At 37.6% G+C, this 288,358-nt stretch overlaps 2 pseudogenes; both read left to right on the forward strand.

Moving 5' to 3' along the window:
* Nucleotides 1–166,692: 166,692 nt before the first annotated feature.
* On the forward strand, nt 166,693–166,971 carry LOC149245162 (protein RADIALIS-like 3 pseudogene; annotated as a pseudogene).
* Nucleotides 166,972–270,038: 103,067 nt separating this feature from the next.
* On the forward strand, nt 270,039–270,396 carry LOC149245163 (transcription factor RADIALIS pseudogene; annotated as a pseudogene).
* Nucleotides 270,397–288,358: the final 17,962 nt, after the last annotated feature.

The raw sequence follows: 288,358 nt of genomic DNA on the forward strand, positions 1-288,358 counted from the left end.
ATTTTAGAAATCAATTTTCTCCTAGGTATTGTAGCTATTTTCTCATTTGCTTTTATATTTCAAGAATAATAAAAAAATATGAAAGAAGAAAAATAAGGTTTTTGACAGAGGAACCTATTTTGAACAGTTTTGTAAAGGTTGCTATTTAAAAAAAAAAATGGAAATATTTTTTTGTATAAATATATGCATGAGCCTATTATTTTAGGATAAAGTACAAGATCTAATAAAGGTGTATCAAAGGCTTTATTTTTCTTGAGTACCACAATTTTAGAAAAGTGGGTCCACGAATAATAAGAATTAAAGGGTTCACAACTGTGTATCTTTAGAGCAGATCCACATATGTTCTAACTATGCTGAGATCATGATGGAACTCTCATGGTATAACTTGATTAGATGATAAACAAGAGATTACCCCTAGAAGGAAAATTGGTAAATCAACCGATCATGAAATTTATGGCTGGGCTTCATTATGGGGTCCCCAACATTTTCCACAAACCATTAAGAGGACCCCCCCAGAAGCGGTAAACGAATTTTGGAAACTGCTTTCGCCAAATTTATATGTCATTACTTATTTGTCAAGCGAGAGTGACAAGCGAGACTGAAAATAAAACCAGTGCACACTCATTCTTTTATTCATCATTCCATGTGCATCACCATTCATGTCATTCCACAGGCCATGTCAACTTTCCATACAAGTACATCTCGTAAATGCCATTTTTCCACTTGGTACACAAAATGATCAAAATAGTACTATTACTCCTCATTTCACTCTGAAGTCCATGAACTTTTATTAACCAACATCTGGAGCGTTAACCAACTATTCCACATTGGTATTCGTGCCTTAATAATTTCAACCGGGTAACCCATAAGAATATGCCCTATTTTATCTTTTCTAAAATGATTAAAATGAAGAAAAATTTTAAATCGACCAAAAATTAGCCCCTAACTAGTAATCCCCCTGTTAGCCTCCTGCTGCAGCAGGTTAATCATCTTTCATGATCGACATTTTTACATGCCAAATATGTCGTTCTATGCATGCTGCAATGCTCCATAATTTCTACAGATGGCCAAAGAATTGTCCATGAAAGTGTGCTAGTCTCACTGCCACTGCTGTGTTCCAATTTTGATAAGCAATCCATTTTTTGGTTTGAGGCAGTTTTTCAATTGGAGGACTTCAAGCGAGGCATGTCTAACTCCCCTTCTTCCTCTTTCCCCAAATTACTCACTAACTTCCCCCAAAGAGGTCAAGATCTGCTTGATACCTCTTAGTTTCATCGTTCTCCATATCATTTGCATTGTTGAAGATCTGCTTCACTCAAGGAATGTTCACACTTCTTCTATCAGTCATTTTCCCACATTGGTAGACTAAGACATCATTCTTAGCGCTTTTTCTCATAATTGTCATATTAACTATTAACTTTACTATGTAGCTCCATATTTATTTCCCCTTCCCCTACTAAAACTATGTATATTACTCCCCTATATACTTATCCCCTCCCCTTGGTTGAAAGATAACCATATACATCCTTGGGAATTGCTAAGTTTATCTTAAACTTAGCAAGAGCCCTCAATACCCCCTCTAACCATCTCCCAAATGCATAAGGACTCATTCCTTTGCATAGTTTCCCTTCATATGTATAAAAATCATCCTTTTGGCCTTGTTTTACCTTTTTAAGGTATAAACCCTTTGTTTTGGCCATTAAACCCCTCCCAAAACACATAGAAATCCTCCCAAGTGCCTTTGGAATCCTTCCAAGGCATGAATCCTCCCTTTTTGGCCATCGGACCCCTTCCGATGCCCTAGAAGTCCATTCCAAGCGCTTACCTCACCCCTATGAATTCATTTGTCTTGCATTTTTTTATAAATAATGGCTCCAGCAGGGAAAGTGCCGACCAAATCTGGGCCGTCCATCTTTCCGCCCAAATCAAACGACCCTCGGCGTTTCGGCAATCGCAATATGTAAAGGTTGTGCCCTCCACCCCACCGATTGCCGAAGTCCCGAATTAATCACAACCATCCATTCTTGGGCCCCAGATCAATGGCCCATATTTAATCGCATCGCTCCCATATGGCTCCGACCAGCGGAGCCGAAAATTAATAAAGCGCGGCATAAATATATTTCGAGTCCAATTGGTTTCGGCGTTTCTATATGGCAGCCCCTTGACCCCGCCGATAGCGAAATGCCGACGTAATCTCTGTCGTCCATCGCCTTCACCAAATCAACGGCCCATGTTTGATCGGCGAACACCCCTTATGTTTGGCTCCGATATTCCGAAGCCAAAATATTATAAAGGCGGGTTTTGTAAAAGCTATCGGGTCCGTAAGGTCCCCGGGCACAGCGAAAAGGGAGGTCTCTGATATTCTGGAGCCGATAATTTATAAAGGGTAGTTTTGAAAGGGATTTCGGGTCCGTTGGACCCGTTTCAAATGTAAATTTGCCGATATGATGGGTTCCGATGGTTCGGACCCGATCTCCATTAAAAATGGGCACAAAGGCATTTCGGGTCCGCAAACCAAATTTTTGTAAGTCCGCCGATATGACATCGCCGATGCGCCAGACGCGATTTCAAATAAAAGGAAGGGCCTATAGCATATCAGGTCCGCGCGGTTTCGGCGATTGTTTATGTGCCACACCCCGGTCTGCCTGACGCCGATATTGCGATTTAGCGCCAGCCGTTGGATCAGCCCACGCCGGATCCAATAACCATGATTTAATTCAATGAACAGTGTCGCTATTTGGCCGTTTTTTAATGAAAATTCATGTTTTTATGGCATTTCGCCTGTTTATAATAAAAGGGCCATTTTTAATGTTTTGTGTGTGGCGCCCGTGCCCGCCCAGGTATAAAGGAAATGATGGTTTCCTTAGCCATTTTGAGATCGCTCTGGGCCCAAATACTTCCAAATGCAGGGATTTCTCCTCGGCATGCCGCCAGAGCTCCTTTATTCGACCCAGTGTTGCAAATTTATCAGTTTAAGGACCATTTTTAATCGGCCATGCGCCGATAGCATTCTACAGGCCACGGAAGCATTTGCAGCAGTTATTCTTGCATTAAATTGGCAGATAAAGGGGCGATTAGATAGTTAAAGAGTATCAGAGAGAGAAAGTGGCCTGATTCAGTGTCAAAGTGTATCAGAGGAAGCGACAAAGAGTATCATATTAAAATATCAGCAGCCCGAAGCAACAGAACATTAAATAGCCCCCCATCAAAGTCAATAAAGCAGCTCAGAGCCATCAAAGCCCACTAGATCACAGTTATGAGCATTAAAGCCACTCTACAGCAGCAGAACCACCTAGAGGGGCAATTCAAGTGTCTAAAGCCCAGATTTTGCAGAGACAGTGTACTAAGACACATATGAGCAGCGCAGCAAGTCCCAAGGCACAGTTATTGCAGAAGTGCCAGTGCATTGCTCAAAAGAACAATAATTTATTCATTCTTATGGCTGCAGTCCCTGCGCAGCTGGTAGATAGGCATTCTTTCATTTATTTGCAAAAAATGTTAGGTTAGAAGCATTCATTTCTCCAGATCTGCTATCAGATCTACTGTTGTAGATATTTTCTCTATTTATACCACCCTCTGGATAGTGTAGAGGGTTGGTTGGTTGCATTTCTCATTCCAGACTTGTGCTATAAGCTTAAGAACTTCTGTAATCAAAGATTGCTGGAATATTTGCATCTGAACTGGCTGGTTGTGCTTTCAATGGCTAAAGAGCTTGATATGGAATTCTCGTGCTTTCTCATGGTCCAATAAGTCTTTCCTTCCTTTGTTTATCAGTTTATACGTATCAGTTTCATCTATATATCATAATCTAAGTTCCAGGAAAAAGGAATAGATCAGAACTGGCTTTCATGCCCTCTGTGCTCAATTCTTGTAACTTTTCTATGGTTTCCTCTGAATTAGTGATAAATATGCATACTTAATTGATCATGTTTAAGCTATTTCTCATTTCTAAATGTTGCTTAGGAATCCTTCATTGCTCCTATATAGTCTTCATCCACTTTCCCTCTTTGGCTGGATGAGAGATCCTTAATTGCCTCTCATCCCCTAACCTCCATTTCATCCTTGTTCCAACATTTAATCATTGTGCCATGCCTAGCTATCCTGCTCCATATTCCCCTCTTCTGCCAAGGAAAACGCACCCTTCAATTCACATTCATTGACTCCATGCCCAATGGTTTGAACTTCTTACACTTTGTATGCCAACTCTACTTGAATAGATCAACCATGCCACCAAACTCAAACAAAACCCATGTGCATCACATATAGCCTAAAATCATCCCTTAAACAAAGCTAAATCCTAAAGAGAGAGCCCTCTCTGACTGCAGGTAGGCTAGGACCTACAGTCCAAAGATTGGTTTGTGGTTACCTCGGCCGTATCCCTTTGGGAGTCAAAAGGGACAACAATGGTGACTCCGCTGGGGACCTGAAATCATTTGTTTATTACTGTATACCCCCAATTTTGATCAGTTTGCCTTGTTTTCTGGAGAAAGTGTCCCTTTTCTTCAGAGCTTCTCATGTTTAGCTCTGATCTGTGACGGTGGATAGAGATCAGGCACTTCAAGGTTAATTCATCCACCTGGCGACTCCACATCATCCTCATAATAAAGACTCCACTGGAGAAATGAACCCAAAAGAGATATATGAGCAGATCAGGCTTTTGACCTGGATTACTATCCAAGAGGTCATGTTTTTTCTCCATAAAGTTTTGCTGTGTATATTGTATTTTAAAGACGATTCTATATCACATTTTTATGATTTTCCTTTGGAAAATGTTGTTGAAAAGCCTCCTTGCACATTAGAGCAGCAGTCTTCAAATTCTATTGAAGATCATCATACAGCCAAGGAGGAACCAAAAATAGAGCCCAGTCTTATAGTTCCTGTATATACTCCTGTGTCTCGTAAAGTTCCTGATAGATATAAGCCTCTCATTTTTCCTCCTGTGCTGAATCCTTTGCCTGCAAATCATCCCGAGTATCTCCCTAGATTTGATGGAGAAAATGGTATTACTTCCCAGAAACATATCCAGGATTTTGGAGATTATCTTAATATATTTGAAGTAGAAGATGAAGATGTCAGTCTTAGACTATTTGCCCTTTCTTTGCAAGGCGAAGTTAGGACTTGTTTTAAAGCATTTCCTGAGGCTAGCATCTGTAATCTTCAGCAGTGTGCTAAGCTCTTCCTTAATAGATGGATGATCAGAGTTAGTTTCCTCTTGCTCATTCAAGATTATGATGAGTTAAAAAGGCTTCCAAATGAGTCGGTTCAGCAATTTTCTGATCGATTCAATCAGGTCTATCTCTCTATGCCATTGAATATTAGGCCTCCCCCTGATCTGGCTCTATTGCAATATCCAAGAGCTTTTGATCTAGAAATGGAATTTCGTTTGAGAGAAAGATGCTCGTCCACTTTGAAACAGATGCAGGATGTAGCCGTGGACGTGGAGGCAAATCTAAAGAGGAGGGAGGAACAGCGCAAAGCAGAGCAAGAAGAGAGACTTCATAGTGTGTTACAAAGGACAGAGGAAATGTTGCAGCTGATCACAATGAAAGTGGAATGTTTGGAGCACCACAACACATCTGTTGTGCAAGAGGAAAGTAGTGACATTCACGAACAAACCTACCACAAATCAGATGACATATTCATAGAGCCATATGTGAAGGAGGATTCTCTTGATATATTGTGTGAATATAATAGCTTCTCTTCTTTCAACTGTCTGCCCAAATATGATCTGTATGATGATGATTATGAGCCTAACGACCAAATCAGCCTTGCAGAGGAATCAGATCCTATTTTGGCAGGAAGCGAAGTTCAGGCTCAGCAGCTTGAATGTAATGACTAGCTTGCCCAGTTCAGCTATGATGTAAAGGAGGAAAGCGCAGAAAATTTTGATATCAGTGAAGGAACTTTACCTTTCTGTTTTGAATCTTTTCAATTTTTTAAGGAGAACTATCATGCAATTAATAAGAATTTGTCAGCAAGTCTTATTATTGACTGCCTAGAGGATGATCTAAATATTGTTCCAGATGCATCACCTCTAGTTGTGCAGCCCCGAAGTGCCATTGAAAGTCAGATTAAAAAGGAGTACTCGGAAGCAGCAGCATATGATCAAATGATCCAAGTGGATCCCCTGCCTCTTTATTTTCAGCCATCTGAGTTATTCGAAGAAGAAGAAGAGGAGCAGCCTGCGCAGATCAGTCAAGTCCTATTCGAGCCAGATTGTAATAAATTGCAAGCACATCTGAAAGTTTTGAATGACCTATCTGCTGGCAGGCAAAATGATGAAAGAGATCAGCGGTTTTCTCCATTAGCAGGCTGCAAGGCTCAATATCGAGTTGTTGATGATCTCCCAACTCCAAGGCATGGTAGCGATCCCGAACCTTTGTACAGTTCTTTATTTCAGCCTAGAAATTGTATATATATGTTGCAGGACAATTTTGTACAGTGTTTAAACATAGTAAAGGAGGTCAGTAGCTTCCTGATCTTCTCAAAGATTAACAAAGCCACATCAGATTGCAAGATCTTAGTTTTTCTCACCGGCAAGCACAAGCAGCAAAGCTCACTAATGTCTATTTTGCTTAAATGGCTGCATTGGTAAGTGCTGGTTAGGGTAGGTAGGTAGGTAGGATCAATAAGGCAGCCAACAAAGGGAATTTTGCAGAGCACAACAACAATTGAATACAAGTCAGTTTGACCTGATGTTCTTGGCTTGTCACAAGGAAAAGCCATCCTCAAGTGGAGCCACTGTTAGCCTCCTACTGCAGCAGGTTAATCATCTTTCATGATCGACATTTTTACATGCCAAATATGTCATACTATGCATGCTGCAATGCTCCATATTTGCTACAGATGGCAAAAGAACTGTCCATGAAAGTGTGCTAGTCTCACTGCCACTGCTGTGTTCCAATTTTGATAAGCAATCCATTTTTTGGTTTGAGGTAGTTTTTCAGTTGGAGGACTTCAAGCGAGGCATGTCTAACTCCCCTTCTTCCTCTTTCCCCAAATTACTCACTAACTTCCCCCAAAGAGGTCAAGATCTGCTTGATACCTCTTAGTTTCATCATTCTCCATATCATTTGCCTTGGTGAAGATCTGCTTCACTCAAGTAATGTTCACACTTCTTCTATCAGTCATTTTCCCCCATTGATAGCCTAAGACATCATTCTTAGCGCTTTTTCTCATCATTGTCATATTAACTATTAACTTTACTATGTAGCTCCATATTTATTTCCCCTTCCCCTACTAAAACTATGTATATTACTCCCCTATATACTTATCCCCTCCCCCTGGTTGAAAGATAACCATATACATCCTTGGGAATTTCTAAGTTTATCTGAAACTTAGCAAGAGCCCTCAATACCCCCTCTAACCATCTCCCAAATGCATAAGGACTCATTCCTTTGCATAGTTTCCCTTCATATGTATAAAAATCATCCTTTTGGCCTTGTTTTACCTTTTTAATGCATAAACCCTTTGTTCTGGCCATTAAAACCCTCTCAAAACACATAGAAATCCTCCCAAGTGCCTTTGGAATCCTTCCAAGGCATGAATCCTCCTTTTTTGGCCATCGGACCCCTTCCGATGCCCTAGAAGTCCATTCCAAGCACTTACCTCACCCCTCTGAATTCATTTGCCTTGCATTTTTTAATAAACAATGGCTCCAGCAGTGAAAGTGCCGACCAAATCTGGGCCGTCCATCTTTCCGCCCAAATCAAACGGCCCTTGGCGTTTCGACGATCGCAATATGTAAAGGCTGTGCCCTCCACCCCGCCGATTGCCGAAGTCCCGAATTAATCACAGACATCCATTCTTGGGCCCCAGATCAATGGCCCATATTTAATCACATCGCTCCCATATGGCTCCGACCAGCGGAGCAGAAAAGTAATAAAGCGCGGCATAAATATATTTCGGGTCCGATGGGTTTCAGCGTTTCTATATGGCCACCCCTTGACCCCGCCGATAGCGAAATGCCGACGTAATCTCTGTCGTCCATCGCCTTCACCAAATCAATGGCCCATGTTTGATCGGTGAACACCCCTTATGTTTGGCTCCGATATTTCGGAGCCGAAATATTGTAAAGGCAGGTTTTGTAAAAGCTATCGAGTCCACAAGGTCCCCGGGCACAGCGAAAAGGGAGGTCTCCGATATTCCGGAGCCGATAATTTATAAAGGGTAGTTTTGAAAGGGATTTCGGGTCCGTTGGACCCATTTCAAATGTAAATCTGCCGATATGATGGGTTCCGATGGTTCGGACCCGATCTCCATTAAAAATGGGCACAAAGGCATTTCGGGCCCGCAAACCAAATTTTTGTAAGTCTGCCGATATGACATCGCCAATGGGCCGGATGCGATTCCAAATAAAAGGAAGGGCCTATAGCATATCGGGTCCGCGCGGTTTTGGCGATTGTTTATGTGCCACCCCCCGGTCCACCCGACACCGATATTGCGATTTAGCGCCAGCCGTTGGATCGGCCCGCGCCGGATCCAACGGCCACGATTTAATTCAATGAACAGTGTCGCTATTTGGCCGTTTTTCAATGAAAATTCATGTTTTTATGGCATTCTGCCTGTTTATAATAAAAGGGCCATTTTTAATGTTTTGTGTGCGGCGCCTGTGCCCGCCCAGGTATAAAGGAAATGATGGTTTCCTTAGCCATTTTGAGATCTCTCCGGGCCCAAATACTTCCAAATGCAGGTATTTCTCCTCGGCATGCCGCCAGAGCTCCTTTATTCGACCCAGTGTTGCAAATTTATCAGTTTAAGGACCATTTTTAATCGGCCATGCGCCGATAGCATTCTAGGGGCCACGGAAGCATTTGCAGCAGTTATTCTTTAATTAAATTGGCAGATAAAGGGGCGATTAGATAGTTAAAGAGTATCAGAGAGAGAAAGTGGCCTGATTCAGTGTCAAAGTGTATCAGAGGAAGCAGCAAAGAGTATCAGATCAAAATATCAGCAGCCCGAAGCAGCAGAACATTAAAGAGCCCCCTATCAAAGTCAATAAAGCAGCTCAGAGCCATCAAAGCCCACCAGATCACAGTTATGAGCATTAAAGCCACTCTACAGCAGCAGAACTGCCTAGAGGGGAAATTCAAGTGTCTAAAGCCTAGATTTTGCAGAGACAGTGTACAAAGACACATATGAGTAGCGCAGCAAGTCCCAAGGCACAGTTGTTGCAGAAGTGCCAGCGCATTGCTCAAAAGAACAATAATTTATTCATTCTTATGGCTGTAGTCCCTGCGCAGCTGGTAGATAGGCATTCTTTCTTTTATTTGCAATGAATGTTAGGTTAGAAGCATTCATTTCTCCAGATCTGCTATCAGATCTACTGTTGTAGATATTATGTAGATATTTTCTCTATTTATACCACCCTCTGGATAGTGTAAAGGGTTGGTTGGTTGTATTTCTCATTCCAGACTTGCGCTATAAGCTTAAGAACTTCTGTAATCAAAGATTGCTGGAATATTTGCATCTGAACTGGCTGGTTGTGCTTTCAATGGCTGAAGAGCTTGATATGGAATTCTCGTGCTTGCTCATGGTCCAATAAGTCTTTCCTCCCTCTGTTTATCAGTTTATATGTATCAGTGTCATCTATATATCATAATCTAAGTTGCGGGAAAAAGGAATAGATCAGAACTGGCTTTCATGCCCTCTGTGCTCAATTACTGTAACTTTTCTATGTTTTCCTCTGAATTAATGATAAATATGCATACTCAATTGATTATGTTTAAGCTATTTCTCATTTCTGAATGCTGTTTAGGAATCCTTCATTGCTCCTATATAGTCTTCATCCACTTTCCCTCTTTGGCTGGATGAGAGATCCTTAATTTCCTCTCATCCCCTAACCTCCATTTCATCCTTGTTCCAGCATTTAATCATTGTGCCATGCGTAGCTATCCTGCTCCATATTCCCCTCTTCTGCCAAGGAAAATGCACCCTTCAATTCACATTCATTGACTCCATGCCCAATGGTTTGAACTTCTTACACTTTGTATGCCAACTCTGCTTGAATAGATCAACCATCCCACCAAACTCAAACAAAACCCATGTGCATCACATCTAGCCTAAAATCATCCCTTAAACAAAACTAAATCGTAAAGAGAGAGCCCTCTCTGACTGCAGGCAGGCTAGGACCTGCAGTCCAAAGATTGGTTTGTGGTTACCTCGGCCGTATCCCTTTGGGAGTCAAAAGGGACAACCTGAGTGATAACACCCCCTACTCATCTTCCTCTTATGGATACACAATCCGAACTTCATTAATACTTTTTCCCTCTTGACTTTATGGAAATCCATTATGATAAATGTGGCCACTTTCAAAATGCAGAAGACTCGGTTGTATAGTCAGGGTTGTATTATATGATAACTCCCCGGGTCAATCATTTTCCTGAATTTGTGTCATGGTTAGCATCCACTTTTGTTCCACAAAGGAATTTCATCCTCTCTTTTGCAAGGGAAATTTTTCTCGAAATAACATTTGAGTTAATTAGTGAAACTTTTAACTTCCTTACAATTGAAAAATTTGCGAGATTCACTGATACCTCATTATGTTCCACCTACCTTCAACTTTCAAAGGAAAATAGTGAGAATCTATTTAAATCAATTTTGCCCACAAATTCCCAAATTCCTCTACTAGATGCAAATTACCCTACCTCTATACTTTTTGAAAATGCATAGCATTTCCTAGCAATTATCCTATCCATGCTAGGTGAAGATGATACAAGATTTTGAATGAAGAGGCCCTTGGATTTTTAAACCTGATGTTGCAATCAAACAATATTCTAGATATTCCATCCTACCTAGCTAAGTTGATCAACTTCAGATTTAAAAACTTCCATCTTTATGGATATTTGACATGTGCTGCTAGTTTGATTCGCTTGTTTTCATATGTATATAATGACAAATTTAACCGTATTGGATTATGTACACCAATTTCCAAAGATAAAAGATGGCCTATAGTAAAATGAACAAATATTGTTAGAAGGACACAAGATAATGAAGGTTTTTTTAGTATTTATGTGCATTCATGGCTACAATATACATCATTATGAATAATGAAAAACAACCAATAATTTTTCCTCAAGAGAAAGAATTACTATAGCTCAACCAACAGACAAAGCTGGGAGACTCGTATGTTTTCGAAGAATACACAGAGATTAGAATATATGGAGTTGAAGTACCCCCATATCATTTACCTTCTTTTTTTCCTTTGAGAATATTTGCGTTAAATTTAGAATACATAGCCTTCATGTATATCAGATTAATTTCTTTCTAACACATAACGGGTACATGCTTAAACTGGAAAGGGTTCTTGACCCATTCATTGTCAATACTAGGTAGGCCCTCTCATAGATTGAGGAAACGAGGAAATGATTTAATTTTGATGTTCGTAAAATGTGGCAATATGATCCATATCATGTAATCTTTGACATAAAAATTTAAATTAACTATGCACCCTATATTCATGATAGTGATAGTAATCCTAAACTTGAATGAATGGAAAATAATACTAATTGGCTAGTCAGTCTTATCCAAGGGGAAATAAATATTAAGACCCTCTTTGTGAAGGAAAGAAATTTAAAAAGAAGTGAACATATTTAGAAATGGAGAATTTGTGGCCCCAAAAGAAAAGAAAATTCTAAACAAAATATGAAGAGGAAGTATAAACAAAAATAATAAAATAATCTTCTAGTTCCATAGACTTAGTTGTTCCTATAGCTGAAGGAACTTCTTCCATGATGGAGATGGCACTAAAATATTACTAGATAATTAAAGAAAAATATCAAAATGTAAGGAATTATATGGCAACATAGTTAGCAATGAATGAAATTCCTTCCTATCAAACATAGTTTTCAAATGCATCTCGGGAATCATGAAGACATTACTACTTCTAGTCCCATAGACTTAGCGGTTCCTACCACTGAAGGAACATCTTTTGTGATGGAGATGGCACTAAAATATTACCAAATAATTGAAGAAAAAAATAAAAAAGGTAAGTAATTATATGGAAACATAGTTAGAAATGAAAGAAATTCCTTCTTATCAAACAATATTTCTCTTAGTGGTGGACTTAGAATGAAACCAATTGAATCTTTCTCTATTGTACGCTACTATTCAATTATCCCTTCGGGACATGAGTTCAAACCAATAAATTTTCCCTTAAATGTGGTTGATATTACATTACATGATAAGATAAATCTATGTAAGCATATAGGAGAAATGTTATATAGTGATTTGATGAAGAGCTCATTAACAATTGGTTAAGTAGAAAATCTCCTCGAAAAGGATTCAAAAAAATCAAACAAGAATAAGCCAATTCTAAAGCTTTTCATCTACCAAATGAAGAATTCCAAAAATTAATAATCAAGCTAGGGGTCAATCCAAAAGACAAGGAGGAAATAAAAACCCTAATAGTGAACATAGAGTTTGAAATGCAGTCTCTAAGGAAAATGATGAAGATGCATGGAAGAGAGCATGATTAAATAGATGAGCTAGCTCATGTGGAGAATGAAAAAGAACAGTTAATGACACAATTGATGGATAAAAACAAAGAAAGTTTTACTATTCAAGAAAATGTAAAGGACTTGGAACAATTCATTAATAATCATATGTGCATTATAGTAGTTAAGAGTGAATCAGAGGAACCTGTAAACAAATTAACTCGATTAATGACAAAGCTCAAAAATTCAGAACAAGAATTGGAAAAGACTAATGATGACTTGTATTTAACAGAAGAAAAATAAAAAAAGGAAAGGTAATTGAATGTGGCTAATAAAAATAATACTTTGTGAGAAAATGAATACAAAGAGGTAGAAGATGAAATAAAAGAATTGAAAGCAAGGTTGAAGGGGAACATACCCCCAATAGAAGCTAGACATGTTATCTATGACACCATCATTACGGAAATTCCTGCTATATGCGAATGCACCCACATCATTGAACAACAAAAGATTGGGATTAGACGGCCTTAAATGGTCGTTAATACTTGTAAAGAGTAGATCGAGAAATAGGTGCCAAAATCAAAAAATGTGATCAAGTACCTAAACGAAAAATCTACAATAGAGTTGAGGGAATTATAAATTTCAGGAAAAAATTGTAATAATCATGGAGATTAATAACATAATTTTTTTCAGAGAGGAGATTAATAACATAATTGAGAAGAATATATTTTTTATAGTTGTTGAAAAAAGAATAAAATAAATTCAAAGATCAATCACCTTATTTGATTCCAAACTTGACCATAAAACCATAATGGGCTTACCTAATTATTCGTATGAGAAAAGAAGTTTGCTTTATTGGGATTTATATGAAAAGGAATTAGTAGCAGCCAAAAGCAAGGTAGACAGTTCTCATGAGAAGACTGCAGTGTTGAACGGAAAGACTATAGTGAATCACTTAAAAAGAGATTTTCAAATTTTATGGAAGGTGAAAACATTATTTATTACCAATCCCAACTTCACCAAGTTGAGAAACTTAAAGGTTGAATACTAGAAGAAGATTTTTTTCACTCTCTCAAACCGAGTGACCTGAAAAAAATGTGAGATGTTGATTACTCCTACCCAATTTAAATTTGTTGAATTATGAGCTCCATCTCAAACTCTAGGTTCCACTACTCATGCTACCTCTTGATGTCGAGAGGGTTTATTTGTAATTTTGAAACTCTTTTTATTTTCAAATAAATTAAAATAGTTAGGTAAGTTTTAAAAATTATTTTGTAATTGGTTGATGTAATATTTAAAAAATACTCGAGTACCATATAAATGGTTTTGAATTTTGGAGGCTCGGAGACTTTTTAAGATTTACCTCTGTAATGTGCAAGAAATTTTTGAAGCTAAAGACTTTATCAAGTTGATTCTAGAAACTTGGATGTTACAATATGTGTATCTCTTTTGTGATATTTTCAGTTATATTCTCCCTTTTTGAAGTATGTGTATGAATATAGTTGGACAAATAGACAAATCCAACTAGCTTCTTAGTTTAAGCACAAATTTATCTCTGTCTCTAAAAGTTACAAAAGGTACCTGTATAATCATTTAAAGAAACCTTAATAAAGCACTGTACTACTTCACCACTATGTCCTTCTTTCATTTCATACAAATATTTTCTTGTAGGGTTTAATATAATGGATTATGTAATAGCCCAATATATAAAACCCTTCATCTTTAATGTCCTATTGCTTTTCTACAACTTAAGACTAAATTATGGATGTTGATTTAAGGCCAACTTGAGAAGTTTTTCAAACTTCCAATACTATGTCCCCATTACACCTAAAGAGACTATCTCTAGAAAAAAATAAAAATAAAAATCAATATATCATATTTAAATAGATTTCCTAGGCACTCATTTTGTTTCAACCATGAACTATTTCTAGGAATACAACGCCAAGTATGAAGGAATTTTTCTTGGATATTGTTTTACATGCACAAATTGTGGGCATAAAGAAGCAAATTGCATGGTGATTCTTTCATTTAGACAGAGCAGGCCATGAAGAAGAAATTATCAACCAAATAAGCAGTCAATTAGATAGAGAATTAACAAACCCAAGTACAAAAATCAATTCGCTCATATTAATAGTTTGATTGAATGTTATATCTGTCAAAATTTTGGGCATAGAGAAACTAATTGAAGACATAAAAATAAGGGGCATGATCTAGTTATCAAGGCAACAGGCCAACAACCCAATGTCTAGAAGGAAAAAAAAATACAAAGAAATGTGATATTTTCCTATATGCTCACAATGAATACATTCACTTTTATGTTGATTATGGTTGTGCCAGACACATGTCAAGAGACAAAAGTAAGTTTTTGTAATGGAAACCAATTGAGAAACATATTGTTCCCTTTGGAAACAATGCACCTCGTAAGATTGTTGCTAAAGGAGTTGTTAGTCTATCTAATGGAAAAGGTAAAGTCAATAATTTGTTGTTTGTTGATGTGATGAAACATAATTTACTCAATGTGTCACAGATGCTTTACCAAGGTTACGATATGTTGTTCAAAGCTAAAAATTGTCAAATCAAGTATGCAGGAACTTGAGAAATAATATTTGAAGCTATAAGAATAGAAAATAATGTTTATGTACTAAAAGAAAATACAAAGATGTGTTGTTTTTCAAAGATTGATGAGAGTTAGTTGTGGAATAGAAGACTTGGACATCTAAATTTTGGTCATATTGTTAAGTTGGGTAAGACTAATGTTGTCAGAGAACTTTCAAAGCCATATAATAGTATTTGCAATTATTGTCAGATTTGTAAGAAAGTTTGAGTAACATTCAATTCCAATGAAAACTCATCAAACATGCCTTTACAATTAGTACACATGGACTTATGTGGACTTTCAAGAAACTCACACACTCACGGGTAAATTACATTTCATACTTATTATTGATGGTTTTAGTAGAATGATATGGGTTGCATTCCATGAGAAAAATAAGAGGTCTTTGAGAGGTTTAAATATTTTAAGGCCATGGCTAAAAATGAGACAAATTTTAAACTCAAGTGTATAGGGTCTGATAATGGAGGTGAGTTTACTGCAAAATACTTCGATGAATTTTGTAAGAAAATGGCATCAAAAGGTATTTTCCCGTAGGAGAAACCCACAATAGAATGGTGTACAAGAGAGAGCCAATAAATCAATTTAGAAGTTTTCCAAAGCCATGATTGGAGAAAGACATCCTTTGTAGATATTTTGGGTTGAAGCCACTCACCCAATAACAGTGATTCTAAGAAAAACACACTTCAGACCAAACAACGATAAAAAGCCATAAGAGATTTGATATGATAGACCAACAACACTGAAGCATTTCAAAGTGTTTGAAAGAAAGTGTTCTATCAAAAGGAATAATGAAAATCTTTCTAAGTTTGATGGAACAACCAATGAAAGTATTTTTCTTAGATACTCTCAAAATAGAAGGGGTTGTAGATTCTCCAATAAGAATACAAAGAAAATAGATGATTGCATTGACATCAAAGTTGATGATCACATTAAATTTGAAGGCTATCACCCAATAAACAACATCTTCAATGATCCAATCAATAATGATGAAAAGGATGATGAGATACTTCCACATGAAGACAATGAAAAATATCTCAGTCCTCAAACTAAGGATCCTACAAGTTATGTGCAAAAACACTTCCGATTTGACCAAATTGTTGGTGATTTAAATTTTATTAATTATTTTTTCATTAGATTGCAAAATTTTCAAACCTTTTTGTATCTTTATATTGACCTTTAAAGCAACACTATCAACCTGAAGATTTTTCCACATGTGCCCCTGTCAAATGATGTAATATGGTTGAAGTGGTGTGTCAACAATTATTGTCCAAGCATGTCAAGGTCCAGGACACAGTCACCAAAACACAACAGTATTCCTCTAATCCTTCCACCATCTATGACAATCAGCTTAATGAGAAATTGCAGACTACCACTTCTCTTTGAGCTACCCTACTCGAGGTCATGCAAGAACCCTAACATGTACTTTTCCATATTTCTAATTCCATTCATGTCATCATAAAGAAGCATGCATCCATTGATCATTTGTACGAAAATGTTCAATATTTATACTAGCAAGTCTTAGTGACTACAAATCGAGAAGGAAAGTAGAAGCTCCTCGACCAAGCCAACGTTCTATATGCCCAAATTAGCTAGCTGGAGGATGCAAACAAAGTTACCAAGAGGGTCCTTCATGACCTTCGATGGGAAGCTCAAAACCATTTCATGACCTTGAGCACACTATCTATTGTTTTCGATCAACAGATTAAGGAATTGGTTGAGTCTTAGCTGAGTGACCTCAGTTAGCAGATCATTACTGAGTTCTCAGCCAAAGTTTCCATGCTTATGGACTTGTTATCACTCATATTTTCCCTTAGAAGTTATCAAAAGAAGGGACCCTTCGAGGTAACCACAAACCAATCTTTTATGTATAGAATCTAGCTAATTTGTACTCAGAGAGGGCTCTCTCTTTATGATTTAGACTTGTTTTGTGAGATATTAGGCTAGCTATGAAAGCTTGTAGGGGATTTTTGGTTGGGTGGTGGAATTCTGGGAATAGATGGATAGAGTAAGGCCTTCAAACCATTGGGCTATGGAGTCAATCGAATACTGGCTTAACTAGATCAAATCATTTACTAAAGGGAAAACTTACAGGGCAAGGTTGTAAAACAAAAGGAAAATGCCAAGTTCAGATAGATGGAAGAAAATGGTATGAAACAGGGAGAAAGGGATATGAAGAATCCTTTAACCGGGTTTAATATGCAGAATAGAAGGTACTCATTACCAAGGAACAATCAAGTATTCTTTGTTAAATGGGACACTGTGATGAACTATGAAAGCAAGGGAGCATTTAAGAATTCCCTAACTATGATAGTGTACAAGAAAATATTAAGAAAGATAAACCTTTTGAAACAGATTACAGCAAAGCAACTTCTGCAATATCATTATTTCATTTATCTTTCAGATTTCAAGAAAACACATATGATTATTAATAAATAGAAGGGAAATAGTAAAACACAAGAGATATAATATACTTATTTGATTTCTGTTTGACACAATTATGTTGTAAACTGCCTTAGCTTTATTCCTTGATCCAGCAAGCCATACAAATGTCGATACAATAGCACTTCAATTCCAGAAGAAAATGTCTATAGAAATGTTGTAGAATCCACCCTTAATACTTCGAATAAAGAAGTATTTGTACAAAATTTACATCAAAATATCTCATAAGTAAATGAGATTTATTCTAGGAATATGAAATATCTTTTTACACAAATATAGAGATAGATGGTCTCAAATATAAAAACAGAAAGTGAATTGATTGTTGTTGTCCTTGTTTTTGTTGAACGAGCTGGAGTCATTCTCTATGAATTTTAATCATGTTGTTGCCCTAGTAACTCTGTGCTAGACGTCTCGTTTGATCTTTTTAACTAATACTCTTTACCTGTTTACTAGCATTCATATTTTTTACCAAGATTTACTATGGTAATTATTTCTATTTACCTCATTGTTTACCATGGTAATTTATAGGATGTCAGTCATGTTGGTCAACCAATAATCCTTTGGTATTCTTGTTTTTGTCAGCTTCCTGTAAATTTCATCTGCTTCTGTATACTTCACAAAATTTGGTTGTATTAGGAATAAGTGTTGTACTTCATGTTCAATGAAAAAGAGGTTCTCTAAACCATCGTGAAGCACTTTTCCTGTTGGTAATTCCTTGGTTGAAGACAAACTAGCCTGACTGTCAGCCTGTTGATGTAGTTTGTCGATGTAATCTATTTGAACCATTAGCCTATCATTGATTACTAAAGGGCTTGGGAGTCCTTTACTCCTCAAGATGTCAAACTTTCTAAAGAACTCATTTATGTCTTCCTGCATATTTTGACATCTTCACTCCAAGCCTTGCATTAAGTTCCTTTTTGTCAGAACTTTCTTCAGTTCAAGGATGGTAGCAGTCCTAACCTCAATGTTTAATTGTTCTAATTGTTGCCTACTTTTACTGTTTAGAAAATTGATTAATCTGATAGCTTCCTCAGTTTTCCTACCCAACTCTTCTTTGGTCTTCTCAATTTCTTCAAGAGAAACCTTTACTGAATCAATCTATTCAAAAATAATTTAAATTGATGACCAAATATCATTGATGGAATCAATGATATTGGTCCATAATATTTTCCTAATGTCTGTCAAAGGATTTTAAAATGATAGATCCTTCTCCAATGCTTTAATATGCTATTTCATGCCTTTGTTTTTCCTTATTTCTTTTGCATAATTAATCTTTGGTATATCATATTTCTGCTCCAAAGTAATGAATTTCTCTTTTACTTTATGTAGCTCTGTTACTCGGAGTTTCATTTCTTCCACTGACTTAATCAAGTCCTCTATGCTCTATGTAGGTGTACCTGCCTGTGATGTACCTGTCTGTAATGTACCTGTTACCTCTATGGGCGCAACTATTGCCAAAGGAATGTTTGGTGCTAAAACAGTTGCCAGTGTAGAAGGGACTTCTGTTGAAACTACTGGCACTACAGTTTGAGGTTGTGTGGTCGACTCACTCTACCTTGACTACACTACTTTCTCTAATTCCTGCTATATTTCCTTCAGTTGCTCGTTTAACTTAAGGACCAAGTCCATAAGTTCTTCTTCATTTTTCTTCTCTATCACTTCAGCAGTCTGGGGGTGAATGAGTGGTGGCAACTTCAATTGTTTTCTATGTGAAACTATGTCTTCATTCTTTTTCTTAATTAAGATTTATATTGCCTTAACATCTTTTTGGTCATGACCCAACTCAATTACTAACTCTTCCAGTGATTTTATCCTGTTACCTTTAATCTGTCTGGAGAATTTCTCCAGCTGCAATTGGGATGTAGTGTTGCTTAATGAATTTTGCAATCTATGAGCCATCATTGCTTTGCTAGTCAGTGTTTAGTAGACCATCTCACCTGTTTTTTTGTGTAGTTCAATCTGATCAATAGGGTGGATGTCTTTAGCCATGACTTCAAAGTCATTTTTGACATAATTTTCCAAGGATTTTGGCTGTAGCACTGTGGGCTTTAGGAAACTCATTTTCATTTTTCCTTCTTTGATGTTAAAGGCTAACATCAATCTGGTTCGGTTTGTAGGGGCCATCTTAAAGTACTTAGCATAGGCTTGGGCCTTCAGTTGCTCATTCTTTTTCTTGATTTATTTAAACTTCCCCTTTATATCTATAATTTTCTCAGAAGAAGACCTAAGAGGTGAAACATCTATGCTCTATTGTCTTTCTAGCTCTTGCCTATGTCAGCTTGAGGGTGTCCCACCTATTGGGAACATTTGTAAACTATTTGTCCCTTCTTTTCTCACGCTGTCTGTAGTTTCTCCAATGAATTCCTCCTCTGAATATGGATTCATCCTTTGCCTCTTAGCAAAGGGTTGATCTATGGGTATGCTTGGAGGGGTAGCTACTTCTCTGTCTCTTTTCAAGTTCCTTTCCTCATTTAGAGGAGTCTATAGTACTGGAGGATTTCCCATATTAGTTTGAGTTGGGTGTGGCTGTGGTGGATCTAACTCTATAGATATTTCAGGCTGCTCTGATTTCTCTAGTTGTTCTATTGTTTCTGGTTGTTCTGATGTAGATGGACTCGGTTCCTGAGTTTGCCTCTGTGAAGGCTCTGCTGTGGTAGTGCTAGATTCCTAGGCTGGCCTTTGGGAAGACTCTACAGACACCTGTAAAAAGGAGTCCAGGTTAAGTCTCTTCTCCAAATATTTCATCACATTGTCAACTTCAAGTTTATCACTATCTTTTTCTACAAATGCCCCTTCCCTCCATTCATTTAAATTGGCATATTGTTCTATTTTAGGGCTCCTGTAATGGATTTTAGGTGACAAGTTGTGTTTTAACCTTCTATCACAGATGAAACTGTGAGGATCATATGCCCAAACAAAACCTTTCTTTAAATTCATATTTGTTTCTATGATTTCTTCTGCTTCTTTCCCTACTTTTCTGTTGTTACACACAAATGGGCCTAAGTGGTCTTTGATCCTCAGCTGGGCTTTCTTCTTTGCTTTCATGAAGTGGATTTGATTAGAGATGATTATTTTCCTATAGTACTCTAGGGCAAATAATCTAATGGGGACATATTTGGGCAATTTGAATGGAGGTAGTTCACACCCATAGACTCTAATATCAGTATGATTCTGATATAAGTACCAGTCACCTATCCTATACTGCTTTGACAACTGAAGGATTTTTTTGATATCATCACTGATTCTAGGAGAAGAACTTCCTATTAGCATGGTAGTTACAGAATGGACAAACTGATCAATGAAATCTATATATGAATAGGGAGAAGAGGGTGAGTGCTGAAAAATAGAGCTCCAAAAAACGACTGACCTAGGGGTACCTTTGGTATCAAGCCTATGCACAGAGAATGGGAATTTGTTAGTTTGGTAGTAAAGGAAGAGGTGATATAAGACTGTAGAATACTTGAACACTCTCTCATTTTCTAACCTCATGAATTGGTCATGGATTTTTTCAGCAATGGATGCAGCATAGTCATACTTGATAGCGGGAGGCTGACCAGGGGTGAAGATACTCATGAAAACTAGGGTCAGTTCATCAACAAACTCACTAGTATTGAAACCCATAATGGCAGCAATCATATTAACAATATCTTTGCCTATCTCACTAAAGAAATATCTTAGGTAGGGAGGGGGATCTTTGAGTATATGATTGTTATCCATGAAAGTATGGAAAATGCGGCTAAGTTCAGAACTAGACATTTTGGCGGATTTTTCTAGTAATTCTCCAATGGAAATGGGGGTGAGGTTCTGGCCGGGCTGAAGCTGTAACATTTCGCTAATTGAATCAATAGTAATGGTAAACAGAACAGACTGGCCGGGGGACATTATGGCTCTGAGGTTAGGATTATAGTTGGCATGACATTGGTGGATAATGTCTGGGAAAATGTGCACAGAAGGGAATAGGTACTTTGGGGGATTTGATTCACAAACTCCTATGGTATTTGAATTTTTCATGTAATCGTCTCGGCATCGACACTATACTTTCAAGGGGATTTTATCAAGTTCAAGGTCTTTTATTTGGAAGTATTTATCTGCTAAGGGAAGGTAATCCAAATCCCTATGAGGAGTAGTGATTGGAGGCACATTGAGGGCCACGGGGGTTTCCATCCCGGTTCTTGTGTTTTCAGGGATGAAACTAGGATTTTCAATGAAATTGTCTAAACAAAGGTGCCTAGGAAGTTTTAAACTAAGCTTAGCAACTCAATTATACTGAAAAATTTGGGTTTTAAAGCAATTTCATAGGAATTTCAACATATAACAGGGTTTCCAGGAGAAAGCTTGGTAGATACCTATTTTTGGGCATCTGGCAAGGATGTTCACATTCACAGGATGCACACAGTGGGATGGAGTGGCGTTGAAGGGAAGTGTTCAAGGTTGTTGATAGTTTGGGGATGAACTAATTGATTTGGACATACTGTGTGCATGCGTGGAACTGTTCTGGTAAAGGACGAAGAATGAATTATAATTGTTTTTTTATGCAAAGTCAATATTTTGGTGGGTTTAGTGACAAAGACATGTGGCATCATCTTGATGATGTGACATTTTGTCGTTTGTGGGAGGCGTTAAGCGGGTTTCATCGCACCGCTTATTGGAGGCTAGCGGTATTGAGGGGCGGCCGCATGATTCCACTTTTCAACTGACACGTAGCATCGACACTTTTGGGAAAACCACTCATATCGCGCATATAACGGCCAACCAAAAGGCCCGCATGATATGAGTGATGTCCATCCGATCTAGGAGATCCGATCTGACGATGGTTAGGGATTGGGAAGTGACTGGTGTTTAATGGAGGGGGCCCAACGTTAATTAAAAACTTTTAATTACATCGAGGGTAATGCGATTGGTCAAAAAGTTATTAATTAATCGTGAGGATTAATTAATCCTTTATTTAGCATGGCGGGGGTCAGGGTTCTTAATTAGTCACGGGTTGACTAATAATCCCATTACCAAACTTTATTAAGGTTATATTGCAACCATGGAGTGGGATATATAATTTATTGGGTTTGTAATAATAATACAGGTAAGGGGTAGTTCATTTCGGGAGTAAAATAATAATATTAATTAGTGGTTAATATGGTTTTGTAAGATATGAATGTGCACTAAGTTAAAATGTTTCTAAAAGCATTTCATCATACAACATTACATAGGCTAATATGAGGGTTTAGAGATAAAATGTTTCAATTTCCCTAAGTAAAATAGGATTTTACTTAGGAAAAGTTTTATAAAGAGAATGAGTGACTTTATGAAGGGGTAATTGTTGATGAAGGGAACTTAAATACCAATTATTGGGCCGAGGGTCCGGTCCCTCCAAAAGCTAGAGAAATATTATGAGCCCCTCTAACTTGTTTATAGGTACCTTTAGTACTTACGGGAAATTAGTGAATTTATAGGGAAAAATGGAGTAAGGAAGTTAATTAATTTGACTTTGTTTCCTTGATGTGCTATCTCCAATGTGAGTTGTGCTTTGTCCAAGTGATGAAAGCAAAATATTTAAGCATTAAAGTTAACCATTCACCACACATTTATTCTAAAACCATCATCTACTTACCCTACCTACTTTATCCTAGCATTTTCACTTCTTTATTAGGGTTCACTTAGACTAGCAAACCCTTTTCACACTTTCTTTTCTTTTACATAGCGATAGTTATCTAAATCTACACTTATTACATCCAAAGGCTCAGATTAAACTGTTGAGCTCCTTTTATTCCCTCTACCTATCTAATTATCTGCCAAGATTAAACAGTTTGGTCAGATTTTATTCTCTATCTCTAAGCATGAAATTCAGTACATGGAATAACCAAGATTAAACTATTTGGTTACCATGGATTGTGGCATAAGTAACAAGTTGCACACAACCTTTATTATGCATAAAGTAAATAGTAGTGGCATTTAGACTTGCACACTCTCATGGTCTTTTCTTTTAGTTGGGGTTCATTTTCTTTCATTTTTTGACCTTTTCTCTATTCTTTTTACCCTTTTATTCTTTTTCTAGGGTATAACCTCCTTGCATTTTCTAATTTTTTGTTCTTGACAAATATGAAAACCATTTGCAACAAGCAAAGGTATGAACATATTTCAGATTTAAACCAAGTCAATCATGATATATGACACATATTGGTATAGGGGTATAATAGTGGCTCCACTTGGGGATGGCTTTCTCTGGTGGAAAGCCAAGAACAATAGATCAATGGCTTTCTGAACAACTTTGATTGTGCTATGCAATATCCCTCTTGCATGATGCATTATTTATATGTATGACAGTAATAATTCTGAAGCTTAGGGCCTTCTCTTCAGGCTTCAACTTCACAATTTTACCATCCAATCAACACTGAACATTATAAAGGATATATTATGTACAATTAGAAATCTAATCAGAGTTAAAAACTGGGATCAAAGTAATGTTTCAACATCCGACCATTGACTCGTCCTCCTTCAAGTTCTGCACCATCTAACTCTTTAAGAAAATATGCATTTTTCCTCTGAAAGCATATATTTTATATGGTCCTTTCCACGAAAAGTCAAACTTCCCATGTTTTCCTTTGTCCTCCGTTCTGGAATCCCATCTTAATAATTTGTCTCCTAGATAAAAATCTTCTGCTTTGGTCCTTCTATCAAATATTTTTTTGAGTTTTTCTTGTAGCACTTGTGATCCTTGGTACACCTCCTCCCTAGTTTGCTGCAAATGGATGATCTGGTTTATCCTTCTCTGTATATCAATTAGTTCCACTTGAACTTTTTGGAGTATTTTCACGACAGAAACCCATAAATATGAGGGAAAAATAGGCTCCATGCCATGTACTAGCTCGTAGGGACTCGTTCCAATGGATTTTTTGGTTGTAAGCCTATCTACTCACAAAGCATTGATCAATTTTTTGTTCCAAGTTTTCTTATTCTCTTCCAATAGTTTTTTGATAATATTAATTAGAATTTTGTTGGAAGACTCTGTAAGTCCATTCCCTTGAGGATATTAGGCTGTGGAATGACCCGGTGCGATATGATACTTGTTACAGAATTTTAATCATTTTCCTTCACTTAAAGGCTGCAGCATTATTTGTGATAATTTTATGGGGGCAACCAAATCTAGACAGAATATTGGCCTCTAGAAATCCCATGATGATAGCGTATGTGGCTTGTCTGGAGGGAATAACTTCTATCCACTTATTAAAATAGTTAGTTGCAGTAATTATCCATTTATGTTGTCCAGAAGAGGCCGGATGAATTTCCCCAATGAAGTCAAGACCCCATTGTTGAAAGGGTTTCTCGGTGGAAATGGGTTTCAATGGTAAAGGTAACAATTTTCCTTTTCCTTCAAATATTTGGCATTTGTGGTAGGAAGTTACAAATTTCATTACATCTGCAAACAAGGTTTGCCAATAAAATCTAGCTCTTAGAATTTTGTCAGTAGTTTACTTCCAATAAAGGTGTCCACCACAGTCCCTTGCATGAAATGATTGGAGAGCCTTGTCAGCTTCTTGTTTCAATAAACAACTTAAAAAAATGCCTTCATGATTTTTCCAAAATAAAGAATTGTCTAAGATGCAAAATTTTGAAGACTTCATTTTCAAAAATCTATTCTTGGTTCTGGACAATCATGGAGGAGCCTGCAGGTTTTGTAACACATAAATAATATTAGCATACCAAGGTGAATGTGGAAAGGCCTGGCTAATCTTTGGAGTCACCGTCTCCTGCTTGTTATCCAGCTCTGTAATGAGATTTATGTCTAGGGCTTGGAAATTAGTTTCTGCCATGAGTTTAGCCAATCCCTGACCTTTAATTAGCTCGGTGGGTTTTATCTCTATATCATATTTTAAGACAGTAGCTATCCACTTTCCTCTTTTTCCATCAACTCCATCCTGAGTTAGGATGTCTTTGACTACTGCATTAGGAACATAACCTATTACATGAGAATACAAAATATAGACCCTGAAATCTTTAAGAGCTTTTACCAATGCAAAAGCTTGTTTCTCCATTATGTTGTATTTTAATGATGCATCTCTAAGAGCTTTACTAAAAAATGTTATGGGTTTTTCACATCCTTGATCATCTTTTTGTCGTAAAACTGCAGCTATGGTGTGTTCTGATGCAAAAGAAAAAATGATGAAGTCTCTATCAAACTGTGTGCTCGTGAGGACCGGTGTTCTTGTTAAGGCTTATTTTATTTCTTCAAATGATTGTTTAGCTTCAATTATCCAATTAATGGTTGAATCCTTCTTTAACATGTTATTTAATGATCTAATGAGTTCAACTAAGTTAGAGATAAGCCTCCTTAAAAAATTAATCTTTCCTAAAAATGCCTCTAACTCTTTAATGTTTATGGGATAGGGAATTTGTAAAATAGCTTTGATCCTGGAGAGGTCAATTCAGATGCCATCCTTAGAAATGATGTGACCTAATAGTTTTCCTTCCTCCAATCCGAACAAAGACTTATTTGGATTCAAAGAAATACCATATTTTCTGCATTTTAAAAAAACTTGCTTGAGATGCTCCAAGTGTTGCTGATCTGATTTAGAAAAAACAGTGAGATCATGAAGATATATAACAAGAAATTCTTGAATTTCTTTTTCAAAGGCAATGTCCATTACTATTTTGAAAAGTTGCTCCTTAATTTTTAAGTCTAAAGGGAATTTTAATGTACATGAAGGTACCAAATGTTGTTGTAAATTTTGTTTTCTCTTGGTCGTCAGGATGAACTAAGATTTGGTTATAACCTAATAACCCATCTAAAAGTGATATTCTAGAAGAACCAACTACCCTTTGCAGTATATGGTCCATTTTGGGTAAAGGATAGTTATCTTTAAGAGAGTCCTTGTTCACATTTCTCAGGTCAACACATAATCTTATCTCACCTGATTTCTTTCTAGTAGGTACCAGATTAGATACCCATTCTGAGAATCTAATAGGGGAAATAATCCCTGCTTCATACATGCGTTTGATTTCTTTCTGAACTGATGGTAATAGCACAGGGTTAATTCTTATGATTTTTTGTTTAGAGGGTTTTTGATTTTCTTTCAGAGGTATAGTGTGCCGAATGGTAGAGGTGTCATAGGATTTCAAATATTCATAACTCCAAGCAAAGACATCTTGGAATTCCTTCATAAGTTCAACATACTTTAGCTTCTGATCACAAGGTAGATTTTGACAATTTTATCAATTTGGTATTATCCTATGTTCCTAAGTTATATTATTCGATGTCTGCTTTTAAAGGCTCCATTTTAGGTTTCTTTCAAATGTCATTAGAGTCAAACAAATCCTCCAAAGGAGTTAATCCTTTGGGTAAATGATTATCATTTAGATTAATAACCTCTGTTTCTTCTTCAATTATCTCATCTAGGTCCATTTGTTTTAGGTCTTGAATTTATTTTTATGTGAATTTGGTAGGGTGAAGCATATTTATTGAATTCTCTTCTGAAATGTTAATTTCTACCTCATTTATTTGCTTAGAACTAGTAACTATATAAATTCCTCATTTAAGGTTAAAAAATTATTAATCTGCTTATTACTATCAAAAACCTGCCAGTTCTTAAGATTATCAGGGATGGCTAGTCTGTGCCTAATCTTAGCAGTATACTGATGATTAGGTTAAAAAGGTAATTTTCAGGTGCTGGCAAACATGGCCAGACTATGGGCTTGCATGTTGTGTTTTCTAGGAATACTTGTCAGCTGGGTTTCCAAAAAAGTGTTGAGGATTTCTATGTTTGTTCCTCTATAATATCCTAGTCTAGGATCCTTGGTTGAGTAAGTTCCTTTAATATGTTTAACTATTAATTCTGAATCTCCCATGATGGACACCCTTATAGCTCCTAATATTTTAACAACTTTAAGACCTAACAAGAGAGCCTCATATTCTTCCATATTATTGGTGCATCTAAAATTTAATCTGTAGGCGTGGCCTTCAGCATGATCATTTTCTAAATTGTACACCCAAACTCCCGCTCCTAGTTTATTTATCGAGCCATTAAACTCTAAATTCCAAAGGATTTCATGTTCATAATTTGTATCTGGGGTAGTGGGAACTTGTTTAACCATGGCATTTGGGTTTTCATTGTCATCTGATTTTTCTTTGTTATTTGATATTTCCTGAATATGAACAGTTGATTTTTCTTTTTCAATTTCTTTTAGTTCTGTTGCTACAACATCTAAAGTATTTGAAGGATTAGCTTTTGCGTTGTAAAGAATGGAAGAATCCATATCAGAGTGTACTGAGTAGATGTGGAAATTTTGGGGTTTTTCCTCACTACTTACTACATATTTCATCAATGTTTCTTTTTATAGTTTCTTGGGTTGTCCAAAAACCGATATAGTGGCATATGACATATCCAGTTGAAGAGATCCCTGAAGCTTAGCACCCCAGGATCTTGAAAACAGCATGCCATATTTGGGTCGTATATCAGGTACTACTATGTCCATTAATATTGTTTTTGTAGAATATTGAACCAATGAAAGACACAAGTCTTTTATCAATCCTAAACATCTCACTTGGCTAGAATCAAAAGAAAACAAATCTTTGTATGGTCTAGTGATGTCTAGGTCTATTTTTTCCATGACAAATTTGGGCATAAGACTGTGAGATGCACCAGAGTCAAACATGGCATTGTGAAGAATCTTATCATGTGTTTTTAGGCTAACATAGAAGGGAGGAATTCCTCCCTCCAATGATTTCCCATTCACTTCTGAGACGAATATTAACTCGGGTTCATCATCATAAAGATTAACTGAGTCTTCAATTCCAATAATTTTCAGTGATCTATTGATTTGAGTCCAGTAAACATTGTGTTTAGCTAATTCAGATAATGGAACAGAAATTTTCAGCTTCCCAACTTCTACCTATAGATTAAAGGACTTTTCTATTTGGGCTCTTGGATTTTGAGCAACTATGTTTTCTATGTCTTTCTCCTTTTCAGGATTAGAGCCATGATTTGTTGATTCTCCTAGATCAATATTTTGACATTCTTCTACTGTTTCCTTGGAGGGAATTGAAGTGGAAGGTTGTTTGTTGCTGGGATGGTTATTAGAAACATCTTCTATGGTGGGGTTGGAAGGGTTTTGATTGGTTCTTAAAAGGATCTTAAGCGTTTTTGTCACTGAGCCTGTTTTGCATTTTTTGGGTTGATTAGGAGTTGTTTTTTGGTTTTTTTCAAGGTTATCAGTACTTTTTCTACTCCTCAGGTTGTAATGATTATGTACCTTGAAAATTGCTGAGTCATATCCCAGTCTAAAGTCGAAGGATTCTCTTGATTGGGTTTGGAACTATTTAAGTATATGGGCCTCTTGATCATCTTGGGATAAGAAAAATTCTTCTTCATCATCAAGCCCCATCAAATTGATTTTAGTATCTTCTTCTGGGCCTTCAGAGTGACAAGTTTCGACATAGTTCTCCTAGAAAGGGGGTCTAATGTTTTGGTCAGGACCATTATTTCCAGTGTTCTGGTTTTGATTTTTCCTAAAATTATGATTTCTCCCTGAATTAGTTTGTTGGCTATCCCAAGGAGATTTCCTCTCAATCATCTCCACTCTGTCTCCTAGTCTATCCATTTCTTTAATTATGGCATCTAACTTTTGTTCGAAGGGTGAGCTTTCTTGTTTTAAGGGTATCCTCCTTTCACTCCTAGCCTTGGATATTTTGGATAGCAGGTTGGCTTCAACACTAACTGCTATGCTTTGCATATCTTCCAATGTAGGGGGGTTTCATTCTCTCAGTTGGAAAGCCATATTAGAATCAAATCCATCCAGGAATTTGATTAAGGATAAACCAGGTGGGGGCCTAAGATCTAATGGAATGACACTATACACATTGTTAAATATAGTGCAATAATCCTAGACAGTTTCATGGGGTCTTGTTCATAGGTTCTCGTATTTAGATAAAATCTAAAGGAGTTATTTCCTCTTTTCCCATCTGTTCAAGAATTGTTGGTAGAGAGTTCTTAGGATATCTATATTATTGGGTGTTAAGGCTCTGAACGAGGTTCTAACTTCCCTAGACAAACTTTGAACAAATATTCTCATTTGCACATTAGCAATATCTATTTTATAAATTTCAAAATAATCATTCATCTTCTTGGTGTGTTGCTAGGCTGTATAGGTTCCAGTGCCATCAAAAGTAGTAATCTTACTTTGGTAGTTCTGGGGCATGGCACCTAAATTGGCTGGTAGTACCAGGGGAGCATATCTGTTGGCCATTGCTGTTGGTAGTGGTGAAACAAAGGCTGGAGTTGGGGTAACAGTGGATGTTTGAGTTGTGGATGGAGAACTAGGGGTTATAGTCAAATGTGGAGTGGTTTGAGGTTGAGAGAGATGAGGGAATGATGATGAGCTAGCGGAAAAATAAGTAACTATAGAAGGATTAGAGGTTTCTTTAGTGGTAAGATCAGATTGAGGTGAGTTCTAAAAAATCAGTCAATTGACAAATTAGCTCTTTGGATTTTTAGTTCTCTGATAAACTCTAGGTCTTTAACTAGGTCTATTAATTCAAAGTCGGATGAAGTCCGAAACAAAGAGGTTTCAAAGTACTCATCAAAGGATAGGTCTTCTAGGTAAAGCCACTTGACAAGACAGGATTGGGATTTGAATATGGGTTGAGGGCTAATAGAGCTTTCTTGTCTTCTAATGATTCTGGGGATCAGATTGGGGTTCTCAAACAATGGGGGTGGATTAGGGTTAGGATTAGCCCTAGTGTAACGAGTTCTTTCTAAAGCCAAATTTCACGTTTTACTTTTTATTTTCTTAAAGGATATCAAAATAACTTCTATGAACTCTTTAAGATGCTTAGAATCAACCTTTGCAGTTTCTTAAAGGTTTATTTCAACTAAGAAATTGTTCATTCCCCAGTATGGTCGCCACTATGTTATCACTCAGATTTTCCCTTAGAAGTTATCAAAAGAAGGGACCCCCCGCGGTAACCAAAAACCAATCTTTTAAGTACAGAATCTAGCCAATTTGTACTCAGAGAGGGCTCTCTCTTTATGATTTAGCTTTGTTTTGTGAGATATTAGGCTAGCTATGAAAGCTTGTAGGGGATTTTTGGTTGGGTGGTGAAATTCTGGTAACAGATGGATAGAGTAAGGCCTTCAAGCCATTGGGCTATGGAGTCAATCGAATACTGGCTTAACTGGATCAGATCATTTGCTAAAGGGAAAACTCACAGGGAAAGGTAGTAAAACAAAAGGCAAATGCCAAGTTCAGATAGATGGATGAAACTATATTAAACAAGGAGAAAGAGCAATGAAGAATCCTTTAATCGGGTTTAATATGCAGAATAGAAGGTACTCATTAATAAGGAGAAATTAAGTATTCTTTGTTAAATGGGTCACTGTGATGAACTATGAAAGCAAGGGAGCATTTAAGAATTCCCTAACTATGATAGTCTATAAGAAAACATCAAGAAAGATAAACCTTTTAAAAAAGATTGCAGCAAAGCAACTTCTGCAATATCATTATTTCATTTATCTTTCAGATTTCATGAAAACACATATGATTATTAATAAATAGAAGGGAAACAGTAAAACACAAGAGATATAGAATACTTATTTGATTTCTGTTTGACACAAGTATCCTATAAACTACCTTAGCTTTATTCCTTGATCTAGCAAGCCATACAAATGTTGGTACAATAGCACTTCAATTCTAGAAGAAAATGTCTATAGAAATGTTGTAGAATCCACCTCTAATACTTCAAATAAAGAAGTATTTATACAAAATTTACATCAAAATATCTCATAACTAAATGAGATTTATTCTAGCGATATGAAATATCTTTTTACACAAATATAGAGATAGATGGTCTCGAATATAGAAAGATAAAGTGAATTGATTGTTGTTGTTCTTGTTTTTGTTAAAGGAGTTGGAGGCATGCTCTACGAATTTTCATCTTGTTGTTTCCCTAGTAACTCTTTGTTGGACATCTGATTTGATCTTTTCAACTGATACTCTTTCACCTGTAGCTGATATTGTTTACTTGTTTACTAGCATTCATCTTTTTTACCAAGATTTACTATGGTAATTATTTCTACTTACCTTACTGTTAACAATGGTAATTTATAGGATGTCAGTCATGTTGGTCTACAAATTATCCTTTGGTATTCTTTTTTTTTGTTAGCTTCCTATAAATTTCATCTTCTTTTATATACTTCACAAAATTGGGTTGTACTGGGAATAAGTGCTTTACTTCATGTTCAATGAAAAAGAGGTTCTCTAAACCATCGTGAAGCACTTTTCCTGTTGGTAATGCCTTGTTTGAAGATGAACTAGCCTGACTATCAGCCTGTGATGTAGTTTGTTGATGTAGTCTATCTGAACCATTAGCCTATCATTGATGACTAAAGGGCTTGGGAGTCCTTTACCCCTTAAGATGTCAAACTTTCTAATGAACTCATTTATGTCTTCCTGCATATTTTGACGTCTTCACTCTGGGCCTTGCATCAAGTTCCTTTTTTTCAGAACTTTCTTTAGTTCGAGGATGGTATTAGTCCTATCCTCAATGTTTAATTGTTCTAACTATTGCGTGCTTTTACTATTCAGAAAATTGATTAATCTGATAGCTTCCTCAGGTTTCCTGCCCAGCTCTTCTCTGGTCTTCTCAATTTCTTCAAGAGCAAGCTTTACTAAATCAATCTGTTCAAAAATAATTTGAATTGATGACCAAATATCATTGATGGAATCAATGATATTGGTCCACAATATTTTCCTGATGTCTATCAAAGGCTTTTCAAATGATAGATCCTTCTCTAATGATTTAATCTGTTGTGTCATGCCTTTGTTTTTCCTTATTTCTTCTGCATAATTCATCTTTGATATATCATATTTCTGCTCCAAAGTAGTGAATTTCTCTTTTACTTTCTGTAGCTCTGTTACTTGGAGTTTCATTTCTTCCATTGACTTAATCAAGTCCTCTATGCTCTGTGTAGGTGTACCTACCTATGATGTACCTATATGTGATGTACCTGTTGCCTCTATTGGTGTATTTGTTGCCAAAGGAATGTTTGGTGCTAAATTAGTTGCTAGTGTAGAAGGGATTGTTGTTGAAACTACTGGCACTACAGTTTGAGGTTGTGTGGTCAACACACTCTGCCTTGACTGCACTGATTTCTCCAATTCCTTCTTTGTTTCCTTTAGTTTCCTATTTAAACTAAAGACCAAATCCATAAGTTCTTATTCATTTTTCTTCTCTATCACTTCAGCACTCTGAGGGTGAATGAGTGGTTGCAACTTCAATTGTTTTCTAAGTGCAGCTATGCCTTCATCCTTTTTCTTAGTTAACCTTTTTGCTGTCTTAACATCTTTTGGGTCATGACCCAACTCAATTACTACCACTTCTAGTGATTTTATCATTTTATCCTGTTATCTTTTGCATGTGAGGAGGCTTTCTCCAGTTGCAATTGGGTTGTAGTGTTGCTGAATGAATTTTGCAATCTATGAGCTATCATTGCTTTGCTGGTCAGTGTTGAGTAGACCATCTCACCTATTTTCTTGTGTAGTTCAATCTGATCAATAGGGTGGATGTCTTTAGCCATGACTTTAAAGTCGGTTTGAGATAATCTGCCAAGGATTTTGGTTGCAGCGTTATGGGCTTTAGGAAACTCATTTTCATTTTGTCTTCTTTGATGTCAAAGGTTGACATCAGTCTGGTTTGGTTTGTAGGGGCCATCTTTAAGTACTGAGGATAGGCTTGGGCCTTCAGTTGCTCATTCTTTGTCTTGATTTCTTTAAACTTCCCCTTTGTATCTATAATTTTCTTAGAAGAAGACCTGAGAGATGAAATTTCTATGCTCTATTGTCTTTCTAGCTCTTGCTTATGTGAACTTGAGGGTGTCCCACCTGTTGGGAACATTTGCAAGCTATCTGTCCCTTTTTTTCTCATGCTCTCTATAGTTTCTCCAATCAATTCCTCCTCTGAATATGGATTCATCCTTTGCCTCTTAGCAAAGGGTTGATTTGTGGGTATGCTTGGAGGGGTAGCTACTTCTCTGTCTCTTTTCAAGTTCCTTTCCTCATTTAGAGGAGTCTGTAGTACTAGAGGATTTCCCATATATGTTTGAGCTAGATGTGGCTGTGGTGGATCTAACTCTATAGATATTTCAGGCTGCTCTGATTTCTCTGGTTGTTCTATTGTTTCTAGTTGTTCTAATGTAGATGGACTTGGTTCCTGAGTTTTCCTCTGTGAAGGCTCTGTTGTGGGAGCACTGGATTCCTGGGCTGGCCTTTGGGAAGACTCTATAGGCACCTGTACAAAGGAGTCCATGTTGAGTCTCTTCTCCAAATCTTTCATCTCATTCTCAACTTCAACTTTATCACTATCTTGTTCTACCAATGTCCCTTCCCTCCATTCATTTAAATTGGCATATTGTTCTATTTCAAGGATCTTGTGATGGATGTTAGGTGACAACTTGTGTTTTAACCTTCTATCACAGATGAAACTGTGAGGATCATATGCCCAAACAAAAATTTTCTTTAAATGCATCTTTGTTTCTATGATTTCTTCTGTTGCTTGCCCCGCTTTTCTGTTGTTGCACACAAATGGGCCTAAGTGGTCTTTGATCCTCAACGGGGCTTTCTTCTTTTCTTACATGAAGTGGATTTGATCAGAGTTGATTATTTTCCTGTAGTACTCCAGGGAAAATAATCTCATGGGGACATATTTCAGCAATTTGAATGGAGACAGTTCACACCCATAGACTTTAGTCTCAGTATGATTCTGGTATAAGTACCACTCATCTATCTTATATTGCTTTGACAACTGAAGGATTGTTTTGATATCATCACTGATTCTAGGAGGAGAACTTCCTGTCAGCATGGTAGTTACAGGATGGAAAAATTGATCAATGAAATCTATATATGAATAGGGAGAAGAGGGTGAGTGGTGAAAAATAGTGGTCTAGAAAACGACTAACCTAGGGTTACCTTTGGTATCAAGCTTATGCACAGCGAATGGGAATTTGTCAGTTTGGTAGTAAAGGAAGAGGTAATATAGGACTTTAGAATACTTGAACACTCTCTCATTTTCTAGCCTCATGAATTGGTCATGGATTTTTTCAACAATGAATGCAGCATAGTCATATTTGATAGCAGGAGGTTGACCAGGGGTGAAGATACTCATGAAAACTAGGGTCATTTCATCAAAAAATTCACTAGTATTGAAACCCATAATGGAAACAATCATATTAACAATATCTTTGCCTATCTCAGTGAAGAAACATGTTATGTAGGGAGGGGGATCTTTGGGTATATGATTCTTATCCATGAAAGTATGGAAAATACGGCTGAGTTTAGAACTAGACATTTTGATGGATTTTTCTAGTAATTCTCCAATGGAAATTGGGGTGAGGTTCTGGCCAGGCTGAAGCTGTAACATTTTGCTAATTGAATCAAAAGTAATGGTAAATAGAACTGACTGGTCAGGGGACATTATGGCTCTGAGGTTAGGATAATAATTGGCATGACATTAATCAATAATGTCTGGGAAAATGTGCACAGAAGGGAATAGGTACTTTGTGAGATTTGATTCCCAAAGTCCTATGGTATCCGAATTGTTCATGTAATCGTCTCAACATTGACAAAATACTTTCAAGGGGCTTTTATCAAGTTCAAGGTATTTTATTTGGAAGTCTTTATCTGCTAAGGGAAGGTAATCCAAATCCCTATGATGAGTAGTGATTGGAGGTACATTAAGGGCCACGAGGGTTTCCATCCTCATTCTTGTGTTTTCAGGGAAGAAACTGGGATGTTCAATGAAATTGTCTAAACAGAGATGCCTATGAAGTTTTAAACTAAGCTTAGAAAATCAATTATACTAAAAACTTTGGGTTTTAAAGCAATTTCACAGGAATTTCAGCATATAACAGGGTTTCCGGGAGAAAGTCTGGTAAATACCTATTTCTGGGCAACTGGAAAGGATGTTCACATTCGGAGAATGCACACAGTGGACTGGAGCAGTGTTGAAGGGTAGCGTTTATGGTGTTTGATAGTTTGGGGATGAACTGGTTGATTTGGACCTACTGCATGATGCATGGAACTGTTCTGGATAAAGGACGAAGAATGAATTATAATCGTTTTTTATGCAAAGTCAATATTTTGGCGGGTTTAGTGACAAAGATAGGTTGCGTCATCTTGATGATGTGAAGTTTTGTCATTCGTGGGAGGTAGTAAGCGAGTTTCATCGCATCGCCTATGGGAGGATAGTGGTATTGAGGGGCGGTTGCACGATTCCACTTATCAACTGACACGTAGCATTGACGCTTTTGGGAAAACTTCTCATATTACGCATATAACATCCGACCAAAAGGCCCGCGCGATATGAGCAATGGTCGTCGGATCTGGGGGATCCAATCTGATGATGGTTGGGGATTGGGAAGTGACTCGTGTTTAATGGAGGGGGCCTGACGTTAATTAAAAACTTTTAATTACATCAAGGTAATGCGATTGGTCAAAAAGTTATTAATTAATCGTGAGGATTAATTAATTCTTTATTTAGCATGGTGAGGGTCGAGGTTCTTAATTAGTCACATGTTGACTAATTAGTCCCATTACCAAACGTTATTAAGGTTATATTGCAACTATGAAGCGAGATATATAATTTATTGGGTTTGTAATAATAATATGGGTAAGGGGTAGTTCATTTCGGGAGCTAAATAATAATATTAATTAGTGGTTAATATGGTTTTTAAGATATGAATTCACGCTAAGTTAAAATGTTTCCAAAAGCATTTCATCATACAACATTACTTCGACTAATATGAGGGTTTAGAGATAAAATGTTTCAATTTTCTTAAGTAAAATAGGATTTTACTTAGGAAAAGTTTTATAAAGGGAATGAGTGACTTTATGAAGGGGTAATTGTTGATGAATGGGATCTAAGTACAAATTATCGGGCTGAGGGTCCGGTCCCTCCAAAATCCAGAGAAATGCTCTAAGGTCCTCTAACTTGTTTATAGGTACCTTTAGCACTTAGGGGAAATTAGTGAATTTTTACGGAAAAATGAAGGAAGTTAATTAATTTGACTTTGTTTCCGTGATGTGATGTCTCCAATGTGAGTTGTGCTTTGTCCAAGTGATGAAAGAAAAAGATTTAATCATTAAACTTAACCATTCACCACACATTTATTCTACAACCATCATCTACTTACCCTACCTACTTTATCCTAGCATTTTCACTTCATTATTAGGGTGCACTTAGACTGGAAAACCCTTTTCACACTTTCTTTTCTTTTACATAGTGATAGCTATATAAATCTACACTTATTACATCCAAGGGCTTAGATTAAACTGTTGAGCTCCTTTTATTCACTCTACCTATCTACTTTTCTGCCAAGATTAAATAGTTTGCTCAGATTTATTCTCTATCTCTAAGCATGAAATTTAGTACATGGAATAACAGAGATTAAACTATTTGGATACCATGGATTGTGGCATAAGTAACAAGTTGCACACAATCTTTATTATGCATAAAGTAAATAGTAGTGGAATTTAGACTTCCACACTCTCATGGTCTTTTCTTTTTGTTGGGGTTCATTTTCTTTCATTTTTTGACCTTTTATTTATTCTTTTTACACTTTTAATCTTTTTCTAGCGTATACCCTCTTTACATTTTTTAATTTTTTGTTTTTCACAAATATGAAAAACATTTACAAGAAGTAAAGGTATGAACATATTTCAGAGTTAAACCAAGTCAATCATGATATATGAAACCTATTGGTATAGCGACATAACAGGACTCATGGCACTCATATATTTTTTCCTTCACCAATTTCAATGAGTTCACTCTTCATACTGTTTCAGATTTGGGTCCTTCATTTGAAGGTACCACAACTGAAACTAGTGTAATCCATCCCACAATAGACTATGAAGAAACAGCCACAACACATTGACTCGAGGGTGAGTCAATAGGGTGTGGTCAGGGCATGTTGGGTCGTTCATTTTTGGAAGGATAATAGTTTCGAAGGACATTTTGGATGAAACTGTAGAAAATAAAGCATTGGAAAAATAAAACGACACTGATATAACTTAGGAATCTTGTAGTGGAAAAGAAGGGAACATGTTAAAGAACTAGGAGCTCATTTTGATATTTTGATATAATCAAAGAGAAAACCAAAATGATGGCCCCAGGTATTGAAAACCATGGATCAAGTGACTTAGGTATCAGAGCAAGTGAGTGTGGTTATAAAATAAAATAGAGGGTAGAGGGTAGCAAGAGAAAAGTTTAGACAATGCCACAAATTTTAGATTTAGCTTGAGAGTCAAAGTTGAGCGTCCAAACTTGTTTCGCTCCTAATTTGGATTTGTAATGTTTTGGTTATGTATTTCCTATATATTTTGATAGTGCACATAGGTTTGTAACTTCCACGTCGATGTTTAGTATGAAATTGTTCTCTGATGGTGATTAATATAAGAAAGACAGGATTTCTGGCACCTTTCTATGTAATTTATGGGCCCCTTCAAAATATTATTCTTATTTTAATTTTTCTTATTGAATGATTATTGTGAATGGTTAAGAATCAATGATATGATACTTGTGTAATTCATATAATAGGCAAATCTAAATCACCTTTATCTTTCCATGGCTCTGGCTTGCCTAGGGTGAGACTCTTCTTCCCTTTGGAAGTAGTGAATATGCCGACAAAGTGCTAGACTGTGCGGGCTTTTTGTTGGCACCCTCGGTCAAACCTTGGGTCAATTTTAATGTAACTTTTCTTGCCAAAAACTATGGTCACAACAAAATATTTGTACGTGACTACCCTTTTCCATTGATTTCAAAGGGGTAGAGAGAGACATCACCCACAAGTCTCGTCTTACAAATGAAGAGGTAGTTGGTTGTTACCATCAATACCAAAAGGGAAGACTTTTGGCATATTTTTAGCATTGATGTAAATAGTTGTATGGTTTTGTGATGTCAACAATAGCATGATTTTATATGGAACCTGATCTGGTGTTATGATGCAGTGTGTATTTGACAATTTTTCTACTAGCAACATCTACGTTGGATTCCGGTGTCAAACCTCATAGATTATGCAGCTTGCCCAACTCTAGACCGTGTATATGTTCCCAGCCCTTGAAAATAAATATGCTTTGGCCGTCTGGTGTTATGATGCAGTGTGTATTTGAAAATTTTTCTACTAGTAACATCTACGTTGGCTTCTAGTGTCAAACCTACATACATTATGCAGCCTGCCCAACTTTAGACCATGTATATGTTCCCATGCCTTGAAGACAAATATGCTTTGGCCGACAGTTCAATAAACATGGTTTATCTAATAGTATTCCTCACCGGATCCTCAGTTACATTACCACTGAACTTATCCATGGTAAGTGATCAAGGTATTAACGGTTGGCCTGATCTGGTCCAAGTTCGAATGTGTATAAATACTAGCTTGAATTCGGGATGGACGCATCATTTAGAGACACAACTCGTGATCTATGGATTCTGGGGAAAACGGATTTTTTTTTGTTAGGTGATCAAAGCTTCATTTTTGAGATAAGGAAGTTAGTGGCCACATATGATGTTCAAGTCAAGTGAGGTTTAATTGTTTTCTATGATTACTATTTATTTCTTTTGATCTAATGGTAAATCTGACAAGGGAGAGTGATCTAAAGTTTGGTGGTCTAGGAGACAGTTTCATTTCATTTTGTTATTGTACTGGTGGGGAGGGAGTGAATTAATCTTACAGTGGCCAATTTAGAAAAATCTAGTGTGTAATGTGTATGATTGATATGATGGTATTATCATTCAATGTGTGTGACTTGGTGAGTTACTATTATCTTTGACCTGGTGTGATGAAACATCTATTATAGTGTGAGGCCATAGATTAGTATGATGAATGAGAAATATGGTGTGAACGGATAATCATTTTTTCTATTTATTCTAGCACAATTGGAATGCGCATGACCATGATTCAATGTGTGGAAGCAAGTGATTTGAGAAATCATGTTCTATCTAGTCTAAAACAACATGCAAATCTTGGTATTTGATAAAATCAATGCGATTTGGAGTTGGTGGAATGGTAAGTTCTTTATACTAATCAAAAGTTACCCAAATTCAATCCTATCAACTTGGAAATTTCATTGACAAGAAAATCTCGTAGTTGTTAATTCATGGACTGAGGCGATAAAATTTGTCTAGAGCTAACTCCATAATTGAAGGGCCACACTTTCAAAGGAGTGGGCTATATTTTTCCTTGACCACGTTGAACATATCAATTTTAGGCTCGTGATTGGATTTTTATTTAGGGAATCATTGGAAAAACTTTAGATAACTCTCTCCATTTATATTCTGATTGAGATTTTCTTAGGTACAAATTAAACCAATAATTCTTGGCTTTAAATGTGATCCATCTCTAAAGTAGTTCTTCTAGTTTTTCACTTTTTTTCCAGGTGAATTATTTCAGATCTATCTATCCTGATCTTGTTGAATGCTAATCAATGATCAAAGGTATGAGTGATTATTTCATAAGGTATGAGGAAGTAAGTCATATTACATTGGTTAATCTCAACTAAGTCCAAATAGTATTAATTCTATTAATTAAAGTAGTATGCTAATTTGATCAACTGAGACTAAGGAAGTCTGAGCTACTAGTGTTTGTATCTTGGTTAGTATTGCAAGGATGTGTTGAGTAAAAGTTTGATGATAAGGATTTGATTTCTATATGATTATTGTGTTGGAAATTATTGACTACTATGTTGGTAAAAGGTGTAAGATATAGTAAAATTAAAATTATCATTATTGAGTATGTTTTTGTAAGTTAGTAATGGATTACTGGAGTTGTCGGTTGCCATGCAACAATGATTTTTTGAAAGCTATTGTATATCTCAGAGCTTGGGTTGTGTGAATGTCAAGGTATTGAGCTAGGGAACTTGTAATTTTTCCCGAAGGATGATGTCTTACAAGGATCAAGATTTCCTAATGATAAAGGGATTGTATCTAGAGTTTAAAATATTAGTTTTTATTACTAATCAAAATTTGAGTATTATTGATGTAAATATTCTATGTTCTACATGAGTGAGTTTGTTGTGACAAAAATGTTATAAAAGGGGTTTCTTAGTACAGTTGTTACTAATGTTTGATATCTATTGAGCTAATTATATTAATGATTAAGTATTGGTCATAGCGATTCATTTTTATTCTTTTTTGTTGAAGACAAGAGCTACTAAAGTCACTCAAGGATTGATGTTTTTTTAGTATGTTGTGTTAGGCTTTAGAAAATGTTGATGTAATGAAGCTTGGAATTTTCTTACAAACTACAAATTTTCTATGAAAATGAGTATTAGTGTTGAGTAATTTAAGAGTAACAGGTTGAAAATCAGGGTTTGATTTGTGGACCCCTTTATGGTCCAAATATATTGTTGAACATTTTTTGTTAAGTATATTTCTAATGATAAAGTGAATTATTCTTTTGTTGATGACAAGGCTAATTGTTTTCTAGAGAGCTTGATGTTTTTGCTACTATGATAGAACTTCTCATGATTGATATTTCAAGAGCATGTATATTGTTATGAAAGGGATGACTGAGAGTTGGAATTATATGTTGAGGGCTTCAGGGCTTATGTTGCAGGGATGTGTGCGAGTAAATGACTGGAGTATTCTTATAGTAATGAGTGTGTTGATATTATGTTAATTGGTATCTTGCATGAACATGATAATGTGTCATAGTGTTAAATTTTGGTTTGTGTTGCAATGAATGTTATTATGCTGATGAAGCTTTTGTTATTGATGTATGATGACTATGAATTATTGAAGTGCTAAGTTGTTGATGAAAGAGATTAATATTGGTATAAACATTGTTGATGATGTTTTTTCTATTGAAAAAGAAAGCGTATGAACTTTCCACTTTATAACTGCTACATATGACTATTATTGGGTTACTAATAAAAGAACATCAGTGTGTTGTTGAACAATGAATAAATTTGCGGAAGGGAATTTGCGTTAATATGAAGTTTGTGCTAAACGAAGTGGATCTAGGCTAAAATTGGATGAAACGTAGGTCCACATTGATTATGGGGTTCCTTCCTCTACTTAGTGGGTGTTAGCAAACTAGTATGAGGGAGTAGGTGCTTCCTGTTGGTGGGTGCTAGAAAAACAGTGCAAGGGAGTGGGTACTTTGTGTAGGTGGGTTCCACTGAAACTGAGCAAGGGACTAGGTACTTCCTACTGGTGGGTTCCAATGAAACATTACAAGTTAGTAGGCGCTTCATGATGGTGGGTGACACCAAAACAATGCAAGGGAGTGGGTGCTTCCTACTTGTGGGTGTCAGAGAAACATTGTAAGGAAGTGGGTGATTCTTAATGGTCAGTTCTAGTGAATATATGTAAAGAAATATTTAATAAGAGAAGAAGAAGAAGGAATGGAGGTTTTCTCCCTTCATGGGTTTCATCCTAAAATATGTGTGTTCTTGTTTATGATGTTTATACTTGTTTATGTGTTTCTGGATGAGTGAATGGTAATTGAAAATGAAAATATAAATTTCTAACAATTCCTTAAATACCAATTCACCCCACCTCCCAATATTTCCAACACATCTATTATTTTCATATACTAATTAGTCATTGATCCAATCAAACCAAATTCTACATTCTTACAATTAACAACAACATTTTTTATTATGTCAAATATAAAACTTCAAATATCATAACTTACTATTTAGTGAAATATCTAATCAAATAAGTCTACATTGAAATAAAATGGACATTAAATCTTTCCATAAAACATTTTTGTTTAAACTTGACGAATTTACCACACATGTATGTTGATTATAATTTTATAACTTGCATACTACACATAGCTTGTTCTCTGTTTTATGAACCCTGTTGTCTAGATAGCTCTATACTTATATTTTACATGAGAAGCCTTAAGCATATTTTTTTTTTATAGATTACAATAACATCCCTACTAAGAGATTTATGTTGCAAATTTTCTTTTTATAAAAGATCAACCAAGATTACCATTCATTAATGGGTAACATTATGTCCTGTCATAGATCCAAAAGTGTTTTTGAAGAGGAAATCAACCACAAAAAATCTATGAGGCTAATTGGGAATGTACTATGCTCTCACTATGAACTTAATAACCCAAATATAAGTTCATTAATGGGAAGCCACATGTAGTTTTAATGGGTAAATCTATGAAAGTTCATGTATATTAATATCAAGAGTATACGGGTCACGTGAAATCTATCATGATGATTAGAAACCTAATGTTTTCTCCCTATAAACTAAATATCTTGTACCAGACTTTGAATTGGAGTATTAATCCATGAACCAAATTTAATTGTCTTTTTTTGAATTTTTTCTGCCAATATAACTGAATTTAGAAACTATAGTGTCCACACACTCAACTCATTGTTTTTACCATGTTCTCGCATTGCATCTGGTACATGATCACCTTTTTATTTTACAATTTCCTCAACTATATTGTTTATGGCAATTGGAGTCTCCATGTGTTGTATACCTTTTACTTAGGTAGACTCTCCTATAGTTTCTCTTGTTACATTTGCAATATAAAAAACCCCTACATCTCCTATTACACTAGGCATTTTATTAACAACTATTATTCTCTACAACTCAACTTGATGTTGATGGATGTTTCTCCCATTTTCATTGTATGTCATTTCTATAAGATTCCAATCTTCTTTGGATGTGTTTGTTGCTGCCATCTTGGGAAGAATATTGTCATCCAAACCTTGTTTAATGACAAAACATGTTGCAGTGTCATCCTTCCTATTTGCAAAGATATTATCCTTTTGACCTTGTCCCATAGCTTTATAGGCTACTTGAATTGAGGGTTATTCAAAACCATTCGAAATATTGTTCAATAAATCATCTATTTGTAATTTGGTTTCTCCAAATACTCTAAATAAACTATAAATATAAAATAATAAAATATGAATAAAGGAATTTTAACATTCAAGAAAATCATTTTCAATGGTCATATTAATTGGTGGAATGGATAATGGAATCTATGGCACCTTAGCATGACAGAGATATAGACTACTCGAGGAAATGAAACCTATGGCTTGGGTTCTATTCTACGATTGGAAGAGATTCATGCATAATTTAATTGCAAATAGGTTGATGATGGTAGCAACTCTACTCTTACAAACAAAAAAAAAAACTTTACAGTTCAACTCATAAGTAGCTCATAGAAAACAAAATTCTTTTTTTTAATGAAAATGGTAATAGTGTTCAATTCACAGGTCACTCACAATGTCACCTTGGAATTCATAGATCTTAGATATAACGTAATCACAATATTCTCTCCAATATGTGAATATGTTTAAGCCTACTTTGATACCATGAAAATATCTACAGACAATTAGGGAGAAAATGTGCAAACAATACTTAAACCATTATAAGGCATTTCCATAAGTCAGGAGTAATATAGACTTCTCACTTTTTCCCTAGAACAAAAAGTGTAAAATTTTATTATCAAAAATAAAATCACATTCTCGAGATACATGTCCAACATGTATTCATATATGTAGATCTCATAGACCTATCCAAAAATTGTCCAAAAGCCATCAGAAAAATGGTTACATAGATAGATAGCTAGGGCTACTATGTAGTCTATCCATAAAGTATAAACATATATGATGTGATGATGCAAATATATATATATATATATATATATATATATATATATATATATATATATATATATATATATATATATATATATATATATATATATATATATATATATATATATATATATATATATATATCTATATATATATATATAGCTAGATATAGATACAGATATATATATACATTTTTTTTTTAGATTGACATATCACAAACACTTTAAACGTTTGTAGAAAAAGATATAAACATATGGTGCATATGGTGCTATTGGACCCCCTCAATGAAAATTCTATTGTAATACTAATAGAAACTATCATTTTGTGACTCTGAAATGATCCAGATTCCATGACCCAACTTAAGACCCTCTTTATAGAGGCATTCTTCCTAGGTGTTGACTTCCATGTAGACATGAGAAATAGAGAACATGTTAAATAATTATTTTAAATGAAATATCTCATTGATGAGTGGAAAAATCCCCAATTTGTGAAACATAATTTCTCCAATGACTCAATTGGTATCCAACAATTAATCTCCAAAAAAAAAGCAAAGAGTACATATTTTACGAGGGAAAAGAGTAGGAGAAGCTTCAAATCCATTAATTCTATGAAATTTATTGAACCTTCACCCAGTCCCATTTTGATATGGAAAAAATGTGATTTTCATAAGAAAAAATCGAACCTCCCCTACAATATCTCGACTCACCTTGGGTTGACCCATCAAAAATCACCCACAACCTGGACTTCTCAATGCATGATTGAGTAATAATCATGTTCCTGTCATCTTTTTGTGCCTTGGGTAGAAATTATAAAATAGTAAGTGATTGGAATTTGATGATCTCTAGAGGTAGTAAGTGATAATTAGAAATTTCATTATCCCTAGGAAGTCATATACCACAATAGATTAATAGAGGCATCACCTTGAATGATCTAACCCTATGAAAAGAACACCATTCAAACCATTCCTCAAAGACATCATATCCTTGCCATTTAAAATCTTTTCCAAGTTTATTTGAAACTATATTCCAAAAATAATTTGTGAAAGGGAAAGTAACCAACATATGGTTGACATTTTCCTCCACATCTTTACACAAAACACACCAACTCGGTCCTTCAAATTTCCTCCTACATAAATTATCCTAGGTTGGGACTTTGTTCTCAAAAGGAACACCACATGAATAACCTAAAATTTTCTAGGAATTTTAGTTTCTAAAGAAGCTTCCACCATTCCACTTGTACTTGACACAATTTATTTGCAATAAGATGGGAGCATTTCATTTCTAGAGAATATGAAGCATTTGGATCATTTGACCAAACAAATTCATCTTTTTCTTCATTCAACCTAATATGAGTTTCCCTTAGCAACTCTATGTATCTATTCCATAATATCTGGAGATATTAAGGAAGGATGAGTTGTTTTCATGTTAACCATCCTTGAGCCCTTAATTATTTTGAACTTGATTTACTACATGATTCAAGTGATTGTACCTCTTTCTTGAAGAAAGTTTGTTAGCTCTAGAAGAAATTTGTAATCATTATTGATTCCAAAAAAAGGGTCTAAACCTATAGTTATGTGGGATCCATCCTTAATTTTCCATGCCAAACCTATTTCTCTCAATGGAAAGGAAAAATTGACAGCTTTCCAAATGATAGAAACATTGAGTCTCTTCTTACTTTGAATTTAAATTCAATTCACTATGGACAATGGGTAAATATATTTCCGATGTACCACCTTCGTTCATAAAATATGAGTGGTGATCAATCTCCAACTTAGTTCTAGAACCAGTGCTTTTGAAAAGAGTGGTAAACGTTTTAGTCCTTATCCTCCTCGGGCCTTCATAAGTGCTATCCATTTCACCCAAGAAATAAAAAATTGATCACATGAAATTAACCAAAGAAATTTGAGATAAAATTTCACATCCTTTCCATAATTCCATTTGGAATCCAAGAGAGGAACATCAAGTAAACTAAAATGGCTTCGAGAACAAACTTAATCAAAACTAATCTTCCTGCTCTAGATAACCATCACAAGCTCCATACCTTTAATCTCTTTTCCAATTTGCCAAAATGCTAGTTCTAGTCTATTTTTGTATAAGAGTTGGACTTTAAATGAAATACCAGGTATTTTAAAGCTCTTCCACAATTGTCAATGATCTGGGAGGATCCAGAAATAGAAGTGGCCTTGAAAATAGCTGAAAAATCAAAGGCATCATATGGAAGTGAAATGAGTACCAGATCATAGTGCTTGTCATCTTGATTCTAACGATGTTAATGACACTCAAGCTTGAGTTAGTATGATCAAGTTATAGTTGGTCAATTTCTGGTCAAACTTGGCCAAGTGGTAGTCTTAAGGAAGCAAAAAATTGGTAGAATATCAGTGCACAGAATTCGGTGGTTAGAATAGGTGAATTTGTCGCCTCTTCAATTTTTCTAATATCCCTTATTTTTCAATGGAAAACTTTTAACCACCTATTCTAAGAAAATAAAAAATATATATAAGTTGGGGTGGCAGGATGCCACCCCCACCCCTCCCATATAGTTCAACCATATGTTGTATTATCTATATAGAAATGTGGTACTGGGTGAGCGAGCCACCCCCGATGAACCTTCCCAACCCCAATGGATCTAACACATCATATAACCACCTACGGATATATCAACACATACCACATATATGTAACCTCTAGATCACATTAACCGTCAATGTTAAACCAACAATGTGCCATATATGTAAAACATCACACCAAAAAAGGTTCCATGGGTTTCTACCCGATAACTACCTCAACTCCAAGTCTTAACACGGGGTTGCGAACCAATGGACCAATGACCCACCATTGGTAGGTCCTCTGACATGCTTGTACTTAAACCTTTAACCAAACACGTCTGAGAATAGAGCGGCAGAGATCCCGGCTTGAAACCCTGAGCAGTCGAAAGGTGTGGAACCTTCAGTGAGTGTATCTTGGAGATGTTGAAATATTCCCTTAGAGGGCCAGAGGTGCCAGTGTGAGAATTTGACAAGTTTATAGTTTATTTTGCAAGTTTTTCACACGAGGAATCCATCCATGCAACCCATTTCTCTAGCCAAGCTCTCCATTTTTAGGCCATCATCTGAATTGGAGGTATAAGGGTCATTTTTATAAATTTTCTCCCAACTTAATAAAGGAAGGACTCCCAACTTTCAGCGGGGCCTGGAGATGTAGCCCACATTAGGTGAACTCCATAATCAAATCATTTGTGTGCCTCTGATGTGATGGTTTCTTTATGATTTCCGCTTCTTTTTCATGTGTTGAGTCACTTGGTTAATATGCTCCTTTATAGGAAATTTTGAATGCACCCTTGAAGTTAAAATATTTGGATCAAGTTTCGTATCTGAGTAGGTCTTCTTGATGTGAGTTGCGTAACTGAATTGTAACTAGGAAAAAGATCCAAAGAGGTGAAGGAAAACTTAAATCCTTTGATCGCAAAGTGAGGCATGCATAATGAAGGCATAACATGGCATATGAGGAAGCTCAAATCGAGGAAGAGTGAAATTATCGCAAGATATTCTTCACTATGGAAGAGAAAGTTGATAAGCTATTTGTAGAGTATGAGAACACAATCAAACCTGAGAATAAATAGCAATATGACCATGCATCGGTAAATCATGAAGGTGGAGGAGAAGATCCTCCTCCCTCTCCATCCTCTAGTGACAACTCTTCTTGTTCTTCTTCACATCACTCTAACATGAACCATAGGCATACATATAAGAATTCATTTTTCAAGCTATATGTAAAGTTTTATTTTCTCACATATAATGGAGAATGTAATGAAGAGAAACTAAAAAATTGGGTTAGGCAGAACGAGGTTTATTGTTGGATTCAACATATTGAGGAATATGAGGAAAAGATCCAATTAGCATCTCTTTGGATGAGTGGCACTGCTCTCATCTCGTGGGAGAGAAAATTGTAGAAAGGCAACAAAAACTTGTGTAATCTGATTTCATCTTGGTCCAATTTTGTTTCTGCATTAAAGGATTAGTTTTATTTTTTGGGTTTTGACAAAATGATTTAATGGAATGGAAATATTTAAGTCAAGGAAAGGGTAAAAATGTACAAATCCCCACATAATAGTTTAGAAAACAAGCATTGAACTTGGGCATTTCGCTTGATTCACCTGAATTTGTAACAAAGTATATCGGTGCTTTAAATAGTTACATAAGACATTCTTTGTTATTATGTGAGCCTACTACTATTGATGTGGTTCGTGTTAAGGCCATTCACCATGAATTCAGGGGAAAAAATGATGAAGAAGAGTAGCCAAATAATCATCTTTCAAACCTCATAACGACAAATTCAAAGGAAAAGGAAAGGGAAAGGACAAGAAGGAAGCTACAACCAAGAAGGAGGAAGGAGCAAAGCCATCTTGCACACATTGCAAGAAGGAAGGCCATGATCTTGAACATTATTTGAAATTGCATCTAGTGTTGAAGCCAAAGAGATTTGGTGGAAAGGGCAACCAAAATATGGGGGCAATCGTGCAACAGGACCTTGGATCTGATTCCAGTGATGAGACATTGATCACAATAGTGCGAACACTAGGTATGCAAGTACATGTTCTTTTAATGAACCCCTTATTAATGAATGAAAGAGAATTGGATTGTTCCATATTAGATTCATAATGAAACATACTAAAGTGGAAACCTTGTTTGATCAGGGCTCACAAGCATATTTGATTTCTGTATCCTTGGTCAAAAAGTAAACATTAGAGACCAGGCCTCATCTGAAACCATACCTGCTTGGTTGAGTGTGTGATAAAGTAAAATTACATTTGACCAAGCAATGTATAGCTAGATTTTTTATTGCATCCAAACTAGTTGATGAGGTTGGTATTGATAATGTAGCCATGTATATCTATGGTATTGTATTGGGGAGTTCATATTTGTATGAAAGGAGATAAGTCCTTTTTCGCCATGAAAACAAGTAACATCTCTTGAAATATCAGGTGGAATATATTGTCAGATCTCATTGCCCCAAAATCAGTGCCATTCTTGTAAGTGCGGGTCACATGAAGAGATTGATTAATTCTAGCAGAGGGTGCATGCTCATGGTTGTGAGAGAAAAATATTTCAAGAAATATGAAGCTTTCCAAGGTTGTGATCCCACTCATAAAAAGGAATTGTATGAAATTGTTTCTAACTATGATATTGTCTTGCAACAAGATCAAAGATGAGGTTCACTTGCAGCAGGATGTTCCTTTACCCAACATTGGTATGTGCAGGTTGCCATCCATCAAGATGGAGATAAAGAAGCAAGTACAATAATTGTTGAACCAAGGGGTCATAAGGCCGAGTTCTTCTCCACGCGACTCACCGATTGTGTTGGTGTTGAAAAATGATGGGACATGGAGGATGTGCATAGACTATAGCGAAATCAACAAAATAATGCCAAAGAATTGGTACCCTCTCCTTCGCATTGATGATTTATTAGATTAATTTAAAAATGATATCTACTTCACAAAAATGGAATTGCGCAGTGGTTATCATTAGGCCAACACTACAAAATAGGATATATGGAAAATTGAATTCAAGACAAAACAGGGATTATTTGAATGGATTTTGATGCCATTCAGATTGTGCAATGCTACGATGACATTCATGAAGGTGATGAATAATATTTTCAAGGCTTTTCTTTATGATTTTGTACTTGTGTATCTTGATGACATTCTTGTTTATAGTAGAACATTGGATGATGATGTGTGTCATGTTAAAAAAGTTCTTGATGTTTTGCAAAAAGAAAAACTATATGTCAAAATGTCTAAATGTGAGTTTTGGAAGACCTCTTTTGTTTACATAGCACACATTGTTGGAGGTGGACAATTGAAAATACATCCTTCCAAAATTGATGTGATTGTAAAGTGGCCTAAACCCACAAATGTTCCGTAGGTTCATAGCCTTTTGGGTGTAGTACAATGATGGAGAAGGTTCATTTCCAACTTATCTGTCATTGCATCCCCCTTACATCCATTCACGAGTGTGAAACAAGCCTTTCAATGGGGACGAATGCAGTAGCAAGACTTTGATGAAGTGAAATAGAATATCAATGTCGCACCATTTTTGGCCTTACCTAACCTCCAACAGTGTTTCGAGATTAAGATCAGTGCCAGTAGATACGCCATGGGAATACTTTTGATGCAGCAGAGGAAACTTGTATATTACCATTCAAAGACATTCTCCCAATATGTTTTGAACTATCACACATACGACAAGGAGTTGTATGCCTTGGTTCAAAGTGTGAATAAGTGGAAACATTATTTGTTAGGTAAGGGGACCATTAGTCACACAGATCAATAGCCCTTGTAGTACCTTTAGTCATAGATAAAGATTCGAGAAGCACATCATTTCATATGGATGGGATTTTTTCAACAGCTTCACTTAGTAATAAAATACAAGAAGGGAATTAAAAATAAAGTGGCATATATGCTTTCTTGCCCTCTTATTTCTGCATCTATAGTTTTTAAAAATCCATTTTTATCTTTTGAAATTTATGTTGAAAATATGTTGATGTTGATGATTTTAAAGAGATTTGTGCAAAGTTGAGTCATGGATCATAGGTGGATAGTTACCATTTGTAGGGAAAGTTGTTGTATACGCTTGGAAAACTTTGTATCCCCACCAATGAACGAATACATGTAATTAGAGAGGCATGTACCTCTCTTGTGTTAGACAATTTTGTTGTAGGGAAAACTTTGTGTCATTTGCAGAGATTGTGTTATTTGCCTGACATGAAAAATGATGTGACTCGATATGTAAAGGGATGTCTGTTGTGCTCAGTTAAAAAGTCCACCAATAGAAAACTGGAGCTCTACACACCACTCCATGTTCTTAATAATCCATGGGAAAGCGTGTCGATGGAATTTTTAGGCGGTTCTCCTTTAGCTAGGAGAGTTCATGACTATTTGTATGTTGTTGCAGATTGATTTAGCAAAATGTGTGTTTTAATTCCTTGTAAAAACCAAGTCACTATAGAGCAGAATACTCATTCTTCCAATTTGTATGGGTCCACTTTGGGTTTCCCACATCAATTTTGTTTGATCACGACTCTCGCTTTCTTGGAGAGTTTTGGAGGATTTTGTGGAGAGTGATGTGTTATCACTCAGAATTTTCTCAAGGTTAAAGAAACAAATTTCCGAGGGAACCACAAACCAATCTTTTAAGTACAGAATCTAGCCAATCTGTACTGAGAGAGGGCTCTCTCTTTGTAATTTAGCTTCATTTGATGGGATATTAGGCTAGTTATGAAAGTTCAGGGGGGTTCTGATTTTGGTTGGGTGGTGGAATTCTGGGAACAAATGGATAGAGCAAAGACTTCAATCCATTAGGCTATGAAGTCAATTAAAGAAATGGCTTAAATGTATCAGATCAATTACTAAAGGGAAAAATCACAAGGTAAGATAACAAAACAAAAGGAAAATACTTGGTTCAGATGGATGGATGAAATGGTATTAAACATGGAGAAAGGGCAATGAAGAATCCTTTAGCCAGGTTTAACATGCAGAATAAAGGGTGCTCATTAACAAGGAGTAATTAAGAATTCCCTAACTATGATAGTCTAGAAGAAAAGATTAAGAAGATAAACCATTTAAAACATATTGCAACAAATAAAATTCTGAAATATCATTATTTTTTTATCATTCAGATTTCATGAAAACACATATGATCATTAATAAATAGAAGGGAAAACAATAAAACACAAGAGATATAGAATACTAATTTTATTCTTGTTTGACACAAGTATCCTGTAAACTGTCTTAGCTTTATTCCTTGATCCAGCAAGCCATACAAATGTTGGTACAATAGCACTTCAATTCTAGAAGAAAATGTCTATAGAAATGTTGTAGAATCCACCCAAAATACTTCAAATGAGGAAGTATTTATACTAATTGTAAAGTGAAATATCTTGAAAAAATATCAAGATTAGTTTCATGAATATCTCCAACTATTTACATTAATAGAACTTAAATAAAGGACATTCAAAACTAATGAATCTATTTGGCACTATTTCTATGGATTTATGGTGACAAAGAAGAGAAATTCAAATTTGATAGCAAGTCTTAGTTGATGATGAGGCATCCCAGTCACTAACTACATCCTTCCTTTGTGCATTCTGCCCTAGAAATTCCGCAAACTTAGGGTCCAATGATACGCTTGTATATCTCAATCCATGATATATATGTAAAAATTGGAAGAGTTTTTTGTATATAAGAATGTGTTTGAGATAAACCGATCTCAGTTTCCCAAAATTCAGCTCTTGCTGTTCACAATATTCTCTGCACAAAGGTGTCAAAAACAGGACTTTGCACAAACTAAAACATAGGTTGTTTAGACATGCACTTATCTCCCTTTTGGTAATACCTATGTAAAAAGTGAGATAGGTTTTTGTAGATTGGCTTGTTAGGAATAAAATCTTCCTCCTGTTTCTCGAAATACTTCTTGGATTGGCTACCGTAGTTTCTTCCAAAATATGACTTAAAGAGGAAATTTCTGAAGAATGTACCATTTCTACTCTGATTTCATCTTTTAACCTTAAATTCCTTTTAACTATTTTTCACTTTTAATTTAGATAAACTTCATTGTTGCTGGTGAAAGTGTTTTCATATTTGTTTAACCCTTAATGCCTTCATGTTTACTTTTTACTTTTATCACTATGTTTTTTCATTTGTCTTCAGTTTGACATAAATTTGTATACCCTATTTTGTAAGTGTCTTCCCTATTGTTTGTTTTCATGCTAGCTGATTTAATTGACTTGGTATTCAATCTGATACTCTTTAATCCTACTACACTTTGATTATTCTTTACTGTGTCCTTTTAACTTCAATGTGTAGTTTAGGTTCTTACTGTATGTTTCAACAGTAAATCATTTAATTTTATGTTTCCTTTTCTTGTTTTTTTACTGTATGTTTTATCTTCCATCTCTATCTGAATAGATTTGATAACAATCTTGGAGTAAACAAGTCTTATGACTAGTATTAAGGTTGTTTATCCAAGGTTTTAGTCTTCTGATCACCTATAAAACAAAACAAACTGTTAAGAAAGCATTGGTTTGCAGGGGAGGTCGAAAAGGTTTCATTTGAGCTTGAGAGGTCTATGGAGTGAGTCCAGAATGATTTTCGGGAGGTAAACCAAGCATGAATTAGTTAACAGAGGCTTTAGGTGGTGTAGATGGGTTACATAGGGTTTTACTGCACAATCAGGTGAAAACGAGCAAACCTGGGGTTTTCATGTTTAAATGCGTAAATGGTTGATATTGGTGGGTTAACGACAGTGACAGGTCACGTCAATGCGGGTGATTTGATGTTTTTTATCATTTGCAGGAAGCGATAAGCAGGTTTCATCGCATCACTTATGGGAGGTGGGCGGTATTGAAGGAGGGTCGTGCAATTCCACACATCTTTCGACACGTAGTATCGACACTATTTGGGAAACCACTCACATCACACACTAAAGGCTGACCAAAAGACCTGCGCGATATGGGTGATAGCCGTCGGATCTGAGGGATCTGATCGGGCGGTGGTTGGGGTGATGAAGTGACTGATGGATAATGGAGGGCGGGCCCGATATTAATTAAAGGAGTTACTCATATTGGGGGTGATCTGATTGGTCACTGAGTTATTAATTAATCCGGTGACTAATTAATCCTCATTTAACATGGCGGGGTCAGGGTTCTTAATTAGTTATAGTTTAACTAATTAATCCCAATTATTGGTGTTATTATGGTTATTTTGCAATCATGGGCGGGATATATAATTTATTGGGTATTTAATAATAGTACGGGTAATGGGTGTTTTATTTTCGGGAGTTAAATAATACAAGTTAAAAGTTAATATGACTTTGTGGAAATTCAACATGCCGTAAGATAAAATGCTTCCGAAAGTATATTTCATCATATAACACTTATGACTTAGGCTAAATGAATATGAGGGTTTATATGGAGAATGTTTTAATTTCCCTAAGTAAAATAGTATTTTACTTAGGAAAAACTTTATAAATGGAGTGAGTGACTTTATGAAGGGGTAATTGTTGAGGAATTGTATTTAAGTACATTAGGTATTCCAAATTATTGGGTCAAGGGTCCGGTCCCTCCAAAAGTTAGAGAAATGCTCTGAGCCCCTCTAACTTTGTAAGTCCCTTTAGTACTTAGGGGAAATTAGTGAAACTTAAGGGGAAAATGGATAGGGAAATTAATTAATTTGACTTTGTTTCTTTGATGTGTTGTCTCCAATGTGAGTTTTTCTTTGTCCAAGTGATGAAAGAAAAAATATTTAAACTTTTCACTTAACCATTCACCACACATTTATTTTGCAACCATCATTTACTTACCCTACCTACTTATCCTAGCATTTTTACTTCTTTATTAGGGTGCACTTGAACTGGCAAACCCTTTTCAAACTTTATTTTCTTTTACATAATGATACCTACATAAATATGACCTTATTACATCCAAGGGCTTAGGTTACACTGTTGTTGTGGGGAAAAGTATCCGATGCGGATGACCCTATCCCTACTCTAAAGGTGACAGTCTTTAGCAACAACTGAAAGTAAAGCTTTGATGTTTTCCTTTATGAAAGTACAGAGAGGGGGAAGAAATGATCAACCAACCTGGTATCCTTCGCTTAGTCGATCTTGATCCTCTCTCTTTGTCTCTTGTTCCCAGCTCCTTGCTCTCTTTGCCGGTCCAGTTACACACAAGCCCTGCACAAAACGAGAGAGGAAACTACAAGATACAAGTACTCATAACTGATGCATGGATTAGAGTGAATCAAATATACATGTAAATACAATACATCAATGCAATACAAGTATATAGGAGAACATGCAAAACTTTATTGATAGAAGTAACAGGGTTCTGAGAAGGTTACAACCAATGATGGCTCCAATCCAGCAGCACCTCCCCAGCAGCAAGAACTCTCCTCTTCACCTCTAGTAAAACAATCACCCAATAGCTCTAACTGTAATCCAACAGCACCTCCTTGCTTTACACAAAATTCCAGCCTCCCTAGACCTCATAGAAGAGCTCTATATATAGGAGAGAAGAAGAAAGGATGAGTCAGCTTGAGACTGACATAAAGCTGCCTTGTGTCCTCTCCCTCTTCAGTTAAACTTCAGTTCTTGAGTCCACTTGGAGATCCTTGCTTACACATGGAGATCAAGTACCTCTTACTCATCACAGGGCGAATCTCTTGAACCAAGTGTCAGTTTGGAAGCTTCCTGGGCAGTTGACACCTTGTAGAATGACTGTGCCACTTGGCCAATCTCGCCCAGCGCAGGTACAAGGAGGAGCAGTTGACATTCAGCGCAATTGCTCAGTGGAGCAGCTGACATGATCCAAAAATAGCCTGTTTTGAGTGTTTTTCAGGTGGAGAACTGATGGGAAGTGCTGTGGTTTGCTGACCTTGTTCTTCTAGGGGTAAGAACAACATGCTTAGGGACTGAGGATCCCTGTAATTATTGACATTTCATGCTCCATGCTGCGAGGCACAAAAATGTCTATAACAGTTGCCCCCTAAAGTATGAGGCCGTTTATCGGGTGAAATGCTTTATCTAGAGGGTCCGAAGTTCATTCCAGTGCTGAGGAGGTGCCCTGTAATACAATACAATACAATACATTATTTTTCATTCTATTTTCATGATCTAGCTGAGGCGGGCATTCCCATGCTCAGCTTTATAAATACATTTTGGTACATATAACAGACGATCGTCTGATGGTAGACTGATAATTCTCTGCTGAAATTATCATCCTTTGAGTAGGATGATCATCTGTTGCAATGATGTACATGACAAATGCTTTTATATTTCCTGAATATGTATCGCAGCCTGGATGGATGAAACTAGATCCGGGGTCTTCAAACTCGCTCGATCTTCACTCTAAGTACAAGTCGATCCATGTGAGAATTTCGCTGAAGTCGAACATGGAAAGACATCGCTTGATTACCAGTCAATGATGAAAACCGTTAACAAGCGCGAGAGGAATCACCGATAATGATAATGACCCTCAAGGTACTGCAGTACAATTCACGTGGCGTGAATAAAGGACTTGGCGTCGAACGCCACGCAAAATCTTCTGGTCGAAGGTCATTGATGCATACCTGTCGCCGGAAGTGAGAAACTTGCCATTGAGGCATGCAAGCTTCAAAGTACTGATGGGGTTGTTCCTAGATCAACTTCTTGGATAATGAGCTGAAGTCGACAAGAAGCGATCCGTCAAAGGAGGGCCTTAATGAATCCCACATCAATGACACGGAACGGAGCTAATGATTTTAGTGGAGGTGAAAACAAACTGTGATATATGATTCAGGGTGGCGATCATGAATGGATGAAGGATAATGTATGGCAGTGGATGGGACACGGTTGACACTTTCAGAATGACCCCTCTTGAACATATAACGACACTGATGCGATGGATCGGTAGCATTACCCCAAATGTGGATGGTTTGGCGAAGACCATGGTGATGAGACCGGTGAATGAAACAACCCAACCCGATGTGGAACGGAGGAAAAGTGTCATGTTCAAGAGTGACTTGCTACCATTAAGCTTTTGATGTTCTCCCAATTTTTCCCCAGTCATTTCTGACCAGTACCTCTTTATTTTTGTCAAGCTTGAGGAGGATAACATATGCTTGTTCTATAACCTGCCCTTCGGGCAAGCCCATCGCTATGATTTAACGAGCTTAGCGATGGGGAAACTCGTTCTCGTCTAAAGACAAGTTTGTCGCTATTTAATGAATTTAACGAGTCTAACGACAAGGATAACTCGGTCCTTTTCATTTTTAGAGAGTCTGAAAAGGTACATAAAGTCAACTCCAAAATTCCTTTTTCGCCATCTAATCCCTTAAGTCCGAAAAAGTATAAAACAATACAGAAGGGATGAATTTTTGATTGCTTTAACGAGCCGAACAAAACAAGCGCTCGATCTTTTTGTGCAATAATCCCTCAGGTCCAAAAAGATTAAAATCTAGAGGAGGGATAGCTCTTCCGGTCGCTTTAACAAGCTGGAAGGCCAAAACTCGGCAAACTTTTCATATTTTACGAGTCAGTGAAAAGAGCTCAAAGAAGACTCGTCTTCTGAGGAACGAGTGATAAACAGGGATAGCAACTGATTCCAGGTACAAGTTGGAATATTCCAATCACGGCAGTGTCACAAGGATGGCTAAGTGAAATCACTCTTCGCAGATGTTCCTCAAAATGGGTAAACACACAAATGGAAGTGAATGATCGGCCAAATGACGGTGGAGGTGACGGTGCACAAACACGACCAAGGCTTTTATGGCTGATGAATTTACGATCTGAGAAGGGTATTTACCGGTTCATTTTTTCTGAATGAGCTTGAACTCTAAAGGAAAGCCTGCTCATAAACTTATGTTTATTTTTTAACGAGCATGAACTATGCGCTAAAACTGCTCGGATCTTGCGTTTATTTTTTAACGAGCATGAACTATGTGCTAAAACTGCTCGAATTTGCATGCCCCCAGCATCATAATAACGCATGTCAAAGGAGGGTGCCCCCCAAGCTTCATTGCATTCAACTTGGTGGTTGGAATGAAGGTTTACCTTTGAATTGTGAAAGGGGATTTGTTTCATTTTTTAATGAGGTTGACATAGTAAAAGAACTATCCTCATGACTCCTTGTTTCATTTTTTAACGAGGTTGACACGAGATAAGAACCGTCCTCGGAGCCCACTGTATTTACAGTATTTCCATTAGGGCGATGATCCATGCTGACAAAATGTTTAGGAATCTTCCAAATCCATTAGATATAGAAGATTTCATATTGTAGGTTTCCACTGTGGCCACTTCTGCCAGATTTCTTGTAGGCGGTAGGGCAAAAGTACCCATTAAGGCAGGGTCTTTTAGGAGACCTACTCCAATATTTTGAAGCGAATGATCGCTTCCATGGATCATTGGAATGCTTCCCGTAACTTGTGAACTGTCGGGGAGGAAAGTTTGTTGGTCGACGATTGTAATCCCTCCTTGAAAGGGAAATGCAATCTTCCTGAAGTAGGTCGACACGACTGCGGCCATGGCATATATCCAGGGCCTTCCTAGTAGGATGTTGTAATCGAGGTTTCCATCGATTACTTCAACATCGACTTCTACTGTTTTGCCCCCCAGTTCAACTTGCAAGTTACTTAAAATCCCGTATGGAGTGTATGATCGTCCATCAAACGCTTTTAAGGTCGTTGACGATTTCGACAAGGGTGGTGAGCCTAAATTTTTCCAGCAACTCATCGACATAAGACATGTAGATGCCCCCTCATCAATAATTGTTCGATGAACAGTTTTGTTGAGGGCTTTCACTTGAATAAGGAAAGCTAGTTGAGCTGGTAACTTAGGGTCATATCCTTTATGATCAAAGGCCACAAGATTGGAATCCATTGGGCCAATCCCACCTATTGCTGATAATGAAGTTTGCTCTTGGGAGAGGCAATTTTGCGGTACCTCAAGTGTCGACATAGCGGACGGCGATTGGGCCAGGTCCTCTATTATATTATAATTCTGTGCTATTTTGGCACAAGGATTAAATGTCGATTTGTGTACTACTCCCTTTGGAAACTTTACCATTGGTTCAGGAATGATGGGTGGCACAACTTTGGTCAAAGCTGTCGTCGAACTACTAGGTTGTTCATTAGCCTTGTTATTTGACAGCCATGGATTCCCGTAATCTTTATTCCTTGTCAAAGCATTATTCTGCTGCTTTGAGGTAGACAACATAAGCACTTGGGATCGGGAAGCATTTTGATTAGCAACCAGATTTTGACCAGGATTAGGAAACGGATCAGTCAACACAGCTGAGGTTTTCGGACTCTTAAAGAATCTTTTAAGCTCAGCTTTGCATGGACAATCTGCTGTCCAATGATCCTCATTGCATATATGACACCCCGAAGGGGGTTTCCCTTTTCTCCCTTTCTTTTTCTTCTTGTCTCCTGGTTGCTTCAGTTGTTTGCCCTTGTCGTCCGACACGGCACTTACTTCCGAGGCAAGAAGTTCTTCATTTGCATTTTGATTCGAAGTCTTACGGGTTTTCTTAGACGAATCCTGTGTTGACTTTGCATTTGCAGTGCCAATCACACCATCACCGGCATGAGAGTCACTATTTGATCCAGGAGGGGGAGGAATTGAAAATTCCGGTCTAGGGGCGTCAGGTATCTTGTCATAGAGCGTGCCAGACTGAGTATATACTAAGTCTAAATACTGGGCACGAGCAATAACTTGCTCCTCTGTTACGACGCCTCCCTTGGCCACATCTTCTGTTATAGCAAGAAGAAGCGACTTTATAAACCACTCAGCTAAAAGCTGATCTGGAACATAAGTCTTTACCATTCTGCGACGACGACGCCACTCATGTATATGATCTGATATATGTGTGGCCGTTGTCTGCTTGAAATTGGTTAAGATCTCGGTTCCAGTTTCGTACCTTATAGGTAACTGAAAGTGTGTTAAGAAAGTCGTGGCTAGGGAACTAAAATTGTCGAAAGAGGCTCTAGGTAATTCAATATACCATTTAGCCACCGGACCAGTCAATGTCCTCTGGAAAAGGCGAAGCCTTATCGAATCATCATTCAAGGTATTCGATGAGCACCACAGATGGAAAGTCATCACATGATTCGACGGGTCTTCGCCAGGATTTCCATTGAATTTAGGAATGTCCGAAGGAAGTTTGTGAGGAATCGCTGGCCACCAATGGGCATAGGCGATTGGATCATTCGTCAATTGATGTAAATCTGGTAATTCTAGAGTTGCCACGAATGGCAACTGCTGATTCAGGTTTGGCGAGGCGTACCCAGGATACGATGGAATCGCCTGAGCAGTAGGCCTTTGCATACCAGCATAATGCAACTGATGTTGATAGGACTGATATGGCTGGTGGGCTTGGCCACTGTAAAGTGGTTGATTTAACCTGCTCTGAATATAGGGTTGCCCACTATTTGCAAAGATCTGTTGCTCAGATCCCTGGTACACCTGTTGAAACTGAGGTTGTTGGTATTGCACCATCCATGGCTGCGAAGCCATGTTTTGTTGTGCGATACTAACCGACGGACCAAGATGCGGGGTTACGGTTCCCGTTTGTATCTGTGTCGTCCAGGCAGTTGGCGATTGTGGTTGTGTTGCAAGGTCAAGGGGCTGTTGCATTACAACTTGGGGTTGACATACAACAGGCATCGATTGAACTTGTGACACGGTTACAATTGCTGGCGTCGTCGGGATGCTAGACATAGGTACACATTGTTGCATGGAATATACAACTCTCGGTTGTTGGGGTAACATAGGTACCCAACCACTCATCGTTACTTCAGTCAAACCTGAATGTTGTTGAAAACTGCCGTATGGGTATCCTCCTGGAGGGGGAAGTGAAAGGGCATATTGCCCCCCATACGGTAACAATCCGGAGCTCAAGGGTATAGATTGCCTTTGAGGACTGGATGGTCCAAACTGATTTCCAAAGGGATCAATTTGTCTAGTTTCAACATAAGAATTACCGGTTATTATACCGGAAGAACAAACTGGAACAGACCAAGTTGTCATAATAGTCCCTGGGTGGACTCCTTCTAGCTGTTGAGAGCTAGTCGGGACAGTTGGTATGCCGGAAAACATCGTCGGAGTGATAGCAGGAGCTTCTGCTGTCGCTGTGTCATTTGGCATAGTCCTAGATGTCAACGGTTGCTCAGACATTTTAAGTCTATCCAATAAACTGCCTAACGATTCTACAGGAACTTCCACTGGCGATGGACAAACTTCTGATGCAGAAGGAAAAAGAGTGGTGCCTACTCCAAAATGAGTTGGAGTATTTGCTTGCTGGTCCTCTACGATTTCCTCTATTGCAATCAGACCAGGAGGAAGAGGAAGACCGTCAGGTCCGTAAAAGATTTCTGGTGCCGAAGAAGGGGTTGCTTCGACAGCGACAGTTGTTTGAGCAACAAGACTCTGTGGACCAGTTTCAGATGGAACTGGTTCAGTTATGCAAGTACTTGTCCTCAGACTAGGATCAGTACAACTGTCCCTCTGTTGCTGTTGAACTTCTTCAATAGAGGTAGGGATTCCAGAAATATTAGGAGTGACCAGAATCTCAGATGTAGTTGGAACTGTTGTTCTAACTTTAATGGGAGATTTTGACCCGGTCAAGCGAGTTTGCTTCGTCCGTACTACTCTCGATTCCGGAGACAAAGACGGTTGACTCGCGAGTCTCCTCGAACGACGGAGTTCTAATTGACTTTCCTCCACGGTTGCGGATTACTCGATCAACTAAAATACAAAAAAGGGGAATTATGTTTCCGTATTGAACGAATTTTATTAGACGCTTTTAGACACAACTTTGCTTTTTCATGTTTTAAGAGTCGAGAAAAAGCTAAAGATGACTCTAGTCGCCTTCGATGTATTAACGAGCCCGAAGTGACAAATGCTCGGTTGGACTTTTTCAGTTATAGAGTTTGAAAAAGGCCAAAAGAAACTGCTCTGGAGATCTAGGCAGAGGGTGTGCCAAACCTTTCGCGAAACCACAGAATACGTTTTACGGTACGGGTGGTCGATCTTCGTGAATGCTGTGTTCACTGCATCGCGATCAGTAGGGCGGCCGACACGGCTTCCTAAGGATAAAGGATAAATGCCTATAGGGGTCTCCCAATATACGCGACGGTACGCGGGAGCACAAGTCCGTATTAGTGCTATCGTCCCTCAGGAGGAATCACCCACCTTCGTAGAGAACGACAGTCACTACGTTTAACGACGCCGGAACACGTCTCTACCTAGACCTCTATTGTGAGCGTTATGTTACAAAGCGTTTTTAGATTCATTCAATATATTTTAAGTTGATCTTGTTTAGCAGTTTGTCTTTCAGGATCACCACGAGATGTATTGGTACAAATTCCTAAATGCAGCTAAAATGATAAGCAAGCTTTACAATCTTTTTAGCTTTGAAAATCCTAACTACTGAGGGGAGAGAAAAACATTATCTTTCCACACAGAGCACAAAGCACAAACTAATGCACTTTCTCCTAGATCAATCACGCAAACTTATCAAAAATGCAAATGCAAGATGCATGTATTTCTTTTCTTTTCCCTTAATGTTGATGTAAGACAAAAAGGAAACTGTCGTATAATTTTCGAATTCAATTTGAAGCGTAAACAAACAAGTTTTGTCTAAAATCAAAAGACACCTTATAGGTACTTGTTTCGACACTAAAAATGTATGAATTCAAACCATAAGATGAAAAACAAACAAATTCAAACAGCCATGAACAGTAATAAAACTAGCTCTTAAGATCACTACGACACTTTTACAGTTCTGGATCTAAGAGGTCACAGCTAGACTAGTTCGCTTTTCACAATGGGAAACTGTAAATGAAACAAGAAATACTGAAAGAACAATCACAGTTTCATCACACAACTGAGGCTGAATAATGGCAAGGACAGTTGGTTTCAGCAAGGTACAATGACAAGCAACAGCAGCAAAAACAATGGTGAAAACAAGGCAAGAAACAACAGGAAACCCTAGTAGCAATAGGCAAAACTGGTTCAGTGCAGGTGATACACTGTCAGTTTGACATTCAGCGCAGGTAGCCTTCACGGGACCTGCGCTGAAATGCAGAATGCCTTTGGACAGCCTGCACTGAAGGACGAGAGTTGCGTTTTCTACAGTTTCCGGGTCATAAAATGCTCAAAAATTCACAGTTTTTGCTGAAATAAAAAGCTATAGGTCAAGTACAGGCTAAGGGATGATCAAGAGGATGAAAAGCTATCACAAAGAGTACAAGAGTCTTTTGTAGATCAGCTCTTCAAATCATGAATCTGCTCAGAAAATGAGCAAGAGTAGCAGCCCCTCTACTTCGCTTTTGATATAGTCAAAAGCTTTTCGATTTGGTACTCTTTTCTTCAGGAAATGAATAGCAAAGATACTACAAACACCAACAAGATACTAGGCTCCCCAGTGGAGTCGCCATTTTGTTGTGGGGAAAAGTATCCGATGCGGATGACCCTATCCCTACTCTAAAGGTGACAGTCTTTAGCAACAACTGAAAGTAAAGCTTTGATGTTTTCCTTTATGAAAGTACAGAGAGGGGGAAGAAATGATCAACCAACCTGGTATCCTTCGCTTACTCGATCTTGACCCTCTCTCTTTGTCTCTTGTTCCCAGCTCCTTGCTCTCTTTGCCGGTCCAGTTACACACAAGCCCTGCACAAAACGAGAGAGGAAACTACAAGATACAAGTACTCATAACTGATGCATGGATTAGAGTGAATCAAATATACATGTAAATACAATACATCAATGCAATACAAGTATATAGGAGAACATGCAAAACTTTATTGATAGAAGTAACAGGGTTCTGAGAAGGTTACAACCAATGATGGCTCCAATCCAGCAGCACCTCCCCAGCAGCAAGAACTCTCCTCTTCACCTCTAGTAAAACAATCACCCAATAGCTCTAACTGTAATCCAACAGCACCTCCTTGCTTTACACAAAATTCCAGCCTCCCTAGACCTCATAGAAGAGCTCTATATATAGGAGAGAAGAAGAAAGGATGAGTCAGCTTGAGACTGACATAAAGCTGCCTTGTGTCCTCTCCCTCTTCAGTTAAACTTCAGTTCTTGAGTCCACTTGGAGATCCTTGCTTACACATGGAGATCAAGTACCTCTTACTCATCACAGGGCGAATCTCTTGAACCAAGTGTCAGTTTGGAAGCTTCCTGGGCAGTTGACACCTTGTAGAATGACTGTGCCACTTGGCCAATCTCGCCCAGCGCAGGTAGCCTTCATTGGTTTTGACTTTCAGCGCAGGTACAAGGAGGAGCAGTTGACATTCAGCGCAGTTGCTCAGTGGAGCAGCTGACATGATCCAAAAATAGCCTGTTTTGAGTGTTTTTCAGGTGGAGAACTGATGGGAAGTGCTGTGGTTTGCTGACCTTGTTCTTCTAGGGGTAAGAACAACATGTTTAGGGACTGAGGATCCCTGTAATTATTGACATTTCATGCTCCATGCTGCGAGGCACAAAAATGTCTATAACAACTGTTGATCTCCTTTTATTTACTCTACCTATCTACTTATCTGCCGTGATTACACTATTTGGTTAGATCTTTATTCTCTACTTCTAAAACATGAAATTGAAAATATGAACTAGTCAAGCTTAAACTATTTGAATATTCATGAATTGTGGCATAGGCGACAAGCTGCACACAATTTTTTTATTATACAAAAGTAAAAAAGTAGCGGCATTTAGACTTGCACACTTTCATGGTCTTTTCCTTTTGTTGGGGTTCATTTTCTTTTCTTTTTTGGCCTTTTCTTTATTTATTTTTGTCCTTTTATTCTTTTTCTAGGACATACTCTCTTTACATTTTTTAAATTTTGACTTTTTACAAATATGGAAAACATTTGCAACAAGCAAAGGTATGTACATATTTCAAAGCTAAACCCAGTCAATCATGATATATGACACCTATTGCTATAGGAACCTAACATGATGGACACCAAGTTGAATAGGAGCATGAAATTTCATTCACAGACTGATGGATAAATAAAGGTTTTCAACTACACAATGATACACTTACTTCGAGGCCATTGCGTAAAGCATACCAAGTTATTGGATGACAAACTTCCTTTTGTAAAACATGCATACAAACAAAGAGTGCATTATTCCACACAAAGCTCACTGTTCGAGACATGCTTTGGTTATTTACTAAAGGATCCTTTAAACATGGTCTTTGGGAGAGATGAAGGTTTCCGTAAGTAATATGACAAGGATAAAGTGTTGACAAGGTTGATCCTCTCAGTAGACAGAGATGATCCCTCTAGCCCAATGAGTGGGTATAGAAACCGAAGGGACAATAAACTAGACATCTTCCTAGATTACGATTGAAAAATAGAACAAGAGAGAAGGCCTACCTTGCTCTGATGCTAATCCAATTTCCTTTTTTGATATCCTCAAACTACTTGTGTCAAGGTCTTGTTCCTGCTTCTTTCAATGCTTATGCACCTAGAAAAACAACCAAGAGACAACAAAGCATGTGAAAACCAATAGAAAATCAAATAATAATCTATATAGTTCATTAAGGAATACCAAACCAATACATACATGAACACATATATTTTGGGAAGATGAACCAACAGTTGTATTATAATTTAAAGAGTAAAGGGGAATCTTACAACCACAACCTCGATGTTGAAAGGCTCCCCTTGAGTGGTAATCCAAGTCCAAGCCAAGAAACTCTCCAAAACTCCTTCTCTAATTCTCACGAATAACCTCTAAGAAAAATCTCAACATAGGGGCACAAATGGACATAGATCAAACATTTCGGAATGGTATAGGGGAAATTGATAGTTTGGGAGAGCGAGTTAGGCCTCCTCCAAAGATAGGATTAGGCCCACATCTTAAGGAGGTAGCTCATAAGGATGAGACCAAGAGGTAAAAATAGGAGGATTTGACCTAATTTAGGTGAAACCACCTCCAGCTCGGTGCTCTGGAAGCTTCTAGATCACGAAGCTTCTCATCCTCTTTGGGAAAACTTCCTTTTCAAGACCATCGTGGGTATGAGAAAGAAAAGAATGATGCCATCATTGTCTTAACAAGGTGCAACAGGAAATCACCATAGTTTTTCACTTCATAAGGGTGATGATTCTCAATTTAGTGTTTCATGAGCCATTTCTTTGAGGAAAGCGCTAGATATTTTTCAAGCAAAGTTAAAGGAGTGATTTGAGTTGTATACATTGATGAGTATATTGTATAATGATCATGTTTCGAGCACTTCAGGGTATGTCACAGGGAAGTGCAGGAGACGTGACAAAATATTGTGTAACACAAAGCACGAAACTTCATTCAATGGATTCAGTTGATTCACTAGGGAGTGCAAGAGAAGTTGGAGAAGAGTCAAGCTCCATACAAAGCTCAACATGACAAGCACCAATTACATCACCAGTTCTAGGTTGGAGACAAAGTGTAGCTCCACATTAGCAAAGATAGATTGAAAGGGGAAGGAAATAAGTTGTGACCAATCCGATATGTGCCATTCACCATATCGGAGAAGGTTGGAGACAATGATTTTCATCTCGATTTTCCAGCATACATGCAGATGTACTTAGTGGTGAGCATTGAAAAATTGAAGCTTTATGAGCCTCCATTGATCATGGACACCAAAGAGGATGGATAGGTTCCTACAGTGGATGATTATTCACATGAATACTTGGAAAATATATCATAGGACATCACTCTCGATAGGAAGACTAGAACTTCATGACAGGGAGACATGGAGTTCCTTTGTATTGGCTTGTAAGGAATGCATCTAAGGCTTGATGGATGGAAAAAGGAGTAGGTGAGGGAGAAACTCCCACTTTCCAATTGATTGATAAATATTTTTCCAGTGAAAAATCTCATTAGTGGGCTGGAATGATCTAGGAGGATCCAAAAATAGAAGTGGCCTTGAAAATAACTTGAAAATAAAAGTCATCATATGGAAGCTAAACTAGGACCAGATCATAGCTCTCGTTTTTCTGATTGCAATGGTGTGAATGACACTCAAACCCAAGCTCATATGCCCAAGTTATATTTGGTCAAAGGTCTAGTCAAACTTGGCCAAGTGGTAGTCTTAATGAGTCAAAAAATTGGGAGAATCTCAGCTCGAAAAACCTGATGGTAGGAATAGGTGACATTTTCACCTCTTTAATTCGTCTAATATCCCTTATTTTCTGGCTGAAAAATTTAAACCACATATGCTAAGAAAATAAAATATATATATAAATTGGGGTGGCAGGCTACCACCCCCGCCACCCCCCAATGGTTCAACCGTATGTTATATCTATATCTATATATATATATATTTATGTTATATTGAGTGGGATGGCCACCCTTGGTGGAGCCAATACATCATATAGCCGTCGACGAATATATCAACACACACTGCATATATGTAATAGTTGAAACACATTAACCATCACCGTTAAACCAACAATGTCCCATAGGTGTAATGCATCACACCAAAAATGGTTTCATGGGGTCCGACCCTTGAACCACCTCAACGACAAGTCTTAGCACGACGCTTCCAACCAACGAGTCAATGACCCAACTTTGGTATGCTCATCGGCACGCTTGTACTTAAACCTTCACCCAAATGCATTCAAAAAGAGAGCAGTGGAGGTCCTGGTGCAGAACCCTAAGCAGTAAAGAGGTGTGGAGCCCTGAGCAAGGGTATCTTGGATATGCTGAAATGATTCCCTTAGAGGGGGAGAGGTTCCAATGTCAAAATTTGACAAGTTTATAGTTGATTTTGTAGGTTTGCACACCAGGAATCCATTCATGTAGTCCATTTCTCTAGTCGAGCTCTCCATTTTTCAGACCATCATCTGAATCGGAGGTATAAGGGTCATTTTTGTAAAGTTCCTTGTAACTAATTTCTTTGATTCCACTTAATAAAAGAAGTCCTCCCCACTATGAGCAGGGCCCGGACACATAACCCACATTGGGTGAACTCCATAATAAAATCATTTTTGTGCCTTTGATCTCATGGTTTCTTCACGATTTCCACTTTTTTTTTCATGTGTTGAGTTACTTGGTTAATATACTCTTTCATATGCAATTATGAATGCATGTTTTATGTTAAAATATCTGGATCAGTCAAAGTAAGTGGGAAGTAATATTTTAAACAAAGGAGATCAACATTTTTCAATCCAAAATATTACAAAGACGAGTTGTTGTGATTTATGATCATACATGTGGCTACTACAAAAAGAGATAGATCCTCTTTCATCACCTTTGGATGTCTTCTTGACCAATAACATAAATTAATAATGTCATATAGGAATAAGAAATGTGTGATACTTAGTGTTACACAGAATTTTCTCACCGACCCCGCATCTCCTGATCACGGGTAGAGTTGGTCCCTGAATGGCATCTGTTCTATGTCATACATCAAAATATGTGTCCACATCTTCCATATCACTCAAGAAGATCAACCATGCTCATTAATAATGAAGTTGACCCTTTTAACCTATGTTTCAAGTTCGTTGCAGGAAATAAATATCTTGTCTGCGACGATGGACCAAAGTGATCCAGAACCTCACGACACCATCGAAAGAGTACATTTGTTCTCTGCGACGGTCGGATTTTACAGATCGCCGCAAGTCATCAGTATCCTACTTGCGATGATAGCTCTAAATACATTGCTGCCTCGCGATGTCATCTCTGAGTCTAACTCGCGACAACTTAGATATGGAGAATTAGTTCAAACATAATGCTTCTGGGTGGTTTTGGAATTGGTTGTTGGGTCAAGGAAGTTCGCCTTTCCTCATTTGAGATGGTGGTTTCCACCTTTTGAGTAACCTCCCATGAAGATAAGCTTCCTCTCCCTCATTTTTGGAAGCTCCTCCTCTTATAAAAGCATCCTCCATGACTATGATCAACTAGTTTTTGGTAGTGAGAAAATTAGCTAGTTCTTGGTGTTGGATTGATAGTTTGCAGTGTGAATTGTTGATATTCTAGCAATTGGTTGTGGATTGTTAGTATGAAATGATTTTATCAAAGGGAAGCTTGGTTGTGATTTCCTTGCCTTATATTAGTGCTTTGGGTGAGAGAGAGAATCATCAGCCTTTCTGGGAGACCTTTGAGAGTGGATGCTTACAGAGACATACTGATTAGACCCTTCAAGGAAGCTTGTGATGTCAAGGCATGGTTGTAAGCTTTACTGTTGTTCATATTAATACATCAATGGCTATTTCCTATATCATTTATGAAATATATTTTATAGCTTATGGTTCCTTGACTCTGTAAGTGAATAGTTCATTGCTGTGCTCTATTATGTGTTTCAATGTTCTCTTATGTTGTTTTAGGTGAATCACTCATCAAGGAGAAGAAAACAATAGTTGGAGTAGCGTAACGAAGACTGCATCGAACACCGGCATAAGGTAGGCTCTTTCAATGATGACTATTTAAGGAATTAGTTGTTGTATATGTATTTCTGTGACTAGAACCACTCTAGGGCTAGAGGGGTTGCCTCTGTCTGCAGAGGGAGCTTTATCTACATCACAAGTTGGCGACTGCACTGGGGAGTCCTTTGTGTGTTGTCTCTTGTTTTGATCTTGATTTGTTTTTGATTGAATTACATAGTGTCTCTTTGTTTTAGGAATGATCCATCAGTATTTTGGATCACTTGAGTAGATCTGGTAGTCCACCTCACTGTCTGAGTGATAAGCCTGGTGTCTTTCAGTTGCCCTTTCCCTATTATGCCTCTTAATTAAGATCGTCACTATTTAACTCTTAACAATTGCGACGAATCACCCCTGTCCTCTTTGATGAAGTTGTATGTCGTGGATATCCCGTCATATAGCTACGACGATTCCTGAAATCAGACCATCACCGAAGATAGGTGTACTCTTGCAATGACGTCACTTAGTTGCTAACATTGTGCCTGTGACGATTTGCCGTTCATCTCATGATGCTAGTCTAACCCCTACGATGATTCCTGTAGGGTTACTTTTCACAACCCTACCTCCTGAATAGGCTAGTGTAGCTTGTCCTCTGCTATCTCTTACATATTATCAAGCTTGTTTTGACTGTGTTTGCTAAGGCATATTCCTCTTGGTTCCGTTTGTCTGAGTTTTGAGTTTTTGGGTTGTGTGACCTAAGTCTTTCAAGGTTTCGTCAAGAAGTCACTTGTTTTGGGTTGCTTGTCCTTCCAAGATTCTGAACTACATCGACAACCATCTTATTGACTTGTTTGAAGTTGTTCCCTTACTGATTTTCCATTCTTTTTTATTGGTCCGTGGTGATTGGTCATCGAACCAATTTGTTGTGTTGATTTCATTTCCATTCACTATTGAACATAGATTACATTTGTTTTTATCATTCAGGCTTACATTTGCTTGTTTGTTATTAAGTCCAAAAAATCAAAAACATTGCACTCATTTAGCATATGAAAGTGAAAGCATGTTTTCATTAGTAGATTTTTCATGATTGAGAAATTAAAAAGAAAAGCTCAAATCTTTCATTTTCCGTCATAGTAGTTGCGAGATAAGTGAAATTGATGCATTGTGTTTCCTAGTGATTGGATTGCCTACATGCACTGTTGTTCTTGCATTTGCTTGTTCTTGTTTTCATTCACTTGGAAATGAACTCCTTACCCTCATTTAGGTAGTTGTTCTCAAAAGGAATGGTCTTTACTCATTGTAGTTGCATCCTAGGAATTGTTGAAATACATTCGATAGGGCCTTGAAATAGAGACTTAATTCAAGATTAACTATTAAAATCTATTGAATGAACTTAAAAACGCATTGGAACCTAATGCTCACATATCTAGAGGGCTAGGCTAGAGACGTGTTCCGGCATTGTTAAACGTAGTTACTATTGTTTTCACTAAGGTTGGGTGATTCCTGCTTTCGTGATTCAATAGGTACTAGTACGGATTTGTGCTCCCCATACTGTTGAGTATATATTGGGAGACCCCACTACGTTATCATCCTATTATCCATAGGAAGCTGAGTCTGCCACCTTACAAATTGCAACGCACCTAACACAACATTCGAGAAGATTGACTACTGTACGAAAAGTCCTTGGTCATTTCTCTTTCATTTATCACCAAGGTGTATATTGTAGTTTTACGATTTTTCTGGTTAACCTCTTGCATAGAATTCTAGAGTAGTCACTTTCATTCCTTTTCGACTCTTTAAAAGTAAAAGGATCATCTGAGCACTTGTCCTTTTAGGTTCATTAAACTTCGAAAGTGATAGAGTCACCTTCCGTCCTTTTCTTGACTCTTAAAATATGAAAAGGCCAAGTTTCGTTCCAGTGTTGTAAAATTAACTGCCCACGAAATACTCATGGTTATAGTTAGAGTTCCTTTCAAGGTCGATTCCAATGGAAACCTTTCCAGAGTCTACTAGTAAAGGTCTCCCCCCAGATGGGAACCCTGGTCCTTTTCCTTCTTTTGGAAATGTTGGTGCTCCGGATATGGAAACATTGTCCTTGGTAGGGTTGACCATCGGTTTACCTATTTGGTTGTTTTCAACCTCAGTGGTCCTGAGTGTCATGACTCCTGTGCCACCGTCTCCTTCATTTGAATCAAAACAAGATGATTCTAAGGTTGACCCTTCGCCTTCTTCCCCTATTTTTTCACCCTCCTCTTCTACTTCGCCTGGTGAAAATTCTAAATCCAATAACCAGGAAGCTAAGAAGAAGAAGACGAAGACGAAGAAGAAGAAGTTAGATAAGTGATAGGGCACCAATGAAACTATGATGCTTAGTACACCTCTGGTAGCAAGGACTTGTGATCCTCCATGGAAGGTCAAATTTCCTTGTAAGTTATGCAAGGGTGACCATTTTCTTCATGATTGTCCTGGTATTCCTAGGATCTTAGAAATATGGTCTCAAGATCTAACTCGTCAATCCTCCTCGCCCTCTGAATATCATGTTGATGTTACACCTTCAACTAGCAGTGGTAAGAATAAAGGGAAGATTAGATTCCCCTGTAGGTTATGTGAAGGTGACCATCTCCTTCACCTTTGTCCGCTCATGGATAAAGCTTCCACCGTTTTGGAAAATCTTACAGCTCCTCAACCCCAAATTCCGGTTGGTTATCAAAGGCTTTCTTCTAACCCTCTCTCGGTCAGCAAAGAGATTGAATTCGATTCAACTCTCTCCCGTCCCACTCTTCCTAAGCCTGGCTGTGTTATGTCTATTTCCGACCAACCATTGGCCAAAAAGAGTGTCCACTTGGTTTCACCACCCGTTGATCACTCTGTCCTAGAAGAGCTTAATGATCACACTGCTCATATTCTTCTCGTCTCGTAAGATTCTCCTAAATCAAAGAATGACCGTCCTATCCCGACTGATTAAGAGAGTCCTTCTTCGATTCCTGTAGAGCATGGGGGCAATCATATGATACCTCCACCAAGTAGTTTTGTTATTTCCTTCGACTGGAGTCACTTGACCGCATTCTACCTTCCATCTTATGTGCCTTTCTAGATCACCGTGCACGCCTATAATGTGGCAGTACCTGGCACTCTATTAGATGAGGGTGTGTCTGTTAGTCTCATGTCTTCCACTACATGGTAGGCTTTGGGTTCCCCGCAGCTTGTGCATATCACCCAAAATCTGTTGGCTTTCGATGGAGGATCTAGTCAACCTTTAGGGATCCTTCCAAAGTTCCCTGTTACTTTGGGAGGTAAAACCATCTATATAGATGTAATGATTATCCAAGGTGCATTGGATTTCAGTCTTCTGCTTGGCCGCGACTATATTTATGTCATGGGGGCTCTTGTTTCTTTGCTTTTCCGTGTGGTTTGTTTTCCAAACGATGGAAGAATTGTGACTATAGATCAATTACTGTTCTTTGGTCACCAAGTCCCTCCTGTGCAGCCAGCATCCCCTATCGGCTCTTGTTTGTAAGTAGTACCTTCCTCGCCATAGGTCAATTATGTGGCTACCCATTCCGTCTTCGCATCTGTTGATGATCATGCAGATGGTCTTGTAGATCATGTACTGGGGGCATTGGAACTTGATATGTCATTGGTGCCCATTGACATCTATTCTTCCCAGAGCATGGTTCTTCCCTCCAGTGAAGACGTCTTGGGAGTCATGTTCTCGTACAACCCATGAATAGTTTTCTAAGGATAGTTATCTTCTTGTGTTGACCTCATTCAAAAATGAAACAGGTAGTATGGAGCATAGTTCCTTGTCTTATGTCAAGCTCATTAAAAAATGAATCAAGGAGTTTTAAGGAATGTTCTTGATCTTGTGTCAACCTCATTAAAAAATGAAACAACTCCCTTTTCCCAATCGAGTCTTTGATGGAGATCTCATAAAATCCCAGTTGATTATTTCCTGAATCTTCAAAGTGAACCTGCATTACATCCACCCAGTTGAATGCAACGGAGCTTGGGGGGCATGTACCTTGATTGAATCATTATCTTGGGGGCATGCAAACCTTATTGAAGCATAATTTCTCATTTCAAGCTTGTGTAAACATGAAATCAAGTTCAAGCATAGTTCTCCATGGTTCGAGCTTGTGTAAAAATGAACCCATGCATCGATGTACCCTTTTTTGTGTGGTGTGTCAAGCGATTTCTTGCTTATTGTGTCTTTTTTCTTTTATGAAAATGTTAGATATATTGACTAATGCATTAGTGAATTATGTATTAGGTATACATTTGCACAAATTATAAGTCATAGACAAGCATTCAAACATCATAAATAAGAGACAGTAAAACATAGATATATGTATATCGTGTGTTGTGCACCATGGTGCTCAAAAAATATATGTATGTGTCCAGAAAAAATATGCGTGTTCAAGTTACATCACGAGGATCATGTCTCTCAAAATTTGCAAAAAACCAAACCTAGAAATCTACCATGGATGATGCTCTCTATAGTAGACTACTACTCGGACCACCCGCCTAAGCAGTCGATGTATATTATTCGAGATACTTGCAGTGTGTCATTGGTACTATCTCGGGATCTCTTCGAATCCTCTGTAGTCTAGGATCCCTTCAGTCAAGCCCTCTAGGTTCTGGGATATCTCCTCCTCAGCATCTCCACCTGGTGGTGGTAAGGAAATCTCTCTGTTAGCCCTCTAGGTAGTAGGAGTGAGACCTACTGGTCTCTCAGGTCCAACATTTGCAAAAAATTGAAGATAATAATCAAGGCATGTATATTTAAAATCCAAAAAACAATAAAAACAAATTACAAAAAGTTTATTGGTTAAACTAAGTATTTTACCTCTCTCATCCTATTGTTCTCTAGGAGAAAGCAACATGTCTGGGTCACCCCTGAATTCCATCCTAGTATATGGCCAATCCTCTACTACGACCTATTGACAGTTCATCCATTCGATAAATTCAAGACCCCATGACACAGGCTAACCACGGCCTCCTCGCAGCATCACAAGAGCCCACCAGGTAATCCGTGTCTCTCGTGGTCCTGGCCATCCCACTATGACATCCTGCCTCTAAAGGATTGGTACTTGCTCCAGCATGAGCGGTACCAAGATTGAACCATAACCAAACTGTTTTGTCTCACCCCTATGGAATTTGGTCAATTGTCTCTTCATGTTAAGAGACACGGCCTTCACCCAATCAAACATAGTGGTATTTAAATAGTTTAAGGCTAACCACAGTTGAGTTTTGGTTCCCTCATGCTGGGCTTGGGAGCTAGCTGCCCCAGTGATAGTGAATAGAAAAATCTGCAATGACAAATCATTCACCAAGGTAATCTGCAGTTTCCCACTGGTAAATGATTTCCATGCTCCTGGGCACACTCTTGCAATAAGAGTGTCTAGCAAGTCTCCAATAACTCAAGTACCCACCATGCGAGGTCTCTCCCCTCGCCATGACAATCCGGTCAAAAAATAGATGTCTGTGGCATCAAACTCAATTTCTTGCCCACGGATGATAAATGTGCCCTCTGTTGGATTCCATGCTTGGATCTGGTACTCTAAGAGATCCAGTTGAGGTCTCAGTGATGTTGTTAAGAAGAATTTTAATAGCCCACAATTTCGTAGGATATTTAGGCAATGAGGATCAGCTACCCCCATCACATCATCATTATTGTGAGTGTGTTCCTGCCAAGAGAAAGACATTTTTTATCCCTCCATGCACCAAAATCCTTTTATTAAATGCCATTCAACCATTTTCATCTCTTAAAACTATTTAAAAATGAAGTTTTTTTGATTTCAGTGCTCGTCGCAGTTGTTTTTAAAACAATTGCGATGGTCTGATTTGCAGAGTTCACAAATTCTTGGGTCATCGCAGGTTTACATCACTTTCCTGCGATGATCCCATTTTTCCCCATCCAAATTTGTCTGTTGTCGCAACCCTGAAGGGGAAACTTGTGACGACCGAGGTGGAATTTTTGTCCAAAAAAACCTCTTCAAATACCGGTCTAAAACAAGAAATTGCATTTAAATTTGGTGGAAAAATAAAGATAGGGATGGGGTATTTACCTGGAGGAAGCACAAGAGGCAATGGACCATAGAGTTTCCTGGAATCGATCACTCAAGTACGCAATGTTTGAGTTTTTTTTACCACAGTCAAAAAACACAAGTAAAATGGTTTTTCACCATAATTTGTCTTTTATAATCTTTTTTTTCACCTAAATATGCATTTAAATTTGGTGGAAAAACAAAGATAGGGATGGGGTATTTACCTGGAGGATGCATGAGAGGTAATGGACCGTTGAGTTTCCTGGAATCGATCGCTGAAGTACACAATGGATGAATTTTTTTTACCACAGTCAAAAAACACAAGTAAAATGGTTTGTCACCATAATGTGTCTTTTATAAATTTATGGTTTTCTTTAAGGTTTGAAATTAGGGTTTTTTGACCTATATGCGTGTTGTTTCGAAGCAGATCTTATGCTTGCATTTTCTCGTAGTGACAGGTGTTTTGAGCACTGGTGATGATCGACGCATGGATTATTTAGTCAAGCAGTACTGAAAAACCTTTTCCGAGTCAACTTTAAGCTCTTTTCTGACTCTTGAAACGTGAAAAGGTTGTCAAGCCCTTGTCATTTTGAGCTCGTTAATGATTGAAAAACATCGTGTGCCCAGTAAGTTTTTTATTTTTCCAGGCAGGAGGCACTATTTACGAAAAGTACTCCTTGACTGAAATGGTCAAGCGGTTCTCTCGAGCATCATTTTCTACCTTTTCGAGCTTGAGAGACACAAACATACGAAAAGGGACCCCTTCGGAGTTTTCTTTTCCGTGTCTTTTTCAAACTCTCTAAACATGAAAAAGACTCTGAGTTTTACCTATGTCAAACTTGTTAAACCTTGACGACATTGGACTCGTTGCCATGATGAGACCTGATCTCTTCCTCCGTAGGGCTCGTTAAAATTTCACAAGGTTGGATTTTTCCAAAGGACAAAGTTATATTACAAGCATGTGCTATTGCCTTCAAGCTTGTGTTTCAAATATAATTGGGGTACTTGTCAGCAATGGTGAGGGAAAAATTTGGAAATATCCTATTGATTACCTACAACAGTTTGTCGCTCTTAAACATCGACACATTTGTTGCTTCTCACCAGGTTTGGGACATCCTCAGTTCGCCATTGGCCTTCTGAGGTTTGGGTTCTTCATTTTACCTCATTCCATTTGATCCTTGTTATCTCCGCATGACCTTCGATCCCTTAGTACCAGAATGCTGCCACATTTCGAAGTCGTGCCGCCGATATGTTCAAAAGCTTAATCCTTCTGCAGTTTACACCTTTAAATCCTCCTATGATTTTTGGTTTCCTCCATCATCATCTTGTTCCTTTGTCTCGTGTTGTTGATGTGGGAAACATTATGGCCATCTTGTGACTGATCACGTCCTATCGACATCAACTCATTATCTAGGAATTTGATCTAGAGACTCCTTTCAGGTACCTTGGAGCTTGCATGCCTCAATGGAAATTTATTCGCATTCGACAACAGACTTGCATCATTGGTCTTCAATCGACTGATTCCACAAGTGTTCGACTCCAGATCATTCCTCACACTTTGTGGATTATACTAACAATACCTTGAGAATCATTGACATTACTAGTGGTCTCTCTCGTGCTTGTTAACGATTCACATCATTGGCCGGTAATCAAGCGATTTTCTAGTATGCTCAACTTTGACACATTTATTCACATATTAGAAATTATATGATGGACAGGTCAGGATTCAAGACCCTGGGCTCAGATCACACAAGTCCAGGTTGCGTTGATTATTTATACATGACTCTTTTGATTGGATGGTTGCGACTATACTTGAGTCTTTCTAGATGGCTGCAACCATACCTATGTTTTCATATGGTCTTTTCGACTCAATGACTGTGTACATACCATAGACCAGTTCTATCTGTCCTTTCGATGGTTGCGTCCATACCTCGACTACATATATTTCTTTTAGAGATATCAGTTGTACTTGCATCTGCAGGTCCTCCACGATGGTGTTCCAGTTTAGTTATGGTTTCGTAAAGCATTTCACCCCTCCCACTCTCTCAGCCTTCATTCTTTAGGGAGCATCTATTACACAGTATTTTGTCATCGACCCTGCATCCCCTGATCCCGGGTAGAGTTGGTCCATGAATGGCATCTGTTCTGTGTCATACATCAAAATATGTGTCCACATCTTCCATATCACTCAAGAACATCAACCATGCTCATTAATCTTGAAGTTGACCCTTTTAACCTATGTTTCAAGATCATCGTAGGACATCAATATCTTGTCTACGATGACGGACCAAAGTGAACCAGAACCTCGCGACACCATCGCAAGAGTACATTTGTTCTCTCGGACAGTCATATTTTGGGGATTATCGCAAGTCATCAGTATCCTGCTTGGGACGATAGCACTGAATACACTATTGCCTCGTGATGTCATCTTTGAGTCTTAGTGTTTGACTTGCAATGACCCAGATATGGTGAATTAGTTCAAACAAAATGCTTCTGGGTGATTCTGGAACTGGTTGTTGGGTCAAGGAAGTTCACCTTTCCTCATTTGAGATGGTGTTTCTTCCTTTTGAGTAACCTCCCATGAAGATAAGCTTCCTCTCCCTCATTTTTGGAAGCTCCTCCTCTTATAAAACCATCCTCCATGGCTATGACCAGCTAGTTTTTGGTAGTGAGCAAATTGGCTAGTTCTTGGTGTTGGATTGATAGTTTGTAGTGTGAATTTGTGATAGTCTAGCAATTGGTTGTGGATTGTTGGTATGAAATGGTTTTATAAGAAGAAATCTTGGTTGTGATTGCCTTAGCCTTATATTTGTGCTTTTGGGTGAGAGAGAGAGTCATCAGCCTTTCTGGGAGACCTTTGAGAGTGAATGCTTACGAAGACATACTGATTGGACTCTTCAAGGTAGCTTGCAACATCAAGGCATGGTTGAAAGATTTATTGTTGTTCATATTAAAACAATCAATGGTTATTTCCTATATCATGTATGAAATATATTTGATATCTTATGGTTCCTTGACTCTGTAAATGAATAGTTCATTGTTGTGCTCTATTATGTGTTTCGTTGTTCTCTTATGTTCCTTCAGGTGAATCACTCATTAAAGAGAAGAAAATGATAGCTAGAGCAGTGTAACGAAGACTACATCGAACACTAGCATATGTTAGGCTCTTTCAACGATGACTATTTAAGGAATTAATTGTTGTATTTGTCTTGTTGTGACTAGCCCCATTCTAGGGCTAGAGGGGTTGTGTCTGTCTGCAGAGGGAACTTTACCTACTTCACACGTAGACATGAAGAAAAATTTAGACTATGAAGTCCCCCTCGATGCTTGGTAGCCACCAAGAATTGGCTAAGCCCTTTGACAACCAGCAGGAAGATTAGAGAAGATAAATGGCACCCTTGACATTGTCCTCTTTGTGCATGAAAAATGAAGAGGCAATGCCATTTATGATAACAAAGAAAGAGACATAAATTATGAAACTCATGATTCAATATACAAAATCTAATCCAAATCTGAGATGAGTGACGAGAAGTCTTGTATATATCCAACTAACTTGGTCATAGGTTTTATATAAGTCAATTTTCAAAACTGCACCCTTCAAATTCCTTTGTTTTAGGTTGTGAAGACCTTCCTATGCCACGTCTATAGCCTCACGAATCTGTCTCCCTTCCAACAACCCAAATTGTTCCTTTAATATTTCTTTATGTAGGATTGGGTTTAGACGAACGGAAATTACTTTGGAAAAAACCGTATAAATATAGTTGTGAAGTATTATGTGTCAGAAATCATTAAAAGTAGAAAGATTATCCACCTTTGGAATTAGGGAAATGAATGCAATGTTGAAAGAGAAAAGGACACATCTAGAAGATATTTATTCTTCCACTATTCGTAGAAGGTCTTCTGCCATAATCCAAAATAGGTCTAGAAAAATTCAAGAGACCAACTCTCTGGACTTAGGATTTTATCCTTTTGTAAACTTGATAGGACTTCCTTCTAAACATGATACCACTCCCTTCAACTATTCCACATTTATTGCCCCCATAAAATGAGAATTTTTCTCCTTTTGTATGAACCTAGGGAAGTAAAGAGCCAAGTGAACCGCCTCTACAATAGAAACCCCTCGACTCACCTTGCAAATATTCACAAAGTGATGTATCCCCATATTACTCAACACTTCAAATGAAGACACACTATTTCCATCCCATTCCTCTATATTCTATATAGTGTTGCTCAATTTCATTCCTTTAGGGAAAATTTGGAAAAATATTATGTTCTTATCATTGGATGCTAACCATACTACTCGATTCTTGAGTCTCCATATACCCTCATTTTCTTCTAAAATACTTTTTTTCTAGCTTCCAATCTTACAAGGCATTCTTTCAATTCTTCTTAACAAAACCCCTACAAGTCTTCCTTTGACGTTGATTTTAGTTCATCTTCTACTGCTTGTAGGTCTTGTGAATTTGTTTTGAGTTTAAGAAGAAAACCATTCAATGATAATTGAGTTCACAAATTTGAATTTCTCTACAAATGCACAGTTGCAGACACATAAGGGAGAGGATTGAACCATCACCAATTGGCCTGTACCAACACCTGAAACTCGTAATTCTTTATCCAATTTACATTTAATTTAAACATACAAGGTGTCTTCCTAGCATGGTCTATTATTTCGAGAAATATTGGGGAGTGAACAGATCTACCACCCAACCCAATCCATTGACGGATTAGTGACAGAGCTTCCACAACATTCTAACAAATATTGGGAAGTGATCAGATCTACCACCCACCCCAATCCATTAATGGATTAATGACAGAGCTCCCACAACATTCTAAGAAACCAGAATGTCATCATTGTTGCATTTGGAGTGTGATTATCTTCTTTATTCAGAGGTATCACCACATTGGACCCCAGTTCGTAATGTGGCGGCAATGCTACTTGTAATATTTGCGTTGCAAGGGGGGTCCAGGGGGAGGCTGTTGCGATCTTTGGGAGCCCCCCTTGGTGAGGAATCGGGGGTAGCACCCCTGAAGATAAAAATAGATGTAAAGTTGCCTTGTAAAATGTTATAATTTCATAGTCAATCTGGGCCATTCATTAGGCGAAGATCAGAGATGGTAGATGTTATGTTTAATTTATGGTTTTTTGCCCTAGAAGGCATCTCGTCGCCATAAATGAGGGAATTGTATTGCGTCTATGCAGAGCTTTATTCTGAGTGAGAAAGAGAGAGGATATTGTGTGAGAGTGAAGAGGGAATTACAATAGATTTTATGTAGGTTGTATCTCTTTAGTTTGTTAGATAATATAAAATGAAGGACTGGTTGTTTCTCCGTGGAGGTAGCGCAAATTGGGTGAACCAAGTATATATGTGTCTCTCTTGTTTTATGTGTTTTATATGTTCGTATTTCTGCAATATATTTTATGTGTTCCATTGCTCTGAAATATATATAATTTTCTAACATCATGTCTTTTAGTGATCCACTAAGTTATGTTCCATTAAAAATTGATTAATCAAACATGTAGTATTGTATATTTGATCATATGATCCAAAAAATTTCACTATGCCCAAGCAAAAATTAAAGTCCCCTCCAATTACCATATGTTTAGACAAGAAAAAGAATTTCCTAGATACGAATTCCAAAAAAGGGTGCTTGTCTAGATATGTTCATAAACATGTAAGACCAAAAATTCTCTATTTATGTTAGTGGATAAATAATTCATCCCTAAAACCCAATCCAACCCCAGATGCTTATAACATTGACATACCAATAATTCCATCCAATTTTTGTATATACCTAAAACTTAATCCAACACCAAATTCTTATAGCTTTAACATACCAAGGATTCCATATAATCCAATTATCATACCTAAAACATAATCCAACCCCAAATGATTACATCTTTAACATACCAGGGATTCCATCTAATCTCTAAACCTGGAAACTTACCTAAAAAATTGAACAACTAACAACATACCTAGGATCTTTGTTACCATATCCTCCTCTCCTAGTGTTTCTTGGAATCCAGACTGGTCTAATATCGAAGATTTTTCCAAAAATATGGAGGCTCTAAAACTATCTTTACCAAAATGAATAGGACTGTGAAGTAATTGTGGGATGACAAGAGAAATTATTCCTTCACTCATGGGCTTTATTGAATATCTTTAGAACCCTATGTCACATAAATTTTGGAATTTAAAATTCAGTGTTTTCAGGGGCACTAAATGGTAACAAACAAATCTGTCGATTTGTAGCAACCCACAATAATGAACTCACCCGAAAAATGCTTATGAGGGTGGAGAGATGTATAATGACCTTTTGAACAAAAAGTATAAGAGGTGTTCTATTTGGTAGATCTATCAAATAAAATAAAATATAAAGATCATATGATTAGGGGGGTTGAAATTCTCTTACAGTTCTCCACTTTTCTTAGTTGTTATTGTATTAATCATCATGTCACTCCAATGACCACACTACCATATTCTATCCACACTGATGGTCTAGGAGAGGGGGAAGAGAGTGATGGAGATAGAAAGAAGGAGATGGGAGAGAGAAGGAAGAGAGAGAATGAGAAAGACACACACACACACACACACATATATATATATATATATAACTACCCTTGATCCATCTTAACCTCAAATCTATCAACTGTGAATAGAGATCAAATCTCTTGGGGTGCAAACATTTCCTCAAGTTCTTCACTCAAAAAAGAGGTTTTCATCTTGAGAGATTGGATTCCTCTCAGCACTTATAGGTACGGGGTTAATACGGATATAGGTTGATTATATAATACTATATAATATCTATATTTGTATCTATGTCTCTTTCTTATTCCCTCTTTCTATCTCACCCCTAAACATACATACTCTATTCCATAGATATATATATATATCTCCCCCCCTCTTCCCACTGTCTCCCCCTCTCTCTCCCCTTCTCTCTCTATTCCCTCCCATTGTCCACTCTCCCTCACTCTCTCTCCATTTCTCCCTTGTTACTCACTCTCTCTCTCCACATTTTTTCCTATATGTCTTTCATCCTACCTTCATCTATCTCCTTCTCTCTCTTGATTCCGCTCTATCCCCCTACCTCTCTCTCCCTTCCTCTCCCACCTCCCTTTGTCCCTCCCTATGCATCACTCACTCTCTCTCTCTTCCCTTCAACTCAGTCACTATCTCCCTCACTGTCTCCTTCACTCTCTCCCCTCCATATATGTGTGTTCCTCTCCCTCTTCCCATTTTCTCCCTATCTCTTTCCTCTGTTGAAATGTGACAACAAAATGTAATGATGGGTAAAATTAGTTAAAGTCTATTGTCTGCTAGTTTTTATAATGAGATTCATAACGAGAAGGAGTTATGTAACGAAGGAAAATACCATATTAATTGGGATGGCTTGAGAGGCTTGTAAGATAGAGATTCATTCTTGATTAACAGAAGTTTCCAATCCCTTGCCCCTTGGAGGTTTCCTTGATACCCTATCAAGGTTTTACCATATAAAATCGCCTTATGTTAATGTGTGATTTAATTTGTCAGTTTTATATGTTTCTTACTTTTCTTGTTAAGTACATTTGGATATTGAATAACTCCTACAATCCCAACAATTGGTATGAGAGCTCAATGTCATTGACACCTCAGAAAAAGAAAGGACCTCATTTAACCATTGAAAAGTTGAAGAAACTACTGATAACTCTATTTGAAGAAAGAAATTGCCGCTTTAACTAAAGAACTATCGTTGGGTTTAACTGTCTACATGAGCAGACGTGAAAGGGACCACTATATGGAAAACCCCACACCTTTTGAAGTCACCATCATCTATCTAGGAGCTTGCAGCCACCACTAGATAAAGAGTCGCACTACAGTTATTAAGGAATGGTTGTTCACTGTCGGAGAGAGAGAGGCACACTGTGTTGAAGGCTGTCGCCAGAGGAAGAGCTATCAGTCAAGACAGGTAATTTGTTGATGTTGTTTCCAGAGAAAGATCCACTAATATTATCCCACCAGTAGAAGAGGCCACCTGTCGCTGAAGAGCCATTCCATGAGTGGCTGAGTTGAAAGCTATTGTGGTTTTGTCAAAAAGACCGGAAGCTTCTAAAAAAAGGCCTAGCCTTGCCACTACATCCACCGAGAAATGAAAAGCTATTAACACTGAGAAGTCCAACCATTGTAGAATAATGAAGGCCATTGCTGCAGGTCTGGGAAGAATTTTTTTCCATCAATCCTATGTGGAAGATCTCAGTAACGTTTTTACATTAAAATAATTTTTTGAAAGAAAATTTTCCTCGAATTGTTTTGGGCACAGATACCAATGGAGATTTTTCAAAACATTGTTAAAATTGATGAGGGGAGAGTAGGGTTTCATTCAGGAAAGGAAAACAAGCTTTCTTTTCAATAAATTTTTTTGAAGGTTTTCTCTATTTAAAGAAAATAGGGGAGGGCAACTTTTTTTTTCCTCTGAGAAAAATAATAGAATCCATAAAATTGAAATAAGGATCTTTTTTTTAAAAGAGGAAATTCAGAAATTTCTTTTTTAAATAAACACACTCAAATTTTTTTTTTTTTAAAGGCTGAGAATTATAGAAAGGAATTACTTTATTTAAAAAGGGTCTCATATTTCTGAGGAAAAGGAAAGCTAGCTGAAAAAAGGAAACCCTAGGAGGAAGGATTTGTAGGGAAGAAATGGAGAAAATGATGAATGTAAAGTTCGAGGTGGAGAAATTCACCAGCAAGAACAACTTTTCTTTATGGAAACTAAAAGTTAGGTATTTTCTTGTGTAACAAGGGTTGCACAAAGCATTAGATGGGGTGGAAAAGAAACCTACTAGCATGACATATTTGGACTTGGATGCCCAAGCTCTCAGTACCATCACATTATGCCTGGTAGATGAGGTTCTCTTCGATATAGTTTAAGAAAATTCAGCCACAGGTTTGTGTGGAAACTAGAAATGTTATATATGACCAAATTGTTAACTAGCGGAATATATCTAAAAAGACAATTGTACAGTCTTCAGATGAAGGAGGGTACAAAAATTGCATAACATCTAAATGTTTTTAATACACTTATTTGCCAATTATCGAATATGGAAGTTAAATTTTAGGAAGAAGACAAAGTTATCACCTTGTTGTGTTCTTTTCTTGAGTCATGGGACCACTTCAATACGTTTATAAGTTTGAGCACAACTAAGTCCTTGGAATTTGATTCAGTTGTGGGAGCTCTGTTAGCTGAAGAAGTCCAATGTTGAAACCTCTACATCAAAAGACATTGTAGCTAAAGGACGGTCAAAGGAAAGAGGGGAGAAAGGTAGGGGTTCTTCTAGGTCTAAATAAAAGGGTAAAATGTGTAAGGCCAAATGATGATACGACAACAAAATTGGACACCTCAAGAAAGACTATTGGAAATGGAAAGAGTCTGAAAACCCAAAAAAGGAAGAAAATCAAGTTGATTCAGGTATGATTGATGAATTTATATCTGTTGAATAATTATGTGTGGTAGATGAAACTTTACTTGTATGCAATGTCTCTTAGAATGTTGAAAATTGGTTTTTAGACTCTAGTTCTCCTCATCAGACGAGCCCACATAGAAATTGGTTTACTTCATATGAAGTTGTAAATGGTAGTTATGTGTTTATGGGTAATAATGCATCCTATTAGACTATTGGGATGGGAAATATCAAGATTAAAATGTATGATAATACACTTAAAACTAACTAATGTAAGACATGTACCTGAATTGAAGAAAAAATTGGTTTCTTTGGGAGTGCTGGACTCAGATGGTTACAAGTTTACAGGTCAGAATGGAGTGTTGAAAGTCTCAAAAGGTGCCCTATTTGTTGTCAAGGCAGAGAAGGTCGAAAATAATTACAAACTCAAAGGAAGTGCTCAGGTCAGTGAGGCAATGATTGTGTCAAAGAAAGAAGAAGAAGGCACTTGCTTATGGCATCAGCAACTGGGTCACATGAGCGAGAAAGGTCTTCAAGTACTGATGAACCGCAAACTGCTTCCTGATTTAAAATCCTTGAAGTTAGGTTTTTGTAATCATTGTGTGTATGGAAAATAGTGTAAACAAAGGGTTAAACCTAGAAATCATAATCGTAAAGAAATTTTGTACTATATTCATTCTGATCTGTGGGGACCATCTCCTATTGAATTGTATGGAGGTGCTTTAAATTTTTTAATGTTTATTGATAATTTCTCTTAGAAAGTTTGGGTCTTTATGTTGAAAAAGAGAGTTGATGTATTTAATGTTTTTAAATAATTTAAATAAATGGTGGAAGAGAAAACAAGCAAAAAATTAAATGTTTGAGAACTAACAATGGTGGTGAATTTACTTCTCTAGAATTTGAACAATACTGTAAGGATGAAGGAATTGTTAGACATAAAATTGTTGTTTATACTCCTCAATAAAATGACCTTGTTGGATGTATGAATAAGACTCTTATGGAAAGATCCAGAAGCATCATCAACAATGCTAACCCGCAAAAGGAGTTGTGCGTAGAAGCAGTATCTACTACTTGTTATTTAGTTAACATATCACCTTCAGTTGCAATTAATTGTAAAATTCCTGAAGAAGTTTGGTTGGGCCAGTCTTGTGATTATTCACATCTAAGGATTTTTGGTTGTGATGCCTATGCTCCTATTTCTAAAAATCATCGTACAAAATTAGATCCAAAATTGAAATGTTATGTCTTTGTTTGGAATGACTATGTCGTGAAAGGATACATGTTGTGGGATCCTACTTCATGGGATATAGTCTTTAGTAGGGATGTAACATTTGATTAATATTCTCTTTTAAAATCAGATGTTGAAAACAATGAACAGGAACAATTATCACCAATTCAAAAAATTCAGTTAGAGTCTAGACCCTTTTAGAAAGTCTAAAGGAAGGAGAGACTTCTGGAGGAAAAGGGGAAGAAATAAAAAGGAAACTATTGAAGTCTCAAAACCAGTTTAGCAACCAGTGACTCTAAGAAGGTTTACAAGGGAAAGAAAAACACCCAAAAGGTATGAATATTCCATTTCATTTTTTGCATTAGTTACTGAAGATGGGGAACCTTCTTATAATCAAGAAGCAGTGGATGATATAGATAGAGGAAAATGGAAAATGGCTATTGAAGAATAAATGGATTCCTTAGCCAAGAACAATACCTGGCATCTTGTAGAACTTCCCGAAGGGAGAAGTGTTCTTGGATGTAAATGGGTCTTTAAACTGAAACGAAAAGTTGATGGAAGTATCGAAATGTATAAGGAGATCCTGATAGAAAAAGGGTATTCTCAGTTTGAAGGTATTGACTTTCATGATATTTTTACACTAGTCGTAAAACTTGTTTCTATTCGTACTGTCTTGGCACTAACTGCATTACTTGACCTTGAGTTAGAACAATTGGATGTTAAAACAACTTTTCTACATGGTGATTTTGACGAAGATATATATATATATATATATATATATATATATATATATATATATATATATATATATATATATATATATATATATATATATATATATATATATAGATATATATATATGGAACCACCAAAAGGTTTAGTACAAGTCCAGACTAGAAGTTTAACTTTCAAGATCAAAAAACCATTGTATGGCATGAAGGAGTCTCCTTGGCAATGGTAAAAGAAGTTTGACTCCTTAATGGTGGGCCAGAACTTTATTAGAAGTGAGTATGATAATTGTGTATACTTCAAGATTTTCAGTGGCATATTCATTATCTTGGTTTTGTATGTTGATGATATGCTTATTACAAGCAAAAGCATGGAAGAGATCAACAAGTTAAAGGCTCAAATCTCTAGGACATTTGGTATAAAGGATCTTCGAGCAAAAAAACATATCTTGAGCCTGGAGAAACATAGAAACAGAAAAAATGGAAAGATTTGGTTATCATAGAAGAAGTATGTTGAAAGAGTACTTAAAAGGTTTGGTATGAACAGTGTGAAACCTATAAATGTTCTAATAGTTTCTCATTTTAAACTTTTTTCAGTTTTGAGTCCTAGAAATGATGCACAAAAGAAGTATATGCCTCATGTACCATATGAAAATGTTGTAGGAAACTTAATATATGAAATGGTATCTACAAGACCTAACATTTCACATGCAGTTGGAGTTGTCAACAGGTTCATCGCACATCCACATGAGGAACATTAACGAGCAATGAAATGGGTGCTTCAATATTTAAGAGGAAAAAGTGACCATTGCATCATCTTTAATGGTAGTGAAGGATCAATCTACAAATATGTGGATGGTGATTATGCAGTTGATTAGGACGAAATGAGATCTACTACAGGTGATTTCTTTACTCCTGCAGGTGGAGAAATTAGTTGGATGTCAAAGCTTCGAGAAACAGTTTCTTTTTCCACTATCAAAGCAGAGTATATAGCTGCTTGAGATGCCAGCGAAGAGGCAATCTGGTTGAAAGGTCTACTTGATGAGACTAGAAGGATGCATGAGAAATTGAATGTATTCTGTGACAATTGGAGTGCTATTCATTTGGATAGAAATCCATCTTATCACAACAAGACCAAGAACATTGATGTAAGGTATGCATTGGTAGAAAAGTAACTCTTAGGAAGGTCCATGCATTAGAGAATTATGCAGACATATTCATGAAGCCAATTACCATAAAGAAGCTTCGATGGTGTTTGGCTTCTCTTCACTTGTAGAAAATATGATGAATGATCATGGGCAAGGGATTAGCAAAATTGTTGTCAAGGTGGAGTTTGTTGAAATATGACAACAAAATTTAATTATGGGTAAAAATTTGTTAATTACTGTCAGTCAGTTTTTATAATAGTATTAATAATGATAAGGAGTTATGTAATGGAGGAAAAACCCATATTAATTGGGATGGCCCAACAGGCTTGTAAGACAGAGATTCATTCTTGATTAATAGAAGTTTCCAATCCCTTGACCCATGGAGGTTTCCTTGATACCCTATCAAGGTTTTACCATGTAAAATCACCTTATGTTAATGTGTGATTTAATTTGTTAGTTTTATATGTTTCTTGCATTTCATGTTGTGTATATTTGAATATTGAATAACTCCTGTAATACCAACATCGACTCTTCTCTCTCTTCCCTCCTCTCATCTCTTGTTAAGCACTCTTCATCTCTCCCTTGTCACTCCTTCTTTCTCTCCACCTTTATCCCTCTATGTCCTTGTTCTCTCCTCCCTCTCTCTCCCCCTACAACTCCTCTTTGTTTCCCTCTGCTTCTCTCTCTCCCTCATCTCCCTCTTCCTTCCTCTCTCTCCCTCTCTCTCCCACCTTCTGCTCTCTCTCTCTCTCTTCCTCCTTCATTCTATATCTCTCTCTTTCTCTCTCTCTCTCTCTCCACCCTCCAAGTTTGTCACTATCTCCCTCCCTCTATCTTAAATTTGATCCCATTGTATTTTGTTTAAGAAAATACCTAAATTAAAACAACTCAATTGGTTGTAAAATATTAAACCTATATTTTGGATCAATCATGTCAAAGAAAACAAAATAATGAAAAACGTAAAAAAATATCATGGACTATCTTTCCTTATTATTGGTAGTCACTTTGTTTGCTCATAGCTTGGATTCCAAGTTAACATGGATCTATGCTAGTTCTCAATAATATTATTTATATGAAATAAATTTCACATTTTTTAATGCTCCCAATTTTTGTGAGTGAAAAAATTCACCAAGGAGTTTTGCCAATTTTTGTGATATTAAATAAAAACGAGAAAATATTATTTTGTGTGAGAATAGTGGAAATTATTATTTTAATGAAGAATGGTGGCAAAGTAATATTTTATTAGTGTAAGGTGGAGACCACCGAGGGAGAGGACTAGAAATTATAAATAGAGCTTGCAGGCCTCCATTTGGTATCTTTTGACATTTGCAGACAAACACTCATCTATATGCTTTGTTGTTTAGCAAGTCTACTAGTTGTTTATCCACAAGTTTTTCACGCGAAATATTCAACCTATACTTTGGGGGACCATTTGTTTCCTCCCTAGGAAGGCTATTATATAGGAGTTTACAGGAGTTTTGGGGCAGCAACACACATCAATAACCAGTGCAGAGAGGGGAGTGCATATTTCTGGGCAGCCAAGAATGACGCAGAGGGCGTTTGAGACCAATAGGGATCTCATTGCTTGTCAGGAAGTTAGGGAGCTGAGGTAGCAGCATTGGGAAGTCATTATCGTTAGATATTTCAGCTAGCTAATCCAACATACTAGCAATTCACATTTCTAGGTAGAGGGATAGTGCAAAGGCAACTCAACAGAATTTCGTGGTGTTTGGGAGCAACTGATCTGGGCCAAGAGTTCATCCAGGAAGTTAGGAGTTGGATAATAGGGGTGAACCCACACATTTTAGAGGATTTTGCAAATGAATTTGCAGGTAGTTTCAAGGAGGTCGAATTTGGTAGCCATAGCTTAGGTGAGGCTCCAAGGGGATTAAAAAACAAAATTCAAAACCAACGAAATTCCCTTCTGGGTTTTTCTGGGTTTTAGCCAAGGAGTCTAAGGTTAAAAACATATAAATTTTTGGGTGGTTTTAGTGCACTTTCTAGCCATTTGAAATTTAGTAGTGCAGTAGTTTTCTCGGCAACGTAGTTTAAATTGGTGGAGCAGATGGGCAAGCTTTAGCTCACCCATTTTACTACCTGGGTTTGGTCCTGCTTGTCCATTGAGACAATCCTAGGTGCACCATTCCACTATCTATTGTATTTGGCTTGCAGAAATATAATAAAATGTCTCAGAAGTTCTTCATTTGCAGTTTTTATGTGGGTGCTTAATGAATATTTCGTTTTTGTATCTTACTACATAGAATATTTGATGTTATCACTTGTATTTCCTATTTAGGATCATTACAGTGGTATCAAAGCATGATCTTGGCTAGTTGTGGAGTAGCCAACAATATCATGCAATATTTGGGCATGTAAGCATTATGATGGGTGAATTATAGATAAACCCATGGCTCAAGGGAGAGTGAGTATCATTGAGGGAAAAATTACACTCACCCACTTTGATGGTTCAACTAGTTGTTCTATTAGAAAATGGGTACAAGAATTGGACACATATTTTCGGCTAAGCCCCATGAGGGAGGCAGACGCTAATAGACTTGCCACTTTGCACCTGGATGGAGATGCTATGGAATGGTGGTATCGAGGGTTGATCCCTTTGTGTCATGTGCATATCACATCCTACAAACACTTCACACAAAGGCTCGTGGAGAGATTTGATCGAAAGGACACCAGACCCCCTCATAGGGAGTGGATAAGATGAGGAAAGCTCGAGGATGAGACCAGGAGGAATTTCCACTGGTGGAGACCTGGCTTTAGACGTAAGAAGCTCGAGGAGGAAGTTGAGCAGGAGGACACACAGGATAGTGAGGGGCACAACAGTATACCCGGTGTGGCATAGGAGCCACCATTGTTGGAGGTCTCTTTGGTAGCTATAGCTAACACCTTGGTTGAGGGAGTAGAGCATACAATCGATGGGCCATCTATCGATGAGATTCCAGCGGTTGATGCGGTACCTAGTGCTATGACCTAGTTTCTAGACGATGGCTACCCACAAAAGGTTTATGAGGTTCCTGGAGACATACTTTTCATTGAGGAGGTACCAAAAGAGACAGAGGGGTCCACAGCCATGACAGAGTTTATAGAGGATAACCACCCTCCACAGTTTCATTAGTTTTGGGCTAACCTTCTAGCATTGAGAAAGAAGGCTATGATAGTGTGAGAGGCCATTCTATAGCAAAACGAGGAGTTGGAGGGTATGAGAGCGGTTTGTGCTAAGTCAGCAGCAAAATTGACTCACATTGGGGAATGATTGGGTTCCCTAATGGTTCAATTCGAGTGTACATTGGAGCGATGGGGAAATCGTTACCAGACATTACACATCAGTAGCACTAGCACGTTACCACTACACATTGAAGAGGGAGAAGTAGAGTCACCTCGAGATATTTTGTGTGTTGATGAGGATGGTGAGGTGAGGCGACATGAGTTTCTTAGGGTGGATCCTTGGCAGGATGGAGGGATAGTTCCATGTATGGGAGTTTATGCTCTCGGTTTCGCTTATGGTTGGATGGTGAGAGATATTGAGTTGGTATCTGATGGAGCTGGTTAGGAGGTTAGATACATCCATGTCCACAGCTCAGTGGAGGTTATGGATTAATAGAGGGGCTCGAGGGCTAGACTGTTGTTGGGATCCATGTGGGATTTTCCATCACATCATGGAGTCTGTAGGTGACGGTAGAAGCTATGTGATGGAAGTCGTGGTCGGGCAGACACACCTTTTCATATCTCCTTCATAGTTCTTGAAAACACTAGTGACAGGATGGATTGACAAAGGAGCAGGCAGATCTCATGAGTTTCCATGGCATATCGATTATGCATGGAGTCACAGGCTGATTAGCCTACTCTGGCAGGACCTGGTAGGAGGAGGTGGAATTTACAGACCACCAGACAAGGCAATACATTTTGACACTGAAGTTACTAAGGATAGACACAATAGTGTCATTCCCATTGGCATGTGAGGAGTTAAACCACTCAGGTGTTTCAGGGAAGATGGGGAGATGTAGCCCACATCACGAAGGGATTAATAGCAGAGTGGTGGATGCATTGGCAAATGCAAGATGACATATGATACAGGGTGGTACAAGAGTAGGTAGTGGTACCCAGGGGTGCACAAGGATATGCTGCAGGGTCTAGTCTTATGCAGAGGGATGTGACCTGATGCATACAGACCAAATTTTACAACCTATCATGCAGTGTTGTATAGAGGTATGCAGTGATGGGAAGTGGCTTGCAGAGGAGCATGGAGATGTGTGGTTTCTTGATGTAGCATGTTGGTTTGCATTGAGTGACTCACATCACATCAAGTACACATGAGGAGAGACATATACAGTAACACAGGCAGTATACGAGACGATATAGGATGGTACAATAGTAGCACGAGATATCCAATGGTGGACAGTGATAGGCTACAGGGTATAGTGCAAAGTCGAGGACTATAGGGATACTCGATGGGATGCAAGGGCATATGGTGCTACACAACGAGGCCTTGGAGGGATTCCTCCAAGGATACTTATGGACAAAAACACTGGGCATACCTTTGGGTGTACTTAACCCATGATCGATGGGGACATAGATAAGTGATACCCGATGGTATACATGGGGACTCACATTCCTGTACCTTTTATACATAACTTACAGGCATAGACGATTTGGTTTTTGTCCTTTGACACTCTAGGTGCGAGCAACTAGCGACAGGGAGCTCACCCAAGATATTGGGATTGCACTTAATGCACTAGGGGAGAGACCTCTCAGTGGTGGACTTGGGTTGGTGCACAAGTTGACAACCATAGGTTGGGGGATGAGGTGATCATCTACAGGGGTGGCATATCGTTCATCAGTGAGCCTACGCTTGGGGAGCAGGTCACGATGGAGACATGTGTCACTCTTTCCACAGGGCATGTCAGGACCATGCATGAGCAAAGAATACCATGTACGATTGAGGCAAATTTCCAGTATGTGTTCGACCTCCAGACATTGTATTGGCACATTGTCAAGAGTGCAGATGGTAGAATCAGTGGTGATGGCTAGTAGGAGCCAGATGGGTCTGCATCCCTGAAACAAGATTCGCTCAAAATAGGCGACGTGTCTGAATCCCACGAATAGGATATGATTCATTGGGAATTAGAATCCCAAAATGGGACACGATGTGTCCTAACGGGACATGATCAAATCCTGGTCATGTCCCATTAGGAAACATCGTGTCCCAATTTTGAGATTCAAATCCCAAAAAAGTGAAACCCGCGGGCATAAAACAACGTTGTTCTTTTACTCATTTACCATTTCTCTCATTCAGTTTTGCAAACATTGAGTTGTGGGCAAGGAGCTAAGTGTTTTGAGCAAGGAGCTAAGGGTGTGGAGCATTCAGCAAGGAGATTCAAGCACCAAGTAAGTGCATTTCATCTCTATTTTTTTTCATTTCTATTAGAGTAGTGTGCATATGATTTTTTTTTTTACAAATTTGTGCATGTTTTGTTTTCTTTTTTTTATAGTATTCATGCCTCAATCAAGGGTAGCAGGTAAGGGACAAAGGAATGGGAATAATGTCTCCACTGGAGATGCCCCTCGTCCCCCAATATCATTAGAGTCTGTTGCAATCAATGTTAAGGGAATACTTCCTTCTAAATACAACATTGATAAATATCCCTTGTGGAAATATGTCACAAGAGAGGATGGGAGAAGCACTAAGGGGAAGGGAGGAGTCAATGTGCAATGGAGATGCAACTTTTGCCATTTTATTTCAAAAGCACATATTACCATGTGAAAGGCAATTTGTTGGCTTTACTAGGTTGTGGAATTGGAGCTTGTAAAGTTGTTCCTTTACAAAAGAGGAAAGAAATGGAAAAAGAGTTCACTGTTTGTATGGCAAGTGTGGCTACAAAATCAAGAAAAACTAAGAATGAAGACCCCCTTCAATTTTTGAGGAAAGGCACAACCAAATTTCCATTTGAGAGTTATATTGGGGGACAAGCAGCAAAAAGAAGAGCAATTTCACTTAGTCCAATGGACAAGATTTTTCAAAAAGAGAAACGGGAAGAGCTTGATCTCACCATTGCCTTCTCTTTCTATCAAAACTTCATATCATTTAATGTTGCACGCTCACCTCTATTTATTGAGATGTATTGAGCTCTAACTCATGGGTCTCCATCATGGTGTGCCTCTTGGTTCAGAGAAGGTTAGAACAACATTGTTGATGACGACAAAAAAAGAGATACAAAAAATTCTTGAGCGTATTAAAGCATCATGGCCAACATCTGGGGTTAGCATTGTTCCTCATGGATGGACAAATCCGGTATGACACCCACTCATCAACTTCATGGTGTCTTCCTTGAATAGTCCTGTTTTTTTGAAAGCAATGGAAACAATTGGAGAATACAAGGATGCACAATTTATGGGTGAGTTCTTCATTAAAGTTATTGAAGATGTAGGTGTTGATTCTTATGTGCAAATCATTATAGATAATGCTCCTGTTTGAAAGGTTGTTGGCATGATTGTGGAATCTAAATATCCACAAGTGCTTTGGACAACTTGCATTGTCCATTCATTGAACTTAACACTGAAATCCATTGCTTCTAATGTGCTTTGGATTGGTAACATTATTGAGAATGCATGACATATTCGTAACGTTTTGAAAAATAATTCAAATTCCCTCACTATATACAAGGAGTACATCAATCTATCATTGTTGAAGATTGTTGATACACAATTTGCCTCTTCATTCATCATGTTGAAGAGGTTGAGGGAGGTCAAGACTGCTCTTGGGGCCATGGTTATTTATGAGTTTTGGTCTTTTTGGAGAAAGACAGATGAGGTAGCCTCTAAAAGAGTGAAGGACACAGTGCTAGATGATGCTTGGTGGGAGAGGGTAGATCTAATTATTCAAATCATGGACCCTCTCATTTCTTTGCTTCAATTTGCAGATACAAACAAACCCATTCGAGGAGAGGTTTATGTGGGATGGGATTCCATGATTGAGTCTGTGAGGAGCTTTATTCTACAGAGTGAGTGCCTCGAGTATTAGACATCACCAGAGGTCTTCTATGGTACTATATAGGATATTCCTGTCAGCAGATGGGACAAGAATTGCCCACCTTTACATTGTTTGTCTCACTCATTGAACCCAAAATACTACAACCATGAGTGGCTGAATGGTGGACCTTCCCATAGATTCCATCCTCACATGGATGGTGAAATCTCACAAGGGAGGAAAGATGCATTCAGGTGGGTTTTCTAGGATAGAGCATTGCTTGATGAGGTGGAGGATGATTTTGCAAAGTTTTCCACTAGCACTAGTCGATTTTCAGGATATGATGTGATTAGAGACAGGTGGGCTAAGAAGCCCTATTCTTGGTCGGAAAATCATGGGGCAACAAGCCCTCCTCTTCAGTAGTTAGCCATGAGGATCCTCTCTCAGGTGACTTCATCCTCTTGTTGTGAGAGGAATTGGAGCACATATGGGAATTTTTATAGTGTGAAGAAGAGCAGGCTTGGGTAGTCTAGGGCAGAGACAATGGTGTATGTGCACACCAACCTTCATCTTATTTATAGGCCAAGGGAAGAGTGATTGAGGGGAAAGACAAAGATGTCGGATGTCTTTCCTGATGATATGGGTCTAGACATCAGTGTTGATTTGGAATTGGCCAACACGGATCTCAATGATCCAGTGCTATAGCCTGTTATATTTGATGATGGTGATATTTTAGAGGGGTCATTCACAACACCAGCAGATGCGGAGGCGACTATGGATACAGGGGAGGAGGAGGATGTAGAGGAGAGAAGTGGTGACCATGATGATGAGGACATTGATGTTGATTCTAGTGATGACTATGAGGATTGATGACTCATGAGTCATGTGCTACCTATTGCCTTGAGGCTTGTATACCTGTAGTTGTTTTATATTTTATATTTCTATTTCCCATTGGTATGCACTACCTATGTAACACATTTTGATTTGATGACTTAATGAGAAAAATAAAGATGTCATTGTCTTTATGTTATTATCTTGTAAGTTGTCTTTCATTTATGAATCATGATTTATGTGACATGTATTTGCATTTTGTATGTACTATGCGTGCTATAATGTTACTAACTTACTTTGTAAATAGTAAAACTAACATCTAGATGAAGATCTATGTTTGAAATCAATGAATTGTGTCATTAATGATAATTTGTGTAAGAAATATATAATTTTTATTATTATTATTATTATTATATATATATATATATATATATATATATATATATAATGAATCCTACTTGTCTTGTTTCGGGGTTAAAGTATTTGAATACAATACTCGAATCCTTGTATCCTACGAATCTCGAATCCCCGTGTCAGGTGACTTAGGTCTACATACACCGAGGAGATTGCGAGTATCAGATACCCATCTATTGGTTGCCTTCAGGGGGTAGTTATTAGGCACATGTGGCTTCCAATAGTCATCCGTACTACGTAGTGGCAGGCATAGGGCAGTTTAACATGCATCATATTAGTTCATGATATATGGGGCCTATATGTCGGTTTTATGCAGGGATTAGGGATGAGGAATACACAGATTCTAGTAGTTGTTAGAGCTATGCCACAGAAGGTCTGGCTATGGGATACAAGGATTGAGTTGATTGATAGGACACTCCATTATATGATGAGTAGGTTCACGGGAGAGAGTGATCTAGTTCACCTTGGGTGTGACACATGGGAGATTGTTGAAAACTCCACTGTATGGTGAGGTATATTTATCCTATTTTTGCTTAGGATTGAGATTGACAGTGGATGGGTAGACATTCACATCCTGGAGATACCTTCACATGATAAGCTTTGCCTTCACAGATATCCCACCATCAAGTTTTGGGAGGGGAAGATATAGTCTAAGCATGATGGGAAGCTTGTCATAGTCAAAGTGGTGTAGCATCAACATCTTGGCACCCTTCTGAGCCTAGCATGGGATCTGGGTACAATAGGATTTAGCGGTTCATCTACACTAAGGGGTGAGCTGCTTTCTATAGGGGGAGATCATTCAGATATTCTATTGGAATCTAGTGATTCACTATTGACATGGGGATCATCACTGGTATGGTAGGATGTTCAACAACGAGGACTGGTTTAGTGACACATTTGGGATGTTGGCATTGGCTAGGCCAACATTTGGAGTAGTAGGATATTCCTTGAGGACAAGCAATTTTTTGTGGGGAGGACTATAATGTTCCCAATTTTTGTGAGTGCAAAATTCACTAAGGAGTTTTGCCAATTTTCGGTTATATTAAATAAAGAGGAGAAAATATTATTTTGTGGGAGAAAAGTGGAAATTATTATTTTAATGAAGAATGGCAGCAAAGAAATATTTTATTAGTGTAAGGTGGGGACCACCAAGGGAGAGGAATAGCAATTATAAATAGAGCTTGGAGGCCTCCATTCGGTATCTTTTGACATTTGCAAACAAACACTCATATGTATGCTTTGTTGTTTAGCAAGTCTAATGGCTATTTATCCACGATTCTCTCATGCGGGAGATTCAACCTCCACTTCGGGGGACCATCCATGCCTGCTGATGCAGGAGAATTCAACTCAGCAATTTCATTATATTCTAGTTAACTTAGGGTGTCTTGAGTTTCAAGGAATTTGGATTCCTATGTATCAAATTAATGTAATGTTTTGAGTGATTGGAATAGGAATTAATTAGATATTGTGAGGATATTTGTAAATGCTCTCGAATGTAGGAGAACGTGAGTGATGATGAGGGATTAGTGGGGATTGAGAGATTTGGAAATCAATTGTAAGTCTTAGATTAGAAATTGGTTTCGTGATTTGTGGAATTAAATAGGATTCTTAGGGATTAGTGGATGCAAAAGTGGACTTAGAGGATATTCAGGATTTAGTCCAGCAAATTAAGGATCTGAACCAAAATTGGTTAACGAAATATTTTGTAGAAATGTAAGCCTAAAAGGTTTAAGTCAGTGAGTCAGTGAGTGAGTCAATTACAGATTAGATAGGGTTTGACTGTAATCCTATGGGCAGGAAAGGAAAGGCCACTATATTGAAAATCATGCCGAGGAATAAATTCATGTGTAAATATTTGTTTATTAATACAAATAACTCGATTTCTGAGTTTATGTGGTGTGTATTTAGTAATTGAATTATAACTATGCGTGAATTACAGTAATTCTACATAACATAAGTGTGCAGGGAATTCAAGAAGAATCGAAGAGAGAGGATAGTGCTTAGAGGAGTATTGCGATGATCGGACAATTTTGGAGTCTGATTGAATAACCAAATCAGAGCTCAAGGGTGGTAGCATTTAAAGAATATGTAGAACAAAGTTCAAGAAGCGGTCAAGTGGAAGATCAATCAAATATCAAAATCAGTAAAAGGAAGAAGTACTGAAGCGAGAGTGTACAGGAACCGTTCAATCATTTAGATCAATGGACGAGATTGTGTGCAACAGGCAGCAAAGATTAAGTTGTGAAAAATAAAGTCAAGGAGATGAATGGTAGAGATTAAAGTCACCTGTCAATAGAAGGATAGAAAACGTGTAGAAGGATGGAGCGGTCTTCGTAAGTGGTAAGTAGTTTCTCGTGCAACCTAAAGGTGGAAAGTAGCATTCTAAAATTTCACGCGATTACCCTTAGTGACTGACACGTAGCACAAGAAAACTACTTTTCTTATGTGGCCTCGACCTATTATCGTTCATGCAAGTATCTGTATGAGATTACATGATAGCCATTGGATCTGACGAGGCATATCAATGGTGGAGATCGGCCAAGCTACTTGGTGATCGGGTGACACGATAACCGTCGAATTAAGGAATGAGATCGATGATGGAGGTTGAATGTGCTAAAGAGAGCATTGATATATGTGAAAATGTTTCTGGAATGGTTGAAAGGTAAGGTTTAAGTGTGGTTTATGAAATATTTCTATTATATGGGAATTATAATAGAAATAAGTGGAATCAATGGATTATGGTTTAAGTTTGAGTTTTAGCCAAGGTCCAAAGATTATGGAAGGGTTTGTAAAGTTCCGCTCAAAGGTTTATTAAGTCTAAACTTAAGATAGTTAGATGAAACATCTCTACTTAAGGAATTGAACTTTGATAAAGTAGGTTTTCATTAGATGTTATATTTCTGTTGGTTAAAGCTTTGGTTTAAGAAGGTTTTACTGGACAGGAATTATAAAATTCTTGGGACACATAGTGTGACATGCCATTTTATTTGCATATTGTGGGTATATGCGGCTTAGGCTGCATCATTAAGTATTTACAGCTTAGGCTGGCATCAATTGGTATTAGAGAAGAACAAGGAAATTCTCCTTGTAAGAATTCTTTGAGAAAGCTTAGAATAGAGTTATTTTTTGAAGGTGTGTATGCAGGCAAGTGGAGATTAGATTTTAAATCTGACAAATAGTAGGCACACAGAGATAAAGTGTAGCATAATTTGTAGATGCAAAGGAAATATATAACTATCCATTTAAAGTGTAGGTGAATGGTAGAACAAGATCATGCAAAGGTCTTGAAGGTAGCGGCATAAGAAGGTGAGAAGATTGTAGCAACCTAGAGCAATGTGTGCCCAATTAGTTCTAGAGGAGAGAACCAGAGAGATGCCAAAACACTGATCTCAAAGTAGAGAAGTTTAGTGAGGTATCATGTAGCAAGGGGGACTTGTTACTGCAGAGGTTTTGTTGTAGCTCACAAAAAGATCATAAACAGAATTCCGCAGAGGATGTGGGTAGAATTGCTAAGGGATGAAGAATGTTGGTAAGAATTTCTAAGTGAAAGAAGAGGTGGCCAGAACCTAGTATTTCATTGTGATTGAAATACAAGAGGATAATTGTGTTCTTAAAAGGTGCAGATGAGTTGAAGCCTAGAAGGAGTAGAGAGAAATGCTCAAGAGTTTCCAGAGATAGAGAACCAACTGCTTGCCAAAAGACCAAGCCAAAATACCAAGTACAAAGGAGAGCTTGGTGAGGTAAGTGGCAACAGGGAGGACTTTTTGTTGCAGAGGCTTTAATGCAGCTCATAGTAAGTGAGTTGGGAACTCATGAATATAGTGAAGAAGATGACTACTGATAGTCATAACAAAGATAACAGAGGTTTTGAGGAAGACCACAATAGAAGAAAAGTGAAGAAGGAGGATTCCAAGGTAAATGGCAAGAGAATGAATCAAGAGGAGGATGACAAGGAGATTGCAGAGTTAAAAGAACAACTAAATGTACTAAGGATGCTCCCAGAGGAAAACCAAAGACAAGGTTGGGTCTTGAGGAAAAAGGCAGTGAAGTGGTCTACGTTACAGAGAATGCTACAGCAGAGATAAGTGAAGTGGCTGGTGGAAAAACTCAGAGAAGCTAAGTTGGAAATGAAAGTTTCCATTTGTGAAACAGAACAGGGTGAAGATGAATACTGGAGATCCATGCAAGACCTTATGAACTATTGTGATAATTCAAGACAACAAGGAGATATGATGACTAAAGCATCAAGTGAGACCACAAGGTCGTATGTTTTCAAAACTAATAATTTGTGTATGATTGCAGGTATTGCAGGAGAAAAGCAACTTTGTAAAGATGTCTTCAGGATGGATGAAGATCTTGAAGTAAAAGGTGACAAAGAAAATTTCTCAGAAGAGGAAGAATTTCACTGGTTACAACAGAAAGAGTCTACGAATGAGTTACTTAGTGAGAGAAGACAATCATTGAAATCTATCATAGAGATGGGAGTTTGAGATCTTATTCTGATGAAAAATGAATGAATATTGTCTCAAAAAGGTAATCTAAGGATTTTTATTAATGTTATTGATGAAGAAAAAATGCAGGAGAATATTAATGCAGATGATGGGCAAGGATCAATCTTGAAGAAAGTTTACAGAGAAATAGCAAGGCAAAGTGTATTGAAGAAGAAGGGGAGGCAGATTTGTCTCAAGACAAAGAAAAAACAATCACAAATTGAATAAAGAAGAAGTATATGCAAAAGATTTAGCAAAGGAAGAAAGGACATCTGATGATTTGTCAATAACAAAGGAAGGAATGGAAAATTGTGTGAAATTTCCAAATTCTACTACAATTGAAATTATTGAGTTATATAGGAAAATTAGACTTTCAAAGAAGAAAGTTGGAAAAGCAGAGGATGTATACTCAAGATAAATTGCTGAAAAGGAAGACAAAGAAATTATCATGAATGATAATCATTAGGAAAAGGGTATGGTAATAAAAGTTCATCAAATTGACATTATAGAAGAAGGAGTTCATTATTGTGAACCAGAGCAAAGAGATATCATTGAAATAGATTATATGAAGGAGAGGTTAAATCAACATACTGCTATGTTGACAAAGGAATTGAAGGAAAACTCAGAGAAACATACTGAGATGTTACCAGAAAGGGAAAAGGTAATGAGGCCTTATATTTTTAATCCTGATAATTTTTATGATTATAAGATTTGATGAAGATGAGACATACATGTTTCAAGTTGAAGAGCTAGTTTTAGAACTGGAGAAGACTGGAAGTTGCTAGGTCAGACATTCTGATGAGGAAAAAGAAAAGCATGAAGATATTGTGCTTGAAGAAGTTAAACTGATTGTCAGAATCAATCAAGGAAGTGAGGAAAAATTACTGAGGGTTGTCAAACAAGAGGAAAGAGAATATGCTGGAATCAACGAACAACATAGTGATGTATTTGAGGGGAATCAAGTACAGAGGAAATTGGAGGACAATTTATTTTTTGAAAATAAATTTACAGATATTGAACAGAGGTTTTTTGGAAAGCAACAAGAGGGTAAGGATGAAAGGGCGGTAGTAAGTATCCAAAAACTTCAAAGAGAAGATAGTAAACAACCATTTGAAGATGAGTGGATAGAGTACAACAACAGATGGCAAAGTAATTATCAGTGAAAAGATAAATTAGACATAAATTGAAAGATAATAAGATTGATGATGAAGGTGCCTTAGAGGAAAACAGTAGTAAGAAGGCCAAGCAGCAACAAGAGAAAGACAACAACAGACTGTGAAAGCATAGCTATTGGGGCAAAGAAACATAAAGTGTGGAAACCTAGAGAACAACAACAACAACCAAAGACAAATTACAGAACAAAGTATGGGATCGAGGAAGGCAAAGGTCGGAAGCACATGATCAGGATATCATGATTATTTTAACCTTAGGAGACTGATGCAGGAGAATTTAGCTCAGCAATTTCATTATATTCTAGTTAAATTAGGGGGTCTTTTGTTTCGAGAAAGTTGGATTCCTATGTATCAAATTAATGTAATGTTTTGAGTGATTGTTATAGGAATTAATTAGATATTGTGAGAATATCTGTAAATTCTCTCGAATGTAGGATAACATGAGTGATGATGTGTGATTAGTGGGGATTGAGAGATTTGGAAATCAATTGTAAGTCTTAGATTAGGAATTGGTTTCGTGATTTGTGGAATTAAAGAGAATTCTTAGGGATTAGTAGAGTCAAAAGTGGACTTAGAGGATATTTAGGATTTAGTCCAGTGAATTAAGGATCTGAAATAGAATTGGTTAACAGAACCTTTTATATAAATGTAAGCCTAAAAGGTTTAATTCAGTGAGTCAGTGATTCAGTCAGTCAGTCAGTTAGAGATTAGATAGGGTTTGACTATAAGCCTATGGGTAGGAAAGGAGAGGCCACTGATATTGAAAATCAGGCTGAGGAAGAAATTCCTATGTAAATATTTGTTTATTAATATAGATAACTCGATTTCTGAGTTTATGTGGTGTGTATTGAGTAATCAAATTATAATTGTGTGTGAATTAGAGTAATTCTACATAACATAATTGTGCATGGAATTCAATAAGAATCTGAGAGAGAGGATAATGCTCAGAGGAGTATTGCAATGATCGGACAGTGTTGGAGTTTGATTGAATAACCAAATCAGAGATCAGGAGTGGTAATGTTTAAAGAATACGCTGAACAAAGTTCAGGAAGAAGTCAAGTAGAAGATAAATCAAAGATCAAAATCAGTGAAAGGAAGAAGTATTGAAGCGACAATGTATAGGAACTGTTGGATCAGTTAGATCAACGGACAAGATTGTGTGTGACAGGCAGCTAAGATTAAGTCACGTAGAATAAAGTTAAGAAGATGAATGGCATAGATTAAAGTCACATGTCAATAGGAGGGAGGAAAACGTGCAGAAGGATAGAGCAGTCTTCGTAAGTGGTAAGTAGTTTCTCGCGTGCCCTAAAGGTGGAAAGCAATATTCTAAAATTTCACGTGATTACCCTTAGCGGATGACACATAGCACAAGAAAACTACTTTTCTCGTGCGGTCTCGACTTGTTATCATTCAAGCAAGTATCTACGTGATATTGCATGATAGTCGTTGGATCCGATGAGGCAGATCAACGGTGGAGATGAACCAAGCGAGTTGGCGATCGGGTGACATGATAACCATCAGGTTAAGGAATGAGATCAACGGTGGAGGTTGAATGTGCTAAAGAGGTCATTGATATATGTGCAAAGGTTTGTGGAATAGCAGAAAGGTAAGGTTTAAGTGTGGTTTAAGAAATATTTCTATTCTATGGGAATTATAATAGAAATAAGCGGAATCAATGGATTATGGTTTAAGTTTGAGTTTTAGCCAAGGTCCAAAGATTATGGAAGGGTTTATAAGGTTCTGCTCAAAGGTTTATTAAAGTCTAAACTTGGGATAGTTAGATGAAATATTTCCGCTTAAGGAATTAAACTTTGATAAAGTGGGTTTTCATTAGATGTTATATTTCTACTGGCTAAAACTTTGGTTTAAGAAGGTTTTACTGGACAAGAATTATAAAATTCCTGGGACACATAGTGTGACATGCAATTTAATTGCATACTATGGGTATATGCAGCTTAGGCTGCATCATGAAGTATTTTTGGCTTAGTCTAGCATCACCCGCCCTAGGGAGGTTGTTCTACAGGAGTTTTAAGGAGTTCGAGGGCAACAATGCACGTCAATAACCACCGTAGAGAGGGGAGTGCATATTTCTGGGCAGCCATGAATCACATAGAGGGAGTGTAGGTTTTAACCCCGTACAGAAATTACCTGCATATGAATTCTAAATCACAGAAAAATAAATAATGCGAGAGCATAAAACACATATACACAGAGATTTTCCCCTGGATCCCAAAACCGGGACTACCAGCTTGATTTTTCATTTTATATTCCTTTCAATGTCACAATACCTATTTATACATGCTGAAGCATCCAATACCATGGACCGAAAACCATCGCGTCCAAAACCATGGACCGAAAACCATAGGTAGGTTTGCCCAACCTAATATAGGGTCCAAAAAAAAAATTTCCTGGGGCGCTACCTCGCACCCCGTAGAGGGGGGCTACTTGCCCCCCTCAAACCCCCCGGACAGGGGGGCTACCGCCCCCCCTATGACCCCCCCACTGCACAATTGGCGCAACGAAGGGGGGGCTCCGACCCCCCTGTAACCCCCTGGTTCACTACGTGGGTTAGTCGTGGAAAGAATATAACACAACCCAACAATCTCCCACTTGTTGTTTAATTTCCACAGGGGGCCATAGGAGAGCTTAGTCATTTTTCCAGCCCTAAAATGCCCATTGTTTTTCTACACCAAGAGAACTTCTCAGAGCTCACAGATTTTGTCAATGCATCTGCAATATTCTTCAAAGTGTCCACCTTTACCAACAACACCTTTTTGTCTTCTATCATATCCCTCACAAAGTGATGCTAAACATCAATGTGCTTTGTCTTTGAATGATAAGCAGGGTTATTTGCCAAGAAAATTGCACTTTGGCTATCACAGTCTATTCTTATAGCTCCCTGTACTAACCCCATGCTTGAACACAATCTCTGCAACCAAACTGCTTCCTTGCTTGCATGAGTGGCTACCATGTATTTTGCCTCTGTAGTTGATAGTGCCACTACAGATTGTTTCTTACTCATCCAACTAACTGCACCTCCAAATAGGTTAAACACATACCCACTTGTAGATCTTCTCTGATCCAAATCTCCAGCCCAGTCTGCATCAACAAAGCCACGAATATCCAACACTCTGTCCAATCCTGGTCTTCCTTGGTAGCACAAACCATAATCACTAGTGCCACGCAAATACCTGAAAACTCGCTTCACTGTTGTCCAGTGCTCCTTCCCTGGTTTTGACATAAACCTGCTCAATATTCCCACTGCATGTGGAATGTCTGGTCTAGTATAGGCCCTTGCATACATCAGGCTACTGACTGCACGCGCATATGGAACACGAGACATGTCCTCTTCCTCTTCTTGTGTCTTGGTACACTGTTCAGCAGATAACCTCACACCTACAGGAATAGGAACCTTCACCGGCTTACTATCATGCATATTAAACCTCTGCAGTATTGTCTTAACATACTTCCTCTGGTTTAACCAGAGGTTCCTCTTTGCCCGATCTCTTTTAATTTCCATGCCCAAAATATAGTTTGCAGCACCAAGATCTTTCATGTCGAATTTGGAGGACAATTGGGTCTTCCAATCCTGGATAATTTCTTTGTCATTTCCAACCAGCAACATATCATCCACATACAAGACCAAATAAATAACATGGTCACCAATTAATTTAAAATATACACAGTGATCTTCTTTGCTTCTGGTGAAGCCAAGTCCCTGTATAAATGTATCAAATTTCGGATACCACATCCTTGGTGACTGTTTTAACCCATACATAGACTTCTTTAACTTGCATACTAGTTCTTTCTTACCTTTCACCGCAAAGCCTTTAGGTTGCTTCATGTAGATTTCCTCTTCCAAATCCCCGTGAAGAAATGTTTTCTTCACATCCATCTGTTCTACCTCAAAATCAAAAGCAGCAGCAACAAATAAAAGTAACCTAATAGAAGTTACCTTGGCAACAGGAGAAAAAATATCACCAAAACCAATTCCCGGCACCTGGGAATAACCTTTTGCTACCAACCGAGCTTTGTATTTCTCCACCTTCCCTTCTACATTTGTCTTCTTTTTGAACACTCGTTTGCTGCCAATGGGTTTCCTTCCAGCCGGCAACTCCACCAGATCCCAAGCCTCATTTTTGTGCAAACATGCCATTTCATCAATCGTGGCCTCTTTCCAGTGTTTTCCATCCTCTAAATCCATTGCTTCCTTCACAGTTCTGGGATCACCATTAGTAACGGACGAAGCAAAATTTGAATAGAAAGCAGAAGGACTATACCTTTCTGGCTGCCTTTTTCTCGAATTAATCTTCTAACAGCCGGAGTTTGTGGCTCTTCATCTTTTGATTCCTCCTCTGCTGCAGAGTCTGATTCTTCCTCCTTTAGCTCAAACTCTATCTTCTCAGGATCCTCTGGTTGGACTTCAAGTTTAATAACATATTTTACCTCTCTGAACACCACATCTCGGCTATACACAACCTTTCGTGTGACTGGGTTCCAAAGCTTATAACCTTTTAAACCATCCTTATACCCAATAAAGATGCAATTTTCAGATTTACTATCCAACTTGGTTCGTTTCTCCTTTGGAACATGTACATATGCATCACATCCAAATACCCTCATATGTGAAAGAGAGGGATTCTTACCAGTCCATACTTCTTGTGGAGTCTTATCCTCCAACGTTGATGAAGGTGACCTGTTGACCAAGTAACATGCAGTATCCATCGCCTCTGCCCAGAATTCTTGTCCTAACCCGGCACCACTGAACATGCTTCTTGCCCTTTCCATAAACGTCTTGTTCAATCTTTCTGTGACTCCATTTTTCTGAGATGTATATGGAGTAGTCTTCTGTCGTGCTATACCACACTTCTTACAAAATTCTTCAAATTTCTTACTGCAAAACTCTCCACCATTATCTGTCCTCAGCACCTTTGTCTTCTTCTCTGTCTGATTTTCCACCAGAGCCTTAAATTCTTTAAACCTATCAAAGACTTCAGATTTCTTCTTAAGGAAGTATATCCATGTATTCCTTGAGAAGTCATCTATAAATGATACATAGTACATAGACTTACCCAGTGATGGAACCTTCACAGGTCCAAACACATCATTGTGCACAAGCTCTAATATCTGTTTCGCCCTCTTAGTACCAGAGGGGAAACTCACCCGATTCTGCTTCCCATATACACAATTTTCACAGAAATCAAAATCCAGAGAGCTATTACTCATACCTTCTACCATACCTTTACCATGAAGTATTCGAAGGCCCTTCTCTCCAATATGTCCAAGCCTTTGATGCCACAACATGGTCTTCTCTCCAGAGACCACTAGACTTTTAGCTCCACTTTCAGGAACCACAGAACTGTTGCACCCATCAACAACAGTGCAACCTTGCAGCTTGTACAGAGTTCCAGTCCGAACTCCCCGCATCAATACCAGTGCTCCCAGAACCATCTTGCAGGTATCCTTCTTGAACACTGTTTTTACACCTACATCATCCAACTTGCTTACAAAAATCAGATTTCTGGCCAATGCAGGAATATGCATAACACTCGGAAGTGTTCTAACCCTTCCACCTTGCAACTTAAACTTTACTTTTCCACGACCAATGATTCTAGCCTTCCTATCATCTCCTAAGAAGACATCACCACCATCGTATTTCTCATACTCGCGGAACCACTCTCTATGGGGAGTGAAGTGAAAGGATGCACCTGAGTCAATCAACCATGCCTCATGATCTACATGTGTACTTGAAGAAGCCAAGTACACATCCCCACCTTCATTTGAGGTGGTTTTCGCCTCTGCAGAAGGAGCATCATCAGATCCCTTTCCTTTATCAGGAGCTTTAGATTTACAGTCCCTTTTGAAGTGCCCTTCCTTTCTGCATTTCTAGCACACCACCTTTACAGGTTTTCCTGGAGATTTAGATCTCCCTCTAGATTTAGATCTCCCACTCGATGACTTATTTTTGTTTCTATTCTGGGACCGTCCTCGTACAGACAAGGCATCACCATTCTCGCTTTCCATATTTTTATGTCCCATCTCCTCCGTCAGCAAGGCTGAGACTATTTCATCAACCTGCAAAGGAGTTGCATTGCTACCTATTGCAATAACCAGACTATCCCACGAATCTGGTAGAGAACACAACAAACTGATGCACTTATCTTCATCTAAAATTTTAATATCAACAGACGCTAACTGACTTACCACAGTATCAAATGCGTTCAGATGCTCTGTCACCGAGTCTCCATCTTTCATCCTCAGGTTATACAGTGTTTTCCGCAGGAACAGTTTATTCACCAGAGACTTAGATTGGTACAAAGTCCCTAACTTGTCCCACAAAGCCTTCACCGTAGCTTCCCCTGATACATTCAGCAATACTGAATCTGAGACACACAATTATATTGTGCTCTTTGCCTTCCGATCCAACTTCTTCCATTCTTCATCGGTCACTCCTGTTGGTTTAGTACCTGGATCTACCATGATCCACTGATCTTTATCCACCAACAAATCCTCCATCTTGAGTTTCCACAACTCAAAACTCTGAACATTGAACTTCTCGATCTCTAGAATTGATCTCGTAGCGCTCCCACTGAATAGGGTCTACCACAAGCCCAAGCGAAACCCCTCAGCAACAAAGGCATCCCCTTGAAGCCAAAACAGCTCTGATACCAAATGTAGGTTTTAACCCCGTACAGAAATTACCTGCATACGAATTCTAAATCACAGAAAAATAAATAATGCGAGAGCATAAAACACATATACACAGAGATTTTCCCCTGGATCCCAAAACCGAGACTACCAGCTTGATTTTTCATTTTATATTCCTTTCAATGTTACAATACATATTTATACATGCCAAAGCATCCAATACCATGGACCGAAAACCATCGCGTCCAAAACCATGGACCGAAAGCCATAGGTAGGTTTGCCCAACCTAATATAGGGTCCAAAAAAAAATTTTCCCAGGGCATTGCCCCAGACCCCATAGAGGGGCCCTACCCGCCCCCCTCAAAGCCCCTAGACAGGGGGGGCTGCCATCCCCCTTATGACCCCCCCCCCCCCCCCGTTGCGCAATTGACGCAACGAAGGGGGGGCTCCGCCCCCCCTCTAACCCCTTGGCTCACTATGTGGGTTAGTTGTGGAAAGAATATAACACAACCCAACAAGGAGTTTCAGGCCAATAGGGATATCATTGCTTGTCGAGAGGTTAGGGAGTTGAGGTAGTAGCATTGGGAAGGCATTTTCATTGGATCTTTCAGCTAGTTGAGCCAGCATACCAACAATTCACATTTTTGTGCAAAGGGATAGCAAAGAGGCAACTCAACATAATTTCATGGTGTTTGGGAGCAGCTGATCTGGGCCAAGAGTTCATTCGGGAAGTTAGGAGTTGGATACCAGGGTTGAACCCAACATTTTGGAAGATTTTGTAAAGGGATTTGAAGGATGTTTCCAACAGGTCTAATTTGGTAGCCATAGCTAGGGTGAGGCTCCAAGGGGTTCAAAAAACAAAAGTCAAAACCAACCAAATGCCCTTCTCGGTTTTTCTGGGTTTTGGCCATGGAGTCTGGGGTTAAAAGAATATATATTTCTAGGTAGTTTTATTGCACTTTCCAGCCATTCGAAATTCAGTAGTGCAACATTTTTCTCAACAGCGTAATGCAGATTGGTGTAACACCTGGGAAACCTTTAGCTCAGCCATTTTCCTACCTAGGTTTGGTCCTGATTGTCCATTGAGACAAGCCCAGGTCCATGTTTCTAGGAAAATTAGTGTCTTGTTGAACCACTAACCCTCTAGGTTTGGTAGCTAACATAGAAACAACAGTTTAAAGCAATTCAATATCTTTCCTATGAGTGATAGATAAGAGAAATATTGTAGAGGACCAACCTAGAACTTTCACTTGATTCCTCACTTGATCTTTCTCTCCTTCGGCTGATCCCGTAACTCCTCCCCATACTTAACACGCTTGGAGAGTACCTGCACATCTACAACAACAAAGACCTATGAAAGCATCATGATCTATCACAGCATAAACATTATAGAAACAAAAATATAATGGACAAATGAAAGCATTTACAGTTAACACAATCAATTAGGAAAAAATCTCGAAGAACTTTATTGATAATAAGGAGAATTAAAACCTATTTGTCTGATCCAGTGCCATCCTCTCAGCTTCAATCCTTCTTCACCTCATGAATTAGAAATATCACACCAACAATACTTTCTCCTCAATACCGAAACTAGGAGCACCTTGTTACAATTCACAACAATTCAGCCTCCTCATCTCTTGGATGGGAGATCCTTTTATAGATGACTACAAGAGGGTGAGTCATCAATGGGGATGATAAAAGCTATTACAATTGTTGAAATTAGTTCCATAAGAGAGGGAAATTGGAGATAGTTTCCTAGTTCCCTTAGTCATCCTTGGGCAAATTCAGAGAGGCAAGTGGCACAGGAGAAGTTTCTAGAAGATTCCATGAGAAACCATCGAACAAACTGTCCCAAAACTATGGCCAACCTCTCCCATCGCACTTAGTAAAGGGCCAAACTATGATTCATCTCACTCGGACAATGTAGCAGGTGAGATGCATCTCACCCTAACACAGGGCTTTCAGATATGGTTCAGTTTAGGCATTTTTTGGATGATTTATGAGATGGAACTTTTGGGGAATGAGGCATTCAGATGACTAAGTTTCTTTAGGGTATAAAACAACTCTTTTTAGGGGTTGATGAGTCCTAATATCATCGACATATCAGTTTGGGGTTGATGTGCCCAAATATGTCTATAACAGTTGCCCCTTAAATCATGAGGTCGTAAATGTTCATGTCGGGTGAAATGCTTTATCATGAGGATCAGAATTTTCGAACTGGAAGGTGACCTACATAAGTTTCAATACAATACATCATAATAGTATGATTTTCCATGAATTAGATGAGGGAGGCATACCCATGCTCAGCTTTATAAATTTTCATTTCATGTACATAGATGAGATATTCTTCTGCAGATATGGACTTGTGATTCTACAAATACAGAGTCATAATCCATGATTGGGATGACCATCTATGTAGAGCCTTTGTACATTTGATGTTTTTGTATCCCTAAATATATCATAGCCTGGATGGATGAATCTAGATCTAGGGTCTTCAAACTCGTTCAATCTTCACTCGATGTACAAGTCAATCCATGTGAAGAGATGTTCTGAGGTTGAACATGGAAAGACATCGCCTGAATACGAACCAATGATGTGAGATGTTAACAGACGCGAGAGGGATCACTGATAAAGATAATGATCCTCAAGGTACTATAGTATATTTCAAGTGGTGTGAATACATGATTTGATGTCTAACACCACGCAAAATCTTTTGGTTGAAGGCCATTGATGTTAACCTGTCGCTGGAAGAGAGAAACTTGCCATTGATGTAAACAAGCTTCAAAGCACTGGAACGGTGTCTCTAAGTCAACTTCTTGGAAAATGAATTGATGTCAACAAGAAGAGACTCGTTGTAGGAGGGTCTTGATGTATCCCACATCTACAACACGAAACAAAGCAAATGATTTCTGGAGTTGAAAATGAACTGACGATACAAGGTCTAGGAATGGCGGTCATGAAAAAATGAAGGTTGGAGGTATTGCAGTGTATGAGACATTAATTGGATGGCTTCTTAACCAGATGGCTTCTCAACTGGATGACTTCTCTTGAACATGTTAGCAACAATGAGATGAATTGGTAGTGTTAACCCCAAAATATGGATGGTATGAAAGACCAATGTTATGACTACCGGTGAATGGAATAACCCAACCCAACTCAATCATGGAGATGAAGTGAAAGTGTCATGTTCAAGAGCGACTTGCTACCATCAACTCTTCAATATTTTTCCCCTTTTTCCCCAATCATTGCTAACCAGTACCTCTTTATTTTTGTCAAGCTTGAGGAGGATAACATATTCCTATTCTATAATTCGCCCTTTGAGCAAACCCATCACTATTTGATGTTTTAACGAGTCTAGCGACGGTGAAACTCGGTCTCATCTAGATGGACAAGTTTGTCGCTATTATTTTAATGAGTTTAACGACAAGGATAACTCAATCCTTTTTATGTTTAGAGAGTTTGAAATGGGACAAAAAGAAAACTCCATAAGTTTTTTTTCATAAGGTAATCCCTCAGGTTTGAAAAAGAATAAAATAATACAAGAGGGATGATGTTTCCAATACTTTAACGAGCTGGAAAAGACAAGTGCTTGTCAATATTTCATGTTTAGAGACTCTGAAAAGGGTTTAAAGAGGACTCTATAGTTTTCTTTTCATTTTTGAAATAAAGACAATAGAAAACTATGAAAAGAGATGTGGTAAAATCATTTTACCTATAACACTCCACTACTCACCGACTGGTAATTCCAAATCTGAATTGCCTTGAGAGTCCATACCTAGATATGGATACTCTGCGAACACCACCTCTTAGCAGTCAAACCACTCGAAAAAGGTAGATGATAATGAGACCTATGACTGGCCAGCATGCCTAGCCATAAGGTCCACCAATCTCTGCATCCATGGTTCTCTCAGTCCTGGCACTCCCAGTGAAATGTTTTGAGGTTGCATAACTAGAATTCTTTCCAAAGAAAAGGCGGTCAAAATGGATCCATAACCAAAATTCTTGGTTCTTCTATTCTTTACTTTGGAAAGTTGATCATTCATGATAGGAAGTACTGCCTCACACTAGTTGAACACCTTCGGTTCCAAGCATTCCAAGGCATACTGCATGTAGGATCTGTTCGCTAAGTGTAAGTCCGCACTTCCAGCCAATCTAGCAAGGGTAAAAGGAATGGTCCTCAAAGGTTGATCAGTGACATCTCGGATATTAATCTTACCATCTCTGCTAGGTTGGGATCTGTCCCTGTAGAACTGATGAATGTAATATTTCATTGATTTGCCCCCCCCCGAGCAAATCCTGATAGTGAAAGAGGGGCACCACGTCACAACAAACCCGTCAGAAAATAAATATCCTCGATCTTGAAAGGAATGGATTTACCCCTGATCTAGAATACCTGATCAATAGGATCCCAAGTATGAAGAAGATACTATAGCAAACTTATCTGTTGTCTCATGCTAGATAAGCAGAATAACTTTAGTAAACCACAGTTCCTTAATGCATCCACTGTGCCCTGGTCATGTAATGAAATCATATCCTCCTCTTCATGTTCTCATTCTCACCATGAAATGACCATCCTGATCCAACAAATATCTGAAATACAAACATTAGATGAGTTAGGATTCATTTTGGGTAAAAAACAGTTGAAAATTTGATGAAAAAACATTTTACAAACATTCCTTCTACACCCATTGCACCTAGCCCTTGAACAAGGTGAGATGCATATTAGTTTGCCTATTGGCAGCCCAGTATGCATCACACATTTTGATATAGGTAAAGTGCAATGATTGGAGACCGAAATTTTTAAACCCCTGAGGCCCAGAAAGATGAGGAAACTTGCCCAGAACTGAGAAGAGATGGAATGAAATTGAAGAGCATAAGGATATCTCCTACCTAGTCCTGACAACATGGGAAATGATCCACATAATCTCTCACTATTGACTGGTGAAATTTGGGGGGAAAAACTGCTTAATAGCTCCAAAATCCAATATTTGAAATGAAATGGTGAAAATGAAATGTTAAAACTATTTTTTATGTTTACTTCAAGTAAATGTTAGTTTTAGTTCATTTTTCATCCATAAATATGTATTTTTAATCAATTTGATGGAGTTTTGAGTAGGTTAAACAACTGTCGACAGAATCTGATGTGCTAAATGGTTAATTGAATCATCATACTTTTCTTATCATTGCTCATCAAAACCAAGCTTAATTCATTGAAAACTGCTGCAAATTTGAGCCAAAACTATTTTCAGAAGTGCTCCCTAACCATCGCACTATCTTCCATTTTGATTGGATATGCATCTCACCTCCCAAGCGAGAAAAGTGGGATGCATCTAACTATTTGCATAGGCTAGGTGCGATGATTGACTGAACTCAATTTCCCATCTAGGAGTTGAGGGTTTTTGACTAGTTTTCAAACTTGTTTGGTTGTTTGCTGAATTTGAACAATAACTCATCACTGAAGCCAAATTACATCACTTAGATCAACCTCTATTTACACTAGGATTGGTGAATGTTTTTGTGTGTTCGTTCTTCATTTACAATCCATTATCAAAATTAGTGATAGTCTATTTGTCGTTTTCGATAGAAAAAGTGTCGTAAAGTCTTCCACTTTCGTTGAAAAGTGAAGTGTCACAAAATCCTCCTTCATAACTTATCGATTAAACTATTTTGATGCATTTGATTTGATTTGAGTTTGTTCAAAGTGTTGAGAATATATTTCTTCAAGTTTGAAAGTGTCATTTTGAGTCTTCCTTTCCCTCTTTGAAGAAAAATTGTCAAAAAGTGTCATTTTGAGTGAAACATTTTGAATCATTGCTGCATTCAGTTTTCCTTTTTGAATCATCTACTTTAAGGAGAGCTGAAAACAAATACATGCATTTGCATTTAGCATTTTGATTTGTGTGAAAAAGATGATTTAGGGAAATTGGATTAGTGAGTGCTCTTTGCTGTTTGCTTTAAAAGTGCTTCTATGCTCTATCCTTGTGTTATGCCCCTATACCAATAGGTGTCATATATCATGATTGACTTGAATTCATTGAACAGTTTGTCCACCCTATGACCACCATGCTGATAGGAAGTCCTCCTCCTAGGACTAGTGATGAAATCAATAGAATCCTTCAACTGTTAAAGCAGTACAAAATAGGTGACTGGTACTTCTACCAGAATCAAACTGAGATCCGAATCTATGGTTGTGAATTCCCTCCCTTCAAGCTACCTAAGTATGTTCCTATGAGATTGTTTGCCCTGGAATATTATGGGAAAAAGTTAAACTCTAATCAAATTCATTTCAGCAAGGCCAAGAAGAAATCCCAATTGAGGATTAAAGACCACTTAGGCCCATTTGTGTGCAACAATAGAGAAGTATGGAAAAGAGTAGAAGAAATCATAGAAACAACAATGAGACTAAAGAAAAGCTTTGCTTGGAGATATGACCCACAAGGTTCCATTTGTGATAGGAGAATGAAACATAAGTTGTCACCCTATATACATCACAAAATCCCTAAGATAGAACAATATGCAAATATGGATGAATGGAAGGAAGGAACTCTAGTTGAAATGGATAGTCATCAAGTTGAGGTAGAGAATGTGATGAAAGACTTAGAAAAGAGGCTTGACCTAGACTATTTTGAACAAGCATCAGTTGGAACAATTAAACATTGAGGATAGGACTGCTACCATCCTCGAAATAAAGAAAGTATTGACCAAAAGGAGTCTAATGCAAGGCTTGGAATGCAAATGTCAAAATATGTAGGAAGACATAGATGAGTTCATGGAGAAATTTGGCATCTTACAAAGTAAAGGACTTCCAAGTCCTTTAGTCATCAATGACAAGCTAATGTTTCAGGATGATTATGTCAGCAAATTACATCAGCAAGCTAACAGTCAGTCCAAATCATCTACAGTCAAGGCATTTCCCACGGGGAGAGTTCTCTATGATGGTTTGGAGAACCTTTTTTACATTGAGCATGAAGTGAAGCACTTATTTCCAGTGCAACCAAATTCTGTAAAATATACAGAAGCAAATGAAATCTACAGAAAATTGACAAGGACAAGAATACTGAGAGATGATTGGTGGACCAACATGACAAATATCTTATGATTTACCATGGTAAAAAGTGAAGTAAATTGAAGTATTTACCATAGTCAATTTCGGTAAAAAAGGATGAATGATGGTAAAACAAGTAAAGAGTATTAGTCACAGGTAAAAGAGTATCAGTGAAAAGCTAAAATCAATCATCCAGCACAGAATTATGAGCAAGACAACAAGATGCATATTCATAGGACCTGCCTCCAGTTCCTTCAAAAAAAACAGGGACAACAACAAGCAGTTCACATTCAGTTTCTACTTTTGAGACCATCTGTCTCTATATTCATGTAAAATATATTTAGTTTTCCTAGAATGTATCTCTCTTAGTTAGGAGATATTTTGATGTAAATTTTGTATAAGTACTTCCTTATTCGAAGTACTGTGTGTGGATTCTTAGACATTTTTGTAGACAAATTCCTTTTGGAATTGAAGTGTTGTTGAACAAATTTTTGTATGGCTGGCTGGAACAAGGTAATAAAGAAAAGGACTTTTACAGGATACCTGTGTCAAATAAGAAACAAATAAGTATTCTATATCTTGTGTTTTTACAGTTTTTCTAATTTAATCAATATTCACGTGTTTCATATCTGAATGATAAACGAAAAGTTATATTTCAAAAAGAGCTTTACTGCATTCTGTCTTCAAATCATTTATTTTTATTAATGTTTTCTTTTAGACTATTATAGGTAGGGAATTCTTAAGTGCTCCCTACTTTCATAGTTTATCATTGTGACTATTTAACAAAAAATACTTAATAGCTTTTTGTTAAGGAGCACCCTATTTCTTTCATCTTGAATTTTGTTTAAGGATTCTTGATTGCCCTTCCTCCCTGTTCAAGACCATTCCACCCATTTTAAGTTATCATTTGTCTTTTGTTTAGCTATCTTTCCCTATGAAATTTCTCCTTTGTTAAATCAACCTGATCCAGTTAAACCATTTTTAGTTGACTCCATAGCCCAATGGCCTGAAATACGTTGTTCTATCCATCTGCTCCTGAATTCCACCACCAAACAAAATCAAAACCCCCCAAGCTTTCATAACTAGCATAATATCCCATAAACAAAGCTAAATCATAAAGAGAGAGCCCTCTCTGAGTACAGATTGGCTAGATTCTGTACTTAAAAGATTGGTTTGTGGTTACCTCAGACCCCTTTCCTTCTATTAACAACTTCAAGGAAAATCTGAGTGATAACACCTTGTAGTTAAAATTTTCATTGGTCAAATAAACAAAAGATTTCTTATCATTGTAGATTGCATCTTTAGGAATTTCAGATAACATTTCGTGGTGAACCATCAATGGAAAAATTTTAAGAAATATCAACTTTAAAATGAACTTCAATGAGCTTAACAACGCTTTGGAATCTAACGCAACAAATTTAGAGGTCTAGGCTAGAGATGTGTTCCGGCATCATTAAACCTAGTGGCTATCATTTTCATTGAAGCTTGGGTGATTCCTCCTCTTTGATATGACAAGTGCTAGTATGAACTTGTGCTCCCCGTACCATTGCGTATATATTGGGAGACCACAATAGGCTTAAATCCTTTATCCATATGAAACCGAGTCTTCCTCCTTATTGATCGCAATGCACTGAACAAAGAATTCAGGAAGATTGACTGCCATACATAAGTCCTTGGTAATTTCTCTTTAATTTATCACCAAGGTGTATATTGCAGTTTTGCGATTGGTCTGGTAAACCCTTTTGTCTAGATTCTCCAGAGTAGTCACTTTCATTCCTTTTCAACTCTCTAAAAGAAAAGGTCCATCTGAGGACTTGTCCTTTCAAGCTCATTAAAAATCGAAGGCAACTAGAGTCATCTTTAGCTTTTTCCCAACTCTTTAAAACTGAAAAAGCAAAGTTGTGTCCAAGTGTCATTAAAATAATTTGACCATGAAATAACATTGGTTTCCCTTAGTTGATTTTTAAGTTGATCAAATAATCTACAATCGTGGAAGAAAGTCAATCAAAACCCCGTCGTTTGTGGAGATTAGCGAGTCAACCATCTTTGCCTTCGGAAGCGAAACCAATTCAGATAAAGCAGTCTCATTTAACTGAGTCTAGTTCATCTAGGTTATTTGGAACATTCATTTTAACATCTTCAAAGAATCTAGTTACTCCAATTATTTCTGGTACATCCACCTTTAAAGAGGAAGTTTCGCAGTTACCAGAGGACATTAGAATTGATCCTAGTGTAACGGTAAATACTTCTGAACCTGAAAAAACTCCATCTAGAGTTGGTCCGAAACCCATTCCAGTTCAAACCAAGGTTACATTTGAACCAGGAGTTGTTCAAGAACCTCCCTTTGAGACTGATGTTCATTTACCTAAACATTTGGACTTTGAATTTCAGTATCTGGAAGTTGTCACCCCTCCAGCAGCTGTCACTGCAGAAACTACACCTTCTTTGGCTCCAAAAATATTCTACGGACCTAATGGTCAACCTCTTCCACTTGGTCTGATTGCTATACAGAAGATAGTAGAGGATCCCCCATTTGACACCTCATTTCATTTTGGAATTGCATTAATTTGTATCCTGTTACTCATGTGTTTGCTTCCTTTAATCCTGCTTCATCGTGAGTTCCTATCGAATTGTTAGGAGAGCTTTTGGATAAGTTAACCATGTCTGAACAACCATCAACATCTAGGAATGTACCATTTGATGTAACTGCAGCAAAATCTTCTGCTGATACTCCTTCAATGTTTTCTAGTACACCTGAGTCATATTTTTACGGTGCATCATATGTCCTAGTTGGTTACCAATCACTAGCTGGAACTCACTCAAGGGTTTTTTGGGCACCATGGTCTACTTCGATTTACTCGTCCAGAATCCCATCTATTTTTTCTCACATGGAAACTCAACAATTTTATCCTGTATATCAGTATCAATTTGGGCAAGCCAGTTATAAGAGACCGATGTATCCTTTAAACACTGAATTTCTTCCATACGCAGAGCAGTATCCTTATTCGTCGTTTCCTCCTTTTTCTGGGGGACAACGATATGATATTTTTCCATAGTACTCAGGCCAAACTAGAATTACAACTAGTGGTCAGATACCAATACTGCCAGATCAACCAAGGGTTGCATATCCAACATAACCAATCCAACCTGTGTCTAATATTCCTACTACACCTGCCATTATGACTGTGCCGCAATCACAAGCACAATCTGTGGTGTCTCAACCTCAATTTGTTCCTTCTTCCTCACAACCTCAAGTTTCAAGGAAAAAGGCTCAAGTTTGTCAAGTTGTTATTCAACAGCCAATTGTTTCTGAGGCTCAACCACAACATCAAGTTAGTGCTCCTTTATCCGAAACGACTCAAGCACAAACGGGTACAGTTAATCCACAACTCGGTCAACCTTCAAGTACTAGACAACAACAAATGGTACAAAAACCGTGGCTATCGCAATATCAACAACCTCAATTCTAGCAAACCCAACCTTAGTTTGGACTTGGTTCACAAGCTCAAACTAGATTTGGTCAATATCAAGCCTACCGAGGATCTCGGAAACAAGGTTTCACAGGTTATGGACAGCCACATTTCCAAATTGGTTATCAACAACCACCCTATACTGGTTATGTCCAACGACATTATCAAGGTTACCAGATGCAGATGCCATATGCTGGTATGCAAAGACCTATTGCTCAAGTGATTCCATCTTTCCCTGGGTATGCTCCACCCAACCTGAATCAACAGTTGCTATTTGTAGCAACTCTAGAACTACCAAATTTGAGCAGGCTTACTAATGATCCAATTGCATATGCCCCTTGGTGGCTAGTGATTCCACATAAACTGCCATCTGACATTCCAAAGTTCAATGGAAATCTAGGAGAAGACCCATCGAATCACACAATGACTTTTCATTTATGGTGTTCATCCAACACCCTGAATGATGATTCGATTAGACTTCATCTTTTCCAGAGAACACTTACTGGTCCAGCAACAAAATGGTATATTGAATTACCTAGAGCTTCTTTTGATAACTTCACCATTCTTGCCACTACCTTTCTAACCCACTTTCAATTACCTATCAGTTACAAAATTGAACAGAAATTTTTACTAACTTTAAACAAACTACCTCCACTCACATATTAGATCATATTCATGAGTGGCAGCATCATCGTCGAATGGTAAAGACACATGTTCCGGATCAGCTTTTATTTGAGTGGTTTATAAAGTCCTTATTGCCATCTATCACTGAGGATGTGGCGAAAGGAGAGTTGTCACAGAAGAGAAAGTCATTGCTCATGCCCAATATTTGGATCTAATTTATACACAATTAGGCACACTCTATGAAAAGATTCTTGATGCACATAGACCAGCTTTTGCCATCCCACCCCCTCCAAAATCGAGTAAGGACTCTGATGCTGGTGACGGTGTGATCGGTTCCTCGAGCACACAAATGGCGAGAGGACCATCTGGTCAAGCTCTTGCTGTTTCTAGTCAAAATTCAAATGAAAACACTCTTGCCACTGAGATTAATGTCGTGTCATCTGAAAAAGGAAAAAATAAAAAACAACCAGGAGGCAAGAAGAAAGGGAAGAATAATAAGAAGAAACAGGAGAATTCCACTCCTAAAAAATCATCTGAAACCCCTACTACAGAAAGGAAACCTCATTATCCATGTTTGATATGCAATGATGAGCATTTCGCAAGAGATTATCCACATTGATCTAAGGTTTCTAAACTTTTAAAGGCTTTGAATACCTCAGCGGTGCTCACAGATCCATTTCCAAACCCAAAAATACATTTGGTTGCCAATGATAATGATTCCACATCCCAACTGCTTATTCTATCCATAGCAAATAAGAAAAATGATTTTTTGGTATCGACAAGGAATAAATATTATGGGAATCCATCGTTGTCGAATAACCAAGCTACTTATCAACCTAGTTCTTCGACCACGACTTCACTAGAAGTTGTTCCACCAATTATTCTTGAATTAACAATTAAGCCACCGAAGCGAGTTGTACATAAATCGATATTTAATCCTCATGCTCGAGTAGCCCAAAGTTATAATACAGTGGAAGATCTAGCTCAATCACCTTCTGCTATTTTGACACTTGAGGTATTGCAAAATTGTCCCTCCCAAAAGCAGGCTTTGTTATCAGCGATAGGTGGGATTGATCCTACAGATTCCAATCTTGTGGTCTTTAATCATACAGGATATACACCATAGTTACCAGCACAACTAGCTTTCCTTATATAGGTAAAATCCCTCAACAAAAATTTTCATCGAACCATTATTGATGAGGGGGAATCTACCTATATTATGTCAACAAGTTGCTAGAAAACTCTTGGTTCACCACCCTTGTCATGATCACCAACAACAAAAAAAGCTTTTGATGGAAGAACGTACAATCCATACGGGATTTTATGTAGCTTGCAAGTAGAACTAGGGGGCAAAACAATAGATATTGAAGTCCAGGTCGTTGATGGACTCCTTCATTACAATATTTTACTAGGAAGGCCTTGGGTTTAGGCTATGGCTATAGTTGTATCCACATACTTTCGAATGATTTCATTTCCCTTCAAAGGTGGAATCATAGTCATTGACCAACTAGCCTTTTTTTCCAATACTTCAGAAGCCACTGGAAGCATTCCATTGATACATGGAAATTCACAATCACTTCAAAATGTTGGAGAAGGTCTCCTAAAAGATCCTTCCTTGATGGGCACAACATGATCTCTTCTACATCATCTGAGTTTAAGAAGAGTTCCAACTATTTTGAGAGTGATGATCATCGCGAGGCGTTGCCGCCAAGACCCATCAAATCTTTGTAGCAATCAATCTATTAGGCTTGTGCGGCAAACCTGAATCTACACACAACAAGTATTTCAGTAGATAGGTCTTTAGAATATGGAACTTCGTCTGATCCTTGGCCTCATATACATTCTATAGACGAAGGAACCATCCAATCAATGATGATAGGAGAGATGTCGTGGGAAGATTATCATCATCATTCCCACCTTCGAGATGACAATGAAGATTATTCAAAAGAACTCAATCACCCTTCAATCGCTGATTTTTTATTGACTTCTATAAATACAGTCGATTCTGAGTGAAATATGTCTAACATCGAAGAAACTATTTCCATAAATATTTTGACCAAACCCAATGTTGTAGAAAATATTCACATCGACAAATATTGTTCTCCATCAGAACTAGAAAATTACTGTGCTCTTTTTTGCGAATAGTGTCTTTGCATAATCTTATGAGGAGATACCAGGAATTGACTCAAGCATTGTTGAGCATGAGATCAAAATGTATCCTGATGTCAAACCAGTGTGTTAATGGCTTCAACCTGTTCATCCAAAGAAAGTCGCTGCCATTAAAGCACAAGCTAAAAAACTTTTGCGTGCTGACTTCATTTACCCTGTACCTCTCACTGATTGGGTATCGAATATTGTTCCTCTAATGAAAAAGTAAGAAATGATAAGAGTGTGCATCGATTATAGGGATGTAAATCAAGCATGTTTGAAGGAAAACTATCCTACACCCTTTATCGATCAAATTATTGATGAATGTGCCGGATGCAAAATCTTTTCATTCATGGATGGATTTTCTGGGTACAATCAAATCAATATCCACCCAGAGGACCAATCAAAAACTTTATTTATATGTCCATGGGGCACATTCGCATATCTTAAATTACCTTTTGGTTTGAAGAATGCAGGGGAAACTTTTCAAAGGGAAATGAATTATGCCTTCCATGACATCAAACACATAGTTCAACCATATCTTGACGATCTACCTACTCATTCGTGAAAACAGACTTATCATCCACATAATTTGAGAGCCATTTTTTTGCGTTGCTAACACTACAAGATAAGACTCAATCCGCACAAATGTGTGTTATGTGTCAGCTTTGGTCGACTGCTTGGCGTTTTAGTTTCTAAGGACAGAATTCGACTCGATCCAATAAAGGTTCAGGAAATTCTTGACATGCCTCCACCTTCAAATTTGCTACAGACCCAGAGACTTCAAGGGAAGGAAAACTTTCTGAGGATGTTCATTACAAATAATGTTGAGCTTTCTAAAGGTTATACACATCTTTTGAAGAAAGGGGTACCCTTCCATTGGGATCAAGTTGTGCAAGGTTCCTTTGATGCTCTCAAAGATTCCCTGATAAAAGCATCATTAATGTATGCCTCGAACTATCAAAAAGACTTTTACCTGTATCTCGCCACTGCAGATACAACCATCGGTATGATCTTAATGCAAGAAGATGATGGAATTGAACATCCTTTATATTATTTAAGTTGCAATCTTAATGATACAGAAAGCAAGTACTCTTATGTTGAAAAGTTGGCTTTAGCAGCCGTCTAAGCTGTATAGAGATTTCAACATTATATTCTCCTTCACAAAACTACCATTGTGTCAGATTGCAACCCTATGGCATACATCCTGTCACATCAATTGTTGGGGGGCAAATATTCCAAATGCATAGTCATCTTGCAGGATTTTGATCTGGAATTCATCAAATCCAAATCAAAGAAATCTCTCGTCTTTACAGAGCTATTTTGCAAGCTTCCCTCGTCCTCCAACAATTTAACATCACAAGCATCAATCATGGATGAGTCTCTATTTCTGATATCGTCAAGTGATCCGTGGTATGGGGATACACTGGTCTATCTCTAGACCCAAGCTTTTAGGCCTAACACCTCTCGCTCGAAACAACGACGTATTCGATACCGAGCGAAATATTATCTGATCGTTGGTGATACAGTTTATCGTTGTGGGGTTGATACAATTTTATGAAGCTGACTTACACATGAGGAGGCCAAAAAAGATTTGAATGAATGTCATTCAGGTGCTTGTGGGGGGCATTTATCTCGTTATGCAACTGCACATAAAATCTTACAAGACAGTTACTTCTGGCCAACCATATTAAAAGATTGCATACTTGCAGTCAGAAAGTGCCATGCCTGTCAGATTTTTAAATGTAAAACCAAATTACCACCTACACCATTGCATCCAGTCGTTACTGTTGGCCCATTTGCGAAATGGGGCATTGATTTCATGACATGTAACCCCACCTCGGTCGGGGTGCATGGGTATATTATAGTCACTATCGACTACTTTACCAAATGGGCTGAGGTGATGCCTACATTGAACAACAGTGGCAAAATGGTTGCTCTTTTTTTTTCAATCATGTAGTTTCTAGATTCGGTGTGCCATAAGCTATAGTCACAGATCATGGGTCGCATTTTTGCATTCACATGATGATCGAGTTAACTACCAAATTAGGACTTTCCCATGATAGTTCTACTCCATATTATCCGCAGGCTAACGGACAAGTTGAGGCAATCAACAAAGTCCTTAAGCACATGTTGCAAAGAATGATTAGAGTCCACAAGCGGAATTGGCATTTAATCCTGTACTCAACTCTGTGGGCATATCGGACCTCAGTGAGAAATGCGACTAGATTTATGCCCTTTCAGTTGGTGTATGGTCTAGAAGTAGCCTTACCAATTCAGTGTGAAATCTCATCCCTCAAGCTTGCAATCAACCTCCTACCCGAAATTTCTGAAGAAGAAGCTCTTTTCTTGGAATTAATCCATCTGGATGAAACCCGTTGTGATGCCACATTGGCTAACGAAGCACATAAGAAATGCATCAAGGAACAATATGACAAAAATGTTAAGCCTCATGTCTTCTCAGAAGGTGAGCTGGTCTTGCTTTATGATGAGGATTCTGACAAATTAGGAGTAGGGAAATTTGAACCATTATGGATGGGCCCTTATATCGTTAAACGTGTGTTGACAAAAGGAGCCTACGAGTTAGTCAATTATGATGGGATTCCACTGTCGCAACCCTGAAACGGGTTGTATCTCAAACATTACTACGCTTGATTAAGTGTAGTAAAACTCACTGTACATATTCTTTCATTGCATTTTTGTGTGTTTTCTTTTATAGTTGTCATTTTGGTTAGGTAATCCACTTCACATTTGTTGCAAATGTCAAACTTTTTGGAACCATTTGTTGGGTATGATGATGGGGCTATTTGTAGCAAGCAAACCTATCTTCTCCAGCCTGGGCCATCTTCACTTCAAGCAGTGAGTTAGTGAGTTTCAGAGGGATATGTATTGGTCGAACAAAAAACAAAATTGCTGAGTATAGGGCATTGATTGAACTCCTCTCTGATGCCATTTCACATGGCATACACTGAATCATTGTCAGGCTAAATTCACAACTTGTCATTCTACAACTTCCTGGCATTTATTCCAACCGGAACCCAGCTATTCATTGCATGTTCTTAAGAGTTAGGATTTTGGAAAGAGATTTTGATTTCATAAAATTTCCAGAAACTTAAACGCATTGACTGATTCATTAGCAAACTATGTGTTAAATAGACATTTGCAACATATGTAAAGAAAGCATTTCACATCAACATTTGCATTAGGATTTCATCACTTAGCCATAATAAAACTCCAAAAGTCAAAATAGATAGTTGTTTATAAGTTTTCACAAAATATTTTGTGTCCAAGACAAAATTGGTCATCTGACGCGGAAGCTCAAAATGAATGTAGAAAAACATCCTAGACTAGTGATGCTGGTGATAACAGGTCACCGCCTATGCTATCATGCGCAGGAGCCTAGTCCAGCGACTCAGTACACCAGTAGTATGGCATTGTAGCCTGACAGGTAACTCGTCATTCCAGACATCTGGAATGCCAAGAGTTAATCCCTCTATCTGATCGTGCAGCTGTGCAAGGGTCTCCTCTATGTCCAGATCCATAAGGACTTCCCTCCCTATAGCTTCTCCCGCTAGAGCATCTCCCTCCAGTGGGCGTGCCACTGGTCGAATTGGTCCGATATCTGCACACACACATGAGTTTATTTAGTCTTGGTAACAATCAAAAATCACAAAAACAATAGAAAAATACAAAAAAAGATGTGGTCAAATCATTTTACCTATATCACTCCACTACTCACCGACTCGTAACGCTAAATCCAGATCACCTCAGAAGTCCATCCCTACATATGGATAATCCATGAACACCATCTCCGAGAGGTCGAACCACTCGAAAAAGGCAGATGAGAATGAGACCTGTGACTGGCCAGCATGCCTAGCCATAAGGTCCGCCCATCTCTGCATCCGTGGTTCTCTCGGTCCTGGCACTCCCAATGAAATGTTCTGAGGTTGCATAAGTGGGGTTATTTCCAAAGCAAAAGCAGTCAAAATGGATCCATAACCAAAATTCTTGGTTCCTCCCATCTTTACTTTAAACAATTGATCTTTCATTATAGGAAGTACTGCCTAGCACCAGTTGAGCACCTTCGGTTCCAGGCATTCCAATTTGGGGGAAAAAACTACTTCAGAGCTCCAAAATCCAATATTTGAAATCAAATGGTGAAAATGAAATGTTAAAACTACTTTTTATGTTTACTTTTCCATGTACTTCAAGTAAATGTTATTTTTAGTTCATTTTTCATCCACAAATATGTATTTTTAATCAATTTTATGGAGTTTTAAGTAGGTTAAACAACCATTGACAGAATCTGATGTGTTAAACGGTGAATTGAGCATCTTTGAGCACCAAGAAAACTTTTTGTCTTCTTTTCGAGTTTTGATTGAAAAATGAAAGAAAACTATAGAGCCATCTTTCAACCGTTTTCAGACTCTCTAAACATGAAAATATTTTCTAGCGCTTGTCTTTTCCGACTTGTTAAATTATTGGAAACGTCATCCCTATTGTATTATTTTTATCCTTTTTCGGACCTGAAGGACTACTTTACGAAAAAGAACTTCTAGAGTTTTCTTTTCGTCTCTTTTCATACTCTCTAAACATGAAAAGGACCGAGTTATCCTTGTCATTAAACTCATTAAAATAATAGCGACAAACTTGTCCATCTAGACAAGACCGAGTTTAACTGTCGCTAGACTCGTTAAAACATCAAACAGTGATGGGTTTGCTCGAAGGGTGAATTATAGAACAAGCATATGTTATCCTCCTCAAGCTTGACAAAAATAAAGAGGTACTAGTCAGCAATGACTGGGAAAAAGGGGAAAAACCTTGAAGCGTTTATGGTAGCAAGTCGCTCTTGAACATGGCACATTCACTTCATCTCCATGATTGAGTTGGGTTGAGTTATTTCATTCACCAATCATCATACCATTGGTCTTTCATACCATCCATATTTTGGGGTTAACGCTACCAATTCATCTCAGTGTCACCGACATGTTCAAGAGAAGTCATCCAGTTGAGAAGCCATCCAATTAATGTCTCATACACTGCAATACCTCCAATCTTCATTTTTCATGACCGCCATTCCTGGACCTTGTGTCATCAGTTCATTTTCACCTCCAAAAATCATTTTCCTTGTTTCGTGTTGTAGATGTGGGATACATCAAGGCCCTCCTACGACAAGTCACTTCTTGTCGGCATCAGCTCATTATCCAAGAAGTTGACTTAGAAACACCCTTCTATTACTTTGAAGCTTGTTTACATGAATGGAAAGTGTCTCTCTTCCGGCAACAGGTTGACATCAATGGCCTTTGACCGAATGATTTTGCATTGTGTTCGACATCGGATCACGTATTCACACCACGTGAAATGTACTATAGTACCTTGAGGATCATTATCATCATTGTTGATCCCTCTTGCTTTTGTTAATAGCTCACATCATTGGCTGGTAATCAATCGATGTCTTTCCATGTTCGACGTCAGAACATCTCTTCACATCGATTGACTTGTACATCAAGTGAAGATTGAATGAGTTTGAAGACCTCAGATCTAGTTTCATCCATCCGAGCTGCGATATTTTCAGGGATACAAAAACATAAAATGTACGAAGGCTTTATACAGATGGTCATCCCAATCATGGATTATGACTCTCTATGTGTAGAATCACAAGTCTGCATCTGTAGACGACTATCTGATCTATGTACATGTAATGAAAATTTATAAAGCTGAGCATGGGTATGCCTCCCTTAGCTAGTTCATGAAAAATCATATTATATGATGTATTATATTAAAACTTATGCAGGTCACCTTCCAGCTCTAAAATTTCTATCCTCATCATAAAGCATTTCACCCGACATGAACGTTTACGAACTCGTGCTTTAGGGAGCAACTATTATAGACATATTTGGGCACATCAACCCCAAACTCATATGTTGATGATATTAGGGCCCATCAACCCCTAAAAAGATTTTTTTTATACCCTAAAGAAACCTAGTCATCTAAATGCCTCATTCGCCAAAAGTTCCATCTCATAAATCATCCAGAAAATGCCTAAACTGAACCATATCTGAAATCCCTGTGTTAGGGTGAGATGCATCTCACTTGCTACACTATCTAAGTGAGATGCATCATAGTTTGTCCCTTTAGTAAGTGCGATGGGTGACGTTGGACATAATTCCCGTACAGTTTGTTAGATGGTTGCTCATGGAATCTTCTAGAAACTTCTCCTGTGCCACTTGCCTATCTGAATTCGCCCAAGAATGACTAAGGGAACTAGGAAACCATCTCCAATTCCCCTCTCCTGTGGAACTAATTTCAACAAATGGAATAACATTCATCATCCCCATTGATTACTCACCCTCTTACAATCACCTATAAAAGGATCTCCCATCCAAGAGATCAGAAGGCTGAATTGTTGTGAATTGTAAGGAAATGTTGCTAGTTTCAGTATTGAGGAGAAAGTATTGTTGGTGTGATCTTGCTAATTCCTGAGGTAAAGAAGGATTGAAGCTGGCAGGATGGCACTAGATTAGACAACCAGGTTGTAATTCTCCTTATTATCAATAAAGTTCTTCGAGATTTTTCCCAATCGGTTTTGTTAACTGTAAATGCTTTCATTTGTCCATTATATTTCTGATTCTATAATGTTTATGCTATGATAGATCACGATGCTTTGACAAGTCTTTGTTGTTGCAGATGTGCAGGTACTCTCCAAGCATGTTAAGTACGAGGAGGAGTTACAGGAGCAGCCAAAGGAGAGCAAGATCAAGTGAGGAATCAAGCAAAAGTTCCAGGTTGATCCTCTACGATCTTTCTCTTATATTTCACTCATAGGAAAGATATTGAATTGCTTTAAACTATTGTTTCTAGGTTAGCTACCAAACCTAGAGGGTTAGTCATTCGAAAAGACACTAATTTTCCCATAAATAAATTGGCGACTCCACTGGGGATGATGAATGCTATTCCATTTTTTGAAATTAATTCCAAAAGAGACAGGAATTGGAGATGGTTTCCTAGTTCTCTTAGTCGTCCTTGGGAAAATTTAGAGAGGCAAGTGGCATATGAGAAGTTTCTAGAAGATTCCATGAGAAACCATCTAACAAACTGTCCCAGAATTATGTCCAACCTCGCCCATCGCACTTACTAAAGGGCCAAACTGTGATGCATCTCACTTAGACAGTGTAGCAGGTGAGATGCATCTCACCCTAACACAGGGCTTTCAAATATGGTTCAGTTTAGGCATTTTCTGGATGATTTCTAAGATGGAACTTTTGGGGAATGAGGCATTCAGATGACTAAGTTTCTTTAGGGTATAAAACAACTCTTTTTAGGGGTTGATCAGCCCTAATATCATCGACATATGAGTTCGGGGTTGATGTGCCGAAATATGTCTATAACAGTCCATCATTCCACTACCTATTGTATTTGGCTTGCAAAAATATAATAAAATGGCTCAGAAGTTATTCATTTGCAGTTTTGTGTGGGTGCTTGATGAATATTTCATTTTTGTATTTTGCTGCATAAAATATTTGCTGTTATCACTTGTATTTCATATTTGAGATCATTACACATTTTTATAAAGTACTCTTATTTTTAATTTTATTAAAACCTTGATTAAATTTCTATGGTAATATTTTTAGTAGTTCTTAGTTCTTAGGATAGAGGGTTTAGATATATATTAAAGGAAATTATAACCTTTTTCCTTTTAGATTCAATTAAAGAAATATTACAACATTAAATTTAATTAAAATATTTTATTAAATCTTTTTACTTTTTGGCATGCAGTATTGATAATCCATAGTATTGGTTCATGGTATTGTGACAAAGTATATTCACAAGTAATAAAAGAATCAAAATATAAAAAATTGAATTTTATTATTTTTATTACTTTAATTTTTTATTATTAATTGAGCCAATATATCATCCCTTTATTGCTTTTGACTTGTTATTATTTATTTAATTGAGGCCAAATTTAAAATTGTTTACCTACTTCTAGTATACCTACATATTTCCCTATTTAGTTTCATACCATGTTGGATCAATTTCAATTCATCTAAATCATCGTGATGATGAACCACATTGATTGGTTCGGAACATATCTTCTTTTTATTTATTTTTTAATCAATTCAACTATATGATGGATTTAGAAGACTTCTTTTTAAATATTTATTATCATAGAAGCCTCAATTCACATATGTAACAATATTCTTAACCATGGAGATTCACCACCACTTTACCATGTAGATTCTTGATTTGAAAGTAGGCTTTGTTACAATACTATTGGCCAATGCCATGGCTTACCAATAACACATACTTAAAACCTTTAAGTTATGTTGATATGACACATGTTCATGTGAATTTTTGTTTCAATTGATCAATTTAATTAAAAAGGCATAATTACATTTAAAATAAATCTCAACCTTTTATTTGTGACTACTATTAAGAATATTCTATAGAGGTTAAATCCATACCATCCACGTAATTATATCTATATGTATGTTTATTTTGGAATAAGGATGTTAAAATTCTAAATTAATTACCAATATTTATTAAGTGGATGGTAGGGATTTAACCTCATTAGAATATTCATAGGATTATACAAAACTCAAATGGTAAGACTTATTTTCAAAGTAGTAATGTCTTTTTCCCTTTTAAGTAAATTCATTAATTAAAAATAATGGCATATGAACAAGTGTCATGTGAAATGAGTTATGGTTTTATGAGCATATGGTATTAATAGGCCATAGTATTGTAACAAAGTCTATTTGTAAATTGGTATGAATGTCCATGGATAAGAATCTTTTTACAAGTTCATTTTAAAATATGTATAAGTTTAACTTGTATATCAATTATTTTTAACATTAGTAATAATAATATTTTTTTTTGACTTTTTTTAATTTATCAACTTGAGATACATAATAAATTAAATGTTTTGATGTTTATTTTGGATTGATATCTATCATCATTTACCGCTCATTTAATTTATATAGATGCAATATTAATTATTGACAATTAGATTAAAATAGTAGAAATTATATATAAATTATAACACTTATTCCAAAAGTTATAAACTAAAATACGGGAACCAAAAAACAGTGATGAAAAAGAAACCTTCCTAGTTATTTTGTGAGGGAGAAAAAATACAAACATAACCTTCTCCAAAATCTAATATTGGAATGTACTAAACACAACTATATATGGAAATTTCTGTAGTGACCACGTGGGATGGGTAAAAGAAACAAAAATATAACATATTTCCTTAGAATTTAAGTCAATCTATTTCCAGACTTTCAATGTATCTAAGTGCAAAATATTCGTAGCGTCTCTTTAAAGGAAATTCCAATAAATTTTAATCACATTCAACAAATAAATACTCCACTTATTGTTATGATTTAATTTCTAGTTTATGATTCACGAGGCATTCTCTATATTCGAAGACATGTTTTATATGTAGAAATTGTACAAAATTGAGGTATAAAATCCAGCCAATCATCACAAGACCTTAACCCCATTCAAGTTCCAAGAATAATTAGAAATTGTAATGATTTTCAAAGGCGTGGAAGCTTTTTATATAGTTTGGATGCAAGCAAAGGAGAATTCTCAATCATAATTAGATAGTTAGAGAGCATGTGTATAACATAATTAAATCGCTTTTTGAAGAAAAAAAAAAGTTACATGGTCTCAAATCATATGTAGATTAGTAAAACAAGAAAGAATAAGAGAGGGCAAAGTTGTTAGGTTCTCAAGATGGAAAAAAGTACGAAGAATATGGAAATGTATAAAAAGAAGGTTTGAAAACAATATTTTATGTCCAGGAAAAAAGAAAATTAGACATTCAAAATTTGCACATGAAAAATACAATATAATTACAATTTATATTGTGAAACTAAAAACTTCAATAAGTGGAAGGATGAAAATGGTATCAAACTCTATTTTAGTTTTAGAATAATATTCTAATGTCATACTAGATATATAGAGACAAAAATAATTAAGGTACCTATTAGACATTTATTTGTATTTAGATTTTTAAAGATAGACTTCAAAAAGACATTAAAGAGAATATATAAAAAAAAACTAAACTAAACTCATTCTCATACTATACTAGATCAAAATCATTTTATATGATTTTATTTATGTAGAGGTGTATAGGATGATTATACCCTAATTTGGAAAATTATTCAATTTAGAACCTTTCATATCCATTTTCAGGCACTAAATGAAAAAATATTTCATTTTTTAAACTTGATCTAGAGGGTCATGCATTAATTTGGAAAGAATATCAAACAAAGACACTTAGGTTGTAGGTGATCCACCAGTAACTAAGTTGGAAGTTAAACCCTCATTAAGTCCTATTTCTACCACTTTGGGTTTGTACGTGACCAATGGATCTAGTAGCTTTACTTTATGAAAATTCAAAGGTAGAGTGTGAGAGTAAATTATCAAATTCAAGATGGTGGATTTCATGTTGGGTATATGTCCCACAAACTCAAATATTTTCCGCAAGTAATTGTGCATGTGCATCTACATAATCATTTCATGAAGCAAGTGATGCTCCAACCCTACGATGTTTGATGAGAAATATGTGCAAGAAATTTGTTGGCATTATGAGACAAGTGTTGTCCTTGATGGCAAATCACACAGATGACAGATTATAGTGCAGCAGGTCAATAGTAAAGAATTAATGATCAGACTACAAATAATGAAGAAAGAAGAGTATATACGCAGGTTCACTATATACCAAGTAGGGTATACACGCAGGTTCACTATATACCAAGTCGCGTATACGTAGGTTCGCTATATACCAAGTAGGGTATACAAGCAGGTTCACTATATACCAAGTCGCATATACACAGGTTCGCTATATACCAAGTAGGGTATACACGCAGTTTCATGCACAGAAAAGCGTGCACATGTCGGAAAGCTTACTTTTGGTCTGTGGTAGTTAGTCCTCGGTATTTGAACCTATGGTTTTGGACCATGGTATCTCGACAAGTGTGTTGATCCCAAGTATTGGGCTCTTGGTATTGATTTATTATGGTTTTGGACCGTGGTATTGAAAGAAGCCTAACATATATAAGGAGAAGATCATTAGGCAAAGGAGAGTGGCAAGGAATGGATGTCTGACGAAGTGGGAAGATCTAGTATTGCTGGTTATCTGTTTGTGACGCTTGGCTAAGGTTGGATCTGACAGCGAAGGTATAAGTAATTATCTTTAGATCTGTACGCGGGTTGTCTCTGGTGAAAGCGCGTACACACGCGGTTTTGATATAGTCAAGTAGCGTATGCATTATGAGATTTGGTGTTTCAGGTTGCTGTTGATTCTAGTGGTTGTTGCAGAGTTCTGGGCTTTGGTTTGTGTTCTGTGTTTTTGATGACAGGGTTTCAGTGATTCAGTATTGGGTGATTTAGAGATTTACGATGCAAGTATAAGTTGATGATTGTATTACAGCAGTGATTATTTTGTACTCATGGATCCAGTCTGAAAATTAATGAAACGTGGTCCCTGAAGAAAAGAAGGTTGTAGCCTTTTGTAGGTCAGCACCTACGTACTAGTATATTAGCTAGTACAAGAGCTAAGGGGGTTGTAGCTCCCTTCCAAAAGTAGCTGGAAAAACGAGAGAGGGTTGTAGCCGTCTGCAGGTTGAAGCCTGCGTGCTGGTAAAGGACTGCACCAGTACATTGTAAAAGAAGTTTCTTATTAAAGGAAGAAAGAGGCGAATTGCAGCAGGTGGTTTTCACCCACATTGGGTTTCCACCTTATATCTTGGTGTTCATGTGTGCTACTTATGTGTGATGATCTGTTATGTTTTACTGCACCTGATTATTGTTATTATGGTTAATAATGTTCTGATGAATTTACTGAAGATAAGCTAACTGAATCATAAGATTACTGCATGTACGCTAGTTGCATTTAACACAGTCACGTATATACGCTGATATACTGAACTGAAGTCGCGTATATGAATCTGAGTATGAAATTGAAAAGTATCTGATTTGATAATATTGATTCACCCCCCCCCCCCTCTCAGTATTATTTCCAACAATTGGTATCAGAGCAGGTCTTTCAGAGGTAGCTTGATCGCTTGAAGGAAAAGATCCATCAGAATGACTAATCGAGAAAGAGAGGCACACATCAGGCCACCAATCTTTGACGGGAACAATTTTACCCACTAGAAGATAAGAACCACTACATATCTTCAATCACTTGGAGCAGAAGTTTGGGGAATCGTAGAAGGAGGATACAAATTCCCATCAGCAACTCCTACAGATGCAGCAAATAGAAAGCAATATGAGCTCAATGCCAAAGCTGTTACTGTCTTATTGGGAAGTTTGACACAATCAGAATTTATGAAGGTCATGCATTTCAAATCAGCTAAGGAAATATGGGACAAAATCATTCTGAGCTACGAAGGAGATGATCAGGTAAAAAGAGCAAAGCTTCAAACTCTCAGAATCCGGTATGAAAATCTTAAGATGCATAGTAATGAAAGCATAGCTAATTATTTCCTACGTATGGATGAAATTGTAAATTGTATGAGGGATCTGGGTGAAGAATTTAAGGAAGTTGTCTTAGTTGAAAAGGTTTTGAGATCTCTGTCTGCTAAATTTGATTCCAAAGTGTCTGCCATAGAAGAAAAGGAGAATCTGCAGAAAATCACCATGTCACAGCTTCACGGAATCTTAACTGCTTTTGAAATGCGAAAAGAGGGACCATCAGAAGCCGCATTCGAAGCGTCAGGATACATGTCAGAGGAAGAAGATGAGGTAAATTTTGTCAAGAATCTTGAACGGGGAACTGGACGGTTCAAAGGTAAGCTACCTTTCAAATGTTTTTCATGTGGTAGAGTTGGTCACTATGCTGCTAGATGCCCTCATAACAAAGGAAAGATGTATGAAGAAGGTAATAGAAGCTATTATGCCCATGTTAAAAGTAATGACTCATTCAATGGTAGTGAAGACATTAGAAGTCTCATGGCATATGAAAAGAATAATGCAGAAACTGAGGAAGTTACCAAATTAAACGAACAATTGGAGACAGTAACCAGGGTAAGGGAGAAATTGCAGGATATAGTAAATGATCAGAGCATAACAATTCAGAGACTTGAATCAGAGATCCTCTCTCTAAAAGAAGATCTTGGAAAATCAAGAGAGCAGAACAGAGAAGCTCTTGAAGATCAAGAACATGAAGTGATCAAATTAAAGCAACAAGTGGAAGAAGGTGGAAAAGCTGAAGAAGACCTAAGGAATCAGTATCTGGAAAAGGAAGAACAACATCAGGTTGAGGTAAATATCTTAAAAGGTAAATTAGAAGAAAAGGATAAATTGTTGCGATTTCAAGATAGTACTAAGATTTTGGATGACATTCTTGGTAGTCAAAGATCCCCTATTATCAAAACTGGTCTTGGTTTTTATGAATCAGTTGAAGGTGAATCTAGCTCACAAGGTGAGGCAAGAAACTCTAATGAGAAATCTGAAATGCTCAACAAGGAACAACCAAGGAAAGAAATTCCTCAAGGAAAATCCTTTACTCCTAACTATGGAAGTGATAGACGATTATTTCCTCCACTGAATAATGTTGAATGTTATGTATGTCATAATCTTGGACATGTTGCAGCCAGATGTAAAAGTAGAATGGTTCAAGACCATCACAAAAGATCATCGCATCCCAGATATTTCAGAGGATATTGCTTTGCCTGCAATGCATATGGACACAAAGCAACTGATTGCAATAGAAGGAACATGAAATATGTAAGATGTTATACATGCCACAAACTTGGACATAAAGTAAGGGAATGCAGGAGCAAATTTCAAAATTCAAAACAAGAGGACCATACATCATCACAGTTCCAGGAATTGAAGAAGACAGAATTAGAGACAGAAAGGTGTGACATAACTCAGTTAGCTGACATAACAGACACAGGGGAATCTGAAAGTGAAGAAATTCAGTATTCCATCTTGCATACGCTGATATAATGAAGATAAGTCGCGTCTATACGTGAGTTACAGGCTGCAGAGTCGCGTGTATGGAGATCAGAAGAAAGGGCAGCAGAACAGACCCAAGAAATGGTTCGGTCATGGTTGGCTCAGGCTCAGGGGGAGCATATACTTCAAATAATGCATTGTTGGCATTATGGTTAGAAGTTGTTGATAAAGCTAAATGATACAATTTGTTGTTTGATCAAAGGAATGGTATTGCAGGTTTGGATGCTGATGCTTATGGTGCAGATCATATATGATGAATGATAGTCATGGTCTTGAATGAATTGTTGGTCTTAGAACTTGCATCTGCTCAGGGGGAGCATGGATGGATTGATACAACTTGGCATATACAAAGGGGAGCTCAATCAGAAACTTCAGCATGTACTGAGGGGGAGTATGGACAGCAAAAGGTATACCAAGGAAGAGAATATCTTGGTCCACCCTTTGCCCTTGATGTCAAAGGGGGAGAGTGACTTGGTGTGGTGGTTGCCATCAAGTCCAAAGGGGGAGATTGTTGGCATTATGAGACAAGTGTTGTCCTTGATGGCAAATCACACAGATGACAGATTATAGTGCAGCAGGTCAATAGTAAAGAATTGATGATCAGACTACAAAGAATGAAGAAAGAAGAGTATATACGCAGGTTCACTATATACCAAGTAGGGTATACATGCAGGTTCGCTATATACCAAGTCGCGTATACGCAGGTTTGCTATATACCAAGTAGGGTATACAAGCAGGTTCACTATATACCAAGTTGCATATACGCAAGTTCGCTATATACCAAGTAGGGTATACACGCAGTTCCATGCACAGAAAAGCACGTACATGTCAGAAAGCTTACTTTTGGTCCATGGTAGTTAGTCCTCGGTATTTGAACCTATGGTTTTGGACCATGGTATCTCGACAAGTGTGTTGATCCCAAGTATTGGGCTCTTGGTATTGATTTATTATGGTTTTGGACCGTGGTATTGAAAGAAGCCTAACATATATAAGGAGAAGATCATTAGGCAAAGGAGAGTGGCAAGGAATGGATGTCTGATGAAGTGAGAAGATCTAGTATTGCTGGTTATCTGTTTGTGACACTTGGCTAAGGTTGGATCTGACAGCGAAGGTATAAGTAATTATCTTTAGATATGTACGCGGGTTGTCTCTGGTGAAAGCACGTACACACGCGGTTTTGATATAGTCAAGTAGCATATACATTATGAGATTTGGTGTTTCAGGTTGCTGTTGATTCTAGTGGTTCTTGCAGAGTTCTAGGCTCTGGTTTGTGTTCTGTGTTTTTGATGACAGGGTTTCAGTGATTCAGTATTGGGTGATTTAGAGATTTACGATGCAAGTATAAGTTGATGATTGTATTGCAGCAGTGATTGTTTTGTACTCATGGATCCAGTCTGAAAATTAATGAAACGTGGTTCCTGAAGAAAAGAAGGTTGTAGCCTTCTGTAGGTTAGCACCTACATACTAGTATATCAGCTAGTACAAGAGCTAAGGGGGTTGTAGCTCCCTTCCAGAAGTAGCTGGAAAAACGAGAGAGGGTTGTAGCCCTCTGCAGGTTGAAGCCTGCGTGCTGGTAAAGGACTGCACCAGTACATTGTAAAAGAAGTTTCTTATTAAAGGAAGAAAGAGACGAATTGCAGCAGGTGGTTTTCACCCACATTGGGTTTCCACCTTATATCTTGGTGTTCATGTGTGCTACTTATGTGGGATGATCTGTTATGTTTTACTGCACCTGATTACTGTGATTATGGTTAATAATGTTCTGATGAATTTACTGAAGATAAGCTAACTGAATCATAACATTACTGCATGTACGCTAGTTGCATTTAACACAGTCGCGTATATACGCTGATATACTGAACTGAAGTCGCGTATATGAATCTGAGTATGAAATTGAAAAGTATCTGATTTGATAATACTGATTCACCCCCCCCCCCCCTCTCAGTATTATTTCCAACAAAATTATCTAGCAAACACATGTCAAAATGAAATATAATTTAGTGGTTCCATACTAAACGAGCACCATGACGACTCCAAGGAGGGAATGAACAAAAGAAAAGAACCACTACACATCAATGTAAGGATTTAAGTAACCACTACAAAAATTACAATATCCATGCTCAAAATTGGGTGAGAATGTGAGGATTCCTAGAAGAAGAACTTTCCTTCCATTGATTCAGTGAATAAGGTGGATAATAACTCAGATGTGAATGAGAATATTTCTTGCACTTTAGTGCATAAGTAAGTCAACTTGAGTATCATTGAGAAGAAAAGGGGATGTTAAAACTCTTCCATATTATAGTCTAGTTCAAGAAAGACAAGTGCATACTCTATCTAATTCTTATTCATAAAGCAATATCATAGTGTCCAATCTAGTAAATATGTTTGGGTTTGGGGTTAATGAGCATCCATGTGCAAGCCCACTGGGTGAGATAACGAGGATGTAGACATCAAGACCACTAAGTAGTTAGATTAAATTTGGTGTAAGTGGATAGCTTATTGATGAGGAGGAGTGACACGTGTTATCCCTTGACATGCATGGTACGGTTTTTGGAAGATCATAAATATACAGAATGGATGCAATATTCATGTAGGAATCCAAATAATACCACCTAATCAAGGACATTAAGTCCTAAATCATCGAAATTCACAAAGGTTAATTGAATATATCACTAATAAGTTCCAACCAACATACAACTTTGATTAGTTTTATTAAGCAAAATGAGTTCCTTTGAGGCATATACTGAAGAGAATAACAACAATTGGAGGGGTTGATATAAGAATATAAGGAAATGTTCTTGTAACCTAAAGAAAAGAGCATGTGGAACAAAATATATAATTGATTCTCCTCGAGGTGTTGTTAAAGAATATAATAACTTTTCCAAAATTATTTGTAGAAATTTATCTATGGATCGACTACCTCTGATACCATGTAGAAATTGTCACTGTAGATCACCTGATAATGCAATGTACTAAAGCAAAATACTTGATCTACTTCTACTATCAAACTTTATGGAAGCTTAATCAATTTGAGCAATATCAATCGGAGCACATATAACAGAGAAGAAGAAATCATACACATGAAACACAAAAGAATACTCTGGGGAAAGCCTCAACTAAAAACCTCGCTATCTGTATTATCATACAAGTGGAAATATCCCAGGATTACACAAAGATTTAGCTCTCAAGCTATCCAGCTCTCAGTACAATCCCTCACTACTGCTCATAACACAATAGACAACACATGTGCCTTCCTTCAGTCCTTCAAGCCTCCTATTTCCTTGCGCAATTTCTCCTGGGTCCTCCAGTTGCCACCTGTGTGGTTCTCACCTCACACACAACACTGACCTCTGAAATAACTGCGCAATCCTGAAGGAGTTAATTGCTTCTGCATGGATGAGTTTCCTTTGCAGGAAAATTCCTCCAACTGATAGTATAATGTCCCTGTCTTTAATCTCAACTGGGTCTTTCTCTGAACTGACATGCATGAGTTATTTATGAGAGAATATTCAGTTATCTAGAGAACACTAGTTGCATGCATGCATGCATTAAGTGATTGAACTCACAATTAGTTCCTCCAATAGTTTGGAACTAATTTAACAGGACTTAACTCAGTTAACTGAGCTAACTAATTACAAATCAACTACAACTCATCCTTATCTCCTTAATTAAGGGATACCTTCCTCAATCAAAGGGATAATTTTTGCATGTCTTCACAAAGACTTCATGCTTGAATTTCGCCAACTAATTAACTCAAGATGAATTAATTAATTATTTTTTCAAACAACTAGTGAGACTAAATTCGAATTTTAATTCTCAATTTTGATTCAAGGACAAATCAAAACTGGAATATATCTTGAAATTCTATTTATAGCAATGTTATTTCTAGCATTTCTATTTTTTTCTATTTCCAACAAAGTTGGAGTATATCCTGAAATGCTATTTATAGAAATGTTATATTTATCATTTCTAATTTTAGCATTTATTGTTGCTATTTTTAACACTTCCTCTCAACAATAAAGGCATTCAACTCGAACCTGATCCTGAACCTTTGGAATTTTCTACATGCAACACTTCCCTCAATTGTTGTTGCTCCAGCAACTCTAGAAACACAAAAAAATATCCAACCTCAATCAGAATGATGCCTTTGTCATCAAAGTCTCTGACTGCTATTGCCTCTATCGACTAAAACTCTGCACCTCTATGGTCTTCAGTATCTAACTGCTCTCACCTCTATCACATTGATATTTGATTGCATCAATCACGCTGATTCCTCCTGCTGCATCCATGCTGTTGCTGGTCCTATCTCCTAGCATTGCATTTGCACTACACCTCCTCTCATCATGTTGGATTGTGCTACCCAATGTTGCACTACAACTCAGTTACTGAGAAGTAAGTAACTGATCTCCCAACTGACCTCCCTGTTGGGCTAGAAACACCCTCTGATGCTGAAGCTCCCTCTGCCGCTCCATTTGCATCTGTCTCTACCCACTCAGCCAGTCCTGCTACTCCTCATTGGGGCTCCCATAGCAAGGTCTAATCAAAGAGGTTGGGTACCTCAAGGATCCTGCCCCTATTTCAGCCTTCTTGGGACTATCACTTCACATCGCTCCACCTCACACCTGGAGGTATGGCTACATGTGATCCCTCTACCCACTTGGCTCGAAATTTCCTCCTATTGGACGTCTCTGCATGAGTGGATGCCTCCACTCGATCTCCTCTTTGCTTCTCCAGTTGTGGCTGCTCCACAACCTCCTGAAACTGCTTCACAAATTGTGGCTCCTCCACAATTGTCTGAGACCTCTTTTGGCACTGCATGTTAAGAGGTAATGTACTCTCCCTCTCAACAACCAAGTCTCCAACATTTTCCTTGCTCCTCAAGGCTTTGCATGCATCTTGAACCTCAAGATCATACAGGTTTTTTACTCGTGAACCGATCTGTTTCACCTGACCCGTGGTGATGTGTCTAAGGAAAACCTTTCCCTTACTAAGACAACATTGTATCCTTTGTCCTCCAACTTTGCGATCGATACCAATTTCTTCTTCAGTCTTGGCACATACTTCATATCTATCAAGGTAATGAGAGCTCCATGCTCCCTCTGAAAAGCAACCGTACCTTCACCTAAAACATGGTACTTTCCATCATTGCCCATCTCTATGTGCATCTGGAGGTCTTTCTCCTCCAAGGTACTCAACAAACTCATATCACCAGTCATGTGGAATGAGGCTCCACTATGAAGAAACCAACCACAACCCATCATCGATGAAACCATGCATGCGATGAGGGTAAAATCTAATTCGAACTGAGAGGCCAATGCCTCACCTTCAGATCCTTTTGAGGATCCCTTCTTGGACTTCTTAAATGGAAAATTAGTTGCATAATGGCCCACCTCATGACAATTAAAGCATCTCACTTTATATATGTCAATCTTCTTCCCACCATGGGAAGAACTTGATTTGGAGTGAGAATCCTTCCCCTTCACTTTCCTTGCCTTACTAGATAAGGCTAGATTTTCTTCATCCTCCTTGGATGAAGAACCATCTCTGGTGCTCCTCCTAATCTCCTCCTACATCATATCCGACCACAATCATTCCCAATCTGGTAGTTTCTCTCTTCCATTCACTGAGTCCTGGTAGCTATGCCAACACTTAGGAAGACTGAGGAGAGTAAGACTCACCATGTCATCATCACCTGTCATGATTCCTACACTTCCAAGCTCATCTCTGTAGGTGGTGAGCTTGTTTAGATATGTAGAGATCATGTCACACTTTTCACACTTGATTTTCCGAAGCTTGTCCTTCAGCACCAGTTTCCTCTCATCGCTGCTATTCTGATATAGATCCTTCAATGTCTTCCACATTGGAAATGGAGTCTCCTTCCCATCGAGACTCGATACAATAGGGTCTCGAACTCCCTCTAGAAGAATCCTCCTCGCTCTCGCCACACATTTCTTCCATTCTACCACTTCTTAGGCATTAACTGCTGCTGGCTTGGGGACTTCTTGATCAATGAAGTCCTTCAAACCATTGTCCTCTAATACTGCTTCCATGTGATCCTTATAGGCTATGTAATTCAAGCTGCCATCCAGGGCATACTCAAGTCTCAAGCCATTGAACGCCATTGGTGAACTTCCAGATGCGATAAGAAATCAATTTTGTACCTTTGCTACGATACCATGTAGAAATTTCTCTATGGATCATCTACCTCTGATACCAAGTAGAAATTCTCACTGTAGATCACCTGATAATGCAATGTACTAAAGCAAAATACTTGATCTACCTCTACTATCAAACTTTTCAGAAGCTTAATCAATTTGAGCAAGATCAATTGGAGCACATATAACAAAGAAGAAGAAATCATACACATGAAACAAAGAAGAATACTCTAGGGAAAGCCTCAGCTAAAAACCCCACCATCTGTATTATCATACAAGTGGAAATATCTCAGGATTACACAGAGCTTTAGCTCTCAAGCTATCCAGCTCTCAGTACAATCCCTCACTAATGCTCATAGACATATTAGAAAACACATGTGCCTCCCTTTAGTCCTCCAAGCCTCCTATTTCCTTGCGCAGTTTCTCTTGGGTTCTCCAGCTGCCACCTATGTGATCCTCACCTCACACACAACACTGACATCTGAAAGAACTGTGCAATCCTAAAGGACTTAATTCCTTTTGCATGGATGAGTTTCCTTTGTAAGAAAATTCCTCCAATTGATAGTACAATGTCCCAATGTTTAATCTCAACTGGGTCTTTCTTTGAACTGACATGCATGAGTTATTTATGAGAGAATATTCAGTTATCTGGAGAACACTAGTTACATGCATGCATGCATTAACTGATTGAACTCACAATTAGTTCCTCTAGCTATTTGGAACTAATTTAACTAGACTTAACACAGTTAACTAAACTAACTAATTACAACTCAAATACAACTCATCCTTATCTCCTTAATTAAGGGATAACTTCCTCAATCAAACAGATTACTGTTGCATGTCTTCACAAAGACTTCATGTTTGAATTTCTCCAACTAATTAACTCAAGATGAATTAATTAATTATTTGTTCAAACAGCTAGTGAGATTAAATTCGAATTTTAATTCTCAACTTTGATTCAAGGACAAATCAAAATTGTAATATATCCCAAAATGCTATTTATAACAATGCTATTTTTAGAATTTCTATTTTTTGCTATTTCCAACAGAATTGCAGTATATCCTGAAATGCTATTTATAGCAACACTATTTTTATCATTTCTATTTTTAGCATTTCTTGTTGCTATTTTAACAATTTCCACCAAATTAATTTACTCACATGAAAATCAACCATAAATTTATTTAATTAATTTCATGTTAATTTCGTATTTACCTAGTTATGTAAAAACAAATAATTTTATTTTCACCCACCTTTTCCATTTGCATAGCAGTAATTAAATAAATCATTATTTATTTATTATTAGTTAATCATTGAAGCATTCTCCTTGGAAATATTTATTAAATCATTCTTTAAAAATTGTTTCTAACTTATTTTGATCATATCTCCTAGAAATAATTAATAAGTCATTTTCATTTGTTAATTATTTTATCCACTTTTCTTAATTAACTCAATTAATCATTATTTTTAGAGTTAGTTCACTAAATAAAGTTATTGATAATTTCAATAATCTTTTCCTCTCCAAAAAATAGTAAAATACTCATAACAATTAGATCATTATTTGGTCTACCAATATTTTATTATTTGACTATATGAAGATCTAGTTTAACATTTTATTATAAACAGTGTTGTTTTTTTCCTCTTCATTTACTCATGACCCTTTATTGTCACCAAAATTATGAACCTGTGTCTAAGTTATATTCATCACCCATTTTCCCACTTGCATACAAATAAGAGAGAGTAACAACATTTTAGACCATAAGGGAGAACACAACCCTCCCATAAAGGAGGATGGTATTGACCCACCTTAGACTTTCCTACTCTCATGTGCTATAAAAAAATTCATTTTATAAAAATATTGTCTTTTCATTGAGAATTATTTTATTGTGTATTTGTATATTTGTTTAGTTTTTGTTATTTTGGCAAGGCTTTCAAATATTTTATGTGCAAATATGAATACACGTGTTTAGCATCACAATATAAAGTCTCTTTCCATTTTTGTTGTTAGGCTACTTTAGTTATCAGTAGTAAAAGCGAAATCTTGGTACACTTATTCAAAATTTCACCACTAACAAATGGCGACTCCATTGTCTTAAACTCAAGATCCGTGGTGGCTTGACTACTTTTCTCGCATTTCTTCTCTTTTTTGTTTTCTACTTTTATTTTTTGTTTATTTTTTTTCAAAAACCTCTATTTACATGCTTATATTTATGGTTCGCAAGTAACAGGTACCAACCAATAATGAGATGACATGATCTAATCAAACGCTCAAATTAAGAGTGAAAAGGGTGGAAACACCCTTTTTTACTTATTTGTGGTGGCCTGCATTGGAAACATGCCATAACCTACATTGTAGTGTAGGAAAAGGTCAATTACATACCACTACCTACAAAATTTTAGTTTTTTGTTTGTATCTTTGTTTTAGTTATGTATTCATGTGAGGTGATATGGGTAAATTCCCTTTCAGTCAATATTAAGCCTTGATCTATTTATATCTCTCACCTTTAGGAGGATGGAAAAAATCCCTTCAATATTTTGAAGTACACCTAAACCAAACAAGGAGAGAATTCTTCAATTGCAAGTCTAGTGTTCAGGATTGAATATTGTAGTCACCAGAATAAGACAATAATTCATATTCAAAAACCTTTTTAGAGTTTGAAACAAACACTATGCGCCCCTTAAGCATTGTGTTGCTTTTCTTTTCAAAACCCTTTTAAGTGTTCTTCAATATAGGGTTTTTTCTCTTTTTTTACAACTAGGAATCCATATTTTCTATGCTATTATTTCTTGCATAAAGTAGGCACATTTACTTTAGATATAAGCCTTGATTGTTGTCGATCCATTTTCCTTCATACTTTTTCCTTCTTTTTTCCATTATTAAAACTCTTTTAGGGTCTTTTTAGCCTGCTTGGGTGGGAAGTATGGTGTTGTTCAAGTATGTTTTAATTATGTTCAATTTCAGTTAAGTTTTAAGTTTAGTACTTTATTTTTCAGTAGCATTTTATGCAAAAGAGTATCATCATTACACATTTTCCCACACTTCACACATAAAGTGAACGTGAGCTTGGTTCAAGATACCAAGCTAATACCATAAAATTAACCACTTAATCTAACCAAAATATATTTAAGCCTACCTGGGAACTAGGAAAAATAATATTATAGTTAGGATAGGTTTGATAGGTAGGCATCCCAATAACACCCACAGATCAATCCACATATGAGACAATGGTTGTCCTACCAAGGTGCTTGAAATTTTGCACAATACAACTGTCCAGATCCATTGTTCCACAAAAACCGATTAGAGGTGGCGAAGATTAGGCCAAGGATACTAACAATTCCCCTTAAATATCTTACTTCTTAGTGAAGAATCTTGGTCTGTGGTTGTTACGGAGAAGCTAAGATTCATTCATTCCTATTGGAAGGAGGTAACCATATTTTCCTTTCTTTAGCATAAAACACCCTATAGGTGGTGTTTGTGGGAAGTAACCATACCACTTCCTTACCTTTCACTCAATGCTCTGTTTGTGGCCTTTAGACCTTGCAAGTATGAAATTGTTTGGGAGATCATCAAAAAATAGATTATGTTTTGTTTGATGGGTAGCTATATTTTAGGCTAGGAGTCATTTTTCTTTTCTAGGACAAGTTTTCTTGATTTAGAATAGTAGTAAATCATAGTCAAATACACTTTGCAACATTGAACATAATGTTATGCTTACTATTTATTGTTTTATTTCAACATATGTTTCATATATCCTTTTATATCAATTATTTTCTAAACACCATTGCACCCCTAAGCATCAGTTTCATGGCATTCTTCCTTTGTTTCCATCAGGACATGTGCTAACACCTGCTATACGAGCAAGGTTCCATTCCCCTATTCTACCTTCAAATTGTCTCTTCAATGTCATATAGTTATTCCTTATATTTTGAAACCTCTCAAACGCGATCGGCTACCATGTCTGGTGTCAATGTTGGGGGAACATATGTCCTAATGTGTGCACCAATAGCAAAGGAAATTATGAAAGATACACTAGTAATACTGAAGGTCCTCCTCTTAGAGGTAACAAATGAACCTCACAAGTCATAGGAGTCACTAAACCCTTCCTTCCCTATATGGATGGTTTAAATCTTCCTGATTTAAATCAATTAATTAATGATCCTCTTTAACATTAACCTATCGTTCCACCTATGCCAATGAATCTTCCATCATAGATCCACAACTTTGAAGGAAACTCTAGAGAGGATCCTTCCAATCACATTGAATCCTTCCATATGTGATGTTCGTCCAACTCCATAACATAAGATTCCATTTGTATGATTCTATTCAATGAACGCTCACCGACTTTGCTGCGAAGCGATATGTAGACCAACCCCATGCTTCAAATTAGGCATTTGAAAATATTACGAATAAATTTTTATCTTATTTTCAATTACCTATCCATTATGATAACAACCCTCAACTTTTGACCACATGTCAAAAATCTTGTGCGACCCTTCTTTTTGATCATGTTCAATAATGGCACGAAAGGTAGATCTTGTGTAAAGCTCTAGAGTTTAAAGGCTGAGTCCTTTTGGATTAGTTCTTGAAATTCCTCCTCCCACTGATTGTTAAACATGTCACATATAAATTTTCCTTAACCGAATAAGAATCCATTCAGAAGGCTCTACAATTTGATCCAATCTACACCAAATTAGGTTATGTATATATTGTCCTTCCCGATCTTCCTTCTCTTGGTGCTTCTTATGCATTGGGGGCATCTCATGCTGTAGACAATGTGATTGGGCCTGTCTCTTACCAGCATCCTTTCCCATATTTGCAAGGACCTATGGCATATGGCCAGCCCAAGGAGGGCCCAATACCAATTACAATTATCGTCCCTGTGATCATTTATGTGTTACTTCACACCAAAGCACAAGTACTTATTTTGCACATCCCCAATAACATCAATTGATTCTAGGGAAAGATATTACTCAGACTAGTTACCAGAGTGTGACTAAAATCCATATTACCCTTATGCACCTTCGAGCGCTCCATTTCTAATGGAACGAACACCTCAACCTCCCATGGCTCAATCCCTTTTTCCACAACAACCAGTGTCTTCATAGAGGTAGGTGTAAGCTCAGCAAAATGCTACCTATCCTCTTAATTAGAATAAAACAAACAAGGGTAAAGGCAAGCCGAATCAACAACCCCAAGGGAACCTAGGGAATCAATGTCAGTAATGTAATGCCAGTGATGGTGATCACTCTACAACTGCAACCAAGTAATTAGCTATCCAACCTAAGTAGAACAATGATCTTCACATGAATAATCCTTTTGCATGTTGTTATACCTACCATTACACGCACGACTATCCCCTTCTTCCTCAGATGTGAAAAGCATAGAAAGACCAAGAAGTTTCCTTTAGAGGGAAACAACATATGTCTACATTTCCCCCTCCCTCCACGTAGCTAGTAGTTCTTAGGAATCATTTCCTTATGCAAGGACTTGTGGCCACCCAGTGTGGTCAAAATCCTCTAGTTATTATTACCCATCAGCATGGGAATGGTTCTTATTAGATTTTGATGATGAATTTTGATGAAGTTAATCTTCAAACTCAGTTGTGTTATTATGATTTCCCTCATGAGAAGCAACCAAAAGATACCACAAAGCCTACCTTGTCATCGAATGGTACCTTACAAATCCCAACACCTAGGTTAGAGGTTCCTACTAAGATCACAAAAGGACCATTACATTGAAATACCCCCAATTCTAGGGCTTCCCATCATTACATCATAGTAGATGATTTGGCACAATATCTTGTTGCCATGTTAACACTATAATTTTTCTGAATGTGCCTGTCACAAAAAAAGTCTCTGCTATCTACTTAGGGTTAGCCTTCACACGATCACATGATTTCCTTTGACATTGACAATTAAAATAATCCTCATCTCCCACCATTTGTGGCTTTCCAAATCCCAATATCCACCAATAAATTTGTTGTTCAATAGTGTATCTTTGATGAAGGAATATCCACCTATGTGATATCCACACATGTCTAGAAGTAACTTTGTTCTATTAAGTATTTACAATCTACTATAACCCTTAGTGCATATGATGGTCTCTCTTCATAATTTGTAGGCTTGTACCAAAATTGCAATATTGTGTTGGATGGAAAGGAAATCCTGAGTGGCATTGAGGTTATTGATGCTCCCTTAGACTATAACCTATTACTATGACATAGTTTCATGTGTGCCACAAAAGAAGTCACTTCTTATATCTATTAAACTATGATCTTCCCCCTAAATGGGAAGATTGTCACTGTTCATCAATTAACGTACTATGATCCTTAGATTAGTGCATATCCTTAGAAATTCATTTCATTAATGAATGGGAATGATACAATGCCCTCTTTTACTGAGATCAGTCTAGGAGTCTATAAATACTCGTTACTTCATGGAGCACATTATGCCTAACCAGCTATTCAGAAAGAGCGTAGCACTTCTAAGTTTTCGTGCTCCAAGGGTCACGAGTAGCTCAACAACCTGGTACCTCTTCTCAACAACCAACTCATTAGAAATCTATTGCTCCAAACTTAGCTAATGCATAAGGATGGGTTCCACTTGCGTATCATCCATTCATTGAGACACATTTCATTTTCTCATTCCTAAGAATAGTTAGCACACCTATCATGGCTATGATGAGTTTTCCAACTTTTACCTTATAGATCCTAGTTTGGTACATTGATCCTCCTACCAAAACACCTCCCAATCAGCTTAAACCTTACGTGGCGTTGGTACAATTTTAACTTTTTCCCATTTCCACTTCAGTTGCTTCAGTTCCATTGTAACCTCAACGATATTCTACTCTTTCTCCACAAGGAACTAGTGAGGGGGTAAAAGCAAAAAATAGGGGGTGGAACATAAGACAACACAATAAATAACTACCTAACCATTACCACCTAAGCCTACTCCTCCATGTGCTTTGTATGATCTATATTTCCATGCCACAAATAATTGTCCTACTTTACCCCAGTTGAAAGAATTAATTCACTTGGATGAACTTCAAAATCACCCAAAGGTTCATGTGGTAGAAGTCACCCTACTTGAATCATTCAAGAATAAAGGCTTACACATAAATTACCCTTATTATTTTTGTGATGCGTCTGGCCATTATTCACATCGTTACCCTCATATCTCCCATTTTCATGATACTCTTGTAATTCTTTATGATATGGATGTCATTCATAGTGGAATCACTACTCCTCTCTAACTAAAACCTAGCATCTCTCCTCTACCATGATAAGAGGTTAGTCAACCTACTATTGTGATTGGTCATCATGATGTAGAAATGGTAGAGAATACCACACCCATCCCTTACCTATCATCATTTATAGGATTGACATATCCAGACTCTTTCCGAGTGTTTGAATATGAACCTTTATAAATCCATTCTATTTATAAGATTTCTTTGGTCTCAATGCCTGCAAAACTTCAGTCCACTAGTCACTAGTATCCCTCAGTAGACATTACACATGTGAGCCTTATCTCCCATGCTAATGTTTCATATGCTAGATCATATAAATCAAGTGGTTCCACATAGTATCATTATCCATTCTTCCATACAGATGATGACATTATGGAGTCCATGACCACAAAATACTATCCATGGGAGGATACACATAATCACACATGATTTCGCTTGGAGAAATCTCAATCTATTGACCAATATGTTGTGGAATCAAAATACTTCATTCATAGTCAAGTATATTCACTTAATAACCCTTACTATGCACCTAGGAATTTGAACCACATCCACTTTGTAACCATCACATTGCCACATAATGTTTGGGTAATGAGGTATCCGCTTTTGAGGGTCTACAAGAAGAAATTTAAACCAACCCTCATATTACGTATGGTATAGTTGACTCTAGTGTCACCATGCTTCCCCATTCCGGAGACCTTCTAGAATCCCATTTCACTCCAAATCACACTCAAGATGATCCGCTTAATCATTCCTACTTCGTGTTAGTGTCGGTATCTTCATCCCTCCGTCAAAGATCAAATTCCCTTGTTGCATTGCATATTAGGTGTCTTGATTAGTCAACTGCATTCCATTAGGAGCATGGATCATCTGACGGTAGTGGCTTTTTGTACATTTTCTCTCATGTCATTTACCTGTTGGTCCATTTCCATTCATTAAGATCATTTGCAGTCACTTTTTGTCTTTAAATTTGCAAGAGTCATTTCTAGGGTTTCAGTTTTATTAGGTCTAGGGTTTCATAAGAAAGCTCTTCAAAATGTCCAATAATGATCAACAGGGGCATGAGGAGATTGAATAAAGTGCCAGTACCAAGAAATTTCATAATCAATTGCTCAGAAATGTATTTTTAGGTTTCACTGTATAAATTCATGTATTTTCAGTTCTCTTGTATGTAAATCACTTCAGTGGCAACCCTGGTCACCTTTCCAAGCTTTAGTAGCTCCATCCCCTGCAAGGAAAACAAAAATCAAGTCATTCAGTTCATCAAAAGGCTCAAATAAAGCAAACTACTCAAAAAACAGAGGTGAAAAACAAAGTCACATGGAAAACATTATAAAAATGGGTTTTATGAATCAAAAGTTAAAAGGCTATTGTATATAAACCATTTTTTACAATTCAAAAGCTCATTGTCATTCCAAGAATAAAGATTGAGCAAGTATAAAGCCATGTTGGAAAAATCGCAGCAAAAGCATTCAGTTTTGGAAGTGCGGTGCATTGCGTAAATTTTGCTCAGTTTGACCAAGAATACTCTGTTTTTCGCCTAACTTTTGATAGTTTGACTTTTTCTCCTTCTCAATGTCAAACTTGTGATGTAATTTAATGTAAACTGATGGATCTTGATTTAATTATGTCTAATTTTCACTTATGGAGGTAGATTCATCTATCAAAAAGTTGTTTGAAATTGAATGAATGAGTTCCCTAGTTTCTAGAGGCAAGCTGTTCCACTACCTGATTTCTAGTTCTCAGAGTAGAATTAGTTGGAATAGCTCGTAAACTTGTGAGATTGACCCATAAAGGCTAGGATGAGTTATGCTTTGTCTATATCTTGTGATCTTTTAGTCATTAGCATGGTTGGACTTTTGAGAAAGCTTTGGAGCTTCATTGTATACTCATCTCAGCATTTTGGCTAACGAATTGAGACGAGGGTTTGCAACACTCTTTGGGATTCATGTGGCATTTTGTTTTGGTATAGTGCTTTCTTCTGTAATTGTGAAATTTACTTATGTGTTATGTATGCCATTCTCTATCTTGTTTCTTCTTAACTAAAACAAACAAGGGAAAAGGTAGAATCCATTGAAATTGCAGTGCTCTAACTAGGGTTTGCTTTAGCTTTTGATGTTTTCAACTGTTTAAAGAGGATCCCTAAGTTTTCTTGCCCTCTTCAACTCCTCACCTGTCTAATCTCTCCATCTCATCCAATTTGAAGTGCTAGATCAGTTGCCTACCTTGCCCCATTGAGATCTCTGCAAAACTGAGCCTCATTCCCCGCACCCAAAATCTGCCTTTCCATTTGAGCCAACAAAAACATCATTTTGTTCAATCAAACTCTTTTGCACATATACCTAGCCTAATATCAGTATTTGTATCAGTCATCTCAAGCCCTCATCGATCATAATTTTACTGAGATCGACCAGGAGAGAGCCCTCTCCCGATTTGGTAGGGCTAGGTACCAGGTTAAGCGTGGTTTGATGTTGTCCTAGAGCCTACCTTTCTCAGCCTGAGGTAGATTTAGGCACTAACACTTCGTACTTAAACAACTGAGTCCCTTCAATAAGATTGTTCAACCCTAATGTGATAGCCCATAGTAATAGCCCCTCACAATAAATCTTGTAATTATGTAGCTTAATGAAAAAATAAGGTCTGAGTGTTGGGACAAATATTACAACGTTTGAGAAAGGAAAATGCTTGGGATTGAACAAAAGATTGATTGTTTTCTTACAACTAGGGAACGATGATAGAGGTGCCATTGAATGAGTGGTGATAACAATTAATGGGTTAGGAAGGAAGACAGAAAGTCTGTACTTCTTTGGATGAGTTTTCAAGGCAGAAAATGACAAAAAAAGAGAGGATGGGTTGCTCAAGCAAGTATGACAAGCCTGGTCAACCAAGAGGAACATGGGCTAGGAAAATAACACAAGAAAATGACAACAGTTGGGAAAGAAAAAAAAGGAGTTAAAATTGTTACAGAGGAGTAGGAGAGACCATCACAGTGAAGCGCAAAAGGGATCCAAAATATTCATTCATGAAGGAGAGTTGTGGAAGGAATAGAACCACTAGGATATATGAAAATCTACCAAAAAAGGAATAAGGAAAGTGTTTGAGTGCAAAAGAGAAGGGAAAATAAAAGCTCAATGTTGCTATAGGAGTTGAAGAGAAAGAATTCATTCATTTGAGGATGGGAAGGCTAGAAGAACATCTCTCAAGTGTTGGAAGTAGTCCCTAGATTTCATGGATTGCTAGAGGGTGAAGAGGCATGATATACATATTCCTTTCACAGTTAGGGTGAATTCTTGTGTCTTGGATTCTTGGTAAGGATATTTTTATTGTTTCCTTTCTTCTTTTATGGTTCCTACAATGTGTTATTAATTCTCGGGCATCGGTGCAACCACTCTATATTATTTTCATGCTGGGGATGGAGGTGTCAACTTATGGATTCCATTTTTTTGTTGAGAGCGTAGGTGTCAACCTCTAGATTCCCTTGTTTGGTTGGTGAGTGGAGATTGAAAGGTCTTTGGATTCCCTATTTTAGCTTGTTTCATTGAGTAGGTAGGGGGTGTAGGTGTTTAGGGCCTCTAGGGTCATTGTCTTTGTTAGAAATTTTGGTTTATCTTTTGAGAAATCCTCCTCAAACTTTGGAATCTAGCTTGGGGCTGATTGAATGGAAGAATGACTATAGTATAGGCCAACCTAAGGTTGGATTGACAATTGAAATCTTACGCTCAATTTCTAACCCCTTAAACATCATAAGGTAAGTTACTTGCTTATGTACTTGACATATTGAGAGGATGAATATAGTTTCTATGATGATTCATGCATGTATTAGCACTGTTAATGTGGGAATATGATTTTCCTATGTCCACAATGAAATTTTGTATGTATGTCTATAGTTCACTTGGTTATAAAGGGCATCAAGGACTTGTGTGTTAAGCTAATACTTCATGATGCACAGAGTTGACTGCATGGTCCATGTGATTGGATAATCTAGTTAACTAAGTTGTTATGGTGTGTGAATTCAATCATTTATTTATTACTAATCTAGTCAATGATGAAGGAAGCCAATATGGCTTCACCAAGTTGCAATTAAAGGATAGTCAATATTCTACACTAGGTTGAGGCTTCAATCGAGTCAATGAGGTGAGATTTCTGAATAGTGGGAGGGTATCAAATTTCCATAATGATGACTCAGTAGCTAGTGTGGGGCCTTGGTAAATGGGCCCAAATTATTGGGCACCAACTCCTTTGAAGGTCATTGACGGATGGGGTAATGGATTGATTGTCATTCACATGTGCATGTTGTATGCTTAGAGGAGAGATCCTTGGAAAATATGGGATAGATGATACATCCTTTTTTTTTTATGTAGACAATGATTTCAACTAGTTGTCAGAATTAAGTTTTGTTGACCAAGATTACAGTACTTTCAAATTGAGGTATGTTAACTCATTGTGATCTATTTTGTTTGTCTAGCATATCTGATCATTACTTCCATATTTATCATATTTAGGCTTTGTAAGCCACTCCTCAGCTCAAATCTTACTGCTAGGTTATCTTCACTTGTTTTTATTTCTCCACAAGAAGTATTAATTCATACTTGACGTGTATATTTACACACTCAACTTCCTTAATTTTTACCATATTCATGCATTGCATCTTGTACAAAATCACATTTTTGTTTTACAATTTCTTCAACTATATTGTTTAGGAAAATTTTAGTCTCCATGTATTCTATACCTTATTATGATTTGGTAGAATCTTTGAAATCTCCTCTGGTTAGTTTTGCAATATCAAAATCTCTAACACCTCTTGCTTTAATGGACAATTCATTAACTACTATAATGCTCTACAACTCGCCTTGATGCTCATGGATATTTCTCCTTTCAGTGTATGCTATTTCTAGAATATTCCAATCTTCTTGAAATGTGGTTGTCACTGCAGTATTTTGAAGAATATTATGATCCAAACCTACTGAAGGAGAAATAATTTATTGCATCATCCTTCCTATTCACAAATAAATTATTCAAAACAATTCAAAATAATGTTCCGTAAATCATCTATCTATAAGCTGGATTCCTCCAATTACTACAAGTAAATTATGAATATAATGTAATAAAAGCATATTGACCTTCGCATTACAAGAAAATTATTTTCCATGGTCATCCCATTTGGTACAATGCACAAAAAAGGCTATGGCAATTCCACAATGCTCCCTCCCACGAAAAGGTATGACGACTCAGCGTGACAGGGCTATGAACTACTCAAGGAAATGGCAGCTACGACTAGAGTTATATCCTAACACTAGAAGTGACTCATGCCTCATAAACAAAAATACGGTTCTTCTCATTGCTCCTTGTTTGCAAACAAAAACCTTGTTTATTTTAAAGATAACATTCATAGCAGTCTGTTCGCGAGTCACTCACAATTTCACCTTCAAGTGATCAAATTTCGGATATGGTTTTCACATGTGCTATGATGGAAATGATGAGAGGAGGAAAGTCAAATTTGACACACAAAACACAATATGAGTTGCTTCTCTTCTCTATTGATCACAAAATCTTGACTTGATATGATTAGAATGAACCCATAATGGGGTATTTAACCTTTTTAGACTAGCAACTCACACATAATAAATTCAACATGCAAAATCACACTATATTTGACTTTTATGAAAAAAAGACTAAACTCGAGCTCACTCATACTTGACTCAGTTAACTCACATTAACACTAGTTAACTCAAAATTTAAATTTTGACTACTTTCCATGCAGGAGTAATTACAATTTCCAACACTTCCCTTTAATTACAACCCTATGAATCAAGATAACTGAAACATGACTCAACAAGACTCAATTATGCCTGTTACTCTTACAATAGAAATTGAATCAATCATCACTCAAACATGCCTGTTGGTTTATGTCTCAGCTAGGCTTACAATGACTCAAAACTTTGACAATTTTTCATTTTCTTTTTCGTTTCTTCCAAATTCTATATCCTTGAAATTGTTTCAGTTTCACCTTTATTTTCATCTTTTCATGCTTAGAGCAGAGATCCTTGGAAAATATGCGATAAATGATACATCTTTTTTTGTTGATGTAGACTATGATTTGAACTAGTTGTCAGAATTATGTTTTGTTGACCAAGATTATAGTACTTTCCAATTGAGGTACGTTAACTTGTTGTGATCTATTTTGTTTGTCTAGCATATGTGATAATTACTTTCATATTTATCATATCTAGGCTTTGTAAGCCACTCCTCAACTCAACTTTTACTACTAGGTTATCCTCACTTGTTTTTATTTATGCACAAGAAGTATTAATTCATACGTGACGTGTATATTTACACACTCAACTTCCTTAATTTTTACCATATTCATGCATTGCATCTTGTACGAAATCACATTTTTGTTTTACAATTTCTTCAACTCTATTGTTTAGGACAATTTTAGTCTCCATGTATTGTATACCTTATTATGATTTGGTAGAATCTTTGAAATCTCCTCTGGTTACTTTATAAAATATCAAAATCTCTAACACCTCTTGCTTTAATGGATAATTCATTAACAACTATGATGCTCTACAACTCGCCTTGATGTTGATGAATATTTCTCCTTTTAGTGTGTGTTATTTTTGGAATATTCCAATCTTCTTTAAATGTGGTTGTCACTACAATATTTTCAAGAACATTATGATCCAAACCTTAGTGAAGGAGAAATAATTTTATTGCATCATCCTTCCTATTCACAAATAAATTATTCAAAACAATTGACAATAATGTTCCATAAATCGTCTATCTATAATGCGGATTCCTCCAATTACTACAAGTAAATTATGAATATAAAGTAATAAAAGCATATTGACCTTCACATTCCAAGAAAATTGTTTTCAATGGTCATCCCAATTGGTACAATGCACAAAAAAAACTATGGCAATTCCACAATGCTCCCTCCCGAGAAAAGGTATGACGACTCAGCGTGACAGGGAAACGAACTACTCAAGGCAATGGCAGCTACGACTAGAGTTATATACTAACACTAGAAGTGATTCATGGCTCATAAAAAAAAATACGGTTATTCTCATTGCTGCTTTATTGCAAACAAAAACCTTGTTTTATTTAACGATAATAGTAATAGTAGCCTATGCACGAGTCACTCACAATTTCACCTTCAAGTTATCAAATTTCGGATATGGTTTTCACATGTGCTATGATGGAAATAATGAGAGGAGGATAGTCAAATTTGACACAAACAACACAATATGAGTTGCTTCTCTTCTCTATTGATCACAAAATCTTGACTTGACATGATTAGAGTGAACCCATCATGGGGTATTTAACCTTTTTAGACTAGCGACTCACACAAAATAACTTCAACATGAAAAATCACACTATATTTGAATTTTCTGAAAATAAGACTAAACTCGAGCTCACTCATACTTGACTCAGTTAACTCACATTAACACTAGTTAACTCAAAACTTAAATTTTGACTACTTTGCATGTGGGAGTAATTACAATTTCCAACACTCCCCCTTAATTACAACCCTATGAATCAAGATAACTCAAACATGACTCAACAGGACTTGATTATGCCTATTAGTCTTACAATAGAAATTGAATCAATCATCACTCAAACATGCCTATTGGTCTAGGTCTCAGCTAGGCTTACAATGACTCAAAACTTTGACAATTTTTCATTTTCTTTTTCATTTCTTCCAAATTCTATATCCTTGAAATTGTTTCAGTTTCACCTTTATTTTCATCTTTTCTTTCTTATTGAACACTCCATGTTTGTTCACCTTTTGTCGCTGCAATTTATTTTTGAACATACTTGTTAACATTTTGAAAATTACCTCAAGCTTCTCAAACATATCCTGATCACTTTCTCCTTCAACAATTCTTTCACTCATGGACTACTACCACTACTCTTCATCTTGAATTTGTCTTCTTTGCTCTACTTCTTATGCTTCATATTATTCATCTTCTTTCATCCACATTTCTTGATAAAAAAAATCTAATTTATTTTTGGCTCCATTACTAAAAGATGGTTTTAATGCATTATTGCTTGTTTTCATAAAATTCCATGTCCTTCTCTTCACATTAATCGTCAGGTAATGCTTTATCTAGTTGTAATTTTCACACTCAAGACCATCATTAGGTTTACATGTAAAACCATAATCATGCTCGTTTTTCTCATTCAGCAATTCATTTAATTCTTTTATTTCAGTTGTTACTTTAAGACTCTTATCAATTTGTTCAAATGGCTTCTCAATCCATTCTTCAATGAACTTCAAATATGCATCAAACTTATTAACAATTTTTTTTTTCAACTTCCACTCTCATGTTATTTTGAACACCTGCATATTTAAAAACAATGTTAAAAATGTCTTCATTATTTTCTGCGTTGAGATCCTTCTCGTCTTCCTTTTCCTTCCCTCCCTCTTCAACTTCACTGAAATTATCCTCCACTATTATGCTATTAGTGGATATTATCATCAAAAACCTTTTAATCACTTTATCCTCTTCTTAATCATCAACTACTCCTAGATCATGTATTGCTTCAAGAGTATTTCCAAATGCTTCATATCTTGTTTCTACAGTGCCAACTTCAACCTTCAATTCTTCATCAAACATGGCACTTACCGTATTGCCATAACAAATCCTTGTTTCAAAAAAGAAACAACACATATCCTCAACATAATGTTCATCCTCTCTATGGTATCTTATCGAAGCGTGCATGTGCTCATTACCAAATTCAACTTCACCAAATCCATTAGTTGTTGTTGGATTCACGAATGCACATATCTCTTTATATTCATCATCCACACGTGTTTCGTCACAATGAGATTCGCCATCATTTGCACCTTTGAAGTTACAATGGAGTCCTTGAGCATATGCTCTTTCTCTTCTTCACATGCAAGGGATTCAAATTCTATCTCTACAATCTTTTTTGCATCTTCCTCATCCATACACATGTCTACATAACAGATTTCATTTATATAGTATTCATGACCAACATTAACTTTTCAGTGTGATTCTACAAGCTTTGTTGTCTTCCCAGAGTCTTGCTCAGCTACCCTCAAATCTGCGGCTGACTCAATGGACTGTGACACATCATTTTGTTGCATGTCACTTTTGTTTCTGTCAAACTCTACTTCTAGAATCTTCCATACTTCCTTGGAAGTTGCGGCTTTTTCTACCTTGAACAAAAAAATTCATAGCTAATGCTTTTTTTATAAAATCCAATGCTAAAGCATCACACATTTCATCATATGGGTTATTAGACTAGTACTCAATTAATTCTTTACCTCGAAGAAAAGTTAGCATTCTGATAACCCAAGGATCAAAATATTTACCAGTAAACACAAGAGGTCGTAGAAAATCTAGGCTATACCAATCACCCTTCATCTCGCCTCCATCTTCTGCTATAATTCTCAATTGCTCGATTGCAACCTGAACTTCTCTAAATATGGCAACAACCTCTACCTTTTCTTTTTTATTTCTTTTCTTAATCTTCTTCAGTCGTGCTTTGAAACCCGTAAAGGTTGTCTTTCTTATGTCTTATGGTTTCTTTCCTTATTGCATGAGGCTTCATTCCATATCGCCCTCAAAAAAGAATATTATTTTTAATATCTGCCCCGCAAAGTATAATCTTCACCCAAAACATAATCATGCTTGACAAACCAAAAAAAATTGTAGCTTTTTAAAAATGTCCTATCCTCACACTTTAAACAAGAGACTTTCAACATTTTCTTTAACAACCTTTGACTTCTCAATGGAGTCTTCTCTCGGCAATTTTTTTTATTCATTCAACGTAGTGGAAGTGACTATCTGATTGGATGTGGCGGTGGAAAAAAAATTGCTTCGACAAAAAAAAACTTTCAAGGTTCAACTTATGGTGTTTTGGGTTACGATCCTCACTCTATTTAGGAAAAATCGACAAGCTGTGACTTATTTCTCAACACCGATAGATTTTTTTTTACTCTTGTTGTGACTTAATGCTCACACTATGTGCCTTTGCAAGCTAATGGATAAACACGGCTCCCTCTCTAAATAGCTTTTTTTTCATGGCCAAAGACACTCTAAACAACTAGCTGCGAGGGTTGTGGCCCTCTTCCTCTCGTTATGGTGGCTAACAAACTTACAAAACACTGCCACCGAGGCTCTCATTGGCTTGTAATCAACTAACAGTAATGGTGGCTCTTCAGACTTCTGCTAGAAACCTCTCAGATAGATAGGTTCTTTAGATCCTCCAGCTCAACCTTGCTCTGATACAAATTTGATGGAAAGGAAGAAAGGAAGAAACACAAATTTGATACACACAAAACAATATGAGTTGTTGTTCTTCTCTATTGACCTCACAAACTTGACTTGATTAGAGTGAACACATCGTGGGGTATTTAACTTTTTTCGACTAGGACTTATACAAAATAACTTTAACATGCAAACACACTTTATTTGACTTTTCCTAAAATAAGACTAAACTCTAACTCACTCATACTTAATTTATTTAACTCAAAATGACACTAGTTAACTCAAACTTTTAATTTAGACAATTCTACACTGTAGAATAATTACAATTTCCAATCCTATCCAATATGCTAAATATACATCAAAAGTAATATTAACAACTTTTAAAAATATATAATAATTTCCAAAACTATCAAGACTCTAAAAATATCTATCCAAAAATGAATAGAACTGACAATAATTGTGCCACTACCGGAGAAATTGTTCCTGCAGTCCTAGGCTTTATCTCAGAATTTTTAAAACCCATGGCACATAAATTTTGGAATCGAAAATTCAGTGTGTTCTGGGTGGCTAAAAGATAAGAAACAAAATCTGTCGATATGAAGCAGTCCACGATAGCGGAATCAATTGAAAAATGCTTATGAGGGCGGGGAGATGTACAATGACCTTTCGAGCAAAAAGTGGAGTAACTGTTCTATTTGGCCGAGCTGTCGAATAAAATATATTTTGGGGAGATGTACAATGACCTTTCGAGCAAAAAGTGGAGTAACTGTTCTATTTGGCGGAGCTGTCGAATAAAATGAAATATAAGACGATCTGATATGATATCTAGGGCTCGAAATTCTCTTACAGTGCTCCACTTTTCTCAGTCATTTGTGTACTAATCGTACTAATCACCACGTGATTCCAACGACCACACACCAATATTCCATCCACACCAATAGCCTCGGACATTCACAGTTCAATTTACGAATTTAAATTTTCATTTATAATGATACCGTTGTGGGTATTGGATACCCTGATAACTACTAGTTCAAATGTACCGAAAACACGGCTGAAGGAATCCAGTTAAACGACTGTCAAGTTATACTCAAGTTTTCTTTGTATCAAAAAAATATCTGGTGGCTTGTTTTTCTGACTTTACTTCTACTAAAGCAACATGACGACGTTATTTTTAGAATCCTTAAAACGCTATTTTCAGAAGATAATCGACAAACTGGATCAGTGTGAATCTAAACGATGTCGTCTTTTTCTTTCTGATATTCTGATTCCTCTTGTCTGGATTCAGACTCCAAAAATTGGTTTGTATACAGAAGAATTACTCATTATTTTTTCGAGTACTCTATCGCAGATTCCACAGTTCGCCCACAATTACAGAACCCGATCTCGGACACACGAGGTTATCCAATGCAAACTGTTTCCCTGGGTCCTCGGTGGTGTTGGATATTTTTAAATGGGAAAATACCAAAACCAGACAAACAAACACCACAGAGGCAATGCTCTGTTTCTCTGCCTCAGGATCTTTTGCACAGGGAAGTTTTTTAAACAAATTTGCTCATAACAGTCCATTACACAGTCACAAAAACATTTTTATTTGCTTAAAGCAAAAAGGACTGATACAATTTCATCCTCTGTGCAAAGAGGGATTCACTGGAGAGATTTTGTCTCTCTCTCGCTTCTGGTCTTCAACTGTTGTGGGTATTACATAAACAACCTCATGCTATCTCTTGGTTTTGCGATGGCAAACCAATACAATACATCCCTGTTTTTGTTTTATCGCACTGCTGTGCATTTACAAAAATCGCACTACTGTGCGCAGCCACCACATAACACCATTACATAAAAAAATTGTGCGCAGGCACAATACCCATCACCAAAAGAAACGCGCACATCACTATACGCTGCCGCAGCCACAATACACCACAACAAAAAAAACATAACATACCACACTCGCATCCACTACTACACATAAAAAAAACTACATGACCATTGCCATATACGAGCTTACATAGCCATATATAAAAACGTATAAAAAATAACGTGGCCCATAACCATATTAAATGGCCTCACCAAATTCTACGTAAAAAAAGACATATATAAAAAATATAGGACGAATGCCCCATAACCACATTAAACGGGCCGCCACCTAATTCCACGTAAAACCCATAAAAACCATTACTTTTCCTCCACGGCGGTCAACCACAAAACGACAAAAAAAATTTCATTTTGACGCGGGCGGGGTCGGCTGACGTCACTTCAGTGCCACGTGTCGCCACCTCATTCGTCGGGCCCGATCATTAAACTTCGCACAGCTTCGCGGAGATCTGAGCCTGCAGACCCGATCCAACGCAATTCGGACACCACTCTTCCGCAACCAGCACGACCTTTAGCGGCCGGGGAGAGGGTGGTTTCGGCGCTCGTACATGGGACGCGTGGCGCCTCCTGATTGTGTCGGGGCCTCCTCTGCGGGTACAGCCTTTTGCCAAAGGCAGTGCGGGGAGACCGAGCGGTTTCGTTCTGGCGGTTTTGGGCGCAGCGGTTTGGGCGTTGGTACAACTGCTGAGTCGGCTGCCCACGTCCGCCTGCTGCCTGCAGTTGGAATTAACATTCCAACACTCCCCTTTAATTTCAACTGCTGGGCATTAGGACATACCCAAACACTTCCTCTTGTAGAGGGATTCCTCAGTACTGCTATTACAAAGATATCATCCTCACATAGAGGGATTCACCAACTGCTTCTGATGCAGTTCACAAACAAACAAAGTTGTCTTCCTCTTGATAGAGGGATTAACCTGAAACTGTGCTTAAGAGCACCTTCCTCATGACAGAGGGATTCACCATGTAACTGTGCTTAAGAGCACCTTCCTCATGACAGAGGGGTTCACCAAATGACTGCTTCAAATGCAGCTTCAAAACAAACAATCATTGCACTGCTGTGTGTGCAAACTCATTACAATGTTCTTTTATGCTGATGCATATTCTCTGCTGCACTGTTGTGCCATCTTCTTTACTGTGTCTACCCCACACTGCTGTGTCTACACTTGCACTACTTGTGCACTTTTCAAAGACAAAATACTCTGTCTTTTCTGGAACAATTACACTGTCCCAACTTACAAATTTACACTGTTGTGTGTAAATGTTTCTTTACATTCACTGCTGTTGCATATGTTGCATTTCAATTCAATGAACAACACATTCACTATGCTTACATTTACTGTTGTAAAGAAAAAAAAATTCTTTTACATGTGCTGTTGTCCATTACCTTTCATTTTTTTCAACAAAAACTTCATGCTGCTGCATTTTCTTATTTGCATTGTTGTGTGCTTCTCCTTCTTGCCATCATGCTGCTGTCCATAACTTCTTGCTGCTGCATTTTTCATATTCACTGTTGTCCATACCCATAACCATAGACTGTCATCCCTGGGTTTTTATTTGCTGCTGCGTTGCCTCTGCAATTTGCACTGTGGCTGCCTTTTGTTTCATCATACTGTTGTGTGCCCATACACTAACTCCTGTTAACACGGGCTGCCCCTGTTCCTTTTTACATCCTTGCTTCAGACAATCTTCATCTTCATTTTTTTTATTTACACAATGCACTGCTGTGCAGTTCCTTTCATTTTTCTGCTGCCACACACATTCTCATTCACCCATGTGCATTAAAAATCTGTGGTCCATGTTTTTCTTTAGGAATTTCTGTGCATGTTGCATTGCATACAAAAAATATTACATTTTTCACTGTTGTGTGAAAAATTTCATTGCATTCTCAGCCACTGGGCATTTACGCTCTGCTGCGTTTTGCCTTCTTCTCATTTTCTTCTCACTGCTTTGCATTTTCATTCCCAATACAAAACATTTCCATCTGCTGTGTATTATACTCACTCTGCTGTGAGTATATTCTCTCACATTTCATAGAAGGAAACTACCTTCCATTGCTATGCATTTCAATGCATGTGCTCCATAACAAAAAATTCAAAACTGCTGTTTTATGTTCTATCTTCCCACTGCTGTGAGGGTCTCCATGCTTTGCATACTTCTTATTGCGCCGATGCACTTTACATTTGAGCGCTGTCCCCTTTTCTTCTCTGCTGTTATGGCAGATTTAACTTCATATTTTTCCTTTATAAAAGGTCTTCATCAAGGAGTGACTGTTAATACAGTTCAACAAACAAAAGAAATTACAAGCTCCCCTTTAATGTGTGCTTGTCTTCTTTTGGCAGATTCTTCTCAAAATAAATTTAGATCAGCTGCGTTGCTTAAGGGGCTTTCACACTGTATTTCTTTTCTTCTCCATACTTGTGTAACTTTCTTCTTTTGCATGGGTCTAGCTTGTGTAAGAGCCCATGTCAAGTTACAGTCACGTGCCATATGCCCAATGTTATGACACTTGAAACATTCAACATTATTCATGAATAAGAATTCATGATTTCTTCTTGTGAAATTGTTTCTTGGAGGTTTTCGGGGACCACAACATTTATCTTTATGAAATGCTCTACAGTCTTTTGCCATATGACCAAAGTTTGAGCAAGCATAAGAATAACCATAAAATGAACTTTGGTACCTGGGAGATGGAGGTTTTCTTGATGGACTTCTGAAGCCTTGCTGCCTTGAGATCCTTTGATGATCACCATTGCCTCTTGCCTCTTTGACATCATCTACATTTCTTCTTGGAGCTAGATTTCTTCTATTGCTGCCTTCATTTTTCTCCTTGCTGGAACTAAGAGCATCATACCTTCTTTCTGGCTTCTTCACATCTCCTTTGCTTAAAGCATCCTCATCCTTGTTTGAGGGTTCACCTACATACCCAAGTCCTGATTTATCAGATGGAGATCTGTGATAGCTGACCATGTCATCCAAAGCTTGAGAGCTCTTCATGATCTTGTTCATCCCTTCAACCTTCTTCCTGAGGAGGACAATCTCTTCTTCTAGCTTTTCACATACATCATTTCTCTTTGCTAGTTGTCCCTCATTTTCTTCCTTGCTACGAGTAGCTTCAGCTGCTACTATTTTGAAGGAGATAAGATCTGTCTTCATTTTGGAGATTTCTTCATCTTTTGCTTGAGTGCTCTTCATTTTCTTTTCAGCTCCTTGTGCCTGCTTCTTGGCTTCTTGTAGTTCAGACTTAAGGGAGGAGACCTTTACCTTGTACTGTCCAATCTCTTCTACAAGCTTGTTCACTCTCATATGTCTTTGTTCAAGTTGACTTGTCAAGGCATCTGCCTGCTTCTTTGCACTATTCAGCTGATTTGTCATGGATATGACTTCTTCATGATGTTTCTTCTTGCATTGGTCAAGCTCCTTCTTAAGCTTGGCAAGTTCTTCATTCCTTTCTTTTAGCTGAAGCTTGATGAGGTCAAGCTTTTCATTCTCAGCTTCTATGATGGGTTCATAAGTTTCTTCTTGACTCATTGTCATGGTCAGTGCTCCCTTTGCATGAAGGTCATGCAGTCTATCCCATATATCCTTTGCTGATGTGTATTTTCCTAGATTCTTCTTCACAGAATCAGGGAGTCCATTCAAGATAGTCTTTGTTGCTTGTGCATCATACTCCATGGATTCTTTATCCATCTTGCTGTCATCAATCACTGACTCCCAGATTTCACTCCCTTGAAACTGTAAGAAAGCCCTCATTTTTATTTCCCATATATCAAGGTTCCCATCGAACCTTGGAACCTCAAATACAATGCTTTCAAATAGATTGCCTTCTAGTTTAGTAGAGGAGGGAGACGCATTTTTAGCAGGCTTGGAGGCTTTCTTCTTTGACCTTGCCATTCTTATCTAGGCTTTAAATACTTGACTGTGTTTTCTTTTAAATCACTGACTGTTCCTTCAACAGTAACACAAAGGAAAGCTTTGAGAAATACCTTAACCCTTTTGGCTGTGGCTTCACACTGCTGGAGAGCCTTCACTGCTGCAACAAGAGTCCTTCCTTCAGCTTCTTTGAGTCTTCAAAGAGCCTAGACTAGCTCTGATACCACTGTTGGGTATTTTTAAATGGGAAAATACCAAAACCAGACAAACAAACACCACAGAGGCAATGCTCTGTTTCTCTGCCTCAGGATCTTTTGCACAAGGAAGTCTTTTAAACAAATTTGCTCATAACAGTCCATTACACAGTCACAAAAACATTTTTATTTGCTTAAAGCAAAAAGGACTGAGACAATTTCATCCTCTGTGCAAAGAGGGATTCACTGGAGAGATTCTGTCTCTCTCTCGCTTCTGGTCTTCCACTGTTGTGGGTATTACATAAACAATCTCATGCTATCTCTTGGTTTTGCGATGGCAAACCAATACAATACATCCCTATTTTTGTTTTATCCCACTGCTGTGCATTTACAAAAATCGCACTACTGTGCACAGCCACCACATAACACCATTACATAAAAAAATTGTGCGCAGGCACAATACCCATCACCAAAAGAAACGCGCACATCACTATACGCTGCCGCAACCACAATACACCACAACAAAAAAAACATAACATACCACACTCGCATCCACTACTACACATAAAAAAAACTACATGACCATTGCCATATACGGGCTTACATAGCCATATATAAAAACGTATAAAAAATAACGTGGCCCATAACCATATTAAATGGCCTCACCAAATTCTACGTAAAAAAAAACATATATAAAAAATATAGGACGAATGCCCCATAACCACATTAAACGGGCCGCCACCTAATTCCACGTAAAACCCATAAAAACCATTACTTTTCCTCCACGGCGGTCAACCACAAAACGACAAAAAAAAATTCATTTTGACGCGGGCGGGGTCGGCTGACGTCACTTCAGTGCCACGTGTCGCCACCTCATTCGTTGGGCCCGATCGTTAAACTCCGCGCAGCTTCGCGGAGATCTGAGCCTGCAGACCCGATCCAACGCAATTCGCACACCACTCTTCCGCAACCAGCACGACCTTTAGCGGCCGGGGAGAGGGCGGTTTCGGCGCTCGTACATGGGACGCGTGGTGCCTCCTGATTGTGTCGGGGCCTCCTCTGCGGGTACAGCCTTCTGCCAAAGGCAGTGCGGGGAGACCGGGCGGTTTCGTTCTGGCGGTTTTGGGCGCAGCGGTTTGGGCGTTGGTACGACTGCTGAGTCGACTGCCCACGTCCGCCTGCTGCCTGCAGTTGGAATTAACATTCCAACAGGTGGGAACGTCAATTGCATTGCCTCTCTGAGGCCCTCCAGTCAATACTTTCAAAACCTGGTATTTCTGTGCATTTGCTTCTTGGAATTCGAAGGATTTTACGGCCAGAACATTAATGATGTTTTTAATACAGCTTGGAGTATTTTTAGTCACAATTATTTTGAATGTGCTCATTGGGTACGTGGGTTTCAGTAGAATTCTATTGAACTGCCGGTCTGTGTACGTGTTCCTGTAATATCACAAATAATTGGGTCCTTGCCCTGAATCTTAAAGGATAATTTGGCACAAGTGTTAATATAAAATTATATCGAGTTCACTCCAATCTATATTTTGTCATTGTTGGGTCTTTGTTTTTCGCCACAAAGTGTATGTCGGGTTCTTGCTTTTTGTCCAAAAGTTTAAGTTGGGTATTTGTTTTCTGTCATCTCAGATGTTAATATTGTTGAAAGGTCAGTCGAACATACACGAGAGCAGCATTTTTCTCCTCTGTAAACATTGCCATTGAATTCGTTGTGCCTGAAAGTGTCAGTTCAAGGCGTAAGAGCGCCATGGATTCTTAATCAACTTCTTCGTCAGGAAGGCATTCTTCATGGACTTCTAAGCAAAACAAACAATTTGAGAATGCGTTGGTTCTTTATGACAGAGACAGTCCCGACCGTTGGCATGATGTTGCTTCCATGGTTAATGGTAAATCGCGAGAGGAAGTGAAAAAACATTATGAGATTCTGATAGAGGACTTGAAGTGCAATGAAGCAGGCGACGTGCCGTATCCCAACTACAAATCATCGAGGAGCTCTGCTTTGGGAGCCAGCCGCAATGGTCGGTAGAAGAGGAGCATAGGAAAGTACAATTTTCTCTGTTCTTTGCAAGTAGGTTGTAATCTTTTTATTAAACAGTGGCCTTGAATCTCAGTCTTTTGGAATATCTCGCTACTTAAGATCTTCCATGACAGTGACATGACTGCGTTAATTTATGCACATATCGTAAAAAGAATATTTAAGCTCGGCCCTAACTGTCCCTTTTACCAAATATCTCGAATATTATCAGACAGGTGTGTTGAGAATTAGGTTTGAGTGACAGAAATTTTAAGAACCAAGACATTTAACTTTTAGGCTGGAAATTTTCAATGTGTAAAAGGAACGTAAAGCGCACCATAGTGTGAAAAGTATGCACAGGTTATATAAAAATATCACTGACCAAAGGTGTACCGATAACCAGCGAACCTTTCTTCGTCACTGTAAACTTTCTATCATCCAGAAATCTGTTTTGTTTATATCAGCTTATAACTATTTCATGGTAGCGGAGAATTATATATTTTAGAGTAATTGAATTATATATTTTCAAAATTCAATCAATATAAACAAATCAAACAATTGAATTTTGAAATATCAATAAATTGACTTCCCTTATATTTATGAAAAATAGTTGACTTCCTTTATATCTCTCAAAAATAATAAATCGAGCTAAATCTGCAAACATGACAGATTCATATTCATTGATTATTAAATCTAATTCTCCATGTTCCCAATATTTTTTATTTCTTTTAGAGAATAAAAACACAACATTTCAATAAGAAAATGTTTTACATACATCATAGTTCTTGTGCAAAAATTGGCAGCTGTCATGTTGGGAATTTCTGGTAATTCTAGAACAAAAACGAACATAGAATAATGCTCTGTTTTGCACAGGGAAGCTAACACTGTTTGTTGAAGAACATAGTTTTACACACACATTAAAAACTTTATATTCATTAATAAAGATTGCCTGTTACAAAAAGGATCTTCCTCTTAATAGAGGGATTATAGAGGGATTATACAGGAACACTTCAAATGCACAAAAAAAATTCACTCTGTCTCTTCATTCAAATTTTACACTCTTGTGTGTACAACAAAACACTCTGTTTCTGCTGAAAAATCAACACACTGCTGTGTACATTTGTGTTGTTGTGTCTCCCTTACATTTCAATGAACAACATACACATACCATATGCGCTGCTGCCTATATACTCACTCAACAAAAAAAGACCTCACGCTTTCACGCTTCTACATACATATTACATTACATATACTTTTTAACAATAAAAAACATGATCATACATTTTTAATTTTGCCATACTCCCGTACATAATAAAAAACAATAAAATTAAAAACATTTACCAACAATTTATGACCATAGTAAATTACATTAATTGCTTTACTGATAAGATCGGAGGTCAAACAAAAATTTGCTTCACGTCAACTCCATGTGCAGGTTTGTACGCAAACTTTGATTTCAATCGAAGGTGGTCACCCTTGCTTTCAATCGGAAGGTTGACAGTGATATCGCACAACCCTTTTCTGTCGAACTTTATGCTCCAGAAAAAAACCACTTTTGCAAAACTACGAGACACGTGTCAAATGATGGATGTTGTCGCTGCCCCTCTGGAGAATACCACTGCTTGGTGAAAGGTGGTGCGAAAAGAGACTAGCGGTTTTCCGGAAAAGTACGTGGCAATTGAAATTATAATTTCAACACTCCCCTTTAATTTCAATTGTTGGGTTATCAGTTATACCCAGACATTTCCTCAAAAATTCAAAACTTTTCTGTCCCAATGGCTTAGTTAGAATGTCTGCAACCTGCTCCTGAGTTCTACAATGTTGTAAAATAATTTCTCCATTGTTTACCAATTCCCTGATGCAATGAAACTTTGTGTCAATTTGTTTCGTTCTCTTATGAAACGCAACATTCTTGGATAAAGCAATAACTGAGCTATTGTCACAAAAAATCACAGTTCCTTTTCTTGGCTCTTGGCATAAACTCCTTAACATCCTTCTCATCCAAATTGCTTGACATGTTGCTGCTGTAGTTGCCACATATTCTGCTTCTGCTATAGACAATGCTACAACAGGCTGTTTTTTAGAAGCCCATGAAATGGCCCCTAAACCCATGTGAAAAACATAACCGGATGTGCTTTTCCGATCATCTACACTTTCAGCCCAATCATTATCAGTGTATCCAATTAAATTTGAACATTCTAAAGTAGTATATAAAATGCAAAACCTTTTAGTACCTTTAACATACCTCAGAATCTTTTTTTCTATCTGCCAATGTGCTTCTTTTGGCCTCTCCATGAATATGGAAATTAAACTAACAACATACATTATATCCGGCCTAGTTGCAGTCAAATACATGAGGCTGCCAACTATGCTCTTGTACAAACTAGGATCAAAATCCTTGCTGCTGTCCTCTTTGCTGAGTTTTAATCTCATCACTATGGGAGTGATTGCTGCCTTACTCTCCTGCATGTTAAATCTTTCCAACACTTCATTAACATATTTCGCATGTGAGATAAAAATCCCATTTCCATTTTTTTTTACTTCTATTCCTAAGAAGTATCTCAACAAACCTATGTCAGGCATTTCAAATTCTCCTTTCATGACTGTTTTGAAATTTTCAATAAAGTAATCATCATTACCAGTGAAAATAACATCATCAACATATAACACAACAATTAGTATTTTACCATCATTTTCTTTGATGTAGAGGGTGGGTCCTCCCTCTCATTTTTCAAATCCATTTTCAAGTTGATAGGAATCTATCCTACTGTACCATGCTCTTGTTGCTTGCTTCAGCCCATCAAGAGCTTTTTTCAATCTGCACACTTCGTTCTCTTGGCCTTTATTTTTATACCCTAGAGGTTGTTCAATGTAAACCTCTTCCTTTAACACTCCATTTAGGAATGCGGACTTCACGTCCATTTGGTAAACTTTCCACTTGTTTTGTGCCGCTATGGATAACACTGCTCTCACGGTTTCCATTCTAGCAACCGGTGCGAAAGTTTCCTCATAGTCTCTCCCATACTGCTGTTTATTTCCTTTGACAACAATTCTTGCCTCGTGTCTTTCTATTTTTCCTTCAGCATTACTCTTGGTCTTGTAGACCCATTTAACTCCAATGACTTCCTTTCCTTTTGGTAGTTCAACTAAATCCCAAGTCTTATTTCTTTCTATGGCATTGATCTCCTTATCCATAGCTTCTATCCATTTCCTATCCTTAATTGCTTCTTCGAAATGAATAGGATCATCAACATGACAATATAAAGAAAACAAAGAATTCATACCTTCATTTGCTGCCTCTTGTTCATAAATGTCACTTAAATTTATGAACTTCTTACCTCTTTCATTTGGTGTACAAGTGCTTGAAGAAGCACTTGAATTTCCTCCTTGTGGTGTGCTTGGAGAAGAGCTTTCATTTCTCCTCAAGGGTGTCCCTTGCGGTCCTTGTGTTGGTGCTGCTATTTGGGGATGTATTTCAGCCATCTTCTCATCATCTTCATCATGTGACATAGAGTTTTTAACATTCATTGTTTTCTCTATGCTTCCATCCCAAGCTTCCTCCTCAGTGAACTGAACATCTCTACTCACAATAAGCTTCTTTGTGGATGGGTTATACAACCTATAAGCTTTCGATTCCTCATTGTATCCAATGAAAATACATTTCTCCCCTTTGCTGCCCAACTTTTTTCCTTAGCTAATCTGGAATGTGTGTATAAGCCACACATTCAAAAAATTTCATGTGGGAGACTCCTTGCTTTGTCCCACTCCATGCTTCTTCCAGCACTCTGTTCATGACTACTTTTGTAAGGAATCTATTCAAAATGTACGTTGCACAGTGTACAACTTCAACCCAATAATCATTTGGCAAATGCTTTGCCTTTAACATACTCCTCGCCATATCCATGATTGTCCTATTCTTCCTTTCGTCAACTCCATTTTGCTGTGGGGTGTACCTAGTGGTAAACTGCTTATGAATTCCATTTTCTCTACAAAAACGTAGAAATTCCTTGGTGATATGCTCACCTCCTCTATCAGTTCTTAGAACTTTGATATGCAGTCCACTTTGGTTTTCCACAAGTGCTTTGAAATTGCAAAATCTTTCAAACACTTCACTTTTGTTCTTCAGGAAATAAACCCAATTTTTTCTAGTAAAGTCATCAATAAATATTAGTATGTAGTGGCTGCCTGCAAGTGATGGAGTTTGCATCAGTCCACATAAATCTGAGTGGACAATCTCTAAGGGTGCTTTTGGCCTTATTATTTTCCCAGATGCAAAATTTTCTCTATGTTGTTTCCCCAAGATACAACCTTCACAAAGGCTGTATGGTTTCTCTATCAGTGGTAATCCTCTTACCATTCCTTTTCTATTCAACAAATTAAGACCTCCAAAGTTGAGATGTCCAAATCTCAAGTGCCACAACCAATTTTCATCTTTTGGTTCGCTTTGGAAAGCCTCTTGAGTCACAGCTGCCATTTCTTTATTTTTCAAATTTGCTTTCATCCTGAGAGGGAACATCCTGTTCCTTGTCATCTTCACTTCAGCAATATATCGGTTGCTGAGTGCTCTATCCATGATGGTGCATACGCCATTCACAAAGAAAACATTGTACCCTTTTTGAACAAGTTGTCCAATACTTAAGAGGTTACATTACATTACAGGATCATAATAAACATCTGCTATGGTTTTCTTTTCACCTTTCTTTGTTAAGACATTTACTTCTCCTTTTCCCATAATAGAAACTTTATTATCAGTCCCTAGTGTGATTTGAGACTTCACATTCTGATCTAACATAGAAAATGGGGCTATGTTTCTTGTCATATGGTTGTTGCAACCGGAGTCTAGCAACCATACATCTTCACTCCTTTCTTCAACTATATTACAAGCTAAAAATAAATTATTTTAGCTGATATTTCTCTAGTGAAATTTGCACTAGTTCTATTGTTCATATCCTATTGCTTCTTCCTACATTCATTTGCATAATGCCCATATTTTTTACAATAGTGACATTGGACATTGGATTTATCATACCTTTGTCCTTGAGCATGATGTTGTCTACTTTGTTGGCTGCTGCCTTGGCCTTGGTTCTGATTTGGAATGCTGCCTCCTCCTTGAGCATTTGTTGGACTGTTTCTTCCACCTCTATTTTGGCTTCTGTCTCTTCCTCTCTTGTTTCCTCTGCCTTGACCTCTTCCCCTTCCAAAGGACATCTGAGTCTTAAAGGCATGTTCTAGAGATGAGTTTTCATTTCTACTCAATCTCTGCTCATGTGTAATCAGTGATGCATGTAGTTCATCAACTGAGAAGTTTGTGAGATCCTTTTTCCCTTCTATGGTGGTGACAATCACATCGAACCTTGAGGGTAGTATCCTCAATAGTTTCTCCACAATCATCATTTCTTCAAGAATTTCTCCATGAAACCTTATCTCTGTGACCAGACCAATCACATGTGTGAAGAATGAGTCAATATTATCTGACTCCTTCATGCAAAGATTCTCAAAATCTCTCCCCAGCAACTGTAGTTTTGTTGTCTTCACTTTCTCCATGCCTTGATAGGCTATCTTAAGAGTTTTCCATGCTTCTTTGGATGTCTTTGTTGCTTCTATCCTTGGAAACACACTCTCATGCATTGCTTGATACAAAAAGCAGAGGGCTTTAGAATCCTTCTTCTTATAGCTCTTCAACAGATCTTTCTCTGCCTGAGTTAAACTATTAAACTCATTTTCATCTGTTGATTCTTCAAAACCATCCTCAACAAATTCCCATAAGTCTTGGGAAGCAAGTAGAGCTTTCATAGTTATTGCCCATTAGTCATAGTTTTTCCCATTAAACTGTGAGAGCTAAGTAATAAAGATACCCATGCTAGTGCTAGCTCCAACCATTCTTGCACTCTTAACTATGCTTCAAAATACTTGACTGTATATTAAAATAGCTTACTGTCCTCAAAAGTAACAGAAAAAACTAACTTGAGAAATACCTTGGATTTTTTACTGAGTCTTCACTCTGCTGAAGAAGCTGCTGCAGCAAGAAATCCTTCCTTCAGCTTCTTTGACACCTTCAAAGAGCCTGGACAAGCTTCGATACCATGTTGGGAATTTCTGATAATTCCAGAACAAAAATGAACAGAGAATAATGCTATGTTTTGCACAGGGAAGCTAATACTGTTTGCTGAAGAACAAAGTTTTACACACACATTAAAAAATTTATATTCATTAATAAAGATTGCCTGTTACAAAAAGGATCTTCCTCTTAATAGAGGGATTACACAGGAACACTTCAGATGCACAAAAAAATTTCACTCTGTCTCTTCATTCAAATTTTACATTGCTGCGTCTCACTTACATTTCAACGAACAACATACACATACCATACGCGTTGCTGCCTATATATTCACTCAACAAAAATTACATTACATTGCTGAGCATATTCTTTTGTTTTCACTCAACAAAAAAAAAAACAAAAACTCACGCTTTCACGCTTCTACATACATATTACATTGCATATATTTTTTAACAATAAAAAACATGACCATACGTTTTTAATTTTTCCATACTCCCGTACATAATAAAAAACAATAAAATTAAAGACGTTTACCAACAATCTATGACCACAGTAAATTACATTAATTTCTTTACTGATAAGATCGGCAGTCAAACAAAAATTTTCTTCACATCAACTCCATGTGCAGGCTTGTACGCAAACATTGATTTCAATCGCAGGTGGTCATCCTTGCTTTCAATCGGACGACTGACGGTAATATCGCACAACCCTTTTTTGTCGAACATTATGCTCTGGGAAAAAACCACTTTTACAAAACTGCCAACCACGTGTCAAACGATGGATGTTATTTCTACCCCTCTGGAGAATACCGCTGCTTGGTGAAAGGCGGTGCGATAAGAGACTGGTGGTTTTCCGGACAAGTATGCGGAAGTTGAAATTATAATTTCAACATGTCATACATGAAAGTACAAACCTGCTCCTATGTTAGGTATTCAAAATTACCTCCGTGTAACTTCATAAGACTTCATTCATTTTGTTCACAAAATAACTCTATCATTTGAATTTTGACATGGACTCCAAAACAGAGAGAAAAACAAGAAAATGAAGTGGATCCCATCGATGAGGCAGCTCCTTGTAGGCACTTGTAGACATAGAACAAGGAGAAAATCTAACCAAATCACAAAAAACCTTGACTTTCGACAGCCCCCTCCAAAATGAATTCAAAATTCATCTGCCTTGGCATAAGGGACAAAGCTTGCTCGGAGAGGGAGTCGACTTCAAAATTTCTGTTCTCCAAAAACATGTTGGAAAGATTTAGCTGAGAAGAGAGACTTTAATCCCCAAATCCTCTGCATCTAGTTGAAAAGAGAAGGAATGTGTAGGGCATTCGAATCTTGTATCCATATGATCGTTGTAAGTGAGTCCCTAACAACCAAGAGGTTGTCCATGTTGAGCCATTGAGAAACCTATAAGGCTCCCCATAATAAAAGCATTTCAGCACTATAGTTGGCCCCAAAGCTAGCAAACCTCCTAAATCGATAGGAATTCAGAGGATTCATGTGGAGAGAGACTCCACAACCACATCAACCTCGAGTATAAGCCCCATCGAAATAACAAATCGGGAAAGAGTTGGACAGATCAAGCGAAGTGATCATCCTAGAGGATTCCTTGGGGCTCCAAAGGCCAATTTCCTCAAAATAGGCAACAATACAAAGAGAAGCAATTTTGACCTTAGGAGAGACGCTTTCAAAAAGTGTATTCACTCCTAGAACTGCACATGCCCCAAAATACTTATATAGGAACAACATTGTATGCTTTTGATTGGCATCCTAAGAGAAAATCCATGTTGTGATTGAGGAGTAGTATCTGCCAACCTAAATCCCCAAGAGAGAGAAAACCCTCTTTCAAATGTCCTGAGCGAAAGGGAAGAAAATGAATAATAGTAAACAATCCTCCAAATCATATTTATAGAGAACACAATAGCCAAGCCCCACCATTCCTTTCGTCATAAGGGTATCCCAAGCTAAAATCCAGTTGTGGATAATTAACCAAGAGAGATATAAGAATTTGAGGGGGCATCCCAAGTCCGCAAATGTGCAGATAAGTTGGCATGAGGGAGGGAATTTTGACACCTGGAGTGATATGTTCATAGACTTCGAAAGATGCAATCTTACCATCCAATATGTGACCCCCCAAACCAATCTATTTGGGCTATGAGAGAGCGTTATACCAACTTGATTGAGATTTGCCAAATAAGATTCCCATTTAGCCCCCAGGATGGCTCGGAACCCCAATTTCCCATGCATGAGGTGAGGTTGAATTTGCCAAAGATGCTTGAGGACCTCTCCCAATACTTGCCAAGCTGGAAAAACCCCTTTGATTTGGGCATATATAATAGGGGCTGATAAAGAGTGATTATGAGGCATGCCTTTGATAGCATCTAATCCCACCAAAACCTTTTATCAATATCCAATAGTCCATCGAAAATTACTACAAATACAAGTAATTACAATCCGGAGGCTTCTCCACAAGGCAGACTTATATCTTTTTGATGAGGCCCCCTCACTGATCCATTCATCCAAACCACTGTGGGCAATATATTTAGTTTGCATGATACTTTTCCAAAGTCCATGTTCTCCAAAAATATGCCATAAGCTCGCAACAAGGAGAGCTAGATTGAAGCTTCTAAAATTCAAGATTCCCAAACCCCCTTTTTTATTGATTGAGAGATTAAGTTTAAACCAATAAGGGGATTCCTCCTTTTGCTTGCCAACCCAGATAATAATAATTTAGACACAATGGATTCAATTTTTTTAATAATGGCTTGGGGAATGTGGAAAATATGCATTCAATATACTGGAATACCCTGGAAGACCACTTTGATCATGATGACCTTGCCTCCTAAGGTAAGCCATTTATGATCCTAGCAAAATAACATCTTCTCAATTTTTTGTACAAGCCAATCTGAATATGAGTTTTTGTATCCACATGGCTTTAGGAAGTATCCCAAATATTTGAAACCGATTGATAGTGGATGGATGTTTACTTCAAGCATTTTTGAAATTCTATTTAGCTCCACCAAGTAACCTTCACCAGAAATTATCTTTGTTTTGTCTTTGTTAATTTTCAGACACGATGTCTTATAAAATTTCTAAAAAGTATTATGGAAATTTTCCCATTCTGAGTATCTAGCAATCCTTGGACACAAAATGTCGTCCACAAACAATAAGAGTGAGATGAAAATTTCTAGATATTCCACATCCTTTAATTTCACCAACTTCTTTCCTACATGTAATACCCTTGCTAAGGTCTTCCATAACTAGGATGATTAATAAGGAGATAATGCACATCCTTGTCTCAATCCTCTATTGATTTTGAAAAAATTGGTGGGAACCCCATTGATGAGAACTGCAATGGATGTTGATTTGATACATGTGATTATCCATTGGATGTGGAAGTGTCTAAACCCAATTTTATATAGGATTATAGTGAGGAATTCCCAATCCACACAATAATATGCCCATTTGAGTTTTTTCTTCATTAAGCATGAACTGGATTGCTTCTTGAGCAATGGCTACTGCATCCTTGGTTCTCATGTTTGACAAAAAGACTAAACCTCTCCACAAAAATATGAGGAGAGATGATCTTTTTTACACAATTAGCTATGATCTTAGACATCATTTTATATATAGAGTTACATAATGAGGTTGGCCTATAATATTTGAAAAACAAATCTATAGATTTCTTAGGATTTAGAGTAAAGAAAATTAAGTTGATTGCACCTGGGATTAGTCCGAACACTTTGATTTCTTCCATCACCTTGACCAATTCCGCACCCATCAAGTCAAATAAAAAGAGAAAGAATTCACTAGGCCATCCATCAAACTCATGACTAGTCCTTTTCCATCTCCTGAAGAGTTTTATCCAAATCTTCCACTGTGACTTGCTCATTCATCATTTCATTGTTCTCTACGTTGACCCATGTTGGAAAGAGATTCACCAACTCCATCTTTTCATCCATATAGTCCTCCTCCTTTCCTTAAATTGATTTAAAAAAAATTGATATGTTAGTTCTTTAATCTCTTTGAAGGATGGATGAATTTTCCCAACCTCATATTCAATTGCCCATATTGAGTTGGCTTGTTTTCTTTTGGAAGCTACCTAGTGAAAAAATTTGATATTCTGATCTCCACCTATTAGCAATGCACATCCACTCTTTTGCTTCCAATCTTCTTCCTGTATTTTTAAGATTTCATCCTTTCATCTGACCAACTTTAAAATTGCCCGGTAATGGTGTTATCATAAGTAGACAGGGGTAATAGGGTCTTGCAATCTAATTATTTCTTTCTCAATTGATAAGCTCTAACTAATGTCTTCAGTCTCTTAAGCTTTTCTAATATAATTTCTGTCGGATTAGAAATGCGAGAGTGCACTGGATAGAACTATGACTATTTGACAAGATCCTGAAAGTGAGGCTATTTAACCCAAATCTAATTGAACTTAAAAGGAATTTTGGTTTCTTCTAATTAATCCATCCATTCTAGCACATGATTGCATCATGGTCGGAGATGTCCGAGAAGAATGTCCAACATTTAATTTGTTCAATTTTTTGATATAGAAAAGAATCCACTAGAAATCTTTTAATTCTTTTAGTTACCATACCCATCATTTCCATACCCATCATTCCATTGCGCGAAGAGGGCATATAGGATCAGGAACAACATCTCTAAGGACCTTGTGGCTAAGGAGATATTTAAATTTTTTGCAAGTGGATCAAACTTTTCCTTGTGTCCCCAATATTCGTCAGTGTTCAAGGAAGAATTTAAATCCCTTGCCACAATCACAGGGTGGATATCCAAAATTCCAGAAGAGTTAAAATAATACCATAATGCTTTTCTATTGTTATTTGGATCATATACATTAATAAATCGTAGTCGGTAGCTCTAGCCTCCTGCATGGCTGGTCATAATTATTCTTGCATTTAATTTGTATGAGTGAGCATTACAACTGCCACTAACAAAGAAAGTACCATGCATTTTTCCATGGTGAAGGTGGTCGCTAATCTGGTGATCGCTTTGGGAGTGGATGTGAAGTTTCTTCTCGGTGTACCTTGAAGCAACTCCCCAATGGTTATAAATATTGTATTTGATAAATACAAACGTCAGAGTTGTTAAAGACTAGCACATAAACTAAGAATCTCAATCTCTTATTTTTCGATTATGTGTTGGAAAATTAATCCCAACAACCATGTTACTTAGACTAACAACAACCATAGGTATGGTACACCTTAACTCTAGGTTGCAATTTTGTTTGTAGGTTGAAGGACTGAAGTTCTCAGCAGAAGTACAAACCAACCATTCCACAACACATCAGATAGTTAAGAGACTTAATGAAGGGTTGGTAAAGATGTATGGGTAAACATTTATTGTGCAACTCTTACTTGAAGTCCACAACCTCTGCAGTTCAGAAAATCACTCATTTTGTACAATTGTCCATCCCATGTCTTGAATATTTTCTCTGTCATGTATTAATGACTCAAATTTGTATGCTTTGATAAATATGAATGTAAAAGTCATTTGCACAAGTGAGTAGAGAGGAGTCGAGTGTAAGTCTTAGAGGTAGAGAGGAGAAAGCTGTGGAGCAAATATTGGTGTCCGCGTGAAAATAACAGTTATTGGGTTTTACTGTGTGTTACTTCGCAACACCTGGTGAAGCGTAAATCACAGTAAGAATTGTCGTTTTACTTGGAGTTGTAGCCTCCATTTATCATGCGAATGTATTTTCGTATGTTTTGATATCTGAAGTTTGGTTTGTTGCGATATGGCTTTAAACTTTCACGTCTAGTTTTACCGCAACCACTATGTTTTACTCTATTCTACAGTGAGTCACTCTATGTTTATTATAAGCTTCTGTCGAATTGTGATTTGATTACCGCAACTAGAGATTTGACCACCGCAACTGATTTATTGAGGGAAACTCCTCTCCTCTTACCCTTCTAAAATATTTAACATGGTATTGGAGTGGATTAAACTATGTTAGTGTAAAAACAAGTGTTTTTACTAGCAATTAAAAAATTGTTTTGAGGGTAGATATTTTTTGAGCATATTCTCCAGCATGGAGAAACTTTATTTTTATAATTAAAATGGAAACATCAAGCACAAGCTTGACTAATCCTCAATATCTCCGTTTAATGGAAAAAATTAGGACTATTGGTCTATTACAATGAAGATGTTGTTTTCTTCTCAAGACATTTGAGATTTGGTCAAGAATGGTTTTCAAGAACTAGCAGATGCAACAACAGACAATGCCTTGTCTCAAGCAGAAAGGGATTTGTTGAGGGACAATAGGAAGAAGATTTAAAATCCTTATTCTACATTTTTCAAGTATTTCGTGGAAGTATTTTCCCAAGGATTGAAATAGAAAAAAATTCGAAGAAAGCATGGGACACCCTATAGATAGCGTACCAAGGCATGGAAAAAGTCAAGACAACAGAGCTCCAAATGCTAAGGAGAGATTTTGAGACAATTTGTATGAAAGAGTTTGAGAATGTAGACTCATTTTTTACACATGTAATTACACTGGTTACTCAAATCAGGTCTCATGGTGAGACACTTGAGGAAAGGAGAATAGTTGAGAAATGTTTTCGAAGTCTTCCAGCAAGGTTTGATGCCATTATTGTGGCCATACAAGAGACAAAGGATCTCTCACATTTTTAGTGGATGAGCTTCATGCATCACTGATTTATCATGAACATAGATTGAATAGAGTATCAAGCTCCTCATTGGAGCATGCCTTTGAGACACAAGTTTCGTTTGGTCAAGGTAGAGGCATAGGAAGAACAAATGGTAGAGGAAGAGGAAGAAGCCCACAACAAGGTGGAAGAGGAAGCCCTTCAAGCTCAAGTGGAAGGGGAAAAAATCATAATCAAAGTCAAAGACCAATCCAAAATTAGGCACAAGATCTAAGGTACAATAAATCTCAAGTCCCATGTCATTATTGTAAGAAGTATGGTTATTATGAAAATGAATGTAGAAATAAGCAATATGACATAAGTAACAACACAAGTGTAAATTTAACAGAGGAAAATCAAAACCATGATAGCATGTCTTTAGCTTGTAATGTAGCAAAAAAAACAAAGTGATTTATGGTTTTTTGATTCAGGGTGTAGCAACCACATGATAGTGAACCTAGAAATGTTTTCGGATCTAGATGAAAGTGTGAAATCTGAAGTGACATTAGGGACTGATAGTAAAGTCTCTATCATGGGAAAATGAAGAGTTAATATGCTAACAAAGAAGGGGGAGAAGAAGTACAACTCAGATGTTTACTTTGTCCCTGTGTTGAAGCATAACCTAATTAGCATTGGGCAACTCATGCAAAAAGCCTACAATGACTTTTTAAAAAATGATGAGTGAACAATTTTGGATAGGACTCCAAGTGGACAGTTTATTGCAAAGGTTCAGATGAAAAGAAATAGAATGTTTCCCCTAAATATAAAATCATATTTGAAAGAAGAAGGTGCCCAAGAACAATTGTCAATGAATTTACGAGAGGATGAAAGAAAGGTTGCAGTTGTCACACAAGTAAACTAGCAAGCATAGGTCAAAGATGAAAATTGGGTATGGCATCTGAGATTTGATCATCTAAACTTTGGAGGTTTGAATCTACTGCATAGGAAAGGCATGGTCAAGGGATTTCCACTCATAGAAAAACCAGATATCCTATGTGAAGGATGCATCTTGGGAAAACAACATAGAGAGACATTTCTAGTAGGAAATTCAATAGGGGAAAGGCACCTTTTGAGATTGTCCATTCAGATTTTTATGGACCAATGCAAACACCATCAATTGGTGGAAGCTACTATTTTTTTACTTTCATAGATGACTACACAAGGAAGACATGTGTCTACTTCCTAAAATATAAAAGTGAAGAGTTTGAGAAATTTTATCAATACAAATCTCTTGTTGAGAAGTAATGTGGACACTACATCTAAGTCTTGAGGACTGACAAAGGTGGTGAATACATCTCAAATGATTTCCTTCAATTTTGCAGGGAGCATGGAGTTCACAAGAAATTTACGACAACGTATACACCTCAGAAAAATGGTGTTGCGAAAAGAAAAAATAGGACGATTATGGAAATGGCAATGAGTATGTTGAAGGCAAAGAATTTCCCAAATGATTATTGGGCTGAAGTTGTCACTCGTGCAACATATATCATGAATAAGTTTCAAACCAAAAGTATCAGTAATGTGGTTCCTGAAGAGGCATGGAGTGGAAGAAAGCATGGTGTCACTCACATGAGAGTGTTTGGATGTGTGGCATATGCACGTCTCGGATGAGTTGAGGAAGAAGCTGGACAACAAGGGGGAGAAATGCATATTTGTTGAATATAGTGATGAATGCAATGCATACAAGATCTACAATCCATCAACCAAGAAGGTCATAATCAATAGAGATGTGTAATTCATAGAAGAGGAAGCGTGGGATGGAAGTTTAGAGAAGACAATGAATGTCAAAGCATGTATACCACATGAGGACAAAGAGGAATTGATAGCAACAAACAATTCCTCAGTAGTGACTCCCTATACTCCTATTCAAGTGCAACAATGCAGACAACAAGTAACACCATCAAGAAATAGTAAGACAACGTCGCACAATGAAGCAAGTGCTTCTCCAAGCATTCCGCAAAGCACAACACCATGTGACATGTCAAGCCCATCTTTTACCTACATAAGAAGACCAAAATTCAAAAATTTAAATTAAATTTATGAACAAGATGAAGTTGATAGTAGCACAGGTCTCGATTCCTTATTTGCATTGTTTTGTCATGTAGATGGCCCAATCCATTTTCAGGATGCAGTCAAAGAAAAAAAATGGGTTGTGGCAATGGAGGAAGAAATAAAAGCAATAGAAAAGAATGACACATGGGAGTTAGTGAACCTTCCGCAAGGAAAAGAATTCATTGGAGTGAAATGGGTCTATAAGACCAAGAGAAATGTTGAGGGGAAGATTGAAAGGCATAAAGCAAGGCTAGATGTCAAAGGATACAAGAAGTAGCATGGAAGAGATTATGTAGAGAGATTTTCACCAGTCGCGAGGGTGGAAATAGTGTGTACAATTGTGTCTATTGCAACGCAACATAAATGGAAAGTGTATCAAATGGACGTAAAATCAATGTTCTTGAATGGAGTGCTAAAAGAGGAAGTATATGTTGTGCAACCACATGGTTATGAGGTAGAAGGCCAAGAAGACAAGGTGTATAGGTAGAGGAAAGCTCTTTATGGGCTTAAGCAAGCACCACGTGCATGGTATTGTAGGATAGATGCTTAGCTGTTAGAAAATGGCTTCGACAAATGTGATGGAGAGCCTACTCTCTACATTAAAGAGACTGACAGTAAGTTACTTATTGTTATCTTATATGTAAATGATTTAACTTTTATAAGTAGTGATGACTTCCTCTTTGTTGATTTCAAAGAAGTCATGAAAGGTGAGTTTGAAATCACTGACTTGGGGTTGTTAAAATATTTTTTAGGTATAGAAGTGAAGAAAATAGAAAATGGTATTTTTATCCCCCAAGCAAAGTATGTAGCAGAAATTTTGGAGAGGTTTAAAATACAGAACAACGAACCTACACCAACTCCAATGGTCATGGGGTTGAGGTTGAGAAAAGAAGATTGAAACAACAATATCAATCGGAATTTATACAAAAGTATGGTGGGCATCTTGATGTATTTGACCACCGCTAGGCCGGATGTAATGTATGCAGTAAATGTGGTGTCGAGGTTCATGGACAAACATTGGCAAGTAGCGAAAATGATTCTAAAGTATGTCAATGGGACCAAATAGTATGGTATTTTGTACACTGTAACAAATGATTTTAGGTTGGTTGGTTACACCGACAGTGATTGGGAAAGAAGTGTTGGTGACAGAAAGAGCACGTCAGGAGATGTTTTTCATTTAGGTTCGAGAACCATTTCATGGGCTTCCAAGAAGCAGGCAACAGTGTCACTGTCAATAGCAGAAGCTGAATATGTTGTTGTAACATCAACAGTGTGTCAAGCAGTTTGGATGAGAAGGATTATGAGGGATCTATGCCATGACCAAGAGGGAACAACAACTATTTTCTGCGACAACACTTCTGCAATTGCACTATCAAAGAAATTTGTTTTTCATAAGAGGACCAAGCACATTGATGTTAAATATCATTTTATTAGAGAGTTAATTAACAATGGTGAAATTGTGTTGCAGCACTGTGGGTCACAGGGACAATTTGCTGATATTTTCACAAAGCCATTGGGACGTGATTTTTTTTGCTATCTCAGAGATTGTTTGGGGATTGTCAATGACGAAAGTTGTGATTAAGGGGGAGTGTTGGAAAATTAATCCCAACCACCATGTTAATTACACTGACAACAACCATACGTAGAGTACACCTCAACTGCAGGTTGCGATTTTGTTTACACGCTGAAGGAATAAAGTTCCGGGAAAAGGTACAAACCAACCATTCTACAACATATCAAATAGTTAAAGCACTTAATGAAGGGTTGGTAAATATGTATGGGTAAACATTTACTGCGCAACTCTTACTTTCAGTCCACAGGCTCTACAAGTTCAAAAAATGACTCATTTTGTATAATCGCCCATACCATGTCTTAAATATTTTCTTTGTCATGTATTAACGAGTCAAAGTTGCGCAGTAAGAATTGTTTTTTAATTGGAGCCTCCATTTATAGTGCCAATGTATTTTCCTATGTTTTGATATCATAATCTTACGTTTCATTTGTTGCAATATGGCTTTAAACTTTCATATCTAATTTTACGGCAACCACTTTGTTTTACTCTACTATACTGTGAGTCATTTTCTGTGTTTTTATAAGCTTCTGTCCAGTTGTGATTTGCTTGCCACAACTGGATATTTAACGTCTACAACTGATTTGTTGAGGGAAACTCCTCTCTGCCGTGCCTGTAAAATTTTTAACATTATGGCGGATTTTTTTTCCTAGTTGATTACTAAATTCATTGAGTTTATTTGCAGTGAACAATTTGGCCGTGCAGGTGTTTTATGTACACCATGCTACAATGAATAAGTATCCGAACTGATTCCTGTTCATTATCCTTATCCTTATTATTACCACTTATATATAAGATACGTAAGGATAGGTCTATAATGTGTAACCGATCTTTTCGATTGGTAGGATTTTTATGACTTGTATAATAACGTTTGTTATAAAGTTAAATGAAGTATTGAATTGTAAAGTTATAACAAGTATTCTATGTTGAATTGATCCAGATTTCCATGGATTGAAATTCTATAATTTTTTATAACTCCTAATACAAATTCAAAAATTTATATAAGTATGACTTTTCATATTTCTTATAATTTTTTAAATTTAAATTTATATTTTATTAAAGTATAGTATATTTAATGTAGAGTAAAACTTGCATTATTTTTCAATTATTTATATGGTTTTAATGATAAATATATAACGTTTAAAAACAAATGAGGACGAAGATTAAGATTATCTCATTTTTAATTGAAAATTTATAATTTGTTATAATTTTGGGAAGTTTAATAAATTTTATTATAAAAAAATATAATATTTTTTATAATATTTAAAAAATATATATATAAAATTATATAAATATTTTATATAGTTTAGTAATGTAATTTTAAATATGTTGATAGGTATGTTTATTTTAGAATAAGTTTTTCACAATTTTATTTTGATTATTATTAATTATTAGGTGGATAGTAGGGATTTAATTTCAAAGAAATATTTTAGAGTATTTTTAGTAGTGTACACAAATCAAAGGTTGAGATTTATTTTGGAAATAGCTATGTTTATTTTTCATTTTTCATTAAATCCATTAATTGAAAAACGTTTTATATATAAAAGTGTCATATAAAATGAATTATGATTTTTTGGCATGTAACATTGATGTGCCATGGTATTGTAACAAAACCTATTTATAGATTAAGAGTCCCCATGATAAAGTGGGGTGAATTCACATAGTTAATAATCTTGTTATAGGTTTTTGTAAAATATATATGATTTTACATCTACTATGAATTAAGTTTTTTGATACTTAATATTGGTTGATATCTATAGGATTTTATCGATCATTTAGTTTATATGTTTACACTAATCTTATAAAAATGAGAAATTAGAAAACCATATGTCATTAGATAAAGGATACAAAATGAATTCGCTCTCATTAAGACCATAACCCAAAATAGAATAGATGAAGGGATTTCACTGCTAATAGTTGAAGTTGTAAGATTCATGTTAGGATATTCCGACACATAGGAAATAGTTAAGTACAACTTAGTCTAGAGTTAGGTGAAGTGTGTTTCTTTACTATGTAAATTTTGTAACTTACAATCCGACGGTCACGATATGTAGTGATCCGACGGTTCATTCTCTCCTTAGTATTACCGACACTTGATCCGTGAATTTACACCCGATTGGTCCATGATTTCTATTTAAAGTGCATGGAGGGTCATTTGTAGGGTAATCCGTCTATGAGAGAAGCATATGTAAATTTTCATTCTTTTATTAATAAATTGCCTGAAGTGGCCGCGTTGGCTCAGGCCGTCTACTGTTTCCCTCTTTGAGGGTTTTAACCACGTCAAAATACTGGTGTATTGATCTGTGATCTGTTTGTGAGCGGTGTCCTTTGGTGTTCTGTCTGAGGAACTTACCCTGTATATTCATACATGGTATCAGAGCTATTTGAGGGCCGCGTCCGTTGGTGATCCAAATATGAAGCCGGTAGAACTGCATCCGACTGTCGTTTCCTAGATCTACTGTTTTTTACTGCTTTCGGGCCGAGAGGACTGCTTTGTTGTGTTGGGAGCATCTGTTCGAGTGAGGAACCCCTTTCGTTTCACGCGAACAGGTTTCGAGTAGCCCTAGCTGCGTCATTTTTAAGATCTGGAGGTATACAGTGTTTATTTGCATTTTACAGTTATTTTCTCTCTGTTTATTTCGGTTTCGGTTTATTTAGCTTTTTTTATTATCTGATCTATACCTTTCATTTCTGCATATGCTCTTTGCCCTGCGACTCTGTGCGATCTAGGCAAATCAGAAACAGAAAGGAAGGATTTTTCTCATGCGTATGCTCTTTTCCGCTGCGCCTTAATGTGATCTCGGAAAATCAGAAACATTGAGGAAAATATTTAGTTTCCGGCTAAAGCTAACTTCGAGCGGTAAGGTTCGTTTTTTTTGTATGTTCGTGTTAGGTTTTTTTTTTGTTTTGTAGGGAAAAAGACCTTTCTCAAAGCAAGCACGCAACCCAAAGCATCAACCCCCCCCCCCCTCTCTCTCTCTCTCTCTCAAACTTTTTATATAGCTCACTTGGCGTAAAGCTAATTTATGAGAGTAGAGGTCTTGGGTTCAAGTCTCCATTTTGTGGGGGCGGATTTTTTCATTTCGTCGGCGACTTCGTCAATTTTTTTTCAAAAAGCCATAACTTCTTCATCCGGAAGCCATTTTCAAAACTTTTTTTTGAAATGGCCTATTTTTTCGAGATCTTTCCATTGGTACACTTAGTTTCAGCATCTACAACTTCAGTTTCTGTTAAAAATGGAAAGTCCATGCTAAGTCATTCTTGATAGCACTAACTACTTCCAATGGTGGTCCTACATTGTGGATTTACTTAGAAGTAAAGGTCTTTACAGAATAGCCACAAGCCAAGAGACCAAACTGAAAGATGAAGATAAGGTAGCTAAATGGGAAAATAGGCAAGACCAAGCACGTGGGTTGATAGGGATGTCTATTTCTCCAGATCTTAGATTCCATATTGCAGAACTTGATACTCTTGATGAAGCACTGCAACAAATTACTAAAATCTTTGGAATTAAAAATGAACTTAAAGCCCATTAACTTGAAAATGAATTGCTTACATTGGACCCCAATAATTTTTCTTGCATTGAAGATTTTTTGTCCAAGTTCAAGACCCTTAGACTTCTCTTGGAAGGTGTCAAGGTTAAGAAAGAAGATAGTAGCCTTATCTACTCCATTCTTACTAAGTTGGGACCAGCCTATTCTATGTTTGTTTCCACCTTCCATTCTACAAGAGAAGCCTTCATTTCTCAAGGACAAACCTACAAGTCCCCTTCCTTTCATTCCTTTTGTGATTCTTTAATAAGAGACCAAGAAAAACTCTTACACCTTGGTCTTCTTCATCTTGAAAACTCTTCTAAGAAAGCGTTAGCCACCCAGCAGCAAACAAATCCAAAGAATCCTAAGAAATTATATCCTAAAAAGAATGGTCCTAAACCAAACAAGGGTCCTAAGCAATTTCAGCCTCAAAATGAAAAATCATTTCAACAAAATGATAAGACAAATAAAAACAAAGGGAAGAAGACTGATAGACATTGCAACCTTTGTAATCGAGATGGCCACTTAGAATCCAAATGCTTTAAGAAGATGGAAGCCTTGGAAGCAACAATGAAGAAGCATAACATCCATTTGGAGCAATCTTCAACTTCAACTTCATCTTCAGGAATGGCACTTTCTGCATGTGGTTGTCAAGCATCTCGGTCCGGCTATGCACTAAATGTATCTTCTTCTTCTCATTCTCATGAGTGGCTCATTGATTCTGGAGCTTCTTATCACATGGCCAAAAACAAAGCCATGTTTTCTTCTTTAAATGATTGTAACACCAAAAATATATATGTTGGTGATGATAGATCTCTTAGTATTGTAGGGACTGGAACGGTTCATCTAGACAATGGTCAGTTTAATGATGTATTATGTGTTCCAACCTTATCCTGCAACCTTCTATCTGTATATCAGATAACCCATTCAGGTGAAGGTAAAATCATTGAATTTTCACCTCACGATGTTGTAATTAAGGACCTAAGAGATCCTAGACAGAGTTTAGCTACTCGCATTGTTGATGATTCTACAAGGTTGTATAAGTTTCACAACTTTGGGTCATCAAATCTTCCCTCAGTATTTGTTTCTCATAATGATGAAGTGAGCAAACTTTGGCATGAGCGATTTGGTCACTTAAAAGATCGCTCTCTTCAGAATCTATGTAAAGAAAATATGGTGACAGGTCTTCCAATGGTATCTTGCAGAGATGGTGTTTGTTCCGGATGTGTACTCGGAAAACATCATCGGGACAGTTTTGAAAAACGCGCCTTAGCCCCTTTACAGCTCGTGCATAGTGATTTATGTGGTCCACTTCCAGTTTCTTCATTCTCTGGATACAAGTATTTCTTAACTTTCATTGATTATTTCTCCAGACACACTTGGGTATACTTCTTAAAACTCAAGAGTGAAGTATTTAACATGTTCTTGGCCCTTAACGCCTTTGTTGAAAAAGAATCTGGACATCAAATTCTTAAGCTAAGATCTGATAATGGCAGAGAATATGTTAAAAACACATTCATCAACTTTTGCACTAAGAATGGAATTCAAATGCAACATACTGTTCCATATACTCCACAAAAAAATGGTGTAGCTGAAAGGAAGAATCGCACCTTAAAGGAAATGGCTAATTGTATGCTTCAATCTAAAGGACTTAGTCTTAATTATTGGGCAGAAGCAATTAACTGTGAAAATTACATAATAAATCGCACTCCTACTAAGGTTTTAAAGAATATCACTCCAGAAGAAGCATGGAGCTCAATTAAACCAGATGTAAGTCACTTTCATGTTTTTGGAAGTGAAGCATGGGCCCATATTCCAGATGAGAAACATAAAGATTTAGAACCAAAGAGTGAAAAATGTATTTTTGTTGGATATTTTGAAGATGTCAAAGGATATAGACTTATTCCACTTAAGTCCAAAAATGTTATCATTAGAAGAGATGTAAAGTTTCATGAAAATATATCGGCATGCGAGCCTAGTTCAGCGGATGTGCCACCTCTCCCTATCTCTTCTACTTTTGAAAATATTTCTTCTTCAGATGATGAAAGCGAGGATGAAAATCCTCCCCCACATTCTCAGGATCCTCCTTCAGCTCCTCAACTTCCAAAATGGGTCCGTGCTACTCGGGATGCAGCAGGTGATCTTGCCGGTGATCCTACAGATCAGCGACGTACACTTTCTCAGTTCGAGAGTGCCTCTTCTTTACTGGCTCAAGCTTCAGTGAATTATGATCCTGACACCTTTGCAGAAGCTTCAGGCCATCCAGATTGGGAAGCAGCTATGAATGAAGAATATCATTCATTATTGGAAAATGATACATGGGATCTTGTTCCTCTACCAGAGGGACGAAAACTTGTTAGATGCAAATGGGTTTACAGAACCAAGTATGGACCCGATGGGAAAGTTGATAAACATAAATCTCGTCTTGTTGCTAAGGGTTTTTCACAAGTTGAAGGTATTGACTATACTGAAACCTTCTCCCCTGTTGCCAAAATGAACTCTATCCGCCTTGTTCCTTCCCTTGCTGCCTCTTTCAAATGGGAAGTCCATCAGATGGATGTTAAATATGCCTTCTTGCATGGGGACTTGCATGAATAAATCTATATGGAACAGCCTATTGGCTTTATACAAACAGACTCCAACCTTGTATGTCGGCTTGAGAAATCCCTTTATGGTCTCAAGCAAGCTCCTCGAGCTTGGTATGCCAAAATGGATAACTTTCTTTTAGAATGTGGCTTCTCTAGGTGTCATTCTGACAATACTATCTACACCAAGAAAGTGGGAAAGTCTCTTATTGTTCTTGTTCTTTATGTTGACGATCTTATCCTGACTGGTAGTGATCCCAACCTTATAAACCATGTGAATTCTAGCCTTAAAAGGAAGTTTGAAATGACAGACTTAGGAAACTTACATTATTTTCTTGGCCTTCAAGTCTTGCAATCCAAGGAAGGTATTTCCCTTTCCCAATCCAAGTATGCCTGTGATATTCTATGCCATTTTCACATGGAAGACTGTAAGCCAGCCCCTTCTCCCTTTCAGTCTGGAGTCAAACTTTCAGTCACTTGTACTTCTCCTGAAGTTGATGCTACCTTGTACCGTCAACTTGTAGGAAAACTTTTGTATCTAACCCATACTCGTCCTGACATTTCCTTTGTCGTTGGCCGTGTTGCTCGGTTTATGCAAAACCCACATGAAAGTCATTGGAAAGCAGCTAAAAGAATACTTCATTATGTTCAAGGTACAGTTCAGTTTGGGATTCATTACAGTGACGAAGCAGCTCCTCTATTGGTTGGTTTCACTCATTTCGATTGGGCTGGTGACCCTGATGGTCGGAAATCTACTGTAGGTTACGTGTTCACTCTTGGTTCAGGACCTATTACATGGGCTTGCAAGAAACAAGGTGCCATTTCTCTTTCTTCAGCAGAAGCAGAATATCATGGTGTCGTAGAAGCTAGTAAGGAAGCCTTGTGGCTTCGTCAGATCCTATCAGAGTTTGGCTTTCAGCAGCAACATCCGACTACACTTTGGTGTGATAATCAAAGTGCCATTCAGCTATGCAAAGATCCAGTCCAACATCAGCGTAGCAAACACATTGAACTGCACATGCACTTCATCAGAAAGCTCATTCACGACCATGTTCTTGAAGTGCCATATTGTTCAACAGATGATCAAGTTGCAGACATCTTTACAAAGGCTCTCACAGAGGCGAAGTTCACTAAACTTGGATTTATGGTTGGAGTTCAGGAAGTTGTCACTAAGGGGGGACAGGCTCTGATGCCTCCTTCCTTCTCCTATTGTGTCATATTTGTAAATCCTTCAATCCTATCCCAAGTTGTTCTTAAGGGGGGGATGTTAGGATATTCCGATACATAGGAAATAGTTAAGTACAACTTGGTCTAGTATAGAGTTAGGTATAGAGTTAGCTAAAGTGTGTTTCTTTACTATGTACATTTTGTAACTTACAATCTGACGGTCACGATATGTAGTGATCCGACAGTTCATTCTCTCCTTGGTATTACCGACACTTGATTCGTGGCTTAACACCCGATTAGTCCATGATTTCTATTTAAAGCACATGGAGGGTCATTTGTAGGTTAATCCGTCTATGAGAGAAGCATATGTAAATTTTCATTCTTTTATTAATAAATTGCCTGAAGTGGCCGCGTTGGCTCAGGACGTGGATTGTTTCCCTCTTTGAGGGTTTCAACCACGTCAAAATATTGGTGTATTGATCTGTGATATGTTTGTGAGTGGTGTCCTTTGGTGTTTTGTCTGAGGAACTTACCCTGTATATTCCTACAATTCCCATTGAAAAAGGGGAAGTTTTGTGATTTTTAAACCTTTAATCAAATGGTTATTAAAAAATGGATCAAACACATTTATGAAATATGAAACTGTTGATGGGAGTATGTTGAATTAATGAAGAATGTTATACTTAGAAACAAGCCTATATTTTCATATAACCTAATGAATGATACAAGTAAATAAAAAAATAAAATACCAAGAAATTTTTTGATAAGATGGAAACTTAGCTACTTATTCAATCATGCTAGAAAGACACAAAAGAAGATCATGTCAATTACAATATTGAAATGTAATATATCTATATATATATATATATATATATATATATATATATATATATATATATATATATATATATATTGAAATTTGAATAATAATGATGTGGAATAGGGAAAACACACAAAGAGATATGCTTCCAAATGAATTCAAAAAAATGACTTGTAAAAGAACTCTAATGAGAGGATTAGAAAAGTATGAGTAGAATTTAGAAAATCTGACAATGCCATAAAACAACAAAATGTTCTTTAATATCTGATGCAAGCGTATTTCGAGCTTGCTTAATTTCCCACAATCCCTCATTACTTTGTGAAGGCGCTTCCTTCTTGTTCTGCTCATTGTAACATTACGGGATAATAATCCATGATATAAATTACAATGGGAGGTTTAAATAATAGTGCGAGGTGATGAAAGGGTTGAAACTTTATTAACAATGCAGTGCATAATTTAAAACATATGCCCTAATATTAAGTTATAGCTCAACCCCCTTTTCCTTTCCTTCTTTGTTGCTTTGATTAGATTAACTCCTTTTAGTTTGCTTTGATCCCAGCTCCTTTCCCATCTTTCGTTATGTACGAGAACTGTGACTAAGTACTCATATACATATCCACACCACCCTATGAGCTCGAAATTTTATTAAAATTCAATTCATAAAGGTTATGGGCTCATGATCTTATGGGTTGCCACACTACCTACCTTCACGCTTACAATCAATTCCTTTTGGGTTGACCCACTTCTCCATAGTCAACCACTTATACTGGAGACCTCCACCTACTACTCATTCTCTTGTTAACCCCACTAGATGTCTGGATCCTATTTGAAATTACCTTTGGGCTTGATGGTCTTGGGAAATAAGAAATTTTCCATCAGCTGTTGCCACACCCTTTTGTTACCCAATCATCCCTAGTGCCTGATGATTTCTAGAAATAAAATTTATAAAATTTTATGGGCATCTAGGTGTTCCATGTTTTTGGGAATTTTGGACTTTAGGGATTCCAGGCTTCCGGGTGTTCCGACTGTCCATGTCTATTGTGCCACTCTGATCTCTGACAATATCTATTATGGGTTCCAGGCTTCCAAGCTTCTTGGTTTTAGTCTCCTTCTCGATGCTATCAATTAGCGTCCCTGTTTAAAGTCTAGTATCCCAATGTCGTTACTTAACAATTTACTCTTCCCTTCAAAAAGACTAAGTGTTGTTTCTCTCTCTTATGTATTTGGACTTTGTCCCTACTGAGCTTTCAATATCCTTCTTCGCTCCTTGTATTACTCCATTTTTTCCATTGCAGCCTTACACACAATGATTCTATGTTGGCTCCTTCCTGATATCACTACGCTTCAGTTGCACGTGTGACCATACTTTACCAACTTTGTCTCACTCTTGCACTCCTCTATAATATTCTTGACCCCTAATTTGATTCTTCGACTTCTAATTCCTTTGATATTTGGGTAACTCACGGTCATTGATGATATAATTGATTAATGACCAACACCTTCCATTATAAAGAATGATCCTCGCCTCAATAGTAACGAGACCTTCGACTTGTTGAAGATAATGGAAAATATCCTAGAATAGGTAGAGTTGGTTCATGTAACCTCAGGATAGGAATTAGTTTCTATTTCTTAGGAAGTTGTTCTAACTTCCCTAAAACCATTTATTCTATTTAATGTGTAATGTTGATGAACAATATAGAGCGTTCTGCAGAGCCAGACTCTCTTGGTTCAAACTTTCTTTTGTAGAGCTGACCCGTGGGTTTTATTTTCATTAATACAAACATTGTCGTTTTTATCACAGTATTAGAGCGTCAGGGCTGAGGAACCTATACGCTAGCTGGTGGGTGGTTCATTGAACCGAGATCATCCTAGTTGTAAGGTAGCTAATTGCGACGATTCCAAAATCATTGCTGGTTATAAGTGTACCTCTGCGACGAGGTCACTGTAGCACTTCACGAATATTTTTCGTCATTGTTCATCGTAGGAAAGACATGTACAGTTGCGACGATGTCGCAAAAAAGACAGGAAATTCTGCGACGATCGGGGAAGCCAATAATGAGGCTGAGGCTGCGAAGGGAAGCCAAGAACAAGGATGAAACTGTTAGAGAAGCTGCATGGGGAAGCCAATAACAAGGCTGTAGTTGACAACAGGAGGTTGTCTGGAGGCTGCGAAGGAATCCACAGTGATCTGCGCGTGTGCTGCGAGATCAAACAACAGTGATCTGTCTTTGTGACAGATTTAGGGTAAAGTTAACATCTTTTACCTATCGATTTTTTTTTTCTAAATCACCAGGATGAATAACAATATTTTTTAAGCATGCATGAATGAGCATAACAAGCTCGATGGTTCTAATTTTGTAAATTTGAAGTTCAAGATACAGACTCTGCTAGAAGCGTAGAGTGCTTGGATGATTGTGAATGGGGATGAGCCGAGGCCTACTACTAGATCAGCATCCGTCCCAGATTGGGAGAAATAAGAAAGCAGAGCAAGGACAATGTTAAATATGTCAGCGAAAGATTGTATTATACCACACATGAGAGAAGGTAAGTTAGCTAATGAGATCTGGGGAATTTGAAGGAACTATACGAAATCAGGAATTCAAATCGTCTTGTGTTCCTCAAGAGTAAGATCATATCCATAAAGATGGAGGAGAATGAAACAATTGCTTCATTTGTAGCAAGGATCAAGGATCCAAAAACCAGATTATCAGATATTGGTCATACAATGGACGATACAGATCTTGTAACCATCATAATGAATGGTGTCATTGATGATTATCAGATGTTCATCATAGGGATAAATGCCAGAGAAAATATCCCACATTTTGAAGAGCTGATAGGTCTATTGATGCAGGAAGAAGAGAGGAGATCAACTCTGAAGCCCTAGAGTGCCGATATTGCATTGATGGCGAGGAAAAACTTCCACAAAGGGAAAGGAGGTCCACAACAGCAAAACGAAGCAAGTTCACAGAAACGGCCAAATTTGACCCAAGGTATGCACCCGAATAAAAACTACTCTGAAACTAAATGTTTTTATTGCTGAAAATTGGGTCATATTGCCAGGGAATGTAGGAAAAATAAGTATCATGAAGAATAGCAAAAGCCAAAGAGACATGCAGGTCATCTCGTGAATAGTGATCAGGTGCAGAATTTGCGGTTGTTCATGGTATATCATGATGAAAATGTTGATTCAGACATTTGGTATGTAGATTCAGGAGTGTCAACACACATGATAGTGAAAAAGCACTGGCTAGAGGATTTTAAAGAGATCAATGAAGGCACACAGATTTACCTAGGAGATGACAGAAGTCATCAAATCAAAGGATGTGGGAAAGTTTCTATCATTTTACCTGATGGTAATATCAAACAAATTTATAATGTAATGTATGTGCCTGGCATAACAAAGAACTTCATTTCTGTATCAATGATTACATATCAAGATTTGAAAGTTTAATTTTTAAAATCTAATTGTTACATTAAGGATCTGCTAGATCGAATGGAGACAATTGCTACAGGAATCCGAAAAAGAGGACTATACAAGTTGGATGTGAGACCTACACCGGTTCGAGCATTGATAGCAGCGAGCTTGACTACAGAAGAGCTTTGGCACCAGAGATTCGACCACATCAACTACAATGATTTGCTATTACTACGAAAGAAGGAAATGGTAAGAGAGCTTCCTATGCTAAAGTAAGTACATAATGATTGCGATGCTTGTACTTTAGGAAAAATGCATAGAGAAGAATTCCCTATTAGAATAGAAAAGAAATGAAGGGATATACTGGAGTTAGTGCACATAGACCTTTGTGGTCCCATGCAGACAAAATCATTAGGAGGAGTAGTGTATTTCCTACTGTTTATTGATGACTGTACGAAGTTTTCTTGGGTGTATTTCTTAAGTAAGAAGAGTCATACATTCAAATACTTTAAGCAGTTTAAAAATATGATTGAAAGACAAACATGGAAACGAATAAAAATTCTCTGTTCTGATCAAGGGGGAGAATATAGGAAAGATGAACTCATCAGATATTTTGAAGACCATGGAAGTTTGCAGGAGTTTATAGTATCCCATACTCCACACGAGAATGGAGTAATAGAGAGGAAGAACATAACTCTGGTGGAATGTGCTAGAAGTATGTTGAAAGGTAAGAATCTTTCAAATGGTTTTTGGGCTGAAGCAGTGAACATTATAGTTTATTTAAAAAATAGGAGTCCTACAAGAAGTCTTGAGTTTAAAACTCTTTTTGAAGCATTGTATGGATATAATCCTACAGTAAAACACTTAAGAATATTTGGATGCAAAGCATTTGCCCACATACCAAAGGAAGACAGAAGAAAATTAGATTCGAAAGCCATTGGATGTACTTTTATAGGGTATTGTTCGTCATATAAAGCATACAGATTATTTAATCCCTCTACTCACAAGATCTTTGTTAGTAGAGATGTTAAATTCCATGAGCAGGATAATGAAGAAACTGATGAGCACTGTGATGGATGGGACATTCCATACTTTGATGAAGAAGAAGCAGAGGACAATCAGGGTCAGTAGCAAACAAAGGCAGAGAATGAACAATAGCAGCAGCAACAACAGCAATACGAGCAGCAGCAGGAAGAAAAAGTAAATGATGATCAAATAAGGTTTGAAACCACCACCCCACCACTCAGAAGATTAGGTAGGAAAGCTCAAATACCTACAAGATATAGGGAAAATGCATTTATAACTAGTATGATGAATGTTTTTGTACCGTCTAGTTATAAAGAAGCAAATGAAAGTAATGAATTAAACTAGCCATGGAACAAGGAGTATGATTCAATAATTAGAAACAACACTTGGGAATTGGTATAACTCCCTAGAGGAAAACAGGTCATAGGTTGCAAATGGTTATATAAATCGAAAATTAATGCAGATGGAACTATAGAAAAACTGAAATCTAGATTGGTTGCAAAGGGGTACACACAAAGGAAGGAATAGATTATGAAGAAACCTTCGCCCCTGTAGCTAGATTGAATACCATCAGAATGTTAATTGCTTTAGATACTAAGAAACATTGGATGATGCACCTACTAGATGTAAAGTCTGCATTTTTGAATGGTGAACTGAAAGAAGAGGTTTATTTAGAGCAACCGGAAGGGTTTGTCTAGAAGGGAAAAGAACATTTAGTTTGCAGATTGAAGAAAGCATTCTATGGACTAAAACAAGCTCCCAAGTCATGGTATGAGAAAATTGATTGATTTTTTCTACAAGCTGGCTATAATAGAGGTAGGAATTACCCTAATCTTTACACCATGAAAAATGAACAAGGGTGGATAGTGCTAATTTCATTATATGTAGATGATTTCATAATTACAGGTGATGCTATATATCTAATTGATGAAATCAAGTACCAGATGTCACATATGTTTGAGATGAAGCATCTCGGTGAACTCAGATACTGTTTAGGTCTTGAAATCTGGAGAGATTCAGGTCAAATATTTCTTTCTCAAGCAAAGTATAACAAAGACCTGTTAGAGAATTTTGGAATGGATCAGTGCAAGTCTGCACCGGTACCATTGTGACAGAACACCAAATTGCAGTGTGAGGATGGTTCAAGAGTGGCAGATGCAACACTTTATAGATAGCTAGTTGGGAATCTGATCTACCTAAACACCACTAGAACTAATTTGGCTTATGCAGTCAGTGTGTTAAGCCAATTTATGTCTAAGCCACTTGAAATCCATTGGAATGCAGCGAAGAATGTTTTTAGGTATCTACAAGGTACTGTAGATTATGGAATTATTTACACTAACTCTTCTGATGTTAGATTGGCAGGATTTGTAGATTCAGATTGGGTAGGAAATGTAGATGATTGCAGATCTATAATAGGTTATGCATTCAGTCTTGGATCTGGGGTGATCACTTGGAGCAGCAAGAAGCAGAACATAGTCTCCTTGTCCTCAGCAGAAGCAAAGTATCAAGCCATGTGTGCAGTAATGTGCAAGGCGGTTTGGTTGCAAAGACTTCTCCAGGATGTTAGGGAAGAACAGGTAGTCACAACAACAATCAAATGCGACAATCAAAGCTCAATCAAGCTGGCCAACAATCCATTGTTTCATAAAAACACTAAACATATTGATACTCAATTCCATTTGTAAGGGAGAAAGTGAAATCTAAAGAAATACATCTGCAATATTGTAATACATGTGATAATGTTGCAGACATTTTCACTAAGCCTCTTGGAAAAGTCAAGTTTCAAATGTTTAGGGAGATGTTAGGCATATATGTGAACCCACTCTCCATTAAGGGGGAGTGTTGAAGATAATGGAGAATATCCTAGAATAGATAGAGTTGGTTCGCGTAGCCTCAGGATAGGAATTAGTTTCTATTTCTTAGGAAGTTGTTCTAAATTCCATAAAACCATGTATTCTATTTAATTTGTTATGTTGATGAACGATGTAGAGCATTCTACAGAGCCAGGCTCTCCTGGTTCAGACTCTCTTTTGTAGAGATGACCAGTGGGTTTTATTTACATTAATACAAACATTGTCGTTTTTATCACGACTCGCTCTCCAACCTCTGCACATGCTTCTTCTATGCTACTCTGATCCGACAAAAATATATATAAATGGCAAATTCCTCCTAAGCTTGGTAAAATTAAACCTCCAATACTTGTATTAAACTAAACTTAAGACAGTTCATGAAATTTTGGTTACACACAGTAACATGACTTATAATCACATGCAAAGACTTATATCAAATTCATACACCTGAACACAATGATCCTTATATTCATATATACATATAAAATAACTACAAAATTCCCAATCAACCTCATTAACAATAAAGCCCCTCTTTCGACTTATTTCGACCTTCTCTATCAGCCTTCTCGGCTCTACTCTTACACACCTCTTCTCTGCCTCCTGGTTGCTATGAAATTGATTATATTTATACAAAATAGGATTCTGAACCAAATTTTAGTTGATATCCACTATTTTCTCAGCTAAACTATATCCTCTAAATCCATATTTCCCTCAAAAGATCTAACTAATCCCCAAATTTCTCTAACTCTCTCAAATGTCTCCACACTTCTCCCAAAGAATAGATATGGTTAAAATTGTATTTCTAAATACATATCTTTTCTAGAACTCTATAAAAACATAGGAAGTACAATAATTAAATGACTACATTAATTTTGGGAACCAACTCTCTTGGTTAATGCAAACCCCTAGGTCTAGTCAAAATACAATTATAACTTGGAATTTGAATGCTCCTATATTAGACTCCTAAGGAAGAAAAGAATCATAATCTATTGACCATCTGTTGATGAAGTCAAAATCTTCCTGGATCCCAAACTTTGTTTTGCAACCGATTCTTTTATTTGTTAAGTTGATTCTTTATTGCTATTATTTTCTTCATTTGTCTAGTCTTCCAAACTTTGTTTGTAGTTCTCATCCTTCCTTACTGATGTAAACTCGTTCCACCATATGCAATATTTTCTCCTTTCTTGTTCTATTCCTTGGATACCTCTTCTATTGAGGCTCCTTCAACATGATCTTTCTAATTTCTTCTATTTCAATGCGCAACTCGTCATCAGACTAGCACAAATCACTGTTTCCTTCTTGGAATTTGTTGTGGTCCTCTACTAACACACCAAGATACCAATTACTTGGAGTTTCTTTCACCATTATTTGAATTTCTTGTTGTAACTCATCACCATTGTTGTCCATTTTTTGTTGCATATACTTCATGGAAAACACTATTTGATTTTCATTTGAACTATTGCATTACAATATCCTCATATTCTCCAACCAGTCTTCTAAAAATCTCAACTTTGCTACAATGTTTTCCATGTTCATTTCTCTACAATTTTGTATGTTGTCTTCCAATGTTTCTTGTACCTCATCAATGGAACTATTTCCAAGGTATATCATTATTTCATGTACATCTTCATTAACTACACACACAAAGAATTTGTTAGTTTTAAAAATATGAGACTTTGAAGTTTCCTTGGTTCCCTCGAGTATCATTTCCTCATGCAATACTAAGACTCCCAAACTACCCTTCAAATATACCTCTTTCATAGCAACACCTTTCTCCTTGTCATCCTCAGTATCTACATGCACGTGCTCCTCATTCTTAGGTTGTTCCTCCATCTCTTAACTTTGACCATTTCCCAAAGACAATTATGTCTTCTTCTCAATTTGTCTAATAATACCTAGTGATTATTCTTCTTCTCTACATAGAACAAAATCCATGTTCTACCCTTCATCTGCAATAAAACCTGCATCCACATACCAATGGTTAAAATTAAAATAGATATGACTTTTTCCTTCTATAAACACCTCAACCATCATTCCTCCATGTTGATCCTGATTCTCCCTATAGTTTATGATACTCTCAGCTAGCCTCACATAAACATCTTCTTTATCACTCTCTATTGGACATTGGAAAAACCAATGCTCCTATTTTTCTTCGCGACATGGACTAATCGCCTCTTGTGGATGCTTATCTCTGGTGATGCGATCATTGAATAAGACTTCTGAGTTTTGGTGTAATGACAATCGTGATTCCAAAAAAGTGGTATAATAGCATAGGTCATGAGGTCAATACACACCTGGCTTACATTGGGGGTAGATTGTTGGACATTGGGTAAACCAACTCTCCCCGTGTGTTTCACGAAATGGAATAACGGGCTCTCATGGATCCTTATATCTGGTGATGTGATCGTTTAATAACACTTGCAAGTTTTGGTCTAACAAAAATCATGAATCCCAACACTCTCCCCAAGAATTAGTCCTTATTTTGGCACACAAATAATCTCTTCAGCAATTTCCCTTTGTTGTTGTTGTTTTATTTCAATTCCCAATTTAGCATTTAGCCTATATTCAAACTCTTTGAGTTTCTCCGTCAACTAAGAATTTCATCTTTGTATCAGCTTCACCTACAACAAATTACATTTTACTCTTCCGGAGAGTCCATTTGTAACCACAATGTTCCTTATCTTCGAGCAGAATTCCCTTCAAAACCTCTAGCTATAATTTAATGTCATTTACTTCTCTATCAAATTCAACACAATTTGATCTCCTATAGCTTACCGTCGAACCATTACTATGGCCATCAGTAGTAACAATCTTCTTACCTTTGTGAGCTTCTCCTTGCTCATTGTCAAATGCATTCAGGTCACTACAATAAGTTGAATCCATCAACATGTTTCTACTAATTCCTTACTTTGGAGTCTTCTCTCTCCAGTCCTATCTTTTGGATTCATTCTCCCCTTACCATTTTCCTTAGCATCCTGCCTTCTTGAACTTTGATCTATCACTGAACCCATCATATGACTATCCATAGCTATTTTACCTCTTCTTTCCTCTCTTTGTGAAATGTCCTTGTTCACCTATGAGCTTGCAACAAGCCTCCTCTTTCTCTCTATCTCTCTCGATGTCTCTAGAAATTTTACCCACAATCACTATGGAAATTCCTGCATCAAGTTATACCCAACTACTTCTTGTTGAAAGTTATCTCCTCCTGGTTCTCTGTAGCAAAACCTTTTCTTCCTCCTCTAGAGCATACTTGCTCATCAACTTCAAAAGTTTCTAGGTTGTAGCAATTTATCCTAGTCACTTCTACTTCAGAAATCTATTTTCCTCACATCTTCTTCTGCAGCAACTTTGTTGTTAGGTTCTTGCCACAATATCTCTTTCTTCTTTCTTTTGGGAGCCTTCTTGCTCCCTCTTCTCCTTACAACATTGATGGTTGTCTAACTGGTTTCAATTTCGTCATATTAATGTTTATTTCAATATGCCAAATCTTTGTATTCTTGACAATTTTGTGTACTTCGCTACCGTATTTGCTTGAGATATTCAATATATTCATTCCAAACTAAATCGTATCAACTTTCTAAAAGCTCTCATTCTCATAGAGGAATTAATTTCCTATTTAATTACAAATTCATAAAACAAAATTATTCACACAAAATAAAACAACCTTTAAACCTATTTATCTAATCTTCCAAAAGCTCCAGTTTACTATTAATTTATCACTCATATTCCTCAACTCTCTTCAGTTTTCTTAGATTTTTACCCTATTTTCAACAATTTTGAATTTATAAAATAAAAAATATACCATTTCCGAGTTCGTTGCTCATTCCAATCGAGCGTTCTTCATAGTTTGTTCTGCTTCAGGACCATTGGTTTGTTTCCTTGTAATTTTGTTTTTCAGAGCTTTGAATCCTCTAATACCACATAATAAAAGCTCATTTCAAGCCTTCTTAATTTCCCATAGTCCCCAATTACTTTTCGAAGGTGCTTCCTTCTTTTTCTACTCACTGTTATTTTACGCGATAATAATCCCTATTGTAAATTATAGTGGGAGGTTTAAATCATAGTGGGTGGTGCCAAAAGGGTTGAACCTTTATCAACAACATAGTGCAAAATTTAAATCATATGCCCTAATATTAAGTTATAGCTCAACCCCATTTTCCTTTCATTCAACGCTGCTCTGATTGGCTTGACTCAATTCACTTTGCTCCCGTCCTAACTTATTTCCCATCTTCCTTTTTGCACAAGCGCTATGACCAGGTGCTCATATACATATCCCCACAACCTTGTGATCCTAAGGTTTTATTAAATTTCCATTCATAAGGTTCCAGGCTCCTGGCCTTTCAGGTTGGCCCACTTCCTATGCCCTTATAATGAATTCCTTTTGGGTTTTCCCACTTCTCCATGGTTGGCCACTTACATTGGAGACCTCCTCTTGCCACCTATCCTCTTGTCAGCCTAACTGGACCCCTGATTCCTATATGAAATTACCTTCGGGCTTGACAGTCTTGGGATTCAGGAAAATTTATGTGAACTTCTACCACACTCGTCTATTAACTGTCCATCCCTAGTGCCCAACAATGTCTAGAAATATAATTTATAGAAACATTTGTGCTTCCAAGCATTTTGAACTTCTAGGCTTCTGGGTGTTCTGGGCTTCCAGGCTTGCTCCGCCACTATGATCTCCAACAATCTTTCTTATGGGTTCCAAGCTTCAAGGTTTTCAGGTTTCATTCTCTAGCCTGACACATGTAATTAACACCCTTTTTAATAGTCATTTATTCTGATGTCGTTACTTAACTGTTTTCTCTTCACTTAAAAAAGACTAAGTGTTGTTCCTCTCACCTGTGTATTTGGAATTCAGCCCTATCGAGCTTTAAACTGCATTCTTCACTCCTATTATTAATTCTTTGTTTTATCCATTTCAGGCTTACACCCAACGATCTAATGTTTGTTCCTTCCTGATACCGCCACTCTTCCATTGTGCCTGTGACTATACTCAACCAACTTGGTCTCAGTCTTGTGATTCTCTATAATTAGCTTTTCCCCTAATTTGATTCCATGGCTTCCAATTCCTTTGATATTTGGGTAACTAGCGATCGTTGATCATATAATTTATCAATGACCAACACCTTCCATTATGAAAAATGATTTTCACTTCAATAGTAACGAGACATTTCAATCTCTCTCCAGCCTCCACACCTACTTCCTCTGCACTACTATGATCTAAAAGCAATATATATATATATATAAATGTCTGAATCCCTCGTGAGCTTGGTCAAATCAAACCTCCAATACCTATATTAAGTTAAACTTAACACAATGCATGACATTCTGTTACACATAGTAACAAGACTTATAATAACAGGCATAATGATCATTCTATTCATATATATATATATATATATATATATATATATATATATATATATATATATATATATATATATATATATATATATATATATATATATATATATATATATATATATATATATATATATTACAATACACCCTCTCAACCTGATTAACAATTAAGCCCCTCTTTAACCTTATGGCCCTATTTTGCCTTCTTTATCAACCTTCTTGGCTATACTCTTCCACACCTCTTCTCTACCTCCCGGTTACTACGAAAATGATTAAATTTATAAAGAATAGGATTCTAAACTAAATTCTAGTTAAGATCCACTAATTTCTAACCTAAAGAAATTCTCTAAATCCATATTTTCTTCAAAATATCAAGTAATCCCCAAATTTCTGTAACTTTCTCAATATTCTCATGACTTATCCCAAAGAATAGATCTTATAACAATTGTATTTATAAATACATATTTTGTCTAGAAATATCTTAAAACATAGGAAATATAATAATTAAATTATTACATTCAATTAGGGAACCAACTCCCTTGTTAAATGCAAACACTAGGTCTAGTCAAAATACAATTTTGACTTGGATGTTTGAATGTTCCTACATTAGCATCCAAGTCAATCTATTTCTTAACTTTCAATGTCTTTAACTAGAGAATATTTAGGGCATCTGATTGAGGACAATGCTAGTAATTTTAAATAACAATCACCAAATGTATATTATACCTTTTATTATGTTATATACTCTATTTTGATACTGGAGTATCCCTGGCCTCAGGTAATCCTCATCAACCAAAAATAATTTTATGTTAAGATTGTAATAACTATTGTTAATCCCATGTGTTTTAAGTTATTGATACACCTATTATGTTAGTCGTTGACACACGTAATTCATAGTTTTTGCTACTCCTGTTGCTACATTTTATTAAAGCCTAAACGTCTCTCAAGTTTTTGACACTCCCATGATCACGTGTTGATACTCCTATAACGTGGAGTTTCCAACACAACCAAAATCGACAATTTTTTAGTTACATTGCTATGAGACAACCCGAACTAGACGTGCTACCAAAACGATATGGAGCCTATGAATTTGGCTTGTTCTCATACCGAGAGGAAATGAATCGACTCAGTTCTAGAAGGAAAGGACGTTAGCAGAAAAAGAGGTATTTTGTTTCAATGGAATATGAAGAGGTTAGCAGGGTGGGGATAAACTGCATGAAAACATGGAAGAAAAGGGGATTTTTGCTCTTTCTTTTTGCTATTGGTGTCCTCTTGGTTCGTTTGGGTTGTTGGCTCTTCGAATGTTAGTGTTATCTTGGTTGCGACATGATTTTCAAAGAGTGTGACTCACTACTATATGAGTTAGCAAGGGTGTTTGGTTGTTGCATGTGGTATTGTTACCTAACCATAGGGAAATTTCAAGTACTCTACGAACTCCACTCTCATATTTTTATTATTTTATGTAACAAATGATTTTGAATAAATAAAAGTATTTGAATAACTTGTGTTCTCATGAGCAGACTCGAATTACTCTCTATTTGTGCTCTATGATTTAGTCCTTGAAGTAATTAAATTAATAGAAACATTCCAAAGGCTTGGGTTGTGCACTCTGTAATAGTGGTAGAGAATTTGTAGGCATTGTGAATCTATAGAACTTTGGTTGTGTCAAGTGGCATAAAAGTGACGTTCATTCTAGGATTTGCACCTTGATTTGGTTCATGTAAAAGGGTACCAAGAAACCTTGTTTGGTGGTTGCACAACAGGAGTGCCAAAGTGACAAGTTGGGTCATAGAACCTGGGTTGAGGCATTTGGATGTTGGTGAGACATTTACAACTTGTAAGTATGGCATCAAGGAGAAGAGGATAAATATGAGGAGTTGTAGGAATCAAGAGATAGAAGAGTTAATGTGAATAATAGAAGAGTTAGAGCATAAAAGAAATGGAGATGCATAAGTAGATTCAAAGATGAAAGAAGAAATCGATGAAGAGAAGGAGGTTGAGGAGAGAGACCCAAGAATGAGGTTTAATTTATATTTGACCATTAGAGACAGTACAAGAGTTGAATTTTCCTACTGTGCAAATTTAGGAGTTGATGTGCTCATCGATTGGATTAGGAAACTTGAAATATACTTTGAGTATGAAAATTTTTAGGATCAAAATCAGGTAAAGTTTTCCATGAAAAATTTGAAGGGTCATGTTGCACTATGGTGGGATATGTTGCAGAAAGAGAGAGTATATGAGAAACTAGAAAATATCAAGACTTGGAAGAATATGGTCATGGAGATCAAGGATAAATTTCTTCTTGCTGATTACCAACCAAAATTTGTAAAAAAAAAATTTAAAGAACCTAAGACAAAATGAGACATTTTTTCATCAGTACACCAAGGAGTTTTTTATACTATCACTTTCATCCGTCATAAAAGAACCCGAATTTGAAAGATTGACAAGGTATGTGAATGGATTAAAATACTTGATTCAAGATGAAATGAGTACACTTTATTTTCATACTATTGATGAATTCTATCACATTTCCTTGAAAATAGAGGAAATGTTGAATAAGAAAACATAATAGAAAGACAAAGGAAGAGGTTCTAGAGGTAAAAGAAAGGCTCCGCAAAGAACTCGACTATTAACCCTAATGCTAGGGCAGCACAAAAATCCTCAATTGTAGAAGATTTGGCTCAAATTCCTTGTTCTATGTTAGCATTGGAGGTACTCCAGTCGTGCCCTGCTAAGAGAAGTGCCTTGCTTTCAGAAATTGGTGCAATAGACCCAAAGAATTCTTTAGTGCTCACTTTTGATATGTTGAATGTCAACAAGGGACTTCCTCACCATATGGCTTTCCAGATAAAGTCCACATACCAAAAAACCAATATTTTTCGGACTATTATAGATGAGGGAGCTTCCACATGTGTGATGTCTATGTCATGTTGGAAGGCCATTGGATCACCTTCAGTTGTTCCTTCACCGACTCTTTTGACAGCATTTGATGGACATTCTCATAGGCTGCACAGGATTATCTCAGACTTTCCTATGTGTGTTGGGGGAAAGGTAGTGAATATTGAGGTATAAATCGTCGATGCGAACCTGGATTACAACCTCCTCTTAGGCAAGAATTAGATTTATAGCATGGATGCCATAGTTTCATCATTATTCTGCATCCTCTGTTTTCCTCATGTGGGGAGGATAGTTAGAGTTGATCAATTAGATTATTCTCCAGGTGACTCTCAGGAAACTTCGGATTCTACGATTCCATTGATGGACAATCCCCGTCAACCTATTGAGAATTCAGGAGTTGGGATGTACTCTTCGTTATGGGTATATTAGACCTCCCTCCTCCTATAGCTAGAATTAATGTGTTTCATCCTCTAGGGGACCTTCTCAGAAAGAGTTCTTTCGAACTCATTATTTTTCAGGCCCTTAGCCCTTACCTTCATCTACCACCACATTAGATGGAGGGCAGGTAGGTGGAATGGCATTTCCCATGTTTGCAGTGGAACTTGCATATCAAGCTATTATTAACTCTAGAGACAACCATCCCACTCCTTTTTCACTAGAGGAGTTAGATGGCGATGTGGCTCCAGATTGGATCCTCGATTCTACTTCAGCTCTGGATTGCTTGGATACAGTCTTACCATCTAAAGAAGCAATTTTAGAAGCAATGATGGGTGTGAATCTAGTTTGTCCAATCTGTCTACTAGTGATGCTTATACAGTTTCAAACCCTTTGGCTCCAGCACAATTTATTGTCGAAGGTAACATGTCGGTTATCTCACGAACTCTTCATGTGAGCATCTCTAGGAATCATAACATAATCGAAAATGTCTTCATCGGAGGTTATTGTTCCCCTGAAGAAATTCAAATCTACACCAATATCTTCAATGAATTTCTAGATGTGTTCACTTGGTCTTACGAGGAATACTTGGAATTGATCCATCTATAGTCTAGCATGAGATCAATACATACAAAAACGCCAAACCTATTTGTCAAAAACTTCAATTGGTTAATCCTTGGAAAGTGGCAGCTACTAAAGATGAAGTTAAGGAGCTGCTTAAGGCAGGTTTCATATACCTCGTTCCTCTAATTGAGTGGGTTTCCAACTGAGTCCTGGTAGATAAGTAGCAAGGAACGATCCAAGTATGTATCAACTTTAGGGATTTAAACAAAGCTTGTCCAAAACACAATTAGCCCACACCTTTTATTGATCAAATTTTTGATGAATGTATGGGTAATGAAATTTTTTCGTTCATGGACAGATTCTCTGGTTACAATCAAATTACTATCCGTCTAGAGGATCAACACAAGACAACCTTTATATGTCCTTGAGGCACGTTTTCATACAAGAAGATGCCTTTTGTCCTTCAAAATGTTGGAGCTACTTTTTAGCGGGCCATCTCTTATGCTGTCCATGACATCAAACATGTTATCGAAGCATACTTGGATGACTTAGTTGCTCATTCCCGCAAGAGAATTGATCATCCCAGGAACCTTCGGTTAGTCTTTGAGAGATATCGTTTTTATAAAATCCAGTTGAATCCGAATAAGTGTGCTTTTGCGGTCACATCTGGTTGGTTCTTATGATTCATTATATTGACTGAATGGATTCAAGTTGATCCTTTCAAGGTTGAAGCAATAGTTCAATAGTCTCCCCCATCTTCCATTCATCAACTTCAAAGTCTCCAAGGAAAGGAAAATTTTGTGAGGAGATTTATAGCAAATTATGCCGAGATTACCAAAGGATTTATGTGTTTTCTTAAGAAAGGAGTTTCATTTTTATGGGACGATTTCATGCAACGATCTTTTGATGCTTTGAAAAAAGAATTAAATTCTGATCCATTATTGAGTCGACTAGATTATTGTAGAGATTTCCTTTTGTATCTCGTTGTGGCAGAATCAACCATCGAAATGGTTCTGGTTCAAGAGGATGATGCTCTCAGTGAGCATGTAATATACTACTTGATTTGAGGCTTAGTAGGACCTGAGCTACGCTATTCTCCCATCGAGAAATTGGCCTTGGCGGCTATCGATGGTGTTCAGCGGCTTTATCATTACATTTTGCTTCGCAAAACATTTGTCTTAGCGGTTGTCAATCCTTTTCAGTTTGTCCTTAGTAGGTGAGTGATTGGGGGCAAGTATAATCGATGGATTGCTATTTTGCAAGAGTTCGATATCGAATTCTTGTCAGCGAAATCTAAGAAGTCATTAGTTTTTGCGGAATTGATTTCAGAGCTGCCTTGTGAGGAAGCTATTGTTTATGAGGAAAATTTTCCAGACGAACATTTATTCCTCATTTCTTCACAGGATCCCCAGTACGGAGATATCATTATATATCTCCAGACTTCAAAGTTTCCACCTTATTTCTCCAAATATGAGCGTCGAAAGTTACATCACCTTGCCAAAAACTGTGTTATTATTGGTGATACATTATATCATAAAGGGGTTGACTCAATCCTTAGGCGTTGCTTAACTTTTGAAGAATCTGAGTCAGTACTTAATGATTGCCACAGTGGAGCTTGTGGCGGTCATTTATCAGGGCTTGCAACAACCCAAGAAATTTTGCGAGAAGGCTACTTTTGGCATTCAATTTTCAAAGACTGTATTGAAGTGGTCAAACATTGCCATCCTTGTAAGTTTATACTCATAAAATGCGTGCGCATCTAACTCCACGTTTTCATGTTATCACTATCGGTCCATTTACGAAGTGGGGCACTGATTTTACTACTTATAATCCGTCTTCAACAGGGAATCACAAGTACATCATTGTGGTCATAGACTACTTTATGAAGTGGGTTGAGGCCATGCCTACTTTCAAAAATGATAGTGAGATAGTATCCTTATTTCTCTTCAACCAGGTTATTTCACAATTTGGTATCGCAAGAGAGATTGTCACAGACCAAAGCAATCACTTCTAAAATCAACTGATGACCGAATTGGCTCTCAAGTTGAGCTTTTGACAAGAGCATTCATATCCATATTATCCTCAGACCAATGGGTAGGTTGAAGCTGTGAATAAGTCCCTTAAGACCATCCTGCAAAGGATAATTGATTAAACTCAATCCAATTGGTACACCATGTTGTATCTAGCACTTTGGGCATACCTAACCTGAGTTAAGACTACCATTGGTTTTACTCCTTTTCAACTAGTTTACGGGTTGGAATGTATCTTCCCTATCGAATGTGAAATTACGTCCCTTCAGCTAGTTATATAACTTCTTTTGGAGACATCTAGTCTCGAAGAACACCTTGTTCAGTTGGAACATCTTGATGAGCAGCGTCAAGGTGCAGCCATAATAAATGAAGCCCATAAGAAGAGGATTAAAACTCAATATGATAAAGTTGTCCGTCCTCAGGTTTTATCTGAAGGCGACCTTGTCTTAGTCTATGACCAAGACAAAGACACCCTGGGGCTAGGCAAGTTCAAATCTATGTGGTATGGTCCCTTTATAGTCAAGCGTGTTTCGAAAAAAGGGGCTTGTGAATTAATTGGCTTTCAAGGGAATAAGCTGTCGGAACCCAGAAATGGGCTCTACCTTAAGAAGTATTTTGCTTAGGCAGTTCCTCTACAACTATCATAGGTACCTGGTGAGTTAGTCTCACCAAGTTTCTTTGAACAGCATAAAGGACTCTCTCCATCTCGGTTTTTGCCACTTCGACCCCTCTTCTACGACACATGTGCCTCAGAAATCCATCAGGTCTCACTGGACCCACATCTGGAACATGGTCATTATATTTTGTTAGTATTTTGTCTCATCAAACATATTTGTTTTTTAAGTTCATTTCCTATTTAAAAAAAAATCCAATTTTTTTTAGAAACTCACAAAACTTAAAAATTATTACCTATGTCTCCCCATGTTGCATCTGGTGGTAACACTAAGTCTGGATCTCCTCAAAAATACATGCTGGCATATGGGTAGTCATCGACCGTGATGATCTATTGATCCCACTAGGTGAAAAACTCATCATCAAAAGTCATTCTGGGCACGTCACTACCCCTAAGGTGCTTCATCAGGTCCACCCATCTACCCATGCGTGGATCTATAGGGCTGTTGATGAACACTTATACTTTGGGATGTAGCCCAGGTACCTTCTCGAAGAAGAATGAACAAAAGATGGTTCCATATCCAAAATTATTCGTTTGACCCTTCTGTATAGAGTTCAATTGACTCTTCATGTTAGTCAGAAGAGGCGTGCACCAATCAAATACTATAGTAAGACATTCCACTGCCAGGCTCATAGATACTCGTGACGCCTGATGTACGGAAGCTGACCCATTTACCCATGCAATGGTAAATAGAAAAATCCTCAAGGATAAACTTTCCACATGTTTGATTAGAATTTGACTCCCAATCTTCTTTGGATGTTCAGGACAATATATATGGACATAGTCTTCCACTGATAGACTACCTCTCGTTCTGCATGTCAAGTGCACTAGCTCCTCTCTTTGGGAAAGACCATTAATGAAACAGATATCTTCATCCTCAATCCATAGAGCCATATGGTTGATCATGAAAGCGTTGTCCTCTGCGCTCCAGTAGTGGATGAAAAGTTCTAGCAAGCACGTATTGGCTTTCATATCTGGATTTTGAAGAATTTGAGTAAGCCACAACCTCTCAGAGCATCCAATCCATTTTTCTCATTCATTACCTCATTATCTATGGCGGTATGCTCTCTTTCCCACCAAGTGATAGTCATCCTGCAAAAAATTAAAGTTCCAACCATTAATTTATATGTTAAAACTTTATCTCGTGTACACACAGGTTCCCTTTACACACAGTCACGTGTAGGGCTATCATATATGCGTGTTACTCACATCCAACCCGCGTGTACGTAGAGTTGAATTTTTGGGCATAGTTTCCCATGGTCAAAACTTTGAAAAAAACTTTTAAAAACTATCATAAAGCATTACAAGTAGGATTTGAGGATTACCTAGAGACTTTGGGGTGACTCAAACTGTCCAATTGTTCAGAGGAAAACTTGCTTAGTTTTGCGCCATTGCTCTTTGCTCCAAACAAAAATGAAAAGACTGTGAGTCCAAGTGTCATTATATAACTTTGAAATTGCAAAATATTTTTTCAAAAATTGATTTTTGTCTCATGGATTTTTTGACCTGTGAGCTTGGATTGTCGAGTTTGAGATGTTGTTTTGGTCCCATGACTGCTAACCCGCCATGGAAGGTATCGTTCTCCCATTGGAATTTAGGTTAGGGAAAACCATTTTCCGCTACATCTTTAATACTAGCCTCCATTCAATGATACATTAGCCATAGGGTCGACCTCATCATATCTTGGTCAGAAAACCATTTTCACTTGCCAATTTTTAAATCATGATGCGATGGTAGAGCCATCCTTTACTTGGGAATCTTATTTAGATCCTCGCTGACATTGGTTGCCCATGCTGCTATACTGAGTAGGCTCGGGAGTCCTCCTTAGTCCCGCCATGACTGATGCGTTGAACACACATTCTCCTTTCTTCCGTGCTAATTTCTTTCCTTATACCCTAGAGGCTCCTTTGTGTTGAGATGTACTACTGCATTGCATTTTGACTATTTGCACCTTTTGGCCTTGATCCGGCTTCACTTGGACTTGTGTTTGAGCCACTTATTTTATCATGTATTCTGCAAAGTCAACCATGCAATCACTTAGCTTATGCAACTTGGTGCATCCTTTTACTCGTGGAAAGAGCATCCCTTTGAGTGTCCTTGACCAGTTTCGCTTCCCTGCATTGAGCATAAGAATGTTCCCCTCCTAGGAACTAGATCATCTGTTTCTCTAATACTCATTCTTTCCACTGTACTATAACATTCTTTTATTCTTTTTCCAGCTTAAACAAAAAGACAAAAAAATTATATATTCCAAAAAGAGCGAGAATGGTATGGAATTTCCATATTTTGTTGGTAGCTAGAGTCATTCGCATCACACTTGAATAAAGCACTCAATCATATTGATTGGTTACCTCTTCCAATCATATTGAGAGTTTTCTTATGCCTCTTGCATGACAAACTTATACTGAGTTATCATATGCTATCATATAGTCATCATTGAGTCGTGCTTTTATTCAAGGGAAGTAAACCTAAGTCGGCCTCTTTGTGGTGTCTCTTGACCTATTTTTCAGTTGGCCATCCCTGGGTTTCAGTGTCATGTTTATCATCACATCAGTTATATTGGTCCTTTTCTCGTGTCGGTTTGATAAGATTTCCCTTGACTTCTTGCTAGCAAGTCTTGTCCTTATCAACTACGACAAGTTGCTCTAAGGGTAGATCTAGAGCTGCACCCTGAACCTATTTTCATTATTGATAGGTCACCTTGTGCTCAGCATTAATCAGTATCATGGGTCTTTGATTGAGTGGTTTCCCTTGTGTTCGACATCATCTTTCATTATCACACATTGGGATTCGTTCAAAGCCTCAATTTCCATTTGACCATATTGGTGGACTCCTCACCTCTACGTGAGCTTTCATTATTGGTTGGTTCAGAGGGTTTCTATCGTGCGCTAGGTGCATCTTCTGTATGCCGGAAATGTGCTTCGGTTGGGTTACATCTTTTTCATTCGATTCCTTCCACATTATTGGCGTACGGGTTACATTCATGCTAGATTGATGAAAGATGCCTTAATTCCTTCCCTCTAGCAGATCTTTTCCTATTGACTACAACTCATTCTCTATCGAAAGTGGGAAACCATCATTATCTCATAATTGATACATTATTTCAAGTGTTCGACTTCATATCATTCATTCACACTTATTACATTGTATTGGGTACCTTGGCTCTCATTATCATTATCGGTGAGTAGTCTCATGTTTGTTAATGGTATATATAAATGACTAGTAATCAAATGATTTCTTAGGTGGTCAACCTCAGATCATTCATTCCCATTGTGCAGAAATGTACTGCGGCAGTCGGTGAAGACCTCAGGTTACATCAGCATGTTTTGGTTCACTTATCAATTGCTCCTGTTGCTACTAGTTGACACTATCCTCCTTATATGTTGCAGTTCTTCACAGCGACATCTTATATGCTGGCATCCGAGTTGTGATGTAGTATCATTTTGTTCCATCATGTTCATTTGGTACTATTGGGATCAACGTTTGACATCATTGATCGCATTCTTATATGTGATATTCAGACATGTACTTTTTCAATCACGATCAGATGATCCATTATGTACTTTCAGTTCCTTTATACTAGTATACATATTGGATCCACTTGTACTTGATATGCAAACATGATTTACTTTCTCTGAACATGGGTATGCCCACCTCAAATAGTAGTTTCTTTCTGATCTCTTTTGATGGCTTAACAGGTTGAATTCTGGTGAAGTCCTTCTCAGTCTCGGCATGATTCTTTATATAAAATTAATACATTTCAACCATCATGTACCCCTTCTAACCTCATATATTAGGGGGCATATGTTATAGTACCATTTACCACTCTTGGTATATGTGATGATTTATTTATGGCCTAGGGAAACCCCTCCTTCCAGACTTGGTCCAAATATAAAAAAAATAGTGTTTTATTCCCTATATGCTACTTTTCCCTAAGCTAAAAGCATGTACATGTGGGTTAGTCAATACCCAACCCATGTATATGTATTAAAACACTTAAAAATTTTAATTTCCTTAATTTTGGGCAAAGTTTTACCTATTGATTACCTCCTATTGCCCGTGGCCCAACTGTTTCCCAACTAAAAGACTAATTGGGAGAGGTATAAATAGACCTCTACGGGAAGGCCTTCAGGAGGAGAAGAGATAGAGTTATTATACTGAGATTATCCCTAACTGAGTCTGATGAATCCCTGTCCCTCAAGCACTTCCCCAAGCTTTAGGAAACCCTTGTTTCCTTGATTATAGATATCCTTCCTTTTTCTTGAGATATGATGGTGTTGGTGATGGAAGAAGATTGTTGAAGGCTAGGATAGGACGAATCTGGAGGACAGTTCCACTTGGAGCCAGAGAAAGACTCAGGTGAATTCTCTCCATGTTATTTATAGCTTGCTGCAATAAAATAAATGTTTTTTTGTTTCACAAATTAACTACATCTATGCATCAAATTATGTTTTAATTCATATATGAATGTCATTTTGATGTATGATCAATCATTTGTTTATATGATATAAAGTCAATTTCGTGAATATGCTTTACTTCTATACTGCTATGTATGTTCGAATTGAATGATTTTTAGGTTTGAAGAAGATCGGGAGTTGCAGAGGGTCTGAACCCTGCGAGACCTACTCGAATGAAGGAAATCAGGGTACAGTCACTCTCACGTAGTTTTATAACATAAGCATCTTTCCTGAGCTATTTGTGTATTTCTTGTTGTAGTTTGCTACTGCTCTATTGGGGTTCTAACCTAAAGCCCTAGGGTGCTTCTCCCTGAAACATGTAAGTGGATGACTACTAGAGCCAGTGAAAAGGAAGAAGAATTCGCTAGTGGTCAAGGTGATAGAGGTGGAAATAACATTGGAAGAGGAAGAGAAAGCCGCAGAAGAGGATAGGAAAAGTATGTAAATACTTGTTACCACTATAGAGTTGAAGGACATAAGAAATATGGGTTCTCGAAAAGACAAATGTTAGGGAGAAGAGGTGAAGCCACAACACAAGATATGAAAGTTGGTGAAGCTTTTGTTGCTAGAGAAAATGTGACTATGCTTCACTAATATTAGGGAGAAAATTTAAAGTTTCATGGAGTGTTCCTCAAGCCTAAGAAGAAGATAGAGGAAGAACCAGAGCAAAGAAGGAAAGTTTTCAAAACTGAATGTAAGGTCCAAGGAAAGTGTTGTAGTATGGTTATAGATGGAGGAAGTACAGATGATTTAGTGTCCCCTGAAATCATGGACAAGTTTAAACTCAAGATTTTAGTCCATCCAAACCCTTATAAAGTCTCATGGATATAAAAGGGAAAGTAGGTGGCTCTGACTAAGCAGTGCTTGGTGAATTTTTAAATTAGCAATCTTCAGGGGTAAGTACTATGTGATGTGGTTGATATGGATGCATGCCACATACTTCTAGGAAGATATTATCTATTTGACACAAAAGTTTACGATGATGGATGGGAGAAAAAATATGAATTCAGGAAAGAAGGACATCAATACAAACTCCCATCAATGCTGGAAATAAGATGTAATAGCTTAAATTTATGAAATTACCAGCATGTGTAACAATAATATCATGTTGTGTTCAGCCAAGGATTTTGTACATCAAGAATGGAAGGAAAAATTCTATTTAGCATTGATTCCAAAGGTTGTGCCAAAGGAAGTGAAATTAGGAACTATCTTGATAGAAATTAAATCCTTATTAGATGAATTCGAGAAGATTGTTGTTGATGAATTTCCAATAGGACTACCTCCCATGAGAAGTTTTTCTCATAAGATTGACTTGATTCCTAGATCGAGGTTATCAAACAAGGAACCTTATAAGATAACCCCAACATAGAATCAAGAAGTAAATAAGCTGGTAAATGACTTTCTTGATAGAGGATTGATAGGAGAAAGTTTGAGTCCATGTGCTATACTAGTAGTATTGACTCCAAAGAAGGCAGGTGAATGGGGTGTTTATCTTTCTCTTTCATGTCTTGCTCTTTCCTTGAGAGTTCATCTACCACAATATTTTGTTTTCCCTTTCTATAGATAATTTCAAATTCATAACCTAGCATATTTGTGACCCATTGTCGTTTTTATTATGAAGATAGTAGTTTCTCGAAGGAGTACTTCAAACTATCATGATTTGTTTCTACTTTGAATGTTGGCTTGTGTTATATTCTTTCCATGTAGTTAACAGCGGGTCTGAAGGGCACCCATAACCCCACTTTATGGGGTCCAAGCAACGCCCCGTAAAATTTTGGTTTTGGACCCTATGTTAGGTTGGGCGGACCCACCTATGGTTTTGTGCATGATTTTCGCACATGTTTTTTGGACGCGATGGTTTTCAGTCCATGGTATTGGATGCAATGGTTTTCGGTCCATGGTATTGGACATGATGGTTTTCAGTCCATGGTATTGGATGCTTCGGCATGTATAAATATGTATTGTAACATTGAAAGGAGCATAATGAAAAATCAAGCTGGTAGTCCCGGTTTTTGGATCCAGGGGAAAATCTCTATGTATATGTGTTTTATGTCTTCTGCTCTCACATTATTTATTTTCTGTGTTTTAGAATTTGTATGTAGGTAATTTCTGTATGGGGTTAAAACCTACCTTTGGTATCAGAGATGTTTTGGCTTCAAGGGGACGCCTTTGTTGCTAAGGGGTTTCACTCGGGCCTGTGGTAGACCCTGTTCAGTGGGAGATCTGCGAGATTGATTCTAGTGGTGAAAGAAGATGGCAAGAAATGGAAAGATAAAGATAAAGAAATTTAATGGTCAGAGTTTTGAGTTGTGGAAACTCAAGATGGAGGATCTGTTGGTGGATAAAGATCAATGGATCGCTGTAGATCTGGGTAGTAAACCAACAGGAGTTTCCGATGAAGAATGGAAGAAGTTGGATCGGAAGGCAAAGAGCATAATATGATTATGTGTCTCAGATTTAGTATTGCTGAATGTATCAGGGGAAGCTTCAACGAAGGCTTTGTGGGAGAAGTTAGGGACTTTGTACCAATATAAGTCTCTAGTGAATAAATTGTTCCTACGACAAAAGATGTATAACTTGAGGATGAAAGATGGAGACTCGGTGATATAGCATCTAAACGCATTTAATACTGTGGTAAGTCAATTAGCATCTATTGATATTAAAATCTTAGATGAAGATAAGTGCATCAGTTTGTTGTGTTCTCTACCAGATTCATGGGATAGCCTGGTTATTGCAATATGTAGCAATGCAACTGCCTTGCAGTTTGATGAAATAGTCTCAGCCTTGCTGACGGAGGAGATGAGACGGAAAAATATGGAGAGCCAAAATGGTGATGCCTTGTCTTTACGAGGGTGGACCCAGAACAAAAAAAAAAATAAGTCATCGAGTCGGAGAGCTAAATCTAGAGGGAGATCTAAATCTCTAGGAAAATCTGTAAAGGTGGTGTGCTTGAAATGTGGAAAGGAATGCCACTTTGAAGGGATTGTAAATCTAAAGCTCCTGAAAAAGGAAAGGGATCTAATGAGGTTCCTTATGCATAGGTGAATACCACCTCAGATGAAGGTGGGGATGTCTACTTGGCTTCTTAAAGTACACATGTAGATCACGAGGCATGGTTGATTGTCTCAGGTGCATCCTTTCACTTCACTCCCCATAGATAGTGGTTCTGTGAGTATGAGAAATATGATGGTGGTGAGGTCTTCTTGGGGGATGACAGGAACGCTAGAATCGTTGGTCATGGAAAGGTAAAGTTGAAATTGCAAGGTGGAAGGGTTGCTTCCGGGTGTTCTACATATTCCTGCATTAGCCAGAAATCTGATTTCTATAAGCAAGCTGGATGATGCAGGTGTAAAAACAGTGTTGGAGAAAGATACCGGCAAGATGGTTCAGGGAGCACTCGTATTGATGTGGGGAGTTCGGATTGGAACTCTATACAACCAACAAGGTAGCAATGTTGTTGATGGGTGCAACAATTCCGTGGTTCCTGAAAGTGGAGCAGAAAATCTAGTGGTCTCTGGAGAAAAGACCATGTTGTGGCATCAAAGGCTTGGATATATTGGAGAGAAGGGCCTTCGAATACTTCATGGTAAAGTGTTGAGATTGCAACAAGATGATGGAGCTTAGTCAAAAGAGTTACCTTCACTAAGTGGGCCCGCAGGCAAATTATGGCGCAAGTTCTATTTTTGATCACAGTGTGGATGATCACAGCGTCGGTGACCACAGTGTGAGTGATCACAATGTGGGTGACCAAAGTGTGGGTGACCACAGTGCGGGTGATCAAAGTCTATTTTTAGACTAGCTATCAAAAATAGAAAAGTCAAATATTATTGTCTCATAATAATATTTGGACTATAAACTTGATCTTATTCTCTTGGAGCACTTCAGTTTGAGCTACAGATGTGGCCCATGCAGCTGTCAGAAGGAAGTACGCTTTTCTTATGAGTCATTTGAGTTGTTGCATGCATGTCTTCAGTTAGAACTCAATCAGTTGAGTTTGGTGGAGTTGATTGTGGAGTTGATGGAGTTGTGTTCAGTTTGACTTGGTTAAACTAGTTGTGGTTAGTCTAATTGCAAATAGACTAATGATGAGTTGTTAAACTAATTATTAACTCATAATAAAACTATAGAATACATCAGCTAACTCAGTTGCATGTCAGTGCATGTTCAGTTCAGCAGGGACAGGTGTTAGAGAATCAGATTGCTATCAGTTGTGACTATACTTGTGCATCAGATCTTGCACAATCAAGGGATTGAGTATGCCAATAAGTTTGCTCTTGTATTTTCCCAGTTTGTAGCTTCTGCTCACGTCTTACACATTGTGAGTGATTCTTTGGACTTGAAATACGAGTTTGGTAGACCATTCTCATTCATTCTTGAGCAGGTATTGAGCAGTGGAGGCAGGCAAGCAGTGGAATAGATTTGGAGATCAGATCTTAGCTGTATTGTGTGTAACAGGTGGAGCTGGTACTGGATTGCTTGTGATAAGCATTGTACTTTGTAATGTTACATGGTCTCAATCATTAATATACAGATAGTGTGGGGTTTTTAGCGAGATGCTTTCCCCGGGTTACATACTGTGTTAATGTGTGAATGCTCTTGATGTTTTATTGTTATTGATGCTGCTATATTGATGATCAACGTAGAGGAGCTTATGTATTGTGTATGTGTTCCGCAATAGTACATGATCAGGATAATCTCTGTTGAATATGTGTTAAATTATTCAAAATTTCTACATGGTATCAGAGCGAGCTAGATAATTGTAGAAAAAGTTTCTACATGGTATCGGAGTTGTTGATCATCAGATCTACTATTCAGGAAGTGTTTACATTCTATTTCTTCAGGCAGAGTCTGTAATCGGGCCAGGTAGACTCTAGATTCATCCTTCCTTTGGAAGGTGAGATATCCGGTGAATGCCCATATAGTTAATCTCTGTATGAGAAATATTGTGTTCTCACGAATTCTAGATTGGAAGCGGTTGAGTTGGAGCTGGTGGAAATTCGAATTTGCAGCAGTGTTGTTGAAAATGTCTTTCAACGGATTGCAAATGTTATTCCAAAGCAAGAGCGACCTGGTGCTCAATGATAAACTCAGAAACAATAAAGGTGAGAATGGATCTTCATCAAAGGTATCTGATGAAGAGAATTGCGCTTTGGCTGCCAAAGCAAAGAAGGGGAAGAACAAAAGAGAGCTTCTCATTTCGGTGCGAAAGGCAAGAAGCAGGACATGTCCAAGGTGAAGTGTTTTCACTGTCACCAGCACGGAAACTATGCCACTAATTGTTCGCAGAAGAAGAAGAACAAGCAGGCTGCTAGATCTTTAACAGGAGAGGCTCTAGCCTCACAGTTTGAGCTTGATTTTTCATTGATCACATGCTTGGTTTCAAGTGTGATGGGATCAGTGTGGTTCTTGGACAGTGGTGCATCTTTTCACATGACGGGAGATAGAGATTTGTTCTCTGATCTGGAGGACAAAGATCTTGGTGTGCACATCGAGATGGGCGATGACGGTAGATACAATGCGACCGGTATCGGTACCATTTCCTTTGAGAGGGAGTCTAGTAAACGCTTCGTATTGAAGGAAGTCATGCATGTTCCAGGATTGACGAAGAATCTCATATCAGTGACGATGTTAGAAGACAAGGGGTATGATGTTGTTTTCAGCGAGGGAAAGGCTTTCCTGCGCAGCAAGACAACTGGTGAGACCTGGAAGATAGGGGTTCGAGTGTGGAACCTTTATCAGTTGCATGTAGATGGATGCGCAGCAATGGCAGGCAAGGCAGAAGGATTGGTGAGCCGGGATGATGGCGAGTTGTGGCACAGGAGATTGGGTCACCTTCACCATGGAGCCTTGAAGATACTACAACAGATCACTACAGGGCTTCCTAAAGGCACACTTGAGCAGTCAGATCAGTGCAAGGGGTGTACTTTGGGGAAGTTCGTGAAAGCCACCTTTCACGAGAAGGATAGTCGCGCCACAACGATCCTTGAGAGAATTCACACAGACGTGTGTGGACCTTTCTCAGTTGCTTCGACAGCAAAACACAGGTATTATGTGATTTTTCTTGATGATTTCTCTCGTAAGTGCTGGATCTTCTTCATGCAGAAGAAGAGCGAGACATATTCAAAGTCTGCGAATTCAAAGCACTGGTCGAGAAGGAGTCGGGGAAGAAGGTGAAGGCTCTTAGGATCGATAATGGTGGTGAATACATCTCGCACGAGTTCAAGGATTTCTGCAAGGCAGAAGGGATTCGTAGAGAGCTCATAGCTCCCCATAACCCACAGCAAAACGGGGTAGCTGAGCGGAAGAACAGAACAATTATGGGTGCTGCACGGGCAATGTTTCATGATCAGGGCCTACCACTTCACTTGTGGGCAGAAGAATGCAATACAACAGTTTATGTGCAGAACCGTTGTCCTCATAGGATACTTGGCATGAGTACACCTAAGGAGACTTATTCTGGTAAGAAGCCTGATCTTTCTCATTTGAGGATTTTTGGTGCTAACGTTTACATGCATGTGACGAATGATGCCAGGAAGAAGTTGGATCCGACCACAAAGGTTGGGATATTTGTGGGGTACATTGATACACCCCACAACTATCGTGTGTAATTGCCAGACAGTGGTAAAACTGTTGTGCGACGGGATATAAAATTTCAGGAGGAGAAAGCCATGAAGTTTTCGCTTGAGAGGGAGCTACACTTGCATGCAGATGACGAGCTATTAGTTCCTAAGGATGAGCTTTAGGACGTGGATCAGCCACAGGACGAGGTTCATGGAGTGGAAGAGACCACTCATGCAGCGCCAACCATCAGAGGGCGAAAGCGCTTGACAGAAGCTGAGCGACTGGCTCAAGATGCAGAGAAAGTTGTAGGACCACCTATAACCCAATGCAGGCAGAGACAGTCACCTGATAGGTATATTGGATACATGGCTCTGGTGAGCAAGTGTGTTATGACTGAGCCATCCTCTTTCGAGGAAGCTGTGGAGGATCCCGCATGGGTAGACGCCATGGTGGAAGAGTATGATCCTATTGTCAGAAACAGTGCATGGGAGATTGTTCCTAGACCGGAAGGGAAATCAGTGGTGGGTTCGAGATGGATCTACAAGGTCAAGCAGGCAGCTGACAGGAGTGTGGAGAATTACAAGGCAAGATTTGTTGCCCGAGGCTTTTCACAGATAGAGGGGATCGATTATGAGGAGACCTTTGCACCTGTCGCAAGGTATTCTTCCATACAGATGATTCTTGCTCTCTCAGTGCAGATGGGATGGCACATTCATCAGATGGATGTGAAGACTATGTTCCTCAATGGAGTCATTGAGGAGGAGGTGTACATTGAGTAGCCCGAAGGCTTTGAGGTCTTCAGCAGCGAGTCACATGTGTGCAGGCTCAAGAGAGCGTTGTATGGGTTGAAGCAAGCACCACGTGCTTGGTACACACGGATAGACAACTATTTCACAGGACTTGGATTCTCCAAGAGCGAGGCGGATCCTAACCTATACCAGATTGTGGTGGAGGGTAAGTTGCTTATCATTGTATTGTATGTTGATGATTTGATTCTAACGGGTGATGAGCTGTTGATACTGTCATGCAAGAAGGATCTTGCTACAGAGTTTGAGATGAAGGACTTGGGCCTCCTTCACTATTTCCTAGGATTGGAAATATGGCAGCGCAGTGGTGGACTGTTTGTTTCTCAGGGCAAGTATGCTCAGGAGATACTGGAGAAGTTCAACAAGCATGGCTGCAAGCCTGTTGATACTCCTCTTCCTGGAGGTTGGAGGAAGGAGGATGCCACTTCGGGAGAAGAAGTGGATGCCACTGTTTATCGACAGTTGGTGGGGTCACTGATGTATTTGGTCAATACACGACCTGATATATGATATGCAGTTAACCAACTTTCACAAGCTATGGTTAAGCCTACCAAGCTCTTCTGGAAGGCGGGCAAACATGTATTGCACTACTTGAGAGGCACATCGGGATATGGTTTGTGGTACAGACAGGAGGATGAGGTGAAGCTATGTGGCTTCACGGATGCAGATTAGGCAGGGAGCCCAATGGACAGAAAGAGCACATCAGGAGGGGTCTTCAGTATTGGATCGACAGCAGTTTCTTGGTACAGCAGGAAGCAGAGATCTGTGGCACTCAGTTCAGCGGAGGCCAAGTATATGGCAGCAAGTTTGGCTGCATGCGAGGCTATATGGATGAGGAAGATCCTGGTTGGTTTGTTCGGTTCTCATTTGGATCCTACTGTGATTTACTGTCATAACCAGAGTTGCATTAAACTCTCGGCTAATCCTGTATTTCATCTAAGCATATTCACATCAGGTACCATCATATCATAGATTGTGTGCAGCGGAGGATCATGTTGCCTTCATACATTCCAACGGAGGATCAGGATGCTGATATTCTGACGAAGGCTCTCACCAGGAGCAAATTCGAGTACCACTAAGGCAGGATAGGGGTTTCTGATAATCCATATCTTGTTGAGAGGGAGTGTTGAGATTGCAACAAGATGATGGAGCTTAGTGAAAAGAGTCGCCTTCACTAAGTGGGCCCGCAAGCAAATTATGGCGCAAGTTCTAGTTTTGATCACAGTGTGGATGATCACAGTGTGGGTGACCACAGTGTGAGTGATCACAATGTGGGTGACCAAAGTGTGGATGACCACAGTGTGGGTGATCAAAGTCTATTTTTAGACTAACTATCAAAAATAGAAAAGTCAAATATTATTGTCTCATAATAATATTTGGACTATAAACTTGATCTTATTCTCTTGGAGCACTTCAATTCGAGCTACAGATGTGGCCCATGCAGCTATCAGAAGGAATTATGCTTTTCTTGTGAGTCAGTTGAGTTGTTGCATGCATGACTTCAGTTAGAACTCAATCAGTTGAGTTTGGTGGAGTTGATTGTGGAGTTGATGGAGTTGTGTTCAATTTGACTTGGTTAAACTAGTTGTAGTTAGTCTAACTACAAATAGACTAATGATGAGTTGTTAAACTAATTATTAACTCATAATACAACTATAGAATACATCGGCTAACTCAGTTGCATGTCAGTGCATGTTCAATTCAGCAGGGGCAAGTGTTAGAGAATCAGATTGCTATCAGTTGTGACTATAGTTGTGCATCAGATCTTGCACAATCAAGGGATTGAGTATGCCAATGAGTTTGCTCATGTATTTGCCCAGTTTGTACCTTCTTCTCATGTCTTACACATTGTGAGTGATTCTTTGGAGGTGAAATACGAGTTTTTTAGACCATTCTCATTCATTCTTGAGCAGGTATTGAGCAGTGGAGGCAGGCAAGCAGTGGAATAGATTTGGAGATCAAATCTTAGTTGTATTGTGTGTAACAGGTGGAGCTGGTACTGGATTGCTTGTGATAAGCATTGTACTTTGTAATGTTACATGGTCTCAATCATTAATATACAGATAGTGTGGGGTTTTTAGCGAGATGCTTTCCCCGGGTTACATACTGTGTTAATGTGTGAATGCTCTTGATGTTTTATTGTTATTGATGCTGCTATATTGATGATCAACGTAGAGGAGCTTATGTATTGTGTATGTATTCCGCAATAGTACATGATCAGGATAATCTCTGTTGAATATGTGTTAAATTATTCAAAATTTCTACATAAAGGTATGGTAGACGGTATGAGTAATATCTCTATGGATTTTGATTTATGTGAAAATTGTGTATACGGGAAGCATAATCGGGTGAGATTCCCATCTAGTGGTAAGAGGGCGAAACATATATTAGAGCTTATGCACAATGATGTGTTTGGACTTGTGAAGGTTCCATCACTGGGTAATTCTGTGTACTGTGTATCATTTATAGATGACTTCTCAAGGAATACATGGATATATTTCCTTAAGAAGAGATCTGAAGTCTTTGATAGGTTTAAAGAATTTAAGGATCTGGTGGAAAATGAGACAGAGAAGAAGATAAAGGTGTTGAGGACATATAATGGTGGAGAGTTTTGCAGTAAGGAATTTGAAGAACTATGCAAGAAGTGTGGTATAGCACGACAAAAGACTACTCCATATACACCTTAGTAAAATGGAGTTTTAGAAAGAATGAACAAGACATTGATGGAAAGGGCAAGAAGCATTCTCAGTGGTACCGGGTTAGGACAAATATTCTGGGCAGAGGCGGTGGATACTACATGTTACCTGGTCAACAGGTCACCTTCATCAACGTTGGAGGATAAGACTCCACAAGAGGTATGGACTGGTAAGAAACCCTCTCTTTCACATCTAAGGGTATTTGGATGTGATGCATATTTACATGATCCAAAGGAGAAAAGAACCAAGTTGGATAGTAAATCTAAAAAGTGCATCTTTATTGGGTATAAGGATGGTTTAAAGGGTTATAAGCTTTGGAACCCAGTAACAAGGAAGGTTGTGTACAGCCAAGATGTGGTGTTTAGAGAGGTGAAACATGTTATTAAACATGAAGTCCAACCAAAGGAACCTGAGAAGATAGAGTTTGAGCTAAAGGAGGAAGAATCAGACTCTACAACAGAGGAGGAATCAGAAGATGAAAAGCCCCAAACTCCGGCTGTGAGAAGATCAGTTTGAGAAAGAAGGTAGCCAGAAAGGTATAGTCCATCTGCTTTCTGTTCAAATATTTATTTGTTTGTTACTGATGATGATCCCAAAACTGTGAAGGAAGCACTGGATTCAGAGAATGGAAAACTCTAGAAAGAGGCCATGGTTGATGAAATGGCATCTTTGCACAAAAATGAGGCTTGGAATCTGGTGGAGTTTCCGGTTGTAAGGAAACTCATTGGAAACAAATGGGTGTTCAAGAAGAAGACAAATGTAGAAGGAAAAGTGGAGAAATAAAAAGCCCGATTGGTAGCAAAAGGTTATTCCCAGGTGCCGGGAATTGATTTTGGTGATATTTTTTCTCCTGTTTCCAAGGTAAATTCTATTAGATTACTTTTATCTCTTGCTCCTACTTTTGATTTTGAGGTAGAACAGATGGATGTGAAGACAAAATTTCTTCATGAGGATCTAGAAGACGAGATCTACATGAAGCAACCTGAAGCCTTTGCGGTGAAGGGTAAGAAAGAACTGGTATGTAAGTTAAAGAAGTCTCTATATGGGTTAAAACAGTCACCAAGGATGTGGTATCAGAAATTTGATACATTTATATGGGGACTTGGCTTCACCAGAAGCAAAGTAGATCACTATGTGTATTTTAAATTAATTGGTGACCGTGTTATTTATCTAGTCTTCTATGTGGTGATATGTTGTTGGTTGGAAATGACAAAGAATTTATCCAGGATTTGAAGACCCAATTGTCCTCCAAATTCGACATCAAAGATCTTGGTGCTGCAAACTATATTTTGGGCATGGAAATTAAAAGAGATCAAGCAAAGAGGAATCTCTCGTTAAACCAGAGGAAGTATGTCGAGACAATATTTCAAATGTTTAATATGCAGGATAGTAAACTGGTGAAGGTTCCTATTCTTGTAGGTGTGAGGTTATGTGCTAAACAATGTCCCAAGACACAAGAAAAGGAAGAGGACATGTCTTGTGTTCCATATGCAAGTGTAGTCGGTAGCGTAATGTATGCATTGGTCTATACTAGACCAGGCATTGCACATGCAGTGGGAGTATTGAACAGGTTTATGTCAAAACCAGGGAAGGAGCACTGGAAAGCAGTGAAACAGGTTTTCAGGTATTTGCGTGGCACTAATGATTATGGTTTGTGCTACCAAGGAAGACCAGGATGGGACAGAGTGTTGGATATTCATGGCTTTGTCGATGCAGACTGGGCTAGAGATCTTGATTAGAGAAGATCTACAAGTGGGTATGTGTTTAACCTATTTGGAGGTGCAGTCAGTTGGATGAGTAAGAAACAATATGTAGTGGAGCTGTCAACTATAGAGGCAGAATACATGGAAACCACTCATGCAAGCAAAGAAGCAGTTTGGTTGCAGAGATTGCGTTCAAGTATGGGGTTAGTATAGGGAGCTATAAGGATAGACTGTGACATCCAAAGTGCAATTTTCTTGGCAAAGAACCCCACATATCATTCAAAGACAAAGCACATTGATGTTCAATATCACTTTGTGAGGGATATGATAGAAGAAAAAAAGGTGTTGCTGGTAAAGGTGGACACTTTTAAGAATATTACAGATGCATTGACAAAATCTATGAGCTCTGAGAAGTTCTCTTGGTGTGGAGAGACAATGGGCATTTCAGGGTTGGAAAAATGACTAAGCTCTCTTATGGCCCCCCGTGGAAAGAAAACAACAAGTGGGAGAATGTTGGGTTGTGTTATATCCTTTCCACGTAGTTAACAGGGGGTTTGAAGGGCACCTATAACCCCACTTTATGGGGTCCGAGGTAGTGCCCTCAAAAATTTTGGTTTTGGACCCTATGTTAGGTTGGGCAGACCCACCTATGGTTTTGTGCATGATTTTCGCACATGTTTTTTGGACACGATGGTTTTCAGTCCATGGTATTGGATGCTTCGGCATGTATAAATATGTATTGTAACATTGAAAGGAACATAATGTAAAATCAAGCTGGTAGTCCCGGTTTTGGGATCTAGGGGAAAATCTATGTGTATATGTGTTTTATGTGTTCTGCTCTCACATTATTTATTTTTTGTGTTTTAGAATTCGTATGTAGGTAATTTCTGTATGGGGTTAAAACCTACATTTAAGTGTATTCCTTTCAGGGATGAACACCATTTCTTCACTACATGTAGTATAGCCAACATTTCTTTTTCATATATGGATTTGAGTAGGTTCTTTCCTTTAAGTTCACTAGTTTCAAAGGAAAGGGTCCTTCCTTGCAGAAAACTACACTAATGCCATTGCCTGAGGCATCACACTCGACAATGAATATTTATGGGAGTTCAAGTGTCTCTAAGATGAGAGTTGTACATATAACCTCCTTATATACTTCAAATCCTTTGGTTGCTTCTTTAGTCCAAGAAAATTCTTCCTTATTTAATACTTTTGTTATATGTGCTACTATTTGACCATATTTCTTGATATATTTGTGGTAATATCTTGTCAGTCCTAAGAATCCTCTAAGTTTCTTCATGGTATTAGGGATTGGTCATTCCTTCATAAATTTTATTTTGTTGGGATCCACCTTAACATGATCATGTGATATAGTATGACCTAAATATTCCACTTATTGAACCATAAATGCCCACTTGGAAGGAGTTACATAGAGTTGTTTCTCTTCAAATATTGTGAAGACCCTATCAACATGTTCTACATGCTCTTCCCAACATTTGTTGTAAATTAGTATGTCATCCAAAAATACTGGCACATAATTTCCAAGGAAGGGTTTGAAAATAGAATTCATCAAGCTTCGAATTGTTGATGGTGCATTTGTAAGTCCAAATGAAAAGACAAAAAACTTATAATGACCTTCATGTGTTCTAAAATATATTTTTGGAATGTCTTCTTGCCTCATTCTAATTTGATGATATCGAGAATGGAGATCCAAATTAGTAAAGAAAATTGCTCCATCCAATTCATCTAATAATTCATTAATGACAAGAATAGGAAACTTATCTTTGATTGTCATTGTGTTGATTTTTTTATAGTCAGGAAACATACGCCATGGACCACCCTGTTTTATAACCATCACCAGTGATGAAGAGAGAGCACTCTAGCTAGGCTGAGTGATTCCCATCTCTAACATTTTTTGAGTCATATACTCTTTTGTGCATGTAGATATTTGGAATGCCTAATGCTAGGTGGTGCACTTCCAGGTTGCAAATGAATAGCATGGTCATGATCTCAGATAGGTGGAAGACCCTTATGCATTTCCTCAAATACCTTAGCATTTTTGTTGATAACATTTTGAACATCCACTTGAGTAGAGAATATAAATGTTTGAACATCCAATGAACACAATTGTGCAACTACACCTTGGTGTCCCTTTTTAGAAATCTTGCCATACTATTAAAGCTTATCACTTTACTCAGTTTCCCTTGGATAAGTCTAATCTCAATTTCCTTTCCTTCTGAGAAAAATCTTTTGAAAGTATCTTAGAAGTTAAGAGGCACTATTCCTAGTGGTTGTAACCATTAGACTGCTAATGCAACATTTGTGCCACCCAATTTGGATTGCAATCATGGGACTCACTAATAAGTACTCCCCCATATTAAAATTAAACTTATTCCACTTCCCTACATAGCTTATCTTACCTGCATTCACAATCATCACTTAAAATTTTAGTGTTGGATACACAAAGTTATTAAGAACTTTTTCCAATTTGTAATTGATGAAGTTATGCACTATATGAATCTATCAATACCCTTACCCTTTTCCTTTGGATATGTCCTTTTATATTGAGGGTTTGTGTAGTATTAAAGTGGACCAATGCATGACAAGAGATTTTTGGAGTAGTTTCTTCTAGCACTAGATCTTATGGAGTTTCCACTTTATCTTCTTGATCTTCACAGTCTATGTAGAATAATTTTCTCTCACTTCTTTTATGCCCTTGGTATACTTTTTATCATATTTGAAACATAAATTAGAGAAAATTTCAGTCTAAAAGTGGCCTCCTATGGAAAAATAATTAAGTAATTATAAAATAATAAAATAAGAGTGATGAATTTTGGAGGGAGAAGAAGAAAACTAATTTTTCTTTTATTGTATTTTTCGCTTGTATCCTTATAATTTTACTTAAATTTCAATTGTATACACTCATTGGATGAATAATTAAATTCCACATCCAATGTGTGTTGACATTTGAAATTTGAGTAAACCTACCAGGAGATACGCGAAAAATACAATTAAAAAAAAAATCTTCTTTTCCCTTCAAAATATTTACATGCATCTCTTTTTAAATTTAAAGGATTTTGTTTGGCTTACATACTATGTACATGAAAAATTTACGTGAACTTTTAGGATGAAATTTCCTCTAATTTTCCCTTTTCTCTTATTTCATTGATTTGCTGATGAGTCAACCTTTTGAGTTTAGGAAAGGGAGTCGAATTTTCAATATAGTTATTAATGACCAATTTTCTAGTGGCCATATTTTTACTTTCAACTTTCCATGCAATGATGAAAACATGTTCTAGGGATTTTTGTTAAAAGAGGCAAACCTCATCTTGAATGTTTTCCTTTAAACTATCCATAAATTGGTCTAATTTTTTATCTTCTAAAATGTTCTTCACTCTGAGACTCAACTTTTGCAACTGTGGAATGTGCTCTATAATAGGACCTTTCTATCGACAATTTACTAATTGACTAAAGAATGTGTTACTCTTAATATTCCCATAATGTGCTACCAATTCCTCTGTAAAAATTGACTAAGATATAACATAATCCTTTTCTCTTTCACAAAACCATTGATACCATACATGTTGGTCTTGTTCTAAAAACATGAATGTGATATTTTTCTTTTGTGAAAATGTAGCTTTTTGTATATCAAAGTATTTATCCATATAAAATATTGATGTTACAAGATAATTAACATCAAATTTTCTCATATCAATCTTCATAATGTAGTAGTTCCTTGGTGTTAACTTGAAGATGTGATGATGTGGATCATGAATTGAAAATTCATGAGTATGGTTTTGTGATTCAACATTTGTGGTCTACAATTGTGATAGCATACTCCCCATATCATATTTATTCTCAACAATATGCTTCACCTTATTTTCATGATTTCCTTGGATGTCCACATCCCTTTTAAGAAGCCTTTGCAAGATAGAAATCATGGATTTTTTTTATTTCTTCCTTATTTTCATTCATCTTCTTTTCCATTTATCTTCTTAGCTTTTCTTAAGAACTTGATAAACCCGCCTTTTTAAACCTACTACCACTCATTTCATTAACTTACTTCTCTAGGACTTTTTCGCCATTTCCCAAGAATGTCAAAGCTCCATTCCCCAAGAATGTCTACCACCATTTGGATTTGAAGGATATATAGAAATTCCTTCCATATTGATGCTACAAATGAACAAGTATGGAAGAGATGTGACACTGATTCCAACACTGCACCAGACAAATGTCATATTCCAAGACCATGGAAACCCCTTTTAATGAGGTTCTCCCACGTGAGTATGGGGTCATTCAAGACCAACGACATGAAGCACTTTAGTTTTAGCGGTAGATCCCATTTCCAAGATTGTTGTATCCAAATTGCCATGTTTTGTGAACCTTGTCTTTTGGTGATATATGATTATGTCTTTAACTAGGATTTGTCCAGTTGGCACTCGACCAACCTAGCAGAGGATCTCCTCCTTATGTGTCATGAAAATGCCAGTGTGTTGCATATGGACATGGTATCTATCCCATTAATCACCAAGAGGCTTCGAGAGATCAAGGTCTGTTGCATCTATCCAGCCAAGAGGGCTAAGTGAAATAAGCTAATTGAGCATATAAATACTTTTGTTGTTGAGAAAGTTTATGATAGGTGTTGGGAGGACTTTTCTCCATCCCTTTTATAGCGGCAAGTAAAACTTTAATATGCACACCCTGTCCCACTTCCCATCAAATATTTCCCACCATCAATGGTTTGATTTTCATTATATTGCTCCAGATAAAAGAAACTTCAAACCAGTCTGGTGCGCGTGCACTGATCCAATCCTTAAGGTACGTATTCCTTATGTATTTCTCTTTAATAATCTCATTCCATATACCTTGGCCTCAAAAGGCACTCTAGAGGTTTTTTCCAACGAGGGAGAAATTAAAAAGTTATGTTTCTCTAACACCACAACCTTCATTTCTCACTTCCTGGGAAAGGGCCTATAGCAAGACCAAATGAATCTTCTTTTATGTACCTACACTAGCCCATAGGAAATTTGCAATAATTTTTTCAATTCATTTTTTACCTTCTTTGGAATTTTATAAAGCTTATCATAACTAATCTTCCGTCTAGAGTAAGCCACTTGTTGGTCCATGCACTTAGTTTTTCCTTGAAATTATTAACCAACAACACCGAGTTTTTGTTATCTATTTATTTAATTTCAATTTGAAACTCAATTATTTGAAAGCGCCATCTCAAGGGGAAATTTTAACCTTGAATAAATTTGCAATATCGAGAGCTATATCTTTCTCCTTATTCTATGATATTAACACCAATTTGACACTGCTCATTTTGAGCCCCAAAATCCTCTTGAATATGTAAATATTGCAGTGGAAGGCCTACCATTCGTTGATGTGGGAGATGTATGTGTGTCTAGTTACCCTACAACCAGTAATTAGGCTCGATTATGTAGCAGTGAATCCCCCTACTGAGAGCATCTATGGTTAATATGAAGAGTAAATGGGATAAACCATAGCCCTATCAGAGTCCTATGTAGATTTGGAAGAAAACTATCGAATTTTCATTAATGGGAATAGATAGGTTTGCAATTTTTAGGTAAGCCATGATCCATTCATTGAGCTAGTGCTCGAAACAAAATTTGTACAAGATCATCTACAGGGACTCCCAATCTATTTTTTTGAATGATTTGACTATGTCAATTTTCATTAAGCATACGTACAACCCATGAGACTTGATGGAAGGAAAAAATTGAAGAGAATAAAACAATGGAGTAGATGACTTTCTCTTCTGAATATTACAAATCACTTAAATAAGATTACATTGGAAGCATCTGTAATAAATCACTGTAGTTAAATTCAACTAAACTGTACTTAACTAAAACTAAACTAGGACACTTGGTGGGATGGTTTTGACACCTAACAGGTGGTTGGGATTAGATTCTCCAACACTCGCTCTTAATTACAACCACATAAAAATTTAATTAAGATACATGTTGGTCTATGTCTCAGCTAGGTTTACAATTTAAAAATTGACTTCAACTTTTCTTCTTCTCTTTTTCTAGATCCTATAGCCTCTAAATTGTTTCAACTTTTTCTCTTTGTTGTATCCTTCAAACCTCAGTTTCTTCATTTTCTGGTGTAGGTCTTCCATTCTTCTAGGTTGTCTAAGAATATCATGGACTTTTTCAAAAAACAACTTGTATATGGGCTCCTGCCACATATTTTCTTCTATTGTTTTCTTTTAATCATCAATTTGCTGCAACATAATATTATAATAAAATAATATTTCTTTCGGGCTCCAATACCTGAAGATTTCCTTAATTTCTTCATTATGCATGCTATCTTCAAAATTCATTTCTACAACTTCTATGCATAACTCATTAAGACATGGTGTTGCAATCCATGCTTCAAGGAAATTTAACTATTTGTCAACATCATTATGTGTACCTACACACTGGAAATCAATTGTAAGTTTAAAAACATTTGTAGAACCACATTGGTTTTGTTGCTTTTTCTCTGAAATGAGAGCTTTCGCATGTTGCATGATGAGCATTAGTATTGCAGAAAGAATGTTGCAACTCCTCGAGCTACCAACTTTACTTCATCAACCCAGGGTTCATAGAAACTTGGAAGTGACAGTGTTGTATACACAAATCGATGCAATGGTTCCACTCTTTTTCCACTCTGAGTTAGGCGATAGACCACTAGGGTTTCTCAAACGATCCTTCTATTCATTTAGAATAAGTTTTATTACCAATTGAGACAGGATAATTTTACCCTAATTGAGAGAATTGAAATGCTACCTACTGCGGTAAAGAAAGATTGAAATGGATGCTTAAAACACCACTCATCTAGTTATTTGTTAAGATACCTTGCTTCAGAAGAATTATATGCTACACACGTGAAACCCTAACTAACCTAAGCATGCAATATGATCTAATCAAACATTTAACTATTGTGCATATGAATAAGCATACAACCTTTTTCTTTTTGTCTTTTTGTAAAAACATGAATGCTATTATTCTTGATTGTATGGTAGGTGGGTTAGGTGTGCAGAGAGATGGTTGTGATGGGTTAGATGGCTTGGGAGGCAAGCAAGGATCTTCTCCTATCTTTCATGATGCATTTCTCACAAATCGACCTCAAAACATGCCACTACAGGTCGTCCTACATGATATCTATAGAATGTCCTAATTCACCTACAAGCTCCCTTGGTATTCCTACAGGAACAGGACGAAAGCATGAGGTGTGATTTGGGTAGTGGTAAAAGGCTTAGGGAATGTGAGTGATGGAAGGAATAAGGAAATTAAGTGGTTAGGACTCCCTCATAAGTCAAACCAAAGTTGTATGATGGTTGGATTTGCTCAAAAAGCATGGCAAGTTGTCCTTATGAAATGATAACGTGGATTATGGACATGGTGGATTTTGGTGATCATGGATGGGTGAGGTTAGGATGAGGTTGTTGATATGAGTTATTCCTACACTATTGAAGCTCAAGTAATATACACATCATTTTTGGCATTTACCCATAAATCATGTCAAAACAAGAAAGGTTTCCAACAACATAAAAAAACAAAATTTCATCATTCATTTGCCTAGTTCATGCATGGAAATACTTGCAACCTATTGTGAACACACCATGAAATATAATACAAAGCCTAAGATATAATAAATGACAATTGCAATTTGTCTTTGAAAAATGAAAGATGCTGACGTAATTAACAAAAAACCCCTAAATTTCATAAGAAACCAGAATTCTATCTTTTTGGGTTGAATGAGAGTTTCCCCATAAACCATGGCCCTTGAAGCTTCAACCCCTCTCTCTCTCTCTCTCTCTCTCTCTCTCTCTCTCTCTCTCAAACTTTTTGTATAGCTCACTTGGTCCAAAGCTAAGTAGAGGTCTTGAGTTCAAGTCTCCTTTTTGTGGGGGCGGATTTTTCATTTCCGTACATTCCTGCACTTCGTCGGCATCTTCATCAAATTTTTTTCAAAAAGCCATAACTTCTTCATCCAGAAGCCGTTTTCAGAGCCTTTTTTTTTGAACCAGCCTAATTTTTCGAGCTCTTTCCATTGGAACACTTATTTTCAGCATCTATAGCTTTAGTTTTTGTTAAAATGGAAAGTCCATGCCAAGTTATTCTTGACAGCACCAACTACTTCCAATGGTGGCCCTACATTGTGGATTTACTTAGAAGTAAAGGTCTTTACAGAATAGCCTCAGGCCAAGAGACCACTCTCTCTCTCTCTCCCTCTCTCTCTCTCTCTCAAACTTTTTGTATAGCTCACTTTGTCCAAAGCTCTCTCTCTCTCTCTCTCTCAAACTTTTTGTATAGCTCACTTTGTCCAAAGCTCTCTCTCTCTCTCTCTCTCTCTCTCAAACTTTTTGTATAGCTCACTTGGTCCAAAGCTAATTTATGAGAGTAGAGCTCTTGATTTCAAGTCTCCTTTTTGTGGGGGCAGATTTTTCATTTCCGCACATTCCCGCACTTCATCGGCATCTTCATCAAATTGTTTTCAAAAAGCCATAACTTCTTCATCCGGAAGCCGTTTTCAGAGCCGTTTTTTTTTAACCAACCTAATTTTTCGAGCTCTTTACATTGGAACACTTAGTTTCAGAATCTATAGCTTCAGTTTCTATTAAAATGGAAAGTCCATGCCAAGTTATTCTTGACAACACCAACTACTTCCAATGGTGGTCCTACATTATGGATTTACTTAGAAGTAAAGGTCTTTACAACATAGCCTCAGGCCAAGAGACCAAACTGAAAGATGAAAATAAGGCAGCTAAATGGGAAAATAGGCAAGATCAAGCACGTGGGTTGATAGGGATGTCTATTTCTCCAGATCTTAGATTCCATATTACAGAACTTGATACTCCTGAGGAAGCAGTGAAACAGATCACTAAAGTTTTTGGAATAAAAAATGAACTTAGAGCCCATCAACTTGAAAATGAGTTGCTTACATTGGACCCCAATAATTTTTCTTGCATTGAAGATTTTTTGTCCAAATTCAAGACCCTTAGACTTCTCTTGGAAGGTGTTAAGGTTAAGAAAGAAGATAGTAAACTTATCTATTCCATTCTTACTAAGTTGGGACCAGACTACTCTGTGTTTGTTTCCACCTTCCATTCTACAAGAGAAGCCTTCATTTCTCAAGGACAAGACTACAAGTCCCCTTCCTTTGATTCTTTTTGTTATTCTTTAATAAGAGAACAAGAAAAACTCTTACACCTTGGTCTTCCTAATCTTGGAAACTCTTCTAAGAAAGCATTAGCCGCCCAACAGCAACCAAATTCAAAGAATCCTAAGAAGTTGTATCCTAAAAGGAATGGTCCTAAACCAAACAAGGGTCCTAAGAAATTTCAACCTCAAAATGAAAAATCATTTCAACAAAATGATAAGACAAATAAAAACAAAGGGAAGAAGACTGATAGACATTGCAACTTTTGTAAGCGAGATGGCCACTTAGAATACAAATGCTTTAAGAAGATGGAAGCCTTGGAAGCAGCAATGAAGAAGCATAACATCGACTTGGAGCACTCTTCAACTTCAACTTCATGTTCAGGAATGGCACTTTCTGCATGTGGTTTTCAAGCATCTCGGTCTGGCTATGCATTAAATGTATCTTCTTCTTCTCATTCTCATGAGTGGCTCATTGATTCTAGAGCTTCTTATCACATGGCCAAAAACAAAGCCATGTTTTCTTCCTTAAATGATTGTAACACCAAAATATATATGTTGGTGATGATAGATCTCTTAGTGTTGTAGGGACTGGAACTGTTCATATAGATAATGGTCAATTTAATGATGTATTGTGTGTTCCAACCTTATCCTGCAACCTTCTATCTGTATATCAAATAACTCATTCAAGCAAAGGTAAAATCATTGAATTTTCACCTCACAATGTTGTAATTAAGGACCTAAGAGATCCTAGATAGATTTTAGCTACTGGTATTGCTGATGATTCTATAAGGTTGTATAAGTTTCACAACTTTGGGTCATCAAATCTTCCCTCGGTATTTGTTGCTCATAACGATGAAGGGAGGAAACTTTGGCATGAGCAATTTGGTCACTTAAACTATCGCTCTCTTCAGAATCTATGTAAAGAAAATATGGTGATAGGTCTTCCAATGGTATCTTGCAGAGATGGTGTTTGTTCCGGACGTGTACTCGAAAAACATCATTGGGACAGTTTTGAAAAACGTGCCTCTTGGCACGCCTCAACCCCTTTACAGCTTGTGCATAGTGATTTATCTGGTCCACTTCTAGTTGTTTCATTCTCTGGCTACAAGTATTTCTTAACTTTCATTAATGATTTCTCCAGACGCACTTGGGTATACTTCTTAAAACTCAAGAGTGAAGTATTTAACATGTTCTTGGCCTTTAAGGCCTTTGTTGAAAAATAATCTGGACATCAAATTCTTAAGCTAAGATTTGATAGTGGCGGAGAATATGTTAACAACAAATTCATCAACTTTTGCACTAAGAATGGAATTCAAATGCAACATACTGTTCCATATACTCCACAACAAAATGGTGTAACTGAAAGGAAGAATCGCACCTTAAAGGAAATGGCTAATTGTATGCTTCAACCTAAAGGGCTTAGTATTAATTATTGGGCAGAAGCAACTAACTGTGCAAATTACATAATAAATCGCACTCCTACTAAGGTTTTAAAGAATATCACTCTAGAAGAAGCATGGAGCTCAATTAAACCAGATGTAAGTCACTTTTGTGTTTTTGGAAGTGAAGCATGGGCCCATATTCCAAATGAGAAACATAAAGCTTTAGAACCTAAGAGTGAAAAATGTATTTTTGTTGGATATTCTAAAGATGTCAAAGGATATAGACTTATTCCACTTAAGTCCAAAAATGTTATCATTAGAAGAGATGTAAAGTTTGCTGAAAATATATCAACCTACAAGCCTAGTTCGGCGAATGTGCCACCTCTCTCTATCTCTTCTACTTTTGAAAAATTTTCTTCTTCAGATGATGAAACCGAGGATGACAATCCCCCACCACCTTCTTAGAATCCTTCTTCAGCTCCTCAGCTTCCAAAATGGGTCCGTGCTACTCAGGATGCAGCAGGCGCTCTTGCTGGTGATCCTACAAATTAGCAATGTACACGTTCTCAATTCGATAGAGCCTCTTCTTTACTCACTCAAGTTTCAGCGAATTATGATCCTGACACCTTTGCAGAAGCTTCAGGCCATCCAGATTGGGAAGCAGTTATGAATGAAGAATATCATTCATTATTGGAAAATGATACATGGGATCTTGTTCCTCTACCAAAGGGACGAAAACTTGTTAGATGCAAATGGGTTTATAGAACCAAGTATGGACCAGATGGGAAAGTTGATAAACATAAAGCTCGTCTTGTTGCTAAAGGTTTTTCACAAGTTGAAAGCATTGACTATACTAAAACCTTCTCTCCTGTTGCCAAAATGAACTCTATCCACCTTGTTCTTTCCCTTGCTGCCTCTTTCAAATGGGAATTCCATCAGATGGATGTTAAATTCGCCTTCTTGCATGGGGACTTGCATGAAGAAATCTATATGGAACAACCTATTGGCTTTATACAAACAGACTCCAGCCTTATATGTCGGCTTAATAAATCCCTTTATGGTCTCAAGCAAGCTCCTCAAGCTTGGTATGCCGAAATGGATAACTTTCTTTTAGAAAATGGCCTTTCTAGGTGTCATTCTAACAATACTACGTACACCAAGAAAGTGGGAAAGTCTCTTATCATTCTTGTTCTTTATGTTGATGATCTTATTCTGACTGGTAGTGATCCCAACCTTATAAACCATGTGAAGACTAGCCTTAAAAGGAAGTTTGAAATGACAGACTTAGGACACTTACATTATTTTCTTGGTCTTCAAGTCTTACAATCCAGGGAAGGTATTTCCCTTTCCCAGTCCAAGTATTCCTCTGATATTCTATGCCATTTTCACATGGAAGACTGTAAGCCAGCCCCTTCTCCCTTTCAGTCTGGAGTCAAACTTTCAGTGACTTGTACTTCTCCTGAAGTTGATACTACCTTATACCATCAACTTGTAGGAAAACTTTTTTATCTAACCCATACTCGTCCTGACCTTTCCTTTGTTGTTGGCCTTGTTTCTCGGTTTATGCAAAACCCACGTGAAAGTCATCGGAAAGTAGCTAAAAGAATACTTCATTATGTTCGTGGTACAGTTCAGTTTGGGATTCATTACAGTGCCGAAGCATCTCCTCTATTGGTTGGTTTCAATGATTCTGATTGGGCTAGTGACCTTGATGATTGGAAGTCTACTGCAGGTTATGTCTTCACTCTTGGTTCAGGACCTATTACATGGGTTTGCAAGAAAGAAGGTGCCATTTCTCTTTCTTCAGTAGAAGCAGAGTATCGTGGTGTTGTAGAAGCCAGTAAGGAAGCCTTGTGGCTTTGTCAGATCCTGTCAAAGTTTGGCTTTCAGCAGCAACATTCGACTACACTTTGGTGTGATAATCAAAGTGCCATTCAACTATGCAAAGATCCAGTCCAACATCAGTGTAGCAAACACATTGAACTGCACATGCACTTCATTAGAAAGCTCATTCATGACCGTGTTCTTGAAGTGAAATATTGTTCAACAGATGATCAAGCTGCAGACATATTTACAAAGGCTCTCAAAGAGGCGAAGTTCACTAAACTTCGATTTATGGTTGGAGTTCAGGAAGTTGTCACTAAGGGGGGATAGGCTCTAGTGCCTCCTTCCTTCTCCTATTGTGTCATATTTGTAAATCCTTCAATCCTATCCCAAGTTGTTCTTAAGGGGGGATGTTAGGATATTCCGACACATAGGAAATAGTTAAGTATAACTTGTTCTAGTATAGAGTTAGGTAAAGTGTGTTTCTTCACTATGTACATTTTGTTACTTACAATCCGATGGTCACGATATGTAGTGATCTGATGGTTCATTCTCTCCTCGGTATTACCGACACTTGATCCATGGCTTAACACCTGATTGGTCCATGATCTCTATTTAAAGAGCATGGAGGGTCATTTGTAGGTTAACCATCCATGAGAGAAGCTTATGTAAATTTTCATTCTTTTATTAATGAATTGCCTGAAGTGGCCGCGTTGGCTCAGGCCGTGGACTATTTCCCTCTTTGGGGGTTTTAACCACGTCAAAAGTATTGGTGTATTGATCTATGATCTATTTTTGAGCAGTGTCCTTTGGTGTTCTGTCTGAGGAACTTACCTTGTAAATTCCTACATCATCGTGGCTTCTCTATCTCTTATGTTGCTTAGTTCTTTGTCCATCTCTTGTGATTTCTCTTCCATGTGCCCTACATCCTCCACCCCTTTTGATTTTGCAATTTGCATCCACCTGTGTCTCCTTTCCCTCTCTCTTTCAAGTTCAAAGAATAGGGGAATGGAGAAATTTTGTGGTATTACCCTACCTCCTTCAATGAAATTGTAGCAGGGCTTGAGGTTTTGTTGTGGACTAGGTTCTCTGAGTTCTTAGTCTTCTTCCTTTGTTTCTTGTTGAGTGACACCTTGCTCATCCATTTTCTGTGTTTCTTGTAGGTTTGACAAAGTTTCTTGTAGTATGGTCTCTACTTCCTATAAGTCTATCTGCGTCTCTTGTAGCATAAACTTTCCCTTTGGTGAGGCTTAACTTGTGATAGGCCTCCTAACATTGGTAACTAGAGACTTGGGAGAAGCTTGTTTTGATGATCCTTCTCCTTCATTTTTCTTTAAAGTGACTGCCTTTTCTTGTTGTTTCGGTGAATCTTCAATGACAATTGGAGTTTTGGTGGGAGATTTAGTTCTTTCTTGTCTAATACTAGTGCTCTTTCTTGTCCTAAAGTACAGTGGGGTTTGTATTTTCCTCTTCCCCTTTTATTTGACAGGTGTACTTAGGGAAGTAAGAGCAGTTGCTATCTCTTTTTGTGTAGCCTCTAGGGATACCCTTGGTGATCCTTCTTACTCTCTCTCTTGAGTTGTAGACCATTGTTGATCCTTCTATCATGTCTCCTCTTTTCCATTCTATTTAACATCCTCTTCTTTGTCTCCACCTTCTTCTTCTTATTTTTCCTCTATTTCTTCACTCTACCCATCTGTTTCCTTCATTCTCCTCCTCTATTTCTTATTCATTTTACTCCTCTATTTCTTCTTCATTTTCGTCCTCTGTTTCTTCTCCCTTCTCACTAGCAATGGGGATTTTTTCATATTCAATAGCTTCAATTTCTCCTTGTGCCTACATGTCTGTAAAGGTTTTCCATGCAATAGGGAGTCTTCATTTTTGTAGAGCATGTTAAAGGATGAGTTTTATCAACCCATGATGGGCTAGTTGTTGATGATTTCCCTCCTGCACTTTTACGCTCATGTCTCTCATTGATCGTATAAGAAAATAGGGTATACTCAATCTATTTTGAGGAGGTGTATTCTCTCCAAATCTCAATTCTTGGAGGAGTCTGAAGTGCTATCCATACACTACACTGTATCTCCCTTCAAATGAAAAGTATTTAATGAGGTGGTAACTGACTTCATTCCAAGGGTATGGACTTCTCTCCCTTCTAACCCCATTTTTTTCCTCCATTGGCTCTTCTCCTTCTAAAAAGAAGCTTTTCTTTGTAAGAGTGTTGATACCATTTTCTTATTTTCTCCATTGTAACCCTAAAGGGAGTGTAGTGATTCTGCTTGTAACTTCAGGGGTAATTAATACTGATAAAACTTTCACCACAACTATGTCATTGGTCCTAGTCAGGGGTATGAGTGAGCAGGAAAATTTTATGGCCACATCATCATCGTATCCTCTTATTCTCTTAAAGAACCCCATCCATTGGTGCCTTGTGAAAATTTCCACGACAAGAGGATGTTGGTGGATCCTTGCTGTGTTTGTGGGCTCTCTCTTATTAAAACCTCATGTCATCTTTCCCTAGTAATTGTAGAGGCTTGTGTGGATACAATTCAAGAATTCTGGTAGGTGAGGGAGCTTTGAATGTTAACTTTTTGTGACATGCAATACAATTCTCCTATCCTTAGATTCATTTCAATTTACTAATCAAAATGAGGATCTCCTTTTTAAAATGGAAAATATGGAAGGTATAGATCCTACCTCACTTTTCTATGCTCTGGTGAGGATAACTCTTGATTTCACCTCCCTTAGTGCCGACTGATAGCCCTATAGGTTGATTCCTCTGTATCATGTAGGCTTTCTGTAGGTTTCCTACATTGTAGATGTTAATTGTTTCCTATATGTGCTGCTTCAAGAAGGTCGAGAGAAACATCTTCATTTGATGAATTCTCAAAGTTGAATTTGCTCTATTTGTATGGGAATCAACGTTTTATTTCCATATATGGATGATCATGTGGTGGTGTGTTGGTTTTCCAAGTACGAGCACCTCCTTTTGGACCGTTGGTCCCACTATCAGTCCATCGTTCCACCTTACCTCGTAATCAATTCCCACTCTGGTTCTCTGTAACTTTACCATTTTTGGATTTATTCCCTCTTTCTCTTGATTTGAATTTTTCCACGTGTGGAGTGGTCTAAGTGTATTCTTCTTGTGGACTGGCCGAAGGTGGCCAAGTTAACTTGCCACCTTTACTTATAAAATCAACTCTCACATAATCCTACAGTTTTGATCATATCGTACGAACAAGAGAGCATGAGTAAGATGACATACCTGTGGGTAAGGTGCTTCGTTGATGATGCATGCTAGAGAGTGATGCCTCTTTGTTGTGTTTTTGCTGCATATTTTTCTATGTATTTTCCTCTTTTGATGCTTGTTACTTTTGATGTGTAGGTGCTCGAGAGTGATGATGGTGATTTTCTTGGTGCTTCTGAGCTCTGGAGGAGCTTTTTCATCCTTGCAATCCTTGTTCTGAAGATGGCTACAAACTGTATGGTTTTCTTTGTGGGATAGGCTGCTACAGGATTTCCTACAGGATGTCCTGTAGTTGCCTCTCCCCTAAACTTTCATACTTTTCTCAACTCTATAGCATAAGAGATGTTGAAATGAGTGGATAAGGATGGTAGGGAATGGTAGATGAGAGATGTTTCCACTAAGTGTGGTTCCTCTTTCCCTCTTCTCTCTCTCTTTTGTTTGTTTTCTTTTTGTAATCTATATTTTTTGAATTGATTTCTCTGATGAATGTAGGGGTGACATGGTGATGAAACCAATGCTATGGTGTGGTGGAGTAAATGATTTTCCATTCAGGAACAGGCTTGTGTCAGTACCTTGCTCTCAGACTACCTTTCTTGTGATTTTCAAGGTCACTGTAATTCCTACAGGAAAATCCTGTAGACTTACAGGGAATCCTATAGAAAACACAAAGTTTGTGTAAGATGAGATGGAGGGGTTTATAAGTGGAAGAATAGGTGAATAGTGGAAGATGTGAGATGGGTGGATTAAAAGATGGCTCTTAGAGGTCCTGCTATCCTTCTTATGTTGTGTTGATCCTCCTCTTGCTGCCCTGCAAAACAACACTTTCATCTTTTGTATATTTTCTCTGTTTTTTCTCTTTTATTTCTTTTGTAAAACAACTAGTCTACCTCCAAGAAGGTTTTCATCCTAGTTGCCTTCCCTGCGTGCCTCAGAAGAGGTTTTCACCCAAATATCTTTTTATTTTTCCTCCTTTTTTTTTCCTTTTTTAAAACACCCTTGAGCCACCTCAAGAGGTTTTCAACCCAATAGTGGGACTCAGGTGCCTCATGGAGGTTTTCACCTGAGTCTCTATTTTTTCCTTTTTTCTCTTTTTGTTTTCGTTTCTTCTTCAAGGACTTGGTGGGGTGGAAGTTGAGACTTGCTCCACCACCATGACTGTCTTGTTGATTATATTGATGAATTCCTTCTTTGACAAGGGCTTTTTGTTGATCTTTAATCTATACCCATTGACAAGAAAGGGGATGGTCTCTGCATCAATGGTTCTTATCTACGCAACACCATTATCATGAAACTTTTCTATTACATAAGACCCTACCCATTTAGTCCTTAACTTTTCTTTAAAATTCTTGTACTGGGAATCATACAACAAAACCCAATAACCTTCTTGAAACTATTGATATTTTATATTCTTGTCATGCCAAATTTTCCTTTGAACTTGAGTCACCTCTGTGTGCAGAAGGGCCTGCATCCTAAATTCATCTAACGTATTCAGTCAGATAAATATTTCTTGTTGTGCCCTGGTGATATCCAAATCCAGTTGTGTTGCCATCCTTAAGGTGTTGTATTCAATTTCAATGGACAACAGGGCTTCCTTCCCATAAACCACCTCGTAAGGGGTGAAACCAGTGGTGGTCTTCGAGGTGGTATTGTAGGCCTAGGTGGCCTCAAATAATTTGTTTCCCCAATCCTTTCTGTTGCTGCTAATTAATTTAGTCATAATGCCTTCCAGTGGTCTGTTGGTTACCTCCACTTTCCCATTAGCCTGTTGGTGGTAAGGAGTGGATGTTTTGTGCTTGAACTTGTGCTAGCTTAATAGATTATTAATCATGTGAGATGTAAATTGATTGCCTTAACCACTAACCAATTCTCTAGGGTACCCAAACTTATAAAACACATTTTCCCTTAAGAATTCAACCACCTTTTCTTGTGTTACTACTTTGATGGCTTTGGTTTCAACCCACTTATTTAAGTAGTCAGTGCACACAATGTTGTACTGCCTGTGTTTGGATGGAGGGTCAATCGGCCCAAGGAAATCCATTCCCCACTTGTCAAATGGTTCAAAAGTCACTTGATGTTGCAGAGTCATCTACTCCCTTGGTGTAGGTTTTCCCATACTTTGGCACTAATCACACTGACTGGTATACCTCCTCACATCTAAGTGAAGAGTGGGCCACTAATAACTAGCTTGCAATAACTTGAATGTTGTTCTCTTGGCTGCGAATTGACCTCCACAAGGTCCATCATGATAGGCGAGGAGGATGTCGAAGACTTCCTCCTCCCTGACACATATTCTTAGAATCTAATCCAAACCCAACCTGAAGAGATTTCCCCCAATCCAACTGAATGGGTTTCTCTTTCTTATGATCCTACTCTCTTCTTTGGAGGACAAGTTGATCCAGGTCCAGGTGTGATGAAGGACCCTTCCAAGACCTTATACTTTCGTGATATGTTAAATCACATTTTAAAAGAACATTAATGAATGTAGCTGCATGCGGAAAAGAAGAGGAACATAATAATCATCAACACATGAAAACATAAGCGTTGATAATGGAGTTCATCCAGGAGGGACTATGTCTCCGGGCCCCGGTGTCAAGATGGTGTAGGCCGTTGCATTAAGTGTTGTCAATAATGGTGATGTACACAAGATATGATGCCGCGATCATACAAGGAAGAATTTCCCTCTTGCAGGAGTGTCTCTAAGAGATGTTCCACAACTGGAACTCTCAATCAAAACACTCCTATCAATATGACACAAAAACATGCATGATGAACATCCCACCAACATGGCACAAAAGGGATTTCAAGAAACAAAACACACATGATGACAAAAAGAGTATCCCAGCAACATACAACAAGGGATCTCAAAACATAACATGATGAGTTATGACAACAAGTACATCACATAAAAGATTCCGCATCAAATCGAGCAAGGAATCATGACAACATATAATAAACAAGATCTTGCATCAATATCAATCAAGGATACATGCAACATAATGTATAAAGAAGAAGTACATGAAAAATAATCTTATACCTCACTACAAAGCCATCTGAAGAAATGGATGTTCATATCTTTAGAAAAAGCAATCCACTATGAATATGTTGTTCACATTATTGATGTGCAGGCACAGCTCGTTACCAACCTCGACTTCGACTTCCCTTGCATTGATAGTTTTCTGGCTCTCATAATCTGGGCATCTGAAATAGAAGCTACCAATGTGCAGAAGCTTTCTTGCCATCGATCTCATGCATCGATCGCAAGAAGAAGACTATTCTGGACTTCTGGTTCTCGGTAGCTCTCTGGATATCTGGCTTTGTAGTGCCCTGGCTATGTCACTGCAGCTCTGTGGCTCCGCCTAATCTTCTAGTTCATTGGCTCACCTTCTTGCGCTGCCTCCATCATGCTCTATGGCTCTATGGCTCTGCGGTGCTTTGGCTTTCACGCGCTATGGCTATCTATGTCTTCGTCTGGCCCTCTTGTTCTGCAGCTCTCCATCGGGCGTAGACTCCTCATTGGCTCTCTAACATTCTGGCTCTCGGGCACTCTAGCTCTCGGGCACTCTGGCTCTTGGGCACTCTAGAATGCAAGCTCTCGGCCTCTCTGGCATGCATGCTCTCTGGCTTCCTCTCTAGCCTCAACTCTTTGCATTCCTCATGTTTTATAACATGTTTTGTGATATGGCCACTCTCAAAATCTGGGTCTGTTTTGTTTATAATAGAAGCCATTTTCATAGAAGGATTGGTGGGCACAACAAAACCTCGGAATAGCCTTTTTCTATTAAAACAGACAATACACGGAAACATTGAAAATTCTGACCGAAAATCTATAAAGTCGAACTTCAGAATATATCAAATCGAGCTTTATAACTCAATTGAGTCCACGCCATATCGTAATCTCATATCACTCTATTACTTACCCTGTATATCGGGGGATCGCCGATCTCCGATCGTTGATACTTCGATCCATTAATCACCAATATGCCAATTAGTACTGGACTGTTAATCTGTTCCTTTATTGGACGGTCTAGATTGTATCGCATATCGCTATCGCATCACCCCTTGGTATCTGGGATCACTGATCTCCTGACCGTGAATTTAATCCTGGCCATTGATCTATTTTATAATCCGATGGCTAAGATTGCACATCACCATCAGCATATTGCATTGCTACGACCCAAGGGTCCTATCTTTGGCATCCGCCGACACCGATCGCCGATTTGATCACTCCAACCCATGTCTTGAGTCTTGATATCACCGATAGCGTTCCCCCGACTATGATTAATCAGATATCGTTGATCAGGAGTTCTAAAGGCTCGGCCTTAAGTCTGCCCTTTGGACTCCTTCGATTGCAATTTTCCTTTTTAAGGCTTAAAACCCATTTTTAGAGGTAATGCCTCCATTTTCAAAGGAACCAAGGCAAACTCTTTTCACGATAATTTCATCATCCAGACTCGGATTGGAGTGCCATTTGCACCATTGGAATCAGGAAAATGAGATCTATGGTCTAGTACTAGGTCAACATCATCCTGAACACTTTGATTTTCGAGAGTTCATAAACCTTCTTTTTCCTGTGTATCTTTCTCGAACCAGTTGGATCAATCCTCCCCACTAAGGAGCTTTTGTTCCTCCAAAAGCATGAAAAATAATGTGTAACTCTCTCTGTACCATGTCTGCATCACAAGTATCCTAAAAAGGTCTTGTTTCCATCTCCTTCACCTTTATTCTTTGGAGCCTTAATCGACGAACTGACACCTGCTACCTATGCAACCTGTAGTACATTGTTTCAAAAATTACATGCTTGAGTGACATGACCAACTAATGATCCAAAATGTCCCATACTTGCCACGAGTTTATAGCACATACTCAGTGGTCAATTTTACAGCAAGATGGACGTAATATCCCAGATATGACAACAAGACCAACATATCATTGTTGCTTCAAAAAGTGATGGAAAACACATCATCACTGCAACACATGATTTACATACATAAGGCCAAACACTATTTTTTTGAGAAGTGTTGGAAACATAACATCACTTTCAGAGTTTTAACATGCAACTCAAAATACAACTCAAAACATGACCAGACATCATTGTTGCTGAGCAAGTGATGGAAGCACATTATCACTTTTACATTTTAAAATGCATCAAATGATTTACAGAAGAATGACCATGAAACGACAACATGTCTAGAAACCATTTTTCACTTATCATGGTGAATGGGTCGCCTCCTTGAGGTGGTTTTGCTTGTCAAACAACTAATCTTCCTGGTTCACGCACCGATGCTTTGTCTTTAAGGCGCTACTCTTGATGGAGCCTCCAACAAGTGGCTTTTTGATGGCCATTTCTATCACAATGATTGCAGTAGGTTTTCTTCCTCCATATCTGCTTAACCTATTTCTTTTCATGTTGTTGAGAGGGTATTTCATGCCTCTTGAGTGCTGCCATTCCTTTCCAACACTTAGAAAAGGTATGGTTAGGTAAACCAAAAAAGGTACATGTTTTTCGATGCCTTGATCTTTGTTCATTATTAACAACATGATCATAATCAAAATGAACATTCGAAGATCGAAAATGGTTATACCTTCCCTTGTTGTCTCTGATGTCAGTATGGTGATGAGAGCTTGCCTAAGCTCTCTCCCTGTAATGGGTAATGCTGTGGGATGATGGGGATGTTTTCCCATCATTTTCTTTCCTCGATGATTTCAACGATGTCTCAGATGACTCTGACACCTTTGAGCACTCTAATTTAGTATATCTCGATCCTACAAATCGATGTTCATGCACAACCTCCAAAGGTTGAGTTATGACTTGGTTATTAGCACCAAGTTCTTCTCTCTCCTCGTGCCTCATCCTTGTAAGGAGCCTCATGCTTTTCCTTGTAATTGGGATCTCCAAATCTCCAATAGACATCATACTATGACAAGATGAAACCGAAAGGAAATCAACATATTTTACCTTCTCTTTCGATTTGGAAAGATCTGATGAGGGTTTCTCATCATCCGTTGTTGGTGGTTCGCTCACTGTCTCAGCACATTCCCAAAATTATTTCCTGACATACCCAAGTCCTGCCTAACAGGGTAATTCCTCTACTTTGATGGGATTGACAATCACTTGGTCATTAACACCAAAGCCTTTTCCTTCATACCCCATTCTCTTCAACAGTTTGGCGCCAATTCCTGTGGTATGATTTTCAGACACATCCGAATCATGATCAAGAAACATACATGAAGATGGAGAACTACTTTTTACCTCACATGGGTTACGCTGCAGCTTTTCCAAGGCCACATCCTTAGCTTGTAGCTATTGTAGCAAACTGTGCTTTTCCACTTTCTCTTCATGTAGGTGCATCTTCAATTCATCATTCTTTGTTTGAAGATTATGTTTGTTTTTCTTTAGTTCTTCCATGGCCACTTCCATGGCTTGCAACTGAAGTTGCAATCACTCCTTTCCCTCTATCTCTTTTTATAGAGTTTCATACACAATTTCCACTTTATTGGAAATGTTGACCATGGTTTCGTACATCGCTCTTTCATCCTCTGTCATTGTTCACACTGCAAATCACATCAATGCAAAGGCCACACTGATAACACTTGATCCAGGTCTGGGTGTGACGAAGGACCCTTCCAAGGCCTTTTAATTTTGTGATGTATTAATTGAATTTTAAGAGAACATTAATGAATACATCTGCATGCAAAAAAGAAGAGGAACATAACAATCATCAACACATGAAAACATAAGCGTTGATAACGGAGTTCATCTAGGAGGGACTATGTCTCCGTGCCCCAGTGTCAAGATGGTGTAGGCCGCTACATTGAGTGCTGTCAATAATGGTGATGTACATAAGAGATGACGTCATGATCATACAAGGAAAAGTTTCCCTCATGCAGGAGTGGTTCTAAGAGATGTTCGAGAACTGGAACTCTTAATCAAAAGACTCCTATCCGTATGACATAAGAACATGCATGACGAATATCCCACCAACATGGCACAAAAGGGATTTCAAAAAACAAAACATGCATGACGACAACAAGAGTATCCTAGCAACATACAACAAGGGATCTCAAAACATAACATGATGAGTTATGACAGCAAGTACATCACATAAAAGATTCCACATCAAATCGAGCAAGGAATCATGACAGCATATAATAAACAAGATCCTGCATTAATATCAATCAAGGATCCATGTAGCATAATGTATAAAGAAGAAGTGCATGAACAATAATCATATACCTCACTACAAATCCATCTGAAGAAGTGGATGTTCATATCTTTAGCAAAAACAATCCACCGTGAATACATTGTTCACATTGTCGATGCACAGGCACAGCCCGTTACAAATCTGGACTTTGGCTCCCATTGCATCAATAGTTTTTTGGCTCTCATAATATGGGCATCTGAAACAGAAGCTACCAATGTGCTGAAGCTTGTTCGACCATCAATCTCATGCATTGATCATAAGAAGAAGATTGTTCTAGACTTCTTGGGCTCTTTAGCTCTGTGGCTATCTGTCTTTATAACGCTCTAGCTATGTCACTGTACCTCTGCGTCTCCGCCTAACCTTCTAGTTCTTTGGCTCACCTTCTTGCGCTGCCTTGATCACACTCTGTGGCTCTGTGGCTTTTCGGCGCTCTAGCTTTCAAGCGCTCTGGCTTTCATGCACTCTGGCTATCTATGTCTTCATCTGGCCCTCTCATTCTGTAGCTCTCTGTTAGGCGCAAAATCCTCATTGGCTCTCTAGCATTCTGGCTCTCAGGCACTCAGGCTCTCAAGCACTCTGCCTCTCAGGCACTCTAGGATGCAGGCTCTCAGGCTCTCTAGCTCCCTCTCTAGCCTCGGCTCTCTGCATTCCTTGTGTTTTATAACACGTTTTGTGATACGGCCACTCTAAAAATCGGGGTCTGTTTTGTTTATAAAAGAAGCTGTTTGCATAGAAGGATCGGTGGGTGCAACAAAACCTTGAAATAACCTTTTTGTGTTAGAACAGACAATACACAGAAACATTTTAAAATTTCGACTGAAAAGCTATAAAGACGGACTTCAAAATATATCAAATTGGGCTTTATAACTCAATCGGGTCAGTGCCATATCGCAATCGCGTATCACTCTGTTATTGACCCTGTATATACGTCGATCCGCTGATCCCCAATATGCCGATTAGATATGGACCATTGATTTGTTCCTTGATCAAACGGTCTAGATTGCATCGCATGTCGCTATTGCATCGCCCCTTGGTATTTAGGATCGTTGATCTCCTGACCACCGATTTAATCCTGGCCATTGATTTGTTTTCTGATCCAACGGCCGAGATTGCACATTTCCATTGGCATATCACATCTCTACGGCCTATGGGTCTTGTCTTTGGCATCTGCCGATGCCGATCGCCAATTTGATCGATCCATCCCATGTCTTAAGTCCTGATATCACCGATAGCCTGCCCTCGACTCCGATTAATTAGAGATTGCTGATCGTGGGTTCTAAAGGCCCAGCCTTGAGTCCGCCTTTTGGACTCCTCCAATTGCAATTCTCCTTTATAAGGATTAAAACCCATTTTTAAAGGAAATGCCTCCTTTTTCAAAGGAACCAAGGCAAACTCTTTTCGCGATAACTTCATCATATGGACTCGGATTGGAGTGCCGTTCACACCACTGGAATCAAGACAATGAGATCTACACTCTGGTCCTAGGTCAACATCATCCTGAACACTTTAATTTTTGAGTGTTCATAAACCTTCTTTGTCCTATGTGTCTTTCTGGAACCACATAGATCAAAAGTTAGGTGGAAACTACGTGGAAACCAAGTAGTTTTCTATGTTAGCAAGCCATGGAGACATAAATGAAATGGTGAATAAATGTTCATCTGGTAGGTGATCATCAACCATTCCTTCCTCCCCTATAGGTAAACTCAATCTGGATAAGAAATATGCAACAAGAGTCTCCTTTCCAAGCTTATCAATAATAGTTAAATCAAACTGTTGCAATAAAAGTAACCATCTAATAACCTGCACATTTACATCAGGTTTATTGATCATGTATTTAGTTGCAGCATGGTAAGTATGTAAAAATGTTTGATAACCAGTACTGTAACGACTAAATTTATTCAATGAATACACAATAGTTAGGAGCCATTTTTAGTCATTGTGTAGTTCAACTCGGCTTTCAACAGATTCTTACTGATGAAGTAAATGGCATAAGGTAGCTTGTCATTTATTTGGCCTAGAGTTGCTCCTATGACTTTGTGAGAGGCATCAACATGTATATGAAAAGGAAGAGCCCAATTTGGGCCTCAAAGAATAGGTGCAGTAGTCAACTTTTCCTTTAGGGTGTCCAAGGCTTCTTGACATCTTTCTGACCATAAAAACTCGGAGTCTTTGGCCAATAACCCAAATAAAGGAGAAGCTAACATGTTGAAATCTTTTATAAATTTCGTATAGTATCTGGCTAAACCTAGAAAACTTCTAACATCACTATGTTTTTTCAGATTCGAGACCCTTTTGATGATGGCTATCTTATTTGGGTCTACCTGTAGTCTTTCCTGGCATATTGAGTGACCTAGAACAATCCCTACAGTCAACAAGAACTCACTTTTTTGGGACTAAGGGATAATTTCATTTCAATGAATTTGTTGAGCACCTAATCTAGGTTAGAGAGAGCCTTCTGGAAATCACACCCATAGGTTGTAAGGTCATCAATATAAATTTCTATTGCATCATGGACTAGCTCAGCAAAGATACTTAGGACTTTTCTTTGGAAAGTGACAGGGGCATTGCATAGACCAAAATGAAGGACCCTATAAGCAAAAGTACCCCAAGGACAGGTGAAGGTGGTTTTATCCTGGTCTTCTGGGCTAATCTGGATTTGATTGTACCCGCTTAGCCCATCTAAGAAAGAGAAAAACTCTTTCCATGCTAGGCCATCTAACACTTGATCAATGAAAGGTAGAGGGAAATAATCCTTCTTGGTTGCTTTGTCTAACTCTCTGTAATCAACACAAATCCTCCACCTTCCATTTTTATTTGGAACTAGCACCAAAGGAGACACCCACTCACTGTATGTGATAGGGTAGATGAATCCTGCATCCAACAGTGTTCCTAACTCTTCTTTGACTATATATTTGAGAGATGGATTCATTCTCCTTAGGGTTGTTGGACTGGTTTACAACCCTCTTTGATATAAATGTGGTTAGTACACACCGAGGGGTGCACTCCCTTCATCTCTTTGTAATTCCAAGCGAAGGTATCCAAATTCTCTCTTAGCGTGTTACATAACTCTTCTTCTTGGTGTTTAGAAAGAGAGGGGTTGATTTTCAATGTTCTTTTAGGGCCAAATTATATTTTCTTGACATGAGTAGGGTTTGAATCAGCTAAGCATAGATCAATCTGATGGTTGTTCTTGGCTTCGTTCACTACTTGCTCTAGAGACATGTTGTTGGGAGTTGGATTTTGGAGGACGTGTTCAATAAAATCATCTTCGTCAGGTTGTCCTCCTCCCATGGTAGTTTCTAGGGTATAGAGTTGGGTTGAGTAGACTTCATCTTCTTCCTCCTCTTCTAGCCATAAAGGTAAATATGTTCTAACATGGCTGAGCAGGAGGGTATAGGACCAACTCCATGGATAGATGCCCATTTTTATAGTCATGTTTCTAGCCCTGCAGCTGATGTAGGCATTGGCAGTGGCTAACCAAGGCCTCCCAAGTATGATAGGATAACCATTTAATTTGGTCTTAGGCCAGAGAACTAGGAAGTCTACAGGGTACTCCTAGGAGTTAATGGAGGTCATCACATCCTCAACAATCCCCTTAGGGGCTATTTTGGATCAGTTTGCAAGATGCAAGACTGGCGTGGTCTTTCTTAATGAACCCTGGAGATTCAGCTTGAGCATGGTGTCCTTAGTCATTACATTAATGGAAGCCGCAAGACAAATCAAGGTGTGTGGAACAATGACGCCATTTATGTGTACATCTACTACATGGCTTTGAGGGTCTAAATACTTTGGAAAAATTACCTGACCCAACATTAAGTCGGACAACTGTCCAATGACATTAATGGTATGGGTGTCTCTTTTTCACCTCCCTAGATGTTTGAAACACATCTCTTTAATCATATTGTTGTAAATAGGTAGATCCTTAATGGCTTGGAGAAGTGAGAATTTGACACATAGATTTTTCAATTCACCCAGAAGTTCATCCTCTTCTAGGGTAGGCTAGACTGGATGCGTTAATCTTTCAGGAAATGGTGGTGGATTCACTCTAGGCATACTTTCCTCTCTTTCTTCCCCACTCTACTTAGATGGAGATTGGGGTTGGTTATTCGGGAGCACACTCCCAGATCTAAGGTTGATCTCTTGAATTTCCATAGCATAAGTAGGGTAGGATGTTTGTATATTGTAGACCTGTTGTGCCTATCGGTTATTCAGGTTCGGATTTGGTTGGGCAGGCATTTGAGGTTGTTTAGGTGGAGCATGGTGTAAAAGTTGTAGTTGAATAGAAGGTGAAGGCAATAAATCTAGATCATTATTGTATGGGGGTGTCCACCCCTAGGATGGTGCATTCTACTAGGGTTGTGGAGGAGTATATGGCTTAAATGGTTGGTTAGTCTCATGGGAATGGTACTGAGGTGCAAAAGACCAAGGAGAAGGTGTAGACCAGGAGGGATGAGCAGGGCCCCCCTAAGAGGGAATGGATGTGTTTTTGTTAAGGGTTTAATAGGCATAGGATGCCCCTTGCATGTCTACTGGTATGCTTGAGGCCTCCTTTGATTTATGTAGTAGATTTTTTCAGTCACCACTTCAATTCTCTGATACAAAGCTTTTAGCCCAGGTAGAGGGCACTTGTCTGTGGAGTGCTTTTCTTCACAGACCGAACAGATTTCCATCAGGTTTAATGGACATTCATTCCTAGGGTGCCTCCTTGTGCATCTTGGGTAGAAGATGGCTAATGCTCTCTCTTATTCCTCCTCCTTCCTCTTTATTTGCATAGTTCCCATTTGTAGGGAAAGGGTTCGCAGCATTTCAATCTTAAAATCTTCCAACATGTTTCCAATTTCACTTTTTATGGATGTGTTGGAAGAGAATGGGTTGGTCACTATTTGACTACCCCTACCCTTTTTCCTAACTTCCCTAAAATGGTTCTGTTGTGGCCAGCAACAACCCCCCCCCCCCCCCCCCCCCCCCCCCCCTTATTCAGCCTAATATCAGTCATGATGATAGATTGAATGGGGGACCCTTAGTTAATCTTTAAAAAACAAAAGATTTCTTTTTCAAATTACAAGCATAAAACGTAGAAAAAGGTCCTTAGACGATTTAAGCCTAAAACCTATGTTCATAAAAGCAAATCTCTAATAGTGCATCTCTAAAAAGATAAAAACACCTTCGTTCCTCTCTAGAAAACAACATCACATCGCAATGCACTAGCCTCCATAAAGAAAAACTTATAAACCCGCCGATCTGCGATGTTGCGATCGCACGATCGCATATCGCAGAAACCAGGCAAGGTACGTTGGCGAACATTGAATTGTTGCGATCTGCGATATGCCGATCTGCGATGTTGCGATCACTGCCGTTTGCGATCGCGCGATATGAAAAGATGCGTTGGCAAATCATAAAAGCACCTTGATACGACTCTTTCGGGCACGCCACCCAAAGAAAATCCACTTACCATAAACTGACTTGGGAATTATGTGCATTCAATGTTAGTAATGAATTGGTTGTCAGTTATTAAGTGGCATAAAGACGCGTGCCTTAATGCGGATTTTTCTTCACGTAAGGTGGCGTATCTAATCTATCTCTTGCATTTAACGCCTTCCCATCACCTTTCTGATCGATCTTTCCATTTCGCTCTTAACTTGCAGGAGCAAAGCTCGAAGGCAAAACCAAATAGAAACGCTAAGCGAGATGGGGAAAAAGAACAAAGCTCAAAGCTCAGAGACAAGGGAAAAGACCAAAGAGATGGCGCCCCCCTACACAGACACTGCATGCAATAAGGATGCAGGTATCTCAACTTGGGAAGGCATGTATAGGATATTGGAGGAAGAGAATCCGAGAATAATCAAAGCAACTCCGGCTGTCGCAGATGCATCGCGTTCATCAGAAGCATCTCTGGAAGATCTGGCATGTTCTTTCCTCCATAGAATTGCAGCGAGGCCAAAGATCCTGCCATACACAGATATGATCAAATGGATACTAGATGATGCGGAGTTGCACCAGAGACAGTTCAGAGCCCAAGTACATGGGATCGTGGCAGCGTTTGCAGCTCAAGACCTAAGGCTCATGTATCATTTACCTGAGCCGCAGACGACCTACAATGCAGAGTTCGTTACAAAGTTCGTAGCAGAGAATCCCGACCTATCAGATACTACTAAGGAGTGGTCGAAAAGAGATGAACCGTTGAAGAAGGATAAGAACGATATGTATAGCACTGGTTCTCTTACTTCTCCATATTGTTTCGCTGCGGCTATGCTATGTAGAATATTCGGTAAGCCAGATATCAATAAATTTCCAACCGACTGGTTACCCCTAATTGATGCTGCAACTAACTCTGAGTTAGTAGATTGGGCCAAAATCCTTTCTGACACTATGTATAAGGCGATCCTCCACTACCGTTCTAAAAGATCCCACTCCCAAAGAGTCTATCTGCCTTTTTATTTGTCTGCCTGTATAATGGATTCTATCTGTCTTGTATCCAAGTTCCCTACCATGGGTTGGCAATGGACTACCCAGGACCCATTGCCCATTCATGTCTATCATAAAATTCTATGGGATTCCCAGTTTTCCCCCCATTTTTATCAGATTTGCCATGGTCTTATATTACCCATGCATAGGATAATATACGATAAAGATCCCCCAAGATGCTCCCCTGAGGCACAAATTGATATCACCTCCATCGCAAGATGGTTTGGGGAAGAGTGGTTTACCTATATCCGAGTTTTCGGAAGCACAGTACCCCCGCACGTCCTACCCTTATATATCCTAGATAAATTATTGGCCCGAGAAATCGCTTATCAGACTTGTTCTGTAGGTGGTTTAACCAAAGACCTAGAAAACAAAAAGAAGGCCATTTGGCCTCCATTTCCAGTCACGTGTGGGGTCTTCTCTTTATTCGATGTAGGGCACGCTTTGGGCGAGGTGGAGAATGTGACGTGTCTCAAACTATTTAAACTCCCACCAAGGCCATTCGACCCAAATAAAGTGGCCCAGGAATTTACAACTAGCGTCAGGATAAGTGTGTTCTCTGGGCAAAAAGATCTGTTTGACGATCTTTTTCAGGGAAAGAACTCGCTCGAAGAAGTTTTGCAGGAAGCACGATCGAGGCTATCCCCAGACGACTTCCGGAAATTCACCTCTTATAGAGAAAGAAGGCTGTCTAGCATTCCACTGGAAGGACTGCGAATAGCTACCAGAGAACCGACTTCGAGCGTCAGCCTCAGTGAACACTCCAGTGCCTCCAAATCTGATTCCAGTGCTGTGCAAGAAATATCTCCAGATCTTGAAGGGTCTGTCCACAAAGAAGAAAGAAACGAACAAACAATCAAGGACACAGCTCAGTCAAGTTCTATGGCTCAGCAGCAAGTTGCCGCCTCGTCATCAAGAGAAGTTCCTCCCCCCGTCACTGAAGCACCTCTTGTTACAGTAGAATTAGATAAAGAATGGGAGACCTTCAATGAACCGATTAATCTTGAAGGTCAGGTCCCGAAAACACCTGTGGACAACACGCAGGTGGCGCAAGAGGTCCTCTCAACCATCGTCAGTAGCACCACAGAGATGGAGCATCTTCCTATCGCTCCATCCTCAGAACTTCTACTTAGCATAGAAGAGATCCCTCCACTAGACGTATTCTACAGCCCACAGCACAGGGCAGTTGTAAGAAGACAAAGAAAGAAAAGAAAGCTTGCGGATGCACTAACTCAAGATGCTGAACACCTAGATGTCTTGTGGAAAGACCCGAATAGCAATCCAACTGAAAACCTCACTAAGTTGTCTCAGATTGCAGGAGCATATGCTTCTGCGACCATCGACAAGGCCTCTGAAGTTCAGCAACTTCTAAAAGAACGCGAGAGTCAAATACAACTGCTGCAACAACAGTTGCAACAAGCCAATATAAACGTTGAAGCTTCCAAGCAGCTTGAAAAACTACATGAAGATTTTCGCCAGATGCAGCTGAGCCACCAAAGAAATATTGAAGAAAAGGAAAAGCAACTACAGACGGTGCAAGAAATGCACAAGGATGAACCCAAGCTGACAGAATTTATTTCAGAGTCCATCAGCTTGAACAACCAACTGTCACAGCAACAGGAGGACATGGTACCTAGAATATCACAGTGGAGGGATTTTTGTGAGCTGAGCGACAAGATCACCAGCCAAGTAGTGGAACTACGGAATGACTATGACCAGGCCAACAAAAGAGTAACAGAATATCTGGCTTGGCAAAATGACGAGGAAGGGAAAAGAGCAGGGGCACCCAAGATTAATGAAAATCACAAAGACTTGCTCTTCAACAAATGGGACGAGAAAATAACACAGGCGGAGCAGGAAGCAGAGTCAGCAGCAACACAGGCGACCATACTTATCGATTGTGTAAATGAAAATTTGCACAGAGCTAATTTGATTTCAGAATCCACCCCGGGATACTTACCAAGTGCGTTACAGCTGGAAGCAGAATGGAAGAAGAAAGCAGAGGCAAGCGGGAAGACAATTCAGGCATTGGCTAGGTTAAACTGGGAAAGTTACTGGACTTACTTAGTTAAGCCTCACAGCCAATGCATGACGGTAAGATGCATCATGAACGCGGCCGAGAAAATAGCACCAGCTCTTATGGACGCTGTTTTCGCAGCCCAACTAAGCACGGAAGTCGGCCAACCGACTCTTCTCAAGCCCATGCTTGATAACTGCAATTTCAGGGACCAGATTAAGAAGTAATTTCAATTTAGAAAGTTGTTTTTCTTTTTGTTTTACTGAATTAGAAAAAGGATGGTCATTTGAGAGCCGTATCCTAAAATTTTGTAATAATACTATTATTAGGATTAGATAGTAGTATTTCAACCCTTCTCATTGCATTGGAGAAGGGTCCAGATATTTGTCAAAAACTTGTCCTCAGAACATGCACTTCTGCACCCTCAGAGGAGGTTTTGATGAATGGAAGGATCGTGATTTATTTATGTTTGCATTCTTATGTCCGCTACTGATGTTGCACTTCTGTACTCTTGGTAGACGTTAGAAGCAAGTAGAGGTAGATCGTTATTGTTTGAAGTCTATGGGTAAGAATTAGTCATTAATGGTACTTTTATCTCTTGATTAATTTCTGCTTGTATTCTTAAAGCGATATACAGCTGATATTGTTTGCATGTTAATGTATGAATATATAAGTTATCATTTGGCACTTCTGTACGGTGGATTTGTCTATTTATGCTTAATATGCGAATGATTTGATTATGCGATGTGTTGTTCACAACCGCTCTGTCTAACTTCTTATGCAGAATGGTTTATCTTTATTGATTTATATTCTGATATCAGTTGAATGATCTTTATTACCAGCTGCTGTTAGAAATCTTTCTAGATCGCATGATAAAAGAAACATCCCGGGTTAATGTAAATTCTGTGTGTTGTTTTCATTTGATTATAGTAATTTAGGCTCAAGTTTGTAAGATAGATTTACAGCAGTCTTTAGAACATTTCTTAGAAGTAACCTAACCAAAATTCCACACACACACACATACACATCCCATGCATCGGGAAGCTGGTCCCGTTATCCCCAGTCGGACCCGCTACTCCAAACGGGCAAGGAGCCGCCAACCAGGTTCCGAACCGGGTGGGTATCCCCCTTGTTGTTGACCCGACTTCAGGGCCCTCAACAGGTTCTTAATGATGGTCTTGATGTATTCATAGGGTAGCTGGTAGATGTCCCCTCCTAATAGTAGGTTTAGGGTATCTAGGATAACTTTCCTAACCCCCCTAAGTAGGACTAGCTTAAGTGACTCAAGATCAAGTGTGGACCTGGCCCTTTTGTAGCTAAGACAGAATCTTTCCTCATAATCCTCTAAGGACTCTTCATGCCCGAAGGTCATTCTAAAAATTTTCTCTTTAGTGTCTTTGGACTTGAAGTAGTCCCTATACTTGTTGAAAGCTTGTTGCATTTGAGCCTAGGTGGTGATACTATCCCCAGGTAAACCCATGAACCAGCGCAGAGCTGCATCCTTGAGAGTGGATGGGAATAATTTCAACCTCTAATCATCGATAGTGTAATCATAAGTTCTTCATATGAAAACGAATTCAAACAAGAAAGTATCTTGATATTCTAAGGTCAAGCCATGGAAGTGTGGAAGAGCATAGGCGCTTATGTTTTACATCTTGGCATCCCCATTGGTGTCTCTGACGGGAAAATCACCCTCAATTCTCTCTCTATCCCCCATTCCATTTCTACTTTTAGCCATTATGTCAATTGGAATGTATTCTTCTTCTTCTTCCCCTATAGGCTCTTCAAAAATCTCTGGTTGTTCGCCTAAGGGGTCCTCTAATTCACAGCCATCGAAGGAGAGGGAAGGTTGGTTGTTTGAAGTGGTGGGGGTATTTGGTAAAAATTTTCCTAAGTTATCCCTATTCCTATAAGATATGAAATAAGTGTTTTTTATTTCAAGCTTTAAGACTGATTGCATAATAGAAAAGACAAACTCAATTGAAACTAACTGCTGAATGAAATCACTTGCAGAATGGAAAGGAAATCAAACCAACTTACAACTATCTTGCAGAAATGAAACTAATAGCAGAATGAAAGAGATAAGAAATGCAATAAAGAAAGAAGAAATCACATCTACTTAGACACCTCCTTTCAATGGCGCCAAAAAGTGATGAGAACCAGTATTGCAGCAAGAATGCTGCACCTCCCGGGGCTACCAACTTTACTTCATCAACCTCGGGTGTGTGCAAAAATTGGAGGTGACAGTGTTGTATACACAAATAGATGCAATGTGCCACTATTTTGTCATTGCAGATCTGGGTGATAGACCATTAGGGTTTCTCAAACCAGTCTTCTATTGATTTAGAAGAAGTTTGATTACCAATTGAGAGAGGATAACTTTACCCTAATTGAGAGAATTGAAATGCTACATACTACAGTAAATAAATACTGAAATAGATGCTTAAAACACACGAATCATCTAGCTATTTGTTAAGATATCTTGCTTTAGAAGAATTCTAGGATAGACATGTGAAACCCTAACTAACCTAAGCATGCAATCTGATCTAATCAAACACTTAACTGTTGCGCATATGAATAAGCGTAACAACCTTTTTCTTTTTGTCTTTTTATAAAAACATGAATGCTAATTCTTCTTAATTATATGATAGGTGGGTTAGGTGTGGAGAGAGATGGTTGTGATGGGATAGATGGCTTGGGAGGCAAGCAAGGGTCTTCTCCTATCTTTTGTGATGCATTTCTCACAAATCGGCCTCAAAACATGCTACTACAAGTTGTCCTACAGGATGTCCTAATTCACCTACAGGATCTCCTGTATTCCTACAAGAATAGGATGAAAGCATGAGGATTGATTTGGGTAGTGGTGTAAGGCTTAGGGAAGGTGAGTGATGGAAGGAATAAGGAAAGGAAGTGGTTAGGACTCCCTCAAAACTCAAACCAACTTTGTATGATGGTTGGATTTTTTCAACAAGCATGGCAAGTTGTCCTTAGGAAATGATAATGCGGACTATGGACTTGGTGGCTTTTGGAGATCATGGATGGGTGAGGTTAGGCTGAGGCTGTTGATATGAGGTATTCCTGCACTATTTAAACTCCTCAAATATACACATCATTGTTGGCATTTACCCATAAATCATGTCAAAACAAGAAAGGTTTCCAACAACATATGAAAACAAAATTTCATCATTCATTTGCGTAGTTTATGCATGTAAATACTTGCAACCTATTGTGAACACACCATGAAATCTAATACAAAGACTAAGATATAAGAAATGACAACTGCAATCTATCTTTGAAAACTAAAAGATGCTGACCAAATTAAAAAAAAAAAAAAAACCTAAATTTCATAAGAAACCAGAAATCTATCTTTTTGGGCTGAATGAGAGTTTTCCCTCAAACCATGGCCCTTGAAGGGAAGATTGATACAAGATCCACCTGTTATCATCCTTTTTGGTATTTCTTTATCTCTATAAAGCTACTAATAAATCTATGCATAAATGGAAGCAAACTAATCAAATTCACCAATACTTGTAATGTAACAATGCCAAAATCAATTCAACAAGTAATCTATGAAATAATCTAAGCATAAAAGTACAGTAAGAGGAACCTCTACAGCTAGGGTTGGGCCCTAACCAAAGATCTTTAGCCCTCTAATTCAACTTAGTGTTGGATCAAGGGAATGCTCATCTTCATTAACATATCAAAAAATACATAACAATGTTTTGTCACAATCCGTTAACTTGAAAGTGCTTAGTTATATTGCATAAACAAATCTAAATCCTAGCGAGACTCTAGGCCTCCTTATTTTTACAATTGAAGTTGCCAACAACTTTTCTAAATCTATGGAGGCTTGGCTCTCAATCTCAAGATAAACTCATTCTTAACTATCACTAGCTTGGCTACCAATGATCCTCATGACTCGACTATCTGCAACTCTGAGCTAGTGTGATTTGATGGATGGATCTTCAAATGAGTGAGGATTGAATGAGGAAGATCCATCTCCTATAATTTCTCCTTCTTGTCTCATTCAAGTTCCTACAGCTTAAGTAGCCATAATTTTCCATAATTTTCTCTCAAAAACTTGTAATCAATGCACATTAGACCACTAGACATAACATCTTACTTTTACTCATCTCATTAAGAAAAATATAATTTAAACATATAAGGAATTATGATAAGAGTTGATTTTAGTAAGCTTGGAGGTGTATTAAGGTCCATATATTTACCCAAAGATGAGCCTCATCATTGCGCTTCTTTCTTTGCCTCCTTTTCTCTCTTTTTGCACTTTGTGGGCTACCTTGTTTGCGTCTTCCTATGTTTATGTCTTTGTCTCTTTGAATTCTTTACTAACCTGTGCTACTGCAAACAGGCTGTCTTCCACTTACTCAATTGGGCTTTTCTCACTGAATAACATCATGTCTATATTATTTTCTTGTTGCATCACTTACAACCATTCATCATTAGCCAATAATTCTTTGTCAAATTTTACATAAAAAATATTATTTGTTGGATTCACCATAGTATCAACTACTCCAATGGTAGCTTCGTTGTCCTCAGCAAGCTCTGTTGTTGGATTCACCAAAGTTTCATCAACAAAATTTGTTGTTGCACTCATCAAATTGTCATTAGCAAGCTCTGTTGCTGGAATCAACATATCTTCATCCACTTGTGACTCTGCATAGTGTGGTTCATGAGCACCTATTGATCTGAAAATCACTCGTGAATGATCTCAGTTAATTAATGAAGGTATTACAAACTCCTGTGCTGGGGTGTGTCTATGTTATTTTAAGCAACAGATTGATAAGATTTTGAAATACATAGACACTTGAAATAGTAAGAGAAACACAGTAAGAAAACACATAACACAACAAATTTAATAAGGAGCTCACCCAATCCTCCCGGGCTACGTCTCCTAGTCTAGCTTTAGTGGTGGTCTTCTCTATTGTGTCTTAAAGCAGATATTTTACAATAAGGAGCTAAATTTGAGTCTCACTCAATAGATGATGATCAGTAGGGCGATACTTGGATCCCCCAAGCCTCTAGAGTACACAGACTCCCCCTCATTGAATCTCGAACTTGACTGGTCTTAGTGGTATGAGTCCAATTTTGTACTCAATACCTGACAGGTCTACACAAAGGAGTTGCTTGAACCTCTCAAGCCTTCACTGGAGTTCACAGACTCCCAGACTCTCTCTATTGTGTCTACTCGATGCTGCCTTTGCTTTGTAGGTCAGATCAACTTCTCTGTTCTCTGCAATTCACATCCTTCTGGATCACCTGCCTCTATCCACTGGAATTCCCCGACTCTGCGTCGTCATTGTTGTGTAACGCTGCATAGAGAGGTTGCCACATTTTTCCTTACAGACTGAGTGTCAGTTTTCTTTTGAACGGTCGTTATTTCCATTACTCCAAGATTTTCCCGCGAAACTAATTCTTCTGCCAGCTCATCGGTCATGCCGGACCTCAAATATTTATGTGCTTGAATCTAATCCCCTATCGAATTCGGTCATCCATCGATTTAATCCTCTGTCGTTGATATAGAGCCTCTAGATCCTATGGTCTTCGTTTATATCGCATGGGTAAGTTGCTCAACCATTACTCATGTGATGTAAGCAGTTTTCTCTCTCATCAGCTGGACACATGTTGCCCGGTGTATGGCATCACACTAAACTTGGCCAAACCCGCTTAACGCTCAAAGTGCACACGATATCCTGCTTGTTTTGGGCGCAAGACCCACCTTCTGATGTTTTCCGCATGGTTTCCATATTTTTCTTATGACCGAGAGCTCGGGGCTTTCCTTCTCTGATGGTTTTGTCCTTCGCTTTGTGCTAATCGTGTATCAGAAACTTCCTCTCTTTCTGGATCTAGGCTTCAGATTATCGATTTACGTCCATACGCAATCTCCATGGGCCAACAGTTAGCTCACTTTGACTGAGGGTCCTCGTTGTTCCGTTCTGGCCACAATTGCTATTGTCTAAAGGTCATTTCTGATAAGCCTGTTATTCATAAGATTTTGAAGCCTGACATAATTTGAAACAGTCATGAAAATGTTTAAGGATCCAATTTAGATCACGTCCTTCCAACTGAAAAAGCTTTTGGACCACCAAAAGTTGGTTTTCAATCATCGAATAAGTGAGGGTATAAATGTCTCACTTGTCCAATCTCTATCCTTTTTGCACTACTTGGCTTTGAACCCTTGAGTCTAATCCCGAGGTACTCAACATCTCCCTTGCACGTCGTCCTCACCTTCCTGTCCAGAACTATGTCTTCCTTCAATTCATTGAGATATTCAGGTAACAGGTCATCAATAGAAGGAAATTGACTTTGCTCTTCAGGATCTTCAATTAATGAAGGTTCAAATAGTCTCAAGTTGTCTGCATTAACAACTGAGTAGATGTGCATGTAAGCTAGTAAATCAAGGCGAAAATCATTCTCACCAATTTTCTCAAGTATCTTGAAAGGTCCATACCTTATTGGCTTTAGCTTTTTACCTTCACCTTGCATTCTGTCTTTGTTAATATACAGCCAGACTTGATCACCAACTTGGAAACTATGCTCCATCTGATGCTTGTCATGCCTTGCCTTGTATTTGGCTTGGCTCTTTTCCAGTTGTTCTTGTACTAGCTGGTGAATCTCTTGGATTTGTTCAATGAACTTGGTTTCCTTGTCCACATCATTATGTCCATCAACTGCTATGTCTTTTCCAAAGACAAAATCCAAGGGAGACCTTGGTGTGAAATCAAAAAGGGTCTCAAAAGGAGATTTATGTGTAGAAGAATCTTTTGCTTGGTTGTAAGCATGCTACACATAACACAAATGTTCATCCCAAAGTTTGGGATGCTTGCTGCAATAGCCTCTAAGCAACTGGATCATTGTCCTGTTGAACACTTCTGTCTGGCAATCTGTCTATGGATGAAGGGCTGTGCTTTTCTTTAGACTAGTGTCCATATGCCTTTTTTTAAATCTCTTTTTCAAGGCTTAAAAAATTCTCTTCTAAATAAGTCTTTAAAAAATTTCTATACTTTTAAAAATAAACTTCAAGAAAACCCTTCTTAAAAGATTTCACAACTCCTTTAACAATACCACCACATTATAGAAATCCCTTTTAAAAACATTACATGCATCTCCATTCTTTTAAAATATTTTTGGCAATTTTTTAAAATCCCTTTTCCTTAAAAATGGACTTACTCCCTTTTAAAATATTACAAGGCAACCTTCATTTTTTTTAAATCATATGTTTCCAAGAAAGGGTATGGGCGTATCATGGTTTTAGTAAGGGATAAGGAAGGTCGTCTTATTCAGTTAGAAAAAGAAGACTCAAATAAGCAATTCATTTGGATTAAAATATCAGAAAAAGGAAACCACATCAGAATTGCAGCTTGCTATTTTGCGCCACAGGTTTCAAAAATCTACAAAGGTAGAGGGTTTGACCACAAAGATCCATTTGCATCTTTAAAAGCGGATATTGTAACATATTCACAGCTAGGTGAAGTCCTTATAGTGGGTGATTTCAATGCTAGGACTCCAAGTGAGCAATCTAGAATTGTTTGTTGTAAAGATGATTGTGACCCTATTTGGCTTATAGAAGAAAGTAATCATCAGTGGGAATGAATTTCAGAGGACAAGGGCTGCAATCTCTTTGGTGAGAAATTGCTTACTCTATGTGGAGCCTTTGATTTAGTCATTTGTAATGGCTTGAATACCTTGGCAAAGTCTAGTAATTTCACTTGTAATACTTACAATGGAGCAAGTGTGGTAGATTATGTAATTTGCTCGCATGGTTTGTGTAAGAAAATGGAAGAAGTTTTGGTTGGAGATCAACTATGGGATTTGAAATCAGTTCACAAGCCAATTTATTTATGTTTCTCTTGGATTCGAAAAAAACAATTAGAGTAAAAAATTCACCATGTCCGACAAAATCTCCCACAAGGCAAAAAAATTTTGATGCCAGAAAATTTTAATACCTTCAAAATGATGCTAGAGAGGCTCTTTGAGAAGGAGAAACTTACAATTCACAACCTTCATAGTCATGAATTAACACATTTAATTCAATGTGCACTTGCAAAGTGCAAATGAACAAAAATTAAGAAGTCTGAAACAAATTGCTTTCTAGTTAATGCTTGGTTTGACGAGGAATGCAAAAAGGAAAGGAGAATGTTGAAAGAGTCAAACAAGGATAAAATAAAGCTCAAATCGTACAGGCAATTATTAAGCAAGAAAAAGGCTGATTTCATGGTTTCAGGGAGGCAAGAACTAATCTTCCTTGGGAAAAATAATCCCAAATTATTTTTGAAGGAGCTCCAACCAAAAATATACAAATTGGAAATAATATTACAGCTTCTAAATTGTTTGACTATGCAAGACAACTCTATGAGCAGGTTCATAGGGTTCACCCTCCCTCCTTGGTCAACACTGATACTGAACTCTTCACGGTACAAGAGGTAGATATGGGTATCAAGAAGTTGGGTATTGGAAAAGAAAAAGACTTAGTTGAACTCCAAGCAGAAAATCTAAAGTGGGGCTCAAAGATTCTTGCACCTCACGTTACAAAATCTTCAACAACATCATATAACAAGGGCTCCCCACAGATTGGTCAACTAGTTTGGCAATACCTCTCTTCAAGAGGGGTGGCGTCAATAATCCCTCCAATTATAGGACCATCATGGTAAACCCTTTGTTTGCAAAGCTATTTGGAAGCATGCTAGAAAACAAAATTATCAAGTGGACAGAAGAAAGAGATAAGCGTGCTAAAGGGCAAGCAGGTTTTAGACCTAAACATTCCACAGTTGATCATTGAATAACTTTAAGGCACATCATTGAAAAATTTTGGGAGAAAAAGGAATAAGTCCTTTGTTGCTTTGTTGATTTCATAAAGGCATTTGACTCCGTTCCTAGGGATAAACTTTGGTAGAGAATGGAGGAACTTGGGGTTCCTAAACATTTGAAAGCAGTTGTTCATAGGTTGTATGAAGATGTGAAATTCCAAATTAGAACTTCAGCAGGCATTTCTGAAAGTTTTAGAAGCGATATCGGGGTCAAGCAATGTTGCCCACTGTCTCCTACCCTTTTTGGTTTATATATCGACAAGCTTGAGGAGCGGTTAAATTCGCAAGTGGGTGATGGTATCTATTTGTGCAAGTTTGTTATAAGGCTTCTTTTGTATGCAAATGACCTTATTCTAATTGCTAAATTGGCTCTTGGTTTGCAAGAGCACTTACTATCCCTTGAGCATTTTTGTAGAAGTGTGGGGATGCAAGTCGATATCAACGAAACGAAAGTAGTGGTCGTCTCTAACAAAAGAAAACATAACCAGCATATGTTCTACTTTGAAGGCAACATTCTGGAAGAAGCTGTGGATTACAAATATGTCGGGATTGATTTCAACAAAAATCTAAGCTGGAATGGTTGTAGAAAGAAAAGAACTTTGGGGGGTTGGAAAGCATTTTATGCTTTTCAAAATAGGTGTAGAGAGGTAGAGTTATGGGACTAGAAGACCACTCAAACTCTTTTTGGGCTTCTAGTGATTCTGGTGATTCTCTATGGTTGTGAATTGTGGGCTAGCAGTACCTCCGACATGCATTGGAGACAAATTGAGAAAATTCGGAAGCGTTTGATTACAAACAAATTTAAGATTAAAAGTATAGTTCCTTATGATATCTTGTTAAATGAAACAAGGACTTCTCCTATTGAAGCAATTGCTATGGTGCGAGTCATAAGGTATTAAAAAAAAATTGAGCAAATGGAAGAGGGTAGATGACCTAAGGTTGTCTTTAATGATAGATTGTGTAAGAAAGAAAAAGCTTGGATGCAACAAAATAAAAAATGGTTTAGTAAATGGGGTATTTGCTTGAACGCGTGTGCCATAAACAACAAAGAGATAAAAGCTTTTGTTATGGAAAAGTTCCACAAGCGTACCTGGGAGAAGGAGCTAGGAAGAAAGAAAAATTACTATATTGGAGTGTTTAATCTCACTCATAATCATCAACCAAAAGCATACATAGAGGCCAATATCTCTTGGAGAGCCAAAATTCTTATAGCTTAGTTAAGTACTAATTCTCATCAACTCCGTTGTGAAACAGGGCGCTGAAAAAGGCAAAAGGAAGTGTGGGAGGAAAGGGTATGCATTTTTTATTCTTCCGAAAAAGTGGAAACAAAAAAACATTTCATTTTAGAATGTGAGGCCTTCAAAGACAACAAGGAAAGTTATGCAGATAAGCTGACAGCTAGCTCTTGGGATAATCTATTTAGTGAGGGACTTTTCGAGAAGCTGGGAGAATTTATTGTGAAGCTTCACAGAAAAAGGCCGAATACATCAAGCAGATGAAGAAGCAATTTGTCCCATAGGCTATCTTTAGCCTCGTGGACATTAAAATAATTTCTTTCTTTCTTTCATTAAACAAACAAACTTCTTCTCAAATGACACATGATGAGTACCTTTCTTAAACCTTGTGAGATTTGACTTTTCAAAAAATGTTGGAATCGTGCTCGTTGATTTTGCTAACTTGGCGGGAAGATTGATGTGGCAGCGTGCTAACCCCTAGTTGGTGCTCTAACGCACTTTCTATTACCACTATGGCATTAGGCTCGAAGGTGACTAATGCCTTTCTCGTCTTGCTACACAGCCTTAGTATGCTCTAGTTTGATTCCTCAACAGTGTTAATCTCCAAAAAAAAAAAATGTAGGTTTTCTTTTTAATGTAGACTTCACAGCGACCTTTCAACAACTCCAGTTTCTCTTTTTTTTTTTTGTAAATACACACGTATGAAATACTACGCTCAACGAGTCTTATGCTCTCTCTTTTTGCTTCTTCGCAATAGGCTTCTTTAAACTTCCATGGCTATGTCAAAGAGTCTTATGCAGGCTCGCATATTCTCTTTGCTTCTCTCTCTTCACTCACGTGGTTCTTTGTCAAAAAGGCTTACGTAGTGTCTTATGTTGCTACTCTCTCACAGAGTCTTATGTAAACTGGCCTATCTCTCTTCGGTGCTTTGGTGGAGTCTCACTATGCAAACTCGCTTATCTCTCCTCTTGTGCTGGCGGAGTCTCAAGCAAAGCTAAGATACCATGACAAAAATTGAAGAGAACAAAACGATCGACAAAAGTTAAATAAGATTACATTTGAAACATCATTAATAAATTATTCAACTTAAGTGAAAATGAACTAGGACAGTTGGAGGAATGGTTTTGACACCTAACAAGTGGTTGGGATTAGATTCTCCAACAATGAAGTTTAGACATTGTGAGGCAATAGCCATAAAGTCCTAGTTTTAAATTCAAATTTTATTCTCAACTAATTTTGTTGGAAATGTTACATCAAATTCAAATTTTCACGGTCTCCAATTTATTTAGGGTTTAATTGAGAGCTTGGAATCATAATCCTAGGTATTATCATAAAAATTCAAAGCCCCATGTCACATATATTTGGAAAGCTTAACCTCAACGAATTTTTTAACGCTTTACCTAGAAACCCCTATCCTAGAATGTGCAAATGTTATATCACATGAATTTGGAAAGCTTATTCTCATCGGCTTTTATAACGGCTTTACGAGTCCTCACGCTGCAGCCAGGGCTTTATCTGAGGAGCTTCAAATCCCCATGTCACATTAATTTTGGAATCTAAACTAGAGTGTTTTTTGGGGGCTAAAAGATAACAATCAAAATCTGTCGACTTGCAATAGCCCACGATAATGGACTCAGCTGAAAAATGATATGAGCGTGGGGAGATGTACGATGACCTTTCGAGAGAAAGTGTAGCCCGTGTTCTATCTGGACGATATATCGAATAAAATAAAATATAAGATCATATTATCTTATTTGATAGCGAAGCGAGGGGTTCACATTGTCGCACAGTGCTCCACTTTTCTCAGTCATTATTATATTAATTATCATGCGATTCCAACGACCGCACACTCATATTCTATCGGCACCGATGGCCTCGGAGATTCACATTTGCATTTACGAATTTTTATTTTCATTTACAATCATACCATTGTGGGGATTTGATACGCTAGTTCAAATAATCCGAAAACACAGTTAAACAACTATCAAGTTATAGTCAAGTTTCCTCTGTATCAAAAAACAATCCGGTGGCTTGCACTTCTCACTTTACTTCTAGTAAAACAACATGACGGCGTTATTTTTAGAAATCTTAAATGAGATCTCCAGAGGATGATGTACAAAGTAGATCGGTGTGAATCTAAATGATGTTTCTTTCATCTTCTGATTCCGATTCCTCTCGTCTGGATTCAGACTCCAACGTATGGTTTGTATGTAGACGAATCACTCGTTATTCCTTCCAGTACTTTATCACAGATTCGACAGCTCATCCACAATTACAGAACCGGAGCTCCTTCTATTTATACTGATGCAAGAGATCATCCAGTGCAAACTGCTTCCCTCGGTCCTCAGTGGGGACGTCAAGTGCAGTCCTGCCCATTGGTATTTCTGTGCATTTGCTTTCCTTGAATTCCACGGATTTTACTGTCGAAACTTTAATTGGGTGATTAATAGTTGAAATAATGGAGTAGTTTTAGTCACAATTTGTATTGAATGCGCTCATTGGGTTCCTGGTTTTTAGTAGAATTCTATCGAACTCGTGATCTCTGTATGTGTTCCCGCGATATTTCAAATAATTGGGTCCTTGCCATGAATATTAAAGGATAATTTGCAACTGGTGTTTATCTAAGATCAAATTGAGTTCACTCCAATCTATGTTTTGTCTTTGTTGGGTATTTGTATTTCTCCACGAAGTGTAAATTGGCTACTTGCTTTTTCTCGCAATGTCTAAGTTGGGTATTTGTTTTCTGTCATCTCAGATTTTAAAACTGCTGAAAGGTTGGTTGAACATACCCGAGAGCGCCATTTTTCACTTCTGTAAACATTCCCATTGAATTCGTTGTGCCTGAAAGTGTCAGTTCTAAGCCTAAGAGTGCCATGGATTCTCAATCAGCTTCTTCATCTGGAGGGCATTCTTCATGGACTTCTAAGCAAAACAAACAATTTGAGAATGCCTTGGCTCTTTATGACAAAGATACTCCTGACCGTTGGCATAATGTTGCTTCCATGGTTAATGGGAAGTCCCCAGAGGAAGTCAAAAACCATTTTGAGATACTGGTAGAGGACTTGAAGTGCATTGAAGCAGGCCATGTGCCGTATCCCAACTACAAATCTTCGAGCAGCTCCGGCTAGGGAGCGGGCTGCAATGAGTAGAAGAGGAATACAGGAAGGTATAATTTCGCTGTTCTTTGCAAGTATGTTATAATTTTTTATTATTAAAGATAACTATCGTAAATAGTCTGGTCTATAGTTTCATTTCAAAAAGTCAAGGATAGCTAAGAGATTTCTCTATTTCCGTATGGAAGTCATAGATACCTTGACGACTCAGTCTCTTTGATTGTACACTAAGGAAGGGAGACCAATTTTTTTAATTTTGTTAATATCATTTATATAAAATTAATTTTAGTTCATGGATCTGATAGAGGATAGGGTAACTGGTTGGGATAGTTTGAGATGTTAAACTATTTATTTAAGTTGGTATTATTCTTAAACATAATCGTGCCATAGTATTTATTTAATTTAGTATTATTTTTTAACATGACTATAATATATCCTCACAAAGGTCAAACTTAAAAAAAAAAAATTCCAACCAAATTAAGCTCATGTATTAGTTAAGTGAAACGTCCTTGTTTTTCCCTATTATCATCAGGGAGATATTTTAAAATATTTTTTTATCCCAAGAAAATCCTTAAAAATATTTTTTGAATATACATCTCACTATTTTTCTTTCCTTTCAAACTGCTTTTAAGGAATTAGTTTGACAGGATTAAACAACTCTCGAATCTTGGCCTCTGGATTAAACAATTCTTGAATCTTTGCTTCAGGATTAACTCTCTATTTCAGATCTTCAATATAGTGATATAGTTGTTTTATTTTATATAGTTTGCCTGAGTCTAAAGGTTAAGAGCATGTGTTTTCTCTTAGATTCAAAACCAGAGAGGCAGACTATATATGAATTCAAATGAATGCTTAGAAATAAATTCCTTGCCCCACAAATAAGAAAGTCTTATACACCAATTTAATGTCTAACTACTAAATGTAATAACCAGTATCTTGAAAAATAAATATATGTTACAACTAATTTTTAAGAATCAAGGGTTTTTGCTAAGCAGGAAAATTTCAAAGGAATCAAAAATTAACTATAGCTTAAAAAAAAAAGGAAGATCAATAACGAATCATTTAACACTCTCAAATGTCGTACCGAGAACCAGCTAACCTGTGCTCAGTAAACTTTTCAGCATCACAAGCCATGGACCACTTATAGGGAATTTGTTCTGTCAAAATTAGTTTATAACTACTACATGGTTCTGCAGGTTCATATTCGTCAATTAAGTCTAATTCGCGATGTTCCCAATAGCCTACCAGGGAGTGAGCATTATAAAGTCCACTTCGAAGGAGATTACCAGTTTCCATGGTGAAGACGGTCCCTAATCTAGTCACCACTTCGGAAGTGGATGTGAAGTTTCTCCTGAGAGTACCTTGAAGCAACTCCCGAATAGTTATAAGTATATCATTTAATAGATATAAACATCAGCCAGGTTAAGACAAGCACAACAAAAAAAAAAAAAAAAACCTCAATCTCTTATTTCACTTTCATGTTTGCAATAACCTTTTTTTTCCAGTTGATTTCTGAATTCACTGCAATAACCTTTTTTCCAGTTGATTTCTGAATTCACTGCAATAACCTTTTTTCCAGTTGATTTCTGAATTCACTGAGTTTCTTTGCACTGAACAATGTGGTGCAGGTTTTTTCTGTACATGACGCTACACTGAAGTATCCAAGGTGATGCTGGCTCATTATCCTTAGTATTACTACTCATCTGTGAGATACTTACGTGAAGGAGAGCACTATAATGTGTAATCGTTTCTAGTCAGCTGTATATTAATGATCATCGTAAAGTTCTATGAGCCACGGAGTTATAAAGTTGTATTGTATATTGAACTGATGTACATTGTTTATGTATATTGTACATTGAATTGATGAAGATGTGTGATATTTTCTTTAAAGCCAGCTAGGGAATGAAATTTTAATATTTTTTATAGTTTTTAAATTGAAATTCAGAGTTGTATCATACAAATAAAAATAATATAAGAATGTAACCTTAAAATGATCTTTTTAATAAATCATTGTTATTTAACCTAATAAATTTATGAAATAAATTTTAATATTTATTATTATTATAATATAAAATGGAAAACTTGTAAATACAAATTAAAAGGAATAATTTATAATTTTTTATAACATTTACAATTTTGAATATTTTTTGTGTTTTTAATTTATTTATTTTTACTTATTTACATAAGAATGCCCTTTTGTTATACCCATAATTTTTTCCTGGATATTTTATATATTTTTTTATAATTTTATAATTGTAAAATTTTTATGTTATTGCTTTTCTCAAAATTGTGTAATTTTTTTAGTAACCTAAAAAGTTATATATAAATATAAAAGAAAATAAATGATAATTTTAGTTTCATAAGTCCACTCACTAATAACTTGAGAAACAGAAAGGGGTTATATCACTAAAATATTGAAGTTATAAAAATATTATTGAAAGAGGAAGTTTGTGTCACTTTTACACCCTTGATTAAATGATTATTATAGTTTTGGTGAAGCACTTTTATGGAATTTGAAAGAGCCTTGATCGTGGCTTTAGTGATGAGACAAAAAACAAAAATGAAAGGGTTTCATTAATCGTGGGATGAGACAAAAAAAAATGAAAGGGTTTCATTACTAAAATGTTGAAGTTCTAAAAATTCTATGGAATATTTTTTTTTTTTTTAAATTTTGGTTAAATAATTATTAAAATTGGGATAGAATTTTTTTTTTTTTTTTTTTTATTTTAGTTAAATAATTTTTAAAATTGGAATGAAATATTTTTATGGAATTTGAAATAATTTTAATTAAGAATATTTATTAAAATACAAATTTATATTTCAGTGTAATCTCAATCAAGGATTTGTTGTAACAAAGAAATGAAATTAGTAAAATTATACAAATTAAATGGTTGTTAAAGACTTATATACATTAAAATACTTCCAATGATAGTTTTCACATTACTAATACTAAAAAAATCATAAAAAATAAATAAATTGCAACATCATTATTATTATTATTATTATTATTATTATTAGAAGAAGAAGAATTAATACGTATGTTGAAGGTATATATATTCAAAAGAAACATCGTAAGATTTTCAACCACAGAGTTTCACCATTTTACAGATTATTAATTTGAAATTAGGTTTTTAAATTGATCATTTAATTAAAAGAGAAAAAATAGCATGACGATTCCTTGATAGGATTTCTGCCAAGGACAATCAATTTTGAGTTGCCCTGAAGATATGCAACCCTCAAAGAAATCCTTTTGTCCTAATCATAAGTCATTTTCATTCATGAGCCAAGAGAGGGAAGAGGGAATCAAAAAAGTCTATATAAACATGCCATGGTAGAGCCAAAAGAAGATAATGTTATGCTGGCCAAATTCCTATAAGCGAAACCCTTCATTTCATTGTTGAAGTAGAAGAAGTGGAACGTTGTTGTGTTGGCATAATTGCTTCCATCACTCTAATGTGGAAAATATTTCACAATTGAGAGAGCCTTGATACTTCTTGGATAGAGAGGAGAAGTTGGAAAAGAGAGTGAAGAAAGGAACCTCTTTGTTGAGGATATTTTAGCACCATAGCTCAAAGAATTTTCTTCAAGTGTTTAGTATTCTACTATTTGCATTCGTCTTCTACCACCAACAGTCAATAAAGGGAGACATTTTCCATAATTACGTTGAGTTGTTTGCTTCATTAAGCATATGTGTTTATGTCTTTGTTTTAGTTTATGTTTGTATATGTATTATTTTCATCATTTGAAATACCTTGTTTCGTCATGCTTGTCCGTTGACAACAACCAAACTATTATTTTTCCTTTTCATGGAACAACCTATTGCTAAGAAGGTGTATTTCGGTACACCATTGCTACAAAAACAATACAACAACGCTTACAAGAAATGGTGGGGAAATTCGGGAAATAATACATGAAACTTGTTTATGGTAGGGAGTCTCTCTTGAACATGACAGTCTTTCACCTCTGTGACTATTTTGGGTTGGTGAGTCATCTTGCCTCACGGTTAATCACACCTTAATGAAAGCCTACATAAAGGGTCTTTGAGTCAATGCTGCCAATTCCATATAAGTGTCGCTAATATCTTCAAGAGAAGTCCACCCTCAGTTCCAATCTACTACAATAATTTTATCCTTCCTTCACGTCCACCACCCCTAAACCAACTCTAAGTCATCACATTCTATCTCAAACCTTGATCCCTATTTCATGTTTTTAATGGGGGACACAGTAAGGCCCTCCTACAATGGGTCGATACTTATAGACATTGACACATTATCTAGGAAGTTTACTTAGAAACTCATTTTAGTGCCTTGGGACTTGCATACCTCAATGGCAAGTTTCCTCGCTTTCGGTGCCAGGTTCTCATCATTGGCATTCGAAAGGAAGATTATGTGGGGTATTCAACTTCAGCTCATCTATTCACACCTTATAGACTGCACTTAGTACCTTGAGGGCCATTTTCATTAATGGTGATTCCTCTCACATCTATTAATGATTTTCATCATTGGCTGGTAATCAAATTGTTTCTACCATGTTCAACTATAGCACATCCCTTCCTTGGTTAGACTTGTATAATTGAGTGAGGTAGAAGACCCCAGATCTAATTCCATCCATCGAGGATGTGATTTTGGGATTCATACAAGATCTATGAAGTATGATGGTTATGGTCATACAAAAATTCATCCAAGAATGGTTCCACAATATGTCATAAATGGATGTGACCTTTATCATTTTAAATGTAAAATGGCCTATATGATGAGTAGGGGAATGCCTACTTCAATAGCAATATCATGATGACAATATATTGTAACAACCAATTGGTGATCTCAACCAGTCGATTCTTGATTCAAAATTTTCAAATGGTAAAACACTTGAGTCCCTATCCATAGCTTCTGACTTTGTTCTTTAAGGGGAAATATGTTATAGGTCATTTTCTCACATTCAAACAAATGGCCTTGAACCTAGATCTATCATCATCCATTTACACCTTGAAATCATCCCCTACAAAGCTAAAAGAGTTATATTTCCAAAAGATACAAGAATCTTGGGCTACATTGGTTTAAAACTTGTATTTGTGGGATCATCATACTTACCCTTAAGAGTAATTGCAATGACATGGTTTTCACGCATGAAAATTTCATTGTTCAATGTAGGTCTCCTTCACAAAAAGTGTGATAACACCTCAAAATGAGTAAAAATAAAAATATAATTTCGAAGTTTCTCTCTCTAGAAGCTTCGAGAGTGGACTTGATCATTGACTATTGGATCTCATCTCGAACTGCTACTAATGAGGTCTTATCTCTTATCTCCTAGAACTTACCTCCCTCTAAAGTGGATAAGACCAGTAGAATGGTAAATCCAAAACTACCTCAATTACCATATAAATTCAACACCTGCCATAGAGTCTAGGTTGGCTTTTGAAGACATTGAATTATGCCCTTATGTTTCTCATTTGTGTCTAGAGGTTCGTAATCCATCCATGTTCTTGAGGTGTGATTAAATGCTTACTCTTATGGAGAAGGAAATACAAGATAGCTGGGAGAGCTTCACAAGGTCAAGGCCTACAAGGGTTGTAATATTTCCCTCTCATTATTAACACAAAAGTGCATTGTTTCTCCTATACTTATGTCTTATTTATGCATATGTAGAAGATGAATCCTTGACTTCTTGTTTAGAGTTGTTTTCATATAGTGTTTGTATGTTTTGGTTCTCTTGCTTGTTTTGTATGATATGCAGGTTCAACTTATATAAATTTGAGTTGGAGATAGAGCTAACAAGAAAAGAGAAGGAGGAAGCTTCATTAGATTCCAATTAGGCTTTCTTCCCATATTTCAAACATATCTATGGAAAATGTTGCATTTTTGTCTTGGTTTTTTCTCGACTAACCCACTAACTCTAGGAAGATTTCTTCTATCTGTATAAGGAATTTATCCACAAAAGACATCTAGTCGAAGTGTTCAAACATGGAAGCTTCGATACCACCATATAACACCTCGCACATTTGCCCGCTTTTACAAGCTCTCGGGGGTAAATGTAAGCCAGTGTTACTATGACATGACCAGACCTCCAAGTTTTAGTTATGGAAGTGGGGCCTAAAACTTGGAAGTAAAATGACATCCCTCATAGACTACAGATCACTCAGGAGCTTACCAATCACCATAAGTGATCAATCCCTGAGCTGGAACTCTTTTTCACTGACCTAACACTCTAAGCACACCCTTCAAATTTTTTGCATGTGATTATGAGACTCTAATAGTATGTATAGGCTTGTAGTCAATGGTTGGGACCCAAAATCCCCTACTTTTTTCATGTGATTATGATATCTATGCAACCTTTTTATGAAATCCTCCAAACCACTGCCTAGAAATTCCTACAACTTTCCATAATCATAACTAAGATTATAACTAGGCTAACCATTCAAAACCTAAATAAGGTATTGACCAAAGAAATCCTAATACATGATAGACATCTTGTCAAACAAATGATAAACATATAAGCTACAGGTCATGAATGCATATCTGATCATAAACTTCTGAATTTCATAAGAGAGTCACCAAGAAGGCTCAATACCCTCTCTAGATAGCTGCAATAACACTTGTTATCCCATGCATTCATCAACCATCCTATAAATTATCAAATAATGAACAAGACCGATAGCTAAAGAAAATCATATAACCATGCTTATAACTAGCATATAACCAGAATAGAAACCATGAAAATCCACATAATAACAAGTACACATTCCCGTTAACTATATTAGAAGAATAGCTCATATTAACTTATGCAAGATCAAACCAAGGTAGGGACTTCCACGTACCACTTGACTGTAGATCGGGTTGAACCATTTTTTTCTTTCAGGAAATCACCCTCAGGTCATATTCCAAGCATGAATATGGGATCTCATGGTATAAACCAATACATAACCAAATAGGGACTCTAAAGGTTAAACCACCTCCACCCTCAAGCTACCATCATCTCACATAAACTGGTCCCGAGATCACAAAGCCAAACCACACTTGGATGCCTCAGAATTCCTTCACCATACCTTAAGGAATTTTCTTGTCTCCACCCACCTATCAGGGGCTTCCTAGAGAAAACCATTTACACCCCCAACCATTGGTATTTTCATGAGACCACCTCACTTGGTTCCAAATGTTTTTGGCAATCCAAATCTGAACCACGAATGAATCCGATCACACTATGGCTATTTAGGAAATGGAAAGGCTAGGCTGAAACCAATGTCAAACCAAGAAAATCGTTTTCCAATGATAACAAATGAACCAAATAAAAAATTCATGTGCATTCACATCTAGGCAAGGATACCACACATGCAACATGTTACCTACATGATCTTCCTATTAAATTTGTTGATCAAACCTTATCGTTTATTTCCTTCACTTTCCTTTTCTTGTCCTTTTCCTTCCTTTTGCTTTCTTTCTTGCCTTTCTCAAAATCCAAGTGAATACAAAAGTGATCCAAGAAAACTCTAAGTTTCTAGAGTGTATGAGAGAGACAATGAAAGAAGGGAGCCAAAACTGAAGTGACAAAAGCTATAATGACCAAAAGTTGTGAACTATTTCTCTAAGGATTTTTTTATCATTGATATCCCTTTTTCTCCATTTCCTTAATTTTTCTCTAATTTCCCTAGCATGAAATTTTTTGTCTCTTCACCTTCCTTTTCTCTTATTTACCTTATTTCTCATAACTAAATGCCAATTATTGCCTCCTTTCCTTTGCCAATTTCCATAGCCATTACTAAACCACAAGTGATGCCCACTAAAGTGTTTCCCCAACATTCATCTTGGAATATGTGTCCCATTACCTTGGTATTATTTTTCCTTTATTATCCTTTATTACATGAAAATTTAACGCAGGGTTGTTACACTTCTCTTGGAATTTTGATTCAAATGAGTATAAACATGGCATATTTATTACACCATCAATTTTCTCCCCCCAAGGAATCTAAATATTCCTCAAAGATTTTTCATAGGGAATTTTTTGTGAAATATTCCAAGGAATATTTCCCTAGAATATAATCTCTGAAAAATTGTGCCCACCTCTTCATGGCTCTCAGTCTCGTCGTGTGGTTCCTCCTCCACTCTGCTAGTTAGGCGAATGAAAGAATAGCTTCTAAATGTATTTTTGTGGCCTTAATTCCAAAGTGGGCTTGCCGGGTTGTTGGTGGGCACTCTTGCTTGGAGGGCAAAGGTCTTGAGGTCAAGCTTGTAAGCCTCCCCCATTTCCCCACCATTTAAACCATCGTTGTGTTTTTTTTTTTGCAATTTCAAATATGGGGCTCATTATTTTTTAATATGGAATGTACTTTGTTTGGAGGGTCATCATAGTTCAATACCACCGACCCTATCACATATGGCCATTGGGCTATGGGTAGGGTCTGGAGTCAGAGTTACGGGCCCTTTCCCCATTTATATTACAATAAATTGTGGGGTGTGGGTGGGTCAATCAGGCCCACCCCTTTTTTTTTATTTGTTTTTAAATAAAACAATTCAAAACCGTCAACAAAATTTTAAGGGTCACTGGAAAAATAAAGTAAGCAACAATAGTCATTTATGGTCACTGATAAGTGCCAAAATGTCACTCAATTAACTACCACAAGTTTTAGAGGATTCTAGTAAATTTAGCTAGATTTTCTGGATTTAGTGAGCCTCCAAATTTAGCTAGTGACAAAAGCACTTCTCCCTTTGAATTGAACTTTGACTGCCAATAACTTGAACATACAAAGTTATATTTGAGTTTCAACTACATCGTTCTGATCACGATGATGAGATCTTCAATCTAGTTCTAGTTTTGATGAAATCCAAAGAATTTGATTTTTTAGCCTCTCTAGAGCCACCTAGATCAATGACTTACCCTTTCCATTTCAGAAGAGCATTACACTAAGTTGTAAGGTTGATCCTCTTCATAAAACTTGAGTTAGTAAGATAGATTATCTTCGGGAGACCCAAGTTACCCTAATTTCAACCCCTTTCTTACATTTGATTAGCTCCAAACTTCCAGAACCCATTCATACAAGTGCTTAAACACCTCGTAAGCCTGTAGGACCTCCTACAACATCTCTAGACCCTATAAAATCAGCTCCAAATATTTTTCATGATCAATAACATCATCATAAGGAACATAAGCTATCTACATCATTCAATATTAGGAAAGCCGAAATGTCCAAACCTTTGTATGGATCATGAGAGCCTAGTTGGCCAACCACCTCTGCGTCAAGTCAATGGTATCTCATCCCTACTAGATCTCAACTCATACTGTGAACCATCAATATCATGAGGACCTCCATAAGTAGGTTGACATCAATGCTAACAAACATAGCTACCATCATGCCAACATGCTCCCCCTTTGGCAATGATGGAAACCTCGTGCAATCACCATATTATTTGCCTCTTTTTCTTTCCCCCTGTGACATCAATGGAAATGGGGAACAATCTGAAAACTTGGATGAAAACCTCTATTAAGAAATAAATCATGCCAACATCATTCCCTTTTTCATTGAATATGCTCCTCTTGAAGATGTATTAGGGGCTGCAAACGTCTCATCCAAGTTGTTGTATAAAACACTTCTACTATAATTATTTCCTCGTTCCCACATGAAAAGGGTTAATCCAAGTGAAGCTCTTGACTCCATGACCAAATAATGAGATCAAAGTATAAGGCTATACTTTGAGTTATCGAGCTATATCATAAGAAATGTAGACTTACAACAATTACTCCATTATTCCACATTGGCTACAATAGTACTAAGGACTCTCTCATGTATGCATGGCATCATTGAGACCACCCAAAAAACACACCAAATGATAAGAAATAATGGTACAAGGATATAAAAATCAAGGTACAATGTTTTAACAATGCATATAACAGCCCATGCATGGTTGAAATATGATAATCCTCCATCACTCTATGTAAAATCACAATTGCAGCAACATCAATGAAATTCCTTGCAACTATGATCAACATCAAGGAATAGACATATTCAAACCAAAAAGAGTGGGAACGAACATCATACATCCAATCACTCAATCCTTTTCATTAGAAACACATGTCAACACTAGTAATGTGCATCATCAATGGTTAGCAACATCAACATCATAAGGATCCAAAAATCAACTGTAGTAGCAACCCTCCATCAACACATAGCAATGAGCAACAATATACTATTAGCCATCCTACTGTAATCAACACATAGCATGGATCCAACAAACAACAACATAACGTCGAGTTGTGAAGAGCACAACACAACAAGATGCAATCATTCAACACATAGCATGTAGCCAACAAACAACAACATAACCTCTAAATGTGAAAAGAATAACACAACAAGTTGCAACCAAGGTCAGCGACAACAACCATGCAACCATATTTATGCAGCACAACCTCTAGGCATAAAGTTACCATTAACATAGGTGAAAAATATGCAATAAAAACTCTAGCCACACTCTCTTGATATAATATGTGCACCAACATGCACAAAAATCACCATCAAAAATAATCACAAATCATGTCTTTGAAATCATGTCAATAGGTAGAAAAAACATAACACTACCAATCATCATCAACATATACATGTAGTAGTCCTCAAAGTATGGTCCACATGAGCATAATTTGAACCTAGAAACTTGAATTCTTGGACCTTGACTCAAGTTTGCATTACATGGTACAAGTAAAATAACTCATCCTCATGATAATATGATATGTAACGTAATACATGGCTTCACAATAATATAATGTGTGGTACATGATTCATGATGATACATAATAGATACACATAGACTCTTGACAACACTCTAGCCATAACATAAGGACTTAGCAACAATACAATGTACAAGGGAGTTTTAACAATCATCCTTTGACTAGCAACTCTCTAACATACATACATACACCAATAACCCTTCCTTCATTAAAAAGCAGTATCGAATGACTTACAATGAATGATGGTTTCAATGTGAATAACACCATTTGTAAATTGCCACTCAAGGAATATTCATGGGAGAAAAAATATCTTACATGAATTAAGATACATGAAAACCTTAAGAATCATATCAAACTCCACTTAAGTATGTGTCATCTCTCCATGATCGAAGAGCATGATCTTGAACAACTGATTCTTGTGGCACAAACTTTTAATACCATGCATGACTTGTAAATTGATCTTCTTACAACATGATTGCAACCATAACAAAAATTGAAATGATAAAATAATAATAATGGCATTTGATCCTTCAAACCTTGTAGAACTCCCCATGGACTCATGCACTTTCCTTATATGCCTCATATTGATATTGAGGACCTGAAATAATTAGATGCATGGTGCCTAATTTTCTTCTTTTTACTGCATGCACCTATCAGGTTTGGTTTCTCTTGAAGCCATGTTCTATTGGGCATAGGAAAATATCTACTCCCCCTGAGTAGATTATCTTTCCTCAAAACAAAATTTCCTTCCTTGAAGTACTTTGGAGAGATAGTTCTTTGTAGGTCATATTTTCTCCTCCATACCTTCTTTATCTTCAACTGTGGGCTTGCTCCATTGGTAGAATTGATCATGTCATAACTACAAGATAGTTCTTTGTGGCCATGTTTTTTACACATGAAACAATAGTTACCCAACAATATTTGTTTTCTTACAAAATATTTACATTCTATAGGTCAATGTCAAAAAAATTTGCAAGAAAAGCAATACCCATAAAACAATATTTGATACCTTATTTTTTGATTTGTTAGAGCATAAGAAGAATAAATGATTGGCTAGTTATTTTCTCGTGTTGAATACTGCTACATGTTATGGTTATGATATGCTTTCCATTGATCTCCTTGATTTCCTTTATTGATGTTGCTTCCTAGGGATTTGTTCGGTTTCATTGTTGGTAGACTTACGATTTTCTACAATATGGTTGTCCTCTACATTCTCCTTTTCCTTCATGGAGCATGATTCTCCTTCAAAACCCAAGATGGTCATGATAAGAGGATATTTTTGATTGATGATGATATATTCTAAAATTCTGGTACTTTTCTCTAGCTTTTGATACTAGGATAGCTAATTATTAGCTTTTTCTAATTCACATCTCAAGGAGGCTATTTCGGCTTCTAATCTTGCACAATAGGATTCTTGGTCTTCTAGGTTATTTGTCAATATCACATTTTCCATGTTGGGTTCTTCATGTTGTCTCCTTAGATCAATGATTAGCACATCAATACTATCCTTGTTGCTTTCACTCTCTCCTTGAGAGGAGTCCAAATCTGCTATTACTATGAATGTAGAATTTTCTACATTATTCTTCTTTTCTTCAAGAGTGTAGTGGGCTCCTTCAACAACTTCATAGTATTGAAACCCTTCTCTTCCATACATACTATGCAGCTTATCCAAAATCTATTTTCCAGTCCCATGGTGTCTCACTTTAGCGAAATAATGATTTGATAAGGCCTTCAAAATGATCTTCTTGGTTTCTTCATTAAATTCATCATGTGTACCGTACTCTATTGAAGAAAGACATCCAAATCAAGAGAGATGAAGTATGTTTCCAATGTCACCTTCCATAACGTATAATCTAGTCCATCATTAATATGAAATCTGTTAGTTGCAAATATTCCCTAGTTACCCATGACCTACCTTCCAGCAGTGCAGTTGCACTAGAAGGAACCATGCTTTGATACCACTTGTTAGAAACCAGGGTCACCACTGGGGGGCGGGTGGTGGAATCAATAGTGATATAAAATGCACAAATTAAAAACTTTCTCTTCCAACACAATTCATCAAACATTACATAGCATATCATCAACATATTTAAGCATGTGAACCATAGTAAAAAAGTAAACATAAATAATAAAACAAGCAACCCTAAGGGAAACATAGACATCTAGTGGAAACCCTCAAGGGGAGAGAAGCCATCTTGCCATTGTTTCTTTGTTTCTCTTGTTTTATTAATTCATCAATCAATTTGATTTACATAATTCAGCTAGCCTCCAACAGTCAGGAGCCACAACCTTTTCTCTAGTTTTATGGCCACCACCAGCTAATAAACCACCACACTAATAAACCATGCTGACCACCACCCTCACTAGTCTTTGATCCACCACTGGAAGGAATCCTATACTCCATAAGAAAAATATATATCATCTACTTGAAGAAGCCACCACCTCTATCTAGTTCAGCCACCACTGAAAGGAGGCTAGTACATCCTTAATCTCTCTAGGGCCACATTTTAGAATGATTTAAACTAAACCCCAAATACACATCAACATAAACACATCACTCCAATGTAAGACACTCTAGACCAACCTTTTCTCTCACATCAACTCAACAACTAGCTTCTATCACCATACACAATATCTTCAACAATATTCTCTCAACATCAATGCAATATCATGCATCTTAAAATCTTTCAACAACTAGTAACAAGACACTCCTATTATGCCATATACAACATGACAATAGTTGATCACCACTCATAAGGTACACGTTCTCTATCTCCAAGGAAAATCTACCACTCTAAACACAAACATATGAATCACAACAATTCAAGACCTCACACATCAATGGCATTCACTATTTTGGGAAGGAAAACTCTTCCAAATGACATCTCAGTAGCTTTGTCACTACCAATTAAGCCTTGCAAACACAAGGTTAGCTATATAAGCACAAAAGAATAAGTCTTGTTTTTTCTTCAATCCTCTACCCATATCCAAAATTCTACAGGTCTGCACAACCCACTCCATCTCCCTACACTGACACATTTGTTCACTCCATATTTTGCTTCTATATATGTATGATCTGCTACAAGTCGACATTATTTCTCTGTCTCAATCTCTATTGTTATTCTTACATTACGTCTCTTGCAGTATTTGTCATAATCTATGCCATATGAATCAAGTACTCAACACTATCTCCTTGCTATGTGTGTGCAATTCTCTGTAATGATCTCTACAATATGGATCAAGTATGCATCACTGAAACAAATCAACACTATGCAAGGTATCTAGTCTTCACTAGGAGAATGTGTTCCTCAATCAACCAACCTCTATCTAGTACTTGGATACGTATATATGTGTCCTCCTATTCTACAATAAACCCATAAAATGATCAACTATGACTAAATCAACAACTTCATTGAACGTTTCAATTACCGTAAGAAAAACATTAGTTTTACGGAGGTTTTTTCTCTTTTTCTTGCCCTCCGGACCATAACACACCCTCTCCATTCAGGAAAAGTGTTATATTAATTGGTGATGTATGTCTTCTTCACAACATATGACTTACTAATGCAAGCTATCTTTAGGAGACCTGAGTTACCCTGATTTTAGCCCCTTTCTTGCATTTGATCAGTTCCAATCTTCCTAAATCTATTGATGCAAGTCCTAGAACACCTCGTAAGCTTTTAAGGCCTCCTACAACCTCTCCGGACCCTATTAAATCTCCCCAACTCTTTTTCAACATGAAGAACATCATTCTAAGGAATTTAACATCTCAAAATAAGTTAGGGTCAGGAAATCCTAGATGGCCAAACCTTTGCATGGTGTAGGTTTTAACCTCGTACAGAAATTACCTTCATTTGAATCCTAAAAATAGAATATAAACAATGGTGAGATCATAACACTTAAAACAAATATACACAGAGATTTTCCCCTGGATCCCAAACTGGAACTACCAGATTGATTTTTCACTATATTCATATGGATTTTTCATTATATTGCTATGGATTTTTCATTATAGATATACATGTTGAAGCATCCATAAACCCCAATCCATTAACCCTAGATTAGAACATAACCATAGTTCCCCTGACGAGATCTACAAAATACCATGGACCGAAAACTATCACACCCAAAACCATATGCGAAATCCATGCAAAAAACCATAGGTAGGTACGCCCACTAGTCATGGAAAGAATATAACACAACCCAACATTTGCCCACTTATTGTTTTCTTTCCATAGGGGGCCACAAGAGAGATTAGTCATTGATCCAACCCTTCAATGCCCATTGTTTCTCTACACCAAGAGAACTTCTTAGAGCCCACAGACTTTGTCAATGATTCTGTAGTATTCTTCAAAGTGTCCACCTTTACCATCAACACATTTTTGTCTTTTACGATATCCCTCACAAAGTGATACTAAACATCAGTGTGATTTGTATTTGGATGATAAGCAGGGTTCTTTGCCAAGAAAATTTCACTTTGGTTGTCACAACCTATCCTTATTGCTTAATGTACTAACCCCATACTTGAACATAATCTCTGCAACTAAACTGCTTCCTTGCTTGCATGAGTGGTTGGCATGTATTTTTCCTTTGTTGTTGACAGTGCCACTACATATTGTCTCTTAATCCAATTGATTGCACCTCTAAATAGGTTAAACACATGCCCACTTGCAGATCTTCTCTGATCCAAATCTCTAGCCCAGTCTACATCAAAAAAGCCACGAATGTCCAAAACTGTTTCCAAACCTGGTCTTCCCTGGTAGCACAAACCATAATCACTAGTGCCACTCAAATACCTAAAAACTTGCTTCACTCTTGTCCAATTCTCCTACCCTGGTTTTGACATAAACCTTCTCAATACTCCCACTGCATGTGAAATATATGGTCTAGTATAGACCATCGAATACATCAAGTTACCGACTACACTTGCATATGGAACACAGGACATGTCCTCTTCCTCTTCTTGTTTCTTGGGACATTGTTCAACAAATAACTTTACACCTACAGGAATAGGAACCTTCACCGGTTTACTATCCTGCAAATTAAACCTCTACAGTATTGTCTCAACATACTTCCTCTAGTTTAACCAGAGCTTCTTCTTTTCCCAATATCATTTAATTTCCAAGCCCAAACTATAGTTTGCAGCGCCAAGATCTTTCATGTTGAATTTGGAGGAAAATTTGGTCTTCAAATCCTAGATAATTTCTTTGTCATTTCTAACTAGCAACATATCCTTCACATACAGGACTTGATAAATAACATGATAACAAATTAATTTAAAATACACGTAGTGATCTGCTTTGCTTCTGGTGCAGCCAAGTCCCCATATAAATGTATCAAATTTTTGATACCACATCCTTGGTGACTGTTTTAACCCATACAGAGACTTTTTTAACTTGCATATCAGTTCTCTCTTACCCTTCATCACAAATCCTTCAGGTTTCTTCATGTAGATCTCTTCTTCCAGATCCCCATGGAGAAATGTTGTCTTCACATCCATCTGTTCTACCTCAAAATCAAAAGCAACAACAACAGATAAAAGTAATCTAATAGAAGCTACCTTGGCAACAGGAGAAAAAATATCACCAAAATTAATTCCCGGCACCTGGGAATAACCTTTTTCTACCAACCGAGATTTGTATTTCTCCACCTTTCCATCTGCATTCATATTCTTCTTGAACACCCATTTGTTGCCAATGGGTTTCCTTCCAGTCGTCAACTCCACCAGATCCCAAGCCTCATTTTTGTGCAAAGATGCCATTTCATAAATCATTGCTTCTTTCCATAGTTTTTCATCCTCTGAATCTACTAATTCCTTCATAGTTATGGGATCATCATCAGTAATAGATAAAGAAAAAATTGAACAGAAAGCAGATGGACTATACCTCTCTGGCTGCCTTCTTTTTCGAACTGATCTTGTCACAAATGGAGTTTGTGGCTCTTCATGTTCTGATTCTTCTTCTGCTATAGAGTCTAGTTCTTCCTCCTTTAGCTCAAACTCTATCTTAAGTTCCTCTGGTAGGGATTCATGTTTACTAACATCTTTCACCTCTCTAACCACCACATCTCGCCTGTACACAACCTTCCTTATTACTGGGTTCTAAATCTTATAACTTTTTAAACCATCCTTATATCCTATAAGATGCACTTTTCAGATTTACTATCCAACTTTTTTCTTTTCTCCTTTGGAACATGTACATATCCATCACATCCAAATACCCTCAGATGTGAAAGACAAGGTTTCTTACTACTCCATACCTCTTGTGGAGTCTTATCCTCCAACGTTGATGAAGGTGATCTGTTGACTAGGTAACATGCAGTCTCCACCGCCTATGCCAGAATTCTTGTCCTAACCTAGCACCACTGAGCATGCTTCTCGCTGTTTCCATCAACGTCTTGTTTATTCTTTCTACAACTCCATTTTTCTCAGGTGTGTATGGACTAGTCTTTCGTCGTGCTATACCACACTTCTTACAGAACTCTTCAATTTCCTTCTTGCAAAACTCTTCACCATTATATGTCCTTAGCACCTTCATCTTATTCTATATCGTTTTCCACAAGAGCCTTAAATTCTTTAAACTTGTTAAAGTTTTCAGATTTCTTATTGAGGAAGTATATCCATGTATTCCTTTATAAGTCATCTATAAATGATACACAGTACACAGACTTACCTAGTGATGGAACTGACATAGGTCGAAACACATCACTGTGCATAAGCTCTAATATTTGTTTCACCCTCTTACCACCAGAGGGGAAACTCACCCGATTCTGCTTTCCATAGACACAATTTTCATAGAAATAAAAATACAAAGAGCTATTAAACATGCCTTCTACCATACCTTTACCATGAAGTATTAGAAGTCCCTTCTCTATAATATGTCGAAGCCTTTGATACCATAGCATGGTCTTGTCTCCAGAGACCACTAGATTTTATGTTCCACTTTTAAGAACAACAAAACTATTTAACCCATGAATAACAATGCTACCTTGCAGCTTGTACAAAGTTCCAATCCAAACTCCACACGTCAATACCAGTGCTCCCTGAACCATCTTCTAGGTATCTTTCTTGAATACTATTTTTACAACTGCATCATCCAGCTTGCTTACGAAAATCAGATTTCTGGCTAATGCAGGAATATGCATAACACCTAGAAGTGTTCTAATCCTTCCACCTTGCAACTTTGACTTGACTTTTCCACGACCAATGATTCTAGCCTTTCTGTCATCCCCCACCAAGACATCGCCACCATTATATTTCTCATACTCC

Source organism: Pinus tabuliformis, chromosome 7 (genome assembly GCF_031772625.1).
Source record: "Pinus tabuliformis cultivar Carrire ecotype Pingquan chromosome 7, CPIR1, whole genome shotgun sequence".
Classification (NCBI taxonomy): Eukaryota; Viridiplantae; Streptophyta; class Pinopsida; order Pinales; family Pinaceae; genus Pinus; species Pinus tabuliformis.